This window comes from Falco peregrinus, chromosome 7, assembly GCF_023634155.1.
Source record: "Falco peregrinus isolate bFalPer1 chromosome 7, bFalPer1.pri, whole genome shotgun sequence".
Lineage (NCBI taxonomy): Eukaryota > Metazoa > Chordata > Aves > Falconiformes > Falconidae > Falco > Falco peregrinus.
The window spans coordinates 90,059,729-90,285,902 of NC_073727.1; the positions used below are offsets into that span (position 1 = coordinate 90,059,729).

The following is a 226,174-nucleotide window of genomic DNA, read 5'->3' on the forward strand; positions in this document are numbered from 1 at the left end:
CACTTACTCTTTTTCTCTGGCCCAAGGAGTATTAGGTGTCGGAATCCACAGGAAGGGCTGGCAGTGCCTCCCGTCTCCTCTAGAACACTCACAGTGTACAGGCTGATACATGACGGCTTCAAATCTCCTCCAGGGAGGATGAGAAGGAAATCCAAGTCCAGGGAACCAATTTACTATTCTCACAGTTGAAGTGCCAATAAAGAAGCAAAAGATGATGGAAGAAACACTGCTTCATCTCTTTTTCTTTGAAAGGAATTACGTTTTCAGAAAAAGACAGCACTGACACCCCAAAGAACAGCGAGGATTAAACTATTCTAGCACTGAGATTTCCCTGTAAGCTTCAGTGGCTCTGTCTTAGCATCCCAGGTGTTTACGCAACACCCTCAGCTACTAAAATCTTCCCTCTGACACAGAGCCTAGGCTTGGTACATCAAGAGGAGACGTGGTTAACGATCACCGCTGTGATTACATCCCTTTTGGAGATCAGATTAACTGACTCTTGGAGGAATTATTGCCATTTATTTCACTAGACCTTTTTCAATAGACAGGGCAGTGTTAGCAGAATTCCTACTCATGTTGGTGAACAGGCTCAATTTTATTTCAGGTCAACCACAGAGGTTTGAATTACAGTAATCTATTTAAGGCAGAGCACCAATTAAACAAGGAGTACGTCTCATTATTGCTATGTTCTGCACTCACACATCAGCAAAGCCAGTTATCAACACAGGATAATAAAATAAAGCAGGAATAAGTTCTACTTGATATTTATGACTACTATGTCACTTATCTGCCATACTGTTAGGGACTTGATATGAAACTGCATTGTCACACAATAAAGCAGGACAGCACAATCCAATATTCTGTGCATAAAACATCCATAACTCCATTTTCAAAACAAACATCAGCTCTGTAAGGGGTGCTTAGGAAGTATCACCCGTTACAACTCCCACTTTCCTCCACCACACAGTGCAGTCACGGGCTTAGGGCTCTTTCCCACCTCCTACCCAAGCTGAGCTGTGATTGCCTTCCCGAATGCCATTTTTGCTTGAGAGGAAGCTGTAGGAACTTTTGTTCTGGTGGATGCTCACTGGCAGGTCCTGTGCCCAGGGGACTGGGAGACACAAGTCAGCTAAGGGATTCTCATTCAGCCATGAATTAGCTATGGGCTGTTGTAACTTCGGTTGCTGAAAGAGGGAGGTGGAATAAAACCTGTAATGCCACTGGGGATAAAACCAGAATCCTGCACTAGTGGCAAGTCTACACGGTCCTGTAACAGCTCTTCCCTCACACCCCTATCTTCTAACCAAAGCCAGTGAAACTCCCCCTCGGCCCTTCAGGCAGTCCAAACTGCACTCGAGGTGGGAGGCAGTGGCACTAGGTACAAGAGGCTTGCTGGCCGCACAGCTTCTCCAGGCACCCCCACCTCCTCCTGCCATCAGCACCAGTGTCCCCTCCACCACCGCTGCCTGCTGCAACACAGCAGCACAGAAGGTGCTACCTCGTGAAGGTGGGGGGGACCAGAAGAGAAGGGAGAAAAAAAGTGGTTGTTGCAGAGGTATGGGGAAGGAGTCTCAAGATGAGGCAGGTGGGCAGTGGAGCAAGGCCATTCCCAACTGGAAATACCCATTCCCTCTCAGGCGCTCTTTAAGGACATGTCTTGGTTCTTTTTCATTTCAAGAAATTACTCCAGCAGAATTTCTGCTAGATCATTAACAAGCTGAAAAACTTCCCCAAAACAGCCAAGATGCTGAACATTTTTCATTCTACTAATATGGGGAATAATCCATCACATACAAACATGCAGCACTTGAATCATAAAGGTCACTTTCTTGTGTTGAAATGAATCATGCCATGCAGTAGCACTGCCTGTTTTATTTATTGCACAATAAGATGTGCAATACAAAAAAAGATCTTAATTACTCAGTCCTAGGTAAAAGGTAGTACACCCAGTTCAGGCAGTATTTTTAGAAAAGTTATTTTCTCTTTAGGCTTTCTCTCTCTTTTGCTGGATATTATTTCATTTTGATTTAGATATACTGACACATCTCTACCCCAATGTCTCAGAAAAGACCATTCTGAAAAATTCTTTAAATGAGAAACATTTTGGATTAAACAAACCCATGTAAATCAGGCAAACAATCTTTGTTATTTAATATACAGATAAACAAAGTGTTTGAAACTATGAAGCTGGACATTAAATCCAAGAAACCTGCGAATGCACAAAGATAGAGCAATTCTATAGACTTTTGCTACATTTTTTTTGAGAATGTTCATGTTTATTTTTTCTTTTTTTGTTGTTTTTGTTTTTCAGGTATTTTCACAGGTGTAATATATACAAAAAAGAGACAATGCCATTCTACTTAACACCTTGTTTTCAAACAGTAATTCAAAGTTTATCCACATCAGAAAATGATTACTCCTCAAAAAATGATCAAACCAGTTCATAATGGCAAAGTAGTGGCTCCTGGAAAACTGGGCTTAAGAATTTCACCATTCCAACTACAACAAATTTGTGCTCTGAATTTTTATTTTTCACACAAAAATAAATCAAACTCTCTTTAAAGGAGGGCATTGTTGAATGACTTGAGAATTACAAATCTCAAACGGTTGCAGAAAGACTGCTGAAATCTTACAGTTGTTTATGCATATGCCCAAATAAAAGAAAATATGAAAGCATTAAGCATATAAGTGGAAAATAAAAATCATAACAGAAAGCAGTAAGAGGTAAAACAATTTTCTTCTCTATATACATAAATATTCTTACATGAGAAACAAGTGTCAAAAATACACAACTTTGAGTACAAAAGAACCATTTTAGCAATAGATTTGTACAAATGAGACTTGTGTAAGCAGCATGCTTTGACACAATGAATTAAACTGCAACATAATTCAAAATACATTCATTTCAATCCTCCATACCAAAGATTTCTGAAAATGTAACACGAGGGGATACACTTTAGTAACAAGTATCATTTCTGGAGAAGAAGAAAATTATAATTGCCCCGTAGAATCAAGAAGGATCTATTTCAGTTTGTAAAATCCTTGGTCTTGCTCAAAGTCAACCCCAGTAAGATGCCTCAGTAGCCCCAATCCTGCCAACACATATGTGTTTTAACATTATAAATGTTAGCAAGGTTATGCTGATCTTGGCAAGATCACAGACAGTAAGACTGAGCAGTTTAGCAGCCTTCCAACTTGGTCCTAGGACTTCAGCTGTCATTATCAAGGCACTGCTCTAAAGACAGTATATTAGACACAACAGCCCAAATGGTTCTGGTAAATACACAATTACTGTGGGGATACCTTTATGTCACCTTGTTTCTGGTTTTTTGTTGGTTTGGTTTTTTTTTTTTTTGAATGCTCCTTTGTACACTGTACGCTCTGATCACTGCTAAAGCCTGATAACTGTGAATATTGTAACACCGTCTAAGTCACCTCTGAGTCTGGGCCACACAATTTGAGTTTCTTTTCTCCAAGTATCAGTAGATGCAGCTCTGAGCAGAAACCTTGTTACAGTCAGTGTAAACAAACTAAATTATCAAGACAAATTAACTTATTTTGATGTTTGAGTTTTCTACTTCGCAGCCAGTACTTACTTACTGGAGATTATGAAATCCCCACAAAATGCTTTCCCCTCCCGCTTCAGGAAAGTAATTTCACTAACTTTCCTGTATTACTCATCTTATTTCCTTCTCGAATTACCATGTTTTATGATGTTCATTCAAACCTCTTACATTATAGCTCCGGAAGACAGCAAAAATACCTGTTCCTGCCATCTGAGACAGTGTATGCTCTCACTCTATTACACTAGCTCTAAGCACAATTTTGCTGCTTTCAGAGATAAACCGGCATGACAGCTCTGAAACAGAAAACATGTACTAACCAGTAGTCCTGCTATCAATGTAAATGTAATTGAGAAATAAAAGCTGTACTGCAAAGACACGCTGAAACACTTTTTTACAGTGGAACTCCTTTACTGTCTGTCATTTTGTTCAGAAAAATCCATACAAACATCAGTGAAGTTGACAAGGAATGGAAAGCAGACATCAGTAACATTGTCACTGCCTGGGTGCCTTTACATGTAACCCACAATCTCAGCTAGCAGCTTTTTTAAAAAAAATGAAGTTACTAAATTAAAATCTGTCCCTTTTATACTCCTAAAATTTAAATATTGCCAACATTTTTACAGATAGTTATTGATGAGAACAACAGAGGTAACTATTAAATAAGTTCTTCACTGAAGACCTCAATAAAATCTGGTGTGTAAATGTTTAGTTGGCCTCAGGAAGCAAGCAGTCCCTCAATATCCATACAGAACAGTCCATTTCCTTCATACACCTATCTATGTGCATGAAGGAAATACCCTGTGGATACATAGAAATAGACAAAATTGATATTATTTTATTTTTAGGTACAAGAACAATGAAGAGGTCCCCGTGCTTTTGGGTACTGAAGGGGAGATGGAAGCAAGAGAAGCCCAAACCCTAGCCCTGGCTGATAACGTTTGTTGTAGATTAATCCTCCTGTACCTGGTTACAGACAGCCTCAAAAAGCCCACTGCAAGGATGCCCGAATTCTGTGGGCATTCTCCCAGCCCAAGAGCAACTGGAGATGTCACTTCAAAGCCCAAACCTAAGTCTTAATTTTACTTACCTCACATTAAATATGCATTTAGCTGATTGAAAAATAAAATAAAAGTATCTGAGTCATCAAGGAAAACCTTTGCCTTTCTGCTTTCCAGGCAGGTGCTGAGATAAACATTAATCAGAAAGGTGGTCTGGCATTTCAGAGAGACAAGCAGATGCCTAATAGATGAGAACAGCAAAGTAAACCCTTAAGGCAGCAGGCACCACAGGGGAAAAGGGGCAACAAAAAAAAAAAATCACTGTAAAGTAGTATCAGAAGGAAAAGGGGAATTTGCCTTACTTATCTAGCAAATTCTGCTGGCCAACTGTTATAAGGGGTAACGGCTTTAAACTGAAAAAGGATAGATTTAGATTAGATGTAACAAATAAATTCTTCACTATGAGGGTGGTGAGGCAGTGGCACAGGTTGCCCAGAGAAGCTGTGGATGCCCCATCCCAGGAATGTTCAAGGCCAGGCTGGATGGGGCTTTGAGCAACCTGGTCTAGTGGGAGGTGTCCCTGCCCGTGGCAGGGGGGTTGGAACTAGATGATCTTTAAAGTCCCTACCAACCCAAACCATTCTACGATTCTATGATTATCAGTTTATGGTTTTGGTCTAATACTTAAACTGGAAAACAAGCAAGTTGAGTAATTGCAGGAGGAAAAAAAAAAAAAATCCTACATAGACTAAGTCCTAGACCCAACTATGATTCATGCGCTATTTTTGTTTGCTGGTTTACCCTACTATTTCTAATTCTATCCCAAGGAATGCTTGACAGCATGATTTCAGCAGTGTAGAGCACATCTAGCCTTATACAAGCCTCAAGCAGAAACACCATTACACCAACACAATGTAAATTGTAGGTCTGAAGTCACAATTTCAGATAGGCCTTCAGTCACACCATCACGTTTGGATAGCTTGTAACAGCCTAAAGTAAGAGCTACAGCCACCCTTTCCCCCTGTGACAATTTTCACGTGACCTCTATTTTTCTAAATCTTGTGTTAGCCTAAAACTCAGGACATGGTATTTTCATTGCTTTCTTTCCCTTTCATTCCTCCATTTTCTCCTTCCAACTCCCCTGATAACTGAGCAGTTAATATTACTTCTGATCAATTGTTAGAAAAAAGCAAATCTATGACTGTACGTGTAGTTATACCAACATAAATTGCCCTCCTAGAGCTTACATGGGTCTTTCATTGAAATTTACCAATATAACAAATAAATATTAATAATAATAATAATACCCCTTCAATACAGAACAAAATATTCCAATGAACAATGCCTATAGTAAATTTTGTAAAGTGCACAAAAATATTAATGGCAATATTAAAAAAAAGGAAAAAGTTTTCTGGTGTTACCATGAAAACTTCTGTTAAAATTAAATAGAAGTAATCTAATGAGACTTTTTGGCTCTAATATATTGGCAGACAGCAGCAACATTTTTCAGAAAAATTACACCAACTAAATATACTGTATCTTAGCAGCATAAAAAGTCCCTACAATTCAATGCAATTGCAGGCCTAGTAAGCATGAACCTGACAAAGTGTTACAAATGCAGTTTCCATTTAAAAGAATGGATTTCCATGGAATCCTAGAGGTAACATTTGTTATTTTGTTTACATTGTATTCTGGTAGTAAACCTAACTATAACAAATCACTTTCCCTCCCTCTGTCTTTCCTCCCAAAATTGCACAGAGAACTGGAAAATTTAATCAAGTTATAAAATATGGCCACACTGAAGAGGCCACACTAAACAAAAGAAAATTCAACCTAAAGCCTAAAAACAAATAAACCCAGAAAATAACAATCATTGTCAAACAACCGCAGCTTCATACTACTGACCGATGCTCCCCACACACATAGATGGCACTGGGTCGAATGCGCCGCCTTGTATGGCCAGGTAGCTGTGGCAAAAACTTGAAGTATTTGGGCATCAAGTCCAAGCACGCATCATGAAACTTCTTAATCCTCCAGTAGTAAATCAGCGGGTTCAGTGCAGACTTGAGGTAGCAGAGCCAAAGGAGCCAAGTGCTTATCTCAAAAAAGTTGTGCTTGTAGTAGAAGTGGCTGTTGAATGTGGCAATAAGGCTGTAAGTGGTGAAGGGCGCCCAACAGACTATGAAGACAAGGAACAAAATCAAGATGGTTGTGAAGGCACGAGTTTTAAAGCTCATATCAATATTCATCTGAAAAGGTCTCTGTAAGCTCATGAGACCAAGTTTGCTGGCCTGGCTGAGGCATATGCTATCAGGGTGGCTGTGGATACGAACTGCATTGTGGCGGACGGTGTTGAGTATGCCCATAAAAGAATACAGCATTATCAGGAATGGAATAAAAAAAGAAATTAGCAAGATAACTATTACGTAGGCTCGGTAACCTGGGCTTGTAGAGTAGCCAAAAACACACTGAGGTGCTCTCGAGGGTATCTGCAGATTAGGATTCCCTACTGATAACGGAAAAGCAACGACAAAGGATACCACCCAGGAAATCGCAATGAGAATCTTTGCACGGTAAGGGTTCAGTTTATCTTGCCTCTGAACTATGATAAGAAATCGATCAATACTAATAATAAGAAGAATGGCTACCCCTTCTATGACAAAAAGCCAGAAGAACATGGCAGAGACTCTGCAAAATATATCCCCAAAAATCCACTGAGTGGTAATGATTGTTATCAAAGCAAAAGGCATGTTCAGCACTGCCAGCAGCATGTCGGCAAAAGCCAGGCTTGCTAAGAGGATGTTAATTGCAGATCGCATCGCTGCCTTCTGGTAGACCATGAGGCAGACAACAAAGTTTCCAAGGAATGAAACCAAAAGGATAAATATCATAGCAGCAGAAAGAATGATCTGGAGTGGCAAACTCAAGCTCCTGAAAACTTCTTGAGATGGCAGGATAGTTGTAGCGTTTACCAGGAAAGTACTTCTCTCAGTGGTGAGCACCACACCTGAACTATATCTCAATGGCTGTGTTGTGCCACTATGAAGCAAGAACTGGGGAGTGGTAAAATTTGTATAGGCATTTTCATAAACAATAAAAGTAGCATTTGAGGTCCCAGAGTGGGCCAGCGTCAACATTGCTGAGAAAACCATTGCTTCAAGAAAAATGAAAGCAGAACCAAAGGTCTTCAAGGCATTTCATTTTGTTCTGGCAGTATCTTATTCCTGGTCATTTAACAAATCAAAATTCAGCGTCTGAAATCAAAGTTCTTAAAATCATGTCAGTATTTCCATCTGAAAAAGAAAGAAATTTAAAGAAACAAAGTAAGACTCTTTGAAACCAATGGGAAGCAAATGATCACTTCTCTTTCCTTAATGACAAAAGGATCCTGAACACATATTTACACTTCAGGCTGACACAATTTACTTAAGCACCAGTCACAGGAGTCTCATAGGTGGTCTTTTTCTCATAGGTATTGTTCCTGTAGTCTTGCTGATACTGTACAATACTCTCACTCACCAAGCTTTTTCTACTATAACCAGGACCGGAACACATTTGTGTTTGAAAACAAACTTTATGCATAAAGAGTTAAAAAAATCAAATCAGTATCTTCATTCAAACGTCCTAATCTTTAAACTAACTTCATGATTTTGTTTTGAAATTGCCTACGGCTGAAAACTTTTATAACATTTTCAAATAGCTTAAATAGGTAGACTTTTCAGTGCTTACCAAACAGGCAGATAGGCGATATTATCTAAGCTATGCTACACAATACAGAATCCTTGGTTCCATATCAGTCAGCAACAGCAGATGCCTCAGGGAAAACATGTGAAACATCCTAACCTGTTATTAATTAGTAAACAACTCGTCCACAGGACTAAAGTATTTCTCAATTTGTTTCATTTAGTGACTGACTCATATCAAGGTGCAGGCAACTAATTCTTCTTTAGTCACTACAACACTTCCCTTGCAGCAAGCTTTCCTGCTTTCACTGGTCTAGATATGTCTTTGTTAATTCATCTTGGTATCCCACATAATTTAACCGTGTGCACCCTCTTTTCCCTTGTAAATCTAATGCTTAGAAGCTCTGTGAAACTCCCGTCCTCATTGTTATGCTGATACAATGTTTTTATAGTTTACACTTACTGTCTTCTTGTAATAACATACCACATGTAATAATAGCACACGTGCTGTTCTTATTTATAAAACACAAAGGAGTTGAGAGTTGTCTCCCCTCTTAAGTGCCTAGCTACTCCCCTCTATCTTGGACTATTAAGTTAAACACTCCCAGACTACTGGGGCATCTGATCAAGCTGAAAACCAGAATTCTATGCCCTTTTAAAAAAACAGATCACCACAGCCAGAAACATAAAGTGAGATCCACCTTATTCATTCTGGATCACTGTAACAGTCACTTCAGGCTGTTTCCATGTTTTTAGTCACAAGAGGGATATAGGCATCTTCAGAGGGCAACCCATCCGCTCCATCTCAGCACATGGTGACAAGCTTGTGCTACTAATGAGAAGCTTATGTTTGGTAACACAAATCCTGCCCGCAGTATTAATGCAGGTTCTGTTTAATATCAACATTGGACAAAAGTAAAGGAAGGAAGGAATGCTTTTATGAATTTACACAAGGACCATGTGCTTCGTGAAGGATCAAAAGTTTACTCTTCCCTGGCTAATACTTCAATGAAGAAATGAACTGCAAGACAACAAAATCTAACCTACGGCCCCTGTTTGGACTTCTAGCGATCAGAATGCAAGCCTGCTCAGGCTGCTGCCAGGGATTCATCGAGGACCATCAGCATTATGACCCGCTCCTCTCATTTCGTAGCACAGCTATTCCCTTCCCATCTGCAAGCTCAATCTCAGTAGATGATTTCCCAGTGCCAGACCACCTTCAGCATTTTTTCTGAGAAAAAGGATTAACTGCTCCATCTCCTTTACTTTTCAGTGGTATCATGAAGGGATATTATTATAAATAAATATCCTAATTACATCGAGTCTGTGGTGGGTTGACCCTGGCTGGATGCCAGGTGCCCACCAAAGCCACTCAATAACTCCCCTCCTAAGGTGGACAGGGGAGACAAAATACAACAAAAGCCTCTTGAGTCAAGATAAGGACAGGGAGAGATCACTCAGCAATTACTTTCATGGGCAAAACAGACTCAACTCGGGAGGAAATTAATTCAATTTATTACCAATCAAATCAGAGTAGGATGATGAGAAATACAATCTTAAAACCACCTTCCCCCCACCCCACCCCCTTTTCCCAGGTATAACTTTACTCCAGAATCTCTACCTGCTCCCCACCCAGCAGCACAGGGGGGTGGGGAATGGGGGTTGCAGCCTGTTCATCACACACTGCTGCTGCTGCTGCGCCTTCCTCCTCAAGGACAGCATTCCTCACACTCTTCCCCTGCTCCAGTGTGGAGTCCCTCCCACAGGAGACAGTCCTCCATCAACTCATCCAACACGAGTCCTTCCCACAGACTGCAGCTCTTCACAAACTGCTTCAGTATGGGTCCCTTCCACAGGTGTCACAAGTCCTGCCATCAAAACTGCTCCAGCCCAGGCTGCTCTCCCCAGGGGGCCACAAGTCCTGCCAGGAGCCTGCTCCAGCACGGGCTTCCCACAGGGTCACAGTCTCCTTTGGGCATCCCTCTGCTCTGGTCTGGGGTCCTCCACGGGCTGCAGGTGGGTTCCACCGTTAACCTCCACGGGCTGCAGGGACACAGCCTGCCTCACCATGGGCTTCATCACAGGCTGCAGGGGCATCTCTGCTCTAGAGCCTGCAGCACCTCCTCCCTTCTTCTGACCCGGGTGTGTGCGGCTTGTTGCTCTCACATGGTCTCACACCTCTCTCCAGCTGCAATTGCTGTTGTGCGGTAACTTTTCCCCCTTCTTATATATGTTATCCCCATGGTGCCACCACCATCGCTGATGGGCTCAGCATTGGCCAGTGGTGGGTCCATCTTGGAGCTGGACAGAACTGGGTCTATTGGCCACAGCAGAAGCTTCTAGCAGCTTCTCCTAGAAGACACCCCTGTAGCACATGCACACACACCGAAACTGCCATGCAAACCCAAAACAGTCATACAAAACCCACTTTCTAGAGGTCTTCCTGCTTAAATGGGAGGAAATGTCACAATTTTCTATTTTATCCTATTATATTTCAAAGATTGTTAAACTCAGCAAGAGTATACTAAGCTATGTACATTGACATTTTGCAAAAACGCTGACTTCTGTCAACTTTTTCTAGACTTTCTCTCCATTCTCTTCCTTTCATTTTTATTTTACAGTAACTCTTCTAGAGGAAACCTCAATGTTAATTACAGGCTAAAGCATACAGAGCAGCTAAAACTCTTCTTTCTTTGGTCTTTATAAACCTTTCCGTTACTAGTCTTCTTAACATATCTGTTAGAATAAGATCTGTAAACAACAGCAGAAAGGTTAACACACCTTTCCAGGATAAAGAAACAAGGACTTAGACAACAAACATGAAAATCTCACCCAAAGTTCCACCAAGGTTTATGACTCTGCAAGCCAAGCACACTGAAGAGGGAAGGAAGCTGTAGAGTTCTGCAGGGACTGAAAAAGAGCATTAATTCAACAAATAATTCTGCATTTAAAATCATGAAGTACAGAAAACTAGATCCCCAGGGCAGTATATTTTAGAGCTCTGTAAGCAATAAGCCAGCAAAGGTAACTTGCATTTCTGATTGGTTTTGACAAGGTCTCTTCACCAAGGCTCTAAAAAAACCTAATCTGCCACTAGATAAATGTAAAGCCCTCCCACAAACAATGATCAGTTTAAAATAGGAAACAAAAGGAGCAGTTTGTTTTGCCATGAAAAAAGGTCACTAGGAATGATCCTACAATGAAAATCTATACTGTCGTTCACGATCTTCAACCTATAGGGGAGAAGAGGGAAATGTGAAACCACTACATTTGCTGATGATGAACATGAACTGTTTTTCAGAACAATTTAAGAAAAACAAAGGTCAACTCTAAACAGGTACAGAGGGATCTCATGACAGTTAGCGACAAGCTAACAGTGCCAGATAAAATTTGGTGTTTAGAGTTAAAGCTGTCCATGTATAGAAAAAAAGTTGTCTGCACAGTAACAGATGCTAAACCAATGATTACCATCCATTTTTTTAGTCTGCTCTATGAAAACATCAGCCAAGTGTTCAGAATCGTTAGCAAAGAAACCAAGAAGAAAACCTACATACACTGGATATTTATATATGCTGCCTGCTACAATACACATCCATGGCATCTGTTATCTTCAGTAGTATGTCCAGTTCTGCTCCACCTGTTCTTTATTTAAAATTGACTGAAAAAAAGCTATCATTGAGGTCTACAGAATTATTAGTGGCTCAGGGAAAGTGCTGTCTTTCGTAAGAATAGGAAAAGCCAAAGGAATCACAAGATCACAGAATAGTTGAGGTTGGTCTAAAGGTCATCTTGTCCAACCCCCTGCTCAAGCAGGAACACAGAGAGTCAGTTGCCCAGGACCATGTCTAGATGGCTTTTGAGTATCTCCAAGGATGGAAACTCCACAATGTCTCTGGGCAACCTGTGCCAATGCTTGGTCACCCTCACAGGGGGGAAAAAAAGTGTTTCCTGATGTTCAGAGGGAACCTCCTGTGTTTCAGTTTGTGCCCATCACCTCTGGTCATGCCACTGGGCTCCACTGAAAAGAGCCTGGCTCTGTCCTCTTTGCCCCCTCCCTTCAGATATGTCTATGCATTAGTAAGATCCCCCTGAGCCTTCTCTGTTCCAGGCTGAACAGTCCTAGCTCTCTCAGCCTGTCCTCACAGAAAAGATGCTCCAGTCTCTACATCATCTTTGTAGCCCTTCACTAGACTCTCTCCAGTATGTCTCTTCATGTCTCTCGAACCCAGAAGCCAGAACTGGAAATTATTATTTCACAATTAATTGTGAAAATACTTGCCACAGGATGCTGTGGATGCAATAAAGCTTCTGTGGATTTAGAAGGCAACTTAGGAGGTATTTCACATGATCTTTACATAGATGTCCATGTCAGGAAGAGGTAAACCACCCTCATGAAGCACCTATCTCCCTCTGCTGACCGCAAAGGGTACATGGCCATCTGATTTGATGACATTTTGAGCACATACATGCAATTACTTGACTAACTAAATATATACAACAGAATTTGCTCACTTAGGTTAAGTTTAAAGTTCTTTAAACATATTTATGACGTAAAATTTTCTACAGTATGAAGCTCAGCAGAGCCTTAGATAATAACGTGTATCATAAAAGCTCTAAAGAAAAAAAAAACCAAACACCACCAACAAAACCCAACAAAAAACCACAAAAAACCAACTGCAAGTGTTCCAAGGTAAAGAATTCAAGTTTTAGAAAGTACAAATTTATCACAAATTGTCCTTCTAAACAGAAGGAACCAGACAAGGGGAGTAGGAACAAAAGTGTTCTGCACTCTTAATTTAGTCAAAGAGATTGTGCTACCTTACATTTCTCAAGCCGTTAGCATCCAGTATGTAGCAAAGGACAAAGGACTTATAGGTGTCTATAGACTATTCCTAATAAAACCCAGAAAAAGCAACTAAGAAAAATAATCTCATGTATGCCTTCTCACCACCCCAGCTCTCTAAGTGAATACCTACTTGCTATTTCATGTTTCCTCCCCTCTCTGTGAAGCTTGTATGCTTTTCTGTACAGTGTTAAGAGAAGAATAACCTCATGCAAGCTCCTGGACATAGCCAAGTGCTTAAAGTGGGAAGCAAGCATCAGCCATTTGGCTGTTGCATAATTCATCAGTCATATCTTCTTTTCAAGAAGGACGAAAGAGTGAGCGGAGACCAGCTGTTGCAAAGATACCACCTAACCTAGTAAGAGGACTGCAGGCTACGACCCGGGTAGAAAGAAACTCACTGAGTTTCTCACTGAGCTACCATGGTTATTGCTTCCTGATAGTTTCCAGGTAGCACCCTTCCTTGTACTCTTTATCACTCCGAGGTATGAAGTATCTTCATGCACCGCATACTAAATCTGCACTCTCAGATGTGTTTTGGAGTTACAATTATCTAACCTGCAGGCAACTTAGTTACACCCTTTCTTGGCTATCATCTTTTAAAAAAGTGATTGGCAATTCAGCCAATAAATTCAAGAGAAGTCATATACACATTTTTCCCCTTCTTTTTCTTTTTCCTTTTCCCCTACTTAAAGGGCTTCTACCATTAGCATCCACATGATTATTAAACATGTGCCTCAATCCTTCTACCAATCCTTCCAGCTTCCTAAAAGTTACATAAGGATAGAAATACGAACTGAAAGAAGGGGGCCAATAAGATAACTTCACAGCAATTTCCTTCCAGTCCTCCCTCGCTCTTTGAGAAAGACAGATCTTGTAATTCCAAAGCCAGAGTCATTGCCTAACGGCAATCACATAGCTCGTAAATGACAACCATGCTTTGATAGTTTAAATAGGTAAGCTTATTGATGGTCAAAGTACTCAAGCAAGAGGCAGATACCTTTTTGTCACAGCATTCTCACTTTTGAAACATGTACTTTCACTGATTCTTTTCAGATGCAAAAAAGCTTCACACAATCACTTTTTTCCATTTCAGTGCTGAGAATTACTGGGTATGCACATTTTCTCTCAAGCAAGGTTATCACTCATATGCAACTTTCTTTTTATGGAACGTAATAGACACAATTATTTCAATGAAGTACACACTTAAAGCTAAGTAACACACAAATTTCATTCATCAAATATAATTATTGCTAGAACTAAGGTGTCTGTTTTAACAGCTTTTGAAGCTAAAAGGTTTCCATTCAAAATCTGGATACCTCAACCAGAAATAAAAGATCACATCTTAGATGCAAAGCCGGCATCAGTCAAAACCAGTAACTCCAACATAGACAAGGAACAAAACAGTGCTGTAATAACAGTTATGTTTAATGCAGATCAGAACACACTATGAACAGCTGCCAAAATGTTTAATGATCTATTAAACTGATCTGCTAGAAGTAAGCATATTTTCAGTACTGCCCAGCACCAACATTTGGTATTCAGTACACAGAAATTATTCTTATTCAGAAACCTGAAGCTAGCAATGCCTGGTACAGTGATCGCATTTCTTGGGGATGTTTTAAGTGGTCACAAATGGGAAGCTTCTGCATGCTTTATAGCTACTATCAATGGTTTTATTTTGAAGGTAAACTTTGGCAAAACCAATTTTTGCAACATAAAAAAGCATTTAAAAAGCAAAATATGCTTAGGGGAAAATAATAAAATCAACAACAAACATGAAGCCCATGAACTTATTTCGTTTTCAAAAAAAATTACGTGTTGATAGAAAATACTCAAGTATGTGCTCTCTGACACCGCATTATTGTTCAAAACAGTCCAGGACATACTCCCCCCTCAATTTGAATTGAGCATCATTGCCATTAAGCAGAAGCAGGAATGTATTGCAATGGAATCCTTTCTGCTAAAGTCAGTGCAAAGAATGAGTCAGAGCATAAATCAGCAGGGACAACATTCTTACTCACCTAACTGTTCCTCCTAAAAGGAACTAGCAGTTTTCAGTGTTAATACCTATTTACATATCCTAAATTGAAACTAATCAACTACACTGCATGAGTAGATGACCCATAAAACTATTCACAAGAGGCATTAGTTTAATTTAGGAAATTTTCCTTTTTTCCGCTCTATAAACACTACTATGGCAATTTTCATAGGGAAGTATTGTCAGAAACAGCCACCTCTGCTTTGGGTCATTAAGTACAACTAATTGCCCTCTTGAGTATATTTCTTTCTGTCCTTAATTCAGAGCACCATTAACTGTCGAGAAATGTCAGCCATGGGAACCATTATTACTATTCTAAACCACAAATATGCAAAATGTAAAGAATAAATCTATTTTCTTAGCTCCTTGGAAAAATCATGTTCTCAATTTGTAGATCATGTGAAAGGACTTAGGCAGTTCTAGGTTCACTTCTAGTACTGTCACAATATTCTCCCTTACTTCTAACTCTCTCACTGTTCAATGGTCATTAACCATATTCATGCTGAAGAGCTAACTGAATACTGTAGTACCTAGAACAGTAAACATTGAAAATACTATTTAAAACATAATTGAAAACACATTCTTTTAATTCATAGTCTCCACCTAATTACTAACATACAAGCTGGAAGCTTCCTAAATGCTTGCCTTCTGAAATTTTAAGTGGACCTTTGGATTATACATGCAATCACTACCTCAGTTTGACAAATAAAAATAAAAAAGCATAGCATACCAATCCAGACAGGCTCCCATGAAAAGCAGGAATCAGAAGTCATCTTGTGCTGTTCTGTTCAGCACCTTTCCAAATAACCTGTCAAAAAACAAAAAAAGTTGGTGACATACACACAAGGGAGGACAAGACCAGAATCGCAGAAGTTTTTCCTGTAATAAAACCTTATTTTTATTGGGTGAGGTAGAATATGCCATGTTTCCTAACAAAAGACAGATCACATGCCCCTTTCTTGCAGAAGGTATAGACTTTAGGCACAACTAAGGCATCAACATTTCATCAAGCAAGAGAGATCCTCAGCTATCGCACCTGTGGAGCATAAGAAACTCACCATTTAATATTCACATTTGCCAGGACTGGAGTAACATATTGTTTTAGATCTCATTCATATCCATTTATTTAATCTGTAGACAAGCACACAGAGTTAGCTTCCCTAAGTCGTACTGGATCTATTAAAATACGTGCTTAGTATGTATTTTATCATCAGGATCCTGGTCTTCAGACCCCCAAAGTCTCTCAAAAAAATGTCATTTAAATCCACAGGGTGCTACTGAATATCACAAAAAGGCTGAATAATTTTCCCCAAATGGCAAAGATACCAGCATAACAGTATCAGAAAAACAAAGGGCAAGTAAACGGGTCTTAAGAGGAAGAATAAACTGTGAAAGTTTCACTGCAGGATCTCAGCACTTCCTTTATGTGCTCTTGCACCCAATCAATCATCAGCACACCGCTATTATGCCTCAAGTAGGCCCAGTTTACAGAAATCATTTTAGCTAACATAGCTAAAAAGCTGTATATTTCAGCATGACATACCTGTCGTTAACAGAGAACATAAATTTTCAGTGTAGCTTTTCAATATAGCCTCAGAAGGAAGCCCAAAAATTTCATTGAGCTTTGAAAGCCGTGTTTATGTCACACTAAAAGATCCCAGTGACTTGATTTATTTATGAATATTGTTTATATATAAAAATCAAAAGAACAAAGACACGGGACACAGACACCTTCACATGCCAGTTTTTAAAAGGCTACACAACTTTTAATTTCTGCCAGAAGCAGCTTTTGGAACATCTAATAGTCACCTCCACACTAGAGGAAAAGACGCTGGGATCCTTCAGGAGCAAGTTTCTAAAAAAATGCCATACACAGAGGTTGGAGGACAAACCAGCCAATGAGTTTACAACAACCTTCTACAAGGCAATCAGTAAGAACACACTGTACTTTAAGACCACTCATAATCTCCCGTTTCCTCCAACCATTTCAGTGTGAAATTTCCAGAACCAACTTAACACAGACTTCAAACACCCAAAACATAAGACCCAGTCTGCCAGACCGATGCCTGCTGAGAAATCTGCCTTCTGCAGAACAAACCCATTATCTAGCCACAATGGATGTCAGTGTCTGAAAGATTTTTCTGATAACGTATTAATACAAATTGTTTTCCATTAGCACAAAAATCTTTACATTTATTCCACTGAACAAGGTAGGAAGCAAAAATACAAGTATCAGATTTTGTTATGTATAAAAGAGATAAAATGTAGCCATTAGATTATTACAGACTTTCACTACTTGGTTTGTTCCCTCTTTAGTGAGATAAGTATTAATAAACTGTTAACTTTCCTTCTTAGGCTTCTGAAGTGTCAAAGCAGCAAGTAAGTTTGCAAGCAGTCAGAGAACTGCCAGGGACTAGGACGGATTAAATACAGCAACAACCTGTCAGATCTTCCCACCAGACAAGCACATTCCCTGACATGAGAACCATTTCTTCTCTCTACTCATGCGTTTATAGAAAGTATTTCCAACTCATTAAAAGTATCTTTAAAATAAGTTTAGAAAAGCATCCAAAACATCACCATAAACTAGAAAGTTCTTCAAGCCTCTAAGAAGGGAAACAATAAAAGCACTTTTTCAAAGTAAACCTTGACATTTTTACTAAATTTGAGTACCTTGCAGAGCTTTCTCTTGCACTGGGTAAGATTGCTTTACACAGTTTTCTGTTGGCAATCAGGGGTTAATACTGTTCTCATACGACATTCCTTTTTTCCCTAACCATTATAAACAATTAGTCAGGCTTTTTTTTGTAAAAACTGAGGGTGAAAGCTCTGTAACCCTTCACAATTCTGCAATGAAATCTGAATGCAAGGATTCCTGTACTGGTGAGGAGTTCTACTTGCGGGATTACAGCCTTGATGAGATCAGCTTAGAGCTGGCAGAGCTACTGAGAGGGTAGTCCTCACCCCTTCCTCGTTCGCTCACTCGTTCCTGAACCCAGCTCCCCAGACCTGAAGCAGAAGAGACTGGACTGAAACAGACCCTGGCAAGGAAATTTAAAAGCTTCACATTTCTGACCTGAAGCTGTGAGATGTTGGGGTACAACAGTCAAAGCAAAAGATCTAGATCTGGCTTCTATATACTAAGAAGTATTTACATTCAAAACAGTGCTGTGCTATACACAAGAACAGTGCAAAACTTGGAATTACTGATGATCTTACAGGAATTTGCATCTTATTCTGTCTATTTTGATTCCTCAAACCAGGAACTGTCTTTTCCACAGAACTGAAATAGTGGAACTAAAATCACAAAGACCTTCAACACCATTAAACTTAAAAATATTTCCCAGAAGCATTCAGATTACATTAATCTTTATTACTTTATTGTAATAGTAAAAAAAAAAATAAATTTAAAAAACCATCACATTACATCTTCACAACAGGCAAGAGAAGATCTCAAAAATATTAAATGCTTTCAGCACACCATCGCTTTTCAAATGACTCGTAACTTTTGTTACATACTTTACCAACAGCCCTCTACATCTAGTTTTACCTAGTCCATCACCATTTTTTAGCAAATTCTTTTAACATTTTTTGGGATATTAGAGTCAAACCATGGGCAAAAATAGACTTGAAATACTGAAAGCTTCCATTCTGCACCAAAAAGTCAGTCTATCAGAAAATAGTAGGCAAGTAAAAAAGCCTACTTCAAGTCAGAAAGCTTTAACAGAGTTGTCATAAGGCTATTTTGGCTTTTCAACTAGAGCAACTTCTCTAGTATATTGTCTAATGGAAGACCGAGTTCTGTGAAGATGTTTCACCTTCACATACCATAAGGTAAAGATCTAAAGGCTCCTTGTATTACGTAACTCTTACCTTCTTTGTAGCGCCCAGTACACCCAACATACACTATTGCACTGCTTTCTGCTAAAAACAGGGAAAGATCAATTTTCTTATTTGTCATTAGTTTTGACAACAGCCATTAGCACACAGTCTTCTACCAAAATGCAAGGGCTTACAAAATTCATCTCATAAAAGTGGCAACCCCACCATCAACAGCATTCTATATTAATGGAACTTACTAAACTGCCTCTCCCACAAACATACCTGTTTTTTGGAAAAAAATAAAAAAATAAAAAAAATTCATCTTCTTATGAAAAGATGTAGGGATGCTAATGGAAAAAATGATTAGAATGGTTGAATATGTACTCTTTTCACACAGTGTACTGCCCACAATATGTTCCTGGGATTTGGTTTAGCTCCCAGGGCAAAGTGATCAGCCCTGATGCTGCTTTTCCTACAGGGATTCAGCTCATGCTACGGCCAAATTTTGCTGCTGCCCAAAAGTCTTGCTGCTCTAATACAGGTGTTATGGATCTTACTTCTTCAGACTTCGTTCACAGAGAAGAGATGTTGGTAGCAAGTTAAATGAGGTGACTATTTCAGCAACAGAAATGAGGCTGCTTGCAGCATCCTGCTCTGAGAGTACTTAAAGACTGCAAGGGTAAGATTTACCTTACAACATATATTTATGTATTTGTAATATATGCTTTTCTTATACACATTAATGCTTGTATTTCTATGTATATTTTCAATACTTATTAGCACCTCTAATTAGCACTTCAGTCAAAAATAAACATGTTTAATGCAACAAAATAATCTAAAATCTGTTTTTTTCCCCAGATTTACCCTATACTTTGTTCTTAGTATAAATTCTCTATTAAAAATCCGCTACATGTTACAATAGTAACTTATTTTTCATAACAGAAACTGAGACTAAATAAAGTAACTACTTCCTAACACTTATCCATGTCTTCTAATTGTTTTAACAGCTTCAGAATTATTTTTGTCTCACGCCAGCCAACTGGAATAACACTTTCAAGATGGCAACTGTTTCTGAGAAACAATCCTAGTTAGAAACCTATTCATACTAGAGATAAAAAATAACAGTTAAATTGACAGTTCCCTTTCAGACAATTCTTAGGGAGAGATGACATATTACAGACATTCATACCCTACACAACACAGGCATGAACAATTTCTGTACAGACATGACAGGCAGGGCTTGGAAGACACATTGTGAACAGATAAAAATTGATTAAATTTAAAAGCCAAAAATATTTAAATGAGTCAATCTGGTGATTTTTAAAGCACACTTCTGTTTTAATGTAATACAAGAGAGTACTATTTCAATTTTTTTCCTGTTTGTTTTTTTTTTTTATAACAATGCAAAGCAAACAAATGCGCATCAACTGAAGGATTCAAACCCTTCATAGGAACAGTCTTTAAGTACCTTGTAATTCCCCGTTACTAATAACTTGACAGCTAACTGAAGGGATTTTGCACTACTCAGTGGTTTTGTGCTACTTGGAAACTATTAAACAAATAGTAGGCCAAATCAAATTTCACACGGAAAGATTTATAGCAGTTCCCAGTTCACAAACCTCGTATTTAAGAAAGGCTTGTCACCATGGAAAAGCTTCTTCAGTAATAGAAGCCAGGGATTTTCACACTATTTAAAAAAAATAATTAATGTTAAAAAACAAACACACCCATCAACCCATAATACAACCCCCCCAAAAAACCCAACCCCAAAACCCCACAAAACAAAACAAAAAAACCTAACCAAACCCCAACCCCTCCACCAAAAAAAGAACAAAACCAAAAAATATCAAAAAAAACCAGCCCCAAACCTACAAAGAGAAGCATTACCTTACCAAGAAGAAATCACCCATTAACTCGTGTTGTCTGCCACTTTGGTAGCTCAAGGTCATATTTCCCTACTTACCTGAAAGCTGTTCAAGTATTCTCAATTAACTCATTTTGCAAATACTATCAAAGTGTTTCTTCAGTTACAGAGAAGCTTATTTGGTCTCAATTTCAATATGAAATTGATGCTGAGATCTTTCTGGAATGCATCATCCTGCATGCAGGATAACTAAACAGAACAACAAAGGTAACATATAATTTCTCATTTCATTGCAACTACTCAGCAACTGCTTAAGAATTCAGACCAAGAGACTTGTATCATTTTTTAAGATACTGACACACAAAAAAGCTAGTAACAACTTAAAGTTTATGAGCAAGACTTATAGGAAAACAAGCGTAACGCTGTCCACCTTGAGAGATCAGAAAATGAAGCCTTTGCCTCTGTGTTCTCTATAAACCTCTTTATAAACCCTAAAATACCATTGATGTTGAAATTAACATTATTCAGCACAAGACAGCAAAAAGAACACCTACAAAATCAGAAGTGACGCTTCTGTATTTCTAAGACAGGAGAAAAAGAGAAGTTTAAAAAAAGAATTTCAAACAACTGGGGAAGGTTTGCAGAGAGTTTTAAAGGACCCCGTATCAGGATACTACAAAAGACATATTGATTGTCAATAAAAATATAACTTTAAATCAGTCCCAAAGAAAGGCAGAAAAGTTAAGTATTTCTGTCTAATCTTTAGGTTAATTTCTCTTTATTTCTATCAATACCACTTTTCTACTCTGGCTGTAATAGTCAAGCTTGTGGTAACAGCTCCTTTACACTCCCCAGAGCTGCTGAAAATAACTTCTATAGAATTTTTTGCCTACCTAATCTTATTGTTTTTTCCATTGAAAAACTTGTTGAATTTAACATATTTCTGCAAAACCTCTACATCATTATTATTATTTTGTTTACACAAAAAGAGGCACTTTAGCCAGGTGTGCTGGAACAAGTATTGCTATGGTATGGTACATTTAATTCAGTTCCCTCCAAATATTTCTTATCCAGGCTCAACCAATTGTCCAAGAGCCACAATGAATCCTTCAGAACATTTTCATGCAGCTCCTGTCTTCCTTCTACTATCCTTCCCTATGGGCACTCTGCAACAACGGTTAATCTGATGTAGGGCATGATCTTTGTTGCCAGCTTTCTCATGGGTCCTATAGCTCCTTCCACCACATAACAGGCTCACAGTTTGTCAGAAGATGAGAAAGTGACTTTTAGGAAAAGTGCAAGGCATCCTTCGGGGAGCAAACAGCCACCACAACAATTAAAATGGCTCAATCCTAAAGTCTCTCAGCGAAGGCGCAATTACAGATGGAAAGTACGCGCTGTGACAGCCACAGTCTGCTCCTGGCTAACGTTTCCAGTGACAAGGCAGTGGCAGATCCTGATCTGTATATAGACTGACAGTTCTGACATCAATGCAATAAATCCAGTCATAGGACAAACATGGAGGGAAACGTTATAGTGCACAATGCCATCTCCACAACGACCTCTTTTGCCTACCTGGCTGAAAAGACCAGAAACAATTCTCTCCAATGTACTCTAAAGAACAGTTTAAACACTGCATGTTGAAGAGGTTTAACGCTGCTAGAACAATGACTCATTTTCCAGAGTATGTTTTACTGAAAACAGTTTAATTTCAACTCAGAAAACACATAATGGCCATTCTACTGACCAACTCTCTCTATATTACATACTTCTTTGGCCTTCCATTTCATATTTAGCTCACAACCTGTCTTTGAAAATGGTAAGAACTTGCCAAGCAGTCTTACAAATGACCTTTCCAGATCTCCTTTTTGTTACAGAAGTAGCTATGAAGCTCCGAGAGGCTCAACCGTTGCCTGTTCTCCTCCCAGCCCACTTTTACTCCTTTTCTTCTTAAGCAAACAGAGCCTGTGAAACTCATGCGTATTCGGTCCAAGGCAGTCATTCTGAGCAGATATGCCCCACAAATAATATGTCTGAAGAAAGTTATAACCGCTTGCCTGTATGGTTGAATTCGCACTCTTGTATGCATGGGATACAACTTCAAAACAGCAGAGCAGACTCCTGTGTTGGGTTTTTGCGTTGCCCTTCACTATCTACCTACCTGCTATCACCAGGTTTTTTTGGAAGTGGGTGCCATTCTAAGTATACCATATCTAGATACAGACTAGTCATTCCTCTTATCTTAAACCACAACTCACACAATGCTGAGAACATGGATACCATTACCTTCTTTGGTATTTCAGTTTCCAAGCCCATCAAGATGCAAAGGGACTTTAACTGCAGGAACACAAGGCACTTAAAAGCAAAACAAGCAGTGTGAAATAAGCACGTTACTTTTGCATCGGTGAGCTTAGAAGGTCCACATCCTATCCATATGCTTTTAAAAGTCTGAGGTCTGCAGGTAAATCTGGCTATTCAGAACCCTTCCTGCCTTCTCCTTGTCCCATCCAGTCAGTCCAACACTAGTGGTTGCTGTCTGTCCTCTGGGCTCAGCTTACTTAAGTCTTGATCCCTATAGCCACATGCTTAGCTAGAATGGCTCAGATAAAATAATCCTGGCATATCAATCAATAATCCTAGTTTGGAATCCTGATACGTTTTCAGCAAAAGCATTAGAAAAAAGAGCCAAAGTCTTTTCTTGGGCAGAGCAACTATCAAAACCACAATTCAATTCACTTGCTCTGAGCAACTTCACATATGTAAATCAGACAGGTATAACGTAGACTTTAAACAGGTTATACAGTAAGTTCAAAACCTGTAACTTCACAAGGTCCGTAACAGCTGTATCCTTTCCCATGTACTTTGAAGAATCTCAGCTTGCTTCCTAGTCCCAGTTTTTCAGTAGGACCATACTCCTGCCAGGTCCTTGTTACACCTTTATCCACTGAGCGGTAGCTTTAATGATTATTTTAGTATCTGTTTTACTGTACAGCTTTTGTCCATTTTCTAATTTTAACAGCAAATTTTTGTTCAGTGACCCACATACCAGGTAGTCTGGTTGAGAAGTTAAGGTACCCTTTGTAAATACTAACAAAGCAATAAAAATTAATGAACCATAAAATACAGGAAATTAACTTCTCATTGCATCATCAATTTATCTACCCACCTAAACGAGTTTAAAATACCAGCTTCAAGCAGTCTGATGTTCTAAGGACACTTAGCTGCCACTTCATTTATAGTCTGTTTCCTTAGCAACACTATAATCCATCTGGCTGCAGAAACCTAAATTCCCAAACCATATCCTCCTGTACACCGGAAACAGGCTCAAAAACATTTATATTTTAAACAGCATATAGTCATCATAATTTGTGAGTGTATAAATGAATCCGGAAAAGCAATAATGTTCTTACACACACACGCAAACTCTCCCTGCTCTAGCTTGAATATGATTCACGTACAGAGAATGGCACACGGACTTTAAACTTCTACGTGTTGCGTCAAGAAAGAAATGCTTTTGTAACAGTTGTAAGTAAAGCTGCTGAAGACCTAAGTCCTGGCTCTGAGAGGGAGAGATCTTGTATATCATCTTCCACCAAGAGTTTCAGAAATGAAAACATCTCTCTCATGTTTATTGCACCATGCCCTGCTGAAGGAGCCTTCAGAACTGCACATGGTCAATCTGTTCTCTTAAGACATTTCTAAGAGAAATTATTTGAAAGACAGGAAATACAACACTATTAACGGCAGCCAGAAACACCCATCAAAAGTTAATCATGTTACAAAGTAGAGCCTCTTGTCTTAAAAATACTTACTCTTCAGGTTTTTTAATCTAAAACTATAAATAGTCTGTGCAAACTAAAATAAAAATCCAGTCCCCACCAGCAACATCTAAACATAGTTAAGAGCATAAAAATCACAAATTGAAAACGTTCAGGAAAGCCCGTTCAGAGACTGGAAGGTTAACTAGAAGTTCCCCAACGCCATAGCCAAGCTAAGATGAAACTAGGTAAAATCAGGCCCTGTACCACCAGGATGAATGGATACAACGTAAAATGCCAGAATGCATCTTAATCGTACACCCTTTTTGCACAAATTTGGCAACTCCAACCTGGCAGGAGGAAATTCAGTTCTTATCCAACAGGCGAATTAATCAGCTGGTGTAGAGCAGAGCAACCTCCTCATCGCCTACATCTCAAAAGATCCACCAACAACAAGCCAGTCTTTAATCCACAGAATGATTTTGCCATGCAGTGAACCGTTTCAGTGATAAACCTACATAGCTTTGCCTGACTCCACCGCACAGCAGTGGCACATGAGTCTGTATTGCCTGACTTGCTGATAGAAACTGAAGAGAGATTTGAGCTTGCATAAATCAGGAGTCTCCTCAGGCAAGGCATCAAGCAGTGTTTCTCACTGCTATTCACTGGCTAGAATCCCTTTAGGAACTACTTAATACAGTAGCACTTACTCTAGACACCTGATGCTTCCTTCAAACAAGCCCCACCTGGCCATCGACTACAACCAACATTTTTCAGATGCTATGGTGATGGCTGGTTCCAAGAAAGCAGCAGGCTGACTATATCAGAAAGAAGCAATTTTTCAAGTCTTTCCTTTCAGGTGAAGGAAGAAATGGGTCAAATTCACAAATGCTAATCTAAAATCACTTCTGCGTTCAACCATACATATGTTATATAGGTGATCCCAGCAAGTTCTCAGGGAACAGGCTGTTAATCAACTGATACATACATCTATTTTGGAAAACATTTTCAAAGAATGAGTTTAATCTTTTTCATAAAGCAGATGACAGCTCTTTGAAATACTTGGAAGACAGTGGTGTTGCAGTCCCCAGACTGGCTGAGTAGTGAACTTGGTAGGCCTTTCGGCCAACGTCTGGCAACTCTAGTAAATACCCATCAAAATGAAGCCCCAACTCAAGACCTTAATGGAGTCTGTTTGTTTATTACCATCTGGTTTTACACACACACACACACACACTTTCTTCCTACTAGGACTGAGACTGATGTCACCTAATTTCAACGCAGCTTTGAGGTAATCACATAAGCTTACTCAGCAGTCAGACAGAACATGCATTTCTGGAAAGGAAATTCATCTAAACAGTTTCAGATATCTATTTTCATTATTTTGTTTCTTAAAAGTACTGTATATCAACTCCACACCTTTACGTATCTATACGGCATACGTCTGTACTGCCTGAACAATCCAGTCAGATGCTTGCTTCTATGTAAGAGCTGCATAACGCTTTACGAGCGCACTCCACGATCCTGTAGTTTCAGAAAACTACAGAAATTGCCCTGTCAATGCCTGACACCAACCTACCCCAGAAGAAATTCACCAGGCCCCCCCTCTTCCTGGAGTTAGATGCTGGGATCCTCAGTATGCTCTGGAGTTTGCCAGGAGGCCATGAAACACCATAATGGAATTGAGATCATCCAATTGAGGAAGACCTCATTGTTTTAGAACCATCTTGAAAAATCACCAAAGTGACTGGTCAGCCCCTTAGCTAATGCCTAATTTGTATTCATTTATATTGGCATCACATAAAGAAGAATCCAATTAATTATTTGAATAGCTGCATACCCAGGAACAGAGGTGGACTTTGAAAACAATGGAGAGAACAGAGAGAATATAAAAGGGATATTACATCTTCAGCCTTGCTGATAATCACTCAAAGTGTATCACCATATTGCCAGTGTACTGTGGAAACGCTTTTTCAAGTCTATCATCTGTGCTGGCCTTGAAAACATACATTTAGTCCAGTTCACTTGGATCTAGCAGTTTAACAGCAGAGTGGCATTACCTGAGATTTCATGCTTTGATTTCATATTTCCAGAAAAGATGAATTCAGTCGGAACTTGCCTTCTTATTTAAGCGAAATGAAGGGAAAGGGGAAGGAAAAGATGCTTAACTCAGTCAGCAAATGCACTCAGCCCTGTCCCTATCCTCATAATAAATGCAATGGAAATTTCTTATGGCAGATGCGGATGTCCTGATACCAGTAAGGCATAGTATAGCCTCTCCCTTTTATAAAAACTCTGAACAGCGTTTATAAAACAGCGCCTTTATGAGTCAGTATTAAATATTGCCAAATTTCTTTCAAATGTCACCTCCTTATCATAAATGACACGCTTGGAGCCTGAGCAGACATGCTGAATGAATTCAGTAGCGTGAAGGATGGAATTAACTTCTCAACTGTACCAACTCATGAACCCTTCACATCAGAAATAAGGCAAGAGGTGGGAGGCCTCACTGGTACTCAGTTGATTTTGCTCCAAAAAGAAACAGGTAGTTCCTCTCCAGGCCACACACAAACCTTTCCAGAGTACTCAACACAAGCATACAAAGGTCTGGGGTACCGGTGTGCATGTGTACATTGTTGAGAGAATGGAAGTGCAAACACAGCACGCATATTCCTTCAACATTTCATGGCACATCTTTGGCTAGGTGGGGGATGTTTGGATTTTGGTTTGGAATTTTTTTTACTTTATTTCTTAAAATTGTTTTGGTAGTAAGACATAGCACAGGAAATTTGGATACAAATACAATTTGAGATCATTATCTCTGCTTTGGAATTTATATATGCAAAAGCATATACACATACAGTTAAGTGATACAGGAAATCAAAATATCATTAATACCTTACACGCATGTACTTCTAAACACATCCAGAAATATCATGTAACAATCCAGAAAAATGCCTAGAGAAAATTCAGAAGTGACAACTGACAAAGAAGTCTAAATCAAAATGATCAAGTAACAAAAGGATTGTTATTACCTACTGAAGATAAGAATTTAATCAACGTATAATATCATGTGTTTTCAAACTGCTTTTCAAGTCTTTGTTACAAAAAAAAGTCATCTCTATTTTTCACAAGATATCATACTCTTCTATCATTACACACAATGAACCTTGTACAATCCTTTGAAAGGGATAATTTTGTGAATTGTGCTACTCATGCAGAAAACTTGCAGCAATAACCACTTCTAAGTAGTATCACGTTTCAAAGGTCTAACTAAGCTTTAGAAAGACAGAATTACTGTTTTGCAATTTGCATTAAAAATACATGCTTTTTCTCCCACTTTGTTGCAAAGTTTCCCCCTTGAGCTCAAAGCAATCCAAACTGACACCTCTTGTTTGTGACCTTTTCCTATCACTTTTTTCCCTTTTCCTGTTTTTAAAATTATAAGATATCTTGTACAAGATAGCAAGGTAATGAAAATATTTAACATTCCTAAAGAGCTGAGATGATATAGGGATGAACAGAACCACAGAGGAAACACTCATTGAAGTTAATTATTAAGCATTCAGAATGGATTGTAAATAAAGCATGTGACCATATATTGAATAATGACAAGAAAATAAAGGACTGCAAAGGTGCTCACTAAGGATTAACCTTGCCTAAATGTAGCTGTCCTAAAAGCTGGATAGCAAAGCTAATAGAGCCATTGAGACTCTCATTAGATACAAAGCAGAGAGTTTGCTAATTACTAAGCAAGTAATTCAGCTATAGGTGGGATAAACCACTTTCCAGACAAGCTTATTCTTCTTCATTGACTGTGCCTGGAGGGCTAGTTGAGAATACCTCCGTGTCACCATAGTCCTCTGGAGATTATTCTAACAGATTCCTGAAAGGTAGCCTGCTGCCAGCGGGTTTAAATTTGCTATGCAGGGGTCCATACACCTAATGAGGTTGAAGAAATGAAATCACAGGACAAGATAGCTAGCTTTCAGAAGCTCAAACTGAAGATTTAGAGTTGCCTCCTAAATCACCAGCATCCATTCATCGCACCTAATAAGGCAGACACCTGCTGGAAAATACAATGCATGATCATGTGGGAGAAAAAAAAGGAGAAATTTCAAACATCTTACCTGTTTCAAAAAGCAAGACCAGCAAAATATTTTTATTTTGCAGACATTTAAAAAAAAAAAAAGTTATTCAACAGATTTGATCAGCATAATATTGAATAAGGTATGCAAGACTGGCTGGAAAAGAATTGGGTTTTATATGTTTGGCAAAAGTTATATATATTCCTGACAGAAAGCATGTTATTAAGCATTTGAAAAAAATCCACTGTTTTGAATGATTCTTCTTGGAGGTTCACAGCAAAGGATGAAGGACAATGCACACAAGCTACAGTATGGGTAACTGATTTAGCCTTAGGAAAAAAGAATTCATAGTGAGAGTAGTCAAACACTGGAACAGGTTAGTCACAGAGGATGCCAAATCTCCATCCTTGAGGATATTCAAAACTTAGGTGGACATGACCCTGAGCAACCTCACTTAACTTTCAGTCTGGCTCAGTGCTGAGCAGAGTGATGGCCCATGTGACCTCCTGAGGTTGCTTCCAGTCTCAATTATTCTGCAGTTCTACACTCCCGTCTCAGCCCACTTTGGCTACAACAGTGATTATTCCTTCACCACAGCCTGTTAAATCCAACCATGGGAATCTGAAAGCCTCTTTCCCCTTTGCTTTCTTGACCTGATCTGCTTGGCTAGCTGATCTGACTGATGCAACTAGAGGGCTGCAAACCAGGTTAGGATAAAATATTCTAACTGGCCAACTAAATGACCAGCAACTAGAAATTATACATAAAGCAACTACGAGAAGGATCTGGCAGAAAAATGCAGGAAGCAGCTGGGCAATAAGACGGCCCAGAAGAAACAGGTCAGTAAAATATTGCAGGGAAAACAACATCACCAGACAGCATTGGCCTGTGTACAACAGAATGGAAACTAAGCCTTGAAGTCTCCCCATCCTCCATAAGTCAGCTATATTATATTACATAAAAATTATGAGATAATGTGAGTCATTCAATAATCCATGCATAAAGCATGCTATTTCCCTTTCCCTTCACTGTCAATCCGTTTATGGATCATGACCTACTACTACAGCTCAGACAGTTATAGCCTCAACTGGTATTTACAGGTTCTAACTCTGCTAAGGACCTAAGAAATTATCAAAGATACCTCAGGGGAAAAAAAAAATATTCATTTTGCTTCCATTTGCTTTAGGGATAAAAAAAATGCACTGGGAAAGTTACACACCCAAAAACTATATTAAAAAACTAATGCTATTAAAGTTTGAATGTCAAGCTCTTAAGACTTGAGAAGTAGCAGTTATAAAACTGCAATTAAACACTATGACATAGGCTTTAAACAACACGACTAAATACTACTTATCCACACAGAATCCAGCTTCCTTTAGAAGGCCCGTTGCTCACCAAAACGAACTGTTCAAAACCTTGCTTTCTCCACAATTATTGTGTGTCACCATGTCATATTTAATCAACACAATTCAAACAGTGCTTTAGTAACTCCGAGGAGGAGAAAAATCAAGAGAGACACAAAAATCATAACCATCTACTAATTTTTGTTGCCCAATTTGAGATGCTAAGTGCTCTGAAGAAAAAAAACCCAAGCAGATCCTAGATGGTATAGAGCACAGCTCCCAAAGGCCACATCATCACCACTTCAAAGCTTTAAATTTCCAGACACTTCTGTGCTTATGTGGTCTTAATATTCTTTTAAACACAGTTTGTGTATAATACACATCTAGATAGAGGTAAATTAGGTTACAGTTATGCAAGAGGGTTTTCTAAGTGCTATTCAAACCAGCGGGACTTCTCAGACATGTGCCTAAGTGTAAATACACCTTACTGAATCAGTGCTTTTACATACAGGTAGAAGAAAAGGATAGTTCACCTTTCTGCTAAAGTAACACTGAGACATTTCAATGTGTAAGATTTGTATTTCATGAGGTTTTATTCAAATGAAATTGATTGGAATTTCACTGATACAAGCTGCCTGCTCAGAAAAGTACTTTAAAGCCTTTACCAAGTTCCATCATATACATAAGGTTTAGGTAAGTATTAAGCATTATCCTCAACTGAAAATGAGGTGACTAAACTTTTCTATTTCAGTTCAAACTGTGCTGCTAGCTAGGTTAGAAAAATTTTGGCTGCCAGCAAATATAGAGAAAAAAATACACCGTTCTATTAAAGTATTTTACATGTCTGTGAGAGGCAGTGCGACCCAACAGATCAATTTTCAATCTCAGATTTTACTTCTGGATCCTACAACTAGGATTCCTTAGATCGTTGCATTTCCTCTTGCCCCAGTTCCCTCATCTGTAACAATTAATTCTGATATCTTCTAGAATTGCTTTAAAATTTATTTATGAGACTAGTATGTGAGATTAGCTGTACATATTGATACTCAAAATGCAAGCACAGCATAAAGTACAATGCACATGCACAGTTTCATTATTGAACTGAACAGTGAGATACTGCAAAAATGTCAACCAAAACACACACATCCAGAAATGTTACGAAGTACACTGACTTTATTAGTTTAAGTGACAAAAAAAAGACAGTAAGGATGGTGGCAGTCCATAATGATTTATTTTAAACATCTATTCTAATAATTTTAACAGGCTAGTAACCTCTCCAGGCATCTAGAAGTAAATAATCTTCACGGCACTAAAAAAAATACTTGCTCTGCCCAACTTGCTACTTGGAGCAAAATAATTAAGAAAGCAAAACAACATGAGAATGCAGGCCATGGAGCTCACACCTAGCCATCAGCATCGGTTATGGGTATGCACTGCTCTGGAAGTACATTCCCAGACAAGCAGAACAAGTCATGTAAGCCTTTCCCTATTTACCCCTCCCGTATAGGCAAGTGGGAGAGCCACCAAGCCTTCACCTACTTCCTCTTCACCCACCTGCACAAGTGGAGAAGAAAGCAGCCCTGACAACTCTAAGCAGCTGACTATGAAAAGCAGCTTTTTATAGTGCCAGAGATACCCAGTGCAGGAAAACTAGATCACTATGACTGAGCACAGAGTTAAAAGAGGCTACTTACACTGTTACTGATAGACTATGCTCGCACTAGTAAATCAAGCAATGCCAGAAGCCATTCCTGGGAAACGAAACGCAGTCACGCAGACTGCTGAACTGCTACAGACCGGCACAACATCCTTCTAACCCAGGCCAGCTACAGCTCTCCCATGCAATTCTGAGGCACGATGTTGCATTTAACACAGGCCAGGAGGCAGTCCCAACTAGGAGCTTGTATTCAGCTACCCCATTCTGGAAGGCAGGAGTTTAGCAGCACTGACAAGTGCTAATCCGTGCCAGTTGGCTTCAGGACCAGAAAGCAGTCTTGAGTGTATTTAATTAACTGGTAAAGAAGAGGTCATACCCTCTCCTAGGCTTTATCTGCTATTATTCTTAGAGAAAGACTTTGTAAGTGTCAAATGCAATGAAGCATACAAGCATAGCCTGATCAGCACCACCTGACAAAAGTCATCTACACAATGTAGTATACAAGAAGAAAATTAGAAATTAGTAGAGCTCTTCTTGGCTTCTTCCTGTTCCCTCTGAGCAGGCAGACCTTGCATATCATCAACTAATATTCACAGTCTCATTTATTTTCTCACTAAAAAAAAATCTTCTATAGATTTATAATACTCTTTTATAGTAAGGCTACTCTAATAAATGAGTCATGCAAAATAGTGTAAGAAGTTCAGTTTTTAAGGGCTGATCATCTGGCAGTAAATATTTCAAATTAGTTATTTAGAAATTATTACTAAGTACGAAACCTGCTTCTGTAGACTAAGAATATAATTACTAGTAAGTCTCATGTTATCCTGGAAACATAGCTACAACGATGTTGGCAAATACGTTTTCACAATAGATAACTGTGCAAAAACAACTGTAAAAATACATTTGACAACTGACACTACAAGGCTATTCTGTGTTATCATACCCTTTGAAATCTCTTTCCAGTTTCAGATATCTAGAAATGGCCATTTAAAACTTCCGCTTTCATAATCCAGTGCCTCCGCCACCTTTGCTGTAGTGTTAGAAAGCATAAGATGTCCCACAGAAAATGCATTCTACAAAAGCCATTTGGCACTGTTTAAGCATTCGTGTTTTCAGTAAGGATAAAGAATTTTATTTAACAACCCACTTGGGCACAGATCTAACTTGCTAGCTATACCTAGGTTTAAAATATGTATGTTGCTTCCATCTATGCAAATCCACCGTTTTCTTGGAAAAGTGTTTTCACTGATTTACAATGAAAACTTCATGATTTTTTTAGCATATATGTGATATATATTAGGCTGCATTGTACAACCTTACTTTTAAAACCTGAGCGTGAAGAAAACCGTGTGGAAAACCCAAATAAAAATTACATACTCGTTTAAGTAGGTGAAAAACAATTGGTATTTTTTAAGTGAGGCACTTCTTTTTTCCCAGGAGCGACTCCGCACATCAGGAGCCACATGCACACCGCACCAGGCACCGGCAGGTTCTCCCCGACCGGGAGTTTTGCACACTCGGAGTCCGAGGAGCAGATGACTGAGCGCTGCCAGACCCCCCTACCGGAGCGTCCCGCCCCAGGGAGCGAGGGGCGCCCGCAGCCCCGGTGACGGGCGAGGTGGAATTCGGCTGGGGCGCTCCGGGGAGCGGGGCCAGCTCGCGGGGGTCAGGCGCAGCCCGGAAGCCGCCCCCCCCGCCGCCCCCGGCCCCCCGCCGCCGCAGGACACCGCCACCGGCACCCCGCGGCCCCGCCCGCCGCACGGCCAGGGGACGCGGCCAAGCGCTCCCGCGGGGCTGGCTGCGCTCCCGCCCCCGGGCCCCGCTCTGCCCCCGGGCCCCGCCCGCCGCCGCCTCCCCTCAGCCGCCGCGGAGCCCGCGCGCCGCTGACCGTTGCCCGCCAAGGGCTCCGGCAGCGCCGCCGCCGGGAGAGGGGGCGCCGGGCCGCCCTGGGCCCGCGCAGCCTGCGCGGGGCGCCGATCCCCGAACCGGCCTAGCCCGCGGGCACGGACTCCCCGCGTCCCCCCCGGGGATGCAGCTCCCTCCCGGCCCTGGGACCCCGGCTGGGGGAACCGGCGCGACGGTGCGGGGCTCTCAGCGGTCCCCGCTGCAACTGTGCCCCCTCCTGCCGCCCGGACCCCCGCCCCCCTCGGATCAGGGGCGGCTGCACCCAGCGCCGCGGAACTGCCGCCGGCGAACCCAGCGCTGGCCGCGGCGCAACGCCTCCGCCTCGCCTCGCCTCACCTCACGGCGTGGCCGGTGCCCTGCGGAGCCCAGCGCAGCACAAGCCCGGCCTGAGCCCAACCCTCCGGGAAGTTTCCTGCCATCGCGGCGGCCGGGGAAAACAACAGCTTCAAAGCCAGGAGCCGGAGCAAGAGGAAGGGCAGCGCGAGCAGAAAAGTGAGGGGCATCGCTCGCCCGCCGCGCCGCTGCCGTCGGCGGCCGACCCCCGCGGAGGGCAGCCCGCTCAGCGCCGCCTCCCCATTCGCTTCGGCGGCGGCAGCGCCGCGGAACCGCCGGGCCGAGGAGCAGGCAGGCGAGCCGCCGCCTCCCGCCTGCCGGCAGCCTCCCCGGGCCGCCCGTCCCGCTCGCCGCAGCGCCGCCGAACCCCGCCCGCGCCCCCGCCCGCCCGCGCGGCGGCTCCGCCTCCCGGGGGCGCGCGCAGGCTCCGGCCGAGCGGCTCCTGCGGCCCCCGGCGGCGGCGGGCGCTCCCGGGGGGCGGCCGCCGAGCCCTGCGCCCCGCACCGGCGGCCGGAGGGGCGGCGGAGGGCGGCTCGGCTGCGCTGCGACCCGCCACCCGTTCCTCGGCGCCAAGTGTCGCGCAGGCTGTGCCTGCAGAGTTGGAGACGCCTCGTTAAGATCCAGGTAGAAGAGATGCGGAAGGCAGGGCGAGCAAGTGCGAAGGAGCCCCCAGCCTCCCGCCAGGCAGGGACGTCAGCGTGGTATGTGCTCGGTGGTATTGCTGCCCTCGTGTACCTAACGGGAAAATTACTACAAAATGCCTCTGGGGAATAACTGGCTCGATTGTATAGAGTTGTGCCGGCTGGTCTTTAGGGACCGAGACCAGCCTTTACGTCTCCTCGTTGCCCACATAGGTAACTCGGAGAGGAGGCCGACCTGCCCAGTAGGATATAGTCACAACACTAAGGTCACACGGTTTGTGGTACTGGCAGCCGTATCACCCCTAAACCTGGGATAGGGTGACTACCGATGCTGAGAGGTGCAGGCAATAGATCGTTATTTCAGGCCAAAGTCTATGTCACTCAGGGTAGCTTACTGTGGGTTTAGCTAGTCATTTTGTTCTCATAATTAAAGTATGTATTTTTGGCAAGACTCACTGTATTGTATTAAGTGGGTGTACAAGGATGTAAACTGATATGAAGACTATTGTATTGCAGAACTTGATAGCTGAACCAGTAAGTTTCATAATCCCTTTTCCTACTCAAACTGCATTTACCTGATTGCCAGCTAACAGGTCACTACATCAGATCACAACTGCTCGCAGAAATTGGAACATGAAAGAATAAGGAAGGTTCTCATTCTCCCAAATGGATCTCTTGAGCATGAAGCTGATGGGATGCCAGCAAAATGTCAGCAGCTACATCCACTGATACTGCTTTGACTTTTGAGAAGTTCAGCTCTTGATTGAGTTTAGCTGCCCTGCACCCACAGAGCTATGGTTGAGAACCATAAGGAAAATCCAGAGAGGAAGCAATTCTTTCTGGCTGCTTTAAAAATGCTTGACCAAGTAAAATTTCGTCTTTATTCTTACATTTTCCTTAACAAGTGGGTGTGAGCACATTTTTTGTGGAAATTTCCTAGCAGAGGAAAATAGATGTTACGTTCTACTGCTCATTTTGAGTAGAAAGCTCAAAATGTGGGCTCTGTTTGTTTTCTGGGATGCACTCTGAACTCCTCCCATCTGAAATAAGCATAACTAACCAGTGAGAAACTACCCCACTGGGGCTTCTGATTTGTTTTGGTGTGGTTGGGTAAAGTCTTTAAAGGCTTTTTCTAGCATAGGGGAGGCATGATATATTAATTCAATTTGAAAATCCGCAGATATTATCACTGCACTCCATCTTGTGGAAGAGGCAACAATACATTTTAAAATGATCCCGTAGTGGGGTTTTTGAGTAATTAAACCTAACAATGTCTGGTTCTTACTGCCATAGCAAGGAACTACATATAGCAGTGGATACCTTCTTGTAATACCTTGTTTAATTCTCAATCTGCCTAATTGCACGCAATGGATTTGTGTAAATATGCCTTGGTTTTAGGTATGAGCTTCACATCTCCTTCTTTGCTTTGGAAAGGAGCTTTAGGAAAGCATTTGAAAAGTGGAATTTGAAAAGAGAAACTAAAGCATCCGTGGCTCCAGTTGCCACGGAGCACCCCAGATTTGGGAGAGTCATAAACTGGAAGAAGCAGCCAGATGGTGTAGGGATGGTGATCTGTGGGAGTATGTGGCTGGGGTAAAAACTCTGCTAAGCAGGATTGCTCTGTAGGGAACTGACTGGTTTGTTTTGTTTGTGGGGTGTTTGGGGTTTTTTTTACCCCTATTATAAGTACAATAATTTAACTGTATCTGGAACACTGTAGTAAGGATCACTACCTGTCTTGCCAAAAAATCCCAAACAATGAGGTTCTGTCTGCCCTCCTGAAACTGCTTTTTGTGGTTTGTGACCTTTTTCCCCTTTATATTCGGTGCTGCTTTGGGAAATCAGAATAGGTATTGGCATGACAACTATGCACATAGCAAAGGCATATTCATACATATTTGTGTCTGGCCAGGTGCAGAGAAAATTGACAAACTTACCTGGATTCACAGCTATACAAGGGTTAACCTTGTAATAGTTGCCCTAGGACAAGCTTGAAGATAAAGCCATTTAACTTTTAATGAATAACTTAAAATGCAAAGAGCTAGTTATTCCAGCTGTTCCTTGGATGAGAGAACAAATGTTTCCTTGAGAAAAGACTGTGGAAAAGCTTAGTCATTCAGAACCAAAAAAGCAGGGGAAAACAGGTCTTGCACAGGAAGAAGTTAGGAGGAAATTCTATTGTACAAATGAGGATTGTCTGAATTACCTCACCCCAGAAGCAGGTTCCACAAGGAGGCTAAATTTAATTAGCAGATGTGAACTGGGCTTCCCCCCTGCCACCCTCCTCCCCAGAACTCCCCCATCTCTTGCAGTGGCAGTACTGTACATGCCTCTCCCCATGATGTGGCATTGAGCAGCAATGCTGAACAAAGCACCGTCTTTTTTTGCTTCATTTACTAGGTAGGGGTTTGGACAACACAATGGTCAACTCACTGACTGCTGATATGCTTTACTGCTCCAAACTGTGCTAAGTCTGATAAGGTGTAATTGGTCTGTTGTAGGTAGTGCCTTAGCGCAAACAAGGCCTTGAAGGTGACCTGTCTGTTTCTGGCTACTGTTGTAACAGTGGAGACAGGTCATTAATTCCTGAGATAATACCATGGGCAGGGAATCTTTGTTGACTACAGTATTTGTTAGCCTTTCCCAGACTCCTTGGTCATTTTCCTAGAGCAATGACTCATCACTTCGTCACTGCACTGATTACATTAAATTGTTATTATTACAATATAAGTAACTTAATACTTATGCTAATTCCCTTTGTGCGCAACTGTCAGAATTTTTGAAACAATCATCTACTGAAAGCATTCTACATGAGCATTTGAGCATTATTTAGACTTTTCCTGATAATTCTATTCATATTTATGATATTTAACTATTCAGTGTTGATTTTTAATATAGTATGTGAAAACTCAGAGCAAATGGTCAAACCTTTTTGTGAAATCATTAGTATTGTTTGAAGGGAAATCAGGACGTAACATGACAGCTCTCCAATTTTTACTAGAATTCAGCCTCACAGATTTTTTTTTCTAACAGAACAGGCTAAAGAGTAATGTTGGAGCAGGAGTAGCCGGAAAGACTTCCCCAAATGTAAATGTCTGCTATGCAGTTAAATTTTAATTTTTTTTCTAACAGTAGCAAAAAAGCATGCAGATTAACAACAAAAATCAGATATTGAGAGTTTTATGTTTATGCTTTTTTATTAAGCAGTTAGTTGTATACAACCCCAAAAGAGTCTTGAGTTTCAAGGCTGCCTCTGAACTCTATGCCCCAAAGAAAAGGATTACTTCAAAATGTGGTATATCCAACATAAAAAAACCCCACCTTATCATCCTTTTTGCATACTTTTTCTTTGTAATAGAATGAATCTGAAGACATGAAAAAACACAGCATAGTGTAACAACAAAGGGACAGTTACAAGGTCTGACCTTGGTGGAGTTACTCGTTTGCTTGAAGTTAAGCAAGTATTTTATTCTGCCCATATGTGGAATCCAAGCAAGCTCACCACAGTAACTGGAGTGGGTGAAGAAAGTCTGTGTGAGTAAGGATTATAGTGAAAAAGCAGACTGCTATTTTGAAATGGAAATTTATGACATTTATCGGAGAATTGATGCAGAAGGCTTGTGAATTAGAGCTGGGTTTGAAATGTGGCATGAAAATGCTTTCACGCCTTTCTCTAGAAGAGTGAGGTCCTCTAGAGCTGCTTTTGCAGTGGAGCAAATATCAACTAGCTATTTCCTCACAGCTTCAGTATTTTGTTTTCTATCTGGTTTTTATTCTGAGGGGAATAGAGAGAAAGAGAAAGCATTTGAGCAAAATTTGTGTAACTGCCAAGCAAATGTAAGATCATTTATTATGTAATTTCAGGTATCGCCACATGTTTGGTGTCTCTTGTCTTCTGTTCTGGCCATCTGACTGCTATTGAAGTCATTCCTCTTTTATTTCTCACAGCAAAAAAGGGAAAAGACAGTCAGCAAACCTCATAAATTCACCTTTCTCTCACAGGCCGTTTGCTGCTTCGGTTGCTACTCTTTGCCTTTGAAGCAAGATAAACCAAAGCTCTGTTGCATCTGTGTGCCAACCACATCACCATGAAAAAAATGTTTTGGGAAAATTGAGCATTCAGCTTCTGATCTATAAGACCCTGAAGTGTCTGGGCTGTAACTTAAGTCCTTCAGCAACTATAATCATTTCAGAACCTTGTGGAAGCAGAGAGCATGGTACAGAATAGTCTCCAGTATGATATTTTGCCCCTGAAACTCAACTCTGGGAACTCTGTATCTTCATCCCACATCCCCGTTTTAAGAAAGGCATGAGACTCACATTTGTCTTTATTTGGACTCCCCCATAAGAGAACCAGCTGACCTCCCCTTGTACTGGACATTATGCTGGACATTTTCTGATACTTCTGATCTTGGCAAGGAGGCTACATCCAGTATTACTAAAGTTGATGTACTGTTTATGACATTTGTTTTATTTTGTCCTTTAATCTAGGGAATTAAATCAGGGGGGAAAATCTTGATGCATAAACTTCCTAGAGAGGAACTATTAACTTCTTTCCCTACTGTCTGCCCTTCCCTGCCCCCGGTTTAGTGTTTCCTGTGCTTCCATGCAGAGGGTGTAATAAAAGAAGTATAGTCTTTCCTTTCCCCGCATCCAGATCCCAGCTTTGTCTGGTTTTGTGAATTCACTATTCTGTCACAGTCAGGGTAGATTTCTATCTGCTCCAGTTACTCAGTCCAATTTTCAGTAGAACCTTTACGGTACTTACTGATATCTTTGTTTTTAAAACAATTATTTTTACTGATAACATAGGTATTAAAATTACAGTCTTTATTTTCAGCAAATGCTTTGGGTTACTTACATTATAGTCTAGTGAAACTAGCTGGGATGACTTTCCAACGTCTTAATGCAGGAAACTATCTCCAGTGCAGTGTCTGAACATGTCCAGTGTTTTGTGCAACTGCGCTATCTAGGAAAAGCATAACAAATCAGGACTTCTGCCACAAGGCATCTTTCTTTTCTGATGTCACAAATTTAGTATTGCAAAATCTGATTCTGTGCATCATGTTAAAACTGTTGCCATTCATTCACCAGCAAGTTTAATGCTATAAATCAAAATGGACAACATAGATATCATTCATTAAAAAAAAATCTGATTTTTTTAAATTCAGAACCAAAGGCAATGCCCCATGAACATGTTACACAGTGACCTCTGCAATAAAACAGGTTTCTGAACTGTTAACCAATGACAGATGCTTCATAGATCTTCCAGTTAAATAAAAATAATGGTGAACAACTCACTCATCATTGAAAGACAGCATTAGAGTAAGTAAGGTAAATGATTTATCACTAGGAAGGATTTGTGTTGGAATCCCCTTCTCTGAATTGGTAAATAACTTCAGCAAAGAATGAACATGAGATAGTGAGTTTAAAACAAAATTTTGTGTTCAGTGGATTTACTAAGTATATAAAACATTTTGCACATAATTTTCAGTTCTCTCTTTTAAAAAAGATATTACCCTATTTCAATTACACCTGGGATTAGCTGTTTTTTCAAATTCTTTTCAAGTTCTTTTTGTCTTAAATGTGCCTTACCATTTTTAGAACAGTACTAGTAATTTAACAGTGACTTTGACCTGTGGAGTCTTTTACAACTCGTACTACTCAGAGAGAAGGATGTCTAAGAACATGTGAACATGGGAAATGCCCCACTGGGTTGGACTGGGGAACCCGGGGTTTTTCTCTGACAGTGGCAAAAGACCCTGGCACACATCAGGTACTTTGAGTATACATCAAATGAGGCAGGCTATGGTCTCTCCTCCAGAAATGCTTGTTGAAGTTCTACTGCACTTCTTTCCTCTAAACTTTTTATTGATACACTCCCTCACCAAGGCCCTTCCAAGGTGCAGGACCTCCTGATCAACCTCTTCCAGTCCCTGACCCTGTTGGTTATTCATGTCACCAGAAGGAAGCTTGATGGGGGGATCCTGCTGACTGTGGGACCTGTGTCCATTCATTCCATCATTCTCCCACAGGAAGTGGTGGGCGTTGTCAGGGTTTCTCTGCTTCATGCCGTCCTCCAGTTCCTATCTCTGTATTTCCAGTCCTGTAACTCTTCCATTTCTTTCATTTGTTGTTTATTGCAGTTCATTTTTTCCTCCTTGTTTTCATTACCTTTGCTCTCTGCCTCCCTAAGGGGGCTTCAAGGGGTTCCTAATACATACCTAAACAAAAAATGAAACAGAAACAGCAGCACTAGGAGAAACTATTTATAGAGTGTGCACAAGCTTGGACACCTTCTTCAGTCTTTTTCTTGTACGCCCCTGCCTTCCGTGGCTGTTAGGAAGGTAGATCCTTGTCTAGACCTTTTATTATTCATTTTTGGACTTACTGTACATGAACTTTTCCAATTCCTATTTGAACCTGTTGTTGGGATCTGCTTCTGCAATCTCTTTTGGCAGCAAGTCCAGAAATTCACTAGCTACTGTGTAAAGCCACCAAATGAGCAGAACTCTGCAATTTGATGGAAATTGGTTCCATATTCATCTTTTCAGCCACCTTCATGACTTTGTAAACCTTGATGTGCTGGTTTTGGCTGGGATAGTGTTCATTTTCTTCATAGTAGCTAGTATGGGGCTGTGTTTTGGATTTGTGCTGGAAATGCCATTGGTAACACAGGGATGTTTTCATTCCTGCTGAGCCGTGCTGACACAGAGTCGATGCCTTTTCTGTTCCTCACACCACCCCACCAGCGAGTGGGCTGGGGGTACATGGGAAGCTGGCAGGGGACACAGCTGGGGCAGCTGAGCTCGACTGACTAAAGGGATATGGCACACCATATGATGTCATGCACAGCATATAAAGCTGGGGGAAGAAGAAGGAAGGGGGAGGGATGTTTGGAGTTACAGCATTTATCGTCCCAAGTAAACATTACGCATGACGGAGCCCCATTTTCCTGGTGATGCCTGAGCACCTGCCTGTCCATGGGCAGTGGTGAATGGATTCCTTGTTCTGCTTTGCTTGCATGCGTGTCTTTTGCTTTCCCTATTGAGCTGCCTTAATCTCAGCCTATGCATTTTCTCACTTCCATTCTTCTGATTCTTTCCCCATCCTGACATGGGGGGAGTGAGTGAGTGGCTGTGGTGTGCTTAGCTGCTGGCTGGGTTTAAACCGTGACACTTAAACAAACCTTTACCACAGCATTCTCCTTTCCAGTTGAAAAGTCTCAAATCTCATAAGACAGCTACTCCCTTTAATCCTTTACTAATTTCGGTTGTCTTCTCTGTATCTTCCCTCCCTACCACGTCCTTTTCCAGATACCAAGACCAGAACTATAAAGCATTCAGAATGTGGTTACAATAGTTACACTAGAGTTGAGGCAAAATAATGCTCTTTTACTACCATTTCAGGTGGTGCTAAACACCTTTTTTGCCTTTTGTTTCAATGCTACTACAAATTCACCCAGTGATCTCAGAGAACTTCAGTCTCAATAACTACCATTTCTTTGCTGAGTTGTATCTGGTCATTAGATCCGGCAACGCTATGTGACAATCTGTGTGCTTCAGAGAAAGCCAACTCATTTAGCCAATTATAGAGAGCTGTTAATTTTTAGAAGTGATGTTAACCTATACAGGTTCAGAATTCCATTCTGAATCCTGTGAATGATTACTTTTCCAGTTCCTTCTATAATGTCTGAATATGTCTATTGGTCCCAGTGTTGTAGGTCTTCCAAAGTAACAGCTCTGCTTTGAGCCAAGTGGAATTCTTATTTAAATAAGCTCAAACATATCTTTGGTATGAGGTAGACGAGGTGAAAACACTGTAGATGTTGATCCTAGATAGGAAGACAGCAGAGAGAGCAACTTAGAGTTACCTTTGCAGCACTGCCTGAGTCCTGCAGTAGAAGAGTCAGCTTCTTCCTTTGGGGAAGTGATCAGACTCCTAGTGATCAGGTATTTTGCATACTACGTTTTGCTTGGCATGTTAGTTCTTGTCTATTCAGTATCCCCGTGAAACAGTAATGTAGGGCATCTGTAAAGGCAATCACACAGACAGCAGGCTGTTCTTTTATAAGGCTCTTTGCTGATTTAGTTTTGTCTTTTAAAAATCCAGACATTTTAAATCAGTTTTCTAGCAAATAAAAGAAGGTAGCACCTGCTGGTTTGTTTTTGTTTTTTTTTTTAGCGGGGAGGGTTGTAAAATATCCAAAGAATAAGTAAAATATTCATTTTAAAATGAATAATTTGTTTCTCTTCTATTCTTATTAATGCTGATTCCTGGGGAAAGAAGGATTGTTAATGTGAAAGTTCTATGTCCTTTTAAAGAACCTGTTATTAAAAGTAAACATGTTTGAAGAATCAACCCTTTGCTAACAATCAGCAAACTCCTTTCCCTTTTTGTCTTCAAATAGACCAGCTGACACCAACTCTGGCTTTTTATTTTTTTTTTTTAATGCAGGGAGGAGGTGGTTACGGCAAAAATATATTTTAACCCACAAACTTGGAAAAATAAAACCATCATTTTCTCAATTTCATATCATGTTTGCTGAAGCATATTTCTCCTGATTGCTCTGTATAAAGTCCTTTCTAATATTATGATTGATGCTTATAAATACACAGGCAGTGAGATGGCAATCAGCAAGGAGGGAGAAGGGCTATGAATAAATTTAGGGTTGAAATTTAGATCATTTCTAGTCATCAGAAGAATTGGGTTCTGGAACAGCTTTTCAGCAAAATTCACGGTGGGATGAACTCTTTTCAGTACAAAGATGACATCTGTGATTTCCAGCTCTGCCAATTTAATCAGAAGGCTGTAACACAGCCTGGAGTCTGTCTTTCTTGTGCAGAACAGCCAAAAAAACCTAGGTTCTACAGTGTTAGCATCCTATTCTTTATGTAGGGATGTAGCTACAGCTCTGTCTTAGGATTTAAAGGAGAAAATCCACGTTCTGCTCTGCTACACCTTGCCTGTGAGGGAGTGAGCTCTTACTGAGCTGTGGAGCTGTGTTAAATAACTTTCACGAAAGCATCTGTGGAAGTTTTAGACATGACTGCTTTTCTGCTGGAGGGCACAGTCATCAGAGCTGAGCCAGCAGAAAGACTTCTGCAAGTGTTTCTTATTTGCTTCAGCAAAAGGTCAGCCAAGATTAGCTCAAAATACATTAAGGAATAGGTTAAACGACGGCATCTGACTGTGCAGAAGTAGATTAGGAGTGCCCACAGAGGCCGTTCCACAACTGAGCTCCAGAGGCAAGTGACCTCTCAAAGAAAGGACAGCAACAGCTTCTGCAATTTCTGTGGTAACTATCTGACACAGCTCAGTAGCTGTATCTATGCAACCAGTTATTTCTGCTGCAATCTGAATGATAGTCTCTGTGCAGTGAGGACCTTTGGAATACAAAGCTTGCAACATTTCCGGACAGTGAAAACACTTTGCTTCCAGATTTATGCATTCCCAGATGTTTTCCTGTGGCGCACTGAGAAATTCCTGATATATGGCAGGAAAAATCAATGGACAACATGGACTTGTGGGTCTAACTCAAAAACTGCTGAAGCTCATTTCTTCTTGGCCTGTTTGGATGCCTCTGTACCACACTGCTGGTCCTTGTGAGTGCTGAAGTGATGGTGAAAAGTTGTTTGACACCTTGACCAATGAATGTCTCTTTCTGGCGAGTCAACCACAAAGATACCGCACAGCTGTAGCATGGCACTCATGCTGGCGCTTTTTGCCCAGTGTATTCTTCTTAAGGATGACCAGTAGATGCTTACAGGAACAGCACAAGAAACAGGCCATCTACCAAATGATTATGTCTGGTTTCCAGCAGTCAGTGGCTTACGGACTTCCTAAATCCCTTCTTTGTCTTCAAAGGTGTACGCCCCGACCGCTGTGTTAAACAGCTACACACGGATTTTCACTTCAGTGTTGCATTGGGATTTTTTTACTTCTTTTTAAATCTACTTATACTTTTGACCTCCATAGCATTTCACAGCAATTACTTCCATGATTTAATTATACATTAACAGGACTGGCTTGCAGGACTGACAATCCACAGTAGCTACACGTTCCTCAAAGCCTGTTTGCCATTTTCATGCTCTCATTGCAAAGTTCCAGCCTACAGGGACACATACAGAAGCTAGAAATTGAAAAGATCCATCGTATCATAGTGTTAGCTCCAGCCTTAATAGAAAATGTTTCAGTCACAGCTTGACATGATAACATCAGCGTACTTAAGAGATACAGCAGGTCTCAGAACAGTCTGCAGGGTTCGAAAACAAAACGACTTCTACAGCCTCCAGGGGTGTTTTTCCTCAACAGAACAAAGAGGGGAGGATTTGTGTTAGAGCTGCTGTGAGCATCTGTTTTGGAATAGTTGATATTTTGAGTGGGCCTGTCATTTTCCTGACATTTGTAGTTCTAGAGGTATTTCCTACCCTTCTTCAACAGTTGCTAGGCTAATATTGTGTGCATTTCTTTGTATATGCATTAGAGAGATGATGACGTCGTATTACTAAATCACAGTCTGTAGGTGTCTTCTTGGGGAATACAGCTGGTTTTCAGTACCATAAACATTGGTTAAAGAAGAGGCAATGAACAGTTGAAAGTTTACCACAGTCTACAAGTAGAGCTCAGTCTTAAACCATGAAGGTAGTAAATCACTGTGGTAATTTTTTAAGGATTGTGCAGGATTATCTCTCGCTTGAAGTTGTTTGATCAATATTGGGTTTGTTATTTTTTCCCTAAAGCTTCTTTTCCATTTCAAAGAAATAGGAAATTGAGGAAGCATTACCTCACTTCATTTTAGATCACATTAGATCATCATAGTGATCACGTCTAAGATTATATAAAGTATGAAAATAAGGATAAAGGAGGAACTCAGAATAACCATAAACCACTGAAAGACATAATTTGCTCTGGAACAATTCAGAGGAAACAAAGATCAATTAGTTTGAACAAAACCTCCTTTGCTGTTCTGTTGAGGGCTTTTCCTAACAAACAAAACACTGTAGATGTGTATAATATTTTTATTTAGTGGTAATCCAAAGTGCTGTACAGATGATATATGGGATTATTTCATGCACCTCTAAAAAGCAATCTCAAGTAGAAAAATTGTAATTATTCTCTGTCAACAGTAATACACTGTATGCTGGATCAGCAGTGTGGTTTCTGGATATCTGGGGTGTAATTCCATCTATAGGCAGAATATATCAGCTGCTGTCTGTTTTCCTCTTGAGAAAATGGTAAGAAACAAATGCCTAACTATATGCTGGATAACCTTTCTCCAAATCAGTCCTCAATATCTGATTAAAATATCATAGATTTTACATTAAGTCACTTTTTTTTTTAATCAGAGAGAATAAATATGTTACCTTTTTTTCTCTCAAGAAGTTTTAAATCCTTCAGTCTTGATAGTGGATGAAAAGCTTTATTTCTGTCTTTTTTTAATGGAAGTTTCTAAGCCTTACGGTTGTAGAGAAAAGATTAAAAGTCTGCAGCAAAGTTTCAATAATTGTAAATCAGATAAACACTATGAACCCCATATTTCTTTTTAAACTCCCTGATGCTTGAGGGCAGTAATACAATTTTTGGCAAGTGGGACACAAGATTTTTCTGTGCTTGGAACTGATAATATTGTAATTCCTATGTCTTTGTAGCCTTTTGTTGTAGATGAGAAATAACTTGGCTTGTGTAATAGCCTCACTCTGCGTTCCAAGAAAGCTCCAACAAACTCATTCAAATCAGATGACTCCAAACTTGAGATATTATTTTTATTCAAATGTATGTCCTTTATTCCAAAGTGCTCTTTGGGAATGTTCTGTGGCATGCTAAACTAAGAAACCAAACTTTTGTAACAGGTAAAATTCTGTAAAACTCAGTAATTCATCACATCACCTGATGAGTTTATTGTACCTAAATAGACTTGAAATGTCATACACATTTTAAGTAGCACACTATATGCTGTTGCTAGGTTTTAAATCAGGCACAGGTTTATAATATCAGAGAATGTATGTAGCAAGAACAAATTGCCAGTTTATACTTAACCGAGCACACAATTGGCAAAATTTGGTGCAGGGGAGTTATGTAAAAGAGCTCAGTTCTATCAATCTAGATCTCAAAGCTCACCTTAGGTGTTTGATATGACTTCTACTTATAGTGTCTCTGATGTACATACATTTCTAACTGAAGCAGGCCTTCCAGACTGCACATGCATGCAATCCACCTACCAGGCATATGGAGACTGTGGAACAAATAGATGCAAGCAGTTCTGCAATTGTTCGTTGGCTTTGGGAAACAAATGGATGCCTGGTGAACCACCATCATCACCTCAATATGTTTTGGAAGTCTGTTCAAAACTTCTCTTCTCCGTCCCCCCTGAGAATGTAAATTCTTATAGCTCAAAATATTTTAGTCAATATTCCTGTTTCATATGTTTTGGATACTCAACATTAATTTTCAGTGTAATTCTGTCCCAGGTGTTTGTGCAGTACAAAAGGTTTTTGTTTCTAAGTACATGTTTGCTATGGTAATTATCCCTCCTGCACTGTAATTCAAGCCTGAAAGTTGATTTATTCTCCATGTGTTCGTTGTAGAATTAAATGTGTCGTCTTTGTTACTGACTTACTTCTGACAAAGCTGATCTAAACAGTTGCAGAAATGTCTCATTGCCTTCACAGTTATGAGCCCAATTAACTTGTCAGCATTTTCCAATGGTTATTTACTACAGATTTACCACAGCTCTAATCAGCTATAGAGGTGGGAGAAAGGAGGATTAGGGTAGGGACTGTCTTGCCTTGCAATTTTCTAGTGACAAGTGTAACTGGAGCCTCATTTCACAAGTATTTTAGGACATGTAGGAAGTCAGGAATTATGATGGGTCAGAAAATCACGAAGAGGTTTGTTCTGTGATTATGATCTAACTCTGAAACCTACTGAAATTAGCTTTTGCACTACTAATTATTTCACTCTTGGTTGTTTCAACAGAGATTGTCCCATCTGTCTTAGCATATTTCACATTTCACATGCAATTTTCTACCTAAAGACCAACTTTTGCTGTCTTTGTTCATTGTATGCTGAGAATACCATGGTTGCACGGAAAAGGTGAAAATCCAGGAAAAAATGACAACAATAGCTATTGTTCTGGTAGCATTAATCTCTTTCATATTTTGCTTCTTTGCATGTATTCTGTATTGCCCAAACTAAATTACTGTAGGTTTTCCTAGGAAAAGTATCACACTGGATGTTGTGTGATTTAAATATAGCTAGAGACTGCAAGGGGCCTTGCTAGAGAATGGGCCGCTGTGCATTGTGCTTTCAGGAGCTATTAAAAGGAGCAGAGACCAAAAGCTGCTAATCTAGGCTGATACCTTCAGAATAAACATTGTTCAAATGCCTTCATTCTTCTCTTATGAGAATACAAGTAGTGACTGCTCCTTTTGAGGGGGGACTGCCCTTACACTGAGGATATTTTTTCTTAACCTCGACCATCACAGTATCGAAGCATGGCCTCCTGGTAGCAGGGCAGGATGCCGGTGGTGGCTCCTGGAGGTTCCCAGCAGCCTCTTCCAGGCTCTCAGTTCATCACAGCCCACTAGTGACACCGTGGTACCATCTGGTGCCAAGCTGGAATTGCACAATCCGTTTGCTGTCAGGGTGCGTCATAACCTGTGATGTTCAAAAGGTTCAGCACTCTTTGGCAAAAGGCATCTCTGTGAGGGTGTTTATTTTCAAACCACTCAGGTGAGAGGAGAGTTTTCAGGTCTGGGAAAGTATGTATTGTGTTCAAGAACCAAATCATGATGATCTGTCTGTAGATAATTCAGTTGACGTTCTGGTTTTAAGATGCCTAAGGAATATATGTAATGAATATAAAACTAAAGTTGTTTCTTTTCTGAGAGGGCACTGTGGCTGAATGGAAACCATGGTAACTAGGGTGGCATATGCTGGTACCTTGTTCCTGAGCGATAAAAACGCACATAGAGTAGGCTTTGTGCTTAGCAACAAAACCTAATCAGCCAAGTTTTCAAATAGCCCTCCCTCCAGCCCTCCGTTACAGCTGCCATCCTTGTGCCATGCAGTATGTCCGCCCAGTCTTCATACTTTCATGTTCACTTAAGCATGCAATAAGCAGCACAAACTGTATTTCACACAAAAGAAAACAATTTATTCTTGTTGGCCGTTGCTTTAGAAGAATACATAACTCATACCTCCTTCCCTGTAGAGCTGTTGTGAAGTATGACACATCCTTGGCCAACATGTTGGATGTTCACTTTAATTAGAATATGTGCATCTAAAGAGTGTTGTAAACACTTGCTGTTAATAGCAAATTACTCCCTGGTATACAATGGGTACTAGAAGCAATTTTAATACATTTAAACCATTAAGCTGTAAATTTCAAGTCATGTTAGGGTAGCACACTGACAAAAAAATAATAGGGAAATTCTCTAATTAGCATACATTGGCTGCCATACAAATCATGTTGGCATGAAAAATGGGAATAATGCACATTGTACTCTATAGTGATGATTAAATATTTTCTAAACACTAAACGGTATTACACAAATCTTTGATATCTACCCTATGTGGTAAATCTGGATGAGGATCCAATTTTTTTATAATAACGAGAGAAAAGAGATAGAAGTATTGCTGCTTTCCAGTTGTTGATAGTACATGTTAAATAGGCTGACTTTCATAGAATCATAGAATAGTTTGGGTTGGAAGGGACCATCTAGTCCAACCCCCCCCTGCAATGAGCCGGGACATCTTCAACTAGTTTACTCAGAGCCCTGTCCAATCTGACCTTGCATGTTTCCAGGGATGGGCCATCTAGCATCTCTCTGGCAAACCAGTCCCAGCGTTTCACCACCTTCATTGTAAAATATTTCTTCCTTGTATCTAGTCTGAATCTACCCTCTTTCAGCCTAAACCCATTACCCCTTGTCCTATCGCAACAGGCCCTGATAGCAAGTCTGTCCCCGTCTTTCTTACAAGCCCCCTTTCAGTGTTGAAAGGCCACAGCAAGGTCTCCCTGGAGCCTTCTCTTCTCCAGGCTGAACAGCCCCAGCTCTCTCAGCCTGTCCTCACAGGAGAGGTGCTCCAGCCCCCTGAGCATTTTCATGGCCCTCCTCCGGGCCCACCCCAACAGGTCCATGTCTTTCCTGTGCTGAGGACCCCAGAGCTGGGTGCAGCACTGCAGGTGGGGTCTCACCAGAGCGGGGCAGAGGGGCAGAATCCGCTCCCTCGACCTGCTGGCTTCTTTTTCATCTCACATGCAGATTTCCTCAGTACAGGCAGGTGAAAGCCTTTATACTTACCTGGCATCTAAGTGACCCACACGACAGAGCCAGCATCTGACACAGCACGAGTTGATGATCCAGAGATTTTACAATCTCTCTCTTAGGAGACTGTAAAAAAGAACAGGAATATTATGTTTTCCAAATGTAGCTTAGCACACTTGAGTAAGCTTAGGCTGTTCACAAAGCCTAGGCTATTACATTAATAGTAGAATGATAATATCGTGTGTGTGTGTACATGCCCTTCTCTGTTGTGCAGAAATAATTCTTATTTGTCTGTAAGCAACATATTTTTTTTTAAAAAAAAAGTTCACTGCCATTTACTGCCTCAGGATGTACAGTGTCAGAGATTTTGTAACATAACGCTATATCACTGTGTGTTAAAAGGAAGTCTCTTGGGTGTTAGACTAATTGGCTTTATTAAGATCATCTATACTTCAAGAGTGTTCTCACATGGTCAGATCAATAGGACATGATTAGAGCATTATCATGCCTTTTACTGCTTGGAAATCTTCACAGGGTGCCACTTTACACTTTCATAGAAGGGTAACTTTCAATGTTTTTCATCCCTCAGATGAAAAAAAAATGAACAACAGAATCTTAACTGAACTAGCCTTATTTCTGAGAAACTTACAGAGGCCTCAGAGCTAATCTTAAGACCTAATTGTGCATATTTTTGATCACATGCGTCATTTCTGTTGGTGGAAACCTGAGCATTTATGTAAATAAATACGTATCTAAGCTGCAGGATCAGGACTTGAGGATCTACGTCTTGTTCCATTCCCTTGATGAGGATAACAGTGCCCCTCTGCACTGGCACAGGCTGGAGTTCACCAGATCTTCCACAGTCCTTTTTTGTGGCACATCAGAATTTTCAGCTTTCTTCTATCACTGACTTGAATTTAAGATGAACGCCTTCCAGAAACCAAACTTGTATATGCCACAGGACCATCAGAGAGCCTTCCTGGAGTGATGCAAGTGATATAATGACAACAATTTGGTGTATGCTGCTAAGGCAATGATAAAAAATAGACAAGTCGGTCACTGCACCCAAATTTCTTCATATATCTGATGTAGATCTGAGGCATTAAGAAAGTGTGTGCAATTTTTTGTGTGGTAACTTTGTGAAAATGTGGGAGACTTGAAAGTAAAATGTCAACTTACTTATGCATATATATCAATACTATCAAAACAAAGATTCAAAGCGTCATAAATTATAAAGTTGATCTGTAACAGACTTGTTTCCCAATATTTAATAAAGTTTGGGGCCTTAGAAAATTAATAACAACTATGGATCTTTTAAATGGAAACCATTGCTTTCATAAAGTGCTCTGACACTAATGTGGATCCTGTAACCTTGTTACCAGAAAATGTTACTACAGAGAAATTGCTAAGAGAAGAGGAGCAGTTGTGAGCTTACATGTAATTTTTCTAAATTACTGTTCATTAAATAAAATAAGGCAATATTATTTCCATTGGTAAACCACAGAGAAAAAACAGGGATAAGTTTTGTTTAGATTTTTGCTCTTGTTTTTCTGTTTTCCCACTGACAGCTGCTGCTTTCCAGAGACAAATGCATTGCCTGGAATGAAGTATATACAGAGAAAATGCACAAGCTGGCAGGAAAGGTGATGGTGCTACTATTGCAGAATAATCCTTAATTTGTATATTTGTGTTCTCTTCAATGATTCCTTTGTCTTTCTCACCACTTATGTCTTATAGATGAGGTGGCAGAGTTAGCTCCCAGTAGGAACAGGAATCAGAAGGATGGTATTTCAGTCAAAGAAGTAAAGCACAGATGGATGGAATCAAGTTTCTTTCCCCATAATTTTTAATGTTCTGGTCATGCTGAGAGACATTTGGTTGGGTGTAGGCAACATGGAGTCATTCTTCCCAGAGGCGTATAGCAGAACAACAACAGGTAACAGTCACAAGTTGCAAGAGGAAATTTTGCCTAGCCAAAAAGAAATTGCTTTTCCCATTAAGATAGTTAAGCACTGGAATGGGTTGCCCTAGTCGTGGAATCTCCAGCCCTGGAAGGATTCAAAGCTTGACTGCACAAGAGAAATTACTGCCTCAACAATCTAAACTATTCTGTGACTCTTTTAATTCAAAACTGTTCCCAACACGGTGCCCATGTTTTGATGTAGCAAGTGGGCTGCCTCTTTCCCAAATTAAATGGCTCAGTTCTCCTTCCACAAAGATCATTCCTCATCTCTGTAACCAGTAGATCCCAAATGCCTACACGGCTAACTGCACTTGACTGGCAGGTTGCCCAGCCCCTGTTAAAATACCATCCCACTCCTGCGGGTCAATAAGACTCCAGTACTCATTATTCCAGTGCAGTTGCCTTTGTATAACTTTGATGGGCTAAGGAAAAGCTCTGAAAGAAAATATGGATGCTGTTAATGATCTGCAATTTTAAAAGTAAAATGAAAAACTGAAATAGAAATACTGTAGCATGGCAAGAGACACATATGTAACAAAGCATGCCTAGGAAAAATCAAGATTAATTTAACGTACCTGTGAATTTTTTATTCCTCCTCTGTTGCTAGCAGATCTCAGGTAAAATAAATAAAATAATAATAATTAAAAAAAGGCAATATTATTCCTGATGGTAAACAGAGAGAAACATAGCAAAACATTCAGTAACACTTTGTATGATGACTTCTCTAAAAGCTATGGGGTAAAGTATTCTCGCAGAACACAGCCAAAACAAATATTATTCTTGTTTTCATAGTTTACATTTAGGTGCATCCTGGTAAGTCACCTTCCCGAATGATGCAGTCAGATCCCCTGAGCCCCCCTATGTCTCATGATACTCTTATAACTCTCATGGGGCACTTAAAAACTTCACTAGCTAACAACATAAAACAAAAATGAGGCCACCTGCAGTGTATATGGACTTGGCAGGGCTTTCGGGAAAAATTCTGTTTGGAGAGAGAGAGAGATTATTTGCAAGGTGTCAGCAGCAAAACTGCCTGCCTCTATCTCCCCCGCAGCCTGGAACTCCATTTTTGTGTAGTGTATCTAGTGAAGGGATGCAACAGATAAGCTGTTTTCTCATTTTTAAGTGACATTTTTTCAGCTGAATCTTTAGATACCACTCTGCAACCATAGAAACAGTTTGACCAATTGAAATGCACACTGGATTTTTATCTCCTAAATAATCATTTTTCCTTATCATGGAAATAACTTGAAACCAGCAGCATGTGAAGTTACTTCAGATTCAAGTTGCCTTCCACCTGAAACAAACCTTTGATCAAGACTGTACAAATGCAAGATATCCATGTCTAATGTCTGGTGTAGAAGGGATGTAGCATTTGAAAATCCTTCATGACACATTCTTCAACCTGACATCTGAATCTATTTGTCTACTGTTTTCCACCCTCATTCAGGAAGTCAAGATGATCTGTGCAGGGGAGGGCGAAGGAGGTGCTATCATTTCATCAAGGACAAAAGATTATTTTAGCAAAGGCCTTTCATGTTGTTAAAAACGGGGGGAAAAAAAAAAGGGAGGGGAAGGGGATTGTCACAAGAGCCTGGGTTAAATTAAAGATGCAAATAAGCAACAGCACATCAAAAGCCTTATATAATTTATATTGATACCGTGTTCTGCATTTTGACTTTAACTCTATTTAGATTTTCATCTTTCATTTTCAGAACTATTAGCAGCTAAGACAGAGGGAGCTGTTCAAATTTCTCAAAGTATTGTTTTAGCTTGCAACAAACTCAAGGGGATTTGAGTAGCATGGTTCACACTTAGTTCAAGCTTTTGTTCTTTGCAAAGAACTAATTATGCTTTTGGGGCAAAATTAAATATTATATTCTAGAGCATGACATTGTACAAGGGATGAATTCTGTAACAGGTTCCACAGCAGCAGAATTACAGAAAACACAAAAATTTGAGGATAAAAATCCAGCAAGGGTTTCCTATAGTGCTCTCTCTCAATAGAACTGTTTTTTCCTTAGGGTGTCTCTGAAACATTGTAGTTTCACCACTTTCTGAAGGCTAGAGAATTATGTATGTCATGGAGCCTAGATATCACAAACAGGTATTTATTTGTTGAAAGAACAGACTTGCTTTTTGTAGTATCGTCTCACCTTTTAATCATAGTTATGTGCCCCTGATAAAATTGAAATAATTTTTATTCAAAATGTACAAAATAGCAATTTCTTTTGAAAGGGTTAAGAAACCATGATTAAATGTCAACCTCTTAAAAGAGTCAAAAGAAAAATGGCTCAATTTCTCAAATTGTTACATTAATGAGAACTTTGCAATATTAAAAAAAAGAGCTTAATATTGAATTACTGCATGTGCAGAAGTGAACTGATATAATTTGTCTTTGTTAAGTGACGACAACTGAATTAATTCCCACACAGGAAATCTTTTAACGGGTGACAACTAATTGAGAAAGGCAGAACACAGTATGAAATTTATTCCCACTTTCTTCCTCTGTGGAGGACCAAAGCCAAGAGAGTGGCATTATTTCTTCCTAAAGACATCTTCACTAGCCTGCTTTGCTTTGATTCATTGCTATTCAATGCACTTACTTTCTGTTTATTCCACTTTCACTGTAGCTTTAGGTAGACAGTAAATCAGCCTTACTCATTGTACACAGTTAATTGCCTATCTATGAAACAAGACTAGAAACCTGACAGATGATACTCATCAACAAAGTAGTGGGGGAAGTGGGAGGACTAGATTTAGGTAAGGGTGGGAACAGTAGTAACTAGGATGGGATAAACTTTTGTTTAACAGAAGGCTTAGCATTTCTTTTTGAGATTGACCAAAGGAAAAAAAAATAATTAAAAATCCTCATTCATTATTTGACAAAGCAAGGGATATCTTTGGTGTCTAAACAAAATATTTGGCATTCAGTTTGAACTGTTCTTAGAAATAAATGTTATCTCATACCACCATACCAAAAATTACAACATAAAAAAGAGATTTTGGAATATTCTTTTCCCATCTCAAATCAAATAACTTGAGTGTAACGTATTTCAAAAATTCAAAGAAGCATTTTGGTACCTCTGCATGTTCAGCTTTTTGCCCTTAAACTGTGCACAGAAAAACATACCTAATTTTAATAACTTGTTTCCCCCAGGGGACAGAGCTGATAGTAGAAGTAAGTTGAATATATGCGGGCTCCAACCAAAGGATATCCACTGATGCTGACAACAGTAAAGACTGTTTCTCCTTCTCAGTTTTAAATATACCTGCTTTGATTTCTTTTCTGCCACGTTAGTGAATTAAAAGTGGTTCATAAAGTGGTCTGCCAGTTTCCTGAGCTAGCAAAAAGAGCGGAGGTGGGCTGCAGTGGACTGTAGTGCTGGGAACAGGGGTAGGAGTGATGAGAAATAAGTAAGCCTTCCCTCGGTGAGCAGCAGTGAGCCTTCCTGCACCCACTGTGCTGCAGCCCCTACCAGTTCCCCACCTCAGCCCCACCAAGAGGGACTCAAGCTCTGCTATGCTTGGTGCTCAGGAAGGAAATTCACAGTACGGAGGAATTGGGCGACTAAGATAAGATCCCTAGTTTCCACCTTTTGGGGGGCATGGAGACCGCTAAGCTAGACTCCTACCTAACATTCAATTTCTGCTTCACCTTAAGGGGGATAAAAATGCACAACCCCAGTTTAACAGGGCCCTAACCATCAAGCCTGTGGCATCCTTGAGGCTACAGTGCTGTGCTGCAAACACCAGGACCAAGACAGAAGGCAATAAAGCGTGCATGCATGCAAGGTACAGCTCCCAACAGACCTGTCCATGCAGCAGCTCAACACGGTTCTGGCCATCCAGGCTCACAGCGCTCTGCCCCTACTCCATACCCAACACGCGCCTTGGGTGGAGTCAAAGCTACTTGAGGCACAAACTGCACTGTGTGGGTTTTCCTGGGAGCAAAGTCCTGTGTAATTAGTAACGGGGCATACTTTAGTTCAGAGAAAATGCTCCAAAGATTCCACCTTTATCTCTTTTTTTCCTTCTGCCAGCAGAGGCAGTTATAACCAGCTCTGCGCTCACAGCTGCACCCAAGTTGCCAGCGGTGGTGGCCTTTCTGCAGAGCCCTGATCTCCCTCACGTAAGCAGAGCTCCCAGCTTCAACTTTGCATTCAAGCTTGCAGTTACAGCAAACCCTGGCAGGACCATTTGCAGCTCATCAGCAACGGGATCCTTTATTCCCTGAGTGAACCCTGCTCACAGATGCGGCTGCTGCTGGGCAACTACTTCAAAAGTAGGGATTCCTCCAGCCACACTGTCACCTCCCTCAGCTTTCTGAAAAGCGGTGTCCTGAGAGCCTCAGTCCTACCAGATACAATGTGTTTTCCATTCCCGTGCAAGGAATCCTTAAGGAGATAATTATGGGGTCTATCCAGCCCCCAGTCACTTCTCTACTGGGTGATCCAGAACCACTATTGCCATCAGGAGGCCAAAACATCTCACCTAAAGACAGAGCTTCAGCAGTTCAGGTAAGCACACCCAAAGGGAATTTTGCACAACAGTGTTAGAAGAACCATCTTGGATTTATTTTTAAAATTCTCTTTCTGTCCACAGACACATCAAGCCCTGCTCTGCTCCCCAGAGCCGCAGGAACTCCCACAGCGTGCTGCCTCCAGTATGCTCCAGATGTGCTGCTGTTACCTTGTGTAAATCTAAGCCTCTGTTTCAGACCAAGAAAACTAATGTCAAGTTTCTACAATAAATTAATTTATGGGGTTTGGGTTTTTTTTTTGGGGGGGGGGGGTTCTCTTCCCCCCCCCCCCCCCCCCCAGCAGAACACTTAGCTCTGATAACACAGCAGTACCTAAACTGTGAAAGGTTACAGAATTCATTAGACTTGTAGATTGCTGGAAACAGATCTAATAACGAGGCACTGACACAGTGTTTTGATCGTCAATAGCACATCATTCAGTGTACAACTGCTGCAGTCTGAAGTGCCAAATTCTATTCGCACATGAAGCTCACCTGCACTGGTCAGGCCTCCCCTGCTGTCAGGCTGACACTGGCACCACCCAATTAAGAACCAGAAAAACACCTGTTTAGAAAAGGGCTCCAGAGCAGAGCCATGAAATGTGAAGCTTCATGCATTCTCAAACATGAAAGCCCAATGCTCGTATGAAACAAGGCAAGACAGCTGCCTATTTAAACTTTTGCATTTTGGTCTTGCTTTATGACTGCTTGAGGTCTGACTCAATTTTTCAATACAGAAATAAGATATTCCATTTTGTAAGGTTAGTACACACCTCTCACATATAAACATCATTTTCTCCTTGGGTAAAAAGAGGTAGCTTAAAAAGACTAGTTCCCTGTGCTGGAAGGCTAGAAAGATCACTTTTTGTACTGAAGTTCCCTCTGACTAACCTGCACACAAAGCAGAGTTAAAACTTTACTGCTTCACAGCTCCGATCTTGCTGTCTTGGCATCAGACTGCAAGAACCTACCTACCATTAATGCACAGTGAGACAGCACAATATTACTTAGTTTCACGTATCCCAAAAGAGCAGCTTTTGAAGATGTATGAAAAGCTACATCCCTTTTGAAAATCTGTCCTATTCACAAGCTGTGCAGAGCAAAACATGTGCTCAGTCCTCTCATCTTTACCTCAGTAGATGTGCTGCTCCTAGCAGGCAAGAGAGCTGTGCAGAGATATAACAGGTTGGTGATACTGAAAAGGCAGAATGCAACCAACATTTGCATCTAAGCTAGTAGAGACCAAGAGTGCAGCTGCATGCAGTTTTCATAGCAGAGAAGACTGGCTGGAGAAGGCTGGAAATAGACTTAACAACAGAACAAGGCTAGAGGAATGGGACCACGTCCCAGAACAGAACACACGGGTGAATAAGCTAGTGAGCTACTAGACTCCCCCTAAACAGACATCTTTTGGAAAAATTCAAGCCAGAAATTCCAGTATACCTGCTGGAATTCCCCAGAACAAATTCAATTTTATGTCTCACCAGGAACATAACCTTCATTTCCAAATGAGGCTCAGCCTGCCCTGTGTACTCACTGTGTCTCCGGTGCCCAAGGCAGCCCTGACTTTATTCAGTGGCATTTGGAAAACTGATGTAATAATGCCACATATAAAGAAGTTTGTTAACCGTGTGTCATTTACACTAGAAATGAAACAGCTCCCTTACAGGCTCACAAAGCTTTTACTCGCTACACATTTTACATTAATTCATCAAGAACAAAGCAGTCTGAGTGAGGCAGGTTGTTCCCTACCAAATGTAATAATTCTATATGGTGGCCAAAAACATCTGAGCTAAATTTTGTGCACTGCATGCATGGCAATGAAATATGAAAAATTCTCCAGACACAAGTACCAGAAAACTGAATTGCAGGTTCCCACAAATTCCCCACCTTGTCAAAACAGTTGCGTGAAGAGTACCTTTTCCTTAAGCTGACAGCCAAACAGTTAAGGGAAAAGGATATGGACAGAAAGGGACAGAGACAAAACTAAGTTAGAAGTGTAAAGAAAATACCATTATTCTTCCAAGTAGAAATTGCATCAAAACCAGAAACTGGTAAGCAGGCAAGATAACTGATGAGCAAAGAGTCCCTTGAAACTGGAAGAAAGGAAAAAAGCAGTTCTAGAAAAGATGCAACAGTGAGAATGGTCTTGTCCCAGACATCAACCCTAAAGACAGTGTTATCTTCAAACACACACTCACTTGAACAGAGCTTAAGCACACACCTGCCAAGGACCTTGCGGCTGGTTGTGGCTGGCAGCCTACAGAAGACAAGATGGTACTGTTGAGTCCCTGATCAGGGACAGTCATTTCCACCCGAGCAAAGAGAAAGATCCATGCTCCTGGATCTTCTTGTGAGTTTTGGGCAAGTAAAGGACTCCATGTCTGAAGACACAATGAAAGCTAAACATTCAGATTATGGATAATTTAGATAGGTAAAGGTACAGATTTTACATGATCCCGTACCATCAGCAATACCTACGTAATGCTGGTTTGATATTGCCCAGCAGGTGGGGCAGGTGACCAGCAGAAGAATCTTCGCGCTGACAGCAAACTGCATTGCATCTGATTTTCCTGAAGTCAATGAGCTGTGCTGGAGAAGTTCCCTGCTCCAGAGGAGCTTTCTGGGCCACCAGGAGTTCACCTGCATCCAGGGAGATGGATCCTTGGCCCACCTCTGTGCTGTGGGACCTGCCTGCGTTCCCACCGTGGACAATATATTCTGAGGACAAAATCCTGGCTCCAGAGAAATCAGGGATAGCTTTGCAATTATCTCATTCATCAATGAACAGGATTTTGTCCTGAAGTTATGAGTGGAGCATTGAATGTAATGAGCACCAAACATCCCAAAGCACGTGCCTGCTCAAGAGTGTAAGCAAAGCAGTAGTGTGCCATAATGCCTATAGGGACGTTCTGTGTGAAACAGGGTACTGTAATGGTGTAGCCACATCACAAGGCAGTTCACAAAGGCAGACAAAAGAAACCAAAATACATACCACATTAGTCAAGGAGCATAGTTGAGCTGTTGTCTGATGCTGACTAGTGAGTTTTTAATCAACTCCAATACCTAAGGATTAATTTTTAAAGAAGGAAAGCACAGTGTCTCCAATAATAACAGTATCTGTACCAAATGCATTCTACAGCTGTTTTCTGACTATTACCTTAAATACTACATTAGGATGAACAGTACTCAAACAATAAAAGTATTTCCATTACAACATTCTATAAGAATATTTTGTGGAAAAAAAAATGTAGTACATAACTCGGCTGCATTGGTTTCAGAGCGCAGCTCTGTCTGCGTTACATTACAGCAAGAATGACAACCCTATCTCCAATCCACACATCCAAAGACTAACAATTCCCAACTTTTATACAGTGCACTTAGCTGCCATCTTCTACTGAGGTATGGCATTAAGTACTTCAGAAATTAATCAAGCAAAACCTTGAAAACGCTGTGGCAAACTGTACTGTAAATACCTTGTTCCATCTCAAGAGAAGTAGAAAAAATCTTGCTGTGAAATAGCAAAGCTGATCACCTTCCTTGGTAAGATACTTAACAGACTCTGAAATCTAAGACCTGGCAGAAAAATTCTTAAAAAGGAAGTTACATTGTAGACCTGGTACTGACTTCCACCCTCTTAATAGTGATCGGCACTAGGAATGTTAGTATCGCATATATTTTTTTGTGTGTTTCTTTTGAATGAAGCCAACCGTAACGCATTTTTAAGTATCAATTCTGATTACTGCACCCCCCCAGCTTATCTGGAAAACATGAACCAGTTTTCACCACAGTATTAATCATCAGTGCAAAACTTCTTCCTTACCTATGCAGACCTCTATAGTCACAGTATCAAGGTTACAAGCCACCACCACACAGTTCGTGTCGTCCTTCGCTAACTGGAAAGGATGCTGTTCATCTCCAGGCTGGTAGCACGTGGGTAACATATTCTGAATGAACATGACTCGGATCTAGCCCACATTTGGATGTCAGACAAAGCCTCCACAGGAAAAAAGGGCTGTTGTAACAGGACAGGCAGACATTTACAAAGATCTACTAGTGGGTCCAATCAGTAGATCCAGTTGCATTTCACAGCTACCTGTTAATTATAATATGAACCATTATTTCTCATACAGTAGGTGCCATCAACTGCTGCAGGAGACTGATGCTAGAGTATCATCACTTTACAAATTCACTGACAGACTGCACCTGGGGAGATGAGATAATTAAAGTAGATCAGAATAGAGTGTAAGAGGAGCTACACATCAGCCGTTACTGTTCCAGCACCAGAGAGAGGCCCTCTGGCTATTCACCACCGTTTTATTTTGACACAGCTGAATATCCCAAATGAGCCTGTGGTTAATCTTCTTTACAAAGTATAAATACTATTCCATTCTTATACCAAAAAAATACAGCTGTTCATATACACACAAACCTTGACTAAGTCCTTGAAAGAACACTGTAACGTGAAACTACAGAGCTAATACACACAGAGATCTGCTTTAGCTGAAGGCCAAGAAGTCTCTGCTAAGAAAGGCAATCTGTTATGGTAAAGTTCTCACTAGAACTTGCGTGTTTACACTGAACTTTTAACATGCAAATGGGATAATCAGATTCATGTGACATGCTTTCATACAACTTATTAGTTATAATCTGGTTTCCAAAATATATCCTGTAATTGCTGCATGTAATTGAAGCCATCCAATATAGAATGGAATTGCTTGAATACATCTTACTGATATAAGGAAGCAGCCTTGTTGGATGACATGTTACAAACTCTTTTCAGACACTGAATATACTCAAGAGTAAAATTAAGACACAAGTGAAATCACAGAAGGTTTTGGTAATTATTTTTATGTTGGCTTTATAGCTTTTTTGGTTTCTTTAGGAAATTCCTGCACAGTGAAAGGAATGAAGAATTCCAGAAGAGAGCTGACATCCTTCAGTTCCAGACTGTATTCCACTGCTATTTTCTCTGCGGTCCATATTTGAGGATGAAGTTTATGATTATTAAGAAGCGTCAGAGCCTCCACAATGGAAATTTTGCCTTTGGGAACTTTCTTAACATCTAGCTCTCCCAAGTGGCCTAGTTTTGTAAGTCTCTTTTCCTCCTGTTTACATGGAAGATGTTCACCACCTCCATCTTCTACCTAATTGTGGGAAGGAAAACAAAAAGAGCTTAACAGAAATTCTGTTTACTATGCATACTGTAGCAGCCAAGATGTTTTCTTAAATATGGCATTTCCTATTAAATTTCCCCATTTTCACAGCATTTAAAAACAAATAATTTGCCAGCCTTGCTTCTTGATACAACACAAAGTGTCACGTTACTCCGCAGCCACTCTACATACAATGTCATCCCCCACCCAAATTCTGAAAAGCTACCATCCGTTGAACGGTAAGTATTGCACAGGCTCAGCAGCCCTTCACACAAGGCAAACTCCAGATTCTGGTAGCCAAATGTAAATGCAGATAACCTAATATCTGGTACTGATTCATGGCAAGGGAGGGGGAAAAAAATTGGTATCCTTCTGATAGCACTGGAAATCTTTTTCATATAGTCTCTCTTCCCTTCATTTCTAGATTTTAGTTTTGCATCTCAAAGATATCCCTTCTTTTGCTCTGTCCAACGAACAAGCTTTGCTGGACAAAAAGAAACTATTTTACAGCATCATATGGAGTTTAATTCCCATAACTACTGCAGTGCTCAGACTGTTCTCCCAAGGCCCTTCATATTTCCAAGTCATTTCCAAACCAGTTCTGCATTCCCTTGTACTGCCTTTCATTAAGATTTAATAAGTGAATGACATTGCAAAAACACCACAATGAAAACCTTTCTTAAATTTAAGACAAAGTACCTTTACAGTTACCTGAGCCCCTAGCCATCAATTAGGCCACAGACACTCTGTACTAACTCACAAGCTGAGAAAGCTGATGTGGATGTTACAGCATCTACAACTGCATGTCTGTTTCTAAACTACAGAGGATGTCTGATGATGCTATCGGTTCACCATTTCTTCCTTTTACTTTGTGCTAATACTGTGCTTGGGTAATGAACAGTGTTTCAAGTCTTAATGAAATGATCTGCCTGTGGGTATCTGCCAGTTCAGGACTCGAGAGCTGGTGCTCTTTCACTTACCACACACATACCAAATATACAGATAGGTATGTCCACATACATGACACACAAAGTATTCAGGAAAGGAAGGATGTGTTTGGATGAAGTTTTGCCTATTAACCATGCTCTACCCAACAACTGCAAGCAGACACACCACAAGAGCAAGCCTGGCATGGCAGCAGAGTAGGCACAGAATCAAGTACTGAGACTTGTTCCACTTTTGGCTTTTTCTCAAATCTCTCTTGACAGGCTTACAATGACTATTGAAAGATACAGAAATTAGACCTTCAGTGCTTCAAGATTAGAATCCTAACCTCTATTATGAAAATTAAGGATAGAGGTTACTTGGAAAGCTCAGGGAGAGACTGCAGAAATCTGTTTAAATTTTAAGTACTTCTAGTCTTGAATACAAGGTACTATGAAAATGGCAAATTTGAGAGACTTAGGAATTTTATTGCTAGATGACTAGAAAACTTTTATTACTGAATAAAGCAGCTAGAATAAAGTGTCCAATAATCCATCAGGAAAAACATACAAGCCATAATGTAGCATGGTGGAAAACAGGAGCCTGAACCCCAGTCTGCATTTTACTGGAAGGGGTGTGCTTTGCCTTCTAAGTCAAATACTGCAGCTATTGACAACAAGGAAACTGATCACCAAACAATCCCAAGAGGTTATGCAGAAAAAAAATAAGGCACTTCCTCAGCTGCATAAGGAAAAGTCTCTACACAGTATGACATTAACACCAGTAAAGACTCCACTAAAACATCAGTGTCTTTGTCCTCTAACCACATTCAGGCTCCCATAGTAGTTCCAATGTCTTTTCTTCTAACAGCTCTATGAGAGATCTCTGGCAAACTCCTGCATCTTTGCAAAAGGCTGGCCAACTGTTCTTCTGCCTTAAAGGAAGCAGAAGTAGGACTTTAGGTGAAGAACAAAGATCAATGTGGTGTTAAAAAGGAAGACTGCATAAGCATTTAAAAGGTTGTATAATCACAATCTGTCACATGTTCAAGACTCAGGGTCAAACAGTCAGTCCTACCTATATATAAAAGAACAGTGATGAAAACATCACTTTTATCTATAAAAAAAAGGTAGGGTTTAGGCAGTAACAGAGCATTTTTCTTTTAGACAGAATCTGTATCAAGTTTGAAAACCACAAAGCTGATGCAGGTGTGCCTCCTACAGAGGGTCATACTCACCCGCACAGGTGGATCTCTGGACTCGACATAAACATCTTTTAACAAGGTGAGAAGCCTATCGTCCTTCCTGTAAATTTCTTGTCGTATCTCTGGGTGGTCTAAAGGCAGCGGGGAGCAGAAGGGAAGGGGAAAAAAAAAAAAAAAAAAAAGAGACAAGCCAGATCTGAGTCGAACTGTTTCCCTTTTGTTAGTTATGCCAGCCTAACCACTCCCGTGGGCGAAGGCGCGGCCCCCGGGCCGCACGGTGCTTCTCCGAAGGGTTCGCCATGTAACGCCGCGGGACAGGCCGCCGCTGCCGCCGAGTGCGGGGCTGGCCCGGGCCGGCCCGAGAGACCCAGCGGCGGCAGCCCGCCGCCCCTAGCAACGGCCCCTAGCAACGGCCCCAGCAACGGCCCCAGCAACCGCCCCAGCAACCGCCCCTAGCAACGGCCCCAGCAACCGCCCCTAGCAACGGCCCCAGCAACCGCCCCTAGCAACGGCCCCAGCAACCGCCCCAGCAACCGCCCCTAGCAACGGCCCCAGCAACCGCCCCAGCAACGGCCCCAGCAACCGCCCCAGCAACCGCCCCTAGCAACGGCCCCAGCAACCGCCCCAGCAACCGCCCCTAGCAACGGCCCCAGCAACGGCCCCAGCAACGGCCCCAGCAACGGCCCCAGCAACGGCCGCCGCCGCCTGCGGCTCCCAGCATGCCCCGCGCGCCCAGCCGCCCCGCTCTCAATGTCACGGGCCCCGCGCCGCCCCGGGGCACGCGGCGGCCCCGCGCCCCCTTTCCCGCGCCCGCGCAGCCCGCCCCCCGCACCCGCGCTCCCCCTCCCGCGGCCCCGCGGCTCCGCGCCGGGTCCCACGGCCGTCGCGCCCCGCCGGCGTCGCCCCGCGGCCTGGCGAGGCCGGCACTCACCGGCCAGCTCGTCCAGGCGGGAGGCGGGGTGCCGCGGCGCGGGCGTCGGCTTCTCCTTGCTGATCTCGCGGCGGGCCCGGCTCTCCACGTTGAAATTCCGGAACACGCGGGCCAGCCGCCCGCCCATCGCCGCCGCCGCCGCCGCCACCACCACCAGCGCCGCGCCTGCGCGGGGCGGCGCCTGCGCACAGGCTTGGCCCTGACGAAAAGGTCGGAGGCGCGACGCGGCCTGTGGGGCGGCGGCAGCAGCGGGAAAAAACAAACCCTAAAAAAGGCCGAAACAAGCGAAAACTACGGACGCGATGGTTCCCGTTTGTTTCCCGGCGCCCCGGCGGTGTTTCCTCCTCTCCCTCTGCGCCGCCCTGGCCCCCGGGCCGCCCGCCGCGGCGGTGAGGGGCGGCGTGTTGGCCTTGCTGCGGCTTTGCTAAACGCGAGGGGGGCCGGAGCCCCCGCGGCGCGTCCTCCCCCGCCCGTGGGAGCTGGGCCCGCCGGGGAGCGCCCTCAGGGCGGCGGGCTGGCCCGGGCCGGCCCTGGCAGGCGCAGCGGCAGGCGCGGGGGCCGCCGGCTGGCGGGGCAGCCCCACGGCGCGGCGGGTCGTAGCTGTCGCCGCTTGGTGTGTCGGCGGGAGCTGGCGGGCGGGGGGAGCCGGGCGGGCGCCAGCCGCCTGCGGCGCGGTGCTGCCGCTCGGGTGGCAGCGGGAGCGAGGGGCCCTCGGCCTGTGTAACAGCTCACCCTCCTTTTAAATCTTTTTTAAAAGTTTTCACTTGGGTAATGGTAGCATAGGTATTTGGTGATGTTGTACCTCTCACTCCCGTTAAAGTGTATAGCATTTCCTTATAGACACCTCACTTCAGTGACGGAAAACCAATTTTGTAAGCAGGTTCATCTGAAAGACATACCAAACATGGAAAATCTGTATGATTCCCCAATACTGCTCAGAATCTGTGGGCTACACAACATTATCAGGGTGCAGCCCATCTCCTTCAGCTCAACCAAATAACCTTCCTTCTGACTCCTGCAAAAATTGCTAAACTCTGTTATGAGAAAGTACTTAGTCTTGAGCTACACAAGATAAGAAAGATAAAATTGTAGACAGAGGTGAAATTGTTGAGATTGAATCAGCAGTTTAAAGATTAAGGAAGAAAATGTAAATATGGAAAGATATAAAATCCTCCGAGGGAAGGGAAGGCAGAAAGAGCAACACTGAGGACTGTTAGCCTGTTGCAAGAAGCAATAGTGCCGGATGATCTTCTATGTGATCGCAGGGTCAACCAAGACTCATAGGGTGCCTTTCCAAAGGAGGTTACTTGTGACTTACTAATTCCAGCTGCTGTGTGAATTCATCAATAAGTAATTGTTTTATCTTTTTAAGTTGTGTATATGCTGTTTGCAGACTCTTTGTCTGCATGGTAATAGTTGCCTGAATTAAGTGACTTGGAGTGAGTGTTAACAAATGACAGAGTCAAAATCCAACTTCTCACTGTGTTCTTTTTTTTTGGAAGGAAAACACGTCTTTTCTGCCCTCCCATCTGTCTAGTGCTTATTACTGTGGGCATGCAAAACTTGGGTTTTCAGAACTTGTTCTTCTACTAGTAGCGTTATTTAGTAGTAACGATGATGTGATAGTTATTAAGGCTATGCTTGAATATGCTTGAATACTGCATAATGAGTGACAATGTTTTGCTTAGAGGGAAGCCAAAAGACAAGCTGGTGGTTAAGAAAAGCCAAATAGATTTGCAAAGGCAACAGAGACACGGAGCATAAGCATGGTCCCTTGCTAGATCTCTGCTGTCTTGGGGAATCCTGAAGATGCAGTTTCTCCGCTTCATTTTAAAGTCTCTCACTGTCTGTAGGAGAAGGATAGAAACATGTCTGCAATTTATATTCTCTGGTAATAAACTTACTGGCCCTATCTTATTTTAGGCACTGCATGTATAGTGATACTAAGAAGTTAAGTGGTATTAGTGACAATAGGAACATGGATGCTGTTAAAAGCTGCTGGACTGACTGGTAGCAAGTTCGCACATTTAGTTAAATATCAGTAGTCAGTTACTTACTGACTAAACCTATGTGCTTGAGTACAGGTTTTGCTGTTTTTGTAAGTGGTTGGCTTATCTGGTGCAGCTGTAATGGTAAAATTCACATGGATGCCTTTGGTGGTTGTAGACCTTTGGTGGGTGCTTTAGCATTTCTCTGAGATACATTTTTATTAATCTGTCTGTGGATGCAAGCCATTGGGCCAAATTCGGAAATAAAAGATTCTCCCTTCAAAAGCTAAGAACTGATGGCTTCTGGGATCAGACTCAGCACAGGGCTTCTTCCTCTGTAAAGCCTGAATGTGACTAACACTGCTGTAATATTTACTGACAGCAAAATAAATTCACCAGAAGGCAGTCAGTTAAAAATAAAGAGTGATGTCATGCTCTGCCTGTCACCTCCTATCACTGAGGATGGCACAAGGCTCTTCTTTTTATGTATAAGGAAGCACCAGAAGTACAAGATTTTTATTTTGAATAATCTTTCATAGACTGTAGCAAGCAGAAGAACTGAGATTAAAAAACTTTTTTAATTTTTTTTTATAATTTGGTATTTCGCCGCTGTGACCATGTTGATATTAAATATCAGTAATCAAGATCTTGGATTAATTTTTTTTCCATATAAAGTTATCTGCAAGTGTGATTATTAAAAAATGGATATGTAGTTCCTCAAAGCATAAAAACTGTATGTATTCAGCTATACAGCATTACAAATGGGATGCATTTTTCTTGAACCAGGAACCTAAACTTTTCCAGAGAATTTAAAAATACCAAAAGAAATAAATGAGTGCCTAAGTAGGGCTTTAACAAAACAGCCCATGAGAAGAACACAGGCTATCCGAGTGAGTTCCTGTGTACCAGCATCCTGTTCTCAACAGTGGACAGCATCAAACACATCAGAGGAAAATACTGTAACCTGCACAATATACCTGTGCCATAGGCTGCCACACTAGATTTCTTTTTAATCCTTTCACACCTCTAAGAGAGAATTTTTAAAACTACTGTGCACTTGGAAAATAAAAACTACATTTGTGACCATTCTTTGAATCTTTTGTTTCAGTTTTTCATCCCAGTTTTGATTTTCTGTTGTGTTCTTAATTTTTCAAAAATTAATTTTGGTAGTTAACTAGTATAAAAGTCTGATTGATTTATTGAAAATTCCCTTTCAAGACAGGAGAATAGGATTATCTGGTGTTAACTTGTTTTGCTCTGAAGTGCTTCTAAGGTGTCTCTGCTGTCTTTGCCATTCAGAAGAGCAGAAATCCAAGTGTTAGTCCAGATGGGCAGGCAATCTCAGTGAAGAGTCTTTGGTTTTGTAATGGGTGCCCGACTTCAGGATTTTTGAGAGGAGGCAGGTGAGGTTTGCTACGTGATTTATGGTCTGGGAACAACCCAGAGGTCAACAGCAGGGGAAAATTAAAAGTGCCCTTATGCAGCAGCAGCATAGGTTTATATTTGATTCTGACCACATTTTCTACCACTGATGCTGTTTTCCTCTTCTCATATTATTATTCATGTTTGTTCACAGTTTATGGCAGTCTGAAGAGATACTCTAGCAAATTCATGTATAATTAGGATTCAGGGAATTGTTTTGAGTCCTCTGTCCTGATTACTGGTTTCCCAGTAAATACAATGAGAGCATTGATCCATTTGTTCCTTATCTCATCAGTGTTAGGCAGAACCAGAGAACACAGCATTAGCAAGAATTGATTATGAGCCAAGCAAAAATGACTGTCCTGCAACTTTGTGAAGACAAACTCAAGAAAGAAGGACGTTTAGCGATCACTGTTGCCTTTCAGTGTTTTCTCATTGTTCGTTCACTTAATTTAGTTTGTTTCTGTGTTATTGGTGTCAACTGATCCATCTTTTACTGGCTTCTGAAGTATCTACAAATACATGGAAGGCTTTTACTTAGTTCCAGGCTGTGATCCAGTGTTACTGAACATTTGCATCTTTTCAAGGCTAGGTGGCTGCAGTGCTTTATTTACAAGGAGGTTTTGTCAGGTCCGTACGTGGATGAAGTTTATGGAGAGTGCATGGTGTTTACAGGCTCTGGCATCAGCCCAGACAGGTCACAGCCTCCTTGCCAGGTAACATTCATTTCAAAGGTGTTGCATTTAAATTCTCCTGTTTGACTGTGACTTGGTATACCTGATGTCATCTTCCAAAATTTTTCTGATATATCTCTGTTAGCAGGTTGCTTTGACTTGGAAATGCACAGTAGGAGCGAGCTTATTTGAGAATGAGGCAGCCTGGTACTGGAATGAATTAATTAATTGTTGCAATTACATGTGCATTTGTACTTCATTTTTACTTCCAAGGTTCAGTTCCTCATGCTCTTTTCTCAGTGGCAATACTAGTTGAGAGAACTGACACCCTTATTCCTTCCTGTAACCCTGGCTTCAGTTCATCCCTCTTGCCAGAGCAAGGCTGTAGGAACTCGTCACAGTGAACAACATCAAACAGCTGGTCTGATTTAGTAAAGAAAAGAAGTCTTGTAACTTTTCTAAGCTGTATCAGTTACTGATGGTTTGACTGGTCCCACAAAAAGCTACCAGAAACACAGGAGGAGAAGCATAAAGCTTATGATAGGAAGAATATGGATACTTTGAACTGGTATTGCTGCCAGGTTTGTTGGTTGGTTTGTGAGAGGTTGTACTTTGCACCCAGATCGTTTCGCTCCATCAGTCACAGAAATGACTGTACCGGCACCAATGAGGGGGAGGTGAACCAGCAGTCAGAAGAAACTGGGTGGAATGGAGAGGTGGCTCATCTTGGGCTGGCTTTGGTGACGTACCAGAATTAGGCAAGACAAACACCACCACTTTGGGCCTGAGAAAAATGTGACCTAACATTCATGTACTTGAAAGGTAAGAGTTATGTTAGCTGTATTGGAAGGTCTGTATTATGATGATAAAATTGTCACAGAAAGCATTGTACAAATACAAGTTGCATGTTGATAAGATGCAGTGATGACAATCATTTTGCTGGATGAGCTACCTATATATTGTTGCAACTTTAGACCTTTGTACCTGTTCATTGGGGTCCTTGTTACTCAACTTGCTGAGCAAGCCCAGGTAATTCCCTGTTCTCTAGTAAGGTTTTCTGTACCCAGCAGAGACCTCTCATGAATTGCCTTCAAAAAGAACAGTCATTTTCTTTAGATGCTTTGACATCATAAAACTTACTCTTGTTTAGGTGGTGGGGTTTTTTTGCTTGAGGAATCCCATCCACATGGTGAGTTGATTTAGTGTTATATCGAGTAATTTTGTCTTCTGTTTGTATTTGTGTTTGTTGTAAATCAGTACCTACAAAACAATGTTAGTGAATGCTGATTCTGTTTGTAAAAGTGTTGATTGAATTTAAAGGATTAATTTACTCCTGCAAATACAATTAAAGATGTCCAAAGATGAAAGCATTGCTTTTTAAACAGCAAGTTTAGTACAACTTCCACCAGATCAATGGAGTAAATTTACCCTGCGCTTTACTGTCATCTGGGGAGGTGACCAAAGTGTGCACGGGTGGGACTAAGGTAAATGACGTGACTGACCTAAGGGACAGAGATGACTGAAGTGCATTTGGTGACCCACCTATCTGAGATAGTGACTAAGACCTCTTCTTTCCAGTGTAGCAAAACTGGGATGCACTAGGATGCATCTAGGGATGAACATGGAAATCCTTGCTTTCTACAGTGTTTGTTACTTGATGATCTGAAATTTGACTTACGTTCCTCTTGGCAAATAAAAGTGCATATTCTGACAGCTGAAAACCATGAAATCCAGGATTTCTGAATCACTGCACCACTTAGAAGTATGTACTGTTAGTCTAATTTGTATGAAGCATACTGATAAAAGCTTCTTACATTACATCTCTCTAATATTTTTTATCACAAAAAAAGTGAGTGATCCCGAGGTCTGATGTGGGCACAGTGTGTATGAAAGGCACAAGGAGAGAAAGAAGAACTTTTATTTTTAATCTATGATTATTCCAGGAAACGGGACAAATTGTAAACCAAAGCAAGCTGTGAAGTAACTTAGTTGTTTTTCTCAGGTCTGATCAGATCCAGGCTGATTTTGCCCACGCTTCTGCATGTGTTAAAAGTGTTTCTCTAAAGAAGCTGCATTAAAGTGACAAGAGTTTTTTTTCAGTGTGTTTGAGAATTTTATTTAGCTTTATCAGTTTATTGTGAAATTTTCCAATTTAACTCATGCCCTGCTGACATCTCTCTCATGCCTGACTGAATGCTTCCCTGAAAGCAGGGAACCAGGAATCCAATCAATCCTTCCATACTGGAAGCCTCAGTTTAAGATAGTAACCTGCTTCCACCTGCATATTGAAGCATACTAGTTCCTATTTTATTTATTCCAACACTGCCAGCTGCAATTCTAAAAGCAACATACAAAAATGGAATCCCTCTACTTACTGTTCCCAACAGGGATTTCTCAAACAAATCTTTGAAGACAATTCTCTTTATGACATGTAATCTAGTCTTCAGTAAAGCTCTGACTTATCTCCAAATTTGGAAACACCTGCATGTGAACAAGAGTCAACATAATAATCCCACTCCACCTCTGTGGGGAAGTTTAACTTTTACACAAAGGAGGTAAGACCCGTTGGTTTTATCACATAAGGCTGCATGTGCCATCATCTTTTTCCTTCCGAATTCTCCACCCCTTCCTGAACCTAGATAGTCTACCAATTACTTGAAATTAGACCATAGATAAAAAGTTTGTGGGCATCCTGTTCTTCCTCTAATGTTTTGGGGTGTTTTTACACTATGCCAACATGTTTCTTTACATTGTGTTTGCTGTATTTGCTCTGTATCAATATCTTTTTCTAAGTCTGTGTTATAAAAATCTACTGTGAAAGTAAGAAGTGAAACCCAAGGATATGCAACTGTCTTAAACTATAAGCACATCAGAAGGGAAAAAAAAAGTCAACACGGACTAGAGTGATACTCTGTTGAGACAAATGTCTCATAGTTTTTGCTAAAAAAAAATACTGAATAAAATCACTAACTTATTTTCTGGGAAAGTGACTTCTGTGTTCTTTTTGTGGAAAGCCAACAAGTATTTTAGTATCTGGCATGTCACTGAAGGCTGAGTAATGCCTTGGTCTAGGCAGAGGGTCTATTCCCCGCTGTGTTACTGACCTTCTCTCAGACCACGGAAATGGCGAACAGCAGGCCAGGAAGTTCTTAGGGTTTTCTTTTTTTTCCAAGAATGTAATGATCTATCCCTGAAAAAAATGGAAGATTGTGTTATCACTAATATCTGTGAATAATGTTTATTATTAGCAATGGATTAGTTTAATAATTGAAACTTTATTATAGTAAGTCAAAATAGCCACTAGTGAATGTGATCTTATTTTTTCCTTATGTGTCCAGATTGTAAGAAAACCTTGGTAGGAACTTTGAAGAAACCTTAGAAAAAAACTTAAGGTTTACTAATATTCTGAACCTGTTCACCAGCTCTGCGCTGGAATAGTCATTATCTGTTTCATGAACTGTAACACATAGAAATACATAACCTATATGTGTTGGTAAAATGCTATTCTACTATAATGTAATATTCTTCCCTCCCAAAAGGATATTTATATTTTCTCTGTATATTTTTAATTCTTGTTGATGCATGAATATTTATATGGGTATGATGCATTTTGTATACAGAACTTTCTAACTTAGTTTTATTATCTGTGACTTGATGTATCATGGGATTGAATTTCCATGCTTCTATAAGTAGTTGCAGAGCCAGTTTTATTTATTCCATTTACACTTTAATTCCATCCTTCTACAATTTGCAAATTGTGTATTTACAAGCACAGTTTATGTGAAGAACTGGAGTCTCTTATATTTACCTATGAAAAGCCAAATTTTGTGCAGAACAGGAAAGCCAAAATAACTTCAACAAACACTTCTAAAACCATTTTACATACATGAGTAAGATAAGTCTTAAGAAGCTGGAGAAGTTACAGTATAGTTTGATAGCTTAGTGGCTTTATCAGTGTTACGCTGGGTAAGTTGCATTAGAGTCCTCATCCTATGCCTGTATTTTTATAGATCTAAAAATCTACCTGACACACACAAGGGATGTTTTGCAAAGCTTCAAGGAATACCATACTGAGATTACACATCTTTCCTGGCTGCTTCCACGAGCCATTTTATGGATTTCAAGTTCTCTCCTTTCCAAGAAGCAAACACATCTACACTAATGGTGGAAGAGGCCTCTGTTAGGGGAAGCCACCAGACTGCAGAGCAAAGAAAATGTGAGCACAGGGTGACAACCTACAACCTTTAAGTAAAAGCCTTGAAATAAAGCAGAACATATAACACTGTATTACCACAAGATAAAATACAGACCATGATTTGAGGAATACATTATACTAATTTAGCATTTAGTCCAAGAAAAAATGACAAACCATCATCTAACTTTTCTAAGATACGCAGTTACCAGTGGAGTTCCAGTAGTCGAGTCTTGCTGATTCAGATGCAAACTTTTCTTAGATTTGTGATTGCATTCACGTTTTCCTGTATTTTAAATAGTAACTCTTCAGGGGCTGACCTTGAAATAGGTAAACCATATAAAATCTTATTGACTTCAGTAGCATTTATGCAGAACAGGATAAAAAGGAATGAAAACAAGGAAAGAATCCAAGGCTCTAAACAAAAATCTACATTTGAAATGTATCAAAAATTCTTAAGCTTGGGGTGTGATTCAGTGAGGGTCAGGAAAGAAATTCCTGAGGGAAAATTTTCATAACTGTCAGCTGTAACCTACTATATGGGGTTTGGTTGTTGTTTCTACAGCTTACTCTGAAATATCCTGTGGAAGCCATTATTAGAGACACTGCTTTAGACAACACGTATTCATATTGCTGACCAAGGAAAAATAGACTTAATCTCTACTTGCCTCATTTACCATAAAAGATGATGCTTTCTTTGATTTAGGAATAAATGAGTATGGATTATTGCAACACATTGCAGAAAAATGCCTGTTGTAACAGGAGTAACGTCCGCTACAAAGGATTTGGTCTACACCTAATGCAGTAGTACTTATTAATGTATGTAAAGAACGTCTGGGATTAGATTAGTTCACAAAGGAGGATATAGTTAAGACAAATAATGCTGTATTGTTTTAGCTAATATTGCATTATTCCTAAATAGTATACTTTATGTACAATAACACAGAAAATGAACTACACTCTTAATACAGGTCTTCTGAGCCTTTTCATTTTTGTTTGTATATATCACCATTTACCTGAGAGCTTCAATATACACATTGTGTTGGTAGAGAATGCATTAGAGAAACAAGAAGAGGTTTCCGTGATACCAACACGTGACTACCAGTATAAGAGTTCAAATGGAAATCATTACTGAAGCTAGAGAGCCCTTTTGTGTGTCTCTTCTTTCCACAGTATCAAAAATCCGAGGGCAGCATGTGGGACACAGATGAATTTTGAACAATCGCATTTACTAATTATATATAGAGATACAGCGTCTAAATATGTAAGTGTCAGGTTGCTCTGGGGGCTGCTAAAATAGACCATTAAAGAGGTCCCCAAATATTTAAATTACTACCTCTATGTACTAGAAGTTCATTTTTAGATTGTATAATAAGGACATGATTAAGCTTCAAAGCTCCAGTGTTATAACACAGACTTACCAATACTCCTTGAAGGCAGAGTTCTTTATGTAAGATAAGGTATCTTTGGGGTCAAGATGCAAACTAGCACGCTTTCCTATATACATAATATAATGCAAACAAAAAAACTCTTCTCAAGCATCGGTTCAGGAACTCTGTAGGTATTAACATACTTTTTGGCTAGAAAATTAACACTGAAAATGGGCAAGATTTCTTTAGTTGATAACCAGTTTGTCAGGATGACTCATGTTTTTCTAATATGGATTAAGGAATCTAATTCTCCACAGAAGGCTATAATGATGAGTGAGAAGAAATGATAAATTCCATACGGACAAAACTGCTAGATCCTGTTTCCAGTAAGTTACTGACAAGAAGCCCTGTGAGCACTTTTCCGTGGGATCGGGCCTCAGCATCTAACAGCTGCCTTGAGATGAGGTTCTCTGCTGTACCTGTAAGTAGCAGGAGTCAGCCTGTGTATCACTGAGATTTTAAGTAACTCTATACACGGAGTTACTTGAGAGGAGATGTCTGCTGGTGGCCTGTCGGATTTACGGCAGCCACGCTTCTCTCACCAGAAGGACTGCCAGTCTCTCTTCAACAGGTTGTGAGATGGGCCAGCTGCACACTGGCATAAAATCTCTTATAAGACTGTAGAAAGTGTCCCTGCAGGGCAGCTCTTTTCTTCAGCAGGGGGAAATTCACTTCTCACCCCAACAACAACTGAGATTTTTAGATTTCTGCAAGCTGCTTCTGCACTCTTTTACTCTTTGTTCAGACATTGGAGGGAGCATGAGAAGTTATGTGTTTTTCTTTAATACCCTAATCCATTTGGAAAATGTGTGTGATATCATAATGGCTAATCACTACAATGATGCAATGTTTTCTTTTTCTTACACCTCTGTGGGTGTACCATAGACTGTCTTTGGGCATGGGAGAGAGAAGCAGAGCTACAGCCTGTTCATACAGGAGACAGAACAACACCGATCTCAGAATCTGTTCTCTCTCTCTCTCTTCCTGTGCTGAAACGAGGTGTACCAGTGATCTCCACTAGCAAACTGCAGCATACTCTGCATGGATATTCTCATAAAATTAACTTTGTACAGTTCAGACTGTTGCAGATAACAGTAATAAAGCAAGGTATATTTTTCTCTTTTTGATGAGTGGATGATATTGACCACTGCCTTTTTTTTTCTGTTGGTTCACATATATTTCAGGCCCTTCCATCATTTCATAATACAGGTTAGAAAATGGAGTGGAAAGTAACACTGTCATTTTTAAAACAGTAGTTACAACTTTTGCTGAAATTAAATATATATTTTTTCAAATGTGTTTTGTCTTCCTGAGGCATAAATGAATAAGGTGCTTTTTTTGTAGTGCTGTGTATAAATTGAAAATAGAGAGTAAAAGACTGAAGTATTGTAAGCAAATGTATAAGTAAAAGCTATTATGGCAAACTGCAAAAATGTGTTTCTTGTTTCCTGACAATACTTAAGCTCTGAAAGGTTTAAATGTTAATACTTTTTGCAACTTAGCATTTTATTAATTAATTCCTTGCCAGAGAGGATCATACTTACGTTTTCTTTATTGCTTTTGTAGACTGGGAGTTGAATGGCAACAATATTTGTTTTAATGCTAGTTTCAGCCAGTGTTTCTGATTTTTCAGGTTATTTCCGCTAGGAGAACCAGATGATAGCTTCAATGACTTTTCTGAAGGAATCTTGCTTACTTGAGTCCTGTTTCTTTCAAGCGATATACATAAAATCCCTTGTTTTCTGAACACAGCAGGAAACAGGAGATCGTTTCCACACTCAAGAGTTTCAGGCCCCTACCAGACAACAGTCACACACACGCACACACATAGACACAGACATACAATTGTATGCTTCTGTTGCTTTTATGGGCAGGAGGGTCTGTTGTCAGCTATAGCTCCTGCTGTCACAAGCCAAATGTTTCATTTAATAACTTCCATAATGTGTCTCCTTCCCTGCTGCTTTTTGTCTCTTCCTCTCAGATGTACAGAGCTACCCCTCCTGACAACTCTCAGCCCTCCTGGCTTCAGACCAGATTGTTCAACTTCCACTCCAGGTTTGTCATTCTGGTGAATGATTCAAGCAATGACTGCTGTGATTTCAGATATTATAAAAAAAACCAAAAAAACCAACCAACGAAAAAACCCAACAAAAAACAACAGTATTTGTAGCTGGAATGGAACTAGGTTATCACTGCTACTAAAATTAAATAGGATTTAGACTTTTTCATGCATCAAAGGTACATCTCTTGAAAGTCAGATGCAGTCTGCCTTTTAGTGTCTCTTGTGCTGTTAAGACTTGATATCTATCTGAGCAGGCAATGTGCACAAGGTGCCTGGTTGCCAGAGTGGAATGCATCATCCTGAAATTACTTTCAAGTGTCTTTTTGTGTCCTTACCAGGAGCAATCTAAGGCTGCAGTCTAATGGTGCATTGTCTCTAAAGGAGAATCCTTCTGCTAGTAGCCACCCATCAACCCCCTTGCAAGAAGGGCTCCTCTGCCTGCAAGGTAAGCCAGCTGAACTCACTGTCTGTGCAGAAGACCATTCATGTTGTGGTTTTTTTTTAAAAAAAAAGTTTTCTGTTTGAAAACACAAAGCAGCTGGTTATAAATTGGTGTTATATACTACCAAATAAAATAGGTCAAGGAGCATTCTTTGGCCCTCAGGTCAGTTAGCACATGAAGTCCACATCAATACATATAAATCTTTATTACTGCTTTTTGTCCATACTGTTACATACCCACAGCTGATAAGTTACTGCAGTCACATGCAAATGCTGTTAGTAACCTATGTAAGCACTCCTCAATTTCAGTACAAGTTTGGCCAGGTTAGCCTAAAAACTGCTGAAGATACAACAGCATAGCTATGTGCTGTGATACTACTATCATTGCCATTTATCAGAACACAGTAAAATGAAGTGTGCTGATAAAGTAGCATTTTTTGCCTTAGGTATAATTGCAATTTCAGTACCATTTTTTCATTACAGCTATGCTAAATTATTATGATTGGGTTGTGTTGTGGTTATTTTTGCAATCCCAACCAAGATATCTATGTCAGCAAAAGATTTTAAATTTAAATAAGGAACTCAGACTTGTCGGCATCCTAATCCGGTTGCATTTTCAATTCTTTTTTAGTAACATAAAGGTATGAACTGTAACAAGCAGAATCACAAGAATACAAGCTATATTTTCCACTTTGGGTTACTCAAAAGCCATACCGTCGTGTCCACATCTTAAGACACTTAGGTGGCTCTGTTAGTACAGTCCTTGCAATTTCTGTGTGTTCAATTTTACAGAACCTTACAGGTATGAGGGTACTTTATACACTTTTTACATGGTGACAAATGCAGACACAGCTATGGAAGACCAAGAACCATCTATAACAGAGGACTTAGGGGCCTAAATGGGATTTAGAGGGAGCATAAGTAAGTCCGGATTGGTGACCCTGAAAGCCACCACTCAATTGCTGCTTAATATTTCATTCATTATTTTTTTGCAGATACCCCTTGTTTAAAAGGGTGAGTAAGCAGCATAGCACATATGTCATCCTCAAGTACAATCATAATCCAGAAAGTGGCTGAGGGATTTTAAGACTTTGGTATCCAAGGCAGGGATGTTATGTCTCCTAATTTGTCAATGAAGAGAGAAGGACTTCTAACTGATGTGCTAGAAATCTTCGTCCTACTGACTATATGAAGTATCTACATTAAACAGACTGAACAATCTCTTATATTCTAACCTTTGGGGACTAAAATTACCTTCCTCTAGCACGCACCATGTATCAGAAATGCCAAATTCCTCTCATATCTTGGTGAGTGTTCTTCATCATGCTGTTGTCATTCATCTCTTATATGCCAACGTACTGGGATTTCCATATCCTCTGATCCCTCTAAAATAAGCCTTGTTTAGGTCTTTTGGATATGGTATTAGAGGGCATATCTAGAGCCTGAATCCTAAAAAAATGATTTATTTCCTCTCCTGAAGAGAAGATCCTGAACTGGGGTTCCTCAGTAAAAGACGAGTGCTGTCTCCAAAAAAGTATTTCCTATAAGCTCTTGCAGTCGGTGTCTTCTATTGGAAACTCTAGGCTGATTTTATGGAGCCTAGATGAGTAGTGGAAGAACTGAGCATCCAAAAGCTTGTCTTGACTCTTCTTGACTATGTTAGACTAGTTGATACAAAATATGTTTCCATATGTACTGTTTGTTGACTTAAAGAGAACTCATTAGGAGTACTCTAATTTTGAGGTTTAAGTGCCATGCGTGCAGGTCTCTATGTCCAAAATGAGCTCAACAGACTTAACCTGAACTCCAGATAAATGTTAACTGTCGATCTGTGAACCCATCAAATATTCCATTCAGGGTTAGGCTTGTTGGTGATGTTGTGTGAGGTTTGGGTTTTGGTGGTTTGTTTTTTGGGGGTTTTTTGTGTTGTTTTTTTTTTTAATATAAAATCTCTTTGATTGTTTTGGAGTGATAAAAAGAGATATATTGTGTTCTGGACTAGTGTACTTGTAAAAATCCTTGAATTACAGAAGTTCAGCTCCAAATACACATATACGTAACTACTCCCACACATACTGAATAGAGTAACATTTAGTATACCTAAATCTTATCTCAAGATAAGGCAAATCTTGTGCCATATGGAGTAAGCAATCTATGTAGTATTTGGTGTATAGAGCACTGTTTCTTGTTTTTCATCACAATCCAAATGGCAGAAGGTATTACAGACCACCATGCATGCAGCCTAACCAGTCGAACAACTTGTTGAGGAAGCAAGCATGGGCCCTTCAGAGAACTATGCCTGGATTTCCCATTTTTGGGGCAACTATACAGCGATCTGCTAGAGTGGCTTTTGCAGTATTCAGATAACTTCCATGGCTAGGTAACGTCAAGAATGGCAAAAGACAAAATGTACTAGTAAGCTTGGGCAAAAGGATATATTTTACAACCAGCATGCTCCCTATCCCTGCTGGCATTTTCACGACATCCAAAGTAAGCTAATTTGCATACATGTGGAAATTGCATTCACCTTCTATCACCAGTTAGTTGCTTGATGAAAAATTACATCCTATTAGAAGAACAGACTTTTGTTAGAAAACTAGCTACTCCAGATTTCAGCTGTTCCTTAAGTAAAGAATTAAGCACTGGAAAGTCAACCTGTGAGGGTTCAGTCATACTGTGTTAGCTGAACCTTTGGTCTGACCTAGTACAGCCATGCTTGTGTCACCAGCATGATTATGAAAGCTCTTCTCCACTGACTTAACAGCACCAGCCACGCACATGAAAATAGCAGGCTTTCAGAAAATAAGGTTTCCATCTATCTAGTGACTGTGTCAACTAGAATATCTTCTGTTTCCAGTGCACAAAAGCTGGCAAGGTGCAGGGGACTCAGACACTGAGGTGCTGGAATAAGCTGAGACCTTATATCACTGGTATCTACAGTAATCAGTATTTTGGGAATCTACCTAGCTCTTCCTGTAACAGTTTATGAATTCATTCTCTGACAACATGAAGCCATACAGGACCTTCAGTAATGCTCTAAAAAACACAGAGAACTGTTAGAACACACACTGAAAAGGCTGAAAGGCTGGTAGGATTTGCAGAAGTAACTTAAAACTTAGTAAACCCAAAACCGTAAGTTCACGGTGCAGCAGCCTACAATAACCGATGTCTGCAAGTGCTTTTGCATGGCAAAAAACTGGAACTCCTTGATACAGTTATGGAATCAACTATTCTCAAGGTAGTGCCTAGAAAGTGAGTAGACCCAGGTTAAGGAAGTCTAAAGCCAATGTGCTACACAGGCTTGTATTTCTGTCACATGCTGTGTTTCTAATGTGTGCCTGCTACCTCTTCTTGTTCTGCTAGTCTTCAGATGTTCTAACTTACAGGGCTTTATGATTAAAGAATTAAAAATCATTTTATTAAACTAGGAGAAAGGAACTACTGGTGTGCATAATTATTTTGTTTGTAATGAACATTCTAGACTGTGGCAAATTTTCTGCTAGATTAGATATTCAGGTAATTTGGATGCCATTTCAGGCTCTAGAGCTTGCCTCCGATAAGGTCCTTTGTGTAGCTACCGCTTCTTTCTTAATGGAGGGGACCTGCCGCCAGTGGCTCAAAACTTTGTGTTACTTCAGGCTTTTGAAGGCAGCACAGTGAGGTCAGCTCTGCCAGCTTTAATCGTGGAAGGGAAAATAGAAAGTCCTTTGGTTCTGCAGACAAAGGTCAGTAAGTTACTTATATGAGCTCTCCCTCAGTTTCTGACATTTGCATCCTCCCTCTTATTCTTATCAGGGAGATAATTGGTTGTCTAATGGTCCCAGAATTAAAAGTGCAGAAAACATTCAGTCATTCTTTTGGCTCTTCGCTATCTCCATGCTACTTTCCCTTGTAGGAAGGACCTCAATGTACGAAAAAGCTGCAGGAAGAGTGATCTGGAGAGGCTGTGGTTCCTTAGGTACACTGGTTTTGAAAACAAAGGCGTGCAAAGTGCTCTACACTGAGTCCTATGCTTTTGTTAAGAGACTGATGGTGCCAAGGCTTGCACCAGGCTCAATAAAGCATTGTATATACAAGCTCATCCATCACAGTGGAAGCAGCACTGCAGGAGTGCGTGGTCTCTCTCCCTTTTCCTCCTGACTGTTTTCCCCCAGGCTGTACCCCTGCTCTTCCTTTGCCAGCCATACATGATCCCTTGCATCTGGTCAAGGAACTTCTCGTACATTGGAGCCTCCAGCCTCTCTTGCAGCAGCCACATGCTAAATGCAGCAACCACATTTTCAGAGTACTGGCAGTAAAATATGATTGCTCTGTGTTAGGAATACACCTCCTACTTCACAGAAATAAAAGCTGTGGATTGTCACATCTAACGTGCCAGACTATTTTGATTTCAACAGTTCAGAAGTGGAGAACGATTTTGTTTAAAGCAGCCTCAGGCTAAGCCATGCTCAACTGTTGTTTGAGAGTAGGGGAGATCTAAAGGAAGATGGAGGAATAAAAAAAATTGTTCACTTCCAGTGGCCAGCAGTTTACGTGCCCACAGTACTATATGGATTCCTTAGAGAGCTGTAATTTCTTGTCTAACCTCCAGTTCCTTTTTCCCTTTCTGTAAATTTTAAAGGTTGAATCTGGAGCTTTATTCAGAACAACATGCATAACAGAGGAAGCATTGCAAGGTTCAAAACAGGATCTTATGCACACTGGTACCCATCAGAAAGCTTCCTTCCTCCTATAGGGAATGTCACCTCATCTGACTAAACCTGTTCCAAAAGAAAGAGCCAGGTCAAATCAGTAACGTAGACAACTCCAGTGTTACAGCCGTTATATATAGTTGTTCCCTTACCTGTTTCATTTTGCCCATTGGGTTTCTCTAAGCAGGTGCTGTCATACAATTAGTGTTCGTCAGCTCCACCAATAAGCAGAAAACCCGAGGCACTTACGGGTTTTCTTCTAACCCTAGTTGCAAGGTTAGAGAATGAGATTGCAGTTATTATTTTGTCTTCCTTTTTTTAATGTTGGACCTTTATTCTGTTTGTTTGCTTTAGATGCTTGTGGTACTGCCCTGTAATCTGGAAAATGCTCAGCTGAGCAAACTGCTCAAAACTTAGTGTAGTGTTTGATATTATTCTGATTTTAATCAAAATAGTGGCGCTTGGTATACTTTCAAATGTAGCTAGGATTTGGCTGTGTTTATCTGGCTAATTTTCAGAACACTTGAGATAACACGCACCAGTACAGCACTTTAGCCAGGCAAATCAGTAAGAGGAAATGATGGGTTAAGTATGGATGAGTTGTAAAGAGCTGCTGAGAACAGAAGGTTTGCAGAAAAATTGATTGTACAGGAACAGAGATTGCTATAACTTGTGGTTATGTGGGAAACTCACCATAAATCGCCATAAGATTCAGAATCTTGCAGCTCTATACTGGGATCTGAACTGAAGAAGTTTTCAATGTGGCTAGCTGAGTGATACATGATCCTGACATACTAGTGGTTAGTTAGCATTTTAGATGTTATTCAACAACTAGAAGGGAAACCCACTTCCTAGCATGGCTGGAACCACTAGGCACTGTAGTGTTCACAGAGGTTCCAGGGACTGGAATTTTGAATTTACTTTTCCTTTATGGTGTCAGAAGGAGTAACAGAAAATTCTGTATCTATGTTTGAAAACAGTCTCAGTTTTAAGTTCAACACAGCTGTACTCTGAGGCTGAAACATGGCCATGTTTTGGCAGCAATAAAGACTGCCATATGTTGCAGTGATAAAGAAATTATACGAATGCCAATCTCTAAAGTCAGACTTATAAAAAATATCTAGGGGAGTATATTTGTAGCAATATAAGCTTTTTTATATCTAGAATAAAAAAGCCTGACAAGTCTGTATTTATGGATAATGTTTCTGTAACAGTCAAGCACTTTGTAAACGCTGCAAGCCACAATTCCCTGTTGTTCCTGAGAGCTGTATATAATACATAAATCCATTGCATTTCCCCATTACACAGAACTGTTTGCTGTCTACCTCCCAGCTTCCAGTATCTATAGGGCAATTCCATTCTTTGATTAAGTTCTTACTTATTGACTGGCTTTTAGTGAGCACATATTGGAAATTGATAGAATCTTTTTTTTGCAGTCATTCAGTCAGGCCTCTAAATGAGAGCACAGATTTGGAGACCCTGAATGTGGCTGGCAGCAACATGACATACTATTTCTTTTTTTAAGGTCAGTGTAGGCTGTCAATTTGTAGCTTTCATGGGTGACCTGCAATGCTTTTAAAATCATCAGTTTGTTTTAGTGCCAGCAGTATGTCAAGGATCTTTGAACACAAAAGACTGTTTGTATTCTTGATATGCATATAATAAAAGCTATTGTAGGATCTGTTTGTACAGTGTGGTAGTTCCAAACCACAGGTACTGCAATGTAATGCAGAAAGAAATATCCAATACAAAATACTGATCTCAATCATAAACCTTCTGTTTTCTATAGTAAACACTGAAGCTGCTGTTTCTCATTGCTGAAGGACTTGTACTGATCCATAAAGCTAACTGTCTGAACAGTTTCAAATTCTCTCCATTTACTAGTACCCTGAGACACATTTGTGAGATTGCTAAGAAGGTGCTGAGAACAATGGATTCCACCAGCATTTTCTTGTTTTCACCATTTATGTCCTTGAGCTCTTGAAAGAAGTTATCCAGAGATGCAATAAATTTGTTTTGAAGGAGAAGTTTTACTGCTGACTAGGTCCATTGTTTCCAGGTAAACATTTTCTTGCCCAGCAGTGATGGTAGTCTTCAAACTTCCATTTTTTGACAGTGTACCAGCTAAGTTCTGTATCCCCTGTGCCAGCAGGTCCAGCTGGCTTGGCAGCAAGGACACTAATTCATTTGAGTTCTTTGTATATACCAACTTTAATACTTCCACTTCTCTTAAATTCTTAAGGTATTTTACAGCTGAGAAAAAACACTGACTGTCTCTTCCTGTAATTTTTTCAGAATGAGACAGAGATCTCTGAAGAAGGTATTAATTTCTTTTTATGGCCCTCCATCTCAGCCACAGCAGAAAATTCCTCATGTTATTCTGAAACTGACAGTTTAGTTCCAGGACAAGTTCCACCATTGGTGTCAAGGTATAAAATGTTCTCCCTGATCCATATGTATGCTCCCCAGTCAACCTCAGCAGCTCAGCTTTACTAGCAAATGGCTGTCATATTTTCTAATATTTTTTTCAGTCATATAAGAAAGTTAATTTTTTAACAGGCAAAAGACACTGATACAACTAATGCAAGCACATCAGCTGCTGAACAACTGGTGGATTTATATAGGAGGCCACCTATAAAATATGCATAAGATGTCAACACCTGTTGCTGCTTCAGACTGTTCTCACTAACTGAATCTTGTATGTTATTGAACAGAATATTAATTTCTCCTGCAAATGGATTTGAACGATAGCATTGTGTTGCTCAACAGTCTTCTAATGATCCAGTTGGGCACAGATACATCTTTGTATTAACACTACTAACCAAATGGCTATCTGTGCCATGAGGTTTTTCTTTTTTTGGTGTTTTCCAAAACTGACACCACATATTCTTCCTCAGCCAGAGGAACCATGGTTTCTTGCAAATCTGTCTGTGCTTCTTTCAGTTCTCTGTGCTTGATTTGCAGATCTGTTTTCGTTACTAAGGTTCACTTTTATTGATTGTGAATGGTTTAGTGATTGTTTTCACTTCTTCCATGGTGCTGACGATTTCCATATATGCTGCAACTTGTTCTTCCAGAACTGTCAACTTTCCTTTAAGGGGCTTCATGAATTTTAAATGAAAATATAGATTGCATTTTACTCTTGTGCAGCAGTGAGGTTTCCTTTTAGATGCTCCATCTCTTCAGTATCTTCCTTAACAATAGCTCTTTTTGGCAGCTGCTGGTTAACTTCAGGCTTCATTATGTTCTTTGCTCCGTGAGCGTATGCCAGGGTACTCAATGTTTTCTCAGGATTTATAGATGCATGAGAAACTCTGACAATTATTGATGTTCTTCGTTGTTCTCCAAGAGATTCTGAAAAGATTCTGTGTCTCCTTCTACAACAGCAGTAATAACTCCATCATCAGGCAGAACAGACTACTTGGTATTTCCAGCGTCACAAGCTCTTTTATCAGCTGCCCTGAACTGAAGTGTTTTTACTTCCTGCAAGGTCAATCGAGCTTATCTTCCTAGTTCTAACAAGCTCTTGTCCATCTGCTCTGCTTTCTTTCATATGGTTGGTAACTGAAAACACAGAGTACAATCAACTGGAATATGCGTTCATGTAAGTAGATGCAGTAATTCTTTTTGCTGTACATCTTTTCAAGATTTGGTAGGTTTTATTTTTGTTGTGTACAAGCATTTTTTCCAAGCTTTTCACATTTACACCTGTCTTGTTTATGGGATCATCAAACATCTGCATTCTTTCTGCAGCACTGGGAATAGGATTCAGAAGATCAAAAAGCTCTTCATTACAGATTTCCAGGAAAAAAAAATAATCAGTGTCAATCTTTTTGTGTTTTTCTAATATTCAATACAAGGTATTGTGCCTGGTAGTAAAACCTCTTCCCAAGCATGTTCTTCATTGGGGCTCCTCTTAAATTGTGAAGGCCTTCCCAATACCAGTTTGGCCATAAATGATCACTGTACAGTTGTACCCATAGTAACTTCATCCAAAATGCAGCAACACCCAACAACAACATAGCAGTTGTCAGTGACTCCTCCAGCGCAGACTCTAACTTCTTTGCTTGCCTGATCACAGTCTACAAAAGTATACGCACCCGCTTTACATCCTGAGGCATTAAAAGGCCTGCAGCACACCACCACCTAGCTGTTCTTGCCTCTCGCATTCTTTATGTAGCCACTTCCCTGTCAGCACAAGTAGGCCATGCTGGCCATCTTAAGGCCAATCTTTCAGAGAAAGAAGCAGAGCGCTGACTATCCCATAATGCTTTTGCAGACCCTCAAGCTTCAGCCGCTGCCTGCTGCTCCCATTCTGCTCACCTCAGCCACCTGCACTGTACCTCCTGCAACTGCGCACGCCAGTTCCTGCCAAGTTTCTAGTTATGGTGGCTCAGAAGTATCTGAGTATAGCGAGACTCTGCTCCTCACTTATCTTGTCATGTCCACACTGTGCGCTGCAGCAAAAAAGCCAGCGCTGATCAAAATAGCCCTGGGACAAAAGGTAACGTAGCCACATCAGGTTTGTGTTGCGCATGAGGTAACCGGACCTGATATGAAGTGGTGGGCCTGTCTTTATGCCTCTGCTTTGAAATAGAAATGGGCCTCTGCCTAGTATTGCACTGCATCAGCACCAACCTGCTTGAAGCTTAGAGAAGCTTTGCATTACTACACAAAAGGCACCATATACAGCATCTGGTGCTGTGCCCCCTCTGAACTAACTTTCCAGTTTTAACTGTCTGCTCTGCAGATGAGCAATTGTGGTATTTCTAGACGTGTTTTGTGGATACCCTACAACAGAACTACTCATCTGTCAGGAGCTTAACTAACAGCTTACCCTCTGAAAAATATTTTAGGGAATTGTAATTTGGAAAAGGCTTGAACTCCTCTGATGTGACATGTAGGTAAAATTTAATATGGAGGTATATTGCAGATGGAGGCAGAGATTTTTGGGGTCGCCTGGTTTTGTATTAATGGTAAAGATCAGAAAACAGGAACTGACTCCGAAGAAAATCCAGTAGCAAGATGCAGACTCTGCTCAAAACTAGAGCTGCCCCCTGCAATTCTCAAAATAGTATTTCCTCCTACATATTAAAGCACTGTCCAGCCTTGTAAAATGAGTGGCTCACTAATAATTAGATTTCTTTTTTAACTCTCCTGAACGTTTTTCACAATAATGGGCTCAGACAAAGGGGGAGGAACAGCTCCCAGCACCTCCCAGTTCCATGAGGCGAGGCTGAAAGAAAAGCCCTGTTCCTGAGCCTTGTTGCAAAGCTGGCTACTGTGTCCCTGCAAAGGCAGCATCTGGAAAATTACACAACGGCAGCACGCCTGTGTGCAGCAGTTCTACCTCAGAGAGGTGTCCCTCGTCACTCTTGCAATAAGGTTTTTAAAAAGCCACATCAAATCCTTAATAGGATAATGAAGCACTGATGCTTTCATATCCTAGGATGTAGGCTCAGGCCCTGACCCTGCAGTGGGCCTGCCCTTTTGGAGGGTATGGCTCTCTTTCCAGCCATACTCGTCCTAAAATCCTCCTTCCAAACTCCCGCGGCTGGCAGCGCTCCCGGCCCCGCTGTCCCTGCGGTGCCGCCGCCGCTCAGGTGCGCTGCCTGCAAAGTTAGCGCTACTTAAGGGCTCGGCCGGGCCTAACCCGTCCAGCCCTCCCGCTGGGCCGCGGCCCCGGCGGGCGGCAAGCCGGGGTCGCTGCCGGCTGCCGCCGCTTCCCGGGACACTGCGGCCCCGCAGCACCTCAGAAGTGCCCCGGGAACAGGCGACACGATCCCGCGGCCCGCCCCGCCCCAGGCCCGGCCCCTCCTCCGGCAGGTGCGGCCCTGCCGGCCGGGCCGCCGCTGCGCACTGGGCGGGGCGGGGCAGGGAAGCTCCTCCTGCTCCGGCACCGGAGCCGCACGGCCGGGACAGCGGGTCTGCGGCGCCGGAGCTCCTTCCCCCGCGGCTTCTCCCCCGCTGCCGTCGGAGCGGGGCGGGAAGGCGGCGCCACCGTCGTGCGTGGCCCCGGCACCTGCCGCGAGGTGAGCGAGCGGCCGGGCCTGAGGCGGTGCTTGGCTGCCGCCGTTACCTAACCGGGACCGGGGCGGCGGGGCGAGGCCTCTCGGCACCGCTGCCGGAGGGGGGTGGGGGTGGTGGGGGTGGTGGTGGTGGTGGTGGTGGTGGTGGTGGCGGTGGCGGCGGGGGGGGGTTACTGAGGGGCGGGCGAGTGTCCCCGTTGCCGGGGAGACGGTTCAAACGGCAGCTCCGACCGCTGGGGCGTCCCCGGGTAACGGCCGGCGCCCGCCTCAGCGGTCCCGCCGGCCCTCGGCTCAGCGTAACTCCGGAGGCGGCGGGGGGGGAGGGGGTGTCGGGGAAGGGCGAACCGGAGCCTGGGAGGTGGCTGCGGGGCTCGGTGAGTCCCGCTCCCTCCGGGGGCTGTGCGAGGACGTGCTCCGGGCGGTCGGTTTGTGACGGTTCCTTAGAACAGCCTCGAAACGGGCGCTGAAATGCGCCTCCTTACTTACTACGGGCTGTTCTTGTCGTGTATCCACACTTGGAGCTACTCGTTTGAGTGACAAAACTAAGCTTTTGCTCCTCTCCGGTGTTTAAATAGGCGAAGGCTCCCAGCTGGAGAGGAGCTGGGCACCTTGATTGCTGGAAGATTGTATCTGCAGCCTTGGGGATTTCAAAAGATACTGTGCAGGTGGCTGAATACCTGGCTCAGTGTGGGGAAAGGTTTGGTTCTCGGTGCTAAATGCACCATCTGAAGCAATCCGGAGCGATTCTACCAGAAAATCACGGGTTCCTGCCATGCTGCAGGTCGCAGGTGTCTCGGTGCCGCCAGTCCCCCTGGGCATGGGCGGGGGGTGGGCGCGGAGCGCGGGAGCGAACCTGGCTTGGCCGGATGGTCCCTGGCAGAGTCCGGCTGACGGCACACCAGTGTCACACGCAAACGCTGGGAAGCGTGTGATTGGCACCGTACGCTACAGTAATACGTGAAGGAAATGGAGCTGCAAAACTTAGCACGGTGAGGTAAACTGCAGGCATTGATCTTGGCAAATAGTGTGAATATGGTTGGTTTTTTTTCTTAAGCTTGTTACAAAATTTGTCTGGTTTTGTAGGGGTAGAAGAATGCCTTACAAATGTCTCAGAAGCGAGGTAGGATTAGGTTTACTTGCCAAAATGTTAACGGCTGCATTCGTTCAGTCACGAAAAAAATCAAGAGTTGATCCAGAGGCTGCAGTCTTAACTGTAGCACATAGGGTAAAGAATTACTGTAGCCTTGCCAATTCCTTTTGGATCTGGGATCTGCCTGCATGAAGCCGTTAGCAGGGGCAACAAGGCCTTTGAGGGATGCTAACAATTTTTAGAGTTTTTATCTGAAAATCAAGTTTACTATTTAACTAGCTCCTACAGAAATCCAGTGATGCACTCAACAAATAATAGTTACCAGGAATGCTTAAAAATCTACCAATATATTGCTATTTAGTCAGATCTCTTTGTTCAAGTTTACAAGTGATTAGAGAGAACTTTTTACTGAACTTTGAAAGTATTCCAGATAAACTCCTTTCATCTCGTCTGCTTTTCATTTTGTGAATAATTTGACTGTATCTGTAAAGCACTTTGCAGTTGTTATGTGTGAAGCGCAAGCTAAGCATGGGAACTCTGGCAAACCATTAGGGAATAGTAAGCCCTTGCTTTATTAGGATACTATCACATCAATTAACACGTCTTAAGCAGAGGATCTTTTTTAGGCAATTACAGTGTTTATAAAAAAAACCCACCACTATTGTGTTTTATTGTGTGTATGAGCAACAAAAGTCCCTGTTACTTCCTGTATAAGCCTGCAGGGAGAAAATGCAGGTGTTGGCAGAAGTGGAGAAAATAGTACTTCTAATATTTGAAAGGGGGAAGAGGTTGCCTCAGGGATTCTTCAAAAACGATCCAGTTTTTTAAGATTTGCAGGTATAACTTGCATTCAATTCCATGTGAGAGCAAGTCCTTTTATGCAAGGGGTGTTTTAATAGGGAAACTGAGGTGGTCTTTAACACTTTATAGATCAGCATGTGATATGAACCACACAGAGTATGAGATTAAACATTGTCTTTACCATTAGGAAACCATGTGATGCTCTAAAAGTAAAGATGACTATGCAGAAATTACATTTATGGAGGTTTGTTTTGTTTTTTTATTTTGAAGAAAGCTTGGAAGTCACTGAACTTCAAATTGGCCCTGAACAGATAATGTGGAATGTTGCCTCGGACAACAAACTCGGGATTCTCTGGGATCTTCTAACTGAGCTACTGTAACCATACTTGAGTCTGTCTTCCCTGTAAGAAGCACATGAACAGCTGTATTGCTAATTGTAAAAGTGAATTTGGTTCAGGATTTGAATTTGCACACACAAACAAATTTGAGTAACATCAGGGAAGGTGGTTTTGGTTGTTGTTTTTTTCCCTCTGGTCATTCTCTTTGTATTCAGGGGAGCAATAAATTTGCAGTTTACAGTAAGAAGTATGGTTGAAACTTTAGTAGCAGATGGAAATTTAGGCTTGTGTGGGCCTTTTCTTCAGTGGGTACTTACAAAGTAAAGCAAGTGGGATTTGACCGGAGAAAATGCAGTGTTCGTTAAAAACAATTACTTTTTTTGTCATCTCAATTTTTGAGTCAGAATGTGTTGCTTCTGCCTGAAATATCAGAAATTGATATAATGTAGCTTCTGACACTGATAATCATATTCTGCAACGCAGCAAAAAGGAATGTATTCAATATGAAATTCATGGCACTGCTGTGGTATTTTTGATTGACTCTGCTGACTGGAATATGATTGACATAATGGCCAAGAATGACAGTAATTTAATGCCATGCTGGTATGGGGAAGTGATGATTATAAACTGGACTAGAAATGGGAATTAAGTGAAAAATGAAATTAATTTAAACACTCGGGTGAGAACAGTTGACAGTGTTATCAGGAGAGACTAGCCAAACATAAATATCATTGGCTATAATTATGCTCACCTACAGTAACAACATAGTTGTCTTATTTTAATTCTTTTTAGTGTAAAGAAATGATCCTTTGTATTTCTCATCCATCTGGAATTTTCATATGTCACTTGCCAGGGTGTTCTCTGCTCTGAGGACTTCAGTTACCGCAGAACTGATTGTAGGGGGAAGGGGAACATTGTTTTTGAATGTTTATATCTTTTTTTTGGAGATAGTTAGGCCAATAGTGCCAAAAGGCTGAAAACTGCAGAGGTTTCCATAACAAATTATTCAGTTTTTAGAACATGGATTTTTAATTATTTATTTATTCCCCAGAAAAATTACTAATTGGTTGTGCTGGTATATCCCAATTTCTTGAATTATCTGACAATCATACTGAGTAGTGAAAGAGGCAGGATCCTTAACATAGTGTTTTCTAAATCTTTGCTTCTTTGTGTTCTGACTTAGATGGCCTTTTGACTACTTGTGCGATAAAAGGAGGTCTGATGTTGCTTCTGTCATTCTATAAGACATTATATATATACCCATTTACCTGTAGATGGGATGCTTTTTTACAGGCTTTTACTAACTTGATTTCAGAGGGAATTTTGAAATTTTACTATCAAATTCTGATTACTGAAAATTAGTTAAGAACAGACACTTTTCCCAGTGTTTTTTAAACAATTTTAAAACTTGTTTATTTTTTTAAATGTTGGTTCACAGGTGGGACTTAGATTAAATTTGGGGCTTTAAACAGTTAGAACCTTCAATTTGAGAAGAGCCATGCTTATGAGAGGATTTTTTGAGGGGCATTCCTGCTGAGTCTGTGAGGAAATTCCAGGGTCCAGAGTCAACTCTAGGAGGTAGTTTCAAGAGAAGAAAACAAAGCAATGATGTTGGGACCTTGGAAACTCCTGGTTCTAGGTGTTACCATGTGAACCAGCTGCTCTGAATCTGCCTGACTTTTATAGAAAGGGAAAAACTGAATGTAGTCCAGAAGGGAGCTGCAGCATGTTCTGGGCAGGTGCTAGCCTATGTCCTATGTCCCAGCCTTTGCAATGTCGAGCATGTATGGAGGAACTTTGTGCTATTGACTGCCGAGTAACCTGGCCAAGAGTGGGACTGGAAAGATGATTTTTTTTTTATCAAGTTTGTATTGTTGTTGCACTTTTAAGTATGGAAAAACTTGGACATAGCTAAGATTTAACACTGAAGTCCCTTACCAGACTTGCTGTGGACCAGCAATGTTTGACTTCCTTACTTGGGGAGAAGTTTTGCACACAGAGGGTAGCTGAAGTGGAATACTTTTTGTGTTCCATGCTCTCAGTGAACAGCTAAGTCACTGAAAGGGCAGATGCCCTGTGGGGATGGGGGTAGTACAGATGGGTATTTATACACCTATGTACGTTGCTAATTCTTCCAAATATGCATCTCCTTTGGCTTGAGAAATGAAAGGTGTCATGTCAAAAAATGACGTTCCAGTAGTGCTCATGCCAGCTTGAAGCTATTGACTTTGATATCAGCAGTTGGACATTTCTTTGTGGTGACAAAGCAACAAAATATGTAAGCAGTTATGAATAACGTAAATCAGAGGCTTCAGAGCATCAATAACGCGTGAGAATGTTTGATTTTTCCCTTAAGTTAGGTGACTACTCTAAACAATTATGTAAATTGAGAACGTGTTCTGCCAAGATTTCTGTAGCAATATGCTACAGCAGTTTAGAAGAACCTCAAATGTAGAGGATGTGCTTTATAGGGGGATAGATATTGTACATATTTTGATTCATCAGTACTTAAGGGTTATGGTTGTTCAGAAGAGTGTCTTTTTATGCAACCATCTGTCTTTATTTTTCCTGACAAGAATGATATGTATAGCTGTGGCTTTTGACAGTATAGAAGATGTGATGTTGCAGCCTAATTTACTGTTGTGTCTTTCCTGAATGCTGTGATTTACTTGGGATGTATCTTTAAAAAGTGTATGTGTATTTTTTCCCCTGGTAGTCTAAGCTTAAACATCTTCAATTAACAATTCAATCCTAACCCCTTGTTGCCTCCAGTATAGCCTTTCATTCTACTCTTCAATAAGAATATGCTTGGAAAAGTTTCTCAGCATCACTAGTCTGGATAATGGGGCTTTCATTTTGAAGGTATATATCTAAGAGTGATTGACGTCCATTTCTGCAATGTTGGTAAGACTTGATTTCTGTCCTGTATGTTTATGTGTGTCTTGGTTGGATTTTTTTTTTGGGGGGGTCGTTGTTTGGGTTTTTTTTTTTTTTTAAATGATTGTTTAAGTGGAAACAAAATTGCTTACATAGTAACAAATTTTGAAGTGGAAGTGAGCAAGCTTATGGCCTTACTATGTCTGAAACGCTTTCACTGAAAGGTTTCACTTCAGGTTAAATAAAGTAAAAGGGCTAGTGCCCTTTGTAAGCTAAACTGAGACTACCTGGCTTGTCAAGATAAAACAGATAAACCTGTGGTTGAAGAAATGTCATTGGGATATGTGGAACCTATTCTTTCTGAGTTTATTTTTTAAATTCTCTAGAATTGTTGTTACCTTTTTTCCCCAACAGCTACATTTATAAGAAGAGAGGGGCTTTGAATATTTTTTTTCTTGATCTAATACAGATTTTAAAATGATGTCTTTAAAGCAATAATAAAGCATCAAAGGGCTCTCCCTTTGAGGGGATACATCTGTGGTTTCTGTGGTTTTTTCTCTTTTCTGTGTTATACTTTGACTGAAAGGAGGCTTTCAAAACTGTGACTTATTTTAGTTGCATAAAACACAAAAAGGATGGAGGTGATGCTTTCAGAACGGAACTGGGACTTTGACTGCAGTGAACTGTGGAGATCAAAATAGAGATCTTCAGCTAAAGGCTGAAGCATGGAACTTCTTTAGTGGGGATAACAGTACCTGTTTTGTGGATTTGGTATATTCCTCATCTGAACTTCCTTTTTCTTCCCACTTTTTTGTGTCGTCCCCCCCCCCCCTCTTTTTCTCCTTTAGTACAAAACCCGGGCAAACAAACAGGAAGGGAACAGGATTCTTTTCTGACAGGGTCTTAGTTCATCGGCACTGCAGAGAGCATTGGAGTGTGCCATACGCCTGCTGTGCTGAGCTTCTCATTCCCACTGAGGTTACATTAAAACACACTCTGCAGCTCTTGTGATCTGTGGTGACTTTTGCATACAAATGCAACTGCTGTATTTGCTTGTTAGGAAAGTGCATAGGATATTCAACGATGCAGTGCAACTATGAAGTCTCATGCATGTACTCCATCCTCCAAACAGAATCATGGAAGTGCAAAAACATGAGTTGCTGAAATGTAAGTAAGAGGACTGGATGTGCTTTGTTGGCTTACTTAGGGAGGATAGCTGAATGGAGGTGGATCAGAAGTAGGAATTCAGTTTTACAGAGAGAGCAAGTCAAACTCCAAAATGTTTACGTAGCCTGGACTGGCTGCCTAATGGATTAAGTTCTCTTGTACCAATGTGACTGGACCTTCAAGTATATACTCAGTTTGAAACATGGCATTTGATATTTTAAAAATTATTTATTAGGATTATTCATTTTCTTTAAGGTCTTTTAATCAGGTTCATCATGTTAGGGGCTTTATGGAGCCAGATTCCGTGCTTTAGATTTTTGCATGCAAATGACAGAAGAGAGTTGCTGAGGACAAGAACAAGTCATGTGCAGACCTAGTGTAGTTTATGCTGCTTGCAACTGTTCACGTTTCCAAAGAATTCCAAATCTGGCATAGTACAGCTCTGAACTGCCTTAAAGGGAGGAAAGATGCTAGACAGGCCATTTGAATTTACTGACTAGAAGTAGCTCTTGCACTATGGACTTGCACTGATTTCCTCTCCCCCCCCCCCCCCCCTCCCCCCCCGCCAGTGGTGTTACTGGATAAGTGAAGAGAATTGGGGCTCTAGTAACTGAGCCTTGTCATTTGTAATTTGAGACCATTTAAGACAGAAATACCCCCAGCTTTCCACCTCCCCCTGCTCATGTAGCAGAGCTGGTGGGATAGAGCATGTGTCTGCATTTTGGCTGGATGTAGGCGCTATCATGGGATGTCAGTATGGGTTCATGCTGTAATGCCAATGGAATGGTGGCAACACAAGTGTTTCCTGTACTTTGGGGCAATAATTTGTGGCAGGGGAAGGGGAGTGGAAGTGTCTTGCATGGCACGGATTGCTTCAGTGAATTACTCATTATGTTTCTACATTTTGTCCTGTCATTGGTCTGTGTACTGTGAATGTAGAATATTGTTGTTGGAAACGCAAGGAATGGATTTTCATAGGCTGCATCTTTATTTTCTGATTTATTTATTCTTTGGCCCAGGCAGTGAGAGAGATTGCTATGTGATTATCGAGTAGCCCATAGCAAACTAGACCAAGAACTGGACACTTAAAACTATGGTGATCTAAAGAGGTGAGAGAGGTGAAGGCTGGGATTTTGTTACTCATTTGCTTGGGGTTTTTTTCTTCAGAGCCAGTTGATACAGTCTGTGGAAGGGAGGAAAAAAGGACAAGGCTTCCAAACCAGAAGTGTTTTTTTCACTTAGACCTGATGAGGGCACAGAGGTCTAAAGGCTTGTCTGTTTCTTCTCTAATTCTACTTCTAATCCTAATTAAAGATCAAAGATTAAAAATTATTTAAGATCTTCTTTTTAGATGTTTTTTCTTGAAAGAGTTCTTTTCTCCGGATAATGGAAAATTGTATCTCAGATTAAGGAGGGTAGGCAAAGGTTAAATAAAAACTTGAGCTGTAAATTCAGAACTTTCTATTTGAAGAAAAGTGTCCCTTTATCTGTTCTCAGTTAAGATTGCTTTCCATCTGTTTGTCCGTATGATACGCATGTTCGAAAACTGTCAGAAGAAAAAAACTTTTATCGGAACATTCAATCTAATGGGTTTACAATCCTTTATGCACCTTTTCTGGATAGGTGGATGACAACTGAATGGAAGTTGTGGATCAGTCTCTCCTTGCCTTTCTATCATGGTTTGATACAAGATGTTCTGTAGCAATACAGCTTGAGGTACCTGCGATCCCTCTGCCCTCCTGCTTATTACTCTTGTGTTTTTCTGGCATCACTGTTTGTGGAGGTGTACTGGGAACTGGATCACCATTATGCCTCTTAAAGCTTTAAGAAAACAAAACAAAGTAAAACAACTCCCCCCAAATAATTAAAAAGCAACCCCACAGAAGTCTCTATACACTCTTAAACTGGGTCAGGCAAGAGAAGGAAGTACAGAAGCCGGCATTGCTGCTGAACTTGTACCCCTTCTGTCTTGAAAGAGCAGTCGTTTGCTTTGTCCTGTATATATGCAGATTAGAGAAAGACACACTGATTGTAAGTGCTTAGTTTTCTTTTACATACTAGGGGGTAAAAGGCGTTAAATGAGTGTTTTTATTTACCAGATTCTTGCACTGAATTGGAGTAAGCAAATGTTTTTACTGCAGCTTGCCATAAATAAACAGAAGGGTGTTTGGAAATCCTGACCAGCTTTTGTGTAGGAGAGCACAATCATAACAAACTGGCTCTGTGAGAAACTGAAAACAAATAAAAGATGAGCTGTTATTCATGGTTTACAAAAGCAGAAGATTGTACAGAAAGGAGCAAGTTATTTTCAAATACTGAAAGCCATTGTTTGTAAACCTGGGACAGATTTCATAACATTTCATGTTCTGTTTTCAGTCTTTTTAGCTATCTCAGGAAACCAAAGGCAATGATTTTGATCAGCGCTGGCCTCAGACAAGGGTGAAAATCTGCAGCAACTGCATTCAATACTGCTAGAAGTCTTTTGAATCCCCACAAGGTATTTCCCAGAACATTTCCTACCTGTTTCTGAGTGTTAGATCTTGCAGTCACAATGTTGCAGTTAGCTAAAGCAAAGAATCATTTCCCCTAATGAAACTTTTCACACAAGGAAAGCTCTTCTTTTACTACTTAACTTCAGTGTAGTAGGTAGAAATCTCAGTAATTAATTTTCCTTATTCTTTTGTATTTTTGGCATTTTTCAGTCTAACATTACTGTACAAAAGTGATAGGTAGGTAATACTGAGATGAGCAGAGTATTTCCAGCTGTGCAGCTGGAGGATGGATGTATTTGTGAGGCTTTTTCTAAGCAGGGGTTGTTAAATGACACCAAACCCACAAATCAGTATTTCATTTTTACTTTATACTAATGCTTATTTTTTGTGACTAAGTAATGTCTAAGAATCTTCATAACTGATAACTCATGTTGACGTTGACTTCTTTGCAACTTTTTTGTGGTTTTCATGCAACCACACTTGTGCCCCAAAGAAAGTCTCTGGCCTTAAAAGATAAACTCAGACTAGAAATTGAGCTGATGAAGTGGTAATAAAAATCGTGCCTAAAGCTGCCCCTCTTCCTCAGTTATTCCCTGTGTGGAGCAGGAACCTGTCTTGAGCAATCTTGGGGTCTCCACAAAGAATCTCTTGGTTTAGGGTTCTACTGGAACCAAGTAGGCTGGAATATTATAACAATATATCAGATGTTTTTGTGACTGTGATGGTAGGGAAAAGAAATACAGTGTTTTACAGAAGGAATGAAACCTTCCATATAAGCATGTTATTAGGATGTAGAAGTTGACTGTGCTGTGTAGAGGTACCCACTTAGCTCTGAACAAAGTAGCAGAGCCTATAAGAGCAGTATTATTAGTACAGTGTTTTGTGTGGGTAACATTGAGAAACTACTTGGGCGTTTCTGCAGGCCTCTGCATTGGGCTGTGTTGAAAGCAGGTGAGGTGGTAGTCCTTTAGGAATTGCAGATGGATAACTTCCAATCCAGATTCAGAAATTTTATTTCCTGTCCATGAGAAATGGACTTCAAAGACCCCACATATGTAATGGTAAATTGGGAAAATACTTCCAGCAGTATTGCTGCATCAGATTTCAAGTCATCTCTGAGAAGATTTGTACTGCCAGTAGTGCTCACTGAAGGAACTTTATGAATACCTAAGAACAGGTAGCTTTTAGTTCAGTTTGCAGTTTGTGCTCTTTCTTTCCTGGAAATGGATGGGAAGAGCCTTTTTCTGGATATCTCAGAATCAGTATAAATACAGAGGTAAAAGCTTGCATTTGTTTTTCACGTATAACAGAGTTGCATGAGCGTATGCTGCAAAGCAAGTCATAGTGGTGATGCAGTAGCTTCTCTCTGCTCACTGACTGGCAACACTGTCTGGTCTAAGAGTTACAAGGCAGAGAGAAATCTTTCAAACCTATTTTTGCATTGTTTGTTTATTTATTAGGGAACAAGTATCTCCTGATTAGGTAGGGGTGACTGTAGTGATGCCAGGTAAATGAACAAACCCAGCCAAAGCTAGAAATCAACCCTTTGGTTATAGTGACTCAGGTCATCTGGATGCAGTCCTGCACTTCTTGGCTGCATTCAATGTGTTACTGTCCAAAGATGGAGAAGCAGTGAGTTTGTGCTTAGAGTGCTGGATCATGTACAATACAATGGCTCAGTTCATTGGCAAGGTGAGGAGCAGTCTGTCCCCTGCAAATCCTCTGATTCAAGTCCAGGTTCTTGTGTGTGCCATTTGGTAAAGGGAGAAATGAAACACCATTTAATTATCCTCTTAGTCCTTGGATCTATCTGCAGAATCCTTAGGCTTAGTCATTGGAGGGAATGGGTGGGTGCTTCAGGCAATCTTTATGACAGTCAGCACCTTTTGGGCCAGTGTGCTTCTGTTCCCAGCTCCAGACATTGATGAATAGCTTCCATTTGTTCAATGGCTTTTAATTTTAGCATTGTCAGCCTCAAGCATTCAAATGCTGAAAGTCAGTTCCCATGCATCAGTGATCAAATAAATTCAGATGCTTTCCATTAGAAGTTGTAAGTCTGGTGTTAGATTATGTTTTCAGGCTTCTCTCGGTAATCTTCAGATTTATAAACTTTATTCTTTGTTTGAAATGAAAGCTTCAGGTGCAGTTTGATTCCAGGAGATACATTTGGTGACAGGGAAGGAAACCACCTTTACTGCTTTATTTTGGCTTTTATTTACCTTAAAATGTGTTTGTTTTCTGATTGCTGCTTCCCTTTGATTGCAACAAAACTTTTCTGTAGTGGCGGAGACTGAGTTAGTATTTTCCTTTCTAGATTGGTCTGCATCTAATTTTGATTAGAAGGTCGGTTGCTTTTAGTAGTGATGCTGTCCCATTGATTCTTCTAGAGATGTACTAGCATTGATATATTTAAATTTTATTATTTGCTGTGGACAAATATAGAGGCAACATAGGTAGCTTCCGTGTGGGTTACAGGCTGAGAATCAAAACTAATGAAAAGTTGATTGGGGTAAATAAAAATCTTAGTGTTGCACTACAGTGTAGAAGTTAGAATAATATAGTAAAATACAGTAATTCAGATTCCTGCCAAGCAATTTCATTTTATTAAAGCTTATGAAGTGTCTTGCATGAAATAGTATTGTTTTGTTGGGCACATGTAGTTTAATTTGGTCAGCATTCCTTTATGAAGTAGATTGTCCCATTTATGTCAGCAAACATTGCTTTTGCTTGTTTAAATTTTCATAGCAGCTGGAATCAAATGCTTTACACTCAAACAAGAATGGTTATTAAGAAGGTAACTTCTGATCATGCTGATACCAGCAATATTTAATGTGCTTTAAATAATTAAAAATGCTAAGGTGAGATCATGTAGATAATGCGCACAGTTAAGGCAATTATCAGCGTAAGATCTAGTCAAATAAGTTGTTTGATGTAAATTCTTTTCTACTGCCAAAAAAAACCCCAGCCAACATCTAAATAAAAAACCCCTGTGTAATCCAAGTCTGCTAACTCTGTGCTCTGAATTGCAAAAAGATCACGGGTCTTTCAAATTTAGTCAGAGGTTTGACTTCTCCGAAGACTTCAATAACATTTTTAGGAATGAAGGAACTGTTTTTCCCTTTAATATGTCCATGGAGAAGATTTGGGGGAAGAAATCTCTTGTAGAGTTACTTTTTCTTGTAGAGAAATCTTCACAGTTTCTGGGATATGGTAATGACAGTAATAGGCCACTATTGTCATGTTTGCAATTCATGGTTTCCTTTGGGTTTTAATTCCCTCTCTGCTTGGCAATATGATTTTGAAAGAGGTGTCCACTATGGCCACTAGGAATCCCATCTTGAAGCATACCTACGGGAAGGCACAACTGCTGGCAAAGTTGGCTTTATGTTCAACACCACTGATTTGGTGCTAAGTGAAGCGCATCTTCTCCAGGGACTGCGCCTGTCCTCACTTTGCCCAGCTGTGGTTTGCTTGTTGCCTGACTGCTTTTTCCAGTTCTTTCCATCCAAATCCAAAGGCCTGTTCCATGCCGAAATCTTAGGTATCAGGGAGAAGTTTAATAAGTTACTTCCCAGTGTGTAAGGGGCTTCATTCCTTTTATTGCAAGAAGATCATTAAGATGCCAGTAGTTGATTCTTTAAAGATTTAATTTCTTCTTTCTCCACTAGTGGGAATGCCTTACGCTTACGTACCCTTGCAGAACGGTTTGCTGATAGCTAGGTATTTCATGATTTGCCTAGCTGTATCTGTGGGCGTGATCTGTCATTAAGATTTTACTTTATTTTTTTTTTTTCTTAAAATATGCAGCATCATTTCTACTAGCAAGCTATGAAACGTTGCAATAAAAAGATTCACACAGAAATGTAGGCTGTTAAACTATGAATTTAGTCTAATTCTCACTGAAGACCTTCACTAGATTATTGAATAATTTGAATATAGCAAGGTTTGACCTGAAATAAATAGTGAGATATGATATATTTTGTGGAAGTTAATGGATAGTCAGATTTTTAAATTCAGAATGCTCAGTATTTGATGTGACTTTCCGAGACATCATACTTGCCAAAATTACCTTTCAAGAAGGCTTCTTAGTGCGTCTTAATTCTGAAATAACTCTGATGTGTTCCTTTTACTTTTGAGTCTTGGAAGCATTGTGTTTAAAAGCAAAAATGTTTGTGATTGTTGGGCATTATACAAGGTGATTTTATTAGTTTGCAGTTTTTGAGTGATGAACATCTACCAGAATTCTTGACAATACCCTCATTGAAGATTAAGTTACATAAATTATTTTGCTTTTTGTCTGGAGTCATTCAGGGCTCAACTTCCTGAAATGAGAATTTCTAGTGCCATTTGAGATACTGATCCAGAAGAGACTGGATGTCCTGTGTGTCCTATGTCATATCTCTCATCTCCTCAGGGAATGTCTTAGTTATTATAGGGGATCTGAAATGACAGTAAATTTCTGTGTATTATCAACTGAATTTAAGTCTAAATTGAGCTAAATGGGGAAAAAATAATAATCAGTGCATGTATGTGTTGCTTAAAGTATTATTTTTGTTTATCAGGTGAAATAATATCAAACTTAATATAAATGGGAGTTGCACCAGAATTGCTACTGAGTTTTCCTATCCTAAAAAAAAAAAAGTAATGATGACAATGAATTTTTTAGTGTTACAGTATGTTTGCTTTGGATTGGTGTTAATTCAAGCCAGGCATTCAACAGAATCTTAAGCTGTTCCAATAAGTGGGAAGACTGCGACTCATAAATATGCTGCACCAGGACACTTGAAGATAGATGTGGAGGTATGCACATTCGTTATGGTTTTGATAGAATTTCCCCTTTTTGTCCTTTCTGTTTCCTTTTGAGATAAAATCTCTTCAAGAAGATTGGAAAGTGGAATAAATAGGACATATGGGGACAATATGCTCTTGCACACATACAGTTTATAGAGTCTTCTCAGCTGTACCATAGAGAATCACACAAAGCACAAAATTGTCTAGGTTGGAAGGGACCTCTTGAGATCATAGTCACCAACCCACCACCCCCTCTTCAAGCAGGGTCAGGTAGAGCAGGTCAGCTAGACTGTGTCCAGAGGTGTTTTGAATATCTCTAAGAATGGAGACTCCACAACCTTTCTGGGCAATCTTTTCTGGTGTTTAACCATCCTCACATTAAAAAGTATTTTCTTGTGTTAGATGGAATTCCATCATCATTTTAAATGTGTTAATTTGTGCTCATGAAGAAGCAGCAATATTTTAACTTAATTATGCATAGCTATTTGTAGCATTTGGTGATTTTTTTTTTAGCAAGATAATTATTGCCCTTATAATTTTAAATATATATGTTATTTTAGAAAGGTGCCTCTAGAACCTTTTGAATTTATTTTTTTTTTATATTGTCACATACACAGATGTTGTCTTGGCAAAAGTTGAGCTCCAGTTGTGTACAAGGAACTATGTTTGGCACTGTTTTAACTTTCTCAGATGTAGTGGGCTTCTAGTGATTGGCATGCAATTCACAAATTTCAGTTAGGCATTTAGGACTGTCTCCAGAAATCATCTTATGTTTGGTTCCCGGAGTGGTATTCGCAAACCCTAGAGACTGGCTGAACTTCCCAGTTTAATGTCTGGGTAGTAATAGATGCTTAAGAACAGAAGATTCTCAACAAACTTCAAGTTGTTTACATGTATATGAAGGGAAGAACAGGATGCCAATTTAGCTGATAGAAAAAATCAAAGGTATATATGTTTTACAATTCCTCACTTTTCTGGAAGTAAGCACCTAACTATAGCCTCAAAGTCTTTTGTAGGTGCTTAAATTCATAGTGCCCTGATGAATTTAAGCAGCAAGTTGTTTTACTGTCTTCTCATGGGTTGTTGTTGTTTTGGTTTTGTTGATTGGGTGTTTTTTTGTGTGTGTGTGGTGGTTTGTTTTTTGTGTTTTTTGGTTTTTTTTTTAAATAATCTAAGAACTGTTGATGCAGCACTTGCTGCTTAATGCATCTGAGTTCAGTTGTCCTTACCATGATGGGCATTCAAAACTGTTCCTCTCGCCTCCTATGAGGCAAATAACTGTCAGACTAGAGCCAGAACTAGGTACTAATGGGATTGTTCTTGATTCCTTCCTGCTGTTGTGATTTATTGTTCCACTAAGTATGTGCACTTTGGATCAGAAGGAGAGTGGGTAAGAATAGGTATCCATAATCCAGTGATGAAGGTGGCTTCCTGGGGACAGGGAGACCTGGTTCTGTCCTGGGAGCTGGAACCAGGATGTTGACTTGATGTTTTGAAAACAGGACTGTAATGCAAGTTTTGTGTACAGGCTGGTACACAAATATTAAGGAAATGGGAGATTTCAGTGTACTTTTTCTTGTTTGGTGAGCTTAAAAGCAGAGCTGATAGGAAATAATAGATGTTCAGGGCTCTCCAGGTAGAGTATCTCTGTACTCACTGAGTACTTCTACATATTTCCATTACTGAGATGAGGTTATTGCTGAGAAATGACAGTAGATGGTGCAGTTTCTGGTCTCTTGACTACCGAATGTGTGAACAGCTAATGCTAGTCATATCAGACTCGTGAATTTATACAGGTTTTATGAAAAACCCATTGGACCATCCATTTGGTCTTGAAATCTGTGTGTACCCAAAGGATTTTAAGTATTAATTCTTGGATTGTCTCTGAAAAAGAGTAGAGCACATTGAAATCTGATGTCTGCAAACAAGAACTTGAATGTATCTCTAGTAACCTAATTGACAGAGCTTTAATTAGAGTGATTTCTTCCTTTAGTACAAGGTATTATCTTAGAGTCAATTTCTTAAAGCATGTTGCCAAAGTCATGACTCACACTATAAAATGCATCATATACATCCTCAAAATCAGTCTTTTTAGACTGTACTTCCTATCCCCTCCCCTCCCTCCCTGGTGTGTTCTTTCTGCTCTGAGAGGAATTTTTATTTGCTGGATTGACACTGGGTATTAATAACAGCGGTCAGTATCAGAACACTTTTTAGGTGGCTGGTCTGGAACACAGTATAAATATAAAGTCCCTGTTAGAAATGAAACATGCTTTGAGCAGAAGACAAGAGAAATCTATTTCAATAAGATATGCTAGGTTGAAGTCTAGATGTCTTGTGCAAAGCCTAAATGAAAGCACTGGATGAATCCCTGGAGGAAAAGAATCCACTATCTTTACCATCAACTTGGACAGGGCATTCAGCTGTTTTCCTACATAAGAGGTCAGGTGTGCTGATGTTTTCCATCGTGTTCCCAAACGATCTGTGAACCACAGCTTTCCCTGGTTAGGGGATGGGAACTGTACCATTCCCAACCATATTATTTCTTTAGAAGCTCACACTATAGCAGGTTGTACCCACAGGGAGTAGGGAGAAGGCCACAGTTAGTTCCTCTGTTAAATCTGTACCTTGATACCCTTGATACTCCTGAGTTGAGAGCAATTTTCCTTCTGTTGGTATGGTAAGAGTTTTCTGTCTTGGTTAAATTGTGTTTGCTTCCTTTGTCCAGTTACAGCCTTATACAGCCCTGTGTATGCAGCAGAGCTCCTGCAGATTTTTCTCTGTGGGGTGCAAAAAAATCCCTCTGACTTCTATGCTACTTTCCCCAACCAAGATTAGGTTTATCTGTGTTCTTTTCTAGCTTAGCTAGTTAAGAGGTAGCAGTGACTGTGTAAACATGTTACAGGCAGTGAATGTAAGAAATAAAGTGGTCTACAGTAATAAAATAGTGTACGTGATGGAAATTCTATTTGCTTTCTAAAGAATAGATACCTTTTTTGATCTGCAGAAGGGTGAAGGGCTGGAAGAAACCATCTATCATGAAGATAGCAAATGAGGGATTGTAGCTAGGGAAACCAGTGTCCTTCCAGAATGACATAGGCTTAATGCTTTGTTAATCTGTAACCACGGTGCTTACAGTTCTTCTGAATGAAACTTTTGGATGGTTTAATGAAAGCTTGGAATAAAAAGAGTACAGTTCAGGTATGCTGAGAGCCCTAAAGAAAGGGGGTTGAAAGGTTACTGCCGTAGATGTAGCGGTGCAAGTTCTAAACTTCAGATTTTGCGTGCCCTGGACCACAGTTCTGTTAGACGGTAACTGCTGTGCAGCAAGCAGTATCGAAGATGATTTGCATATACACCTCTTCAATCTGTTTTCCCCCTGATAGACCTGTCGTGGTTTAAGCCCGGCTGGTGACAAAGCAAGCATGTAGCTGCTTGCTCGCTTCTCCCACAGTGGGATGGGGGAGAGGACTGCAAGAGTAAAAGTGAGAAAACCTGTGGGTTGAGATGAAGACAGTTTGATAGGTAAAGCAAAAGCCACACATGTAAGTGAAGTAAAATGAGAAATTCATTCACTACTTCCCATCAGCAGGCGGGTGTTCAGCCATCTCCAGGCAAGCAGGGCACTCACCATGACATCATATAGTATGGAATATCTCTTTGACTAGTTTGGGTCATTTGTGCTGGCTGTGTCCCCTCCCAGTTGCCCATGCCCCTCCAGCCCTCTCGCTGACAGGGCCTGAGAAACCAAAAAGTCCTTGACTTGGTATGAAAATCACCCAGCAACAACTAAAAACATCAGTGTGCTATCAACATTGGTCTCACACCAAATCCAAAACACAGCACTGCACCAGCTACTAAGAAGAAAATTAACTCTATCCCAGTTGAAACCAGGACAAGACCTTACAAGTTTCTTCTTAAAGTCAAGCATAGAATTACAACATACAGGAACACCTTTACAGTTACTGCTGCATGTTTAACTGTGACAGTTTCAGTATGTTCATGTATGTGTAACTCATACTGGAAGAGTCCTCTACAAAATCTCACAGCTGTCTCCTTCTCCTGAAACAAAGAAAGTCAGGTGTTGGTCTGTCCCATATGTTCTGTCAGATTATGACTTTCTGAAATGTATTTTAAAAATGTATTAGTAATAATTGAGATAGTCTACTATAAGATGGATGAGAGAAACTTTTGGAGAAGAACTCTTTCCACCACTTGCTGCTGGAGGGTAATTAAGTAACTTAACATCACAGAAAAGCCAGGATGTAATGAGTGTGTGGGGCAGATGGAAGGTGGCAGAAGTCATCATCCCTTCCTTGGCAGCTGCTCATCCTGGAAGGAGAACTTCCACCTGGAAGATGGGTTTGGCAGGACAAGAGAATTGCAGCAAGGAGCTGTGAACTTCCAGTGCGAGGGACAAGACTGTAGGAGACCACTGAAAGGAGCAGGGAGCAGTTGCCTGTCAGACTCTATGGGGCTGAAACAGGATATTCCCAAAAAGTGGAGGACTGCAGACTTTACTGCTTATTGCTTTCATGATCACAGTGTGTGACAAAACATGGGGATGGGCAGCCCTCTTCATTCTCTCTCCCTACTCCTCACTCACAGACAATGGTTAGAAATACGTTTGTCTGTGAGTCTTATTTATTCTGATCATCTAATTAGTTTGGTTTTCTCTTTCAAACTAGAATTCTTTAGTGTTTGAATGAGATCTGGTGTTTCAGTACAGAAGAGTTTTAATCACTTTGAGTTCATTGTAAGTAAAAGGTCTAGATTAGATGTCTACTTCAGAGCTCTAGCTACCTTCAGGTCCTGTCACTCCTATTTAAACTTGTAAGTCAATTAGAAGTGGGTAGTATGAAAAGCTGCATGTGAGACTTCCTTTTATACTTAATGCAGCTTGCAGCTCAACAATAATACAGGCATCACTGTAATACAAGAGTTCATGCTGGAATGGCATTAACCAGACTTATAGAAGTTTCATTTTAATGAAAAAAAAGGTATCTAATAAATATAAAATTGATATAATGTGGAAAAAGTGCCTTAGGGGAGTGCATATGTCTTCCTAATATAGTTACCTTTCAGTGACTTTAACACAAACATATGCCGTATGAGAAGAATTTAATTTTATTTGTTTTCAAATCATGCATTCATGTGTTAGGATGTGTTGAAATTAGAAATACCTATGCCTTTTCTTGTAGTAAGATGATCATAGACATCTCCAGTTTGGGCATTGGAGCACTTAGCTTTTTGCCTTTTCTAGCATTCTTAGTTTCATGGGTGTGTAACTTTTCACCACTTAAAGGTAAACTAAAGGAAAAAAAAGTCTGGAAGAGCTGTACTGACTGTGTGGAACAGCAGTATAATGGGAACCACTGGCATGGAGCTCTGCTGTCCAAATAAACTGTCAGATATTATTTATTGTAATCCAGCACAGTCAGCAGAAAGGGAAGGCAAGTGTTCTGCAGCTGCTTCTCCATGAAAAAGATGTGGAACTTGGTGATCTTGATATCTATTCTAAGATCTAGATGGAATAGGCTTCAACAGACTTTGATTCTTTTGCTTTCTTCCAAATCTGATGTTTTTGTATCACAGGCAGGTTTTAGTAAAGGATCTGCTCTGCTCCTTGCTCTTTGTCTGTCTTCTCTGCACCTTCCCAGTTTTCCTTCACTCCTGAACTGAGCATTCAGCCTTCTTGCCCAGCAATTAGAATTTTTACCATCTGACCTCTGGCTTCTGTTCCTGTGATGGTGCTGTAGAAAAATGCATCCTTTCTCCTCTGTTTTGCCTGGATACTCGTCTGATTTTAGTATTGTGCATTACTCCACCCTTTCCTTACCCCCTTTGCAAAAGAGGGAAACAAAGAAACAACTGCAGCCATCTCACACCACCAGCTTGTTCCTTACTATCTTTTGTTTCCTCTTCCATCTGCTTTGCCACTCTTCATCTTCCTCTTGACATTGTCCAAGTCTGGTTCATCATCAAGATGAATGGCTCCTTTCCCAATTTGCTTAAAGCTGTCAGAAATCTTTTGATGCCCTCTTCACAGAAAGGCGTTTGCAAATATCTTTTTGTTTTCATACAGTGAGGAGCGGAGGAATAGTTGGTAAGTCGGTCATGTTGCAAGAGGCTAGAAGGCAACTCCTGTTCCTCTAGAGCAGAATTGTGTACTTTAGTCTTTGATTTAAATGGCAGATTATTTTTTATGTCAAAAAAAAATATAATAAAAAAAGGTGAGAACCCAGAAGCTCTGTAATAAAGGAAGATTTTGAATGCCCTGTTCTGTCCTTGACTGGAAATTTTAACTTTGTACAAAGCACGTTTTAAATTAGTGTATATGTTAACAAAGGATCTCCAATTACATATTAGAAATTTTTATTGTTTTTAAAATATTAGTTAGTAACTGGCCCACATCTCTTCCCCACCCCCTCTGCATCCATGCATTTATGAACATGATAAATAGAGAAAAACACATGTATAAAACTAAGATGTTTACTATGCTAGGAGTTTCCTAGAACTTTGAATGTTCTTGCACAAGACATGTTTAGTGCAGGGATTCAAAAGCCTTGTTTGTGCTACTAACATTGCATGGCCCATTCCAGGCTAGAGCTGGAAACTCAAAACATCCTATCAGCAGACCCTTATGGCAATTTCTGTCAAGGTCTTGACCTGAGCCACCTAGTGCTCTCCCAAAACATTTCAGGGCACGGCTTGGGAGTTAATTGGTGACTTTTTCCAATTAGTTGTTTGGATATGTCCATGTTATTTTGGAGGCCCCAAGAGACCAAATGAGGGCTAGTTGGCCGCATGGTGAATGGAACTAGCACTGGCACTGTTCAATTTATTAACATTGAAACCTTCCCTGCCTTTTAAGGATGCATGTGGGTGAAATTATCTACACTTCCAATGAGGAAGTGTATTTGGTTTCCTTTGAGCTGTTAATGTATATGAAAAATTTCACGCTAGTTTAATAATATGAGTAAAATTGATAGTGATTCTAGGGATCAGTTACTGTATGACTTCAGTAAATTGTTAAAATAGAGACATGGAGGTCAGTAACTATGTACAGGCATTCCTTCCCCCCGCCCCGGTTGCTGGTGTTGAAAGCACCCACAGAACACGCAGCAAGTATTTTATGCTGTTGTAATTATGCTGTGAGGGGAGAAAAAGACCCCTTGAAATAATGTGGTCGCTGTCCTGGAGGTATAGATTATCCTGAAGTTAGTTCTGCCACCCTGTGGCTACCGAAGGTCATTCTTAGGAGGTGCGTGTTTGCTACTGTGATGCACACACGTCTTTTAAACTATTGCTTGCATGCTATTTAAACTTGAATGCTATTTTGTGGAGGAAGTTGAAGGACTGTTGTAGTCCCATAGAGATGTATAAATGCTCTATGCTTTTATTGAAAGATATAAATACTCATTCACTGGAAATGCAATTACTTAATAAATCTCATGATAGAGTAGTGTGTAGACGCATAACTGTTCACCTGGTCACCTCAGTTATGCGAGTGCTGTACACTATCCAGCAATCACTTATCTTTTTCTTAGTTTTAGGCAGAAAATGTGATCGTCTGTGTTTCAGTAATAGACATAAAATTTGTAAGTTCACATAGTCTACAATTTTAACAATTAATCTGTCTACAATACTGTGTACTCCTGTCGGGCATACATACACCGTATGCAGATTCAAAGTGGTTTCAAAAGCATACCCATGTATTTTTTGGCACTTACTACTCTAGAAAAGAATGATTTTGTTAAATAAAAGCACCGTGGTGCCTGTGACAGTTAAAAATCCAAGGCTTACCTGCGTGAGGCCCTGATGAAGTTGACAGCATTTCAGAGCACACCTCACTCTTTTGTGTCCATTTCATTGCTCATTTTTAGAGTTATCAGGAGAAATAATTATGATTGCTCTGTTGCATTTCTGTTGCTCTCCACTATAAGGCATTCTGACCTCTTTTAGAGAAGCCTTCCACGTTTTGCAACAAACATTGAAGAAAAATGCTCAGGTTTAAAGAACAGGGGTTTTTTTTTGTTTTTTTTTATGCAATGAAAACACAAATGAAATTCCAGAAGAAAATTCAGTTGCAAACTACTTAAGTCACCCTGTCTTTTCTTGACCTCCGCAGGAAAAATCTGGAAAGCATACTTCAGCGAAGTAACTGAAGATTTAGGTTCATGCCGGCAGCAGTGTGCCTTAAAACTAAAATGCCAGAGAGGTTTCACTCTGCCTTTATAATGACTGTGTATTCAATGTAAGGTTTAGATACTTTAGATAAGAGTGCTTTGTGTATTTGTTGCTCAAGTTTCAGAAAGATGAGAAAGTAAGTTTATAGAATAGTTTGGGTTGCAAGAGACCTTTAAAGGTCATCCAGTCCAAACCCCTGCAATGAGCAGGGACGTTTCAACTAGATGGGGATCAAGTTGTAATACTGTTCCCTGACCATTCCCTAACAATGACACAAGGGTCAGCTTGTAAGGAATGGCTGCCTTCTTTTGCAGGTAATTCGTATCATAGCTTAAATGATAACAACAGTGAGTGGCTCTGCAAAGCTAAGCTGATAGTGCACAATGATATGGTATTACAGTTGTATAAAACTGATCTTTTTTTCAAATGAAAAATGTTAAACAGTATACACAGAACAAGAACATGTGTTATTGAAATTCATCAAACCCCAAATCCGTGGTTTTCAGTAGAACTGCAGGCTTTTTCCTTTAGTGGGTACTATGCTACTGCATTGAGTTACACAATTGCTTGCGGTTTTATCATAGAATGTAACAATCTCCTGCTCAAGTAGTAGTGTAGGTAAAATATGCCTGAGGTTACACAGATGATTATTGACCTGGATTTTTTGGGGTTTTTTATCTGAATACCTCTTCAGAAAAAATGTTCTGAATACTAATATATTCAGATACATAGAAGATTCAAAGCCACAAAAAAGGTATAAAGACCATAAAGATGTGGTTCTACTTGTACATCCATTACCCCTGTGGTTTCATTTTCTCTTTCTGTGGTTTAAGATCTTAGTGACTCTGTGAAGTCAGATGGTAATTTAGTAATGATAGACAATAAACTTCATGATTCTAATTGACAGTAGCTGATGGCCTGAAGATAGCAATGACCTTTCTAGTCTCACAAGAAAATAGTTTGTAACTGATCAGAAGAGTGTAACTCTTTGATTTGTCAATGTTTTTATTTTATTATTGATTTTACTAAGTATTTTCTTGCATTGTTTTGACTGACTCCTATTTTTGCAAACACATCCATTTCAATTTTTTATGTTCTTGGTATTGTAATATTCATTTAATCAAAGGTATGTTTTTTTCCTGGTGCTGTGAATACTTTCTCTTGAAAGTCGCTATGTGGAGGCACTAAATTAGATGAGAAACTTGTTGAGCTGAGTTATGGTTTCACTGACAACATTGTGCCCTGGCAGAGTTTTCCTCACAGTTGTGACGTTCTTGAACATTTTTGTATGGAATGAGAAAATTCTTTAAATCCACAAAGATAGCAACAAAAGAGGGAAAAAGCAGTGTCTCCCAGGCAAGTAGGAGAAGTGTGTTAATGTACTCAGAAGAGCAAGTTTGCAAACAAATGTTTTCTTTAGCTGTTTGCAGGTGTTTCCCTTTTGACAAATCAATTTGGCAGAGCTTTGTTAAAAGATAGAAGATAACACTGTCACATATTTTCTGTGACTAGTAAGCTCGTAGTCTTATTTCTGAGAGACAGTGAAGTACAGCTTGAAAGGATGATTTATTTTAACTTACTAAAACTAGAATACTTCAAAGATAAAACCGGAAGGTCCTATGAATAAGGATCTGAACTAGGACAGAAAATTGCCATGGGTAAATCTCAGTGGTCTTATTCTGCATCTGTGATGGCCTTCTTCAGGATGTGCTATGAATTCGTCCTGGAATGAAATGAACACAGTGTACTTCTGATAGTTTTCAAATGTTACATTTTCTTCTTAAAAAAAGACCAAATTTAAACCAGGCATTTGAAGTTGTCAAAGGTAGGGTAACTTCACAGTGTCCAAATGCTTTATCTTCATGACCTGTTTATTTGGTTCAAAATTTTCTTCCCTGTAGAAAGCCAGTAATGTGATGCTTATGATCCCTTCGGTTCATTTTTGCACTTGGTGTATGTTGTTATTTCTTCTAACTGAAATGAAGAAGTATGGGTTGAAGTGAAAGTGTTTTTCAATTCTTAAAATATACATTTTGAAAAGGAGTGACTTGAGAGAAGGTAGGTAACTACTTGAAAGTGCAAAATCTCTTTAGAATTCTTTGAGTACTTCTAGTTTGTTAGCATTTTTATGTATATGAATTTTCATATGTTTATCGCATCTAGGTTGGCACGCTGCAGATTTAATGAAAGTAATGTTGATATTTTCCAACATAACTTGAGAGTCAGAATTAATAATATAAATAAATGAAGTATTGCTAACTGGAAAGATAGATACATTATCAGTACTGAGAAACAAAATCACATTTAGTGGGAAGTTTTACAAATCAAGTTTTATTGGTTACCGACAAGAGAGACAGCCTCAGTTTAGGAAGATAAATAAAAGCAACGTATGTGAAATACGGTTAAAATCTTTACTTAATTCCTCAGGCTTTGGCTGGCTGGTTTGAATAAGTGTTAACACTGATTACTTAAAATAGATATTTTTTTTGAATAGGAAATACTGTTTTAGATAATATAGAAACAGGTAAATGAGTAGCTTTCCCAATTCAAAGTGAAAAAAATTAAAGGAGGAGAAATCAAAGGGCCCTTCACACCCTAGAGGAGTTTATAGGCGGAGTATTAATTAATTAATGCAGTGCTATTCTGTGAAGTTTAGTGGTAGATAGGAGATCAGCAACCTCATTTGTGATTAACTGGATGAAAGCTTTCTGAAGTACTTAAGTACTAGTGTAAAGGATACCACAGTTCCCAAACTTTCTCACTGCATCCTTTATTAGGAGATGAATAACACAGATCTTTCCAGAAAGGCAAGCCAGTCTTTTTGTCACTCTGAGTGGGTCTGAAGCAGCAGGGGCTATTGTGGGGAGCAAATCAGTAGCTGCATCATTCCACCTGAAGACATCCCCAAGGATTCTCTGCAGCCTGCTCTTCTACCTCATTCCAAACGTGGCTCACCAGAAGAGCAGGGATGTCATTTTTGCATTTGCAGCGAAGATTTATGTATGATAGCTGTATGGATCTCAGTGAGCTGTTTGAAAGATATTTGGCTCAAATTTTGTGTTGCGGTTTTTCAGTTACACTTTTTTTCTTTAGGTGGGGAAAAAGGCATCAGTTGCTGTGTAATCTTCTGACTTGTCTTTTAATGAAATTGTGATGCTGGCTGTGCTTGCAAGAGAAGGATCCCTTCTGTCTACAAAAGCATCTTTCATTATCTCTTGACTATTATATTAAGCTGAAATCTGAAGTGGTAACTGCCTGTGTTTCACTTTGATTTTTCTCAAATTACAATTATTACAATTATTATTTGCCAGTCTAGCCAAATTTCTGAGGAGGGCAGAGTCTCACTTCTCCCACAGCAGCACAGTGTGGTAACTAGAACTATGGAGACAGCCAAGTGTGCAGCAGTGGATGGAAAGAGAAGCCCAGCCCATGTGGAAGAGCATCTTCCACTGTAAACTGCTAAAGCCAATGATTAAGTGACCTGTACAACTCCACTGGAGAGGAGAGATCATCTTTGGGGGAAGTAGACAGTTTAGTAACTGCTGCCTAAAATGTGATTGTCTCAGTAGGGAAGAGAGAACTTGCATGTTGTCTAAAACTTACTTTATTTTTGTTTAAAGTTAGGGTTTTCAAATTGCTTCATTTTTGTCTTACTAACAAAAGTAATGCTTATCTTCTGTAAGTGAGTTCACATTGAGGTTATTGTAATTCAGTTCTTATTTACAAAAAGCAATTATGAAAATTATTGATGAAACTGCTAAAGTGGAATTTATTTTAAATAAGCCTGAATTATATAGAAAAGCTGCATGTTTTCAGGCATTATTAATAGACTGTAGTTTCCATTATGAATATATATTTTTACTGGTTTGCAAGACAAAGCAAGCATGATTAGAGGGGCGAAAATGTTTCTTAAGCACCAGATCTAAAATACATTGCCTGTTCATGCACAGAATTAGTTCTGTGATGATCTGGACTATGGCTTAAGTCTCTCTGTAAAATTGGGTATGTGAGTCAGAAAAAAAAGCTTATGACTTTGAAGGAAAAATAGTGAATGTTGTGGCATTCAAGTTATTTTCAGTAGTAAACTAGACTAAACATGAGTTTTGTTTTGATTTGTAATACACCTCCCTGCCCCTTAATCTACTCTGTATTCTATTGGCAAGTAGTTTCAAGAATTAATCAGAAATGCTTTATTTCCTGCAATTAATTTCTAAATAATACAAGGAAAAAAAAAACCCAAAATTGTGGGAAAAGGTGTAACTGAAATTGTTTCAATAGCTCATGTGCATTCTGTATAAACTTTGAATGTGGTATTGGCTCCTGAAGATTAAACTAATTTAAATGAATGAGATTTTTTTTTTCTGCCAGTAAATGTGTCCTTTTTCAGAATACACTGTCTAGAAATAAACTGCTTTGTCTACCATTTCCAAAACAATATTACGATCAACTAAACTAAAGGAAGAAATACTGCTTGCTTAAATAATATATTTTAATACTCTCTGAACTAATTCTTGAACTACATTACTAATTTAGATTAGAGAAGTATGCTGCATCCACCACATGCTGTTAGGCTAGAGTGGCACACTGTTCCAAGATTTCCTGAGAGAGTAAAACCCTTACTTTTGACTTGTGCTGCATCATAAGACTAAGACAAAAAATGACTAAGACATTTTGTGAGGCTGCCACAGAACAAAGCCTGCTTTGAAATATTAGTTGGACATAATTAGTTGCATAGAAAGTGTTATTTCTTTTGAATTTCCTCTCTTTGAAATCCCTACGTATACTGTGTTTTCATGGAAAACTACTGGTCCCCCCCATTCCCTGCCAAATTATTGTTATATTCTTTCAGCACTAACTAGACCATTACTGGTTTTTTTGTTTGCAAATTCTTAGTTTTTACACTTTTCTAGGATGTGAACAAACGAATGAAGCAATAAGAAAATAAAAGTTAGTTGTAAAATATAATGGGATCAGTGGTTAGTGATCTTCATCATAAACTTCTAAGAAGTGAATGTCTCAGACAAATAATATGCAAAACAAAAAAGTCTTAAATGCTAAATTTGCCATATCTCAAACCTAAGATCTAAGGAGTGTTTTTTGTCTGGCCTATATTTTTCCTTTTAATCTAGTGAAATACTTAGTTATGCTGGAGAACAGAAGGATTTAGGTGGAATTGAAGTTTTCCATTTAAACCAAAAGTCTTATCCTTAAATTTATAAACTAATCTTCTAAGCCGATTTAATTAAAGTAGTTAAATAGAAAGACAATAGTAGGTCTTAAACATTCTAATGCAAAGAGTTTCCTTATGTACCAATGACAGTTGACTTACAGGAAGATGCTGTGTCCAGCTATCTGAAACAGAGGGGAAAAAAGCTCTTGGTACAAATGATTTTTGGAATTGTCCTGGCACAGCACATCTGTGCAGCAGGTGGAAGTGCCCTTTTTTTTTTCCCCCCCCCCCCCAAGGATAACTACATACATCAGAATTTCCAATGTTTAAAATTTTTGAGCTGCATTAATTCTGTATTGCTAAATAAAATTGGTGCGGTATTGATCAAATGATTTACACACTGTTATAGTACTCCTGTAAAAAAAGTGAGGCATGCTGCACTGGCACTTGGGAGGAGAAAGGATGTGTGGCAAAATTTAGGAAAGGTTGGTTTGTCTGGGTAAAACATTGAGGTCAATATGGGGCTGTTCTGATGTTCTGTTAATTCTTTTGATTTAAAGAACAAAGTCAGAATTTCTTAGTGACTAAGTATCCTTTATTGGCAGCGCTGGATGCATGGGGGATCCTTCCACCAAACGTGCATGTTTAAGGTTGCTAATCATTCCATATTTATACAATGAAATAATGATTATTCAACTAATATCTATACATATTCATTATCTAATCCCGCCTACCCTCGCTTCGTATGTTAATTAGCTTATCAGTCCTTCGTGCTTGTGCAAATTCTTCCAAGAATTGTGGGCAGGGGTCTCCGAGACGTGGGCAGTGGTCTCTAGGAGGAAGGCTGTAGGTCTTCCTCATGGTGTACTTTTCACCTTTTGCTCATTATGTGATGGTCTTGCACATTTGCAGTGTTCTTATCAGTCTGAGGTAATTTATGCCCTTGCTGGCCATCTGCTTTTCTTGCTTAATTATTTCTTTTACCCTTATCTGTCCTCTCCTGCTGAAGTGTTCTGCTAAAGTTTTAACATAGAAGGTCAGCAGATAGGCGGATGTCTAACAAAGGATAACAGAACAGACACCGAAGGTAGATGAGTAACATATGGTGGTACATGATATCTACAATTGTTACAGGGGCTAACAAGCATAATGGTTATTCTTTAATTCTATTCTAAAGTTCGTTCACACTACATCACTTTGAAGCATATGCTTTAGCTATTCTAGAAGCAGCAGGTTTCCCTCCAGGTCTTGGCCCTTCTGTTTGCTTTCACTGCTGCTTGGGTTTTTTTGTGGGCCAAAGAGTTTAGATCTCTTGAAAAGGTCAGAGAAAGATTGCATTTCTTCCCTGTCAGCTTCTAGCTGGTGAAGGATATCCTAACTGCAGTGAGCAACATCAGGACTTTTGGACACTTCTTGACTTAAAAAAATAGACAGATTGCAGAAGGTGAGGAAGAAAAAATTGGATCAAAGTTTCCTACTAGTGTTTATAAAAATGCGAACTGGGCTCTACTGTTTTCAGGGGAGTTTATCTTTACAAAAATGCTTCTTTCTACAGTGCCGTGATGAGTAGGAAGGAGGGTGGCCTGCTGAAACAAAGGTGATCTGATCAAGAAGTTTAACAGTTTATTGAGCTATATTTCTGGTCGTGCTGACTCTGGATCATGAGAGGGACAGAAATAAAGTCCTTAGTAGCCTGTGTGCACTCAAGGCCCCAGTTAGGCCCATGGTTTGATCTCGGTGGAAGCTTCTGACAGCACCTGGAATAGGGCATACTTTTAATTGAAAGCCAAACACCCCCACCCCCTGCCTTGTATTAAAGATGACTGCTTATTCAGGGGCACACTGAAAACCAGCAGAGAGGAAAAAGTTCTGTCGCCTTAATCACTGTCGCCTTATTCAGGTACGAGGACAGCAGTCAGAATCATTTAGGTTGCAAAAGACCTTTGAGATCACCAAGTCCAGCTGTTAACCCAGGACTGCCAAGTCCATTGCTAAACCATGTCCCTAAGCACTGCATACATGTTTTTTTTTCTAAACAACTCCAGGGATGATGACTCCACTGCTTCCCTGGGAAGCCAGTTCCAATGCTTGACAACCCTTTTGGGGAAGAATTTTTTCCGAATATCCAATCTAAACCTCCCCTGGCACAACTTGAGGCCATTTCCTCTTGTCCTGTCACTTGTTACTTGGGAGAAGAGACAGACACCCACCTGCCTACAGCCTCCTTTGACATAATTACAGAGGGCAATAAGATCCCCCCTGAATCACCTTTTCCACAGACTGAACTCCATTTTTCTCTGACATGCCTTATGACTTTCTCTAGACCCTTTGCCAGCTCTGTTGCCCTTCCCTGGACATGCTCCAGCACCTCTACATCCCTCCTGAAGTGAAGTGCCCAAACCTGAACCCAGGATTCAATGTGCAGCCTCACCAGTGCCCAGTACAGGGGGACAGTCACTGCCCTGGTCCTGCTGGCCACACTGTGTCTGACACAAGCCATGATGCTGTCGGCCCCCTCGGCCACCTGGGCACACTGCTGGCTCATGTTCAGCCGGCTGTCGACCAGCACCCCCAGGTCCTTTTCCACTAGGAAGCTTTCCAACCACTCTTCCCCAGATCTGTAATTGTTTGACAGCTTTGGGGAATAATTTCTCTGTTACAAGACCCTTTATCCTTTTTGATACAGAAGCAACTTTCAGTAAGTTATTAAGCAGCATAGATTAAATTATAAGGTAATTTTAACATTTAACCTTTTAAAAAAGCTACAGAGTTTCTAAAACTGATCATATAGCTTGTATGTACTGTACTGTTTGTATTTGCCAGAAGGTTTGTTTATAAAATCATATAATCATTTAGGTTGGAAAAGACCTTTAAGATTGAGTGCAACTGTTAACCTAGCACTGCCAAGTCCACAACTAAACATGTTCCTAAGTGCCACAGCTACATGTCTTCTAAATATCTCTAGGGATGGTGACTCCACCACTTCCCTGGGCAGCTGTTCCAATGGCTGACAACCCTTTTGGGGAAGAAATTTTCCTTAACATCTGATCCAAACCTTCCCTGGCACAAGTTGAGGCCCCTTTCCTCTTGTCCTATCACTTGTTACTTGGGAGAAGAGACTGACACCCAGTTTGCTACAACCTCCTTTTAGGTAGTTGTAGACAGCGATAAGGTCTCCCCTGAGTCTCCTTTTCTTCATGCTGAACCACCCCAGTTCCCTCGGCTGCTCCTCAGAAGACTTGTGCTCTAGATCCTTCACCGGCTTTGTTGCCCTTCTCCAGATTGACAGAGGTGCTTTGCCATAGCACTAATTAGTCAATTAGGAATGTTTCTCTGGGGGAAGTGGGGGCTGGCTTTTGGAGTATACAGTAAACCTATCTCCTCTCCCCTAACAAACTGTGTCTTTAGGAAAAATTAATACAGTCAAGGCATGAGTTTAAGTGTGTGGCAAAGCTCCTTGACCCTAGACAGGCCTATGAGATGATACTGTGAGAGACGTAAGATTTTTATAGCTGTGTGTTATTTCAGGGAAGTAAGCAAATACTGATAGATGCTTCTGGCCTACTCCTCAAATTGAGGGATTTTTGGGAAGATATTTCCCTCCTCACCACTCTTTCACTTCCATTGAAATATGTGTTCCTTACTTTGCAGAGAGGAGACATGCCTTAAGAGCAGTAGATGCAGGAGGTTCAGATGGTAGGGTGGGAATTTCTAGAAAAGACTAGAGGAAAGGCTACTTTCAGACTGTACTGTATCTAGGCAATGAAATTTCACATGCACCTAATCTATATGGTATGTCTTTCTGTAATAGAAAAATTGAAGCAAGTTGCTTTTGATTACACGTCCTGAAAGTATTGATTAAGGCTGAGGCTGTGTATGCTTTGAATTTTAATGTTCCTCTCCTTTCTCTCTTTCCAGCTGGAATGCTTGCTGCTTTCCCTACAGGATTATAAACTTTGACATTCATAAGAGGAAAACTGAAAGATGCCTTCTGAGAGGTGCTTGAGGTATAGTACTTGGTGGCACGTAGGAAGTCATCTACATTTAGGATGACGTTTACCAAGTCATGTAATGGACAGTAGAAAAGTGAAACTAATATTTTTGTTCGTTAAGTAGGAATTCACATTATTAAATATATATCCCTGTCATAATCTGCAAAAATACTACTTTCTTGTTGCCCCTTACCTCTGGCAAAGAGAAGCAGTCCAGGGATTGATTTGAGCCCACAGTCTCTTTATATATGATCTTGTTTATGGCTTTGTCTATACTCTGAATTTGTGATTGTGGCTGCAACTGGCATTTTACATTCATGCATTTGAATTGGTGGCTGGCGATCATTTTTAGTGTGTGTAGTGTTCCACTATTCAGGACATACATTGCTCTTCCAGTTCTTTGAAATGGCTCAAAGCATTCTCTCCAAACTCAGCTTCCTGCCTTCCAGAATCTCCCATTCTGTCTCTTCCACTCTTACAGAGTCTTAATCATCTATATGTACTTGCTGTTGTAGCCTTTCTCACTTACTTGTATTGCCCATTGTCTCACTGGAAAATTTGACATTTATAATTTAATTAGTTTCAGGGGGCACTTTCAGGCAGAACACTCAGCAGAATTTGTTAATCTAGTTGCTTTTCTGCAGAACCTTGCACTGCTCTGATATGCTGGCAGTTGTTCTGTTTCACTGTTCATCTGGGAGCTTAGAGATCTACCTGGTATTACTGGGACATTGTATCATTCCAGTTCTGTTCCTCTTTCCGTGCCATGCTTCTGTAGCAGAAGAGAATCAGGAATTCCTTGCACTTTATAGCTTTTGAGTTTATCAACTGACAATATCACTACAAAGTGGCCATGTTATGTTTAATGAATCAGTGCTATTTCATTCATAAATTCCAGTTAATTTGCCTTGCATGTGTATACATTCTTCATATATTGTTAATACAAGGGTTACAGGCAATTGATTTTCCACTTTGGTCATTGACTTGAAAAAAAGATTATGATAGAGCTCAATTTAAAACTACAGATGCCTGATTTTATGTATGTGTGTATGCATATGTGTATATATGATTTCCCCACAAAAATTACCCTTGTACCTTGTCTCTCCAATCTGTTTTCTATTGGGTATAATAGTCCTTTTCTTGTGGAAAAGGACTTTCATCTCTGGGTGATGGTGAAAAAAGCAAGAGGAATGAAGTCTTGGTTCACAACATGGGAAAAGAGCCTAATAAAGAAGGGGGGTGGGTGGGGGTGGGGGGTTTGGAAGAAACAATCTCTACGTATAATTAGCTTATTATACTTGCACTAGTTTGATTCAGTCACTTTGCTATAGAAATTATGGAAGGGAAATAATTGTTAGAAATAATTCCCTTCTATTTTAACAAGTTATATTTCTTGATAATTGTCATTTAAAGTATCAATGGGGTTCCACAAACAGAACAGGTGAAGGAAAAAAATAATTTGAATGAATAATTTTGAAATGTATGTAGGGTATGTCCATGTGTGAAACCTAAACTATTAGGCAGGGGGTGAAGTTCAGATACAGGTTATTCCTGTGTAATTCCGCTTCGGCCATCCTTCTAGAAGTAATGTCTTAGTTCTTGACTTATTTAAAGATTAGGTTGGATCAGAGCAAACAGTCTGCAAGAGAGGTCTGCATGAGTATTACAGATACTACAGAGGTGCAGGAGTGGGATAGGCAATACAGAGTGTGTGTGTTGATGGGAAAGGAGAATATAGCAGCCACATTAGCTGCTGCATAACATGTATGGAGTGAATTACGTGATGGTATTGGAAAGGTGATAGTTTATTTACCTTTTAATCAGTAAAACCCCAAAATTATACCTTCACTTTGATTTATTCAGGAATGACTCTCTGCAAACTCACCTTCTATAAAGACGTGGATTCTCAGGCAATATAAATTGGTGTAGTCTCACAGATTTCAGATAAACTTCATTGTGTTGTGCCAAAGAGGATTTGCAGATTTGTTTGTTTTATTTCCATTTATGTCAACAGTTACATTGTATGTTCCTTCTGCTGTAGAAAAGGAAGCTGCGATCAGCCAGTCTTAGGCTGCATGACATGGAAATCTTGTATGCATACAAGGAGATATTCAGAGGTGGTGGAAGGCCTCAGTATTTTAAAAACAAGCAAACATCCTCCCCTGGCCAATACAAAACAAACAAACCAAAAAAATCCCACAACACTTCATAAATATGAATGATTTGAAATGGTCTGAAAACATTTAGTAGTGCAGTATCAGACTTAAACAGGCCACCTGACACCATGAGTCTTCACTCTTTTTAGTAGGACTAGTTACATACATATATATATGCATACTCCTTTCTAATAATGAAGTTTGAGCACACTTAGAAGTTTTCTGTTGCTCAGGGACCCAGGCCCTTTATTCTTCTCCCTTAATGCTAACATGATGGTGAGTTAAGTCCAGCTGACTTCCAGTGCAGCAAATGAAAATCAGAACAGCTGAAGTTTTTAAATTTGAGTATATAATCAGGTTTCATAATACTTTTTTATATTGAGCTTTTCTTGTGATGTCTATACCATGTAAATATTTTTGCATGACAGGGTTCATGGTGCTTTTTGCTTTCCAAGAATTGTTAAATAATCTTGTCTCAGAAGAAGTTTGTCTATATTTCTGACAGAATCTGCTAGTTTCCTACGGTTTTTTTGATAAAAAACTTTCCCCTTTCCTCTCTCAGTGTTCAGGAAATGCTGACAGGTCAGAGGCTTTGTCAGTCCAGCTCCCATAATGATGCTGTCCTGGCAGCCCTGAACCAACAAAGAAGTGATGGCATACTTTGTGATATCACCCTTATTGCTGAAGAACAGAAATTCCATGCGCATAAAGCAGTTCTGGCAGCCTGCAGTGACTACTTCAGAGTAAGTCCAAAGATTTTTATTTTTTTTTTCTTATAATAATATTAAAAATTACCCTGGGGGTGGGAAGGCAGGGATAGGTATAGATATCATACTGAACAAGCTTTAAATTTGAGCCTATATAAAATTCAGGATTATTGCACATTCAGTAGTGTATGCAACTTTAAATATCTACATGCATGTCATAGGAAAGAAATGTTAAGAACTTAATAATTTTTTTTATCGATATTTATGAGTAGTCTACCCCACCACAGAGATAGGCAGTACACATCTGTCTATGAATCTTATGTCCCAGTAAATCAAGTGGAACATTTTTTTGTAGAACCCAGATGTTTGAGACAGCTGTGATTAGAGCATGGAAGAATGGGGAGAACAAATTTAATAAATGCAGTTTAAGTCAGCTTGAGAGTGGATTTTTGTAGGGGTGTAAATGCTTACTTTCAAAGAGGAGATCATAGTAAATTTTTAAGCATAATAAAACTTACTTTCAGAAACAAGCGTTTCTGAAATGTAAAGATTAAAATATTCCCTGGGAAATCTAATTCAGACACTTAGCATGGAAAATTGAACCCAGGTGCTAAAATCGGAGTAACTGAAAAGTTGAGTTTTCTAATAGGACGAACATTCTTCATATGAAGGAATTTTACTAGCCTGCATTATAATATACCTGTTCAAAATGTTGGACTGACTATAGAATCATAGAATGTTTGGGGTTGGAAAGGATCTTAAGGATTATCTAGTTTCAAGCCCCCTGCCATGGGCAGGGACACCTTCCTCTAGAGCAGGTTGCTCAAAGCCCCATCCAGCCTACCCTAGTCTCGCACCTCGGGAGAAATAACCCCATACACCAGTACAGGCTGGGAGCTGACCTGCTGCAAGGCAGCTCTGAGGAGAAGCACCTGGGAGTTCTGGGGGACAGCAAGCTGCCCACGAGCCAGCAGTGTGTCCTGGTGGCCAAGAAGGCAAATGGGATCATCCTGGGGTGCTTTAGGAGGAGCGTGGCCAGCAGGTCGAGGGAGGTGATCCTCGCCCTCTGCTCTGCCCTGGTGAGGCCACACCTGGAGTCCTCTGTGTCCAGCCCTGGGCTCCCCAGTTCGAGAGAGACAGGGAACTGCTGGAGAGGGTCCAGCAGAGGGCTATGAAGATGACGAGGGGACTGGAACATCTCCCTTGTGAGGAAAGGCTGAGAGATCTGGAGTTGTTGAGGCTGGAGAAGACTGGGAGGGGATCTGATCAATTTCTACGAATATCTTGACTGTCAAGAGGATGGGGCCAGGCTGTTTTCAGTGGTGCCCAGTGACAGGACAAGGGGCAACGGGCACAGACTGCAACACAGGAATTTCCACCTGAATGTGAGGAAAAACTTCTTTCTTTACTTTCGAGGGTGGCAGAGCCCTGGAACAGGCTTCCCAGAGAGGCTGGGGAGTCTCCTTTGGAGACATTCAAAAGCTGCCTGGACATGATTCTGTGCAACCTGCTCTAGACGAATGTGCTTTAGCAGCCATTTGGACTAGGTGATCTCCAGAGGTCCCTTCCAACCGTGACCATTCTGTGACTTCCAGGGCTGGAGTATCCACAGCGTCTTTAGGCAATATTCCAGTGCCTCACTACCCTCATAGTGAAGATTTTTTCCTTATATCTGATCTAAATCTTATGCTCTTTCAGCTTAAAGTCGTTACCCCTTGTCCCTACCACTACATGCCCTTGTAAAAAGTCCCTCTGCAGCTTTCTCAGATGCCCCCTTCAGGTACGGGAAGGCTGCTAGAAGGTCTTCTCAGAGCCTTCTCTTCTCCAGGCTGAACAGCCCCAGCTCTCTCAGCCTGTCTTCATAGGAGAGGTGCTCCAGCCCTCTGATTGTCTTTGTGGCTCTCCTCAGACTCACTCCAACAGGTCCATGTCCTCCTTATGCTGGGAGCCCCAGAGCTGGATGCAGCACTGCAGGTGGGGTCTCATGAGACTGGAGTAGAGGGGCAGAATCACCTCCCTCAACCTACTGGTCACACTTCTTCTGATGCAGCCTGGGATACAGTTCGCTTTCTGGGCTGCAAATGCGTGTTGCCAGGTCATAATGAGCTTCTCATCAACAAACAGCTGGTTTTATGTGTGAGTCATCCTGTTGTTATTCAGAGACTAAAGCTAAAATTAATTTAAGGATCTGTTTTCTTTAACAAAGTAAGTTTATTTAATATTTTGCCTACACTGTAGTTGTAGTGCTATGAATTTCTTCATGGTGACCTTTTTGTTTTGTTACAGTAGCAACAGGATGTATGACAACTGTTCTAAATCCTTAATTACCTGAGCAGAATTTTTTCTTTCTGTCAACTCTCTCTTTTGGTTAGAATTGAGACTTAATTTATTCTGTGTATTTAATTTATTCTGTTAACCTTGATGTAACTTTCACTGTGATGATGTTGAGGCAATTGATTGCTCATTTTTTGAGCTTGCCTGCATGCTTCTGTGTTCCGCTACTGCAGACTTCGTACTGCCGTAGCTGCTGATGTTGCTTTGTCATGATGCCCTGGCCTGCTGTAACACAGATTGCTTACCTCTTTTTTTCCTTTTACCCCAGTACACAGAGAGGGATTTTGGAGCTCTCTAGCTTTAGCAAGTGCTATATATATTTGATGATGATAGATATACTACAGGGCTACTTTTCTGGTTTGACTGAAATATTTTAATGAGTGCCATATCATTCCTCTGCACCTATGACACATATTCTTTCCGGAGCTCATTGTACCCTGTGCACAGAAACATCATATAGCAGGCAGCTATACCCAGTGTTCCAAGCCAGTGTGGTAGGAACAGCTTCTGCCTTGGTCACTTATTGATTGACCTTGAGATCTGGGGCACTGTGCCTCACCCTATTATTTCCAATTGAGTTACTAGGTATTTTGTGGACAGTTATTGCAAATTAAAATCTTAATGCCCTGCAGAAAAGAAAACAGCCTTAAAATAGATGAAATTACTATGTAAATATTTTCTATTAAAAAAAGTACTGAGAGAATGATCTATACAACATTTAGTAATTTGATCGGCCTCAAAATTGTTATAATTTGGTAGGACATATTCTTCAGACTTTAGATATCAGCTATAAATATGGAACTGGGGCTTTCTGAAATCAGCCAGACAGTTTCTATTATTAATGGACAAAAAGCTTTATTCAAAAATTGTGAAATGAGATTTATGTTCTGTAGGAAGGTGGCAAAAAAAAAGGTAGTATACACTATGTTCCTGATTCTAATAATTTAGAAAAAGCAAGAGTTGATTAAAAAGTAATAATGTTCTGTATTGGAAATGAGATTAATAATGTTTGTATATCTAGGGGGATTTTGCCTAATTTGAGCTACCAGAGTATTCATTTTCTAAGATTTAGGAGAATGACGCCAAGCTTCATTCAGAGTCAGTGAAGAGAAACAGGCATTTCCAGGGGATGATAAAGGAGGATAGAAGATTTATTTAGAATGAAATGAATGACCATCTGGAAGTGCCAGATTTCTCTCCACGCATCCTGAAGCCTAGACTCACATGCTTCAAACTTAGCTGTTAATATAACATATGTTGATTTCTACCCTTAATTTTTCCTGGATTTTTTTGGAGGAATTCTTGGATGAACCCTGAAGTTATTTATGAAGAAGTCATTGCCATGGGAAACTTACTTTTCACTAATTTTTGTGAAGGTAAAAGAGCAGGACTGTGGTGAACAGGATTTTGGGAACATCAGATGTTGGAGTTGCCTTGAATAAAACTGAGATGACACCACTATCTATCAGTGTGACACGAAGGACTTGCCTACCATAGCTTCTGGTTTCTATGGCTCATAGATTTGATTAATATACCAGCCTACATTCAGCTGTATTTGGAGAGGCTGTCGTCCAATTCTTATGATCTCACAGATTACTCCAGAAATATGTTCAGTTCTACACAGGGCTCTATCAGAATGAGTCAGCATGATTTTTTTTGTTTAGGGTTTTTTCTTCCTTTTTTTTTTTTCCCCACTCACGTAAAACAGCTTGTACAAGAGACTGGATATTTGCTTTCTGCAGAGCCCTGTTACGGTTTTCTACATTTTCTGTGTCTACTTCGATTTAGATGGAGCTACTTCTGAAACTGTAGTGTTTTCTTGATGAGAATATCAAGTCAGCTGAGCAGCATGTTTTTTTTTTTTTTTAAATTGCCACTTATTTCTTTTACTGCAAAGAAACATTTGTTAACACTTTAGAAGGGTAACTAAATGTGTGTCATGTTACAGACTGAGGGAATCGCAGCCATTGCATGTGGAAGAGTGGAGAAGGTCAAGCAGAGGGTTTCCTTATCAATTTTTCTTTGAGGTTATAGTCTGCAGTAAAAATCTTCCTTTGCTTTTTTAAGACAAACTGTAAGACCTGAGCTTCAGCAACATACTAAGGGCCAGCCTTTCAGGCTAACAGCCTGCAATCCCTCCTTCCAGGTGGTATAGTTAGTCTTATATCCAGCTGTGTAGAAACACTGGAATTTAAATCCTAAGCATAGCATCTGATTTGGGAGTTTGTTACACCAAAATGTTGTGGATTTTTTCTTTAAGAAAACTTCTTAAGAAATTGCATAGACAGGCTGCATTAAAAATACAAAGTTAAACTGTAAGATCAGACACTTGAAAATTAGAGTTTTCAATTCGTTTTCTGTTCAGTATCTCCTGTAGGACCTTTTCTTTCAAAATGAGTTAAGGAATACAGTAGTTAGCTCCATACCCTAAAAGACTCATATCAAGAATAGTAAACATATGTGTATTTTTATGTATTCATTTTTAAGCAACAAATGGCATTTTAGGTGAACTTTTCCATATGACATGCTGTAATTTGTTATTTTTTTCAGTCCATTGCAGTAAGACAAGGCAGTTGAGTTAGTATGTGTGCATTGCGATAACTCTAGCATGCTAAGTCATTTCCAATTAAAAGATTCTTTTTCTTTTTTCCCCTCTGGGAGCAAAATGAAATGTTACTGCATGACTTCATTAGTAGGCATTTACAGTGTTGGCAGGTGATTATATAACCTCAGGATTTTCTTGTACAAAATGCATTGGTTTTCCAGTCAGAGCAACTCTTATTATTTTTCATTTGAGTGGGTTTATAGTCGCAGGACTTTCATCTTTCTCAAAAAGATGCAGATTTTTCATGTAATCAGGATTAACAAAATTGTATTACTTAACTAGAATAGATTTTAAGATGTAAATAATATTCAAACTTTTTTGACAATAAGCCCGCTCAATTCTTAGAAGAATCTTCTCTGAAATGAACTAGTAGATACAAAGTCTGTATGCAAAATTAGTACTTAGAACTGTCACAGTTGATTCTTAAGCAGTTTCTTTTAAGGTTTTTCTGTGCTGCCTTTCTTCCATGTCAACAGATTGTTTCTTCCTGTGTACATAACATCACTGATTGTTCATATTTTGCAATATATTGCACTGTTTCTTGATAAGGTTGGTTAATTTTTATAAACAAATCCCTGAGGTATGAAAGACTGTATGATGTAAATAGCTTTTGAGGTCTTGTTACACGAATCATAGAGGAAAAGGCTCTCCCTAACATGACTTAGGGATAGATCTAAGGACCTGGTTCTGAGAAATCAGAATTACCTGCTGCTTTTGCAGTACAATGTGATTTTGTTTTCAGTATTCTACCATCGATGTATGTGTACCAAACAAACGATATTTTCCTTGCTATTGTACCCTGGAAGTGATGGTGCTACTTGTCTTTTCACATAACACTTAAAAATAGTAGCTCTTTCCATTGGCCCAGATCAGCAATATTCTTCTTGTAATACTTAACCATTACTGAGACTTTTGTGTCAAAGGAGGCTCTTACCTTCACTTCTAGCTTCCTGTGTAGGTTGAGAAATACGTCCTCTTCTTGTCTGTCTAAACTTCTCCTGGGATCATTTTAATTTCATTTTTTCAGTTGGAAATTACTATATATTTGAGAAACTAAGCTATTTCATCTGTATTAATTGCCTAACACAGCTTTGGTAGATCTTGGTCACATAGCTTCACTGTGTCATCTAACACTGTTTCTAAACTAATGCTTTTAAAATTTTTTCCAAGCATGTAGAATCATTGTTTTTGTTAAATGTTCTATATACTTTTTTCCTTTAATAATTACTGCAGGTTCTTCAACTCAAATAATTCGAAGTATAACCTTCATAAGGATATTACCTGCTTGTAATAATTACCGAGCAGGTAACTTGAAGTGAATGCCTGTATGCTTGTTGTATACCTGCAGCTTGCATCCAAAAGCAGTGTTCTAATGAATTTGAAACCTGAAGTTCTAAGTTAGACCAACCTTTGTGAACAAGATAACAAAAGGAAGGAAATGCAATTAACAACAGATTCTGCTTCATTCGATGGAACTGGTTGGCTCTGTTCAACTGCATCTCCTTCTTGTAAATAAGCTATTGTAAGTAGAATTAAAAAATGGAGATCAATATTTGGAATGGACTTTGGGTTTCTTGAGTTCTGAGCAACTCGGGCAAGTGAGGCAGTGCCAAATGCTCTCTTAAACAGTTTGTGAATATAAAGGCAACAGAAGTTTACTGTGGAGGAAAAGCCTCCAAAAGAAAATAATTAATTATTGTATATCAGACAATGTTATCTTAATTAATGCTACTGAAACATTTATATTTTTTCATTATGTAACACACATAGTTGCTTGCCACTAGGATATGTTAATAACCCACAGCTGTCCTTTATTGGCCTCCTCTGTACAAGAGAGATGTGGACATACTGGAGAGAGTCCAGTGAAGGGCTGTGAAGGTGATTGTGGAACTGGAGTTTCTTTCCTGTGAGGAAAGGCTGAGAGAGCTGGGACTGTTTAGCCCAGAGCAGAAAAGGCTCAGGGGGATCTTGCCATTGTGTACAAACACCTGAAGGGAGAGTGCAAAGAGGACAGAGACAGGCTCTTTTCAGTGGTGCCCAGTGCCAGGACAAGGGCAGTGGGCACAAATGGAAACACTGGAGGTTTCCTCTGAATTTCAGGGTAATGCTTTTTTTCCCCCTAGAGGGTGACTGAGCACTGGCACAGGTTCCCCAGGGAGGTTGTGGAGTCTCCATCCATGGAGTTATCCAGAAGCTGTCTAGACACAGTCCTGGGCTCTGCTAGAGCAGGGGATTGGACAAGATGACTTCGGGGTCCCTTCCAGTGGCAACTGTTCTATGATTCATAGTGGAGCTAAAACAATAAAGACAGTATTTCTAGAACATTTTAGTTAAACTGAAGGTTTGCTTTTTTGTTAAGGAACTAAAAATGTAGGTGTAACTGATGTTGCATAAATGTGGTCTGTAGCGGAAATGATTATGTCTCCCCCTTCCCCATTCATACTCTTTTTGTGAAACCTAGCATTTTAGGATTGACCAACGACTTGGGAAGTGCAAAAATCTGGTAAATCTGAGCCAACACTATTTTTCACCAACTCCTGAAGGCATATCTAGTACAGACTTGTTTGGGACAGTACAGGCTGAAATCCAGCATACCTCTAAGAATAGTAGGATAATACCACGAGGATAGTATGTGGTGCTTCCAGACTATGCAGACTCGTAATGGGCTTGGGAGAAATCTGTGCACTGCTTGTAATGATTTATGAAAGAAGGCCGAGAAAAGGAAGCGTATTTGTGAGCCTGACTCTTAGTACAAAAGTCCTCCTCTGATGCTCAAGCTAGAAAGCTAGTCTGTTAGTTGTTCAGAAGCAGTCATACCTATCCATGTATGGCCTGTGGCTGGAGGAGGACTGCAGGTACAACTACAGTTTGTTTTGAGATCTGACACATCCATTAACAGATCGACTACAGGATGCAGATCTACAATTGTAGAGATGTGAGATGACTATCCTAGAGGTGGCAAACCATGCATCTGGTTGTGTTGCATCCTTTCCCTTCTTATCTTTGTTTTCGCTGATAAGTTACGTGAAAATTGAAACACTTTCCATGAAATACCTAGCTGGTTTTCTGCCCTCATCATGATTTATGCACAACTAGTAATACCACAGCTATATGGCATCTCTCATACATCCTTGTCATCTTCTTACTCTTAACATTCTTCCCCACAGGCTGAGAAGCCTCAAGACTTTTGACCAATTTATTTCTTGTCTTTGCTGTACTAATTCATATTGTGTTGTGCCATACTCCATTATCCCCTGACTCAGAAGCTGTTCCCAGCCGCCTTACAAAATGATAGAGTAGTCTCATTACTGTCACACCAGAGGTTTTCTTGTTGAAGAACATTGATAAAGGTGTTTCTTTTAAATGTGCTTAATATTGAGATAAAACTATTCCCCCCACAACTTTTTTAATCTCTTTGGGGTTTTTTAATGCATTCTTCCTATGTAAGGAAACTAACTGCAAACTTGGGAAGGAACATAATCTTAGTAGTGGTTCCAGGCTTGCAGCTATTCACCTTGTGATGTTCACTATGATACAGTAATACTGTAAGAAATCTAAAGACAATTTCAGCACGCTGTTTAGCCAAATGCAGCACAATACACATAGTTCTGAGTGACACCAACAATGCAGAAGGTATTTGAAGATTCATAGTAGTGTTGGGTGTTGTGAACACATTACTTATACACTGTTGAGAAATGAGAACTCAGTGCTGCTTGCTTCTTGTTAGGAAAAAACAAACGCCTAAAATGAGGAGTCCTGGAAAAAAAATTTTGAGAAGTTCTATTCCTTGCACAATATAATGGTTTAAATACAAACCAGAGTTTTGTTAATATTTATTCAGCAATGCAGTTACAATTGAATGTCAAGAAGACAGCACTTCACTTAAAATATTGTTTGATACAGACATTGTTAATAATTTTACTAAGTTTAATCAAGTTGTTGGAAGTAATGTAGCATGGGCAAATGTGAAGTAGCTTGTACAATATTTATCTGAACAAACCAGATTTTTTTACTTCTGAAGTATACATAAAAATGATTTTCAAATGTTTTCAAGCTTTATTTATAAATATTTTAATATTCTTTCAAAGTGGACAAAGTAAGGGAGGGTGTCTGGTCATCCTTATCTTTGCAATTAACAGGTTTTTATTCTGTGAAGCTCTGAAGCAGTTTTCCTTTGCTGCAGACAGAATTCCTACAGCTCAGCAATGTGGTTGCTGTTAGAAACATTTACAAGAATCTTCTCTTTTCTGAATTCTGTTTTCAGATTCCCAACAGTTATTATGCTGTCAGGGTAAATATGTTTCTGTTGCAATTCTCATACTACGTAAATGAGTTAATTGCAATTTTTCCACTGCTGGATGGTAGACAGTATGGTGTCTTATTCTCTGAGTTCTCCTCTTGATTATTTTTTTCACTTTTATTTTTTTGAAGTCCCTTTGTGGTGAGTGCACCACGAGTAAGTGTGGCAAAATCAAATCTGCGGTTAGTGAGATAGGTCAAGGAGACTGTGGCTCATTGTTTCAAATTAACTCTGTTATAACAACATGTGGTGTTTGGTTGCTACTCAGTTGATGCATTTGCTTGATTTAAAAGCAGGACAGAAAGGAGTCATTGCAGTTGTGTTGCTGTAATTACCAGCTTTCTTTACCATTATCTTTCCTTGCTTTACCTCAGTTCAACTTCTCAGTGCTGCTATAGCAAGTGTTCTGAAGCTGGGCTGTGTGTGCTCAGCTGCAATTTCTGCGTTGCTAAGTGTCTGACCATGGAAAACCAATTTATTGGGGCAGGTCTGTGGTAGAAAAGTGTTTTCTTCTCAGTCTATAGTTTGGTGAAGAAGTCGTATATTTTAGAACATTGTTGGATGCAGTAGACGGTCTTCTGTATTTTTCAGTCTCCATTGGTATATTCCTACACAACCTCAGGAGAAGTTAAACCTATTATTCTGTGGGTGTAGTGAAGCTGAAAACACCTGAGTGCATTATTTGGGCAGTGTGTTACTTGTAGCTTCAGTGACTAGGACCCATGTACCATTTTAATAATATGAGAAGTATCCAAAGAAAAAGGCAAGACTGCTGAAGAGCTGAAAACACAATCTACATGTTGCACTTGTACATATAGCTGATATTAGGATGTTTTAACACTATTGAAATAACTGTTTTTCTCTTGGATGCTCCCTCAGGGTTTCTTCTATTCCTCATTTGAATAAGAAGCTGCCCGTCACAATGCACATACTTTTAACTTTTGTGTTGCACATCAGACTTGTTGGGAGTTCAGACGAAAGTACCTTTCTTTAAACAAATTCTTCAATTGCTTCATTGTCAATAGTGCCATTTTTAAAAACCCTGTTAATAACTTCATTTTAGTAGACTGAAATGTGATATTGGCTAGTTGAATTCACATCACTGTAGGCCTTCATCTACTAAAAAGTTGGATTTAAGCAGTGGAACCTCTACATTTGACTTTCCTGAACAGCTTTGTAAAATGCTGCTGGTTGCTTATCTTTGGCGGGAGTTCATCTGCCTAAGTCAACCTGTTTTCAAACTTAGTTGTCTAAAACTTACCTAAGTACAAATCCAGTTACTGGATGACCTAATGCGAAAGTGACAAATGAATTAAAATGCCTCTCGATCTACTATTTAATAGGTAGTGCCCCAAAAGAGGGAGATGCCCTTAAGAGCATTGGATGAGAACATAAGAATCACCACACTGTTGGATCATTGGCTTGTTCCTTTAGCAGGAGCTGTGATGCCTTGGGAAAAAGAGTAAATCCAGGCTGAGTGTACGTGGTGTGTCTCTGAGCTCGGGGGCGTTTCCTGAGCAGGGTGTAATTCCTGCCTATTCAGCAGTCCCAAACAGGGGGCTCATCTAAGCTTTTATCCTCTCTCCCATTGAGCCTGTGTAACTTATCTCATCCACTGTGTTCTCTAACAAGGTGGCCCACTGCCCCTTGTGTGAAGAACATGGGTTTTGTTTGTTCTGATTCTGACTTCCACCAGTTTCCCTTGACTTGTTGTAGTTCTTCTATTGGAAAAGACAACAAGCCATCAGTTCATAGGTGTTCTTCTCATGACACTCAATCAACTCTTTTACAGGCTGGAAATTTCTGACTTACTCAGATGTTACTCAAATTGAAGCTGTTCCATGTACTTGATGATGCTTTTTGCCTTTCTCCGAAACTTGTACAGCTCTAGTATATCTTTTATGAGATGAGGGTAAGAGAATTGCGTGCAGCAGTAGGCAAAGCATAGATTTATGCATGGGCATAGGATTGATTTCTGTTTTGTTTTCTGTTGCCTAACGATTTATAAGTTTTGATTACTTTTTTTTTGTTATTGCTGAGCACAGGGATGGCTTTTCATGAAACTGTCATATGCTAATTTTATAGCTGCCATTTTGAAACCAACTGCTCATTTCATACAATCCTTTTACAGTTTATCATGTTTTGCCCATGTCTTTACCACCTTGAATAGTGTTGCCTCAATGGACTTTTTAGCTTTACTGCTCTTGCAGTCCTTCTGGTCATTCCAGATCTTCTCTGGGCATGTTAAACAGCCCAGACTGAGGTCCTCCACTGGAATCATCACTCACTGTGAAAACCGGACTGCTTCTTCCTTATTCACCGGTTTATGTATTCAGTTGTTTAACTACCCTTGCTTCTGTGTTCTCTCTTGCCTAGTTTGCCTTCAAAGCCTTTGAAAGCCTTTATCAAATGCTTTTTGTGAATCCACTTTGTGCAAAAGTGATGATTAGAGCTCAGCATAACATACTTTTTACCAGTAGGCGCAGCAATTACTGTCATATGCGTAAAACATACACTGTTTCCATGTATAAAACCAGCTTTATATTTGTGCATGTGTGCAAAAATCAAATTACCATCTTCTTAAACATGTGGAGCTTTCTCAGCTACTGATGAAAGAATCTGGCCTTCTAAGGTCATAGGGTATCAGCTATACAAATAGATAATAAATGTACAGAAAACCCATTTGAAATGAAAGTTACTAAATATTAGGACATCTTATGAAATGTCCAACTGTATTTTCAGAAGCTCTCATACCTGGCACTTAAGGATCTACCTTGCCAGTGCCAGAGTTAATTTCAAGCATGAAGGAGTAGGTGTCAAACCTATAGAATTTATGAGAATAAATAGATGTCATCGTGGTCTGTTAGTTTGGAGGGTGGTGGTTTGTTGGAGATGAAGAAAGAGGCAGAGGATAAATGAGCACACTCAGATGTCGACTGCTAAAAATAAAATGAGATGATTTTTATAGAGGCATCTGTTTCAGAGGAGATAGCTGATGGATGGCAGAGCTCAGCTGATGATGAAAGCTACTATGACAAATGACTACAATATTAACACAAGCTTGGTTAATCAAGTAATTCTTTTATTTAGCAAATTGTTAGTGTTTAATTACTTCTGTAGGTTTTAACAGTAAAAGAATGTGGAAAACCAAAGGAAAATGGTCAGTGTGCTGGTTTTATTCTTTGGCCCTTGTATAAAACAATTTACTAAATATGTGGGTGGGAATTAAGGGTGGTACTTTAGCAAAATTATGCTATAATTATAACAGAAACCAGGATTAACACTCATAATGGAAAATAGGATTGTTTTAAAAGATATGAAGGGTATCTAGTTCATTTTATGAGGGTTTGAACCATGTCAAATTTCAGCGTTAGGCTTCTCACGTAACTAGTATGCCTTTGCAGTTACACTGCAGAATAAAGGTACTTGCCGTAGTTTACTATTGGTTGGAACATCTGGATGTTGGTGTCTAAGCCTTGCTGTACAATTATTTATTTATAGCCTGTATGTACAGAGGTGGGAAACTTGTCTTGATGGTACTGTATGAAGGATGCTTTTAAAAATAAGCCCCATAACAGTGTCAAAATTTTGATCGTGGTTTTTCCTGCAAGAAGAAATCAGAAGAAGCTTTGCTACCCTAAATGAAACATATTGTGGTAGTTAAAGTGCTAGTTCAAGAGCTAACCGACTTTTATTCCAATTTTGGGCCTGCTTTTGATATCACTTGCTAAAATCATCAAAGGACATGAACAATAGGCTTATGCATTTGCTGGGAAGCATTAAACCAATTTAAGCCAAAATTTGCAAATGTGACTCACGCTTTTCTGTGCTTGCCTGGAGAAAAAAATCTGGTTTTAGTTGTGCTTCTCCCCTTATATTCCAAAAGGCAGGCCTGCTTAAGAGTGACTGTAATTAGGATAGCCTGTACATTACTGCAAATTTACTCAGTGCTTTGCATGGTGCTGTACTTACAATTCAGTTTTCTTGCTTCTGCTACAATGAAAGCAATAATTTTGGTATTCAGGACTACCTGTGACGACTCAATCATTTTGAAATGTTGGAAGTATTAAGATTACTGTATCTGTACTAGTTCCCTGTTTTGTTTTGTTTTTTTTTTTTTTTTTTTATTCTGATACGGTGTTGCACATGAAGATTATAGAATTATTTGTTTCTATAGCACAACTTGGACTACTTTTAAATATAGATCTTTAAAGTGATAATGCAGCAACTCATTAGGAGTAGTATGCTACACTGTCCTTTTTCCTCGTGTCTTAAATTGTGTTTATCCATCTAAGCAAAAATCTGGGGAAGGCACATTGCACTGACTATTAAACTCTGACTATCAAAACATGAATTGGGTTTGATGCAGGTTCAGCCAAGTGTGTAACTTGTTAGCAACAAATGCTTATATTGTTTTCTGTTTTGACTGGCACGGAAGACCCTGTGCCTTGTTACAACCAAGAAAATTACTTTGTTCTTGCTGGGTTACTCCCAAAAAAATATGCGCTGTACAAACCAGAAGAAATGTCACATCCTTAGGTCCTCTGTAGGGTAGCTCTTTGCTTCAATTTTCATTACTTATTTCTAAAATCCGAAGAAAGTGATATCTTTCTGTATTAACAGTGCAATGGAACGAGTGCATTGCATATATCCTTGATTTGGTAAGCTCTTAGAGGCTGTGTAATCACGTATCACTGTGTGACACTGATGTGCTAAAAGAAACACCAAAGGTTCAGTGGAATCTGCTTTGCTAACAGTAATATTTGAGACTTCATACTGTGCATAAAATTGTATATTTTGCTGCTCAGTTTTTCCTTTATTTCTTCTTATTTCTTTAACTATATTCTGAAGGGAATTACTGAAGTTTAAGAACTACGAATGATAGCTGACCTTTTCATTTTACAGGATTCACTTTAGTTGCTTGGCAAATACTTAAAAAACAATATTTAGTTAGATTTCATTGAGCAGGTGAATTACTGCAGGCTCAGTTATCAGTGATTGACGTTATGTGACATTTTCTGGGGGAATTTATATAGAACTTCTCAGAAGATTCATGTAATGAGCTTCTTAATCATATTTCATGCAGTTGGTATTGATGGATATGTTTTTCAGTGTGCAAGAGACTCCAGAGGACATGGCTGATGATTGATTTAGGATAGACAGGCTTAAATTGGGAGGAAACCAAAGCAAAAATGTAACATGTTAGTTACGAGAAGGAAAAGCCACATTTTTACATGCAGTAAGGACACATTCACATACTGAGTATTTGGGTTAAGTATACATACCTAGAAAATAGCTGATATTTGATGTGGACATTGTCATCTGTCACAGTAGTATTTTTATTCCTGTTAATACATTCTGAATATATATATTATTTTTTATTGTGGTAGGTGTAAACAGCAAAGAGGAAATAATACTGCTTATGTAAGGAAGGATTAGAACATGAAGTTAAGAACACCTAAAGGTTAATTCAGGAGTAGTACAACACAGATTAAATTATAATTTATTTATTTAATATTACTGTTACACGAACAATGAGTCACTATTTTTAGTACAAACTGCAAAAAAGAATGTTTTGGCCTGAAAGAGTTTATAGTTCAGATTGATAAGATAGTCTCAGGACTGGATACTTAGAAGTTTTAGTGACCTAGTCTTCACTGTGAGGGTGGTGAGGCAGTGGCACAGGTTGCCCAGAGAAGCTGTAGATGCCCCATCCCAGGAATGTTCAAGGCCAGGCTGGATGGGGCTTTGAGCAACCTGGTCTAGTGGGAGGTGTCCCTGCCTGTGGCAGGGGGGTTGGAACTAGATGATCCTTAAGGTCCCTTCCAACCCAAACCATTCTATGATTCTATGATAGGCTTAGGTCCCAAATCAGAAAAAAATGCATTACTGAGCTGTTTTTTGATGCCAGACTGATACTGATGTCGGTAAGATTTATGGCAGGCTTAAAGTTACACGTGCAATAAAAAAATCGTGAGGTATCACATCATGACTGAGTTCCCTGAGCAGCGTAGGAAATTGATCCAAGATGTCTGAAGTGTTAGTATACTTTCTTCATAGCTTTTCTGATGCATGAGATGAGAAGTACAATCAATTTTCTGTAAAGAAAAAGATGTGAAACAGGTGAATATAGAAGTAAGTGCATGTACTGTGGGAAGTGAATTTGAATAAAACACTGCACTTAATGAAGAGGCCTGTCTATCTTAAAATAATTTTAAAAAGAACTCAAGAAATATCATTGTGGAATTCTGGAGGCAGAAATTGAAGATGACAGTTCTGCTCTTCAAAAACAGTAAAACAATGCTAGATAGTGTTAGTACTGTAAAAATTCAGTATAAGAAGAGAAATAGCTAAGGAAAACCTTTGCAGTTTCATTGATCAGTTCTTTACCAATTAGTTTACTAGATAGACAGGATAGATGTTGATTCACTTTCAAAATTTGAGGGTTTTTTTTTTCAGCTATAAGTGTGTGTATATATATATTTCTTCAGACACATTTCTTAATTGGGTGGGAAAAAGTTAGTTAAATAGTTAGCATGACAACCATACGAGTTGTTCGGTGCATTTTAATTCTTTCCTATAGAGCTCAGCCTCAGTAATAAGAGGCTGTGTGGGAGGGCATACCTAAAATTTAATTTATGGTAGGACAGATAAGAATTTTTTTCCCATAACATTTGACCAGAGTGCTTACAATATAGTTGGTAATTAGTAGGAAGAGAGGAGTGAGTTTTTAACAGAGCTCTACAGTGACTTAGAGATGAGGAAGCTCATGTGCATTGAGCTTAACTTGTTATTTCATCTTGACTTCCTGGGTGTTCATCTTTTCGAGTGTGGCGTGATGAAAGGAACTACAAAAATGCTGCTTCGCTCTGTGCCAGCTTTCCACTCTCCCTAGCTGGTGGTGATTGTGATGAAGTGCAGCAAATGCTTATGTGCTTTACAGTAGAGAATGTGTCAGATTCCCAGTCAGCCACAGAACAATAGCTGAAGGTAAAGGCAGGCTCTTGCACATCAGTTGCAAAAACTTTCAACTACCAGTTAGTCAAGGATGAAAGGTGACAGGGTAAGCTGAGTGGGAGGTGGGCTGAGCTGATATATTTGCACTGTGTTGTACAAAACAAGTTGGCCTTGCTGAAACCCTATGGACATCATGTGACTGCAGCTTTAATGGGGGTGTTTCTAAAGTATCCCAGGACTGTATTATCGTGCTTGCTATCTGCTGCTAAGTCTGTGCTCGAACAAGAATTTGTGGAGGTCACAGCTATGCATTGGTGGGGAGGTCCAAACATTCATTTTGAATTGTAGTGGACTTAGAACTAGGGCTGCTGATAGTTATCAAAACGATGCCTGAGAAAGCAGAGGGAGGAAATTTGGAAACGTTGCTCTTTGACTTGCTGTAGATTGCTGTAGTAGGCTCAGCTTACTTGCTGGTTTTTGAAGGATTAGTTTTCTTTTGAAAGTTACATTTAGAGTTGAATCAAAGAAAAAGAGATGATTATCACAATCTTGCTGAGGGAACTTTGAGATATTTTGGAGGTAATTGCTATGTGCTGGAACCAGGTACTTTAGTCCCAGAAGTGCCAGGGTATTTCTTGGAGGCAGTAATTTAAATGGTCATTTGCTCATCTCCCATTTGGAACATATTGGAAAAGTCAGCTAGGGGCAGCTGTAGCTGGAGTAAGGGATGAGCATAAGGCCAGGATGGGCAAACTGAAATCATTTTGTGTGGCTTCAGCCTCTCATAATTGGTGATCTGTAACTTTTTAAAGACCCATTCACCTAAGGCTTTTAAAACAGAATTTACTTAATGAGTTCAGAGAAGTGAAAGAAAACTCTAGTTCTTATGCATAGTAATTTGTCATAGGAAACAAATTTACATGAGCAAACATTTATCAATTTATTGTTGCTGTCACTGTAGCTTTCATTCCAGAAATACTAATCTTCAGAAGTTCTTCTGTTCTAAAATGAATACACTAAAAGTAATTCACTCTTACCTCCTCCAACTTTCATCCTTCAGTTCACTTAACCCTTTACTCTTAGGATTAAAGTTTTCACCTATTTTAGGCATCTAAGCTAAGCTGTGTTTAGGCTTCCTCTACAGTTGGTGAGATTAAATACCTTTTCTACTCTAAGTTCTATAAATTCGTGTCAAAACATGCTTATTTCTATTTATTGATTACCCAGAAAAGACCTACCTTTGTTATACAGCTACCTGACTTCAGTTACTGTTACTACAGGCCCTGATGACAGTTTCCTTTTCTCTCAAGTTTCTAGTTATGTTACCAATTTCCCTTATATCCACTGTTTACCCAAGGTATCTTATTATTGTTTATTTAATGACTTTATTATTTTCCTTTAAATATCTCTTAAATGTTAAACAGGTTTTGTGCTGATACAAGTTAGAGTCCAGTGGTTAACCTTAGTTTTCAATTTATTTTTTAATTCCCAGCAGAAAGCTTATAAAAGCTCAATAGTAAGAATTCCAGTTTGTTTCCCCAGGTGATATCAGTAAGTTACTGATAATTTTTGTCACTATATTTTTTTAAAAGCATAACCATTTGTTCTTTTTATATCCATTTACCTGTCTCCTGAGGCTGCATATATTTTGATTCTATTTCTTGCCTTTAAAAGGCCACTAAGTTGCATGGAATTCACTGAAAGAGTTTAGTTGTGTGAAATACTGTATAAGTTGGTTAAGTTGTTTTGTGACAATTTACTGTTTGCTATGCCTGACTTGGCTGTAAGATTGATGTGTACAAATGAGAATGAGCTCATTACTCTCATGGATATGGAACATCTGAGTAAGAAAGAAAATGACTCAAAGACAAAGAATGATTTCGTACTTCACCATTGTGACAGTGTGCAATTTGTATTTTGGGGATTTTGAATATCATCTTGTGTTTCTAGGACCCTGGTGTCTGTTCTTAAAGTTGTATGTTGTGAAGGAGTCTGTACGTATTGCTGCAATGCTGCCTGAGTGATAAAATTAATGCATTTAGACTTTTGTCTCATTTATATTTATGTACAGTAATACATCTTTTTGATTTGGTGGTATTTTACACCCATCTTCCATTTTGCTGTTTAAAGCTAAGCAACAGCAGAAACTGAGCATGGAAAGTCAGAACCAGTGACTGTGCTAAGCATCTTTTAGTCAGGCTGTTCTGCCCAGTTACACCATATCTGATCACATCTGAGCCTGGTCTTTTTGTGTGCCATTCAGTTTTGAGCTCTCGTTGCCTTTTGTGTTCTATGTTTGCAGAAGAAACCATTTTATAAATGTGCCTTTGGCTGCTGAGGGCAAAGTAGCAAAACTGCATGCAGATGTGATGTGTGTTAAACTCCCACTAACTTGCCAAATTACTTTGAAGTCAAATTTTCAAGAGTCAGAGTTATTTTATGCTTTGATTATTTTTATCCAAGGATTATGTGCTTCATTTTCTTTTTCCTTTGGGAATAGTTCTCTAGCTCTATTTCAGGCCAAGATTAGAAGAACAGCGGAGGGTTAATTCCTCCCTTCCTGCTCTTTTTACAGCTAATACAGTGTCTGCCTGCCCCACAAAATTGAGGCCATCCTATTCTGTAGCTTCTTAAGTAAGTGTGAGCTCAGGTGGAATTCCACAAATGGAATATATCCATTTATGACAAAATGTTGAAACCTCAATTTTGGAGTAGTTGCCACAGAATGTCATTGTGTTTACATTTCTTTTGGGGAATTGGTTTACTTAAAATCTTGACTAAACCAGCAGAATTTAAACAATTGCTTTATTTCCCACAACATTGGCTCGTTGACTTATTGGATGGCAGAACGAGATCTGGATATTTAAAGGCACTGAAGAAAAGATCCATCTTCTCAGAAGTGGGCTTTATTGTAGAGGGGATCTTTGGTTGACGTATTGGCAACTTGTACTGCCCACTCTCATGAAGCTCTTGGAGGAGGTGAGGCATTTTCCAAGAGATTTTATTTTGTCTAAGCAGAAGTATTTAAAAGTAAAGCATGATATATTAGCATTGTTGATTGAAATTAATAAATAAAACAACATTTCATACTTAGCCAAATTTGGTAACTTTTCTGGTATATTTGACTTTGAATTGTGCACTGTTCCAAATATTTTATATTTTCATTGTTTTTCTTGTCTGTCACTTTTACATCCACTTGCGATGTTTATCTTACTGCTTTGTTTTTAATGTACCCGAGGGAAAAATAAAGTAGGCTACTAGCCTTGTATTAAAAGCATGACTGATGGATCTATTTAAGCTCACAAAACCTCAGAATGTTTTCAGAGATGCATCTGAAATTGGAGTTTGACAGCCCAACTGTAACTCATTCTCCAGGTACTGGTGAACTCTCAAGCCAGAATTTAATGATCCATATGTTTCTGCAGTTGAAACTACAATATTCAAGTACAGTAGTGGAAATTAAAGACTGAGTTTGAGCTTAATTTCTGCATATAATTGAATATATTTTTTTTCATGCTGGATTAAACCTTTAACCTATCAGGCTGAGAAGGAAATTTGCCTGCTGGTGAAAGCAGTGTTGGTCACTGAGCAGCGCTGGGTTCATCTGTGTGGGAGACTACTTCCCTGGAGGCTAATCCAGTTCAGCTGAATGTGAACTGTCTGAGGACCATTGCAGACCTGATCTTTTGAGCAAATTCTTTGGCCTTGCCCCCTGAAAAACAAATGTAGTTTGTACTCAGTATCAAAATACTATTACTCAATACAGAATACTAAAAGGAGTAGTATGAGAGAAAATTAACTCCATATAGCAGGTGGAGCGCAAAGCCATAGTCCTATGGCTTACTGGCAGCGACGGTTTTGATTAGCCTACTGCACTGTTAGACCTGTACTAGTAAATAAGATGGATAAGGGCTTGTTTTGTGGCCCTAAAGGTGACTGGCACAGCATGGCTTGTGTCCATATGGCTAAACCTCCTCTCCTCTGCAAACAAACTGGCTGTATCTGTGCTGTCTATTTGGAGCAGCCATGGCTTGAGTTGACCCCTGAACCATAGCCTGGTCATCGCCAGGGAGAGTGCTAGTGGGCAAGGGGTTGGAGCTCTGCTGGAGGCTGTGTTTGTTTAAATGCTGTGGATAATTATGGACAATGACTGACTTAGTGGCCTGATCCTGCTGAGTTTACAAAGTTGGGTGTAGTAATAAACCCTGTGTAACAACCATGTTAGAATCTCTGTGATAAAATAGGCTAGTCTCCTAAAGGTCAAGTTAGTAAGCCTACAAAGGAAAACTCCCCAAATTCTTCACAGAAGTGATTGGTGGTGTACAGATGAGGTTCAGTTAAGTGTTTCTTTCTATCTGTAAGCTTAATCCATTGTGTGGGACATCAGCCCCTTGATCAGAACAGAAACTTTATTAGTAGCCGTGCTGTGTTTTGATGGTTCCTATGTACAGGTAGGTAGTGTCAGACAGGTGCTGTAGCACAGGCAGAGAATAGAGAGCATGCACTCACTTGTGTCACTGAGCATTTCCAGCCTTTCTGCAGGCAGGCTGCGATGGAACTGAGTGTACAGAAGGCGTGCAAATCTACCCCTGTGTAGACCTTACTCTCTTTACTCTGGAACTGGTGTGTGAGAGGACTGTTACCCAAAAAGTTTAGTAGTTAGTGAATTTCTGAGAAGTTTCTCTTCCAGACACAACCTGCATGTCTGCTTTTGCAAGGAGCAGGTAGCTGATGGTTCCTTGCAGCTCCTGGCAAGCCCTGAAGCCTCACAGTAGCTGTTAGAGCTCATTTGATACATCTAAATCACAATGAAATGTCCAACTGATTATATTTGTAATGGAATTAGAAAAGCATCTGAATTTGTTAGATTGTATTTTTTTTTTTTTTATATCAAGGTGTATTTCATGCCTGCGTCTTACTACATTTGTTTGATAAACCTTTTAAACTCTTTGATGCTGCTTTTCTGTTGCCAGTTTGGAAGAAGCCCTGATATCGCTTTATTGAAACAGAAATCGCAAAAATACAAGGAGTGACCATGTGTTAGATGTTGGTCTTCCTTATACTGGATGATTTCCAGGCAACAGATTTATGCCAAATTATGGTGTTTTAATGATGAAAATACTAACATTTTCAGAAGAAATTACTTATTTCCAGGAAACACTCAGCTCTTGAAAGAAGCACCTGCATCTAGGTAAAAGCGATGTGCAAAGCTGTTAGGAGGGTAGGGCTTTTTTTCCTTTAAATCCGGCAGTGCTTGGTGGACAAGTTGCACATATGAATTCCAGTGTGCTTGTTGACTGCTTCAGCTTCTGCAGGTATCAGCTACAGCAGAGACAGAGGTAGCAGAGGGTATGTTTGTACAAAGTGCTTCTTTACTAGAGTCCTCCAAGGTGAAGTTTGGAAGTCTCCATAGAGGCATTAAGTTTGGCACAAAACCTACTGGGGCTAAGTTTAGACTCTCTTTAGTAATGACAGATGGTAGAACTATTCAGGTTATTTGTTCAGTTTACTGTCTAAAGACTGAGCGGTATATTTTGTTAAAAAAAAATATGGGGGTCTGCGACAAAAAATGGAGAATGGAAGGGGGAGGGAAGGAGTGATAAGTAGGGGTACTACAGTGAGAGTGCCAGCTGGGAGGGAAGAGTGAGGGGCAAAGACAATGTCTGTTTAATAGAGATGGGAAGAATGTCTGTTTAACACAGTTGGGAATAGTAAGGTTCTTACAAGGATCCAGAGACTGAGGAACGTTGCTTCAGTCCAGGGAGGCACTAGAGACTGATGATCTAGAAAACAAGATTGGATAAAAGGGACAGTTGCTCCCTCAGTGTTATTTTTAAGGAAGTTCCATAGCATCTTGCTAATCCTCAGTTTATTGATCTGAGAAACTGGGGCAATAACAAGTAAGGGGAGGTTGTAAGTTTAGGTGACTGCATCTCCATCCTTCCTCCTCATTCAATAACTTGAGTATTAAATTGTTCTCATTCCAGGCTGAGATGCTTATTTGGAAAGGGTTGTTTATAAAGATGGTGCGTGAACTGTCCCTTCTTCTCATAGAAGTAATTGTGTGTGGCTTATTGTTCCATCCTACACATAATGATACTATACATAAATATTATTTCTAGTGACCCTTGTGTAGATTTTTTTCCAGTCTAGCTCTTATCTTTTTTTTTTTTTTATTGAATGATGTCTTATTGTGTGACTGTTCTCATTGATTTTACCAGAATTAGTCAGTTAAGAAGTATATACATGGGCCAAAGGGATTTGTTTCAGTTTTTCCAGAATAAGTTTTTGTATTTCCTTATTGACAAAAGGACTTAGTTTCAAGATTGATTGCTATGGGATTAGTACTGAAAATTTGGTATAGATCTCATTCTACCTCACAAATCTGTTGCTATTTAGAATTCTTATCCAAGTTAAAACAAAGGTTAGTGAAGGTGGAAAAATCAATCCTCCTCTTCTTGGACCTTCACTGGGCATTGTTTTTAATGGTTAATAACATTTCTTTTCTTTCCGTAGGCAATGTTCAGTCTCTGCATGGTTGAAAGCGAAGCTGATGAGGTGAATTTGCATGGTGTCACAAGCCTTGGTTTAAAACAAGCACTGGACTTTGCATATACTGGACAGGTATTGTACAGTTCTTCAAATTAAGACACACAAACAAAAGCAAACGGCAATAAAAACTGAAGATGACCTTTACAGAGGTACTAGAAATTATTTTTTTGTGCACTGCCCAGTAACAAGGTCTTTTAATTTAACAGATCCTACTTTTCATATATTGGTGTGTGTTTGGGTTTTGGTGGTTTTTGTTTTTTTTTTTTTTAAATTTTCTTTAGAGGGGTTGTCTAATAAAAACATTGTTTATATGCATTGTTGCCAGGTAGTGAACCATGTAGGACTTGTATGCCCCTTTTATGGTGGCCTGGCTGTTCATAAAAACTTAATGTGAGTTGATTCTGCAAGCTAAATTAAATGTAAAGAAAGGGAAAATACTCTCAGTATTTTCCTAATAATGAATACTTATAAACTTTGCTGTGTTTGATAACATATAATTGAAGGGAACAGTAGTCATCCCCTGGACGGATGCAGTCCAAGCATCTTATTAAATGCTTATAGGTACTATACATTTTAATTGTAACACTTTTTATGATAGAAGGTTGTGTATCACATTATGTTACTCCAGAAAATGCAGAGTGATGCTGCTCTTACCTCTGCCCCTCGCCAAAAAAAAAAAAAAAAAGGAAAAAAAAGACCTGCCATATCTCTGGACTGCATGCTTGGACAGTGTTGCTGTATGACTGTGTCTCAGTTCAGAGTTCATGGATAGTGAGCTCAGAACACCCAGCTTTTTTTGCTTTGGACTCTTAAGATTCTAGATAACCAAACTATTTCTGGACATATTGCTACAACAATTGAATTAATTTTATTATATTTGTTTATTACTTAATTTTGAAAAGGAAAGCTTAAATTCATATTGCATTATCCTGGAAGAGTTTTGGGGTTGTACAAATTTAAGGCATCTTCTTCCATACTGTGGATTGAGTATATGGCCATAGGTTTTTTTTTGTTTTGTTTTGTTTGTTTGTTTTTCCAAAGGGAATTAAGTAGAAATAAGGAAAGAAACTTTTAAAACCTGTTTTAAAGGAGTCTTTTTTGTCACCAGCCCACACAACAGTTATACATTAGCATTGGCCTTAGAGATTAGCACTTGAAATTTCTGTGTGTCTGCTCTTATGGAAAGTATAACTTATGCAAAGATTTCTTTGATATAAATGAGACAGAGATTCTGTGCTATATTACTGAATTGGCTGAAGATCTCAGTACATGACTTGTCATTGGTATGCTTTTTGTTCTTTCAGTTGAAAGTTTTGATAGATAAAATTGAACGTTTCCTGTGCTGTTGAACACTTGTATTATTTTAGTAATTTGAAACTATAGGTCAATTATTCTGAAGAGAGAACTCTTGTTGCTAAATGGGAGTATCTTTTGGGAAGATGGGTTGTAATTGATTTCTATTTTACCCATTCTGTCTGCTGTGAATAAAGGTATACTCCCATATCTTTCAGCACAATTCAAAGTCTAAAAAAAGCTATGCAAAATATGTAGAGAACCTTGAAAGGATGGATTTAGCATTTATGTAAGCCTACAATCCACCCCACGTTGTTTCCAGGATAGTATCCTCAGCTCCCTAGTAAAATATGTGCCTTCTACCCTTGATCCTTTAGAGACTTCTGAGTCTTTCATTTTCAGGTATAATCTACTTGGAATAAATGAGTGGGCTTCTTGAGTTAAATATAGATGTGCATGTATGTACAGTTGCTCATATATATAAGTGATTATAAGGCAAAGTTTGCTGTCGTATCCATCAAATACACAAAGTGCTACTTTGAAGCACAGAGAAATGGGAAGGGTTCTGTAGGATTTCTCTTACAAAAATGCCTTTGAAGCATAACTCAGTGATATGAGCATCTGAGAATTAGTAGTGTCAAATTTTCCCTTTTGTCCTTGAAATTCTTTTCTGGCACTGGGTTTATATGTATTGAGCGTTGCTTATGTACTGACTCAGGCTGACAGAATCTGGGTGAATGTTTCAAGGTAGTGAGTGGGAGTAATCCACAAAGGCTATTAATGAATAACTGGATTACTGCATGCTTACATCAGAGAGAGTTCTGAAAACAGTCGTCTTTAGTTTGGTCTTCAAACATTTTCTAATTTTAAACCACAAACAAACAAAATATTTCTTACCAACCCAAAACTCACTTGTGCTAATAACAACCTTTTATTGCTCTGAAAATGTAGGTATCAAGACATAATCTGATGTGCCTTTTAAAAGTCGAAACTATGAACTCTTTTTCCACTCTCTTTTGCTACCCCTCCCCCCCCCCCCTTTTTTTTTTTTTTGTTTAACCTGTTTGGCCAAAATGTTGGTCAAAAAAATTGCTGTTTCTTTAGGTAACACTGTGGAACTCACGACAGTGCAGGGACAATCCTAAGGTATCCGTGTCTAAACAGATAAATATTTAGTTTCAGCTTTCTTCTCTTTATTTCTTTAACTTCACTTCCAACTGAATGTAAATTTAGTATAGTAACTCAAATGTAACTTTCTGTGTAAAATAATATATTGGAGACATCTGGTGGAAATATTTAATATTGCAAGATGGCAATATTTGATGCTTGCAGTTTTTGAAACTTCTCAAAATTAGGAAATTAAAATTTTGGCATGACATTGCAATCTGAAATTAAAGTAATCCTTGATTCTTTTTTTTGTTGTGGGATTTTTTTTGTGTTGCTTTATTAAATATGCTTGCAGAGTTAACATACAAACTTCATCCTCCTGTCTACTGAGGCAGACAGTGCTTTATCCTAATTACTGCTGGAAATATTTTGCTTTTAAGGGAAGATCGATTGCTCAATAGAAGACAGGATTGTTGTAAAACTCAATATCATAATTCAAACTGAATTAATCTATTACTATGGTCCCTAATCATCACAAAGAAAGAAATGTTTGAATAGAAATAAATAAAAACTAAGAAAGAGAACAGCAGCAGAATTTGGTTTTATTCTACGCATGAAGGCTCTCAGTAATCCTCTAATAATGAAATCCTTGGCAAAAAAAGTCTTAAATACGTTTACTCTTGGCCGTAGGCATTTTACCCTGTAATCCTCATACAAAGAATTCAGAGATGCAACTCCCTTCCTGTTGTAGTTGACTCTTCCTATTGCAGCTGATGTATCCTTTCTTCATAAAAGGGTTTTCGGGTAATTTTCACTTTTACTTCACAGCTGGCAGCAATAAGGCCAGGCCAGAGTCTCAGGGACTACTCACCCCTCCTCCTCACAGGGGGATTTTACAAGTGTCAGGTGTGCAGTGGAAGGGAGATGGATGAAGTAAAATTGGTACAGGAACTGTATATTCTAGATTATTAACATAGAAAAACAGTTTTTCATGCAGAGTTTGGAGCTCACAATTTCTTCTGTCAGTCTTAACCACTGGGTTAGTGAGTTACAGGCACTGTTACTTGCTCTTTTTGACTTTTTTTTTTTGCTTTGAATTCTTCTGTTACCAAGAAACAGTCTCATTTGGAGGGATGGGATAGCCCCGCTATAGGCCACTGTATCTGGGTGGCAAGTCACTCATCATTACAAGAAAAGCTGCTTTTGATCAAAAGAAAACCTTTGGGCATTTGAAGTTACAGTGCTGAAAACAGGCTCTTATAAACTGTCAAGTGCTGTGAGACTAAAATGGTTTGAACTGCAACTTTGAGGCTCCTCATTTTAGATGAGGCTCTTGCATTCCTCCTCAACGTAGGTCCAGCAAACTATATGATTTCTGTTGATCTCATATTTATGTAAAATCCAAGTGATACCATCATTTGAATCAGCTGACAGGCACTGAGGTATAGTTTTAAGAAAGAAGAATTGTGCAAGAACACTGGATTTAATTTACTTTAGATGATTGTGATCCTAATTCAACAAAAATACGAATACATAGTGGGAGTCCTATGTATACTGAAATGCTTCGCTGACTTGGATCTTTCTTCTTTCTATATTATGTTCTATCATATGTCTTTAGTCTATGGTAATGAAAAGATTTTGCCTTTAGATATAATTTTGAGGACCTCAAAAACATTCAAAAGCAAGTAATTTGCTGTCCTTACTTTGTTGTATCATAGACAGGAAGTTATTTTGGGAGAAAATAACTTTCCAAAGACAACAGCTTTATTAGGGCATAATACCAAGTTCTCCTGACCAAGTCCTGTTTTCCAAACTGGCTAGTCTCTCTTTTCTTTTTCTAAACCGTAATATTTTGTGTCTGTATGAATAGAAATGAAGTTGTCGTCTTAAAAATACAAAATTATTCTCAATTGTCAAAGTTGAAAAGAGTCAGTAAGCAGCCCTTATATAAGAGATGTTTTATGTTCAGCTCTTTCTCCAAAAGTAAATTTTGGGGTAACTCTCCAAAAGCAAATTTGTGGGTAAGTCATCCTGTGGTATCTTCTTAGCCTAACACAGCCTTACACCCTGCCTATAGAACGTTGAAATGTTTCCTTTTCATGAAAGCCACAAAATAAGTTGCATTTATAATGAATCAAAAACAGGCTTTAAACTTTTTCTGTTTCTTAGCATATTTAACAGATTGTCTTTACTCGAAAAATGCTAACATACCATCAGTCTTTAATAAAGGGAATATCAATTTAATGTTCCAGTTACAAATCTAGAATTTCATGGTAGCGCCTGATATATTGTTATTTCTTGTGCTTGGGTTGCTCTCAGTATTACTTTAAAGCATTATCAATGTGAATCCTGTTTAACTGCTGCCTTTATTTACTAACTTTATTTTGTATTTATTTATTTAAAAAACCTGTCATCCTGTAACAGCTATTATCACTTTACCAAAGAGGTTTCATGAACTGGTAGTGGTACCATCTGGTGATTTTTTTTCAAATTCATCCACACAAATCTATGGTTAGTTATAATATCTTACAGCTCCTTTATGAAATTGTACTTTCGGCTTAGTTATTTCTTTAACAAAAAATATGAAAGAGTGAAAGGTCTTCTCAAGTAATAAAGAAATAGTTGAAGTAAATATTTTCAAGTACAACTATTTCTCCTGATAATTGCTTTGATTCCTTTATAGAATATTGGCTTTCACCTCTCATCAAATCTCCCCCCTGTTTGATGGTGACAGTTTTTATAGTGATCAACCTGTATTTCATCTGCCATTTTCAGTTAAGACTGAGGGGAGACAGCTATCAGTGTCTTAGCACCTCTTGTTCTGTTAATCCTTTCTAGCTCACTTGTGGATGAGGTGTATTGCAAAGCTGTATTGTGATGATTGATTTTTTTTGGGTAAGTGACCTCCTGCGTCCTGTGTGTAGCAGTTCCACTGGTTGCCTTTTGATTAAAATTAATTGGTTAAACTGCCTAGTGTCCTTAGCAAAAATCACTTCAACTATCCTTGTTCTTTTCTACCGGGAACAACGTGCCAAGGTCATGGAAAACTGATTACAGCAGGACTATGTCTTGCTTTAAATACTTGGCATCATTTAAAAATGCAATTTCAAAGCCAAAAATAAAAATTTGATACTTAGTTTTGGACACTTCCTTTTTTACTTTGATCAGGAGGATAATCTTGTTTCTGTGCCTAGCAGTAGGTTACAGCTACTAGGTGTTAGGTTCACGGTTCAACTGCAGATTGCCCAGAAGGCTTAGAATAACACAGAGCTTAATTAACTCAGTTTATGCACTTTATTCCAGAGAAGTGTATCATGTTATTTGCTCTGGATTGGTATCAAGCTATGGACAAGACAGCTTTTCTAGAGCTGAAAGTAATCAAAGTAATGAAATGTCTTCCCAAAAAATAGTGAATTTGCTTGGAGGCTTACTTTAAATAATGGTATTTACTTATAATACTGATACTTGTTTTATAATGGTATGGAGTTGCATCAGGGGAAGTTCAGGCTGGGTGTTAAGAAAAGGCTTTTCACTGAGGGTGGTCAGAGGGAAGTGGTCACAGCACCAAGCCTGTCAGAGTATAAGAAGCATCTGGATGATGCTCTTAGTCATATAGTTTAGTTTTAGGTAGTCCTGTGAGAAGCAGGGACTTGGACACTCCTTACAGGTACCTTCCAACTTGAGATACTTTATGATTCTATGATTTATATGCTGTGCATTTAACAGATATTTTCATTTAGTTTTCTGGAAAAATATTTTTACATCCATCACAGAAATGCTGATCATGATGCCTTCTGGCATTGGCTAATGAGACATCTGGATTTTGTAACTATCTGATGTTAGGTGCCAGGGCTTTGGGCAGTTGCCTGCAGTGGACTAGAACATTCTCTTTCCCTGCTCACACTTTTTTGAAGCAGCAGTTCTTAACCTGCAAGATGCTCAGGATTCAACTGAAGCACAAATTAACAGGGAGATAGGCAGAAGTGTTAACTGGCTGCGAATGAAATGCAATCTAAATTGCTCTAAAAAAAAAAAAAGTTAGGTTTTTGATTGCTCTCAAGCACACAGAATGGTCTCCAGAGGGGAAAAACAAGTGGTTCTTTTGTTAGATGCCTGTCTCATTTGAAATGTGGATCTCTGCAAGTGGAGTCAAGAAGGAATTTTGCATTAAACTGGCAGGATTTTTAGGGTTTCTTTGTTTTGTTTTGTTTTCTGTGTTAAATTCCATATGGTTTACTTTCTAGAGTTTTCTGACATGGCATTATATATTTTCTCACTGTTATAGCATAATGCTGGTTTATTTTTAATGTATATCATACCACCACCACACTTATTCCATGGCCCCATAAACAGCTGTATGGAAATGAGAAGGAAATGCAGGGGTATAAATGAGTAGCTGGAATGAAGGTGGTAGAAGTCCATCCTCGATCTCTCCATGTCTGTCTGGGCATGCAGTTTAGCTCCCTGGGCCTAAAGTAGCTTTAGTTTAGTGTCTTTAAAAGTGTCTGGATGAAATATAATGGCCTGCAATATACAGGGAATAGATTAAACGATCTAATTGTTCTTTTGAGTTATAAACCTCATGAGGATCCGTAGATGTGAGTTAATCTGGACCTTGCCTTCCCTCTTGGGCTGTAAGTTTTTGTTGTGAAGGACAGTTTAAGGAGTTTCCTCCTCGCTCTGTTTTGTCCATTACTGCCCTCTTTATTATGACCATTCAATTCTTGTGTTGGCCTGTACTGGCTGGTTTGTTGTAGGGGGGTGGGAGGCATTGAACGAGTAGGAGGATGTTCTCAGTCTGGGCAGTGTGGAGGTGAGGCATGAGTAGTTGTCCTTGAGAAAGGATGGTAGAAAGCATATCTCATATGCTGCTCCTGGCCCAAGAATCTGTAGCTGCTAATTCCTCTGTGTTGCCAAGAAGTCTCCTAAAGGAAACTGATTGAAGGGAGAGGCAAGATGTGTGATCCCAGTTAATCTTTTCCAGGTTTACCCAGACCCCTAAGATGTGATGGGTTGGAGGGGATGCAGGGTGAGTTGGGAAAGGAATAGGGAAATCTTAGGGGAAGGGGGAATGAATTCCAGTTCTAGAACTGCTGCCCAGAGGGCGGGTGTACAGTGGGGTGTTCAGGGCCATGTGTATCTGTGACCATGGGGCTGATTATAGAATTCCCTTTTCTGCCGCAGAAGCTCAGGTTTAATTTACAAAAGCTTCTAATTCTAGTATCTGCAGAGCATCTTTCCTCAATATATCAATGAAGCAGAAATGGATGCATTTCCATATATATTTAAATTATATATCTAAGAAATTGTGTAATCTGCCTTTCTGGACTTTGTGGACTCGGCATGCTGTTGCAAAGAAACACCAGATTTTTGCATCCATTTTATCCTTTGGCCTGTGAATCTGACCACAAAAGGGGGTGAACTGGGTTGAGTGCATGCTCTCTCTGAAGGGTTTGTGGGATGATGGAGGATGGAATGGCTGCCTTGAAGAACAGGGTACCTGTTTGAAAACAGTCATTGTTGGGGAGGAGAAAAATAGCTTTGACAAAGGAAATCAGTTTGAAAATGAGCAGTACGTGAAACCTGGAGGCTTGGGAAAGTAAATTACTCAGGCTTTCTGTAATATCTGCCCATTATATACGGGGAGGACGTGATTAAGCTGGTTTTCCCGGGTAGCATCGTGGGCCAGAGAAAAGTTGACAGCGTAATGAAAATTAACCTTCAGAAATAAGGGTCGAATAGAGGATTGATGGTAAGATGCAGCCAGGTGCAATACCTGAATATAAAAATAGCACAGAAATCAGTCTTAAGGTAGCATGTGTCACACACAGACATTTCCTTCACTGGTGAAGATTGCACAGTTTGTCTGAAGTCAATGGTTCCAAATTACTCCAAGTTACTACCCTGATAATTATGCCATGTGACCCTTGAGTTGAGGATGAAGTGGGGAAAAGGATTAATCTTCTGTCTTTAGTTTTCACACTTATAATTTGTGATGAATTTTGAAGGTGTGAATCCAAAGTAGATCTTAGTTTCCCTCTCCTTAATTTTCAATAAACATCACTCTGAAGACAGAGCTATTGTTTTGAGGGTTAGACAAACAGAGGAGAGTCAGTCCGTGGGTGTACTTATGGTGTGCATATGGTGGTCTTTGTGTGCATTTACTTTCAGGATTCAGCTGGATAGCCTATATAGCATATAAACATCTATGCTTGTAATGAATAAAAATCAAGTAATTGTATTAATGTATAGAAGTTAAGAGGTGTGGGATAATTGTGAAATACCCTAGTTTCAGTAGAAGGAAGGCTTGCAATATTTTCTTTCTGCTTTATTTACAGCTCTCTTGTGGGTTTCCCCAGCATGCAGTTTGCTGATGGTAAACATTTAGCATAGTTGAATTAGAGTTTTTGCCTATATCCAAATGAGTATTGGATAAAAATTTAGGTAGTTCCATTTAAGGCAAAGTCTTGGGAAGAGACAAAATAGACTTTCCTCAGTTATACTCACCTTTGTGTTTCCCAAGATTTTATCTCAGCAGAATAAATCTTGTATGGTATAGGAAAGCTGTAAGAAATGGAAAAAGGTGTAAAGAATGTCAGCTGGCTTGACATGAACTTTTGTTGCTGACTTTGTGCAAAGCACCTCTAGGTACTAACCAGTCACCCTGCTTGTCTCGTCTTATTATCTCATAATGCTACTAGTATTGTTTGTAAATGGATTGCTGTAGCTTTAAAATACATTAATATTATCACAGTTAAATATAGTTTGCCAATGCCTACAAGGTAGTAATCTGCTTATGGTTCTGATTCTCTTAATGGTGTGTCTTTAACAATGCTAAGCTGGTGGCTGGCACTTAGTAAGTAATATGACATCAGATGACAACTTCCTCAGCACGAATGATGTCTGAATAACAAACACTGCAAGGTCTAAACCAGCTTGTTTTGTCAGTCTGACCTTGAGCTCTCACTGGAAAATATTTGTTAGTTCTGCTTCCCCCCCCCCCCTCCTTTTTTTCCCAGTATATCTATTTGAGATATTTTTGTAACTGAAATCCTTCCTAGCTTTCCATTGAACTACCTCTCGTCATATATAGTAACCTCATTAGCACCAGCCTAAAACCTAGATTGTGCTGGGCCTGATTCTCATTTACATTAAGATCCTTACATGTCTTTCTGGCTAGATAAAGAACTTTTAAACAGTATGCAAATTACATATATGTTCACTTAAAACCTAGCATGAATATATATAGTGATTTGCACAAGCTTTAAGCATGTCATACACTGACAGAACTCAATGTAAATGAGCTCTTGATATAAGCAAGGATCAACCCCCTTCTCTCCTGTTCTTAACATATCCATTATGTTGGAGATAATTTGTAGGTTTGCTTGAAGAAAAGCATAGATGCTTTTTCATTTCCCTCAAAAACAGTTTAACTGCAAAAGATGCAGATGAGTGTCTTTCCTTTTGTTTGCCATCCTCCTTATTCCACTGCCTTTGAGACATATAAATGATGCTGTGAGATAAAACTAAATTGGTGGGCAAAAGAAAAAGGATCTGAAAAAAGCTTTACTTCCCTGTGGAGCAGTGAGAGACTGACCTCATGTGGTGTGAAACCAAAGTTGCCGGGGGAAATACAACAAGGGTAAAACTTGGAATAAACTGAGTATCTTTACAAATTAACTTTTCTCATGCATTTCTGATTTTTTATTTTTTTTTTATGTTGCACCACTTATATTTAAAGAATATTATTTTGCATAGCTTGTAATGGGATTGCTGATAAGAAATTGACCAGTGTCTGTATTCCCAGTCTTTTTTGTGTCCTGAAAGGGATCTTCTAAGAAGCTGACCCCAAGACAGCAGGCTAGGAGCTGAGGCCCAATTATCCTGACTGCTGCCTGTGTGTGATTTTAATTGAAATGAGTAGGAGTTTCGTGTGAGCAAGTGACAGAATAATCAGTCTTGGTTTCTTAGTCCTTTCTGGCACTTCCCCAGCAGCATGCTCACCCTGTGCCTTCACAACCTTACTCTGTAGAATGAAGACAGTGGTTAAGAAAATTATGAAGTGGTACCATGCAGAATGCGAAGGGCGTTCCTAGCCTGTATATTTTTTACAAGCATTAATAATATTAATAGTAGAGACTTCTGAGTCAATTCTGTTGGCCTGATTCATCAGTATATATGGAAGTATCCAGGCATCTGGATAACAAAAGAAGGTTCTGTTATTTTGAAAAGTCACATTTTAAAATAAATATAATATATTTAGTTTTAAAGGATTTAGGGGGTAATGTGGATTACGGACTCTCATAGGAAGATCTGCTTAAAAAGAATTAGGGAAATTCAGGTGAACTTCTAAAAACTCTGTCCCCATCCTGCAAAGACTTTTCTATATGCTTAATTGAACTCTTTCTATTCTTTATGTTGACTTAAATGCCTGAAATAGCAAAGGCCTTTATTACTTTCTACAAGTACTTAGAGTTCTACATGACAAACCTTCCATTTTCTTTTTTACAGATCCTCTTGGAACCAGGGGTAATACAGGATGTCCTAGCAGCTGGGAGTCATTTGCAGCTACTGGAGCTTCTCAGTTTATGTTCTCACTATCTCATTCAGGTGAGGCTTCTCTGGTTACTATCAGCCATTTCTGTTTGGTAAGCTTTTGTTTCAAGCCTAATTTCAGCAGGACGGTATTAGTACAATACCTGGTGTCATCTAAATGGCAATAAACTGGATTTCAGGAGACCTGAATTTTGGGTGTAATTTGGATATCAGTGTGTGGTAGGTACTTCCTCCTCCCATTCATTTTGTCTTTTTCAGTCCTGAAAACAAGCATTGTCTAACTGATTAGTATCAGTATATGACAGTTTTATTCCTTTTTTTACCAGAGAATTTGCTTTCTCCTGCCTCAAGTTACCAAATGTTAAATACTTCCCTATTGTGATCGTGAGTATTGTGAAGCATTTAGATGCATAAGTGTTTACAGCAGAAGAATATTGATATGTTCATTTCAGGTCACACTACCTCTCACTGAAGGAGTAGGGCTTATTAGAATCGCACCTTATTTGCAGCTGGCCTTATGCCCATAATGCTGATAATATTATTAATATTAGGGCTGTCATTATGAAGCAAAAAATCTGAATCCAGTAAAATATTTTTTTTTTTTGTGCTTGGCTTATATAGGAGATGGCTCACAGTGGTAGCAAAAACATAGCTTTGATGTGGATCTATGAAAAGACTTATTAAAAAAAAGGCAGTAGCAATTCTGCAGAACTGTTTCCTTGTCTCTAATTTTTCAGTATTGTTTCTGAAATAGGGTGTGTTGGCTGCATCTGTGCAACAGCTGGGCATGGAACTGCACATCAGCATGATCCTCTCCATATGCACTTGCCTTCCAACAACATAACTGCCTTTGAACAGTCTGAGTGTGCTTGGCAGCACACTGAGCTGCTGAGTACTGTATGCACGCAGGATCTCACGTTAAGAGCTTTAGGATGTACTTGAAGGCTAGGCTTTGTATGGAGAAAGAATCTGTTCTTTGAGTGTTAGCCCTAGTGAAGCCTTCAAAATGTATGTTCAGATAATAAGGTGATATTAATTTGTGCGTTATAAATTAATTAGAAAGTTAAAGGAGCTGGTAGACTACTACAATCTATTTTTAGGAAAGTAAGGAGGGATTTAATTTTTCTGAGAAAACAGACATGTAACGGGAAAGATGGTTGGTTTGAGAAATAAGAAAATTGAGATGCCAAATAAGCCACAAAACCATTTGCCTACCAGTTGTCAGGCAGGCCTGGGAAGGGGTTATTGTAGTGAGAAAGAAGATACAAGTCTTAAGATTGATAATTGTAGAGTGTATTTAATGCCCCACCAGTAGCAAATCAGTCAGTGTGAACATGTCTTTGCTGCTTCCATGCTCTGTGTTTGCCAGAAATTGAACTAAGGAGACCATTGCAGCAAACAACCCAGAGGAAATATTAAAGAGTAGGGAAGAAGCTGAGTATTGTGGTGCTGGTGAGGTAGGGACATGAGAGGAATGTAGGAAAGGAGCAGGTACATGCCCAACATAAGTCCTTGTACTAACTTCTTCCATGACCTGTGTTGAGTAGCCTGTGGTGTTTGTAGCTCTTCCCTCGGCACCATCTTAATACTTTTAATCGCAGGGTAACTGTAGAATTAGCAATGCTTTAGACCTTGTCCTTGATGTGCCAGCTATAGTCAAGTATTTAGAACAAACTGCTAATGATATTTTTTAAAAAGCCCAACGAACACACCAAAAAAAAAAAAAACAACAAAAAAACCCAACGAAAAATCAACACCAAAACCACACACACCCTGCCCCCCACACTCCCCTGAAAAAAGCCCCAGAGTGAGCAAACATTGCTGCCAAATTATTCTGTAATTAACAGACCAGTAAAAATTCTCTGGAGGTGATGGTCAATATGCAGTTACTCAAATGATGTGAAGGAGCTCTGTTGTACTCAGTGTGCCGAGATAGGGTAACTGGAGCTACTTTGGTATAAAAATTAAGAAGTGGGTCCCAGTGTCCAGACTGTCAGTGATGGAGGCAGACAACAGGATAGGGAAGGAAGGGCACAGAATGAGGAGGAGAGTAGGTGTTGGGAGACAGAGAGCAGTGGTAGTACTGTAAAGTATTTTTTAATCAGGGTCTCATTATAAGGTTTTGAATCTGCATGGACACCTGTGGGATCACTGTAGCTTACTTGCACTACTTAGGTAGTGTAATTAATTATTACTGTAGCTTTACTAAAAGTAAAATTAAAGTAGTTTAAGTGGCTTTAAGAAGGCCTTCTTTATCCTTGTTGGTAACTGGGTGTCTTGTCACCCTGCATGCTGTGATACAGATGCTGGAAAGAGAATAATGCTTGTCCTTTCTCTTCTTTCTGATGAGTCTGAGTGCTACAGAATTCTTGATTTACTGTACTAGTGAATTTCTTTCTTGTTGTTTTGAGTTGTTCAGATATCATGAACTTAGTTTAGCATAAATTCAGGGAATACAGTATGTAGAATCTAGCTGTTACTTATTATTATTGTGTAATGATGATGCTGCATTTTAACTTCGTAGAGTTTCTTCAGTTGTTTGGATTGGACCAGACGTTTCCTGTAAAAGCATGCTGCTGTTATTGTTAAAGCTTGTTCTAGCTCTTTTCTCTAGATGTTCCAGCTTGTCATGTCATCTTGATACTTTTATCTGGGGCCTGTAATTATTCCATGGATATCAATAAGGATTTTTTTTTCTGCTACAAATGAAATTGACATGGTCCGTACACATATCTGTTCCAAGGCATATTTGTAGTCTGTGAGATTGCAAAGACTATATTGATCTAATTCGTCGAAGATGATTGTCAGAGCGTCTTAATTGTCAAAGATGAATTAAGGAATTTCCTCTCAGTTGTCTTGGAATAAACAAGATGTTATTTTGACTATAAGACAGATACTCTGTCTCATAGACCAGCCAATTTAGAGCACTTTAATTTATTGATAGATCTCAAAAAGATTTCTGTAACAAATTGTTTGAATCACAATTATGGAATTTTTGTAAAGAGCTTTTGATTAAAGGAAAAACAGAAAAAAAGAGAAGAACATTCTTTCCCTCACCCTCAATTAGGTAACATCCATGTCCAAGACATTTGTGATAGCATGATGCAGTGGAGGTTTCTGACAACACTGCTAGCTTACTAAATGAGTTTTATCATCTATAAACTTCACATTATCAAGTGTTCTGTAGCATCTGATGTTGATTCCATTTTCTTACTGGAAAACTAATTTTCATTTTTGATTGATAATTTACTAATTCTTATTTTAAAAGAATTGTAAATTGCATTTTTCTACTTGCAAACAAGAGAAATGGCCAAGCATTCCTTACTTTAGGTCTTAATTCCGGCTTTGTGTCGTGCAGACTTCTCCTGCCTCAGCAGTGTCATATCTTGAATTATGATCACCACCTAGCCTTTGCTGTTTGGGGTTTTTGGTTTTAGCTCAGTTTGTAGAGGGAGACTTTTTGGAGCATGCTGATGTATGAGATACATACATATTCATGAATCTCTTTGATTATGTTGTCTGCATAATTCTCAGGTACTTTAAACATAGAAACAAGGCTTGAAATCTCACACATCCATCTCAATCTAAACAAACGCTAGGGCAATGTGATTGTTCTTGGATGTATTGCTGCCCCATAGGTGTGGAAGCTGAAGGCTTGAGCTTTGTGTGTCTTGAATTGCACTAAAGTCTGTGGTCACACACAGAGTATTTGCTTGCAGAGTGCACATCTAGTTCTCTAAGACTCTTTGTTTCCCGAGTTCGTCTTCCAGCTCAGATTGATTGTTAGTTTGGGCTGAAGTTTTTCTAAGGAGGCTAATGCAGAGAGCTGCAACCAGCAGGTAAACTCTGAATTATAATGGAAGCAGATTACCTGAATGTCATTTCCCTTTTAAAAGCTCTAGCCTTTAGAGTGCCAGTGGACCATAACTGTCCTACTGTGACATTGGAGAAGGCATGAGAAAGCTAGTTGAAGGCGTTGAATGTGATGGAAGTCTGAGAATGGACTTCTTAAATGGAGCCGTGGAGAACATGGTATTAGGTAGTGTGTTTGTGATGACCTGGTTTACACTTAAAACTTGCAAATGTTTTTCTGAATGGTACATGATGACTTTATTCTTATGCAAGAGTACAAACGTGTTAAAAGATTTATTCAGAATATAGAAATGTTTGTTTCATAAATGTCTGAGTTACATAACTGATTGTAGATGTAAGAAGTTTTGTCTTTTACAGCTAGCTGTTCGTGTATTCAGTACCAAAGAGAGCCACAAACTGCAAAGCATTTCAACAATCAAATTGTAATAGGGAGGAAATGCTATTCAGAATACAAGTTTTTTTGGAATTTCCTTCTACTGATCAACATGATCTCAATATTGTGTGGATATAGCTTTAGTAATCAGCTTTTAAACCAGAGGTTGATTTCCACTGACATTCAGAGGTCTGGACATAAGACTGCCCATTGTGAAATCTTAAAGCTAAGTGATTTTTCTGTGTTTTCTGAAGTCCAGTATTACTGTTTTCAGTGGAGTCCCATATACCTCCTGGATTACATTCAAGGTAATAGAGTGATAGGTGTGAGTGAGAGGTTTAAAAGTCGCAGAACTGTCCAAAACAGCCCACTCATTTCTGAGAGGCAGGACATGGCATTATTGTTAGCTTTTACCCCTTTAACTTTCTGATGCCAGATCAGGCACATTTCGTGAAGAGCAAATTAAGTTTACATACTGGACAGAGTCTGCATACTGGACAGTGTCTGGGATATCATTTATGTTATGTTTGTTGGTTGGACAGTTAAGTATTTTCAATACAGCCTTATTAGAAGTGGTATTAACTGTCATTGTACTCAATGCTGGAAATAATTTCCTATTTTCACAGTACTAAGGAGCAGCAATTATAGTAGACATGAGCAGTGATCCCGATTGCCATTAAAGTTCCCCTGACTGTTAAAAAGTTGTTCTTGGGATCATGAATGTTTTTCTGTCAAGAGAAGTTAAAACTTTGATGCCAATTTAGCCGTTAGTTTTAACTGCATTAAGTTCCCTGCGAAATGATAAATGTATTACGTTACCTTTTAGAAACTTCATTACAGTGGATAGAACTCTGCCACAGGTATATGTGCCCACTTGCTACTGATGTCGGTCATAGCATCTTTAAACAGAGCTGAAAAGAACATTTTAGGTGAGTGATTAAAAAGAGCCTGAAAAAAACACAGCACTGTACAGCAGCAGTCAACTGGAATTTTCTTAGGGCCACCTTTGTACCGTATGCTCTGGATTCTTGTATACAAAAGCAGACAGTGAGCGAGATCAGGCCTTGAATGGAAAAATCAGATTAATCAACTTCCAAATGATAAAGAAAGACCTCCTGGAATAATTCTTGGTAATAAGTGAGACAGGCAAATTGTCTTGGGTAGGGGCATTTGATTTTTAACCTTCTACTCTAATGGTCAATCTAGGCTTATAAAGCAAAATTTTTTCATGGTGTATGAATACCTAATGAACTGGATCTTTTCTTCTAGTAATTTTAAACTATTTAAATGTGTTTATAGATTGAGATATGATACTAGTTTTAAAAGGAAGAATCTACAAATTAATCTGCCTGTGGAATTAAAAGGAGCGTGCATGTTTTTTATATGTTGTGGGGCCAGAGCTTCAAAAAAGTTTATTTTTCTTAAACCCAACTTCTCCATTTGGAACGGTGCCAACAACACAATTCCAACTTTCACTAAGATACTCTCCTTCAGAGATGAATTAATTCTTGCACTAGAGATTGAGAGCATCACCTTTGTATTGCTGGGAACCCCAGCTCAGTTGGGATTTTAGCTCCTGGGTTTTTCATATAGAGCAAATTAAACTTCTGGAAAAAAAATCTAAAGGTCATCTAGCAACCAATGCTTGCCCTTTTTTTAACTAATACTGAGTTTTTAATCTAAGTACATGCTTGCACACTTTCTACCACCCTTACTTCCCCAGAATTAGAGTGGTGTTTTATAAAGCCACTACCATCAAACTTGCATCTTTATCCACCAACTTTATCCCATGGTGGAAAGAGTGACCTTCCCCTACCATGAATATGAAGTAGACAGAAATTATGTTATCTTGCATTTTGCTGGTTTTCAGTGTTATGCAACCAGTTGTTGCTGTGCTAGCCTGCTATTTTTTGAAGGAGCATGTTTTGTCAGTTGTTGAGTCATTAAGCTATTAACAGTCATTAGGAAAATTATTGTACAAAGCTTAGAAATAACTTTGGGAATTTATCTCCGGCTCTCTCTTTAACATACAGATACATTACAGAAATACATATTTTTATATATGAAACGTGGATGCACTGCTGAGGATTCCAACTTAAAATGAGACTTGGGGAAAAAAAAAATATGGTGGTGGTTTTCTCCATTTTTGCAGTTGGTGTCAGTGAAGAAAGTAAAACTGGTATACCCAGTCGCTTTGAATCCCATTCTTACTGCAATCCACTTGCTGCTGTTTAGCTGTGAAGTGACGGTGGATATTCTGCTCCTGGGGGTATTAACTGTTAGAGATAGTGGTGCAACTACGGTCGGGAACCTGCTGGTCGGTTGTGTCTCTGTGTGTGTTCTACTTGTCCTAATGAAGTAATAGCTGGGAAAGCTGAACCAGAACTGCTGATGGATGTGCAAAGAATTGTGCTGGAGTGTCTAGGTTTACTACTACTGGCCAGATTAAAACTCTCAAGCTGTCTAGCTAGTTGTATGGATATACACTGCTGGTCTTCTGCTTCAGAGTTGCAGGAGAGGTCACAAATTGGGAAGAGACAGATACTGCTACGTCTTCCTTGTCTTTGCACTTTCTGTCAGGAAGGGAGAGCAGTTTTGGTATGTGTCTTAAAGAGGAACAAAGAAACTATATTGCTTCACCGTTTCCCTCTCTGCCCTTCTGATGTTGTCTTTCTACTCAATGTGGCTTCCTTACCTGACCTTTCTGTCCGTCAGCCCCTGAAAGATTCCTGCTTCTAGCATCTTTCTAGTGTTTTTATGAAGCTGTAAACAGAGGCCGATGATTCCCAGATGCTTAGTGTACAAAATTCTCCTTTGGTTTTATTACCTTCTGATCAATACTGATGTATTATGTCATCCCTCCTGCCCCCCCCTCCCTGGTGTCTTTAGCTTTTGAATCTCCTCATTAGTTGAGGCTGTTTAGATACGTGAACCCCCCAAATGGCAGCATTTGTAATTGGGTAGTGCAGCTTCGCTTATCTGCTGGTGTCCTCGGCGACATGCCGAGTTAGCAGTCTGGCAGGAAAATTTGTTTGATGGCAAGAGATAGCACCGGGAAGGCCGAATGGCGGCAACTTGGAAGGCGGCAGTTGGGGCCCTTCCTCCCCCGGCGCGGGCAGCAGGTGGCGCTGTGAGCCCGTACCAGTTCGAGCAGATAAATTCGAGCTGAAATCAGAAAAAATGAAAAGAAAAATTATTTATTTTTACTCCGTATTAGTCTTCTGACCTAATCAGTAAAAAAGCCATTATTCACACAACACTGGGCAATATGGATTGTAATTTTTAACAAATAATAGGAAACTGTTAATGTTTTCGCAGGAAATACAGTTCTGTCTTGTGCAGCAATGGTCATTTATCACTGCACTTTGTGAAATCACTCATTTGTTCTAATTTGAATGTAAATGACTCTAAGGTTTTACAAATAAGGTGACAGACTCACATAAATGTAATTGCAGGGTTCATCTCTCTCTTTTTATATATCACTCATTAAGTTATGAATTAAATACATCGTATTAAACCAGGGGCATGTCCAATGATGATATTGTAATGGCAAATTACTCTATGCTATTAGAGGTGTATTTTTTATTCATGGACATTAATTTGTCATTAAGCGGCATTAGTTTAGCACTTTTATGTGGAAGACGTGACCTGAAAGAGACTTACAGCTCTAATGTGAAAGAATGGGAATACAGGGACCAGATGTACAGAGATTATTTTTTTTTACCTCCAGTAAAGAAGTAGAGGGACATTTTAGTTAAATTTGCTTTGATCTAAAGCAATTTCAGTTGTGTTAAGCCGTCTTAGCAAAGGTGTTTCTGAAACATGAAGATGCTTTGGCTATAAAGTATTTACCAATATGGGAAAAGCCAGAATGCTAAGTACAAAATGGTGACTATAAATCATTTGTAACCTATGAACCTGAAGAGAACATTGGGCCTGAAGTGAGTTACAATCTGATTTTATCTCAGAAGTATCACTGGGGTAGAGAGTTAATTGTCCATCTTTTCTTTCCTCTGTACTGGCTTAGCCAAAACAAACTAATCTTTTTTTCCTCCTTAACTGTGAAGAAAGTATCTTTTACTTTCCTCTATACTTTGTATTTTTAAACACAACTATTATTATTTTCACAGGGATCAATTTCAAGTTTGAAATGTTAAGCAGGAGAAGAATCTTTCTTAAGTAAATGAATGAGAAATTTTATTATTTGATTAAATTTGAGAGGAAACTTGGCACTTGAAGCATTAAACTGAGGAAAATAAGGAATGACTCTGCTTTGTCTTTTACGAGGCTTTTTTAAATATCTTATTTTCATTTTACCGTCAGCCTGATAGGAGAGAATATCCATTCAAAACCTTGGTTACTTAATGGTGGAAATGGAGATGTCATAAAGGTCCAAGCTGAGACATCCCCCAGTTTGGCGGTATTTTCATTTTAGACATTTCTTTAGACAATTGCTCATTAAAGGCAAAAAGTCTGAACTTGATATGGATCTATGTAGTTGATTCCCCGTACCACTGTTATAGGTTATGTTTTTCTGATGGCTTAATCTTTTCTTTTTGATCCATCTCTCTGAACTGCTTACAACACACTTAACTAGTGTGTTTTGCTAGTTAAGAAGAAAGATTTGTAATGAAAATGACTTAAGCCCAAAGTATACGTAAGTAGTTTCAGAAATTTAAATACCCCAAATTATCACCTAGTTTTAACTGCTGTTAAATACTATTTCAGTACTTAATAGAAAAACATTTTTCGTTGAACCATTTCAGTTTGTAGGGGAGCACAAAGAAGGAAACAAGTTTCATGTAAGGCTGTTGATGTTTTTTAGTAGGTCTCAGCAGCGGTAAATGAAACAGCATTTTAGCATGTTCCATCATTTACAGTGTTTTGTTTGCACAACTGCATCAGAGTAGAATTTGCCAGGGAACCAGTATCTTGCCTCAGAATTGTGATGTAGGCTAATTCTATTGAAAACAAAACCTCCATTTCTGTGCAGGGTATTGAATAGGTCTTGAACGCAGAATGAATATAAGTGTATGCATGCTGTCTTACTGAATCTTCAGCCAATATGCAATCAGAGCTTTGAAAGTTATAAAATGCCCTCATTCATCTCACTAATTATAAAAATTATAGATACAAACCTAAAGATTAGTAGTATCAACAACTTTATTGATCATCAGTCATGTCCTGCAAGTGTGTTATTCCAAACTGAAAAATGTTTGTAACTTTATTCACTTGTTTTCCTGTGTAATCTATTCTAAACATCTGTTTATTAATGTGGAGGAAGATGCTGCTAAATTTCCCATCTGTTTCAACAGAGTCTTACAGAATTTGTGATTTCTACCATTGGTTGTGTCTAGTTGCATAGGTGGCATTGGATCTTGAATGATGTTAACCATGACTTTTATTTGCAGTTCAGCGGGAACTGAGCTACTAACACAGGGAATAGTCTCTACATTAATTTTTATAGAAGCTGTGGTGCCCTCTGGATTAGAGGGGTAGTAATATATTGGCTGGACTTGCCTCGTAAACACTGACCTTTGTGAAAGTTTCCAAAGCCACTCAAAAGAGTTCTTTTTCCTATATTCCATTTCAGTGTTTTCTCCTTGTTTACCATAAGCCACATCTCTTCTAATTATATATGCAAGAAGGCCTTGAATTTCCATAGCATCTAAGCACACCTGTTTATCATGAGGGAAAGTACTGTAGTAACCTCAGGTGTGCTCAGCCCCCAAAACACATTGGGATTGGAATTCCCACAGACTTGAAATAGCATATGGTGGCCAGGGATAAAGCTAGGGGACAGGCCCAATGCTGGGAGACAGGCCCAATCAGTGTTTTTATGTCCTTCTGTTTTGTTTTTGCCTGCCTCACTATTTTTACTGATATTTGCAGCATTACCATCTTCATGGGGAACTGAAGTATGCAGGAAGTAGATGTATACACTGGTGATGTCAAGGACCCTGACAGGCTGATAGTGAATATATTTACTAAATACTTGAAAGTGTTTGACTACCTAGAGGCTGATTTGAGTCTTAACTTGGATGTGTATTATACACCATTGGTAAAAAGTCTAAACAAGTTCTGGACTCATATAGCACCATTCAGCCCTGGATCAAAAGTTGAACAGATTAATCAAACTTCTTGAAAAGGAATAAAACAATTAGTGAAAATGATCAGTGTGTGTGTGTGGTGAATATTTTGGGGTAGGGGAAAACAAACAATATCGGGCATATGTAACCTTTGATAAGCTGTTGTTAGCGTTTTGCTTTTAGGTGTGGTTGAAATCTTTGAAATTTAGCAGCATTACTTTGTAAAATCTGAAATTACTGATTTCTATAACCTTGCATGGTATAATCATTGACTAAAATCTTTTTCAGTAAGTAAGCTCTAGTTAATTTTAAAAAAACAGTGACTTAGATTGGCTGCAGAAATACATTATTTTTGAAGTAACTGAGCTATGTCCCTCCTCTAAATGCCCTTCGAATTTTCTGTAAGAGTGTGTCTGGCTTCATTTCATGTGTTCCATGGTTTTGAGCTACTGGCAAGCATCTGTGGTTGCGAACGCTTAGAAATTGGGCCTGTAATGATCTGTTCTGCTTTTAAATGTGGTGTCTTCCCAATGAAATCTTGAAGCCAATGAGAATTTCATGATTTGATTACATCTTAAATATATTATGACGCATTGATTAAATATTTTTCTCTTCTATTTTTCTGTGGAAAAAAAGCCTTGGTGGTAAAGCATGGAATTCTGATTGTTAGCTGTTTGAGATTGGGGTGGGGGTGGGCAGGGGGGAGAGAGAGAAGAATGATGAGGGATTATTTTTCATTCTTGATAAGAACTGCTAGAAACTACATGAACCAAAGTTGGCATGATCTTTGAAGTCTCATGCCTTCAAACATGTTCACTTCAAAGCAGTGTGAACATTCACACATTAGTTTTGGGAGGACTTGTGACTTCTTTGACACTACTGAAGGACAGATGTAGGAAATGTCAAACTGGGCATTGAGTCAGGGTCCATTTTTTACCTTTGGGCTTTGCCCTTTCTAGGTTTCCTATTTTTGAGAGTCGAGTTTATAATAATTTTGACCAAGAGAGTGATAAGTGAATCCCTAGTCAATAATGCTTAACATACAAGCAAATCCCCCTCGATCCTCATGCATACTGAATTATTTTTTTTATTTTTTCCTTCTAATTCAGTGTTCCTTTCAGTATTGTTTTCATTCTTTCACTTCTTGTATGTGGACTACTACTACTTTTTATCCTGCTTACCTTCTAAGATTAGTTCTGATTATTATGTAGGAAACCTACTAACCAGCACAGCTCCTAGCCATGAGGAGGAGAGATGCTCTTTTCACTGCATAAATTTAGGGACAGTGTGTTGTGGAGGGTTTTATTTTACTGAGACATAATGCTTATGCAAAACATGCTACAGACATTTTGCTGATAGATTGAGCTGTATAAATAACTTTAAATTGTGTTAAAGTTGGGGGTGGGGAAGAAAACAATTTTCTAAGTACTAGAGCACTGGAATGTGTTCCAGGTGTTTGAGGTTCTGGGTTTCGTATCTTCTGCATCATGGGAAATCTTTTAGATTACTCTTTTTCTCCACCTTTTTTCTCTGTAAAATGAGAATTCGCCTTGGTTTAGTGCTGTGAGCAAAAACTTTCTTAGTGATTTTTGAGCTGAGGTCAGATAGTGCAGGAGCACAGAGATACCTGAACAAATGACAGTTTTCCAAATAAAATGGATATGTTGCCTTTTCATCATTCACATGCAAGTTCTTTTAACTGCTGAGTACCCTCATATCTTCCTGCAGCTGCAACAAGTCTCTTGTTCTTTAGAGGAATGTGAAACCATATGCCCTCAGAGGTGAAGTTGTGCAAATATTTCCTCCTTTACCTGTATAGACAATTGTCAAAAGACTTGGTTTATTGCAGCAACTTTTTTAATGCGGAGTTGTGAAATGTTCTTAATCACACGAAGGCAGTGCTATCAGTCCTGTACTTCCTAGTCCAGTGGCTAGGGTAACTTTGATCCTATATTCATGAGCCAGAAACTATTTTCCGAAGATTTGTTCAGAAATTTTTTGCTTTCATATATTCTTTCCATTTAATAAAAATCTTTGCTTAAGGTCAAATCTTCAGGAGTCTTTCTTTAAAACTAATTTGAGGACATTAAAACTTGCAAGGTTGGTTTTCCAGCCTATAGTATTTTCATATCCTTGAAGTGTGGACTTCAGAACTGGGACCGATATTTGAGCAGTAGCTTTAAAAATGCAACGTGGAAGCAGCAAGAGTGTTTGGTTTTTTTATTGAATGGTACTTGGTGTGCATTTTATGACATGAGTTTTTTGTTTAGTTGTTTTTTTATTCCTTTGGTGCAGTACTGTTCTGAGAACTGATATTGCTATTTCTGACTGCTTCTTAGTGCCTCCTGATGGTCTGTAAGTGTTGTTCTGAATAGCGCCTGGTATATTTTCTGTATTAGCTATGTGACTGGTTCTTGGATTTTTATTTCTTAATGTGATCACTTTGCCAGGAAAGCCAGATAATACTCATATTCTGTCATTCCCGTAATTTGTTACCCCATTGCTTTTGCAAAGTCTTCTGCAAAATCTGCGGGTGAAACTTACCATTCTCTAGTTCAAGTAAACTGTTAACAGTATGGGACCAAGAGTCAATTCCTTGAGAACTTTGCCAGAAAATGTTACACTGCTTTATGACCTACCATTAGTAACTTCATTTTGAGATGGTCGTTAAACCAATCTTTGATCCATCTAAGATGCATCTTACTAAAAGTATGTGATATATGAAATTTATGAAATACTATAATGCTCAACTTTCTCTAATACTCCTTGTGTTAAATTTGTCCCATTTTATTCTGCCAGTATTTCTTGTAAACTTGGGAAAATGAGCTCTTCTGAGGTTTCAAAAAAAAAAGTTCCCCTACTGACTCCTTATTCCTTTCATAAAAGTCAAACATTGATAGATAGCTGGGGTGATGTGATTTTTACAATGCATTAGGAGCTACTGATTTCAAATTGGTGACTGATTCCGCTTTGTCTATCAAAATTATGCTCAGTATTGAGTTATTGTGCACTAGATTCAGCTTCTCTGTAGATAGTGTCACATACTGCCGTAAAATTCTGAGAAAGCTTTGCTGTTTGCATTCAGCAAAAATTTCTAAGACTTGAATCTGTATGCTAATTGACCTGTCATTCCACACATTTTAGTTTGTTTCATTATCTGGTGATATTAGATGTCCTGCTTGCTACAGTTACTTTTTTCCAAATCTCCATTTTTAAGTGTGTTTATTAGCTCTGTAATCCTTAAGCATTTGGTGGCAGGCTGTTGCCCATGATTCTGAAGCAGAGACAGGTTTTTAAGAAAAATGGTTTATTACAGAGCACACATATACATCATTGTAATGTTCCAGAAATAAAATGTCATAAAAGATTATGAAACAGAGTTATTTGAATCATATTACATATTCTTTGCATATGAACACCTCCCCTGTTCTTATTTATACCTAGAGTGTTAACATTAGTATATTGATAATTTTGGAATATGCTCCCTGTGTTTGTTGTTTAGCAATACATCACGAGTGTTGACTTCCATTTTTAGTTAGTGACTATCATGCTATTACCCATCTTCATCCTTACTCATTTACATTTATGTATTACATTTATCCTACAGTTGGAGGAACTATCACCCAGCCTCGCTGAGAAGCCATGTCTTCTTTTGATTGTGTTTCTAATTCTCCTGCTAGGTTCCAGTACTGTTTGCTCCTGCTCCTTGTTGTCTCTGGAGTTCCTGTCGGGATCCGCTCTCCTGTTCTGCGGTCTGGGTTTTTTTTCATGCTTCTGCATTTAAAAGTGCTAGTGTCTTTCTCTGACCTGCCAGGGCTCCAAAGTGGACCCTAAGCAGCACCATAGAAACGGACTTCCAGGCTTCAGGTTTTGTCATTGTGATTTGGCTCGCAGTGGACAGTGATGCAGACAGGATCTTGCTTAGCTGTGGAATACGTTATGGACAGTGCAGCTAGAAGGGGGTGAGATTTTAGCTGCAAAGTTCAAAGACGTCATTACTGAGTATACCCAAACTATTTAGTGTTTTTAGAGGCTGATGAGGGGGGTCAACAGAAGTTTTTCACAGTGACGGGGACTCCTATGGGTAATTTCCATCCTGAATATTTTTAATGTGAAAGACCAATGGTCTTTTTCTGTTGATCTCAGTAATGTGTGACATGTTTTCAAGAGACTTTAAAGAGATTCATTGTGAGGCTGGAAAACTTCAGCTTTGAAGTATTAAGTTTTGATAAAATAGTAAGTTATTTTAAAAAAAGGCATTGGAAAGGGAAGATATCGGGTACCTTAATACATCTACTAACAGATTTATGTTGATTTTTTTTTTTCTTACTCTCCCCTTCCCCTTCATGCTGGTAATGGAATTAAGAATAAAAATGACACTTTAACATACTGTATATTAGAAACATATTTTCTACTTATATTTTCACTGTGTTTGAGAGTTTTCATACTTTATAGTGATTCAAAACTTACTTTGCTTTTCAGAATATTAAGGGGATTTCCTGCCTACTTTTGAAACAGATCTTAAGAAGATTATTGAAATAATATTTCCCCCAATAAGTAACTGGTATGTACCAAGACAATTACAAGATCTGTTGCTCAAATGTAAAAAGAAATTAAATAAGCAATTGGAAAATAATTTCTGAGCATCCCCAGTAGAATCTACTGTATCATACTCAATTCCCATTTGTAACATGTCGTATTATTTCTGTCCTGCCTTGGCAGATGGAAGGGCTGTTACAGTGTCTCACTTGAGGATCAAGTTTACAGAGAATTTTTGTATATTAAATCATACAGTGGCTTTGAGCTATAAAGCGATACCATCAAGAAAAAGGCAGTTTGAGTCTAGAATATTTCATGCAAGGTAATTTATAAAGCTAAGGAAGTATTAATGCTGGTGTGTACAAGGTATTGCTGAAAAATCATGAATACTGTGAAGAGTTTGTTCATGCAGAGGAATAAATGAAGTCAGACTGGGAGAGGTGTAGAAAAGGGCAGCTAAGATGATCAGGAAGGCCTGTTTTATGTAAGGAGATTAAGAGAGCTTGGCTTGTTTAGTCTAGCAAAATGAGGAATATGATTGCTTTCTGTAAACATATCAAGGGAATAAATACTGAGGGAGGGGGGAGCGTGGAGAGAGTGAGTGGTGTTAAAACTAAAAGATAACATTGGCACAGGAACAAATGCATATAAACTGAGCAAATTAAGCTGGAAATTAGGAAACAGTCTCAAAATCAGTTGAGCCTGCTTGTAGTAGTAGCTGGGAGCAAGAACAGAGTGAGTTTTGAGATGGATCTTTCTTAATCTGTGATTAAGATTATTTGATGAGCTTGTCCAGCATAGTAGAGGAATAAACTTCTGCTCCTGTATTCTCGTGGCGTTAAACTGTTTCAATTAAGAGTCTGCAAAAGAATTGCAAGCAATAGTATTGTACAGTCCTATTTTTCTTTATTCTTCTTGCTGACAGTAAGTAATTTTTTACATGATACCCCTGTGAACTTTGGATTTCTAAAGGACAGAAATTGCTCTTTCTGGATTTGACAATAGCAGCAACAAAACCAAAAAATCAACATTTACTATAAAAGATTGCTGGTGGTTGATGGATTAGCCAAGTAGGTTTCAGCTTTCCTCAAGCACTTTACTAATGCTGAAGAGTTAGCAAAAATATTAAGTAACAAAACATCTGTAAAGACTATGTACCAATATTCTGTGATTTCTGCTGGAGTAACGAATGCAGGATTATGTCATTCCTCGTAGCATATTTGAAGAAGAGACAGGCTCCCTTAATTGGCAAGAACTGTAAACATTGATAAATCTGATTAAATCCTCCCTTTGGGTTTCTACTGGCTGAAATGGTATAAAAGGGCAGGTGATGGTTTAGATGAGTTTTCCATGTTTTGTTTCATCCCTGTATTTTTTATTTGTTAAATAATACTGATTGTTACAGTTACTTTGCCAGGAATACCTGGCAAAATATGGAGCCAGGTGAGGTGTGAAGTGCTTCATTTGGGGAGTGTTTGTGCCAGTTGCAGTTTGAAAAATTAAAAAAGAAAAAAATATTCTCACAGCAGCATCTCTTTAGCAGGGGGAAACAGCTATTGGAAACTCTGCAGAACCTTACCTGTGGTTGTTCCAATGGTACCATGAAACTTTTAATTGTGTAGACTTAAGGTTTCATTATATTTCTTTCTGTGATGCACATAATCCTGTATGTAATATACGAGGTATGTACAATCAGAGTCACTTAAATTGGATAGCCATTTGAAAATATTTGTGCTATTTTATAACTTAGATTAATCTATCTGGGATTCTAGAAAATATTTTCTCTTTTTGGTTTTACTTTTTGAGTATCTGCATATGGCATGTGTCACTTCCTTTTTTGAAGACCACACCTGTCTCATCATGTGAGCAATCATGTCTTTCCACTGTGCTTGTGAATGTCACAGGTTTCCTCCATGCTCACTAGCACCAGCCAGCAGGATTGAACCTGGAAACCAAGCAGATCTAGGGAAACACTAAGAAGGGGAAGTAATGCACATAGTGTGGAGGGAAAACAATAAGGCTGAAATGCTTTGATATTGTTGCTCTTATACTTAGCCCCAGACCTACTGTGAAATAACAGCAAGAATGCAAAATAACTGTTCAAGCTTCAAACAGAAAACAAAAGCAAGAATTACCAGAAGTGTTGAGAAAGCAGTGATATACCAGAAAAATTAATTTTATAAAATGAGTCATTTAAGAAGTCATCCTTTACTGTGCCTATAAATAAATCTGCAGTCTGCACTGGTCTTGTAATAAATGTGAACACAATTTTATACATTGCAAAATTCTAACCCAGCTGTTCCACTGTGACCAGGCTTCAGCAAAATGTCTTTCATGGTTCAACCTGATGGCTTCAGTGTTTAATGGAGGCAAATTTCAAATAAGATTTAAAATACCATTTTTGAAGTAATTTTGCTTATGCTTAGTATGGAACACGCATGTCTGCTGTGCTATTGGGTATGTGCATGATCTGTTAGTTCTTAGGTAAATATGTAAGGTTTTGCAGAATGAGAACTTTTGATACAGAAGGGAAGAGCTAGAACCAACAAAACTGGATTTCTTTTCTCTTAAGATTGTGTTATTCCCTTTTTTGGTTAGATGTACATTTTTATCACTACAATTTTTAATTTTTGTACTATCCCTTATCTATTTAGAGTCTGTCTTTGCTATGATTTATGTTAAGGCTTTTTTCTGAATGCTGCACCTGGTTTATAGTATTTAACGTAGCAGAGAACCTGGAGGACACAGGGTCAAGACCCTGTTGTGCTAGGTGTTGTTTTGGGATTTTAAATAAACATGTCCCTGTCCCAGAGACCTTGCACTTCCTTTTTGCTTTAAAGAGGCTGAACCCCTTTTAGGGAAGGGGGAAATAGAGGAGAGTTGCATGGTGACACTGTTATAGCAGCAAGGCTAGTTGTTTTAATACCTTGATTTATAACTGTGTTGTAATCTAAATAGGAAGCAGGTGGAGTTACAACCGGGTACGATTCTTTGGATATTAATGGCTTGGCTTGGCAGTGGAATTCTAAAGCTGTATATACTTTTTCTGTCTTAATTATGCATTCATTAAAAGCTTTTATACCCAACAGAATAAAGTAAATATTGTTTGATCTCTGTAGTGTGCTCCCACACTGTAGATTTGCACAGCAGGGTCTTGATAATCTGAATAAATTGTATTTCCCCAAGGAGTTTATCTTTCAAATAAGGTCATAAAGAAATGCATTCTTTCCCCTTAGTTCTCCTTGTGCTTTTTCTACTATTTATAACACGGAGCAGAGGAATAGAGGTATATAATAGTCTGCTGTGTACTTGGTTATGATTAACTCTAATTTATCAATCTGTTACTTCCTTTTCTGTGGCTTGTGCAAGGCAATTATTCTTTAAAGTACAAATGAATAAAGATGGATTTTGAAGTAATTTTAATACAATGTTTATATCTATTTTTCCCATTTGACAATTTATCATATCTCTATATTAAAATACACTTCTGTATTAAAATGTGGACATTGTCACGTAATTTATTTCAAATATTTAGTTTTGTCATCTTTCAGATTATGTTTGTTTGGAAAACTGATTTTCTTTTATGAGGGTTTTACATATCGGCTCATTGTTAAATTGGTTTGGCATCTAAAGGTTGATACTGCTGAAGCAGAAGACCAATAGTGTAGAACAATAGATTCTCTTACTTCAGAGAGAGGGGAAGCAGGGAGATGGATAGTAAGTAGTATGCATAGGATTAAAGATAGTTTCTCATTTTAGAAGTAGACATTGATAAATAATTTGGCCAATTTATTAAATTGGTTTGAGTTTTATGTGAGATTTTAGAACTATTTCAACTGTTAGTTGTAAGACCTGCATAAATAATCTTAGTCTGAACATGTTTCAGCAGCGTAACATACATCATATTAGAAGAGATAGGATCACTACCTTCCCTAATTCTCTTCAGCTGTTAGTGACAGTTCTGTTTGTGTTCATATTTCATCCTTCAGTTCAAAAAAGATAAGTGGCATATATTAAAAAGTTTTATTAAAAAAAAAAAGATTAAAAGTTTCAAGAATTTACATAAACCTGTCTTGTGTTGCATGTTTCTAAAGAATGCATGCTGCGATACAGTACCAGAAGAAAGTTGCACATGGCTTTTAATTTTTGTAGCTGCTCTTTTAACACAGTATAATAAAATCTGTGGAAAACACAGACTGCCACAACCCTTATTCATGCCTGCACCTAAATTTCTTTTTAGTAACCTATTCCATTTTTAAACAAAGTTTTTAATTCAATTAAAAGTTTAGTTTGAAAATCTCTTCAAATCCAGTGATTTTGTTATTTTCCTGTTGGATATTTTTTTCAGGATAGAAGGTGAGGTGCAGGTTTTGCGCGGTTTTTTTACAACTAACATATGTACTGCTTTTTGGTGTTTCTGAAAGTCTTACCACATATGAAGAACTAGTTTATCTGATCTGTGCTATACATCATGCAATCTCAGTGTGACATTTTTGCCCTCTAGTATCATCACAGAGACAGTAATGTATAGTACTATATAATTTTGATTTGAATATTGGTATGACAGTGATAATTTTCATTTGTAAAAGCTAGTGCACTACTTGCTTCTTTGGCAGTGAAATACAAACCTATAGATCAGCTCTAACCTTACAAACCCAGAAATTACTATTTCTGATTACAGGCCGAGACCAGTTTTAACAAAATATACTTGCAATATTCATCAAGCAGTAAACCATAAGTCCAGCAGGTTACTAATACATTATGTTAGGTGAAGCATCAAAAATCACCTGAAGCTTACCAATGAAAATAAGTAAACAAATAAACCCCCATAATAAATAAATAAAGACACATAAATAAATAAGCAGCTGAAATAAGTGAACACACATAAATAAAAAAAAATACTGTAAATAAACAACTGGTGAGAGTTTATTTATCCATCCATAAGTATATTTGGCCTCTTCAATTGTATGACAGCTTTCACAAAAAACTTCAGTTGGTGTAGATCTGAGGGGATAGAGGAGTTTGGGGAATCATAAAGAATACCCAAACCAAAAATAAAGACTTATCAGTGTGTTTCAGATTTCACTGAAAATGTGAAGATTTTTCAGGGGAAGATTGCATTTTTGTGTGTCATATTACTGTTTCTCTCTAGTGAGGAAAGATTTCCATTATGTTGTCTCCAGTATTCTCCTCTTCTGAAGTCCACCAAAAGCCATCTGTTCTTCCCCATTGACACTTAGTGGGGTTTGATCAGGCCTATGTTGTAATTGGGCTGTTGATCCTCAGATCACAATGCTTGATTATTTATTTGTTTATTTTTGTCCTCACCAGGTATAGCTGTTGACTACAAAAGAGCTCGATAAATATACACTGAGCTATTCTAAATTTCTTTCTGGATGTTTGGCATTCACTCAATCAGGGAGTTCTTTGAAAAGATCATCTTCCAAACCAGGGACAATATATCATGGTTGTTGCTTGTCAAATGCTGTGATGTTTACTTTGATTGTGCTCCTGTGTGGTGTTGCCACCATTGCATGGCCATCATGCAAGTGGTGGTGTGAGGTACCATCTGTGAACTGCAGATACTAAGTCACTGAGCAAGCACACAGAGCAGATACTTCTCATGCAAAATTCATTCCTCCCTCTTTCTTTCAGCAATTGGGAAGCATTTATCCTTACCTCTTTTATGTTAGTGTGAGGAGGAACTGACACTAGAATATCTGTGGCTTTTGGGATGATATCTGTTAGTGCTTGTTCTGACAATGTCAAGAAGTTTTCTTTGTTCATCCAAGAAAACAATGTGAAATTCCAGTGTAGCAGTTTGAGTAGATAATGAGTAGGATTTATCTTTAGTGTGCAACTCTGCTGGGGAAGGTGCACCGATCGGACAGGGTGATTACGTAAGGAGCAGGAGCCTCCACAGGAATTTGATTCAGTTTCTTCCAGTACTGACTCCTCTAAGCAGGTGAAAAAAATTCTTTCTCCACTCTCCATTGCATATGCATAAACAGCTCCACAGTCATTGGGACAGCCACCCAATTCACACGTTCAAGATGTAGTCCATAAAACATTCCAAAAAACCCCCTCTTCGCACTTTCCCATCTTCCCTGTTGCTCTGCTCTATCTGCCAGCCGTGCAGCTCATTTGACATTTACAAGATTTCTTGTCAGTTTCATTTGGTGCTGCCATTCCATCCAGCAGAGCAGTGAAAGTGAAATTGACTTAATTTAGTCTGTTTCTCTTTCCTGCTCTAGTCCCTATGTTAACTAACCGGCAAAGTGAAACTGACAAGACTTCTTGTCATTTTCACACATGGAGCTGGTCAAGGAGAAGGCAGCTGATAGGGAGCATTGCGGTAAATTGGAAGATGAAACCGAGGATTGTGGAGGGGAGAGGAGGAGAGGAGAGGTGTGAGCATGCAGCAAGAACAGAGGAAATGGGTAAATGTGCTTATTTCCCAGATATCCTGGGTGCTTCTCTCAAATACAGATGAATTCTTGGCCTCTCTCCTAAAAGGGAGTCGTGTGGTCTACAATAGCAGTAATTCGCTGTCCAGCCGCTAATATACAAGGGATGCCAAGTTGAAAACATTAGCTTATAAATGTAAGTTATTTGTTACCAGGATGGAAGAAACTTCCTGCCCTGAGTTACTGCAGCTTGTGTCTCTGCAGATTTTCTGCTGCTGGAAGGAGGGGGAGAAGGAATACAAGGCCGGCGTCCACTAGAGGTTGATATCAGTGATTGGAAAAGAAGGGTTTATTTGTTCACTGAAGATACAATTTATACGTAATAAAATGTAGTTCGACATCTCTTGTTTTGTGAGGTTTCATAGAACTAAAAGTTGTACTACACAAGTGCTCTAGCTCAATCAAAACAGTAAATAATGAACAAACAATTGCTTTGTAACAAACCATTGTAGTTAACAAACACATTTTTTTAATCCACTTGTTAAATCCTGTGAGCTCTTGTCACATGGTGTAAATCATGCTGGTTTACTATATTACATACTACTCCATAGTTCTTACAGATGCTTTATGCATATATAACCTTAGCAGTTGCAATATAAATTAGTACTATCATATATATTTGCATATGCACTGGTAACATTTACACATACATTTTGAATGAGGCTGTGTTAATTAATTTCAAGTTATATTGCCTTCCTTCTCTACAGCTCCAAAAGAATAACCTCTTTTCATTATCGGACCTGTGGGATTTTTTTATTCTCTGTTTTGGTTGTGTTGTTTTTCTGAGACATATTTTGTTTGCTTCACCATTTAGGAATTAAATAGCTTTAATTACTTGGACCTGTATAAGCTTGCGGACCTCTTCAACCTCACTTTGTTGGAGAATGCAGTGGTTGACTTCTTAGTAAAACATCTGTCTGAGCTATTGAAGAGTCATCCCGAAGAAGTTCTGGCACTCCCATACTGTCTCCTTCGAGAGGTTTTTAAAAGTGATAGACTCACTTCACTCAGTGAAGAACAAATCTGGCAGGTAAGGAGATTGGTGAACAAGTAGAATGTGCGATATTCTGTAAACTGTAGCAGTAATCTGTTGTTTTGAAACCCTGGAGCAATCTCGAGGGAGGATAAGCACTTGAGCAAAAACTGTGAATAACAACTGAGGGAAATTTTTACATTAAATTCAAAAAAGTTGTGCTGTGTTAATGCAATTAGTTTGTTTAAAAGAGAAATTTGTCTTACTGCTTAACTTGTTTTACTCTGATATGGCCAGAGATTTTCTTCCAGATCCAGCTTTGTTGGTGGGAAGAGGTGGCTGATTCATGCCGCTCAATTATTATTGCCTCTGGTGAGGCTACTGCTGCAAGCCTGGTGGCAAACTTGCTTCTGCAGTCATTCCTGTTCACTTCAGGTAAACTTAGCTGTGTAAAGTCAGTAGTCATTTAGGCCACCACAGCTGACTTTGCCTGAAGCAAATTTAGATAATCAACACAGAGGCTGCTCTGCTCAGAGATGGGTGGAGGTTTTAGTGGAAGGTTTGCAGCAAGAAGCTGGAGATGGAGATAGTTTCCTTTAAAAAAGCTGGATCTAGAAAAGGGCCAGGTTGCTAGCCATATATTAACAAGATAACAGCATTATATTGTGACCTTCAGTGTGTGTGTGTGTGAACCCAATATGAAAAAAACACATAGCCTGTAAAGAGAAACACAAAACCTAAGCCAAAAATCTATCCTTGGAAGTATTCCCATCATATGTCTGTAAAAATTGCAATTTACAATATAGTAGAAGGAAATCTCTATAGTGTTGGTTACCCAAACACTTCTTTCTGTTTTCTTCTGCTGTCATATTTTACAGAGGAAAGTATTTCAGGATATTTCAAGGTAGAATGTAACTTGCTTGAAAGAAACCTGTGCTTTCTTTTTAGGAAGTGTGTTCTATTGGTCCAGAGAAGACTGAGTCAGAAGACTGATTTACATTTCAATCCCTGTTACTTATCTTTTGGATTGTTCTAAGCAAATAATTTCATTTATATACCATCATTTTCATAAAGTGTAAAACATTTTCATGTGTGGGGCACATCATGTTCTGTGAATTAGTAACATCATGCAGCAACAAAATACTTATTCTTAAAAAAATAAAAATGTCTTGGTAAGCTCTTCAAACCATAAAGACAGTATGCAGATGTAACTCAACCCTTCAGTCTGGTAACTGGCATATTTGTTTCCAAAACATTAGATTATGGAGTATTTTACAAACATAGTATTTTCTGCAAATATTAATATAAAGTTAGACTCTTTTCTGTCCCAGTCTCTGGAGTGTGTCTGTGTAACAGAACCTGCAGCACTCTACCCATGATAGTGAATTTGGTTTGGGGTTTTTTTTTTGCATAGTACTCTAGAGTCCTAGCCCATATTCCCCTTATCAGAAAAGGTTTTGATGTTGAAGTTCACATATGGGGCGTGCCTGATTGGCCAGTTGGGTTTTATCATCATTTCTCTGCAGGGTCAGTGAAATCTCCTGGTTACATGCCTTGGGTATAGTTTTGCTAGAAAAGTTGCTAAAGAAAGCCATACAAGTACAAATTAATGCCAGCTCAGTAATGAGCAAGCATATCCAGAGCAATATGCCCTCTGTAACCTGCTGAAACAATGTTTGGGAAGTGGGAGTTTTTAAATCTTGTGTCATTGTCCTGTCTGCAGGAAGAACTTGGAAATAATTTTCCTAATTGTGTGCGCTCCAGACAATGAACACTTCATGAGGCAAATTTGACAAAGCTTCTGTTTCTGTTGCAGGGTCAGACTGGGGAGAGATACTTATAGGTAATATGCTGCTTTCTGAGTGACAACAAACTCCACGTTGTCCATTTAAGTGTTATCATAATTGCCTCTCTAAAGGTTACTAATACTGTTCCGAAGAATTTTTTTTAAAACTAGTTTTTCCGCTGCAGGCAACACATGCATGTGTCTCTTTAATTCAGTCTGTACAACCAGGAATAAATATATATTTATAAATATTCCAGGTCCCCAGAATGAATTAAAAGACACATAAATATTTACCAATTTAGGCATTCAGAAGGTAATAAGAAACTGGATTTTTGCTTTATTTTAGTAAATAAATAATTCCCTCGTAGTCAACCCAATAGAAGAAAATCAAATCAGACCAGCTATATTGCCTCAAGTGTAGTTAAGTTCATCATTTTTGCTAAGGTTATAGTGGTAATGCAATATAGCATGGAAGAATCTAATATTCAGCCCAGGGTGAAGATTGGGTATGCCAGAGGATTAGTGTCAGGGTGCTTTATAGAAGTGAAACTTGATGGACAGGCTGGAGACAGATCTACAGAATCTCATTAAATTGCTGAATTGTTCATTACTGAGCACTCTCACTGTAATAAAGTGCTCATTGACTTTGACAAATCCCCATCCCATGTCTTAAGGAAGAACAGCAAAGCAAGAGGTGTTGGGGAAGCTGGAGGAAACTGGCACAAAGTGGGGCAGATAATAGAAAAGCTGATGTGGGGATGCTACCGTTGGATTTGTCTGTCTTACCTGTGACTAGTGTGGCTTCCTGCATACACATGTGCGTGTGTGTTACGGCAATATGAATTCATTGTGTCTGCGAAGCACCTTTAGTAGTAGGGCTCCCATGAAGTCCTAAGCACAAAATTTAAGCTTCCCTCAGATGATCTCTGGAAAGGGTGCCACTGTCTGCAGAGTACGGTTATTTCCAGTAGTTTAAATTACTAATGTCCACTTGGTGATTTGATCCTAATGCACATAAATATTAAGGCAATTATTTTAACACATCAATATGCGTATGCTGATTCTTGGAAGTGATTTAAACTGAAGTGACTGCAGCTTGTATCTGGCACATCTTGGATTTTTGTTTGACTACCGATTCACAATTGCCCAGTTTGTATGAATATGGTGAAATATAGCCTTGAAAAAACAAGTTTGAGAAAGTTAAACAGTAATATTAATGGCAGTATACAAGGACATGGATTAATGTAGAGTACTATGTTCATTCCTGTTGATCTCTTCAGGTAGAAAAATGTGACTTCCAGACCAGGGTAAAGTGGACAAATTAAGTAGTTAATTTCTTTTTTTAGTTCTTGAAATCTTTTGAAACTCTTTGGTTTGATGTAGGTGTCTTATGTTTAGCAAAGACAATGGACAAGAAATATAATGATGTATTTCTTTTAAAACAAATAAACAAAATAAATCCTACCAGTAAACCTTCATAGCCTGTGAAATCGGAACAATTTATTAGCCTTCATCATTAGGGTTTTTTTTTTTTTAGCTAGACTAAGACAGTCACAATGATTATTAGTTGACGTAGGACTTGTTTTCATATTGAGTTTTTACATTTTACTAGCATGTGAGATTACGAAACATTCTTTTGTATATATGAAATTTGTGCTTTATTGGCTGCATTAAAACGTAAGTAAACTTAAAGCAGTGGCATGGAAGAAAGGATTAAATAAAAACCTGAAGAATATCAAGGAAGAACCCTGAAGAAGTTGGAGGAAAAAAAAGGAACTTGTTTAGTATTTTTCCTCTTCGTCATGGGCTGTGCAGCACACTCTTATTCACAGGAAATGGTCATGATGAGGACATAAATGTCTAGTTTATCACGAAGTGAAAAGTGAATCTTTTCATAATTGGCCATTACTTGAAAGGCTCATTGGCTCTACTTTAAGGAAGCAGATGAATTCTTTCCCTTGATAATTGAAAAGGTAACCAACCCTGTAAGACAGAACGTATTCTCAGAGAAATCTAGCAGTAGAGGGCTTCTTGTTGGAACCTTAGCAAGTAGAAAACAAGCTGAATATTTAAGTTAAAAACTGATGTTAGCCTTAGTTGAAATATAGTTATGCCTTACCATGTTTGTTACTAAAAAATTCAGTGTCATGAAGCTTAAATATTCATATTTCAAGGATCATACTAATAGTTACAGATAGAAGTATCTACTGGATCGTTCTGTCTTCCAGCAGTACATTGGTCAAGTCATACTGTATTAAATACTGTACTTGATCCAGGTGAAATCGCAAATCACACTTGGCAAAAAAATCCTAACATGAGATCAGTATAGATTAGTTTTTTACTTCTGTGCTACTGGTTAAGTAGGTTGTTAGAGGATATATATTTTTTAAACAGCTAACATTACAAATAGATCAATTTTAGTATTTGCCAGTACTTCCGAACTTAAGATTAGGAGTTTTTTCTTGTTGTGTTTTTTTTTTTTTTATTATTTTGCCATGCAACTCAGTTTCTTGGTAATCAACTAATAAGCAAGCTATCTAGTAAAAACTGCTAGATAAAACTGCATAAGTAGCTGATTCAGCTAGAAAGCATTCAACAGTGTTGAGTCTTTTCCACGTCTAGGCTTCCAAGACATTCCAGCCATATTAACTTCTTTGTGTGCAACTTGTGAACTTGTGTTCGTAAAGTATATTTTCCACATATGAAAGCATAGCACTAGTTATTCCGTTTGTTATTGTGGATGTGATGTGCCAAATCAATCTTTGATCTCTGTATTAGAGAAGGGTCTTTGCTTGAATAAATAGAAAAATAGAAGACAGGAAGACTACAGTGTTACAGGTCAATATGAGTTGTTAATTATCTATTTTATAAAAACAATGAATATATAAATCCAATTTTGTTAATTACAGTCCTGTTATCCTTTTCTAAGGGAGAGTAAAGTACCCTTTTTTCAATGGCCTTTTCTTATACTTGAGCTCCATTTTTGAATCTCCTGGTGGCATTTGTGCAGGGCCAAAAGTATTGTCCAGAGAAATCCCACAGAGTTCAGTACTGTAGGAAATTTTGCAGCGTATGAATTGTAACAGGCTGTTATGATGGAGCAGTTGTCTGCTGAAGACAGGCCCAAAGACAACTTTCCTATGCAGAACAGCGGTTTCCACAGTGGGTTGTCATGTTCCAGCACAAGATTGCCATTCCTTCAGCGCAGTACTTGATTTTATTTAATTTTTTTTCAGCCTTTTGATTCTGCAGGTAATTTTTAATATGGAGAGAGCAAAATGAATGTTTCTCAGGGATGTATATATATGTTTTGATGAAATGCGGTCTAAGTGCCTTGCTAAAGGTGAACTTAAGTTTTACTGCAAAGTAAGTAATGACATAAAGCAGTAAGTGAAGAAAAGCATCTCAGTAATCAATGCTGTGTTTAAACAGTATATTAGCCTTTCACTGTTCAAGAAATAAGCTTAAGTGCTCTCTTGGGCAATAAATGAAATCATGCCTGGTGGTCTAATGCTTGTCCCTAGTGAGTATTTGCCTTAAGTAGAAAACCACCACACTAAAATGTGGCTGTCAGCCCCTTATCAAGAGAAAAAAGGAGTTTGCTTATCAAGGCTGAGGTGAATTGGTGAGGCTGTATGGGAAAATTAGCATGTGGTCCATGTGTGTCTTGTTGAGTTCTCACCCTCTTTTTAGTACTCTTTTCATGAGTAGTCTACCTAAAAGCACCAAAGTGCCACCCTTGAAACTCAATATCCACTGTGCTAGATTGGTGATGGTTGCACTGTGTATCATAACTAGCTGCAAGCAAGATTACATGGTTACCCTCAAATAAAAACAGTGTGAAAACATAAAATGTGACAGCATGTAGGTTTCCTTTTCCTAAGGCTAATGCTCATTATCACAGGTATCTCACCTGAATTGACTGTGTGCAATGGTAGTACTACTTATGGTCTCTCTAGACTATTTTGTAGGGTTAATTTTTATAAGCATAGGCACACGCAGCATTTTTGGTAGGGTATCCATTATATATAGGCCAAGCTGGCAGTTGTCACGCAGAATCTGCAAGAAGATCAGTGTCCACTGGAGCTACAGACTAGGCAGGGTTTGTGCCGGGCTACAGTGGATGGAGGCAGCTGAATCTCACACTCTGCTCTGCCGATATGCTCAGGTCATGCACGTTTTTCCTGATACAATTTCTGCATCATTTGTAGTAGTAATGGCATTTTGGCTTACACTGGAAATGAATATTACCCCTGTTGGCACTCTCTCCTCTTAATGAAGCACCTTCCCTCTTTGTCTGCTTTAGCTTAAATCTTATGGCCTCTTAATCTTGTCATTTACTGTAAAGTTTTGTGAACTTGATATATGTTTTTCTTCTGAATTTTTGAAAGTTTCTGCCTGTTACTTCTTGAATGTTAGCTAATCTTGTTACTGTTATTTATCAAGTATAGAAGCATAGAAAGGGGTTTTCTGTATTAAAACTAGGTTTATATGGGGAGCAACTGTGTATTCTTCTTATTTTACTGGTTTTAATGTATGTCAGTTCCAATTGGAAAACTTGATTATTTTGCTGCTGTTGCTGTGAGCAATAGAGAATTACTGGAGAACATTACTTTTGCCTTGGTGTCCTACAGTAATATTGCCTCACCTTATTTATCCCAGCTTAACTTCAGAAGTGCACAGAACATCACACCAGTATTTAGGAAGGCTGTTGTGCCCACAGCTCTTGAATTTCGGTCACTTCTTCAGCTAAGCAGTGGATGGGTGTTATTTAGAAAACCAAAAAAGGACAGCAAAGTGTGCACACAGCAAGACTGCTCTTGTGATACTGCATTCTGCATTTGAATTAATCTGTTATAGTGGGTTTTGTGTTTGTTATAGACTGTTATGCTCTTTGTGGCACTGATCTGTCGGAGATTAACTGAAGTATAATTTATTAATGAGCAGGTATATGGTTACATAAAAGATAGTTGCTCAGGCTGTTATGAAAGCCAGGTGTGGTAGGAAATACACTTTATTTTCATTTTTACATTAAAGAGAACAACATTCATAATCTAAAACCCACAGATACCATGGATGATCAAATGAGGCAGTCTCTTGTTACTCTCTCGGTTAATGTCTTCCATTCAGAGATACAGATGTTAGCAATCTCTACTCCCAGTAAAGCTGTTTAACACTGTTTCTGTTGGATTCAAGCTTGTGGAAAATGATAGAAGATGAAAAGTTCTTTTGAGAATTCCCAACTCTGTATTTGAACAAGTTTTCCTTTGGGAGCTGGTAGAAGCATTACTTCTATTTGTAACTATGGTGCCAAAGAAGATGGAGAAACGAAATTGAATTCCAGGTTGTCTAAAACCATACAATTTGTCATCAATACGTTAAGGTAGCTAGAATCTAGTTTTGGAGTTAAGTACCTAAACTAAGTGTGTAAAATTGGTTGAAGTAAATTTGCGCTCGTATGTCTAGACCTGCTATTAAGTGGGTCACTTTGGCGTGACTGCTGAGGCCTGGCTAGCTGTTGTCCCTTGCTGTCGCTCTGGCCCCAGGACCAGGACACTAGTGGCGCCAGGAGGGTGAGGAGGAAAGGAGATGGATAAGCAGTAGCACTACCGCACAACCTTGCTTACTCCTCCAGGGATACCCTTTGGCAGCTTCCAGATGTGTGAGTGAGTTGCAGAGCTGGGGCTTTCATTGCCTTATGACAAAGGGCCGTTCTACTCCTTTGATCACCTTGGACTCCCTCATGCCAGGGAGAAATGGAAGAAATTACGACAAATACGTTTGTCCAAAAAGATCTTAAGCCTCACTGTGAAGTGGCTTCCAAGGCAGAGGTCTATGTGGGGTCGTAATGGCAGATCGAAAGATCGCAGTTTCTGAAGTGAGAATCTGTGCTGAAAAGCTTTCAAACTAAACTTTCCTTTAGGGTGGAGCCTATGTTCATGTGAAACCATATCTGAGTTTTATAAGGCTCACCTTTTAGCAATTGCAGTTGTTTCAGTTAGATTCAGATGTGATTTAGTCAGTTTAAATAATAAATTCATGTTTGTTTTAATCTTGTAGTAGGGAAGCTCTGACATTGCCAATTCATGAGGTACATTTGGGATCTGAAATGTGTTTACAAATGTGGCTGTGTTTAAGTCACTATTTAAAAGAAATAACATTCTTACAACAATTAGTTGATTTTGAAAAATTAGCTCATAACTTAGAAATAATGAGTTTGGCATTAATCTGAAGCCCATCATGTGGAGATTAAATCAAAGTCAATAGAATTGACATCATTAAGAAGATGTGATTTTATTAAAAGGGAAGCTGTTCTCAAAAAAGCCAAGTGAGCTTCTGCTAGTGTACTTGCTTGGGGTTTTTTGTATTTAAAAAAGCAATGGGAGAAAAATATCCCTTTGTGAAAAATCAGTCAAAAGAAATACCAACTCTTACAATACATATGTGGCTTTGTTGTTGTCATGCTGGCTTCTGAGTCTTCCTGGGATTTGAGAAAGGAGAAGTGAATTGCCTACTGACAGGAAAAGGCCTAAATGTTCCCACAGTTAGTATTAGTGGGGTCGTCTGTGTTAAAATGAGGTTCCAGCAGTGCTTCAGAGTTGATTCAGGTTTACTAATGCATAATGTGGACTTCAGTGGCTAACATTTGATGACTGCAGGGGTGAAGTGACTGGGAGAAAGTAGGGGACGCTCAGATAGCTTTTGTCTATTTTGATAGTTTTGAATGGTAAGCTGACACTGTTCTTGTCAGAGGGTTTAGTTGGTTCATTAAGATACTAAAGCAGAACAAACCAGAAACAAAGTTCTTATGAAGGTGCTGCTGATAGCACTCGTTTAAAAAAATAATAAAACCACCTGGTGATTTCACTTGGAAAAATTGACCTTGGCGATTTTGTAGTAACATGGCATGTTGAGAGCATACATATATATAAACCAACCAAGGAGAATATGTATTTTGATGTACATTTTTGTGTGTGACCTAAGATATTAATGACATACAAGTCCTGTATAGCTATTGTCAAGATTATTATAGAAGATGACACATTTTATGTGATTTGTTGGATTTGCCTATTAAATCCATAGAAAATTATACCCTAACAATAAGGAAGAAAGGAATAGGAATTTTTCTACATTCAAGAATCATTTAGACTAATTTTCACAGAGCTGAATTGCATTCTTAAGAATTTTGTCGATTTTGTGCCTATTTCATTTTCTAACAATTTTTACTGATGAAAGCTTGTAGTTGCCTGTCTCCATAGACATCCACTATACTTCTAAAATATATTTCAGGGGGTAAAATAACAAGAGAGGAATAGCAATAAAAACAGTGTATCAGACATTGGAAGATTGTAATTTCCACTTATAATTACATAACGGCAACTAATTTTAATGCTGAATGCAGCTCTGCAAAGTTTCAGTGTGTTTGATGTCAGCCTCAATGTTTCCTCTAAAAATAAAAATGACAAATTCTAGATTTTGAAGTGATGGCTGCTGGGGAGATCCTCTTGGTCTTCCTCCCATGTGCTCTGTTCTCACTCTGAGAAGAGAAATCCTATTGTAAACTGTGATCTCCTTAAACTGAAATCAAATCACAGTTAAGGGCCTAGTTAGACAGCTGTGTTTATGAAGAGATAAGCTTCTGTTCATTGCAACTTCAGAAAAACTTATCAGACAGAGGTGAAGCATCTAGCAATGTTGATTTTACCATCACAACAAATGATTGAGGGTCCAAACTTGAGTATTTTTGTGATGAGTTAGAAAATGGATGGCAAGAAGTCGTTACCTCAGAGCTTCTTGCCATTTAATCCGGTTTTTAGAGATGCAGATCTGTTAGCTCTGTAAGTTTTAGTAACCTATGAAGCTACATTTTAGGAATGTTTGTGGTGGAGGGGCTTGCTTGTTGTTTCTAACTTTCTGTGGCTGGACCTTTTTGAAAGGAGAAGAGCAAGGTTCTATCTCCAGGTGCCATATTTTGGGCTTTGCTTGCTCTGAATGGATTTTCACCCTCCACACTCTGATAATCTTGTTAAAACAAAATTTACTTTGATTGCAGGAGTAAGTAAAGCCTTTCCAGTGTGATCAGTCCCAGCTCATTTGTTTTATTTGTGTACACTCCCAGGTGTGACAGTCATTGCAGTGCACAGCAAAATAGAGTGTGTGTCAGTAGGGGGATGGCTGTAAAGTCTGTTGCAATAGGGACTGCACACTAGCTCGTACAGGTTTTAAGCGCACAATTGTACATATGGAGTGTCGTTGCTAGGAGTTGCACTGGGTCTTGTTTGTTCGTTCCATCACGGCAGAAGAATGGGTTTGGTTCAAGAAGCACATTTGTAGAGAAGGTCTAAAAGACTGTAAAGGAAACAAGTCTAGTTTGAGGACTTGATCGCACAAGAACACGCTTCTCTTGAAGCACACTGGGATAGTTTTGTCTTTGCTGTCTCAAGACGGTTAAGAAAAAATGCAGTGATTTCTTGCCTCTGTGAGATGTACTCTTCAGCTGCAAAAATGCCTCAGATACTTTCATCAGATGATATTTAGTGATCTGTTTTTTCCTCAGTTTCAGATACCTGCATCTCACCAGGTTTTGCTCAGTGGCATGGAGCACAAATATCTCCACAGGAGATTTTGGTAGTGGAGTAAAGAGACTCAGTTGTGGACAGCTTGAGGGGACAGAAGATTTTGATTATATGTCAGCTGTCTTCTGCCATATCACTTAATTTTTCCTTCTCTTAGTTCCCATGTTAGGAAAACGGTTGAAATGTACACTTCGCTCAGAGAAGCCCGAGTTTTACTGCTTATAAATTGCTTTGAGATACTTGGAAGGAAAGTGCTATATAATTTTGAAGTTCAGATTCCCCAGAAGGTGTAAAATGGCAAGCTTCCATGAGCTGTGATAATTTACAACAGCTGAGAGTTTACCTTCTGTCCCTACCTTACTTCACGTTGAGCTTGAGTAGATGAAAAGTTTAGTTTTTCCATTATAGCAACTCTTGGCTTTTAATATGATGCCTTATTATATATATTATATATGCTATATAAAATTATGAATATATAATGTCATATATTAATTTAACTCAGCTAGCCTTTTGTAAAGCTGATTTTTTATCATAGTTATTTTATTGCAAGTCTAAAAAGCTGGAATATTTTTTTTGAGGTTAGTCAATGTTTTCTAGGTAGGCTTCTGTCTAGTCTTATTTCCAGTCAATATAGGAAATGGTAAAATAAATGCATTGGATGAAATGTGTAAAAGACGTGAATACAGTTTTGAAACACATACATTCTATTCTTAACTTGTTATAAAACTAGACATTTTATTCCCTGTTTCGTAAGAAACATACATAAAAAATGAAGCTAATGCTGTCTCTCTTACAACATTTTTGATAAAATAATGTCCCTTTTGGGAAGGCCAGTATTATTATGTAGCACCAGGCAGGAAGGAAGCTTGTGGTAAAGCACTGGACTGAGAATGGAACTGTATTGTCTTGGTGGAGTGTTTGTCTTTGGGAAGGAGAATTCCTCCCTTCCTCACAAGGGTGTTGTGCAGTAACATTTATTAAAAATTTCTGAGATGGAAATACAACTGTTAAAATTGCTACTGAGCTGTTTAATTATGACTAAGAAATATGTCTCCCTTATACTTTTTGAAGACTGTGCAGGACAATATTTTTTTTCTAGCGGCCTTGTGAGGAAATTGGGCAACTGGTGATTGATACCTTACAGCTTAAATGTTTTAAGAAGATAGATCAATGCTTAAGAAAAATTAAGAAGTATTTTTAATACACTGTGATTCATTTTAATGTCATTAATTTTGATAAACGTTTGCTATTAATACAGCTGCATTATCTACTTCTACTTTAAGCAGAAGTATAATGTCATGAAACGCATTATTCATACTGCTAGACAGACTTTAGCCAACAACTCTGCTTGTGCGTGTTATTCAGTGCTGAAAGATCAAAATCAAACTTCTGCCTCTTGGAAAGTGGCTACAGACTGCAGGGCTGATGGTCTGAAGGTTGAAGGTTGTCATCTTGACATCACGTAGATCTCAACCAGCAGAACCCCTAGCACTTCTTGTTTAGCCCATCAAGAGCTTCCCGAAGAGTACTCTAGCCAGACCCACAGCTCTTGCAGAGATTGAGAAGTCAGAGGGACATACACCAACAAGTGCTTTCACTTTCCAAATCTAATAAACCTTGGGGTTCTTCAGTCTTCCTTTTGGGCCATGTGTTTCCTCAACTCATAACTCATGTATATTTGGCTTCCCTTGCTATTGCCTGAGCCTACTGTCCGATCCCTCAGTCCTCCAGACTCTGTCCATCTGGGAAGCTGTGGGTCTGTGACTGGGTGGCAGTGATTATGGCTGGGTCTGCAGAGACACATATTTTGTCTTTCCTGCCAGCTGTGCTCTCACACTCCAGTTTGGGAATGCACTTCAGGGTCCCCCTCTCACACAAAGCCAGTGACAGAGCTGAAGCAGGAGTCTAGCACTGGTGTGGGAATGGCTGGGTAGGAGTTGGGGACAAATAGCAGAATGACAGCATCTTTGAATATGTGGTGTGATTCTTGTGGTGGGGAAATGTGAATGTAAGACTTTGCTAGCTGTGTAGAGAGTAGCATGTTTGCTCCTGAGCCTTCTTTGTGCTCCATCCGACAAAGCACAAGGCGGCATCTTCCTAAACTTTTACTTCCTTTCTTCATTGGCACATTAGGAATGGTTTGGGGTGATTCCCAAGAGTTGACTAAATCCATATGTATATAATTTGAACGGTGTCTTTATACTTGGAAAAGGTTGGGTGTTGTAATATTTGAAACAGGAGGAACAGTGAAACTCAGCTGTTAACTGGGTGGAAGCACTGGAGGGAAGTACTTGCCAAATCACTGGCAGACTGGGCAACTTTTGTTATGCTTCTTTTATAGTGGACTTAAAGCTAATAGATCTTCCTTAATTGGAGGCTTGGAGGCTTCATGCTACCTGAGGGTAGTAAGACTTTCCTCCCTATACAAAGAAAAAGCGTCAGAGAGTCTGGTCCTTTCAACCAACTTACATCAACGGTAGACTTCAGTAAATTAAACAGGAAGAAGTGAAAATGGTATCCTCTGTGTCAGCAAGGATGTGCAAGCCTGCGCACAGCTTCTTCAGCTGAGGGAATTTACGTGTTCTCCATTTAGATTAATGTTCTGCTTACAGCCCCAAACTTTCAAGGAATTAAAACTTCCATTCTGTAGTGTGAGGAAAAGGTACAGGAAAAATTTTTTTGAAAGCCTTTGGTGTTTGGATCAATCTTCCCTATCCGCTCCCCCTTCAGGTAAATATTAAATTTTGCTTCTAAGCTGTTATTTTTGTTTTGGTGTGCTGACTTGAACACTGATGTGCATTTTTTGATGCTTGACAAACTAGAGAACACCTTATGATGACCAAGATCACAGATTTACCACTCGTCACTTGAAACACTTCCTTCAGAGGTACAAAGACGTCCTTTGGTTTAGCGCACCTTGCTTAGAGCGCCATTGTGAGGCTGGGAAGCCACTGGCTGGAGCTGGACGAAGCTGTCAGGGGAAGTGAACTGCAGCTGAGGCAGTACAAGAAACTTGAATCTTTCATTCTTTCCAAATTTTGTCTAAGCAGTCTCCATTTTTTTTTCTTTTTTTTTTTTTTTTTTCTTCTTAATATTAACTTGTGAGGCACTCTGATTCTGTGCCTATGAATAAGGTAAGAAACACCTACTGGGATCGATTAATTTCCCATCCTTTAGAGTATGGGACTGAACAACCCAACCCACCAGAAAGCTAAATATTGATGCTGTCAGTGGCATTATAATTGGTCTCTGGTTTCATCTCCAAACAGTCCCTTGCTTGGATTCTATTATTTATTCTAAGAGGGAAAGGGTTATTAATGCAGTGTTCTTTAATGTTTTTTTCTTTTGTATGCATGTGTGTGTGAGAGAGAGCAGGAGAGCAATAACACAATAAATATATTGGCTAAAAGAAAACATTTGCAAGACATCCTTGCCCATTTTTTTAATCTTCTCTTATCATGAAGAATGTGAGCCATGATAAATTGTTCTGCTAATCAAACGGCACTGAAAGGTTAGGTCACTGGAAGTCTTTAGTCATTTTGTGCTTTTCAAGAGTGAATTTGTTAAAATTATGCTGAATACCCACTTAAAGCCTGGGCTGAAAACCCTACCTGTGTTTTATAACTCTGCACTGTCAGAACTCATAATAAGTCAAACATTCTTTCAGAGGTACTCATAAGGGAGAAAAAACCCTGTAAATTTAAGAGTAATTTCAGATTGTAAATGAAAAAGAGAGGCACGACTGTTCATTTGCACCAATCATGCCTTCCTTTCATCTGCTCTGATTAGGCCTGGTGCGGTTTCATCAAACTACTCCATCACTGAGCTGTCACTCCAGTCGTCTGTTGATTGAAAACAATCAGGGCTCTGATGGCACAATTATTCTGACCCTTTAACTAGAGGCTGCTGTGATAATGAAAGGTTGATTATGATAGTTTGTGCCTCTTTCAGTTTGCCAAGAAGGTTAATTTGGGCATCAGACGGATGTTTAATGGGCGCTTGCTGGCTACACTGAGGTAAATGAGAACGTGCAGTCTTCGATATTGCACGGATATAGTTTGGCTGTCAATCATTGTCATTTTGAGTTTGTGCCTCACACTCTGGAAATCACATTTTATTTTTTCCTTGGGATTTAATTTATTCTGTGCCCTGAGGAAGTTCTTTCACTCTGTGACCTTCACAGTAGCTTTCTCTGTCTTTTTTGCCTTCCCTCAAATGGAGCCCAAAGGCATAATACATCTAGAGGAACATTTTTCTTTCATTTTTCACATTATAAAAAAAAAAAAAAAAAATTTAAAATCCCTGTTTACCAACTCACCCTGAACAGAGCAAATGTTTTAATTCTGATTGTAAAATCAGAACGTGCAAATGAAAGCATGCCTTCTTGCTAACGCAGCGCCACACAGGGGGCTGCTGACGTAGACACACATTTGTAAAACTGACAAACAGGTAATTTTAAAATGTCCCTGTGTAAAGAGGGTGGGGGGATGGCACAGCCTTATTTTCACAGGCTACACGTATATGCCTCAGCTTGATGCCTTGTAAATATGGTCTCAGTCACTGTACTACAACTTTTTGAGTTGGAAAGTCTCTCTTCAGAGTTCAGGGGCAAAAGGCATTTGACTGCTGATTCAGAGATTATTAATATTTACTGTGTTCAGACTGAGAGAATCCTATGCATAATTTTGTAGTTGTTTGGCTTAAGGTGCAAAAGAAATGCAAATACCTCATAATTTTGATTGTTCTACATGCAGCTCCTTACAGTCTTATTTTTATGCATGTTTTAAATTCAAAATAAAAAGAAAAAGATTTCTGTCTTTAAGGCTGTCCTGCATTTAGGCTTGAGCCACTCATTTTCAATGCTGCCCACAGCTGTAAGGTAGTACCTGATTGATAGAATTGCAAAGAGAGTCTGGAGGCTGTGCTGTGTGGTTACGACTATCTTCTGAAAATATTCCTGTGTAACTCATGGCTTTGAAAAATTGTGTTATGTGTGTTTTGGGTTTTTTCCCAGCAACAATTCTTCACCCATATGTTTTTATTCTCAAATGGGTGGTGCAGACCAATTTAGGTGACTTTACTTAAAATGGTTAAATGAATATCCTAAACCCTCTCGGTTTTGTCCTTTATAGTCTCTGGAGAGAGAGGACAAAGACCCTTTAAAGGTCCAAATTCAGGCCCTTTGGAAATCCCTGTTCATTGAAAAAAGGTGGAAGTTTCTCCATAGCCTTCAGTGGACTTTGTTTCAGAGCTGTAGTAAATGTCCTGGTTTATCCATAGATTCCGCTCCTAGACTTGAGATTTGAAGAGCCATGGTGGTGCTGACAATAGCCAAGTGAGATAGACAGTGGCTTTGAGGGAAGAGGTTCCAGTCTGGAACACCTGGGGCTTGCTGAGTTAGATAAAATCCAATGAAAGGCCAAATCATGTGCAAGTCTAAAGCCAAAATATATGTTCTTAGTGTTCTCAAACACTGAACTAGTAAAGTGTAAGTTTTGCTTTTTGAAGTTACCTTGGTGTCTTAGAGTGATTGCTGTAGTAACTGTGTTGCTTTTGTGACTCTTTCTGGTTATTGATCAATAGGAGCAGATCTATAGCACTGCCCAATATGCTAATGATACAAAGGTATTAATTTGATTTTTTTTTCTGACTGAAAATTTTTTGCTTATGTTAAGCAACAGAAAGACTGCTCAGATGAGATTTGTGTTGAAAGAAGAGGTTTGTGGTTCTTTCTCTTTCCCAGGTATATATCATCATCAGATTGTCATGCAGAAATTGGATAATTTGTGTTGAATATATCTGATCTCAGTCCAGGTAAATACTTCCCTCTCCACTTTTGTTCCCATATTTAAAATTGTCCTTTCTCCTAAAATGAGAATGCTCACTCTGTTATTGTATTTAAGATTTCCATTTGTTTTAATAAGACAGTGTGAATTCGTTGTTTTGAAACTGTATAGAATTTGTTTCCTTTTATTTGTTTTTTGCTCCCCCCCGCCAAAAAAAAAAAAAAAAAAAAATCCCAACAAAACAACCAAAACCAACTTCAAAACCCTCATTTTTTTCCACTACTGTCACTTTTTGGCTTCATCTCAGTTATTAGAGACATTAGATGGTATAAATTAGCCTAATTCCTTTGCAGTCCACACAGCTACAACATGAATACATCAACTAAAGAGCACACCAAGATGACTTTAATGGAGTTCCCTTGGCCCTGCCTCCCACACAGCCCAGGCTTGGAGGCGCATTTTCCCTTCCAGAGCAGCGGACATAAACTTTCCCTTACACTGACTTTGTGACTTAAAGTAGTTTCTAAGTGAACCTGGGTCTAATGAGCGTCTCAAGCTTTTTTCACTCATAAAGTAGCTTGGCTTTTCCGGTTAGAAAACTTACTGTGATGTCAAGTGAAGGTCTGGCATGTTTCCCAGCACAGTGGCGTGCAAAGGGCCGCGGGGGGATGCTGAACAGGCAAGGCACAGGCGCGCCGGGCTCTCTCGCTTCCTGGGATAGCTGGCAGCCCAAAAGACCAGGTAACTATTTATTGCAGGGTTGCCTGCTGCAGGAGGGAAACTCTTAATTCAGCTTTAACCTCCACTGCCTCTGTGTCCTCTGCGGCTGTGGTATGTGTGTGGCACATACACCATTAACGGCAGGGAGGGAAGGACCGCACTCTGAGGCTGTGTGAATTGGACTGTTGAAGCACCATGCTGGAAGCAGAAGCAGCTGCTGGAAATGCAGTGAAATCACAATCCAATATACAGATCTGCTTCGATGTATGCTCCAACTGTGACATGTTACATTTTTCCGTCTGTTTTCTTCTGTTTTGAGAAGGTACTCCATTGCTAAATCAAGTAGTGTAACCTTGGAGAAGAAAAATCCTTTGGGTTAAGGTTTTAGAATAAGGGAATTAATCTGGTTTGAAAATCCTGTCCTTCTGAGGGTCTACTTTTGTCATTTACTTAGTTTAGAAGATGAATATGGCAAAATATATTATTTATTAAAGTTGATATAGGCACTAGGCTTTAGCTTCCTTTTCTCACATATTCATACATTAAAATTAATAGAAAAGAAGCTTCTAGCAGTTTAAACAGAATTTGCCTATAATGGCACTAGGAGTAGGAGTCTTTACTTATTTTTTTAATTATTTAGCAGCAATACAAATATTTTAAACCTCAAAATTGTGTATGGTGTCTCTGTCTTCACCCCCCACCCCCCGCCTTGCTTACTTGTTTGCGTTTTAAACACAGTTGTAATGTCAAGTGCTATTGGTATCTCCTTGCAGAGGTCTGAATGTCTTTCCTTTCGGTGTCATAAAGTGTATAATGACTTTGAGTTTATTTTGCTAATACTGATTATAGTTGCTAGTCACTGCTGCCAAAGAGGCTAAAAATTAGTCACTCTAATTAGTGTATAGATGGGGTGAATTTTGGAGTTTCTTTGTAGGCACCAAGTTTCTGAGTCTGAATTAAACAAAAACTGAGTAAAGGTGGTAGAACTTGTATTGATAAATATACAGGTGCTTGCTGATACAATTCTATGGATGGCACTTCTGCCATATGTTCATGAGAGTTTTATTTGCCACCTCTACACTGAAGGAAATGTAGAATTGTATTACAGTCCATCAGTAACTATTTCTACTAAAAGCAAAAAACTTGTTTGGGAACTTAATTTTCATTCTTCTGAACTTCTCCAGCTTTCCAATAGCTGCCAGACCATCCAGTGACTAGAATATCTGTTCACCCACAGCGATAATTCTACTTTCTTCCATGCCTACATAGTGTGAGACACTAGGTTCTGCTAGAGACCACCATAACAATGTGTGCTGCATAACAAGTGTGGTAGTCTTAAGGCTGAGTTTGTGAGTGACCTAAACCATATGACCTGTTCCGTAGCCTTGTGTCACAATTTAGGTCCTGTATTCTATGAATATACATAGAAATATCTACATTTGTAGCTTAAATTCCTGGCAGTTATTTTAAAGAATTGTCCCAAAATTAATTTATGGTATTTAAAATTGAGTAGCAGTCATTGTTATCAATAGCAAGACAAGGAGATAAAAACATTACAGCTTTTAGCTCTTACGGCTTTTTCTCTGCCTTGGAGTGCCGCAGGTAAGGTGTGGGTCACATGGAATACTGTAGCCAAACATATGTTAAAGAGTAGCATGAGTTGATTTGGACAGGAGCTTCTGTACCCGTTGTGATTCCCAGACCTTTGTTGCCTCCCTAAGACCCAGTAGAGTTTCTCTGCTGTTTATCAGGTGCCTACAGACCATCCAGGTCATAATGATGTGCAGGGTTCTTAGCCCTGCTTTCTAAATGAATGTAGTAAAATGCAGTACTCCACTGCAAAGTGACCTCAGATGTGGAGTCTGGTAAGAGCAGCAACCTGCACAAACGACAGCCTGGGATTTACCTTACCCTCCCTGTTGCTGTTGCAGTTGCTTGTCAGAAGGTAGTGTAGACCAAAGATACCTTTAGGTGCAGAATGTATAGGATCCTAATGAAATTGCAATATATTTAATTTGGAAAGGTAAAAAAGTTATCATAAATAAAGATGCAGGACAGATGAACAGGGATGAAATAGTGTAGGAAAGGGTGGAGAAATTTCTTGGTTCAAGACCAGGACTAGATTGTACATCTCCTGTGAGTGCCAGCAGAATCTTTGTATCACTGCACCACTGCTGCTGTGGATCAGAAATTCTGCGATTTTAGAGAAATGTTAAGCAATATTGGTTTAAGTGAAACCTTTTTTTACAGCTCCAGGAATAGTCTCAGTACTGACCTAACTCAGCATGAACCAAGTTGTTTTTGCCAAACTTCATGCAGTGGAGAAAATGTATTGTAATGGGGATGCCCATCCCTTCTGCTGCAGATTGCCATGCGTCCCATATGCACAGATGAATGCAGATACTGTGTCTTTGAATGGTATGAATTTATGTAGTGTTGCTTGTGTATTTATATAGTATTTATTGGGGGGAGGGAGGAAGGATGATAGAGGAAAGAGGAAGGATGAAGTTCTAAGATCTTAGGAGGCATTAATGTTAAACTTCCTTTAAAAGCCTTGTGGTTACGAAGACCTGGTTTATGTTAGTGCATGTCTTTTAAGAGTCTTGTAGTGTCTGTTGTTATGGCACAGGTGATACCTCCACGATGCCATTTTTTATGTGAGTGAGGGCATGAACTATAAGCAAAAGAAACAAATCTGTTGGATGCAAGTGATGACAGATAAATTTTTAAGCACGTTTTGTGAGTTCTTCTCTTTTAATACAGCAACCCATATGTCATTCAGTTGGCATGAATGCATTTGGTATGTTCATCATGATGAAGATGGCCTAAATTTGACTTCAGTTTCAAGTGTCTAGTCAATGAGGAGAGCTAAGTGCCTCTGAAGGCTTTGAGGAATGATTCACATGGCCTAAGACATGAAGTAGGGAGTTGCCTAAAACTACTCAGTAGGTGACACCTGACAGAGTTGGTGGATTTAGAACATGTGGATATAATGCTCAATGATTTCTAGTCCATAAACACTTTCAAATATATTTAATTAAAGCCATTTTTAGTAACCATTCTGAATACATGTAGCTGATGCATATTTTGAAACTCAATACAGCATTTAACTGACTGGACCACTGTTGCAATTTTTGATGCCCTTCATTGATTCTTTGTTCAACAGTGGTTGAATAGCACGGTGGAGAAAGTGTTTCAAATTAATCTTAACGAGAAGGTGATTTTGTTTTGTCATCTTCCCTCTTGGGCAGAATACAGAAGCAGCAATAAATTTTATATACTTCTGTGTATATGAAAGCCATGAGTAACAGGAGCCTTTGTTTTCAGCTCCTTCATGTGACATTTCCATGAGCAGTACGCGGCAGTTTTAGCTGAAACTGTTATTATTGCACACCTAGTTACAAACTTCTGCTCCATGAGTTCTTTGTCAGAATGAAATGAAATATCAAGTAGAGGAGTCTGTCCTCATCCAGAACTAGTCAATGTCTTTGTTAATAACTTGGATGAAAGAATAATATGGGGTTTATGTTTTTGTACAATCAGAAAGGGGGAATGGTCTTCAAGCACTTTCAAAAATATAATTAGGATTGAGAATGATCTTGACAGATTGGAGCAGTGGCCTGAAGTGAATAGTAGAGTTCAGTAATGACAGAGAAAGCACGGCACTTTGTGGAGGTTCTGCAGAAAAAAGAAGTGGGTATAGTACTCAGCCATAAGCTTAAACATGAATCAGTGATGTTGTAGCGCAGTGACAGTCTCGTGATGTACAAACAAGAATGGCATAGATTGTTACAAAGAGATCCTTCCTATTTGCTACTACTACAGCCTTAAGAGGAAGATTATATCCAGTTTTCAGAAGCAATCATTAAGAAAGAGGAGCATTTCCTTTCAATAACAGAGAACTGTGAGCCACACACCAGAGGTGTAGAAAATGTGACCCAAGACGGACTGAGAGACTTTTCGATTCAGTGAAGAGGAAACTGCAACACACGTTAAAATGCATCGAAGGCAGAGGAGAAAAGGAAAGTAGTAAACTGTTGCTCATTCTGTAGGATGGATGAATTTCAAAGGGTTGCTCTGGGAGTTCCAGAGCTCTGGAATATAAACCCACAGGTGGAAAATGGGGCAATGAGTTGAAGGGTTTAGAGCTCCTGCATAGGTGAAAGGAAAATCTCTCTGAGAGGATAATTGAGCATGGAAATGGTTTTCCTGAGGAAAGATTGGCTATCTTAATCACTGGAGATTTTAAAGAATATCTTATACTACAGTCCTTGAAATGGTTTAGGCCCTTCCAAGCCTCTTTTTAGACCTGGTTGGATTCTGTATGTAATTTAAAGGTTGTGTTTAATCTTGGCTGTTGATCTCTGGTACAATTCCTGGACAGTTTCAGAGTCTTCCTTGCTGCTGCTTTCTGTCAGTCCCAAACCAGCAGAGCCTCTTCTCCGGCTTAATTTCTGGTCCCTTTACACTTCTCTCCACTTTATGAATGAAATAAATGGAGAAGGAACAAGAATACTGAAGGATTCAATATGTATTTTGTTACATTCCTTCAATATTTTGTCATAAACAGAATGAAAGATGGGGGGAGAAAGAGCTTTTCTTTCTAATCATCTAACCATAATCCTACTTTTCTTTCTAATATACCCATGGTCTCCAGTGATCCCATAGGCCCTGCATTTATAGTATTGCTTCAGCTGCTTGATTCTGGGATAATGCGGTCTCCTACATCGCTAACGGTTTGCACAGTGAGAGTATTGCGTAGCAGTATTGCAATCCAGCAATGCTTAGGAAATTATTTAGGGGGAGTGGTACAATACAATGCTCTTATGTACATTATAGGTAGAGTTTTAGTAGGTGGCTTTTATGCTGACTCATATGCTTTCATAATTGCTTTTTATATTGATAAATATTACTACTGAGGCAAGTGTATAGCTGCTCCTGGAATGCAAGCAGTTTTCAAAAGACCAAATTTTAACAAGAATTGTACACAAGTAATTGGTGTCTTGTTTCTCCTTTCCTCCCTCCCCACCCCGCTCCCCCCACTTTTAGCTGGCTGTGAGGTGGTTGGAACATAACTGCCACTACCAGTACATGGATGAACTTCTCCAGTATGTCCGCTTTGGCCTTATGGATGTGGATACACTGCACACTGTAGCTCTTTCTCATCCTCTTGTGCAAGCTAGTGAAACTGCAACAGCACTTATTAATGAGGCCTTGGCTTACCACCAGAGCGTCTATGCACAGCCAGTTTGGCAAACCAGAAGGACAAAACCACGCTTCCAGTCAGACACTCTTTACATAATTGGTGGGAAAAAACGTGAAATCTGCAAAGTGAAGGAATTGCGGTACTTCAATCCGGTAGATCAAGAGAACGTTCATATCGCAGGGATCGCAAACTGGAGCGAGCTAGCGCCTATGCCTGTAGGGAGAAGCCACCACTGTGTTGCTGTCATGGGAGACTTTCTTTTTGTAGCTGGTGGAGAGGCAGAGCACTCTACAGGGCGCACTTGTGCGGTGAGAACTGCCTGTCGATATGACCCCCGCACTAACTCTTGGGCTGAGATAGCTCCAATGAAGAACTGTCGGGAACACTTCGTGCTGGGAGCAGTGGATGAATACCTCTATGCCGTAGGGGGCAGAAATGAATTGCGTCAAGTGTTACCTACAGTGGAACGCTATTGCCCCAAGAAGAACAAGTGGACCTTTGTACAGTCCTTTGATCGATCGCTCTCATGCCATGCAGGATATGTGGTGGATGGTCTTCTTTGGATATCAGGTAGAAAATGTTTCACACGGTTTGAGGTACTAACAAACTACCAAAATACTGTCTTGAATGAAAGTAATAAATCTTTAGTTTATATGTCTTAACAACTTTTGTCTTAGGAGATGGATATTTCAAAGAATTTAAACCTAGAAGCATACAATCAAGTCTTAGATTAGAAGTATAGGAGCATAACGTACCTATACAATATTTTTTGTCTGGTAAATATCTCTCTGTGTTTCAAAGCTGTGTATATCATATGAGCTACCTCCAGTCGCCATTCATACCTCACAGTGAATCGGAATGGTAATGCACTTTTGGACAAATTTCCGATGACAAATTCTGGGTGCTTCCTAAACAACAAAAAACCAAGACCCAGTTTCTGCGGTATAGTCTGGTACCACTGCATTTATTCCTGCTTATGAAATGGAGAATTAAGTCCTTGTTGGCTTGTGTCAATCCAGGGCTTGAAGGCAGATCTATTAATTGCTCCCACCTGCTCTTCAGGATGTTGTAACAGGCCAAGATGACCTTTATTAGAAATCATGTAGGGCTCTGACCGGCCATAATGAGTGCACAGGGCTGCCTAGGTGTAATCATAGCTTTATGGAACAGGTAGATGAAAGGCCTTGTAATCTTAAACTAACATATCACTTGCAACGCAGTCTGATATACTTTTTAATTTACATGTGCATGTTGATGGGAGTTGAGGACATTGTGTCGTCAGTCTTTATAGTGACTTTTCTGGTATTGGTTATTTTGGAATAAAGTCAATGCTGTCTACAGAAGATTTGACAGAAAAACATCCACATTTTACTAAGAAGTGTGTCATGGAAGGTGATAAAGTTGTAATATTTATCAAGGAAGTTAATGAGTAAATGGGGCTAGTCCTTGAGGAAAATGTTCAGTGATTGACATCTTCACTGTAGATACCCTCTGGGGATTTTAATATGGTCTGGGATGCCTCTGGTGAAAAAATGGTATATGAACAAAAGATTAAGTTAGCTACTTAGGCCTTCGCTGTGCTTCTGAAAGTATGTCTTTTAAGTTAGCGGAGCAACTTACAGATGTACCTTTCTGCCCATGTGGAATAAGTAAGTGCCTTATGGGGATGGATTCCCAAGCATTGGTGGGGGAGGTAGCAGGACGGGTATCTATTTTTATACATATATGCTAAAACAATGAATGATGACTTTGAAATTAAAAGCATGATGGAACATAGAAAATTGCCAAGATCGCTGGCAGATGCTTTGAGTCACATTCTTCAGAAACTGGCATTGAAGGAGTCTTGTAGAGTTTGTGCTGTGTGCTAACCCTGAAGTATGCACTCGGTGGGCTTTGAGACCCACATACAGAGAGAAAGAGGGTTTCTGCTTTATGGTACCAGCTGGGTACCAGTTCAGAGCATTACCCTGTTTATTCACTACCTTACCTATTTTATCTGTGGAGGGGGATGTGTGTATGTGATGGGCAGTTCAAATACATGGATGCTACTACTGCTGTGTCTCGATATTATTTTTTTTTCCCTCCTGTGTTTTACATTTTTCAGTCTCTGTGAAAAACAGGGCTTTTTAGGAAATTGTTAAGCATTTTACTATGAAATCATTGAAAAGCATTAGAGACATCCACTAGTGTGTGGCCCTCGCTCCAGTACACGAAAAAAGTAATATTTATGTTTTCTTAATTTCATATTTTTCTGAAAAAAACCAACCAAAAAAACCCCCCAAAAAACCAAACAAAACAAACCAATCAACCAAACAAACAACAAAAAAAAAAAAAACCCAAGCCAAGGAAGTGTTTGGTAGGGATTTTTAAGTCAAATGTGGGACTAATCTTTCCAGATATGCTAGGAAAGGGAAAATTTCAATTAATGTGCTTAGTTACAGAAGTGAAATGCCTGCCTGCCTGTGTATTTAAATACTATCTGCATTTATTTTATGAAACAGTGTGATATTGTTTTCATGGATATGCTTCTAATACAGCTGTAGAATCAGGGGCAGAGGTAAGTGGAAGCCTATTAGATAAACTCTTCAAAACTGGGCAAAACAACAAAAAATACTTCATCAGTATTGTTCCATTTATATTTGAAAATGCTACCAACGTAATTTCTGTTGTAAAGTCACAGTAAGGAGCAATGTTTTGGGCTTTTTTTTTTTTGTATTTTATATATTTTTTGAGAAAATGCTTAGCAGTTTTGAGGTGCTGGATTCTGACAGGTTATTATGAGGTATGACAGCGTACTATGCAATACTTCAGTAGGGTATCAATCTGAATTATGTACTCAGATTGAAAACTAGTTTCTGTATATTGAATAGAGTTATTTTAAAAATAAAAATAGATGGAGATGCAATGTGTAGCTAACTTTCTATTATTAATTAATTGCTTAGGGCCAGAACGTAGCTCACTCTACATGTATATTCAGGGGCAGGGGAATAGTAGAGAGAGATGTTTTGTTGTTCCAAAACTATCGGTAGTCACTGCTGAAAAAAATCCACCGTTCATCATCAAATGTAAGGTGTTAGCATAAAGTCATCAGTAATGCAGGAGGGAACCTAATTTTGAAGTATGTGGCCTAAAATGAAGTAATTAAAAATTTTAGTCTGAGTTAGGGATGTTTCTGAACTGTATTCCTGCTGCTTTTTCTGGGAAATAAGTGTCATCAGCTAGAGCTGTCAAAGTCAGTGCTACTACCAGCTGGCAAGGTAACCATGAAAATGTGCCCAATTTTTCAGTAAGTGGACAAATTAAATTGGGATAATACAAGTTTCTAGCCTTTGTATTTGTGAACATAGTAATCAAAACATGACCCAAACACTGACTGTGTACTTACTCTATAGTCAAAGCATCAGTGCCTCTGCTACAGCCCCTTGTCTTCCAAAGGCTTTGCTAATCAAAAGCTGCCTGGACTTAAGGGGTTTCTATTATTATTATTTGGATTAATTTTCAGCTTTACTTTGCTGCTCCTTTGGGACAAATATGAGATGGAATAGAGCATAAAATCATGGCGAAGGCAGCAGGGAAAGGAAATGTGCTAAACAAAATGCTGTACAAGTATAAGCTCACACTGGCAATAAGAGATAGATGGCTGGTGTTTCAGGTGACAGAGGGACTCTTAAGATGCCACCACCTCTTTGAAGTTTTTAACCTGCCAGAAGGCTCAGAGGGAGCCTTCTGCACTCTGGAACTAGTCGGACCCTCTGGTCAGCACAAGTGGGTTCAGCTGTCAAGTTTTCTGAGCTCCATATATTGTAGAACATATTTTTATGTTTGTGTCATTATTTTTTCTCATTTTTTTTTATTTTTTCACAGCTCTCATTTTATTTTATTATCTTAAAAAATAGATGAGAACTCATTAAAATAAGTTCTCTGTATTGACAGTACAGCATTGGGCAGATGGTTTGGAAATTTTGTAGAAAAATGAATCTCACAGGCCCCAGTTAACATCTGACACCATGACCCATTTCACAAATGAATTGCATGCCACATGCTTGAAAAGTGAAGTATTTGAGTGAAAGAGAAACAAGATGCACCAGACCCTTTGGAATTCAACATTACAAACAATCATTCCTTATGAGAGCAGGGAAACATTTTCCATAAGACTGAGAACTTGACCTATGCCTGTTGCCCTGCACATGCAAATCTGGACACCTGCTTTTCTCTGCACCTTAACCTTCCTCCTCCCTTACAGGTGTAGTGCCCCTGGGGACAGAGAGGGCAGGGAACCTCTACCAAGGCAGTTCAGTTCTGGGCCGTTGCTGCACCTGCAGCTGGGGATTAGGAGGCTTCCCCTCTGCCTCAAGTGCTCAAGAGATTAGCACATGAAAAGTCTTCTCTAAAGCGAGGTATTGTGCTGTTGTTTCCCAGAGGTCTGAGTTGCTGACCTTACCTGTGTCAGCTAAAATCACATCTTGACATGCACATGGAAACTCAACTTGGGGTAAACAAGCCAACCCCATTCAGTTGCTTTGTATTTAACAGCTTTCTCTTCAAAATTCAAGGTTCTTTTTTTATTCTTATTTTTTCCTTAATGGAGATTTTGTCCAAGGAAACGATCGAGAACCTGTATCATGGAGAATTATTCTGAGTTTGCAGGTGGTTTGGGTTGAAAAGTATTGCCTTATTATCAGTATGCAGTTGTGAGGAGAAGAAATTTTTTTTTGTCAGTAAATACCTTTAAAATTATTTTATGAAAAATAGATCTGGAATAAATAGGAATTTATGGTATCTAACCCAATCAAGTTTTGCAGTGTGGCTGGCACAGAAATTAGCAGAAACAGGAGACCAGCAAGTACATAAAAATTGCCTCAGTGGTCCAGACTTAGTTTGTATATGGAACAGTGTATTATTATTATTATTTATTATTATATTTTAATAAAGGTAAGGGATCTCACACCTTTCAAGCATGGGTTGATTGATTCTAGCATCAGGTTGATTCATCAAGCATGCCATTGATTCTACTTGGATTGAATGTAAACATCAGGCTTTAATGATTTAAAAAAACCCACAAACCAAAACCAAAGTGCAAACGAACTAGGGCTTGTGGCCCTCTTGTTTGCAGCTAGACAGCATCCGGGATGGAACAGTGTTAATTAGAGCTGCTGGTGGTGTCTTCCAGGGGACTTGTTAGGGTGGAAGAACATGCTGCAGCTCACCTGTCCTTTCTGGGCTGGCTGAAGTACAAGGCAGTAGGCTTGCATGTTGAGGAAGGATTGTCTTGTGTTTAGCACACAGACACATAAGAGAGAAGAGATTTCTATTTTAAAATAGCAGAGCACCTTGGGGTGCATGTCATGAGTTTCTATATATTCCCTGGGTTTGCTGGAAGCAATACACCCGGGAGCTCTTTGCCAACATGTAGTTTTACACGTCTCCCGGTGAACTGGGATTCGTGCGTGCAGCCTAGCACTTGGGGACTTTGGAAAGAGTTGTGAGATTTTCTGGGGCATTTGTATTGGATTAGATTTTATAAGTCATACAGGGGTCTTACTAGGACATGTTATAAATACGGATTATAAATTTTTGATTGGGAAAATGCTGTTGAATCTACTGCCTCCCACCCTTCTCTTTTTGGAAGTGTCTTTACTGAAGGTGTTTTTCAGTGCACTTTGTGGAACTGTTTAGGGGATTGTAACAACCCAAAATATTTTCCATCTGTAGGGAAGAGCTGGACAAGGTGGGTCTTGGAATCCTCCAGCAACTTCCCCATGTAGAGGGGCACCCGTGAGTTGGGAAATAGGGGTCCTGGAGGGCTTAAAAAGCAAGGCTTACAGCCTGCAAGGAGGCAGTGCGAAACAGTGACTGGTAGCGTAAAAACGTTGTAAGCCCAGGGGTTGGATGCTGGGCTTTTCATGAGTGTCTTCTCGTGTCTGTACAAGCAAGAAAGACACAGGCTTGTCTTGAGGGAGCTCCTTGCCTCCCAGAAACTCTAGTCCTCAAAGCAAGCTGCTCATGTCGAAGTGGTGCAATCATCACTGTTCGTAAACCCCAGCAAGTGCTGACCAAACTGTAAATTTTCTGTCACTTACCCAGCCAGACATTTTATCCTCTTTCTGTAACTGATGGGTTACTACCCCTTTAGCTGCTATTGTTTGACATCAAATCTAATAGCATGGTTTGTATTTTTAAATACTTCTTTTTACATTTTGTTACAATGCCTCCCTGCCATTCCCCTTCTGTCCTGATAGAAATCACTGCAGAGAAGTTTAAGAAATGATCTTGGAATTATACCTTTTTTTCTGGGAAAATATGTGTTATTTTTAGTACCATTTAAACTTTTTTCTTTTCCTTTTCCCGTTTTTTAAGAGACATATTGCTGCTCTTTTGCCCTTTCCCAGCTGCCTGGAATTGTTTTAAAATTAGTTCAAGAGGACATTACAGACTTGTTAAATTTGAATTTTGGCAGAAAATTTTAAACTTTTGCTGTAGCACTTCAAAGTTAGGAGGAACTTGAGTTTGAAAATTGATGCAGATATAAGATGGCATATTTAATGACAGATGTATCTATAGAAACCTGTTAAGATGCAGATTATCCCCCTGGGGAGGGGAGATCAAAACTGCCAATCTATAAAATATACTTGTTAGGGGAAGGCATGGAATCTATCTCTGCGAGCACTTTGATTGCAGGGGACAGTGTAGCAGCATGTGGCATCATAACCTAAGAGCAGACAAATCAGCTTGATGACTTTCAAAGCCAGGAATACTGCTGGAGGCAAGGGTACTCCAGTCTAGAAGAAATTAAAACATATAGAGACTGTTATTAATTCCGGATCTATTTTTGTGTAGTCAAATCTGTATGCAAATCCTTAGCATCTCATTTTGGCAGATTAATCTAAAAGTGAAGAGCAGTATGTGAAGGGAATGTAATGATAAAACACCACAGATGAGCAATATTGCAGGGGAAAAAATGTAAGCTGTGTACTTGATATGAGGGGCTCTTTGTGGAGAGAGGCAAATCTTGCTTATTTGATTATTTCATTATTTTACAAGGAAGCAACTCCCTTCTTTCTCTTCTTCTCCACATCTTTCCCCCCCAAATTAAGGTGTCCTCTCTGAATGGAAATATATGACCCAGCACTGTGTTTTGGTGCATCTCATGTAGTTTAACATTCTGAAGGTAATCATCCAAATAACTATGATTTTTATTTTTCAAAATATGAATATGACATCTCATTTTTAAACATTACGCTAGGAGTGAAAATAACTACGTAAAAGAAAATCAAATTACAAAACATATTAGAAAAGATTGTTTTGTGCATGTGGCTGTGAAGGCTGCAGAGACCAAAACAGACTGTGAGATTAGACGTGGGAAACAGTCCTTGCTTTCCAGTGTGTGTTCTTGTATGTGTACTTCACAGGTGCTGTGATGGGCAGTGTGTAGCAGAGCGTGATGGAAACAGTTTGAAAAGACTACATCTCATCCGAGCTGTCGCTTAGCTTGTAAGCATCCCTGAGCTGGGAGCTTGTGCTACCTACCGTGCCTGTGCTGGCAGAGATGCACCCAAGTAACAGTGTTATTCCTCCCTGCTACTGTGGTTGAAGACAAGACACTTGGTTGTCTGTAGTTTCTGCTACAGATTCTGGGCCTCACTGAAGTTATTTGGAGTGATCAGAGTACATTTCTGCTGGCAAGTAGTTCAGCCCAGTAGGAGCAGATCAGCAGATAACACTTTGGTGCCGAGTTCTCTATATCAACTCCATGTATCCTTCACAGTTTTTGCTTTGGACTAGATTTATTGTGGTCCTCTGGACCAGATATTCCCAGTACTCAGCTTGTACAAAACCATCTGAAAGACCAGTTATTATTTCACACCCTTATGCCCCATTAGGCACCGCTGTACATCTGGAGCAGAACTCCTGGTTTAACTTCAGTGCACACTGGTCCCACCCTACAGCCTAAAATGACATGCGAGAGGTGGGGGAGTTGCTTCAAAATCGCAGTATAGCTCTGAACCAAAATGCTGAGCTAGGTGCAGCTGGAGGGTGGCAAAATGAGGATTCCCCAGCATGGAGCCATGTTAACATTGGTTGGAAATAAAAGAAAAAAAACCCACAGTGGCTTTAGTAGGACTGGGCCATAGCTCAGTCAGCAGGAATTAAAGCAGCTCTGTTGCTGCTCTCTCTGAAACAGGGGATGTCCTCACAAAAAGGGAAACATCAACAAATGTTTCATCAACAGATGAAATTCCTTCCTCTCATTACTGTGGATTTTGTCCATCGTTGACAAGTGTGGTTAAAACTATGATATAGAAAGTTTGTCTGTCTATACGAGTTTCACTGGTGCGTGGCCACTGGCATGCCCTCATTACGTCCAGACTCTCTGGTAGGATGAAAGGTGAGGTGCAGCTTGCACGTGTTATTTCTGATCCCATCTTCCCATGGGCCCGGGGTGGTGACAGAGGGGGCAGTGGGACCTGCAGCAGCACTGCAGTGATACCGTGTCCCTCCCCAGGGGGCTTGAGCACACTCAAGAACATGGTTATGCAGGTAAGATTACAGACTTGTGACAGAAGAGTTTTTCTACCAGTTTACTCAGTGAGATTTGCCATTTAAACCCAGTAGAGACCAGGATGATCAGGCATTAAACGTGTACTGTGTTGAGGTAGATAGTTGGTCTGCAGCATCTACTTGGGTCGGAGTCCATTCTGGATTTTTCTGAAGTGCTTTTTACCTTGGTTTCTAAACATTATTGAAAAGTAAATGGTAGTGTTGTTTCTGGTCACTATGAAGGAACCTCCTAACACAGTAAGTCTGACTAAGACAGAAGATGTTCTCCCTATGATACAGACTAAATATAGGATTTCCTTCAAATATATAGGCAAACACAGTCACACAGGTTTGCACTATGCTTTCCAGCTGGCAGTAGTGTCCCACGTCATGCTTCTGGTTAGGCAGAGCTCCTCTCTGACCGCTTCCTTCTCTCTGATACAAGCCTTACCTCCTCCTCTTTTAAACCGCGTCACACTTGCACACTCCTTGGAACAGGGACAGGGTATATCTTCGCATCTTGATGAGGTTTGAATACACAGTCATTTATAAACATAACAATTTTTATCTCCTCTTTAGCACATAGACTTAGTTTTACAAAGGAGGGGGGGGGGGGGGAGCTGTTTGTTATTTTGTGGGTTTAGATGTTTGACAGATATCCTACTTATTACCTTGCAACCGGAATAAAAAATGCAATGGAATGTAAGCATAAGTGGTGGTGTGCAATGTAATTATGTCAGCAAATGAACCCTAGAGTTAGTTATTTTTCTGTACCTGATCTGATCTGGTTTTGTTTATACGAAAAAAACCTAACCTGTATAAACTTTGCCTTTAGGAGGAGTAACAAATACTGCACAGTATCAGAACAGGCTCATGGTCTATGATCCTAAGCAGGTGGGTATCTGTGCTGCACGTGTTTCTGTCCTATGTTTTGCTTCAAACAGGTCTTAGCAAATACATACAATGAGTTGGTAAGGCTAAAAATGCTGACCATTTGGATTAGTGGTGTTTTAAATTCACTTTGTACTAATGTGTGAGTTTAACGGAGTAATGGAGACCCTGACTACTTACTATGTTTTTCAGCTTGTGGGTATTAGAGACATCTGAGATTAAATCTGAGATTAAATACAGAAATATGCTTTAAATTCCCCGTATTTATCAGTATTTATTTTCCTTGGTGTGGGTTTTTTTTTGTTTGTTTTGTTTGGGTTTTTTTGGTAATCCAGCAGCCCTGGGCCACGTGTACTCCAATATACTCCAAATCAGTGTCACGCAACTGCTCCTTGTCATTGGTATTTCTGCTTTGAATTGCATGTATGGGCTTTTTGTTTTCTGCATATTTTCATAACTATACTACCTGGCTGTGACTTATTCTGCTGACTGCAAGGGTGCCTATCATTTTGTTACCCAATCACCTAAAATATCTTTTAGGGATTATTTCATACGTTGTGTGTATGTTTTGATTAGGTTAGCACGGCTCAGTAACCATTTCAGAGGGTTAGGGCATGGTTATGCCCTCTTGCTTGTATTTGGAATTTAAGTCCTAAGCTTGCAATCAGAGTTGCATAGCTTGATTTACATCCACGCGGAAGAGTATTGACTTTTCTGATTGTGGAATAGGGTTGATTGCTGTATTTGGAACCAAATTGTGCCGGGATACTGCCATGTGGTTCCCGCTGACTTTTTAAAGCATAACACATACGGGTCCTGAAGCAGAAAGCAGGCAATGACACACCTGCCTCTTTCTTTTTGAGGTGCAGTTTTATGTGCTGATTGTACGAATGCTGATTCTGTCCTAAATCCAAGTAGCGATTACAGGCAGCAACCTTATTTCGCTTATGAGGGGGACATATATTTAGATACTGTGTCTCTACTGTGCGTCTTTCGCTTTGATTCTTTACTTGCTGATGTGGAAGTTGCACCCCAAATTGCCAGTGGCAGGGCTACTCCAGCATGCCGTGCCGACGGTGAGAAACCCGGCCTGGCAAGTAAGGAGTTACAGAGGAATTGTGCACTTGCATTCTTCAAACAAGGTCTGCTTCGTGTTTGTACACACAAACTCTTTTTAAAAATTCTGCGGGCATATTGTTTATGGTGGGTGCTGGAAACCATCACATCTGCTTGCATCTCGCACAGAATCTCAATAACTCTATCATTCAGCACCAGCGCTTGCTTCTGCGCAAGGCCTTTGTGGCGAGTCGATAATGCCTGCCATCTGCCACAGAGCACACAGCTACCTGCCAACAAGCCGGCTGGGGTGACCTCTGCTTCCTCACCGCTGATTAGTATTCACACCCCGGCTTATTAGAAATGACCCCACCAGGCCCCTCTGTTTCTTTGCCTTTGCAGCGCTTTGCGGCTCACCTGGCAGGCGCTGCAGTGGAGGAAGCTAAAGATATAATCAGGGGATGCAGGCAGGCTTAGCAAAGCAGATGGTGTCTATAGTCTGGTGTTAAGAGACTGGACTGCTAATGCAAACATTAATGCCTAATATTCAACTATTACACATTGAAATGTATAGCTATATATTGCGGAGGTTAAAAGGCAGTAGTATTAGAGGCTCTTGAGTTACTGCAAGCGGTAGCACATGCAAAGCAAAGAATTTCCTCACAGATTCTAACTTCCTCCACTTAAATAAATTAATCTTATCCATTGCCAGGTCATTTGATTCAGTAAGTGTATCAGGAGCAATTGTTTCCTTGGTTTTAAAATACTGTGCTTTAATCCGTCTTCTTCTGTGTCCTCTCGCCCCTCCCCTGAACAGGTAGAATTCTTGAATATTATTAACTAGGAAGGAAAATATGCAAAAGAATATTACTTGGTAAGCACCCACAAATAAAGAGTTAGCATTAAACCAAATACATGAATCATTTGAGAAGATTCTTTAGGAAATAATTTTTCCCTGTTGCTTCATTCCCCAAGGATAAGATCATTTGATCTTCTGAGTAGTGAAAGGTAGAAGAATCTCTCTTCTCTCATAACAGCTAGTTAGTACAGATAATTTTAGCACTGTATACAAAGGAGACATCTAATAGTCTTGCTTAAGGAGGATTTGCTACTGAATTACAAAGAATAATAAAAGCTTTGAAACCCGATGAGCTAAACAGAAAAAATACAGATCAAGAAATACTATTAATGAATTTAAATGTGAGAACTGTAAACCACATGTTGAAAGACCAGTATATCTAGTCAGTGTTATAACCAGCACACATTTAACACATGAACAACACAAGTATACATACCTGTGATTTCTGGCCAAGGGTAAGGAGAACACAAGTAACATGCTACTATTATTGTACTGCTAATATAGGTATGCCTCTAAGCAGTGCTGAGACAAGTTTTCTCTTTCTCTTTCCAGAATAAATGGTTAAGCCGTAGCCCGATGTTGCAGAGGAGAGTGTATCACTCCATGGCTGCTGTCCAAAGGAAACTTTACGTGTTAGGTGGGAATGATCTTGACTATAACAATGATCGGATTCTGGTTCGGCACATAGACTCCTACAGCATAGATGCTGACCAGTGGACACGTTGCAGCTTCAACATGTTGACAGGCGAGTATTGTACACCAGATAGGGAAACTTGCTACTGTTAAAATAAAACATCAATTCTTTTCCCTTTAGGTGCCTTTAGTATGTGGAACTCCATGACTGCTGCAATTGCTTCTGATTTAGGAACCTTCATTGGCCAAGAAGACACTGTTCTGGCATTCAGTGTTCTACAAAACACTTGTTTTAGCACATCGTAGGCTAAATTCTTAAGAAGGTGCACATTAATTTAATTAATCAATCAAAAATAATTTGTCCTTGTATTACCAGTACTTGCTTTTGAATCCCCGGAAGCTTGCCTGCAGTGGTAGATTTAGCTCCCTGTTTGAGTGTACAACAGGCAGATATGTCTCTGCCATAATACCGTTTTGTTGTGCTTCCTGCTGGCATTACAGGGAAAGCTTTCACTGATATCCGTTAACCGTCACTTATTTCTAAACGGTATCTTAATAAATTACACCAAAGGAGGTGTCTTTGTTGGAGTTCCATCAAGTCAGGGATGAGTTGAACAGCTCAGTTAGCTACAGGGTCTGTAAAGTTCTTCTTGACCATCACACTGCAACTCAATGTTCCTGCCACCCAGTCAACCAAATTTCACCGCCACCTGATACAATTCCCAGATGAACTACCCATTTGAATCCCTGGGAGAGACAGGTATGTGACACACTCTCAGAGTAGCACCAACATAGCTTTGCAGAAAAGGATGGATTTCCAGGACAGGGCAGCATTAATGTTGGGGCCATTCTCTTGTGTGGTAGACTTGGAGCTCAATTAATAACAGTACTGGCTGCAAAAACTTCCAGTGCAGACTGCTATAGGAGTCCTAGAACTAAGCCTACCTCACTTTTCATCTTTTTCCACTTGGTTTTGAATTGATTTCTGAGCTCTACCACTGGGAAGGATACAAAAGGATGTAGGAGCTTATCTAGAAGTTCAGGATAGCTAGAAACACCATGTCAGGGAAATGAGTATCTGACAAATAAGGCAGTTGCCTTATGTCATCTTCCTCCTGGTAGGTTTAAAAGCTGCTCTTGTAGCAACTTTGTTCTATAAGATATTGCATTGTGTTTCTTAATCTCTGGGATCTGAAGAAGGGTTGCTTGGTTTCTGAGTCGGGTCATTAGAGAGCTTGATGGACATTGGGAGAGAGACATAGGTTAAAAAGGAGCTACACACTGTCAGACAAAATTAGTTTTTCATATCCCTTTGGCTCTCCAGTTGATTATTTTATTATCTGGAGGAACGTTTGAGAAGGACATAATCTGGTTTGCAACTGCAAAAGCACTGGCACGGCAGGCACCCTCATTCTGGAGCTGACTCTATACCTCTGAATGCTGTGAGACAGTAGTCTCTCCTCAGATACAACCTGGTGGGTTGTTTCCACAGCCTGCACCTAAAGAAGCTATGTAAGCCTTTCTTTGTGTATCTGCAACTGGTGGTAAATGTGCCTGTTGCACTGTGTAGTGCATATTCTTTTAAGGCTGTATTTATCCTTCAGAACTTCCAAACTTGTTCAGGAGACTGTTGCTATGGGGATGAGCTTGCACAGCATCTTTTGCAGTTTTCACCCTACTTGTACCTGGAGGAATGAGGGGGTGAACAGGGGCGGGCAGAACGTGAGGGGCATTCAGCTCTCTCAGCCTATGTGTCTGTTTGGATGTTCATGTGTGATGCTAGCAGCCGAGAGGCAGGTGGGGAGCTTGCCTATGAAATACACGTGTACAAAAACCTGTGCCGCTGAGGAGGCAGCAGATGGTTCCCTGCACAGCCTCAGTTTATTGCTCATCTGGGGTATCTCTCTGGACAGCACTGTACAGGGCTCCTGCAGAGTGCAAAGAACAGCCCCCTCATGCTTCACCTTCACTCTTACATGTTGTGAATTCTGAAACAGTCGAGTTACTGCCAGGTGCATTTGCATCCTATTACAGAACTCCAACATTCGACGTTAAAAGGGTTAATTAAACACTGAAAGTGGTTTCTATTTCCTTTCTCGCTTTAGGTCAAAATGAGTCTGGAGTCGCTGTCCACAACGGTAGGATATATTTAGTTGGTGGCTATTCGATTTGGACAAATGAGCCTTTGGCATGTATCCAGGTGAGTGATTTAGGTTTCTTTTAAAGTCTTTTCCAATAATTTTTCAAGGATAAATTTTGCACAGAGGTTATTCAAAAAGGAAAATGCATGTGAAGTGGAGAGATTAAGGGTGTTTCTTATGCAGCCACTGAACCTGACAGTGTTCACACAGACACAGAGAGGAAATGCTGTGGATATTAAAAATCTTTCCAGATGAGCCAGTAGATGCAATTCTTTTCAGTTATTCTAGTAAAACAGGGTTGAGGAATCTCTCCTATGGCAAGATCTGGGTAAAATAATAGGTACATATTCTCAGGTTACACAATTAAGTTGAAAATTAAAAGGGTTGCAGAAATGGATGATGGGGCGTGGGCTAACAATTTTCCAGCCCATCTTGTACTTTTTTTTTTTTCTTCTTTCCAAGTTGTCTTTTTGAATAGCTGCCAGAGTTATCAAGTTGTTCTTTGACAAAGTTCAGTCAGCCTGCAACCTGCCCTAGCACTTACTGCTTCAAAGCTGGAATGGAGGTTTTTTGATCCCTGCTGTAGGCAATAGGTTGTCCAACAAACTCTTCTGCTCTCTTATCTTTTGTAAGAGCAGCTTGCCTGCAGATCCATGGCTTTCAGGTATTCATGTAAAGAAATCAGGAATTCTTATCTTTCTGCATGTTTGAGTGAAGCAAGTCTGCATCACAGCCATCGCTTTTGTGACCAGCTGGGCAATTACAGACAGAAACTTTTGTTTACATCTCAGTTTCTGCACTTTTGCTGATAAACATTTTCATTTGCTTCCAACTTTTTGGATTTTAGGATTTCATCTCCAAACTGTCCCGTAAGACTAGAAATTAGACTTAGCATAATAAGGGAATGTATTAGATATTGAGCTGCTGGTCTTAAAATGAATGCTTATTAGTATGAATTTGTAAAGACTAGATCATGCAAGATAAGCAGATGGAGCCATGTTCTGGTCATAGTATAATTATGTTTTACCAAATGGTTGGAAACCATACCTAACAATTGTTATTGGAAAAAACTCATGCAGACTGGCTTGGATGACAGTAACTGACACACAGTGCTTCAGATGGAGTAATAGCACAGTGTCAGGGTGGTGGCTGTACTTCACCAACAGGCTCATATATAATCAGCAGGTACCTTGCAGGATTGCAGCTGGGTTTAAATACTGCTTAGTGGCAAGGGAAAGTGATACTGGGATCTTGCTTTCTTAAATGGACATTTGTCCGCATCCCCAAACTGGTTGTGAACTGGCAGCCTGCTGGAGACAGTCCCTGCATTCAAGGAAGAAGTAAGTATAATGAGTGCTTTGGCAGAGCTGGGTGAGCTGCCACTTCTCAGCTGTTGGCAGCGTACCTGGCTTTAACCAGCAAAACTAGCCCTTTTATCTTCAAATACAGCAAATGCGAGGTTACTTTCTCCTTTGGAAGAAAAAAAAATCACTTTTTCTGTATACCTGCATTTTCTTTTAAGTCAATCATTTATTTGGCCTTTCCAAATTCCATAGAGCTCCCTTGCTCCTTATACACCACCAAGTGACAAATCATTCATACTCTGTGGTGACAGTGGCACTTCTGTGCACAGTATTCTACTTGCACAGTGGCATGATCTGCTGCCTTGAAGCAGGATCCCGTGTCACTGTCCGCTACTGAATGCCTAGCCAGCATAAGATTTGGGTGATAAGGACAGCAACGGATCACCAGATCCATAAATACAATATAAAAATGAACTGAAACTACCTTTCCGTTGGGATTAATAGTATATACGTGGTGTGTGCCAGCAAATCTTGTTTCCGCTTTCTTCTCTGATCTCTGAAATATTTTGTATGCTTTGGCCTGCAGGTGCTGGATGTTAGCAAGGAAGGGAAGGAAGAAGTATTCTATGGGCCTACGCTCCCTTTCGCTTCCAATGGAATAGCAGCATGCTTTCTTCCAGCTCCTTATTTCACATGCCCCAACCTTCAGACTCTGCAAGTGCCTCACCACAGGATCGGCACAATGTGAGACAAGGAAAGTGGACTTCATAAAATTAGAAGTGGAGTGGGAAAAAATCAACCCATGTGTATAGAAGGGTTTCTCTGGATCAGTGAGAAGAACGAATCTACACAGGCAGCTCCTTTACCTTCACGCATTTGTCTTAAAGCTGGATCACAACGGGCAGGAAGGAAGCTACAAAACCTACAGTTCCTCTCCTCTGCCTCAGATATAGGAGCATATACGTGAGAGTGTTTGGCACTTCTGGTGGTGACTACTTGCTACCTGTCTCTACTTCATTTCCTTATGCAACTTTGTGAATGCTCTCAGCTTCTCCTGAGCTGCTGCTCTGTGAAGTCTGCATGTTCAGTTGTTCACCAATGGCACCTTCAAAGCTGATAGAAAGCTCTGTTTATGTTGACAAAGACGATATGATACTGTGATAATTATGGAACTTACTTGATACCTTTGGCAAAAAGAATAACAAATGTGTTGACTTCCAATTCCAGACTCCATCGTTTACAGTTTCTCATTTAATACTACTTAATTTGAAATTTAAATACTGCAAAGCAGATTAAAACAAAAATAAAAAACAAACGAGCCCTATAGTATATGAGGGAGAGATAAAAATTGTCTCAGCTGAAAGACAAAGACACCAAAGCCTCATGGTTAAACCCAAATCTGAACTGAATGTGTTTGAGAATCTAAGGATCATTTTTGGATGTCATTTACCAAGGTCTACTATCAAATAAATGTTACCTTCTGTCATATGATCAAATCCTCATGACAGCTGCAGTCTTTTAATGGTGGAGAACAGCCTCTTTACTGTATAATTAAAATGTGCCATTTACTTAATATTTTTAATATCCAGTTTGCAAGGGGTCACCACATTTACAATTATCAATGAACAGTCTCATTTTGTCCAGCATATGGTCCCACAAATCACTGGTCTCCAGAGGCTAAACAGGTGTAGAACAATGTCAATATTTATTTATTTATTCTTTCAGTTTATGTAGTGTGTCTGCATTCCGTACTCCAGGCATATGCCAGTTCACAATAAATACTCTAACCTGTTATATTTTGGCTTTGCTTGGATACTGCAGCCCATGTGTCTTACTTCCGTGTTTTATTTACATATCTAACAACAACCTCAATGCTTGTAAATATTAACCAAGCATGTAATTAAATCTTTCTCTATTTATGATTTGCGGGTACTGTGCACTTCTCTGCTTTACCTGCTGATCTGTTCCCTGCCACTGTGTTATCTGAGCCAACCTATGAAAATCCTACTGATGCTCATGCAAATGCCGTGTGCAGAATATGCTGCAGCAATAGCCTGCGCTTGCTGGACAGGAACAGGTTTGACTTTGTCCAGTGAGCAATGTTTCCAAGTCAAATGCCTCTTTTAACTTTTAAGGGTCTGGTTAGTGATACAGGGAGGTGAATTTATCACCGTTTCCATCTCCAGCTGGGCCGCGTACTCACGGAACATCACCTTTTCTGGTAGTTTTCAGGTTAGAAAGTTCTGTGGGGGTTTTTTGCTGAGCTTTCTCACTCTTGTCGCATAAAGCAGAGCTGCAGCTGCAGAGTCTTCACCTGGCACACTGACTTGAGAGCTAACTGTGTCTTCCTCTGCACACAAAGCAAGCCTACAGCCAGGCAGTACTTTTCTGTAACTGCATGGGAGCTGTATAGGCTGTACATCAAGGTATTTGGTTTTTTTTAGTTCCATTGATGTACTGGAAATCAGCATGCAAGGGCCAGCTCTCCTAAGAGGCCATTTACACTTTAAAAATCTGACTGTCGCCCAGCGTGGGCCACAGGTCCCAAGCCTGGCAAGTATTCAAAGCTCTCCTTACGCGTGACTTGCAGGGACACAAACATACTGTGTGTCTCATTTTCAAGAAGAGGTGGCTACAATAATCAAAACGTGTGTGTAGGGGCTTTGAGCCTCGTCCTGGAGGGGCCGCACCAGGTAAGCGCTCAGCTTTCGCTCCGGGTGCAGAACTGACATACGCTTCCTATTTTGCAGGTGGTGGGAGAATTAATTTCTTGCCCTTTGTAAAGCCCAGTGTGCTTCCAGACTATAGTGCAAAGTATATTTTGTAAGTCCCAACTTTAGTTTTGAGGCTTTTATTCCTAGGCCTCATAGTTTACCACAGCTGTAGCTATGAAATAATCTCTAAACTGCTCCTTCTGGAGAGCAAGAGGAGGGATTACGGTGGATCTGGCTGGCTACGGAATGGCAGCAGTAAGCTGCGACAGCGGCCTGTGTTTGGGAAGCGGAGGGGGCAGCTTCCTTATACAAAGCAGCACATGCCTCTTGGTTCGAGGACTGAAAGGCAGGAGTCTACGGCAAGAAAGTTATTTGTCATGTTTGTTCTGCCCTTTAGACTCTTACTGTCCTGGTTGTTACCACCAATTGTCTGTGCTGGTGAACGGCAGTTTTAACAGCTGTGCAACTGCATTAAATGAGTTAAGGGTACCACAGCCACGGAGCATACAAAGCAGCACATGCCTCTTGGTTCGAGGACTGAAAGGCAGGAGTCTACGGCAAGAAAGTTATTTGTCATGTTTGTTCTGCCCTTTAGACTCTTACTGTCCTGGTTGTTACCACCAATTGTCTGTGCTGGTGAACGGCAGTTTTAACAGCTGTGCAACTGCATTAAATGAGTTAAGGGTACCACAGCCACGGAGCCTCGGGACAACCTTATGCTGCTGTTAGTGTCAGGATTCTGCTCTGGCTCTTTATCATCAGGCTCCACTGAGCACAGAGGAGTCTTTCACGACAACCTCCTTCCCGCTAAGTTTTTGTGCCACGCTTTCCTGTCTGGTTCTTTTTGCTTTTGTTGCAGGACCTACAGTACAGATGAGGTTGCTTTGCAGCACCTGGAGTCAGAAAATGCCACGTAACCCTTGCCAGGTGAGCAAACCCCAATTACTTATTGCCAGATAAGAAAAGAGGATGGTGTCGGTGCAAGAGTAGGCAGAGAGCACGCTTGGTGCCAGCAGTGGCTCTGCTCTCTGACTGAGGGGTCTCTGCTAGGGAGGAGCCAGGGCTGGGAGAGCAAGCTGGCCTCACCTGCCCGCTGCAACTGCGCCGGAGTCCTGCCAGCAAAGGCTGCCCAGTGAGCTGAAGCTTCTGAATCACCATGTCCTTGCTCCACCATCTCTCCATCTAGCATCCCTGGTTTCTGAAATGCACCAGTTGCAGACTCCTGTGTGCAAGCTCCAGAGCTGCCTCTGCTGTTCTAAATGTTGCGCCATTTTTAGCAAACACAAATCTCTGAACCCAACCTTTGCTCCCACCCAGCCTACCAGTTTGGTACATGGCTCTGAAATGCAGTTTAACTTGGTTTTTCCACAGAGCCTTTCAGCTGTCTATGATAAGAATATTCCCGTGCTTGAGGGTTCTGTTCCTGGGGTCTGACCAGCACAGCGTGAGAGCAGCTGCCGACAAAGTCGCTCGGGTTCCCGGCTGGGACTGTGCAAGGTAAAGGTGCAGGTTGCAACTGGTAAGAGCTCACTAGTGATTCAGGAAAGAGGTATCCTTACAAGCGAATAATGCAGCAGCAGTTACTCTCAAGTTTGGAAGCTAGTGCAAGTTCTGTGCCCTGGATTCCTTAGATTTACAGATTAAAGCTTGTACCTGCAACTAGGCTTTTGGGCCACAAGATCTTGAGAGCTGTACTGCAAAGCTGTCCTGTGATCCCCTTTCTCAGAGAATTCTCATCAAGAGTAACATTTCATCCTTTGTATAGCATACTTCACCTTTGACTCCCAAAGATGTGTTATCAAATCTTAGCTATAAATAACCACAGTGGCAATCAGCTGCTTTGTGATTTTTATCCAAAAAAAGACACAATTTCCAGAAGCAGCAGCACCAACCACCTCTTCTGCCCCTTTGGTTGCTATTGAGCATTTCACACCCAGGTGCTGACCAAAGAAATACTTACATATTCTGAGCCACTGTGCAGCAATTCTGCTTCTCTGTACGTGTCTTTGTAATCCTTGTATTTCTAGTTGTGGCTTGTGATTTGCTTCCTAACTTAGCAGTTTTCAGGGAAAGCACCTGACTCTTGGAATACTTTAAACTTCTGTAACTCTTTTTTTCCTGAAGTTTTGCCTTCCCTAGTTACCCTCCCCCAAACCTGTACAGACATTTAGTACATCAGTTGCAGAATCATGGAGAAATAGATAATTGAATATTCACACATGCAGAAACAACACAGGCAGAATGTGGAACAATGTGGAAACAAGCGCGAAAAGAGGCGGCATCTGTTTATTGAAAATTAGAATGTAGAATAAATTAAAAGGGCAAGGTTAAAACACTTCATCTGCAGGCAGAGTTTGTAGGCGAGGAAGACTTTGTAGGAAGTTTAGCACATAAATTATATAAAGGGCTTATACAGTTTTATTTTTGCAAAATGGGCTTTTTTGTTTTGGTTTCGTTTTTTTTTTCCCCAAGGACATGTTTTTAAAGGGATAAAAAGTGTCCACATGAAGAATGGTTTTCCAATAGAGATGACTATATATCTAGCTGTTTCACAGTAATGCCAGAATTAAAATGCTTAGAATGTTAACTCTCGCTGCGGGTAGACTAAGTTATGTTGCAGTGCTTCAAGTACTGAGGAACAGCGTATTTTTAGCAATACCCTCAATTTATGTAAGTGAATGCTGCACTAATTTTTCTACCAGTGCCCATACAGGCCATGCTGGCCCTTTTTAAAACAAATATTGAATTTAGTAAACTTGCTTTTTTAATGCCTGTGTGGGTGACGTTCTACAGGGAGGAGAGAGATCCAAGGTAGTGTTTGATGAACTGAAAAAATGCAGTGAATTTGGTTGCAATGCGGAATTACCCTGCTGGCATTTCCCAGGCCTGCAAAGACACCCCATTTATAAACACAGGATCTGAGAAACTGTTTTTTTGGGGGTGGTTTTTGTTGTTGTTGTTGTTGTTCTGTACATACCTTCAAATTTCATATATTAAGCCTACCATGGTTTACCATTTTAAAGCTGCTCAAGTAGACAAAAGCCATATCCTAATAATTTATCATAAAACAAGCTTAATTATGCTAGGACATACTGACGCTGCATCAGGTTTTTAATCTTCAACATAATTTTATAACCATTGCTAACAGATGGGCTGATTACACTGAATTTGAGTTTTAAGTAATAGTTAAAAATTACAAAATATGATTAAACTGAAAATACCCATGCATACATAATTTCCATGAGCTACTGAAAGAAGGAAAAACATAGTGGAATAAAACCTCTTTTCTGTTTCCTGAGGGAAATACATTGCATTTAGGTGGACAGTTATCAAAGTTCCTTAAATGGCTCTGTAAGTAGTGTATGCTATTGGCAGTTCCTTTTCTGTGCAATTACAACACATATGCAGAACCTTATTCTTTCTATAGGTCTGCTGCTCTATTCCAGCATAAAAGGCGTAAATTTTTCTATTTCAGAAGCTCTTTTATTGAAACAAGTGCCTTCCCTCTATTTTTTTTTTGTCATTGAAAATGAAAGGAAGAAGTAATTTAAATTACCATGTTCCTGCTCTTTAATAACAATAACAAATGGAAAACTCTTATAAAATAGAAGGACAGCTTTGTGGGACTAATGGAAGTTGCATGTGAATTTTGAACAGAAGGAGTCTTTTTTCCAGTTATCATTTTAAGGTTACCAAAAGAATGATAAGCCAGACTTCCCTCTCCCTGCCATTGTTCATGGTGCACTGGACAGCTGCTTCATATCACAGGGATGATAATGGGTCAGAGGTGATAACTATCCTGAATTCTGGAATAAGGAAAATACAAAAATGAAATACTTTCTATTCAGCTCTCAATTCTCTATATTGCAAAAAGAAAAGGGCACAGTAGTCATCTTATATCCTGGAACAGTCCTGTGGCCAATGAGATCAGCGTAGAAAATGCTCACAAGGCTCATGCCTGCTATACTTCAAACAGGTCTCCTGTCACCGTTATTAGCATTTCTAAATGAAAGGAGATATTGGACACAGACCATGCACCAGGCTTGCTGAAATTCAGTATTTTGTTAAAACTCTATTGACATGTGGTGATCCTGTAGTTAGAGTAATCAATTAATGTTCAAAATGGCTTAATAACACCAACTTTTCATTATATAGAAGGGGAGCAGGACTAAGCCCAGGTGAAGTTTCTCTGAATTTCATTCGGTATTCTAGCTACAACTTTATTTTCAGGATCTTTTCACCCTCAGTTCTGGAAATTAGTTACAACTGCAGTAAATTTCCATCCTTGAAAGCAGTGTTATATTTAAGCAATATACTGTAAGAGAGACCCTTCCTTTCCACTAAGTGCTGCCCTAGCGCTACACAAATGCAGGCCAAAGGAGGATCCTACAGAAGGCAAATCAGGTTAGTACTTTATGGTGCAGCTTCAGACCAAACTTAGGCAAAACAAAGCTGTCTGGAGTGGTCATCTGTTGTACAGCCAATGCGCTCCCCTGCAGCACGGCTTTGGCACATCAGGTCTGACTTAACGCAGACCAATGCAGTCCCTACCACGCTGTCTTGCACCAACGGTGGTTTGCCTTTCAGTGATCTGTTAATACTGAATGATTCTCTAAGACAACAGGCTGATGGCAACACTGCTTCCTACAGCAGCATGTGTGGGCAGGTGCTGGCTGGAAAGAAAGGAATGAAGGACCCAGGCAGGGTTCGTAGCAATACTGTTGCTCCGAGCCTGTGAGAGGACACAAAAGCCTGAATGAGCTGGGTAAAGAAGCAAAACTGCAGTGGTGTCTGTCTGTCCAAGTACCAGTAATAAGATGGATTGTTCTTGAAGGGTAGTTTGAACACAGAAGCAAATACATCAACAAGGTCTGTAAACCATAGAATAGTTTGGGTTGGAAGGGACCATCTAGTGCAAACCCCCTGCAATGAGCAGGGACATTGTCAACTAGATCAGGTTTCTCAGAGCCCTGTCCAACCTGACCTTCAGCGTTTCCAGGGATGGGGCATCTACCACCTCTCTGGGCAATGTGTACCAGTATTTCACCACCCTCGTAAAAAAATCTCTTCCTTGTATCTGGTCTGAATCTACCCTCTTTCAGCCTCAAACCATTACCCCTTGTCCTATCGCAACAGGCCCTGATAGCAAGTCTGTCCCATTTTTTCTTACAAGCCCCCTTTCAGTGTTGAAAGGCCACAGCAAGGTCTCCCTGGAGCCTTCTCTTCTCCAGGCTGAACAGCCCCAGCTCTCTCAGCCTGTCCTCACAGGAGAGGTGCTCCAGCCCCCTGAGCATTTTCATGGCCCTCCTCCGGGCCCACCCCAACAGGTCCATGTCTTTCCTGTGCTGAGGACCCCAGAGCTGGGTGCAGCACTGCAGGTGGGGTCTCACCAGAGCGGGGCAGAACCCCCTCCCTCGACCTGCTGGCCATGTTCCCTTTGATGCAGCCCAGGCTACAGCTGGCTTTCTGGGCTGCGAGTGCACACTGGCAGCTATTGTCCAGCTTTTCATCGCTCATCATCTGCAAACTTGCTGAGAGTGCACTCGATCCTGCTGTCTGTGTCACTGATGAAGATGTTAAACAGTACTGGTCCCAGTACGGACCCCCTAAGGGACACCACTTGTCACGGATCTCCATCTAGACATTGATGTTTTGGGATCTGAGGTCAAAAAAACCCAAGTCTGTTAAGAAGCATGGATTTATAAATGGACAGGTATGGTGGTCCTGTATTCATATGAAGATAGCAAGTTAGTGATCACCACATGAGTTTTCATCAGGCAAATGCACCTTCTCTAACGCTGTGCAGTCAGTCAGATGCTAACTGAACAGTTCTTCCTGGAAGTCAATTTTCACTGTGCAACAGAATAGCTTCCCAAGTCCTGGAAATTTGGATGACATCACTCAGGCCACTGATCTAAACAGGACCAACCAAGATGTAGAGGTCTGCATCCATACACGATTGAGATCATGCTGTCTCTGCCACTGTATTTTCCATTAAATGGTAGAAATGGCCATTATCTTCTAGAATAGCTTGAATGACTGTAAGCAAAAATACTCCCGTTGTGTAGAACCGTCATGCAGATGCTGGGTGAAAGACAGGAACACAGGTGCGCCTTCTCAACACATGGTGCAGGCTGAGTTGCTTGCAAGAGTCATTGATCCCCAGGCAAATCCCCAACCCTCAGCTCCTTTGTTGCAAGCACTATAAGGTCTGGTCCGCGCCTGGAACACAGCTCCCACTAGCACACCGATCCACACAGCTGCTGCTGTCACAGGTTGGTGACATCCAAATGACAGTTTCTGTTGTCTTCTGTGCAGTCAATGACAGCACTCATATTAGATATGGCATAAAGCTTAGTATACATCTCTAGGAAGGTGATCTTGGGACATACCTTTATTCATCTGCTGGAAATCATCACAGATTTGGCATGATCCTTCTTTTCCTGTAACCAACATCCTTGTCACAGACTCACGGAAGCCTTGCTTAATGGCCTTGCTGTGATACTCGCCTGGGATAAAGTAGAAAACAGGCATCTGATCTGTATTACTTAGTGGAGAGCAGATCATCCCGCAAATGGACCATCAGAGAAAGACATCTTCCCAGCCATTGGTGGAAGCTTTTGGTAACTCATGGCCCACGGCTTCTGAGAAACAAAGATGCCAAAACCTGTAAGGCTGGGCAAGGCAGTTGACACATCTTTACCCTGTGGACTGCAGAGAACTTTTGTCCTGATGTTCCCTGGATTTCTCCCTATATAACCTTGAAAAGAGATGTCTGAAATTACCTGTCCCAACATCCACAATGCAGAGGTGATGGATGACCTCAGTGAGCCTCTGAGGTTGGTATATGACTTGCTGGTAATACCGGAAGCATCTACTGGTTCTGGTTCAAACCACATATACACACACCGGCAGGAAAAGTACTCCAAAGCAAGAGTTGTAAGTAAGTTTAACATCAAAGAATTGCTTAGAATTCTTGTTGGCTCCTGTCCAAAGTCACTTCACACGTATCCATCTGCTGGATAACCCCTAAGATGTTGTTTTCCACTGGCCAGGAGCCACATTCCATGCCACCAGGCTACTGATCCCAGGGCAGAACCGAGTTGCTTCTGCTTTCGTGCTCTTCCTATTCTGTGTACAGGGTCCTATACAGATGCCTCAGCATGCACCCACCAATTTCAGCCTTGTACAAATGGGCATGGATCTTTGGTGGAGGAAGAAGCAACAGCAAGTCTGGCAGGGGATGAGTTCCCTTTGGCTGACAGAGGTTAAGGATGCCACTCAGCAGTAGGTAGAAGTCCTATTTGTAGTTCTCTTTACCCGATTTACAGCAAGGTTCTATCCTACTGTTTATGAAGGAGAGTGAAGAGGTAGACTTCGCATCTATATGCAGGTGAACTGCTCCTGTCAGTGGCAGCAACCCGTGTAAAAGACTTCCAGCTTTAAAAGCTTTTCCTGCTCTTTAGCTTAAGCAGTTCTCCATGCATTGTATAAGGAAGCTAGGCATTTGTCCTGGTTTTGAACTAAAATGTTAATATCTAAAATAATACAGAAAGGTTTAATTTGAATAATGTTCAGTGTCCTAAGTAGTCCTTATACAGACCATCTAATAAGACGTAATACATAATTTCTTACAGTTGATGGCAGTTTTCAGTCTTTTCTATATAAATCAGCACTCTCTTTCCTCCTAACTGGTTTTAGACCGTTGTTTTGGTGTATACTTGGTAAGTCAGTGCAGACTAGCACTAGCACTCTGCAAGCCTTCATCTCATTAATATCAGCAGAACTGTCAGTCACATCTGCAAATGTCCATACCAAATAATTAGACCAAACCAGATTGCCCATTTGGCAGTGTTGATAAATTATGATGCAAAATGCTTTATTTCTGTTTGCATTAACTTTCTGACAGAGAAGAATGGTAATTTCCAAACTGTTTAAATTAGTTTCTCATGCACCAGGAGCTGCTACGCATTTACATAAGGCCCTGTTGCTTTTTCAGAAACTTCCAACCATTACAGATAGCATTAAATATGTCTGCAACAACCTACAAAACACATCGTTAAATGTTTTGTTATATCTGCTCTATCCTTTAAAAGCTGAAGAATTTTACTCTCAGGAAGTACTACTATAGTCAGACATCTGTTCTGTAATCTACTGTGTGGTAGGACTCAAATTTCGAAGACATCTCTATCAATCTCTGTTGGAGAGGTTTTTATTATTTTATTTACTTTTTCAAAAAGCTTTTTAGAAGCACAATCGTCCTGAGAAGAATAAAACTCCTCCCAGATACAGAAGCTTACAAGAAACTACAATGCAAGTTCAGTAAGTCACTTTCATAATGAAAAGAACCTCCATGTTCCGCACTATTAAGTAGCCTAAAGAGGCTTTTAGTTACTGCATTATCTGATGTAACGATAGCTGATTTAGGCAAAAAGATTATCTAGTTCGACTTGATCAGATTACTGTAATGAAAAAGAAGCTGCTCCAAACAAGATTTTAAGGATTTTTGTGGAGCTATTAGACACAAAAATAATCTTTCCTTCCCTTTAATATCATTAAGTTAAAATTTTAGCAACTTTAGAAGTAATCAGCCTGTTCACCAGTGTTGCCCTTAAGAACAAACTTACCACTCCCAAAGTCCAGTAAGTAGCTGCAGAAATACAGGTTACTGAGGGAAGTGAAAAATGTGAACACCACAGCCACTAATGAAAGTTTCCTATGGACTTCGGGGAA

At 39.7% G+C, this 226,174-nt stretch overlaps 3 protein-coding genes and 1 pseudogene across 11 annotated transcripts; 1 reads left to right on the forward strand and 3 right to left on the reverse strand.

Annotated features, from left to right (window-relative positions):
• Window positions 1–2,254: 2,254 nt before the first annotated feature.
• GPR63 (G protein-coupled receptor 63) lies at window positions 2,255–34,298 on the reverse strand. Of its 5 annotated transcripts, XM_055809448.1 has the most exons (6): window positions 33,905–34,297; window positions 15,862–15,939; window positions 11,080–11,157; window positions 6,470–7,857; window positions 4,654–4,805; window positions 2,255–4,364 (listed from the first exon to the last, which is right to left on the reverse strand). In XM_055809448.1, the coding sequence occupies exons 4-5, from the start codon at window positions 7,714–7,716 to the stop codon at window positions 4,655–4,657; spliced, it is 1,398 nt and encodes a 465-aa protein (XP_055665423.1). In that variant the 5' UTR covers window positions 7,717–7,857; window positions 11,080–11,157; window positions 15,862–15,939; window positions 33,905–34,297; the 3' UTR covers window positions 2,255–4,364; window position 4,654. The 5 variants fall into 5 exon arrangements, with proteins under 5 accessions (XP_055665423.1, XP_055665426.1, XP_055665424.1 ...); XM_055809451.1 differs by having other exon boundaries at window positions 2,255–4,805; window positions 6,470–6,743; window positions 33,905–34,298; XM_055809449.1 differs by lacking the exon at window positions 4,654–4,805 and having other exon boundaries at window positions 33,905–34,296.
• A 26,835-nt stretch (window positions 34,299–61,133) lies between these two features.
• On the reverse strand, window positions 61,134–65,120 carry NDUFAF4 (NADH:ubiquinone oxidoreductase complex assembly factor 4). The gene is made up of 3 exons (XM_055810840.1): window positions 64,514–65,120; window positions 63,616–63,713; window positions 61,134–61,445 (listed from the first exon to the last, which is right to left on the reverse strand). Exons 1-3 carry the CDS (start codon window positions 64,638–64,640, stop codon window positions 61,149–61,151), a joined length of 522 nt encoding a protein of 173 aa, XP_055666815.1. The 5' UTR covers window positions 64,641–65,120; the 3' UTR covers window positions 61,134–61,148.
• An 18,845-nt stretch (window positions 65,121–83,965) lies between these two features.
• On the reverse strand, window positions 83,966–103,526 carry LOC101923179 (kinesin-like protein KIF11; annotated as a pseudogene).
• KLHL32 (kelch like family member 32) lies at window positions 87,298–216,649 on the forward strand. Of its 5 annotated transcripts, none has more exons than XM_055811050.1 (11): window positions 87,298–87,445; window positions 118,277–118,365; window positions 121,069–121,249; window positions 143,926–144,033; window positions 154,873–154,971; window positions 177,073–177,288; window positions 199,149–199,875; window positions 208,679–208,737; window positions 211,202–211,394; window positions 213,388–213,482; window positions 215,314–216,649. In XM_055811050.1, the coding sequence occupies exons 2-11, from the start codon at window positions 118,343–118,345 to the stop codon at window positions 215,473–215,475; spliced, it is 1,863 nt and encodes a 620-aa protein (XP_055667025.1). In that variant the 5' UTR covers window positions 87,298–87,445; window positions 118,277–118,342; the 3' UTR covers window positions 215,476–216,649. The 5 variants fall into 5 exon arrangements, with proteins under 5 accessions (XP_055667025.1, XP_055667028.1, XP_055667027.1 ...); XM_055811051.1 differs by lacking the exon at window positions 87,298–87,445 and adding an exon at window positions 96,103–96,212; XM_055811053.1 differs by lacking the exon at window positions 177,073–177,288.
• The last annotated feature ends 9,525 nt before the right edge of the window (window positions 216,650–226,174 follow it).

What these genes read in the sequence shown, in the direction of transcription:
- GPR63 (XM_055809448.1), bottom strand. Translation starts at nt 7,716, where the DNA reads ATGGTTTTCTCAGCAATGTTGACGCTGGCCCACTCTGGGACCTCAAAT. An exon ending in TATGTGTGTGGGGAGCATCG is followed by an intron (nt 4,806 to 6,469) that starts GTCAGTAGTATG and finishes CTCATCTATTAG; the next exon opens with GCATCTGCTTGTCTCTCTGA.
- NDUFAF4 (XM_055810840.1), bottom strand. Translation starts at nt 64,640, where the DNA reads ATGGGCGGGCGGCTGGCCCGCGTGTTCCGGAATTTCAACGTGGAGAGC. An exon ending in CCGCCTGGACGAGCTGGCCG is followed by an intron (nt 63,714 to 64,513) that starts GTGAGTGCCGGC and finishes CGCTGCCTTTAG; the next exon opens with ACCACCCAGAGATACGACAA. An exon ending in CCAGAGATCCACCTGTGCGG is followed by an intron (nt 61,446 to 63,615) that starts GTGAGTATGACC and finishes TCCCACAATTAG; the next exon opens with GTAGAAGATGGAGGTGGTGA.
- KLHL32 (XM_055811050.1), top strand. Translation starts at nt 118,343, where the DNA reads ATGCCTTCTGAGAGGTGCTTGAG. An exon ending in TGGTCTTCTTTGGATATCAG is followed by an intron (nt 199,876 to 208,678) that starts GTAGAAAATGTT and finishes CTTTGCCTTTAG; the next exon opens with GAGGAGTAACAAATACTGCA. An exon ending in CAGCTTCAACATGTTGACAG is followed by an intron (nt 211,395 to 213,387) that starts GCGAGTATTGTA and finishes TTCTCGCTTTAG; the next exon opens with GTCAAAATGAGTCTGGAGTC.